We start from the raw sequence: 243793 nt of genomic DNA, 5'->3' as shown, positions 1-243793 counted from the left end.
ATACTCTTTTACTGAGTCACTGTTGATTGGTGGATCTACAACACTTAAAGGTTTTCTAAATTTCTTTTCAGTGACATTCACTTTGGGAAGCTTTAGAAACCATGAAACCACTTAAAACTCTCATCCTTTAAAAGCTGTATCATACTTTAATTATATTTTAAGTGAGTATACTCAGAGTTTCACGTATTCAGGCATATTTGTAGGTACAATGCTGCAGGCGAGTGCCTGTGAAAGAGACGTGCGGAAACTGGGTAGTTCTGAGACGTGCACTGAAAGCCGTGCAAGCCAGACATCCAACCTACTTCTGCAAAATCTTTCTATGGTCCCAACTGCATTTTTCCACCTTTGAATATCTGCTTTCATGCCATTAATTATTGTTGTTGCTATCTAAAAAGTGAATGTTATAGAATACAACTTTTTTTTATTACAGCTACATGGTGCTTTCCTGCTGACACAGACTCAGAGCAAAGGCATTTGCTACAAAAATCCACAGACTTTGAAACAGTCAAAATTGGCATTGCACTGTATTGGCACCATGCAAAGTCAACATTAAAAACCCAAAACATACAGGATCTTTAGAAAGAAGTTCATAGCTCTGGACAAGAGACCAGGTAGACTATTTTTAGTGAAATTACTCCCAATGATAGTTGAGGGATCTAAGCATTTGCAGAGACAGTCAATATTTTGCAAGAAGGTGCAACATTGAACATTTGTCTCTTTTCTACAACTGAGTAACTTGTCCACTTTAAACCAAAATTCAATTATGTATGCCCATACTTCAGTTTACAATAATTTGTCTCTGTTAGCTTGTTCCATTGTTGAATAGCAAAATCAAATTAAAAGTTGGTTTTGCAATTTATAGCTATGACACTGCCATTGTGTTGTTTGTATTAGCATATGAAGACACAAACATCCTGGTCTTATTAATAAAAAGTAACATGAAGTTGCTATATTGATCTGAAATGACTTCTCCTACACTTAGAACTCAAACCCAATGACCTTTGTATTGAAGTGATGATCTTCTAGTAAGAAACACAACAAGCAAAAGTGCATGCTTCTCAGAGATTTGATAGGTATTATTAGGCTATCCTCAATTAGATTTTCAAATTGTTTCTGTCACATATATTTCTTCATTGAGTGTAATAACTCCCTTTATCTTCAGCCTGTTCCAGGCTGTTACCGATACACTTCACAAAAGAAGTGGTTTAGTTTCCTTGCATAAACTTGGGATCTAAGCCCTTTTGGTCCTGCAATGACTTGATGGGTTTATTTTTCTGTATTTCTCCATGAGTGTCTTTTCATCCCCATCATGAAGGCAGACTTTCACATGTTCACAATGCCACCTTGCATAGCTCTGCACCTACATAAATCCTTGTTCCTAATACCTCTTGCTAGCTTCTTGTTTTCTGTTTATGCATCTCTTAGGCTTATCTTGTAAATACACCAATTGCACTTCCTTGTAATACGTTCTCATGTTATTCCTTAGGCTTGCAGTTCTGTGCCTTTTATCATTCACGTTTTAAATACATTTTTTCCACAAAACTTTTAAAAATAACACTTCATAAATATATTAGGCACTGTTAAACTGAGTTTATCTTTTACCACACTGCATATTATATGCTTGAAATGTATTTGTGTCTTATTTAAAATCTAAGTACTGGAGGCAGAGATTCTGTCTCCTTTATTACTTGTGTTACTGCAGAGTTTAGTGGCTGTAATGGGTCCCTTTATAGTAGGTGTTGTACATACAGATCCAGAACAACAGCATTCTGTACATTATATAGCTTGCACAGGGACTGGCTATGAATAATAATTAAAACAACACTGTTCCCTCTCAGTCAGCAGTTATACGGATTTGCTGAAATTCTACAGACTTTCTGATTGGGGCAATTTTTGAAGCAGAACAACCTTTTTACCCAAAGCCCTTGCAAGATGTATGTTTCTGCTAAACGTGGAAAATACAGCCTGCAGCAGAGAAACCCCAACAGCACTAGCACTGAAATGGGCACAAGTGCACTTAGGCCTCATCTTTTTTTTTGATTATTTTATTTCAAATTCTCAATTTTCTTCGGTTTCGTATTTGTGAAATGATTTACACTTCAGTAGAGAAGGAGCATGTACAAGACTGAGAAGGCTGAGGAAAGAAAGACTTGACAGGCAAGAGGAATTTCTGGAAAGACTGAAAACACGTGCTGCCTGGCCAAACAAAGTATTTCTTAACTCATACATCCTGATTAGCAACTGAAGGAAATTAAGAGCAGCTGGGAGAGACTTACGGAGATGAATAACATGTAATAAAAGGGGCACATGTATTAGGAATGATAATCAGAAGACAACACCTACAGAGTTGTTTGTCCTAAGTGTTTATATTCGTAATCAAGAGGATGTACCATCTGCAAAAAGATAGTTTCAAACATAGTACATGTATCACTGTACTGTGTACAACGTATGACTGACACTCTGAATTTCTATTGGAGGCTGTACTAGAATAAATAATGTGATATAATCAATTACATGTGTACTTGCAGGTTTAGGGTTCAATACTGTACCTTATTTCACAAAAAATTATCTCACAGAGATCTTACATTAGTGTGACCATGTTAAAAATGTCCAAGAAAGATTAACGTATAATTAGAGGTGGTTTAAACTTTTCATAGTAACGCTACATAAACCCATTTTTAAAAAATTTTTATTAAACAAATTTACTGAATTTACTAAATGCAATCAAATTACCTGATTTAATAAATAACATCATTTATTCGAATGGTATTAACTTGTGAGGGTGTAATGATTTTTTTTTTATATTACCTAAATTGCAACTGAAAAACTAATTTGATACTTTATTGGCAAAAATGCTGTGACAAAAGACAAAGAAAATCTGCTTTTTATCTTGAAAGACAAGACCTCAGCTTGCAACGTGGTTCATAAGGGATGCTGAGGTAGTTCATCACCACAGACAGGGGTCTCTGCATTTTGAACGGTGAGGGTTGAGGGTTTTGCACTTGCAGACATTTAGAACATGGAACATGTGTGTGCACTGCTCCGCCACGCACTGTTCTGCTTAGCACTTTCCAGCTACGCAGAACTTGAAGAACAAATCAAACACCCTGAAGGACTAGCTGAGGGACACATGAGCTTCATGCACACAATGTTCTGAAAATCATACCAACTAGTTTAGGGCTTTTAGATTCTTTTATTTAAACACTCGCTCGGTGTGTTGGCTCCCAGTTGGTCAGAGTAACGCTGGCCCACACCAGCTGCTCACAAATGCGTACAAGCCTAGACGCTACTTACACGCTGCCTTGCTTTGGGTCATGGTGAATTAGGAGGACGAACTTATTACACAGGAAGATTTTCTGTATTTTCAGCTTTGCTTTATTAGAGGGGTGGTGGATCGGGAAAGGCCACGCACGCGCTGCCAGCTGGTGCCCCGCCCCCCCCGTTCACTCACACCATTACACAGTGCCGCCGCAGCACTCGGGGAACAGCGATGCAAAGCAGCGCATGGCTTTGGGCAACAGCAGAGCTTTTCCCGTTGGAAAAGCTGCTTCTTTTAAAACTCTCGCCGTTTTCAAAATGGTGGGGCAGAATTCGGGGAACAGCGATGCAAAGCCCGGCACAGGTTCGGTCAAGGGCAGAGCTTTCCCATTTACAGAGGCTGCTTCCTTTAAAACTCTCGCCGTTTTCAAAATGGTGATGCTAGAATCGTGAGCTCAAGATTCGAAAAGCAGCAGAACCATTTTTAACAGCTCGTAACGTCTACGTTCTTCTGATGGAACGGTCACGTAACTCGCGGTGTCACACACGCACCACACGCGTTAACCCGCCCAGGCCCGGCCCGCTGGGGCCCTTGCAGGGTGCCTGCAATCAGCCCTGCACAGAGGCGGCGGTGCCGCCAGCTCCGCGCTCCGCCTGCCCCGGCCCGTTACCGGGGCTCCCCCCGCGGCTGCCCTGCCGGGGGACGCTGCCCGGAGCCGCTGGCAGAGGCCGCCTGACGCGCCCCGCGGCCCGTACTTAGCGCAGGCGGCGGCCGCGCGGCCCGGGGCGGGGCTGCCGCGCAGGCGCCGTGGAGCGGCGCGCGCCGTCTCCCAGGGTACGGCGCGCCCGCGTCCCGTGGTTCCTTGCGGGCCGTGCGTCCCCTCTGACCCGGGCTCGTTGCTCCACCATCCGGGCTCTCGGCGCCATACGGGGAAGATGGCGGCGCTGCTCCCTGCCGAGTGGATAAAGAACTGGGAGAAAGGGGGCAAGAACGAGTTGTGAGTGCGGGGCCTCGGCGTGGGAAGGCGATGGGGCGCCGCCGGCCGCCGGCCTGCGGCAGGACGAAGGGACTTGGGCTTCGCCGCCGAGGGAGGCTGGGGGGGGGGCGGCGGGGAGGTGGGAGCGGGCGGGGAGGGCGCCGCTCGGGGCTGCGTCCTTGCTGCTGGGGCTTGGGGACGGAACCTGGTGGGGCGGGGGGCGCAGGCCGCCTTCCCATCCGGCTCGGCCTCCTCGGGGGTGGCTGACGCCCTCCGCCGAAGCTCGTCCCCCGTCGCTGGGCCTAGCTCTCCTGGCGCCCGTTGCCCGCGCCCTGAGCGCCCCCTTTCTGCCTCCGAGTCATATTTATCGGGTGTCGGGCTCCTCTTTAGCCGCCCCCCCGGGGTAGCACGGAGCCTGAAGCGTTGTTTCGCTGGCTCCGCGATGTTGACCTTTCTGGCAGAGGTCTCGGCCCCCGTTCCCACCTTTATACCTTTTCTGAGGGCACTAGCGCTGTAATCTTTCATTCAGGCAAGGTAGGATCAGCTAGTCGATCCTATTTATCCTGCGAGGTAACCTTTGTGCACTTAGGGGGCTGTTTGCAGCTTCCCAGATCAATGCAGGTGTGCTAGGAGCTTTCCCCTTCAGGGCCTTCTGTGTATGTGTTTTAAGCAGTCTTAACTTGGCAGATTCACTATGCTGCGTTTCAGGAGTGCATCTGTTCAGGGGGTTGTTAACCAGTTTGTCCATTTCATGTTACTGTATTAGTTTGGGCAAGGGCATCCTGTGTACTAACTATATGTATTTAAATGCTGTTATTTTGATGCCTTCACGCACTTGTCTTTTTTTTGTATTAACCAAAAAACCACTACAGTTCCAAATACGGGTGTTTGGGGGATTACTTGGAGAAACGCTCTTTGATATTCATGCTTTCTGTTATTTTCTTTTGTTCATCTGTTTTAAAACGTTGTGCAGGTGTGGTAATGGTGTGCATTCAGTGCATGAAGAAAAAGGTCGTGGGGTAGAGAACAGAGAACATAGAGGCTCCCTGCATGAAGCACTGTTCTCCCCAGACCCTCCATTTTGTAGTGAAGGCCCCCCCGCTTTTATAGCCATGTCATTTTTGGCTTTGAATTGTGCTAGAACTATTGTTACTTTAGCATGTAAGATCAATGTGTTTTGATGTTAATGATAAAAGGCCAATGAAATGTCTTCTGTACCTGCATTTCCAACAGAAATAAAAGTGTTCAGGAGCCCCTGAACAATGCTGAGGTTTGCATTGCTTTTTTAATCTACTGCTTAGGATTTTATGGCAGTAGCTGAATTTGCACCCATGGCGGTATTTATGCAATAAACACAGATACCTTTTTACTGAACTTCAGAATTTAGAAATGTTTGTATGAATAGCAAAGAATAAAAAAGGTATACTGATACCTTTGAAAAATGCCCATATGATTATAATAAACCATCTACTTTTATACATAACATATACATGTGGATGCACTTGCTAGGTTTTCTGTAATAGGTGAGTCATTTTTGCCTGAAGTAGTCGCATATGATTATAATTTTTGTAATTTACCCTGTTGCCGTCATTGAGATTGTATGGAGTTCACCATGTATGGAGTGTTCAAGGATAGAAATTCCATAGTTTGATCACATAATGGCATCTGCATTGTTTGCATTGACTTCTCAGAACCTCTATCTATGTAAGAGGCAAGTTACCTTAGCTTTTGGCCCTAATTGAACCTTTTATGATTCTCACCTTCCCCCAGAGCATAGTTCTTAACTACGATCAGAAGAAAGTGTTGTGGAACCAATAGAACGAAATGATAGGCTAGTTCTTGTATTTGTGGCATTTACACTTCATTTGGAATTCTGCTGAAATGCAGTTCCAGGCATGATTTCAAGAGTAGCTTGCAAAGGAAGCCATACATTTAGGGGGAAAAAAAGAAATTATTGTGCCTGGATAACAGTTGTCAGTTTTTGCAGTGATAGATTTGTAAGTATGTGGAGTATACGAACTTACTTTCTAGAAGCAAAAGAATCTGTAGCCACTATCTAGGGAACTTCTTAGGAAACAACTTTTTTTGGGGAATCTTCAGTGTGTAACTTTGCATTTCTTTTTCCAGAGCTTCCTATCTACTCTTTTACTGGGGAAAAAAAATTATGATGCTTTCTTTCAAAAATGAAATACATGAAATTTTTTAAGCATTATTTAAAGTAAAAGGGGAATACCTGTAATGATACTTCTTATTTTTGAGCTATTTATCCAATACAAATATGCCCAGAAGTATAAATTAGGTCTCGGCCTTACGTCTAAGACACAATTACAGCCTCAGAGTTTGTGGTTCAAAGTTAAGACAATGCATGATATTGATAAACAAGTTAGAGTAGTGGGAAGGGGAAGGATACTGCAGAGGGACAAACCTGATATTTATAGTAAATACAGGATTTGCAAAAAGTTCAGAAGTTTGGATTTTCTTCTTCTGTGGAAGCTTGGTCTAATAAAGCCCGTGCATTGAAGTCAGAGAAATTCACGCTTATGTAGAGGGGGTTGTTTTGTTTTTAAATGAAGGGGTGGGCTCATTTGGAGGGAGGCAAATACCAACTTTGTTAAAAAGTGAGGTTTATAGGAAAAAAACCTGAACAAAACACCTTCATAATTAGCAGAAAGAAAAGCCCAAGATAGTGTTTTGGCACTTACTAGTTACCTAAATAAAAACAGTTTTATGTTTTGGGGGAATGTGAAAGTGTGTTGAGAGAAGTAAATGATTTGGGTTTATTTGGTATTTCAGCTTCTACGGTGATTAATATAGGATGCTTAAGGTTATCTCTGTATGTTTGCTTTCTGAGTGGTATGGTGGTGGTCTCCTATACCTGAAAACATACCAGATCTGTAATATTGCTGTAGTCTGTGGGAGATGATGTTATTGGGGTGGCAAGGAAGGAGAAAAAAAGGAAGAAGTTTGGTTTATAGAGAAAACAAAATATAGGGGTGTTTTAAAGAAATCCTACAAGGAAGTGAGTTTGCAACTGACTGATCTTTTGCTGTGGAAAATAATTAACTTTATTTTTGCTGATGTGATAGTTCATCACGATAAAACAGAAATAGCCCAAACCCAGAAAGTAAGGATTTTGTATGTCTTAGAGTTTCACGTTAGATAGTAAGGCAACATTGTAGAGCTTAGGTAGCAGTGACCAGTCTGTTCCTAGAAATTGTTCAGAGACCTTGATCAAAACTGTACATGCTTTAAATTTGATTAATTGAACTATTGTTTTGTAATAATATCTAACACCGATATGTAAAAGTACATCATGATAGCTTCAAGTGCTCTTAGCTGTCAAAACTGTAAATGGGTGAGGATGTGGTCATCTTATCTGTCACTTTGTTTTGTTCAGACCCTTGTCTAAATATAGTTTATTAAATTATGTGTGTTTGTTTTGCTACTCTGTACTGTATAGAGATTGAGTTGGGATCTGTGTATGACTGCTTATTATGCTGATCAGTCTAGACTCCTTGTACACCTATTTGTGTGTACTTACACTGTCCTTTGTAGTGGAATTGTGTATTGTTTTGTAGAGTGTCTTCCACAATAAGATGCTGGTCTGTGATTGTAGCCCATGTGGACATTTATAATATGCATTGAATGGCAAGGACTTAGTATTAGACTGGTACCTTGTTTTGTGATAAACACATTGAGGACCCTTTAATGTAGAAGTAAGGTTTTAATAATATACTTGGCTGGCAGTTTATGCAATATGTTAAGCCTCAGGATAAACTGAAGAAGCTTAACAGTTTGTGAAATTTTGAGACTTGATCTTTCAAGCACCCCTGATAGGTTTGTTAATTCCACACGGAATGTCAGTGTTGAGTTGAAGGGCTGAGAGTCAGGAAAACAGTTTAGTTGTATTTTTGCCATCCTGACTGCAAAATGCAGTTGACTGTACTTTATCTCAATTAGAGAACTACCCACCTGCATCAGTTAAACTCATATACTTAAATGTTTGCAGGCACATGCACTTTGTGACAATTACTGCCATATACTATGTGTGGGAGTGTAATTGAGGCTGTAGAACATTGCATATGAATTGGGAAACTTGGGTTCAGTTGATGACTCTGCCATGCAAGTTTGATAGGTGTTCAACACTGCTTCAGGATTTGTTGTTTAAGCAAATCTATCCCATCTTGGTCCAAAACAAATTTAATTTAAAACTTTGGTTTTCAGAGGTGATTCTGTAACTTTTTAAAACTATTTTTACTTTCTAGGTTATCCTGTTTTTTTTATTGTATCTTACACGTTTTGCGGTTTTATTTTTGCATGAAGCAATGTAGGTTTTAGTGGAGTAGGGAAGCTCTCTGTCCTACGCTTGCAGTAAGGAACTACAAGATTAGAGTAATAAATGTTTCAAATGAACTCTTAATGGACAACAGACAGTTTGGGTCTGTTGAACTGAAAAGTGGACCTGATAAATTTCCATTGTCATGGGCAGTGTTTAAATGAGAAGGTATTGTGTGGCTGTTTTCCCAAGCTGGTTAGTTGTACTGATACAGATGTTTTTATTCTTGTGAACATGAAAGTATTGCGATTTTAATTCTTGATGCTCTCAGTTAATCTCACAGCTTCTTGGTACTGGAAGGGAGGGCTTCTGCCTTCGTTCACGAGGGCTCTCTTTACTCTGGTGCTTATCTGACCTCCTGGTAAGATGCTTCAGCTTGCAAAGTTGGCAGAAGACTTATTTTTTTTACCAGTTTTCTGCCAGGTTTGTCAGTTTAACTGATTTAACTGACATGAGGGCTAGAACTCTGTGGCCAAGAAGGGAAGAAGCGTTGGTGAATGTACATTTCTGCAGCATCAAGCCATTAAATCAGCTCAGCTGTGCTGCCTGACAGCACCTTCAGAAAAGGTCATCCTCCTTTGGAGTACCTGTATGAAAGAATATAAGCAGAATTATTAATTTAGATCCAAAGAGTAATATCACAGTCATCTTTTCTGCTACCAAAATTTTCTCGTGAAGACTTTCACGAAAAGAAAATGTTTAGGTTTTTTTTTTCCAGTTTAATAGCTCAGGGTTTTTTAATTACAAACATAAAGCAAGTTTTACAGACTAATTTAAAATAAGGTTTCTTGTTACTTTGATCAAACAGATTTGTTTCTTGAAGTAATACGAAGTTGATAGTACTGTTTTGGTATTGCCTGAAAAGGGAATTGGAAGAGGTTAAAACTCTTATGTTGTATTAAGATGTACTTAAGTGAACGCTTCTGTCCAAGTAGACAGGGTTGTTGCTCGTGCAGTGTGGTTGATGATACCACCTTACGACACAGGGGTCAAAGTGTGCATCTCAGTAGATAATTTTTTGGTATTGGATGTTTCACTTTGCTGTTACTTGTATACGGAGTTTAGAAATGAGTGCTTATATGGTAACTTATTTATGGAGGAGGAGTAATTAAAATTTAAGAAAATCTGATCGATCAAATTGATACACTGTTTGGGGATAGCTGGGAAAAAATCTATTGCTGCTTTAAAAAAAGTGCACTTATCATGAATGAAAAATAAAATAAATTACCCATTCCTCTGTTTTTGCCATCTTTGCTCTGGTTAATTCCAAATATTGTGCATTCTCTTCAACAGCATTTAGAACATCTTAGCCATACCATTGCTTTTTGCGGAGCTAGCACATTTCTGCTGGTTACATTGTATGTGAAACTGCCCATTTTCCAGTTGTCTTTAAAGGGTGCATATACCTTGTATTTGCTAATTACAATCCTTTGATTGCTGGAACAGCTGTTCAGTCCTGCTAGAGAGGTAATAAACGGCATAGGATGCAAATAGAATGAATGACAGATTGCTACAGAATCCTTTTTTACTGTTTATTTTTGATGATAAGCCTCTTAATAATTCTAAACACCTGCCTTACTTGAGAACATGCTTAAGAATTGCTCCCACAGGAAATTGTGGTCTTGCCATCTTATGTAGGAATACGATGTAGCTCTGATACCAGCTTCAGTTTCTGCACATGAAAGACTTTTTGACGAAAAATATGTGAAACTTCTGGTTGAAAACTTGAAAGTGTGAAGAAAATTGTTAAGATATTAATTGGCCTGTGTTATAATATAGGTAAATCACTACTATTTTTTAAGTACGAAACTGCTTTTGAAACCTCGTGCTGAGGTGACTGTGGTGGAGAGGGAAAATCCTTGTAGCTTGGAAGCATCTCCGTTTCTAAGCCATCAGTGTAGTGGAGAGGCCTGCTCTTTGAGCATTTGTTTTATAATGCACAGAGCTGTTAATTTCATGGAGCCATATGTACAGTATTTAGTGTACTTCTTACATATAGCTAATTTGATTGAGGGAGCCTCAGGAGACAATGTAACATGACAGGTCTTTGCATCCTGTAATGGATTCCCTTAGTGACTGTCTCACCACTGATAAAACACTGCATCAGGAAGTCATGCATGTGTTTTAATGTTAAAATTTTTTACAGGCCAGAGTTTGAAAATTGTGATAGTACTTCCACGAGAAGCATTTCCTTATTGGTTAACAACAGTAGGTTAATGCTAGCGCTTCCATGTTTCCTTTCACATTAAAATTGCCTAGTGTACTCACTTTTCTGTGTGTAAGTATGTGTAATGTTAGGAATAATATTTTTTTGAAGTATATGATATATATGTGTGAGATCTATTGGGAAACTTGTATTTCTTTGCTGTGCAATTTCTGTGAATTAGTGTTTATGAAAGTTAAAATGTAGTCAGCCATTTAAACTGCCCAAATTTAAAGTATTTTAGCCAGAACAACAACAAAAAAAGCCTCCAAACATTTTTGTGTGTATGCTAATCTCTATTTTTATGTTTTTAATTTTTTTAATATTTTTTCTGTTTCAGTGTGCAACTATGTCGCACTCTCAGTGAAAACAAAAGCCATGATAGTATGGGTTTCAGAGGTAGGTTGTGCGGGTTTTTTGTGGTTCTTAAAATAAAAAAAAAGGTGGTTCTTAAAAAAAGGCCTGGAAAGAGTCGATCATGGTACATCTGCATGTATCTGGTTGGAATATTCCTGTACGGTGATCATTGATCATTAATACATGCTAAAGATGAATACTACAGATAGTAAGGCAATACAAACATCCACAACTAGTTTTGTCTTCAGATGTTCAGGTAAGAGATTTCTTAGACAGTAGTTAAGTGGTGGTGGGGTAGTCCATTATTTGGTCTGTGTTGTAGAAAATTCAATTCCTTTTTGCAGACTCAAATACAGTTTTATTCTAAAAGTTATATGTATGAACACTACCGTATGCAAGTGTACTTGTATACTGCAGAAAGTAATTTTTACAGCAATGCCTGAGTTAGAGACTTTCTCCTTTGTTAGTGAACGACGCTGCTGTCTTCAAGTTTTAAATTCTCACTTTAAAAAAATCTTTGGTCTTTGCAGAAAAATTAAATTTTTCTTTGCATTGCAGAATCTGTTGGAAGAAAAGCTTCCATATTACTAAGACCACAAATGTGCTATGCTGTTCAGATGGTGTTTTGAGCTCCTGCTAGAATAGTCATAATGGGCAATTGTAATAGAAGAAAAGAGAAACCAGAGTGTTTCAATGTAAATTATAAGTAATACTATTAAGTACAAAGAACTTATTATTGAACAGAGCTACACCATTATTCCCAAAGTTTTTGAAGAAAGGTCAGCAGATGTTCTCTGTTCTAGATGGAGATGGACAGTCGCTATATGCTGTTGTTTTTTTTTTAAATCTGTCCTTGTCAGGATCTAAAATATCCAGTGGGAATTACTAGATAGATACATGCAGTGGCTATATTGGAGGAATTACTATACAGAAATAGTTTAAGTCCTTCTGGTCATGGAAGAAAACCCTGAAAATACAGATAATTTGGAGTGAGGTACCAAGATGCTGACTGCTAAGAATTTGAGTCCACATGACCCACATCCAGTTCTGAAAACTGCACTGGCTGTTATGCCTTTACGGTTCCAGAAAGGCATTTATTGAGGTCCTGTATACCACAAGCTTATGGAGACAGGCCAGGTTTTGGTGGTGTACCTATGTAACAAATACCCCATCATGTGGGGAGCCACTTGCAGAGAGAGGCATATTTGGGGCTATGCTTATAGTTTGTTTGGGTTCATCATAAATTATTAAATTGGGTACTGCACCAAACTGCTTGAATTTGCCTTCAAAATAGTAGAGTTATATTTTACATAGCATTGGTGGCTAAACCAATCCTGCTATATTCAGATCTTCGGCAATTAATATTCTTTGCCAAAAGCATTGTGATAGGTAAAATTAACCTATCAATTTAAAAAAGAAATAAATATACTTTTAATGCAGCCACAGTGCTCTGCAGTCACCAAGTTATCAAGTACCTGCTTTAAGTCATTAAGATCTGTAACTTTTATACCCTTTGTGAATATTGAGTAAACCACATGGTACAAGTGCAAGGTGAAAGTATTGCGTTTGATTATTTTTCACATACTAAAAAGTATAGCAGCATTGTGGTGTATTCAAGAACAATTCCTTACGAGTTTACCATAGTAGTTTTTGCAACCACTATTTTTAACGTGGCAAGATTTTTTCAAATGCTGTATCTCAGTTTAGTGTTTCAGCTTAATGTAAGCTTTTGTAAAGCAACATTCTTCAGTTACTGGAGACTTCCCTTAAAAAAAAAAAACCTCATTAAGTATTTTTTTCCAATTACATTTTACTTTCTCCGAGAGAAGTGGTTCTTGAGAGCATATCTGTGTTGAGATATGATTAGGAAAAAGTACTGTAATGTTTCCTATGTATTGTAGTTTTATGTGTATGTATAATATATTTATGTGAATTATGAGTCTTGGCAGTTGGTTTAGGAAAGACAGATTTAACTTAAGCTTTTATGTGCAGAACTGTAGTTTTTCATTCCATTTTATTGTTATTACATAAACTCCCTAGGGAAAGTGTATTGTCTCTCTTCTATCTGCTTGTGTGAAGTCTTAGATATTGATGCTATATTTAATCTATCAGCAGTAATAAAGTAATCCCAGTCATTGGTAAAAGAAGCATATCCTCTTTACTTGCAGGGTGTCTGAAGTCTACAGGATTATTGTAAACATTGCTCTAAAAGTTACCAAAGATTACCTAACATGTTCCTTAATGTTTTCTTTCAATAGATATCCAACAGGCTTTGTACGAGCTTGCATACCATGTTGTCAGAGGAAACTTGAAGCATGATCAAGCTTCTAATGTTCTTGGTGATGTCATAGTAAGTAGATATTTTTAATAGTTGCATGCTTACCAAATTTCTAGTTTGTTATAAAAATCTGAATGAAAATCAAGTAGGATAGTGTTGAACAGACTTGGTTTTCCATATCTAAAAAGTTCTTGTTCTTGTCAATTTCTTTTTCTTCATTTGTGTGCACTTGAAATATATGTAGTTTGTCAGTGGTTTTTTTTCCCTACTTTTTGTGGGAAGGAATAGATATATTCATTTTAGGAGAAATTAAATGTTTTTTTAAAAGGCATGTGAAGACTGACATTTTAAATAAATGCTAAAAATAGGTTTCACTAGCTTATGCAGCTTGTCTGTGATGCCACCTACTGGTTTTTATAATTTACGTCTGTCTTAGTGTAACAATGTGTGTGTGCCATTTTACTGTTGAGAGGTCTTAAGTCCGCTGTCTGCCTTTAAAATAATGCATTAGACTTATTTTAAGAAAAATCTTTTTCAAACAAAAACTACTTTGAATAAATAGAGGAAGTAGGGAAAAGAGTATTTTCTTCTAAACTTCTAAGATTACCAAATGTTAGTGTTCAAAAATAAAGTGAAAAAAATACGCTTTAAAATATTGAAAACAATAGTTTCTTTTTCTTTGTAAGTTAGACTGCTGTTTTGTGTGTAGAACATTACAAAAAATGTTTTGCAGTGATCTATTCTAGGATAACCTTTCTAGGTTTTTAAACTTCTGCATTGGGTTTGAGAGAAGTCAAAGCTGAGGTGCACATGCTTTTGGGGTAGCATGTGTTAATGTTTGATCTTTAGTTACTGTAGGAAAATGTAATTTGTTGGCTGCTTGAGAAAGTGTAGCTTCCTCTTTGGGCTGGTGCTGATCTTTACACAGGGAGTTCCGCTGTGGTAGAGAAGTGGAGGCATTTACTGGAGGATTTTGTCCTTCTCCACTAGATACTCTTTTAAATTACATCGAAATGTTATGTTATTTCATTACATATTAATAATTAGTACAGCACTTAATGTTAGTCAATAATTGACCCTCTGAATTATTAATTAACATAACTTTGTTATTAGTATCAGCAGTAATATATTATTAATTAATGTGAACTTACTTCATAATGAAGTGTTGTTTTGTGTAATGGATTAAGAATTTCCTAAGTGTACACATGTGAATTTGTGTGTTCACTAAGCACGAACTTTTTCCTTTTTAGGAATTCCGGGAAGACATGCCTTCCATCCTAGCTGATGTATTCTGTATATTAGGTAAGTTGGGTTTCCTTCCTTTCAGCATTGCCTCAGATATGGAGAAATACATGCTTACTTCTTCAGGAAACTTCATTAAATCTGTAAAGCATGAGTTCTGTTTACAAAGTATGTGTTGATTCTTCCTCGGTGTATCTGTATCTCAGTTGTTAATGTGTTTTCATTCTGCTTTGTTCTGTTATAGTTTCCAGAAACTTAGCTATTAAAGGCAGTGGAAACTGATCTGTCAAGAATAGTTAAAGGAGCTAGCTTTTAAGAATGTTGGGTGTTAGCTAATGGAACTGGTGACTTAGTGTTGTTATCATTCTTTTAAGTGCTTTAAATCAAAGTTGACGTCCTGGTAGGGATATTCTCTGTTCTGTTCTCAGAATGTGTTCTGTAAATATTTGTATCTGTACTGTCACTCTTAGTGAAATGAAGCTTGTACTAATTGTCCAGAAATCTAAAGGCAAACAGTATCATTTTCCAAATCACTGTCTGCCAACTGAGCAGGTTTTAAAGATATGTACTTATTCTGGTATTAACTTTGGGATTTTTATGTTGTGATGTCTTCATCATGGAGCCTGGTTTGTTCTGTATACTGAAAGAGTGTGGCATCTTCTGTGCTGTGGCTGCCTGTGCAGAGAGGCACCTCGTTAAGTTTCCATATGCAGCCTCAGTTCTGTAACATGTAAAAGATTAATTTTGACTTTGTTTTATTCATAATGTTTCGTTCTGTGTACTTCTATCATCTTTTTGTAATGATTTGTTTTTATAATGTAGTATTGCATCGATACCCTTTTGGTTTTGAGCTGGGTTAGAAAACTTTGATTAGTTGTTTCTGCAACTACTTGAATAACTGAAACTAGTTATTTGTCTGCCTCTTTTTCCATATTTTTTTTCCCCCTCCTTCCCTTCAAATTACTATGTACCAAATGCCATGCCTCCACTAGCAGCAGAGCAATAAATACATGGCTAAGAAGCTATGTTTCAGACTCTGGGACAAAGGACATTTGAAAACTTCTTGCTTGTTTTTGATGAGTTTTCTCTTGACACTTTTTCCCTCTAACTGGTAATTGCTACTGTTGGGACTTTTTTCCCCCCCCTAATGTCGTCAACTTAGCTAATGTGCTTCAATGTGTGAGAATTTTTATTTACCCACTTTATCCCTTCATCCACATCCCTAGACTGATTTTTTTTCTTCAGATTCTTTGGCTGAGAGGCTTGGCTGCTAGGGTCCAGACTGATCTGACAAGTCTGCCTCCACTGTTGTCCTCCTGCAGCATTGTTTTTCAGTCTGTTTTGAGGCTGCTTTCTCAAGAGTTTTGTTGTTCATGTTTTCTCTGTGGGTCTAGTCTTTCTGTGGGTTTGTGAGATTTTTTTTTTTTGGGTGTGGATGTATTTTTTCGTGATGTCTGTCTGCCTTGCATTCTTCTATTGAATTTTGCACTCCTTCTGCAGATCCTTGCTTCCTGTAACATGCTTTTTAAAACTACTTTAGGCAGGTGTGCTTCCTTGGCCATTGTTTTATGGCTTGTCTTCTCATAGGAGTGGATTTGTGAATTGCATTCGATAGTTGACAATGCAAAAGAAAAGAATGGAAATCCAGAGTCATAGATAGTAAAAGACTGCAGACCAGGCGGTACATGGTAGTTACTCTGAAGACACAGAGGAAGAGACTAGAACATTACATTAAGGCTAGGATTATTTTCAGCAATTCATACTTCTCTTCATTCATGCTTAGTGGTTCTGAATGCTTGCTGTAAGCCTTATCGTGACAGAGAAGGGCAAGAAAAAATGTTATGGCATTCTTCTGATTTCTCTTTTACCTTTTCAATGAGTTTGGTGGATGTGGCTAAGTTGTCATGAAAATACAACGTGGACCTTAAGGTAGATGATTAGGTGGAAAGTGGCAAGAAGCTAGACAAGCTGCTTTGTTTGCATTGTGTTCTCAATAGCATTTATCTGAATACTTACAAAAAGAAGAAACTTAGAAATTCCACAAGTAAATGATTTCTTTTTTCCCTTTTTTTCATCTTCTTTTATACTAGATATTGAGACAAGTTGTTTAGAAGAGAAAAGTAAGAGGGATCATTTTACCCAGCTGGTATTAGCCTGTTTGGTAAGTTGCACCTAGAAAGTCTTTTGGTAAAAGTATATGTCAAAATCTGACAAAAATCAGCGAGTTTGAAGCTTGCTTTTTTTTTTCTTTTGCAAAAAAAGGCTATTAGAATGTTTGAATAAATTCCCAAATAATTTAAGAATGCATCTTCAAAGTGTTGTGGTAGAGTAATATAGTTGCCTCTTGAATGATTTGAAGAGTTTTGAGGGAACTGAAATTTTTCCCACTGTCAGTTTAACAGAACTTTCGCCTCCACAGTATGTTTTGAGTTGGACTTCTTCTTTATGCAGCCTTCTCTGTCTTTAGAAGTGGCATTTCTAACCACATGGAATAAGTGTGATTAGTAGGAAAATTCAGCATTATTTTCATAATAAGGCTTTTCTCCCAGAATATGGGAGATAATGGGTATAAGCTTTGTAAGTATGCAGTTCTTCGTAATATTACTAGATGCTATGCAACATATACTTTGTAACCAGCAATTGGATTCTAGGACATGTTTCTTCAAGGTGCTCTTGCATATAAAATCTACCACTGTAAAATTCCAATTACAGTTAAATAGCTTCTTGCTTTTGTCCACTTCTATGTTTGAAGCAGAATGCATTTATTATCATGGTATATCATGATATTTGAATGTTTTTTTTTCTATTCAGAATCATGTAGCCTAATTGACAAATTTGCTGTGGTTTTGGTGTTTTTCAGTATCTTGTATCTGACACTGTTCTAAAGGAGCGTTTAGATCCAGAGACCCTGGAGTCATTAGGACTTATCAAGCAGTCTCAACAATTCAATCAGAAATCTGTTAAAATAAAGACAAAACTGTTGTAAGTATTGGGGCAGGGGTTGTTTGGGGAGTGGGTGAGAAGGGGCAATCATATTTAGTCTGGTAACAATGTTTTCTAATAGTGTGTAATGTTTATTTCAATAAAATACTAGATTTTCTTTGGGAAATATGTTTTGTCACACTTGAACTTGTTGACAAAAGAACCTCATTAGCTCTCTTGGTTTTCAACCTCTTGAGAAACAATGTCTTTTTTGATGTGACCTATTGCTATGGTTCTTGCTTGCAGTGATTCCATATCTGCAGATTAAATAATTAATACTTAAATTCACATTTGTCACAAAATTATAAAGTATAAGAAAATTAATTGTTGCTGTTGCATCAGTTAAGCAGAGGCATTTGGTTTCATAAATAAGCAAATGTTATGATAGTTTAGGCAACACAGGATATATTTTTGTGATGTGTGTTTAGTTTTTGTCTCTGCATCCAGTGTTTTAGTCTCAATCTCAAAGAACACCACTAGAAACTAGAATAGGTCTGTAAGCACAGACTTTTACAGGGCGGTTCTCCAGCACAGTGTGCAACATCAAGCTTTACTGTTACATATAAGCATAATCTTGCTATTAAATGGTCTGCATTTGAAAGAAAAGAAGAGCTGGATTTGTTTGGAGAACACTTGCTACCTTGCAGGTATTCATTGTGCTGCATTCTATACTTTTTGCAGTAGCTCAGTTAAATTACAGATTGTTAAACATCTGTGCAAAATCAGAATTTTATATAAAAAATGTAATACTGATAAAGGTATAAATACGCTTCACTGTACATTTGTGTAATGCATTAGTGTTTAATTTCTGTGTGTTTGCAGTTATAAGCAACAGAAGTTTAACTTGTTACGAGAGGAGAATGAAGGTTATGCGAAACTCATCGCAGAACTGGGGCAAGACTTATCTGGAAATATCACTAGTGATTTAATCCTTGAAAATATCAAATCTTTAATAGGTAAGGAATTTGTGTAAGGAATATGGGCACTGGTTTTCCTACATGGTCTTACGAGTGCAAATGGTGACTTCAGACTATTGCTTGAGATCATCTGTGGATCCAATAATGTGCCATGAGGGTGTGTAGTGCAATTGTAACATGTTGGTATATCACCTTGCATAGAATTATGACACTTGGAAGTTCCTATTCCTGTGCATAATTAATTTGGGGAATGTTGTGTAGTTAATTTAGATACTGAATTTATGGTATTGCTCAAATATGCACACTGTGATTTTGATTCATTTCAGCAGTATTTTTTGAGGGTGTGCTTCTCATCTCTTAGCAGGCAGATTGGAGTGTAACAAAGTAATACTTTTTGCTGTTTTAAAGTACTCAGTTCAATGCATTAATATTCTTTTAGTCTTAAAGAAGTTGAATAAGTGATTCCTTATGAAAAAAAATGAGAAATAGTAAATATTCTTCCTATATCTACTTTGTAATTTGTCCATGTTTGAGTCTTGGGGGGAGTGTCACAATCAAAGTGCAAAGTATGTTAAAAATGGGAAATATCTGTAATTCCCCATGTTTTACACTCCATTTTTGAATGGAATTTTATATAACAGATTAATGTTTGCACCGGTGCCTGTTTCATATGGTGCCAGTGCAGTAATGGTCAAAAGGCTATGCTGCTATTTTATAAAAGGTAATTTTTTTTCATCTGTTGTTTCACTTGTTTTCACAGAGTTTTGCCTGAGACAGTCAAATCCCTGTAATAATACTACTTGTTTCAGAACAGAGCTAGAGAAGAGGATGTTTTTGCTAGTTATTACAGGAAAAAATACATACAGTTTGACAAACTTTATAACAAAACATTCTTCCATCTTCTGGAATTTTAGGAATTGCAAAGACTTCCTATAAATTGTCAATTCTTTTAACGCACTGACTTGCAGTAGGTCCTGGTGTAGTGGAAATAGCTTTTGGGAAGGAAAGACTGATGCATTTATATACCTGTATAGTGAATGTGCCTGGATAAAATTTCTCATGGCACAGTGAAGAAAATAGTCTAGGTCTGGATTCTTTTGATATAGGTAAAAGTTCTCTCTCGAGCATGTCTCCTGGAGTTCTCGGCGAAAAATGTATATAATAAGATAATACAGGTGAAATTACAACATTGGCTTACCTGTTCTATATTTTTGTTCTTGCTCCCCTCAAAATAAACAAACTGTTCTCCCTAATGCTAGCAATAATACTGAATTGACAGGACAGTACGACATGGATTATGATCTAGCTTAAACCAGGACAGTCTTTGGGTGTAAAATCGTTTATAGCTGGCTGATTTGTGTGACTGCATGAATACGTGTGCCACCAGAAGGGGAGAGGAAGCAGCCCATGCCTTTTGCTGGCAGCGTGGTATTAGTGAGGTTGGGCTTTTACTAATTAAATGTTTGCCTTCAGGTGGTAATTTCTAGTTTTTCTGTAATCTGAATTGAAAATTCTATTTAGTATCTTTGCCTAGTTCAGTATTTGGCACAAGTCAAGGTGATCGATGCTGTATTTACAGATGATCCGGATTACTGTGCTGTACATAAATCCAGGTTCAATTTGAACTGAAAAGAATTAACTTTAAAAACTAATGCATTGTGGTTTAGTAACAGAATGGGGATTAAAAACAGTAATGCTAAGCTTTTCTACTCTGTTGTTCTCTACCTAGGATGTTTTAACCTTGATCCTAACAGAGTTTTGGATATTATCCTAGAAGTCTATGAGTGCAGGCCTGAATATGATGACTTCTTTGTACCACTGATAGAGTCTTACATGTACATGTGTGAACCTCAAACTCTATGCCATATCCTTGGGTTCAAATTCAAATTTTATCAGGTAAAGTATTTCCATTCTTTTGTTCTTGGTATTTGGTTGTACTCAGTGTTGAACTGCAGTCAGTGATAACAGGTTTTTGCTGTAATTTTTTTTTTGTACTTAAAAGTAGTTTTAAAGTTGTGAAATTCTAGTATTGAAAGCAGTAATTTCATTATTTGAGTGGAAGTCTCTAATGTATTTTAGAGGAGAACGCTTAGCATTCTCCAAGACAGCTGCAAACAATCTTGATACCTGCCATTTGAACTTGCATAGTTATGTAAGGACTGGAATTAACAGAGATTGTACCTTATAAACAAAAGACTTGTCCCCACTAGTGAAGAGCATGTTTGCAAGGGAGTCATGATATATCAAATAGTCAAGTTTTTTTTAAATGTATGGTTAGGAATTGTATACAAGCACCGCAAGGTGTGCAGATAGTTGAATGGGTTTTTTTCTGAAAATTCTGGTTGTGTATTGTGGTAAAGTCTAGTGGCTTTGGAGTAGTAGCAGTTAAATGGCATGGTAACAAGGAGAACTGTGGGTTAGTATGTTGCATCTGAACTTTGAGTAGTTTCTTCTCTGTTTCATGACCTTCTGCAGTGGTCTGCTTTTTTCTTAAATTTACAATCTTGTCCTGTTCAGGATCCAAGTGGTGAGACGCCTTCTTCCTTATACAGAGTTGCTGCTGTCCTTCTGCAACATAATCTCATAGATTTGGAGGATCTTTATGTTCATGTAAGTGACAGTCCTACTCTGTCAGGTGCCAAAACTAAGAAAATTTTAAAAAGCCAGGGTTTTTTTTACCTTATTCCTAAAGCTGTGCATTTGGGACATGCTGTGTCATACCTGTATATATATATATGTGTTTAATTTCCGGTGCTTTCTAATGCTACGTACTCAAATAAACACACACTGAAATACGAATGCTGATACACTTTCTTCGAATTATCTGTGTAGCATCCTTCAGATTGCTTACCTTCTGTCTGAATAGGAGGTAGGAGGTAAATGCCTAAGTATGCTTTAAATGCCTGAGTAACCTTGCTTAAGACCTAGACCCTTTGAGTGTTTTGCTTTACAAGATCAAATTTTGCAAAAAGTGGTAGGGCAGTTGGCTCCTAAAGTTCTTTGTTTAGTTTAATAGTAGGATTGGGGTTTTTTTTAACTCTTACGTGTTCCTGATTAGGCCTCTCATTCCATCTACAATCTGAGCATTTGTTAGGTTGAAAGAGGAAATGAGTTAACATGTTCAGATTTAGTCAGACACTCTTATCCTCTCCAGTCTGACAGTCTTACTGACCAACATAGAAGTTTGACAGATAGTAAACAGAATGTTACAGTTATCAACATAATTTTACATTATACTTGAATTCTTAATTTCATAATACCTATTAAGACTCAGCTATTCCACTGAAATGAAGGAAATGAGCTCTAGTTACAGCTATGGAAACTTTGGAATGTAGTCCTGCCATTAATTTGTGTGGCAGTTAATAGCATTAATCACAATCTGACTTGTCAGTAACTGTCTCTGACTTCGTGTGAGTATTTTGGCTTAAAACGCGTTGGGTGGAGCATGAGTAGGAGTGCATGTCTCGGATAATTAGTGTGGAGGGAAGAACGCGTGATAGTAATGCAAGTTTGTTAGGGAATGTTTGTAAGCTTACAAAACAAATGCTCAGGCTCAGAGTTACAGTGGCCTGTGCAATTCCAGCTCAGACCTGTGTAAGTGTGGGCGTGTTTTCTGACAGCCTCACAGCTAGAATGGTCCCTGCATTCATTTATACTGTTCACTGTCGTCATGTTGATTCTCGGTCTCATTTTTAATCTACTTCATTCCAGAATCTCTCTACCAGTCTGTCTTTGCATGTTTGGGACTGATTTTTTTCCTTTTTTCAGTTCAGGCTATTTGCACTTGCTATGGGGGTTTCAAGAAAATAATTAGCATGTAGGTGTTGAGTCGTAACTGGTATATATTGTGTGGTTCCTGTACAATGGCAGCTGTCAGGATTATCATTCACATCAAGAATGTTCTCCCCACCTCTGCCCTCCCTTCCCCTTCCAAGCCTGTAAGAACTGTTTTCTATTTGTGTATGTATACAAACAAAGCCATATGTAACGTTTTGTGTCCTGAAGATATGATTTACCCTTGAAATTCCGCACTAGGTATTTCTTGGTGAATCTTAGTAGGTTACTGTGTTTTCAAAGGAGAATATTGTAGCTCTTTAAACCTTTTACCTTTCCAAGTGGGATTCTTCCCCACGCTTCTGTGAAATTGAGGAATTCTTCTGTCTTTTCTCTGAAGATGACGCAGTCTCTCCTTCTACTGTCAGTTTGGGAGGAGAAGAAACAGTAAAAATCTTCCCTTGTTAAAAACAGTGGAGGAAAGGATTACTGTATCAGAGTTCATGATTCTACAATAAGTTTTGATTACTTGTAGTTGAAGTTTGAGCATGGTTTTAGGAATCAAATGGAAGTTTGGCTTTTTAAGAAAAACAGCTGTTCTTCTGTCTCCCATCTTGACCTTTTAATTTTTGTGTATGGTTATGTTCCTTATCCTGATCATTCTTAAGCACAAGACTACGCTGAGGTTTTATCATACTAGGTATCTCTTAATCTAAGATGTTTTTTAAGTAACAGATGTTACACGTGTTTAACCCACATTGCTGATAAATAGGAAATTTGGTAAGCTTTAAACATGGTATTCCTTTAAAATAAAGATGCAGTCAAAATGTGTGTCTTAAGTAGGTGACCTGGTTTTCCTTGGTGATGGAATTTTTTCCCCCTTTAGATGATCGAGTGAAAGTTTATGCTTTTGTATATTCACATTTGGTTTAAGGCACTGAATTTTGTAAATGTTATCATCAAGTATGTGCATGTTGTCACCATATAGTTATAGCTGAATGATAAATTGGAGAGGGGAAGGGGAGCTTATACAACTAATGGTTGTGAGGAAGTAGAATACTATTGTTTCTTAGGAGTCCTTGATTTCAGAATAATCTGTTAATAGTATACTTCCTTGTTGGGATGATTGTAGCAAGGAGAAGAACCTTTCAGGGAATAAGTTTATCTGATTAGTAACAAGGAAGGACAAGCTTCTGCTTCAGACTCTAGTGATCAAAAGTAGCAGTAGGTCACTTTAATGTTCAGATGTAATGTGTGTTCTGGTGGGTTTTTGTTTTGTTTTGTTTTTTTAGCTTCTTCCTGGGGATAATGCCATCATTGAGGAACACAAGCGAGAGATCGTGGAAGCTAAGCAAATTGTCAGAAAACTTACGATGGTAGTCTTATCATCTGAAAAGACTGAGGAAAAGGAGAAGGAAAAAGAAAAAGAGGAGGAGAAAACTGAGAAGGTGTGTGTCTTGTCAATAGCTTCCTTTCCAATACAATGATTTTAAATTACTTTAAACATAGTAGCTGTTATGGAAACATCTTTATATTTCAAAGACAGGTGTGTACTTCTTGGAAGGCTTGTCTCTGTCCTCTGATGCAGTTACCTTGAATGTGCAAAAATGCATGGTTTGGGCTTTTGGATTTCTCTAGATTTGGTGTGCTTGATTCAGTGGCTAATTAATTTCTTTCCTCCCTTTGTACTGTGTCAACTCCACTAAGTATGTCCCAGCATTCATATACTCTACAATCTTTAATAACTGTGTTTTCTAGGACCTGAGATAGTATATCCTAGTTGATTTCTTAAAAATAAGGGCATTACAAAGAGTTTATTCTTTATTTCTCCCAATTAAGAATTGGGATGTAAAGAATTGCCAGACCTATGAATGCTGTTAGAATTATACTGCATTGTAGAAAAAGGTTTTAACTGAACATATTAAATTGTAACTGCTGTGCTTTCCATTAGACCTGCATCTTGTACATGTAAATGTAGACTCTTAAGGTGCTATGATGTCAGATACTGCTTATGATGCCCTAGGTCTAATTTATTTCAGTGTGTCCAAGCTTTACTTTAAAAACAGAATTACTTAATCTCTTAGCAGCCTTTCTGTTGTCATCTTTGAGTGTCTTAAGTACTGCTTAAATGTCTTGCTTAAAGGAAAATAAAATAAAAGCTTGATATTTGCATTTTACAGGTGGTGTACTGGCAAGGGGGGAGCGGTCCATCAGTCTTGGCAGTTTCTGCTGTTAATTTTCTGTATCCTCCTGGATTCATTATATCAATCTGTTTTGTCTACTTACCCCTGTTTGTTCTACCCCACCTTGATTCTGTACATCTCTGACCTTCCTTCCTTCTTTTTTTTCATTTTTCTTATCTAGCTTGAAAAATTAATTTTGTTTTCTTCCCTCAGGCAGTTGATGTAGGCACTGCTTTCTGGTTCTCAACCGCAGCCGCATCTGCTACTTAAACTCATTCCTTTCACTAGCTTTAAGTTTCTAACCTCCCTGCCACTCATTATTTCAATATTCCTTTTGATTATACCACATTGCTTTGGTCTACCTTATCTGCAGTCAGATGAGGCTGCCTGGTATTATCTGAAGCGTGCATGTTGCCACGTTCTGATGGAAAACTAAACTCTTGATGGGACATGGGGAGTGTATATATTGCAAGTAGTGTTAGAAGAATTAAGTCTGTTTTTATGGCTAAGCTTTAGAATTAAGAACTAGGGAATTTTAAGCTCTAGCAGAAACGGCAACATTCTTCTGAAGGATTACGATGACAAATAACAAAGTCTGAGCCTGTGTGATGGGAAAATGGAGAGCTGTACTTAACAAGAACAGTTTCTGTGACCGCACACTGTTGCGGTGCGTGCTGTTTCTTGAAATTGTTTCTGTGTTAGCATTTTTGTATGTGATTAGCTGTGCAATTCATAGCAGTTAGTGGAGTAGCTATATGTGAAAGCCATTCAAGTGCTTTGTATCCTGTATGCCATTTTAATGTACAATTTTTGATACGGTACCATGGAATAAATGTCTTTCTTATCCATAAGGAAGACTGTGTTAAACAATTATTGATTCTAGCTTTTCTTTGAAATCCACAAAGTGCTTGTTTTGTGTGGTCAAAAATTATCATTGTCTCATGACTAATATTAATTATTGAGTATTGGCAAGTGCATTATCTACTTCTGCCTTTTTAAGACCCATTTGGCATAACCACATAATAGGGAGATACTTGAGAAGTCACAGAACTCAGCAGTTGGACTAGATTTGTCAGCGGTTAGAGACTGGCTCTTCTCTGCCATGTAAGCTTTCTCTTGCTTACCTAAAGAGACCCAGTCAAGTGGCATGCATGTGTGAGCAGTGACTGCTTTGGACATGAAATAGCATAGTAACACATAAGGCCTAGAAAGACTTTATGAGTAGAAACACGGACTCTAATATAATTAGTAATCACCCAAAAAACCCAGATCACAAAAAAATTGGTATATGGTATCAAACTTTAACTGCTATCTTCATATTAGTAATTGGTTTATGATTTTTGGGGGTAATAATATTATTTCTAATTTAAGAAGTCTATTGTATTGAATATGCATTTCAACCTTCCTGCGTATACTGCACAAGCAAAGTTTTTAAACACTTCAGTAAAGGATCAGCATACCCTGTTGTTAAGATAGTATATACTGACCAAAAAAGACGACCGTTGGCATCAAAGGAACTTGAACTAGTTACATGGTAATATAACATTAAAAACATGCATCTGCAAACAGAAATGCACACTAATCTTTCAGAGGCTCATCTTGTTCTGATGTGCAGATACATACTTTTCTCAAAGGAAAGGCTGAAATTTCATTACTACATGAGTTCAACATGAATCTAGAATAGATCTGTGCCTTTTGTTTTCTGAAACTTCTGCATGTTGCTGTGTACTAGACTGTTTTCTGTTTTCAAAACTATTAGAAAAATAGTGTTACGAGGAAACTTTAAAAGGGAAAAAATTATAAAATCTATGCAAACTGTAGAACCACAGAACCATCTGATTTCTAATTAGTTTTTGTTCTTGGTAGTGTGTCTTGTTTGCATGGTTTAAATAAAACTGGTTTTATGCCTTAAAATGCTTAAATGTTTTGTCTTACTTACAATCTTCCTTCCCTTGGTGTGAACGTAATCTAAGGCTTGTTATATACAGCTAGTTTGCAGTCACTATTCTTTGCTGTTGGTCATATATTAATAGACTTTTATCTTGGGGGTGAGGGTTAATCAATTTGTAACAACAAAATGTATCCATGCCATGCCCATGCAAAAATGTTTCAAGGCACGATCTTAATCATAAACTCCTATTTTCTTTTATGTATATATTGCAAAACGGGATGTTTGGAAAACTTCCTTAGACTTGCACTTAAAACTAGACTCTCCTAGTGCTGATGCAAAACTTAGGATACAGTCAAACTAAGATAGGTAAAGGTTCTGGGTTTATTTTGGTGTTGTGTTTAGTGGAGTTTTTCTTGTTTGTTTTGCAGTAGGAATTTGTACTTCTAAATCCAGAGCAACACACAATGGAAAAGATTCTTAAATGCTCGCATTGTTCTTAAAATGTCATGTAAAGTAGTAAGCTGCAATGGATTGTGACTTTTGAAAAGTACATGATCAGATATGTCAGACAACTTTATAAACTTATATTTTGAACTTTATTTTTAACTTCCTTTGGTCCAGATGTTGGACTCTATGTGGACTGGTTTATTATTGCTTTTGAAGTGTGCTTATTGTCTAAATGCCTAGCTGGATTTTATTTTACGTATTTATTTTTTTCATTACATAGCTGAAATACTAGGTTTTTTCTCTAGCTGTGGATTACAACTGCAAACTGCTTAAGGAGAAATAATAAGACTACTTTATGAATACAATTTTTCATTGCTTGTTATCTTGCAGCCTCCTGATAATCAAAAGCTTGGTTTACTGGAAGCTTTATTAAAAATTGGTGATTGGCAGCATGCACAAAGTATTATGGATCAGATGCCTCCGTTTTATGCTACTTCACACAAGCCTATTGCAGTTGCCCTTTGCCAGCTTGTACATGTGACAATTGAACCTCTATACCGCAGGTAAAGTGAGAAGTAGAATTATGTCGGTACGTAGGGGGAGAACTACTGTTTGTTTATAAGCATGAATTCATTAATAAGCCTAACTGTATTGATACATTTCTAAAATTATCACTTCTGTTTCATGTGAAATGCTGCACATCTTATTTTTCAGAGTTGGTGTACCTAAAGGAGCTAAAGGGTCACCAATTTCTTCTTTGCCAAACAAGAGAGCACCAAAACAAGCAGACAGCTTTGAGGACTTGAGAAAGGAAGCGTTCAGCATGCTTTGTTACCTTGGTCCTCATCTCTCCCATGATCCTATTTTATTTGCAAAAGTGGTGCGCCTTGGAAAAGCATTTATGAAAGAGGTGTGTATGACAGAACAGCTTGTCAAAACTTGAAAAATACCAATTCTCCTGATGTCAAAAATTGCTCAAGTCTTACTAATTGTGTATATATTCAAATACTGAAACATAATACTTTGAGTAAGGACAAATTTGGAGAATCTTAATTCTTGATCATTTTTATGATCAATAAACAAATATAACAAACATTTTTATGAGCAACTTGAGGCACTTTAGGTTTATAACCAGGAATATTTAGTGGTAACTCATTTCTCATTATGGTCTTCATCTTTTAAAACATTATCTGTGTATGATATTTTTTTAGAAAAGGTATGTGTGATATTAAGTGCATGAAAGCTTTTACATTATTAAAGTGACAGTGTAGGCAATGTCTATGTTGTAGATAACCTAATACATGTCCAGTGCTTAAAATAGTACTTTTTATTCCACCTGTTAGGTTACTTGGGAAGTAAGGGGATGTTGCATCTTTTTAATTAGTGGGTTGCCCCCGTGTTCTACCAGTTAAAATGCTGCACTTGAACTTGGGGCTGTGACAAATCTCTGGATGCCCCTAAGGCTGAGTTCAGTGTGGAAATAGAAAGCACCCTATAAAGCATTAAATCATCAACTTCAGAAATAAAATGGCCTCTTGAGATTTGTGGCTGTGTTTTGACCGTATCTTTACCATGTATATATTGAAAGATTGGTAGTGTGAATTATTTTAAAAGGCTGCAAGTCACATTTATATTCTGAACTCCCTTGGAATGTACTCAGTAGCTCAGACTGAGGCTAAGGATTTCTTTTGCTACTTTTCCAGCAATTTGCTATTTGTCTAGCAGCTTTTGTTTTATTTTCAAGTCAAAAATAGAAGGAGTTTAATTTTTTTTTTCTTCAAATACCACCTTAGAGAAACGTTGGAATTAATAGGTTTGGATGTAATTTTTGAATTCTTATTATCAAAACCAAACACACACACATACCCCCCAACTTAAAAATCACTGGGTTTGTAACCTAGCTTATTATTTTAAATTAAAACTGAAAGTTGGAGAGGTTGGTTGATTGAAGTGGTAACGGAGGGAAGATTTTCACTTTCATAACCTTTTTTTCTTAAAAGTGTTTTTTTTATTCCAACTACAACAAACATTGGAATGTGCAAAATTTACATGCCACCTGAGGGGAGGAAGCTTTCATGTCCAGCTGCACTTGATGATGCAGAGCTGAGAACACAGATAATTCTTGGGATTGAAGGTCTTTTTGTCTAATTTAACAGATTTTGGAAAGCAAGTTTGCTCTCGACGGGTTCTAAGATGCAATGATAAAGTGACAGAACCTACGCTAAGTTTGGGTTCCAAGTAGTTGTTGTAGTAAAGTCACAGTAACTTCAAGCTTTTCCATCTTCCCCTACTTCCCTATCTTTGTAGGATATATAATTTCTCAGCATCTTGTCATCCATGTTGATGCGATTTCCCAATGGTTAATACTCTTGTTTTATAGCATGCTTCTGTCTTGTTGGCCTGTGAGATGATTGATACTTGAATGATATGCTATGTTGCAGTGACAATGCGGTTAGTTTGGAAATTACAATGTCAAGGGAGTAATTAACTTCACTGCTGTCAGCAGACTATTAGGACTACTTTGTAATTAAGTTCAAGTACTGAAGGTCTGTGAGAAAGCCCTTGTTTCTGTGGATATGTACTGTAGAATAGAGATTACTTGGTTATAGGAATATCTCGTGCAGTTTTACAGTAAATATATGAATATGATAGTTTATTGTGTTTCTGAGAAGAATGAGCAACATTTTAGCTATTTGCTCTAGGTTGGAACAATGAAGAAATTCGTCAGTGACAGAGTGGTTAAGGTAACACATAGGGAAAGTTATTTTTAATGCACTATTGCCATCAGCATGTTCTAGTTATGAAACTACATTTAACACACAGTAGAAATACTTATAACTGGAGGTAATTTGACTGTAAGTTAACCTGTACAGTAGTTTAAAAGTTAGATTACTAACACTGCACTGCAGCTTTTATGCTCAAGTGTACCTTCAAAATAATTGTGCACTTAACTGGTGTGATAGCTTAATATGCTTTCATGGTGAGCGGATCAAAAAGAGAGAGAAAAAGTAATTTTGTAATGAAGACTAAAAGCTTATGAGTGTATTGTTGTGAAAGATGGGGAAAATAATCTATGGCTGTTGATAATTGGGGTGAAAGTCCTGGGGTTGCTTTTTAGGTAGAAGGTGAATGCTTAGGGCATTTTTTTTTTCTTCTCTCCAGTAAGAAAGTACAGTATTTCATGCATAATAGTAAGTTTCCTCAATATTTTAGCTATTACCTCTTTTTGAGCAGCAGTGCACAAAGCCCTTATATATGCAAGTCATGCATTTCATTTATGCGTTTGAATTTCTGTTCAAAAATATTCTAATGCTGACAAATCTGGAAAATTAAACATTTACTAGGCATGTGGCCCTTCAGGTTTATGCTTTTGCTGAGGTAGCCTTGTTTTGAAACTGTTACATTAATTACTCTACAATTAATATGATTGTTTTTGTTACAGTTTCAGTCTGATGGAAGCAAACAGGAAGATAAAGAGAAAATGGTGAGTTTACTTTGGAGGAAGATGTTCTTATGGGAGATGGTAATTGAGAGCAAATGTTTCGTAACCGTAGAACTGTTCTCTCTCTGTACGGTCTCGTGTTCCTCAAACCTTTTAGTCCAGTGCATTCTGCTTCCTATTTTCTCAGAGTCAGCTAGAATACCTCCAGCTATATATTCTATAAATACACTTTCCATGGTGGCACCATGTTTCTTAAGGATTATTTACTGGGGAAAAGCACAGAGAAAAAGAGAAATCAGAATGGGGGAAGTGTTTATAGTACTATGGCAACTCTTTCTTTATTAGCTAATTTCTTTTAAAATTTTATAATTTATTGAATTATCAAGATTGATCACAGTGAAACCCAAGTATCCAGTTGAGATCTCAACTTAGAAAAAAAAGGTTTTTATTAAATCAACAAGCGAGTTTTCAACACAAAGGATAAAAAATATGTGCACAGTTTTCATTATTACTTACTACCCTTGTTTCTCATTTCGTCATGAGACTTTTCCTGACTTCCTGAATCATGGCAGGGAAAATTAGTCTCTTCTGGTTTGTTGGGGTTTTTTTTTGTTGGTTGCTTTGTTTTGTGCATGGGTTTTGTTGTGTGGTTTTTTTTGTGTGTTTTTTTTTTTTTTTGTTGCTATGGTCATTCTGACATCCCTCAGTGGGAAAGAGAAATGTTTAAGAAGAGTGAGGATAGGATGCTGAAAACCTGGAAATGGGTTCTGTGCCTTGGGAGCATGTATAATGCCTTCAGGTTTTATTCTGGAATTTTGAAAATGGAAGTAGTGGCAAGGAATACCTTAATAGATTTTGGCAACTGCTTTTAGTGTAGTTTCTCCTGTTGCACTTTGTGTAAGTACACAGTATATCCATTTCTAAATGATAAATTTGGTTTGAAAATGAGTGCAACTTACTGAAAACTTTAGCTTTGCTCAAATACATAGGCAAAATATCAACAGTATATATGGTCCATAAATTATCTAATAAAAGACTAATTAGATATTTTTAAGTGCTGCTTAGATTTTTGTTGTTGTTGTTTTTGTTTGGGGAGTCCTATTAACCTTGTGGCAAACTTGTATTTTATCAGTCTGCTAAGATGTGCGATTTGTGTGTGGCGTGCGTAGCATTGCTTCTGATGTACTTACTTGATAGTTACCTCAAGTCTTTTTGTCTTAATCTCAGGAGATACTGTTCAGCTGTTTGTTGAGTATTACTGATCAAGTCTTACTTCCATCCCTCTCTCTGATGGACTGCAATGCATGCATGTCTGAAGAATTATGGGGAATGTTCAAAACTTTTCCATACCAGTACCGGTGAGTAGAACAACTTGTTTCCATTCTTTGGAACTGATCTCTCAAATTGACAGTCCTAAAAATAGTTTTCCTTTATAATCTTTCAAGGTACCGTCTTTATGGGCAATGGAAGAACGAAACGTACAATAGTCACCCACTTCTAGTGAAAGTTAAAGCTCAAACCATAGACAGAGCCAAATATATCATGAAGTAAGTAATCTCATATTTATCACCTGTGATACAATGTCACCAACTGAAGACAAAAACTTGATGAATACATTCCCTTTCTAATGACTCAGTAATTTCACTGATAATCTTTGTTCATGAAGTATTTAATGTACTGTGATTAGAAACTGTCAAATAAGTAAGGATAAAGACAAATTTCTCACCAACAATGGTATTTCATCTGTGAAAAATGTCCCATTAAATTATTTAAAACCTTTTCCATGGCTGTGCTATTGTTTGATGTATAGCTTTGCTCATGGAAATGTCAGTGTGCAACGTATTTTCTCTAGGTATGGAGACTCTTTTAGTCCAGAGTCTCAAAAACCTTGTCACAGTTTCTGTAGGTTTGAAAGTAGGGCAGCAAGTTGAACTGAATGGGATGATTCATTCTCATCTTCTCACAACAATTTCAGATTTACCTCACATTTAATGTCTTTGTCATCTTTGTCAGGGATTTGGGTTCTCCATTTGCTGTTGCCAAAAGCAAATGCTATGGTTTTATAATATGGATAATTAGAACCTTTCTACATAGTCAAGACAGAATAATTGTTACTGGGTGGAAGACTTTGGATTTGCAGCTGTGAAAGCTAGAAACAATGACTTTGATTCTCTTCCAACTTGCTGCGTAGCTAGCATAGACCATAAAATTTTACATCCCTTCTCCTGTACAGTGGATTTCAGTTGTGCAGATGAGCCACGATGCTGTCAGTCGTTGAGGTTGCTATGTGTGCAATTTACTTCTGTGTACAGATTTCAGGTTCCGCGTTAAGCTTGTGTGTTCAAGTAGAGAATGCTGTGGAAGTGTAACACAAAGAAATTACTACTGTTCTTCAATGAACAGAATGCAACAAATGCAAGATGAATGGTCTGTGGCTAAATTAAATCTGCAGGAGAGTAACAGCATCACATACTGTTTTTATATGCGGTATAGGTCCCGCTGACAACTTCTGAAAACAGAATGTTCAAAATTGAAATCAGAATGCAGTCCAAAGTAATATAGGGGCACCTGGTTTGTTTGTACTATCTGCACGTTACAGGATTAAAAATTTCAGATTCCCATGGGAATAATATTCCTATGCTTAGATTTCTTAAAAATGCATCTGCTAGTGAGAATTTAATCTCTGCAGCTAAATGGGTTTTTCTTCAATGGAACTAACCTGTCGTTTTCGTATTCTTTTAGCCTGTCTGTTGCAATAAAATATGTTCTGTTTTACAGGCGTTTAACTAAGGAAAATGTGAAACCCTCTGGAAGACAAATTGGGAAGCTCAGCCACAGCAATCCTACAATTTTATTTGATTATGTATGTAGTTGCATGTATCTGAATACTCTTTCATCTTAACTTTGGAAATTAAAGTTTAGGAAGGGATCTGCTGTCTTAGTGAGAGGGCAGTTACTTTTGATGTAAAACGTGGTAGTGCACAGGTCTGAGATAATAAATATGATGGTAGCTCTTGATTAACCACAGCTGCACAGAAAGTTACATCCACTTATTTATAGGAGCATATTATTTAATTTGAGGTAACTGAGGTGGGCCTCAGAGGTACAAGGATGTACTGATCAGGCTATGCATAATGCAGATTCAGGTTAGGTCGCCCTGGGCGGTTGTATATGTATGTGACGAAGAAATGTCAGGGTAGAAAACAAAGCTTCAAAGTCTGAAATACACATAGGAATTTGGGAATTATTTTTAAGATTACCTGCTGTTACAGAATGCTTGAGAGGTGTACAAGTATGTTGGTGGACCTCCACCTTATTCACAAGTGTGATTTATTATTGATCTACTAGTTTTTAGATTTTGCCTGAAGAAATTAATACTGAAACACACACACATATAATGTATTAAAGTGAATGTTCTAAAATTTGATTAGTACAGTTCACTTGTGTTCTTTCATGACATAGGTTTTTTTTTTAGTTTTTATTATTATAAGTAGAAACAAATTCTCTTAGAAAAATGAGTTAAATGTTTTTATGATTTTATTTTCTGATCATTGAAAAAAAAATACAGAATTATTTTGACATGTTAGAGACATGTTTCACTATCTCTAAGGTACTTAATAAATCAATGAGATTACCTATTACTTTGAAAGTGGTTTAAGACCTTCTCCTAAATTGACTTCAAAGCATGTTTTGTGTAGGTTTTGAAGACAGGTGTTAAAATGGTTTTAATTTACTATGTGAAAGGTAAGGAATTGCATTCCTGTTCAGCTGAGTGTCTTCTGTAACTTTCAGATTTTATCACAAATACAAAAATACGATAACTTAATAACTCCAGTTGTTGATTCACTGAAATACCTCACTTCGCTGAACTACGATGTCTTGGCATGTATCCTTTTAAGTAACTCAATATGTCTATTACTGAGATAGTTGCACCTGTAGCCAGATTAAATCTGTTGCCTGTGTTTTCTGTTCTTGCTGCTTTTTGCTAGACATTTTAGTGAAGTTTGTAAATACCTTTGCGCTCTAGTAGTTTACAGAACCCTCTATTTGTTGTTTCACACTATGAAAATTATACTTGCATTTTTAAAGGTGTTTTTACTACTTTCACCCTGTTCTTGAAGGCATAGCGATCTTGTAAATAGTGAGAACTATTTTAATGAAGTAAAACTGCTTTGTAAGTTACCATTTCTTTCATGATGTTATATTTTATATACCGTAACTATGTTAGTGGATTGCCTATATCATGCTTGCTCTACTTGCATATCATGTTCTTATATCACAAATTGTGGAGCTGGAAAAACGGGTCTGTGTAACTTGTTTTTACAAATTGAGGAAATATACTTTCTTTAACTCCACTAAAGACTGTATCATTGAAGCTCTGGCAAACCCTGAGAAGGAGAGAATGAAGCATGATGACACTACAATCTCAAGCTGGCTGCAGAGTTAGTATTCCTGTTTTATTACTTTAATGTTTAAAATACTTCACCTTCCCTGTGGTCTACCATATTATTGTTCATTATGATCAATATTTCACTTGAATCTATCAGCTGATTTTTTTTTAAGGAAAACATAGAGCAGGCAAGTTTGTCAATAGGAAAATATATTTGTTCTTTGCCTTATAAAAATACATAAATTGCTAACATTTTGCATGTGCTTTGTTAAAGCTTTTTAATTATTAGTATTTCCTGAGGTGCAGTCACAGCCGTTTCTCCTTGCTTTAGGTCTGGCTAGCTTTTGTGGTGCAGTTTTCCGAAAATATCCCATTGAACTTGCTGGTCTACTTCAATATGTAGCCAACCAACTGAAAGCTGGGAAAAGGCAAGTCTTGCACAAGTGATCTTTATAAACTTCTATAATGTATTATTTGTTTGCTGATGTGCAGGCACTCAGTATAGTAGTTACTCTAGTGGTGGTAAAACTCCATTCATAATACCAGGAAGGTTAAGAAATCGAAATAGCAGAAAGACTAATACCCTCTTCAATACATTATTTTTTTCTCTAATTGTATAGCTGTTGCGTATTATTTTTGAAGTACTTGATTTTTCATCTGTGACTTATTTTAACACAGTTTTTTTAACAACTAACCGGACAGGGAAAAAACCCTGCCAGTCTGTAGCATTGTCATAGAAATCACCGTACTGTTATTTACAAAATAAGCATCCGTGATAATAAAGGGTATGACTTAGAGTTTTAGTTTTTTCTTTCTCATAATCTCTTCTCTGCAACGATGGCTCTTAACATTTTATATATTATTTTAAATACTTTGTCCTGTTTATTTAGTGGCACTTGAATAGCTTCTTGATACATCAATGTTAATCATAATTTTAAAAAAACAACTTAAAAGGTTTGCAATATGAATCTTCCTTTTTCTTTTGTCCTTCCATTGTCATGGCTCAGTAGCATTGTTTCACTTAATTTTAGTGTGTTACTTTTGTCATATAGGTGAGTACCAGCTTTTTTCCATTACAAATCCCTATATGCTTACTGAAAGACAGCTTACCAGTGGAGATAATGCAGCGTGTTATATTAGGGTATTTATGTTCAAGTCTAGTTTTTTCCCTTCCCTGCAATGTAGACACTCAGTCTCATGTGCTCCCCTGTCCCAAATTTGTTTTGTATTCTGATGATGGTACAATCACATTGAACTACCGAGGAAGGGTAAGTCATGTTTCTTGTCTTTCCCCAGAATTAGTATTAAGACTTTAAAGTGTTTTGGGAGGAAAACCAATATTTTTAATATTCAGTTCAGTATTTGGGATTGTAGAAATAAAATGGGTTTAGCACTATGACCAGTTAGTTCCAGAGGACTGGAATATTCAATTGAAGTATATGCTCGCATTGCATAGTTCCTAAGCAGAAAACATACTTACGGTTGGAACAGCAAACAAAAATATAAACAATATAAATTATTTAAATATAAAACTTATGTGTTTTATTTATGGTACAATTTACGTCTGTTGAGGAAAAAGTCTTTGCCTTTACAGAATTCAGAGCAGGAAGTAAAGCCTAGTCTCTGTACAGGTTGACTATTGGAGTGTTTTTTATATTCTGTATTTTAAGTAAAAAATGTTTTCCATGTTTCAGATAACCTTTCCAGACTAATTTTGCCAGTCAATTTCTAAGGCTGTACTACTCTCAAAATTTTTAATAAAATTTTAAATATTCCATGTTCATGAAATAACTATGTGTATATAGTATGAAGCATGTAAAACAACAAAGGGGACCAATAAAATTTATGGAATTTAACTTTTTGGTACTTAATAGCACCACACACTATTATTTTGAAAAACAAAGAAATTGTTCTGAAGGGGTTCTGAAATCCACTTGTTGAATGCCTGCATTGCTTTTGAGTACTAACTTTTTAATTGCAATAAGGAAACACTTTTTTCTTCAAAAAAGAATTTAAATGTTGTTTAACATGCATCGTACTGTTGCTTTATGCCGTATATTGAATCTCATGGCTTCCATTTCTTAAACAAATTTTCTTGGTTTTACTCCACTTCTCTGTTTTCTGTGCAGCTTTGATTTGCTCATTTTAAAAGAAGTAGTGCAGAAAATGGCAGGGATAGAAATTACAGAAGAAATGACAATGGAACAATTGGAAGCCATGACTGGTGGAGAACAACTAAAAGCTGAGGTGTGTTTGTGTTAAATTTAATTAATAATAGCTATTGCTTATTAACGGTGGTTTAAAAGACTCTTGATTCCTGAACCATGGCAGCATAACAGAGAAAGTTGTTACTGCTTTCATCAGAGAGCTTCCCCGCACCACTGAGCTTCCAAGCCTTGCAGAAAGACAGCCAAGACAGTCTATGTGTGAGCCTTAATTGTTGTGCTTTCCAGCATCTCATATTAACGAAAGAAGCCTTTGTTAGCCAGTGTAACATGACAGACCTGCAACTTGGAGCACCTAGTGAGCTTGTATGTTTTGCAGTCCTGCTGTTTTAGCTCAGCTCTGGGTGTAGCAGCTCCCTGTTTAGTGGAGCAACATCTTAAACTATTTTAACAGCTAAAACTCTTGCAGCCTTGGTGTCAGAGACCTAGTTGAGGCTGACCTAGACTCAGTTCTGTAGGGATTTGAATAGCTATAACCAGAACCAAATTCTGAAATTTCTGTATTGAACAGAGAAGAGACTTTGAGCACATCACAGCAGACCTTGATCTGAAATGCTGGGTCATGATGCCTAAGCCGAAATGTCACTTCATTTCTTCTGTAAAAAGACTAATAGATAGCATGCAAGACTAGTTTCTGATTCTTACATGTGTGTTGCAGTACAGGATTCACAGAGAGTTTTACCAATGGACAGGAAACTGCAGAAATACTGATGGAGTAACATCAGTCCAGAAGCACACATTGTTTCCAATTTGATGCGCTGTATCCACACTTGGGTAACTTTTTCTGTTCTATGCAGGGTGGCTACTTTGGCCAAATCAGGAATACAAAAAAATCTTCTCAGAGATTGAAGGATGCATTATTGGACCATGATCTTGCCCTTCCGCTGTGTCTGCTTATGGCTCAACAGAGAAATGGTGTCATCTTTCAGGAGGGAGGGGAAAAACATCTGAAGCTGGTGGGAAAACTGTATGATCAGGCAAGTAAAAACACATTTATAAGAACCTCTCAATTTCTTTGGTAACTTCTAGCGTATCAGCACAGTATATAAGATTTTGGTGCAATATATAAGAATTTTCAAAACTAGTTGCAGTGACCTTATTAAAATATACAGATGTATTATATATTATATTGACAAGTGACTTCTAAGTGAAAGATAAAAACATCTTCTGTCATAAAAAAGTTTTAAGCCAGCTATTACAATTTTCTGATCCTAATTTGTTAGAGGACCTTCTTTTTCTTTATTTTTTTAAGGCAACAGCCTGAATACTTTTGCTGAGTTAGGCACTAGGAACTAGTTTTGTTTCATTCTGGTAGAACAGAATGGTCTTAGAGTTTTGCAGGCTATTGTAGGTGGGGAATTTGGGGGATTTTTTTGTGTGTGTGGTAGTTGTTTTTTGTTAGGGCTTGGGAGGGTTCTTTTCTTTTAGGTGCAGGTAGAGTTGAGTCACTGTGGAGTGACAGAAGTATGTGGCAAGGAGAATTTAGCATCTCTTCTCCCATGAGAAAGTTCTTGCTCTACTGTGTGTTGTGAAATTGTTAAAAAAACAAACCCAAACCCACAACTCCACAAGCTTTCAAGCTCTCCTTAACTTCACTTTTGAACAAAATAATGGTGTTTGCTAACTTTTTGTATCTTTTGCATGTAGTGCCATGACACCCTGGTACAATTTGGTGGGTTTTTAGCATCCAATCTAAGCACAGAGGATTACATTAAGCGAGTGCCTTCTATCGATGTTCTCTGTAATGAGTTTCACACACCTCATGATGCTGCATTTTTCCTCTCAAGACCCATGTATGCACACCATATTTCAGTAAGTAGCTGTTCGCCTTCTTTTAGTGCTGCTGTATTACATGTTACCAATATATGTGTTTGATTCCTGCTGAAGTTTGTTTGCTAAATAAAGCTTGCAGAAGCTTTACAAGTAGAGGTAGAAAGGAGAAGCTGTGGGCTGGAATAGGTGGTTCTTTATCTTCGTAGAAACTATGGGCCCTGTGTCAACTTTCACACAACTGACGGAAGTTGTAGCTAATAAAGTCATCTCTTCCGATGATTTGAGTGATCAGTAGGAGTTCTTTCCCTCCCTGTTCCCCCAAAGGTGTAAGTTCTCCTGCAGATCTTTTAGATGGATTTTTGCTATGGAGGAAAATGTTGCAGCTGCCAAAAGGTGTGGCTGTTTCGGGAAGTGTCAGAATTAAATTTGTCCCTGCATCTAAAATACGAAGTATTGAGAGTAATTTTTACTTGGTGTAGTATAATGTGTTATAATAACAACAGGTAGCAACATCAGTGAAGAAAGATAAATCCGTCCAGTATGGATGAATACTAAAAGTTCTGTACAATGTTCTTCAGTGCTTTATGTACATAAATGACATTTTACCCGTGTAAATGTTTCTTATATAGAAAGGTTTTTGAGAGAAGTTAAACTATATTGTAAAAGCCAAATTAATTGTTAGTGTACAAAGATTACAAATTCTTCGTTTTTCTTTTTTTTTGATGTACAGTCAAAGTATGATGAACTGAAAAAAGCTGAGAAGGGAAACAAACAGCAGCACAAAGTTCACAAATACATTACATCGTGTGAGCTGGTGATGGCTCCTGTCCATGATGCTGTGATTTCTCTGCACCTTCCCAAGGTTTGGGATGACATCAGTCCTCAGTTTTATGCTACATTCTGGTCTTTGACGATGTACGACCTTGCTGTCCCACATAGTAGCTATGACAGAGAAGTCAATAAACTTAAAGTCCAGATGAAAGCCATAGATGACAATCAGGAAATGGTATGTTTATATCATTTTATGATCCAGTTTAAACTTTCTAACCTTGAAAGACTTTTTTTTTTTCCCCTGAAATCTTATATTAAGGCTGTTTACATCTGAGGGCATTGTGACCAGATTCATCCATTCTGATTTGTTGCATTCACATAATTTGGATTGACTCTTCCTTAGAATTCCCACATTAAAAGTACCACTGACTTCACTAAGCGAAAATTCCTGGAGAATCTGCATTTCAGAAAGCCATCTTTGGCACCTGTATCTGTGGTTTAGCTGTTCACTTTTGCCTTAACTTTAGTCAGCCAGTTATCATAAAATCAGTTGATTACTAGAGCAAAACATGTTTCAGTGCAATACAAAGCTTTTAAAGTATTCTTTAGCATTATCGGGAATTTAATTGCTCTATCTATAGCAAGTGTTATAATACTAAGTAAGTTGAATTGGTCTTTTATAGCCTCCAAATAAAAAGAAAAAAGAAAAAGAACGTTGCACAGCTCTTCAGGACAAGCTCCTTGAAGAAGAGAAGAAGCAGTTGGAGCATGTGCAGAGGGTTCTACAGAGACTGAAACTAGAGAAGGATAATTGGCTTCTGGCAAGTAAGTGTGTGTAGGAGAAACACCCTGGATGTTTTTGTAGTCATCACTGTCCCCAGAACTAGAAGTTCAGCTTGCACTGAATGTTGATTTTAAAATTTGATCACTTTTTATGTTGAGGTCTGTTGGTAAGGTAAACTTTTAATTAAATGTTATGTCTTTGCTGCAAATGACAAGTAGTTGGTTTTCAGGGAGTTTTGTTTGTTTCTTGCAATGTCAAGACCTTTTAAATATTGCACTGATATAGGAAATAAGAGATTGACCAGTTCACTGGAAAGGTATAACTGCAAGAAGGCTTGCACTTATTTAACTGCAGTTAGAATGTTGCTAAGTTAGGATAGTTGCCTACATTGCAAGAAATATGCATGTAAACTTTCAGTGAGTGGTTTGAGTTAACTGAGTCCTGGGATTAGGAGCAGTGTGCCAGTATTTGGGCAGTAACATAAACCCTCTTCCAACGACAAGAAAAGTATTGTGCCAGCCGACCAGCACCGTGAAATGAAACAGCATGCAGGTGTTTCGTATGGCAGATATGCAGGAGGAATAACCAACTTTTTTCTCTGACAAAGCCTCTGTAATGTTTCATGTTGATTGTGAGCTCTCCTAGTATGGTTAATCTGAATTGTTTTTCTCTGGTCAGTTTTCTTCTCTGGAAGAATTTTCAGTTTGTAACTGGAAGTAATTGTTCGTCTGTCCCAAGGAGCCTAGCATAATCCAGTGGAAAAGCCTTTTATTGTCCGACTCATGTAAGATGCAGCCAACTGATTTAATGAAGAAACATTGACAGTTAAATCAAGAAAGGTTATTCGCTATCAATATTTAATGTACTGGTACAGACAGCTAATTAGCTACATGAAATTACTGGTTGAAAAATTGCTACCTGACTGAAGCTTGATCTAGAGTTGACTGATAAATTTGTCTGCTTAAGGAACCAGCCAGAAGTGTGTAGAAAATTGTGTAGGTGTGATCTGTGTGTAAACACATACTCCTGATAATACATTTTTGTGGGGTATGGGGAACAGCTTGTTGTTGGCTCTGGGGTGCTCAGGGTTCAGCTGCAAGAACTTTCCCAGCATTTCATCCAGAGACAAACAACTTTTTCAGCAGTTTCCCCATTGCAAGAAATTATCTGTAATTATACTATGTGAGGAAATTGAACAATACATCCACTGTAGTGATATTATTAATTATTATTTTTAACAGTTAATGTTTAGATTATTTTTTTAAAAAAGACTAGCTTCTTTTGTATATTCTGACTGGATGCCTACTTGCTTTACTTTTAATCTTTTGAAGTAAACCTTACACACTTGATTTTTCTATGAGCTGTGATTTTCTTGGTTTGTTTTTTTAAGTGTCAAAGGCTTATTATAACCTTTGCGGAGCAGATACTAAAATTGAATAAAGTGAAGATAAAATTTTTAGTTAAGTAAAAGCTGACAGTCCTTTTTTGAGCAAGCTTTATTCCATGAGCATCACAGAATCAAACCAAGTAAATCCTGGGTCTTACAACTTTTGCCCTGCAGCCTGTGCAAGAATCTCGATGCAAAACCACCAGTTACCCTCATGAGGATCGTGACTGTTCTTTCTCAAAGGCATCCATTTGCAGTCTTCAGCTCTGTGCTTTCATCCATATGTTTTATTTTCTTCCTACCTTCCTTTTGTGCTGTCCATCCCTCTCAGCTTGTTTTTATGCTCCTTCTTAACTGGGCAAGAACCTACATGGGACCGGTTTGGGTATGTGTTTGGCTGTTGTGTTGGCTAACCAGTGGTTAGCCAACTGGAACGGGTAACGTCTGAGCGTACAGTGTGTTCTTTTATTCAGTGATAGAAAGAAACTTTCACAAAATGTGTATGTGTTGAGATCGTGGTTTACTGAAGACTGTTCCTCTATTTAAATTCCTGTAATTGTTTGGTTGATTGGAAAAATGATTAAGGGATTATATGTAGACAGTGTGTTCTTCCATTTCTAAGGAGATAGAGCTGACTGTCAGCTCTATCTAGAAAGGAGAAAACAGGTTTTCCAGAGAAAGAGCAGATGGTGTTCCTTTTGCTAAGGTGCAGAGACTTAGCAGTTGAAGAAGTTTCCCCAAGTGTTTTCTGAGCCTGTTTTCCCCCACATTGTGTAATAGAAGAGTTTTCCAAATAAGAAAGATTTGCTGCAACCACCTTCCTACCCTCCCCCCCATCCTTAAACAGCTGGGCTTATTTTGACTTATTTTGAGCAGTGCCAAAGGTGTGTCTGGAGTACAGGTGGCCTAAGGTACAAACTTGGGAATATGGATGTATGATACCCAACTTCATGGGAAAAGAGTAGTTGAGTGTTAACCCATTAATTTTTTTCTTTCTTCCCTTTTTCTCTCAACTTTTTCTCTGAAGAGTCTACCAAAAACGAGACTATCACAAAATTTCTGCAGTTATGTATATTTCCTCGATGCATTTTTTCGGCAATCGATGCCGTTTATTGTGCTCACTTTGTAGAACTGGTGCATCAGCAGAAAACACCCAACTTCTCCACACTTCTCTGCTATGATAGAGTAAGTAGCTAGAACTGTTGTGGGTATGTACTTGATTACTATTATGAGCATGCAAAACTAGTATCCCTCCTGCCTCCCAAAAGAGGTCAAAAAAATCATTACCTATGTTTAATTCTAGAATCAAAAGTTCCCTTTTGTACTTCAGATTCTACAAACCAAGGTTTCCTACAGCTTCAGGGGCTTATTTTCTACCCTAATGAGACTAGCATTTCAGAGCATTTCACAGGAGTTGCATTCAGGTTTTGCAACCTTCCAGTGGTCTACGTTTCTGTGGCCTCATCTAACCCTCCCATTTTGGCCGTATGCACCCTGTTGCTGTAGTATCAGCTTTCTTATACTTGCCCCACACAAACACCATCCTTAGGACCTTTCTGACCCTGGCAAATTGTACTACAGACAGTGGACTAGTTTGTGTTACTGCTGAGACATGGAAAGGGACTCTCATGGCGATGTGGGAAGTACTTTTCATAACAGTAGCAGCCTGACTTTCTGGGTCAAATGCAGCAGCTGGAGGAGGCATTTGTTTGGTTTGTTCTCACTGTTCATATAGCCATTCTTTTTCTCCTGTGGAGGAAAAAGTTGGAGCACGTAGATGGAAGAATTTTGCAGGATGCATTTGGCCCCCGTGGTACCAGCTGACAGTGCTGTTCTGGGGTATCAGAACCAATCTGGCACTTGGTGCTGTAAGAAGTCAAATCACTAAGTTACTGCATCATCTGGACGGTTATTACTGATTTGACTATGAGCTTTCATTAAAAGGATGTGTATGGGGCTGTATTGCGAAAAAAACTATGAAGGTTGTTTTCATATGAACATTCAGTTTAGATTGTCTGGGTTTTTATTGAGATGGGACATCTGAAGTAGGTATCTGCTTTGATTTCATGGATCCAAATGAGCATTCTTACTCATATATTCAGACCATGTTGTATGTCATAAAAGTAGGCAGTTGCATGAGCTCTATCTGATGAACCTGTGCAGGCCAGGAAAAAAATGCTTTTGCATCAGCTTGGCTAGGTATGTACTTCTGCCTGCTCAAAGAAATGATTAATTTGAAAACAAGACAGTTACATGCCAATGAAGACACACTTTAACTATGGAAAGCTGTGTCAGCAGCAGCTGTGTGCAGTGCTCTAGGTTCTGGGCTAAGTGTGAAGGACAAGTTGGGTAATAAAGTCTTGAAAATAAACTGAGAATATTTTATGAGAGATCTCCTTTATATTCTAGAAATGAGCTTAATGATGGTTTAGATGAGAGAAATTGAAGGTCTTGTTGGTTCTTGTTCCTTTTGTAATTCAATAAAGTCACTGTAACCCTTTATTATTGTTATTCGCAGGTATTCTCTGACATTATCTATACAGTTGCAAGTTGCACTGAAAATGAAGCTAGTAGATACGGCAGGTTTTTATGCTGTATGCTGGAGACTGTGACTCGATGGCACAGTGACAGAGTCATATATGAAAAGGTATGTGAAGTTACTAAGTTTGCTCATGAGAACATATAATGACCACTTTTGTAATTTGGCCCAATAAAAATATACTTGGTGAAATCATTAGATTTAAAAACACAGAATTTTTCTGATGGTGTAATCTTTAGAATTGAGTTTCTGTAATTCATGTAATTTGAATAGAAATAATTTTATATAGTATCAAAACATGTAGTCCCCCAAAAAATAATCTTACATTTCTGATTTTCTCATATCTTGAAAATAATTTAGGAAGCATATGGAAACTCTTATAATAATCTTTGCAAAAGCTAAAGTACAAATAATCTTTCCTGTCACCCACCACTAAGATTTTAAGAGAAATAAGCTTTTTAAAAAAGTATGTGTGTAAGTCTTGTGAAGTGTGATTGTGTCTGTCTTTAGCAGAATCAGTGAAGTGCTTCAGTTACATTTTTGCAGAATTATTGTTTTTATGCTTCCCAGTTTTTTTTTCTTTTTCTTATATGCACATATAGGAATGTGGCAACTATCCAGGTTTCCTAACTATATTACGGGCAACTGGATTTGATGGTGGGAATAAAGCTGATCAATTGGATTATGAGAATTTTAGACACGTGGTACACAAATGGCACTATAAACTAACTAAGGTAAATAAAGATGCTGAAGAACTTAGGGTTCTGGAAGATTTAATGAAAAAAAAACTTCATTAGATTTAATTTGTGTTCTAGGCTTCTGTGCACTGCCTTGAAACAGGTGAATATACGCATATCAGAAATATCCTGATTGTGCTGACCAAGATCCTTCCCTGGTACCCAAAAGTGTTGAACCTGGGCCAAGCCTTGGAAAGAAGAGTACATAAGATATGTCAGGAAGAGAAAGAGAAGAGACCTGATCTATATGCATTGGCTATGGGGTAACAACACCTTACTTTAAGAAAGTGATTAAAGTGGATCATGAAAAGCTTCTAAAGACTCGGAACTGTTACAGTCCTAACGTTTGATTTTTACCTTATCACAGAAGATTTGGTATCCTGCATCTCAGGGCTGGTGGTGTGAATGAAAACGCATTTTGTGCTGGATGTTCACTAATTTTCTTTACAAGACTCTAGTAGAACACTTAAAATAGTAAAGATTTCCACTCACAAGAATACAGCTTAATTTTAGAGAAGTAACGTAGCAGCAAGTAGATAGGAGGGAGAGTAAAACGAAGAACACCAAGGGCTATTGATGCAACACTGCGTAGATTTCTAGAAGTTTGTATGATTTTAAAACGCTTAGTTATATTCTGCATCTTTCTGTGATGAATGCAGACTCATCCACGTATGCTTATGGGGCAAGTCAGGTCAGGTTGCGTGAATCAGTAGGTTGTTTCTTCTGTGTGTTTGGGGGGCGTGTGTGTGGTAGTGGTGGTGAAGAGGGTGTGGAGGTAGGGCTGTTTCTGTGTCTAGTGGTTTTTGTTTGTTACTTTGTTTTCGTTTGAGCTCATCGATAAAGGGGAAAGAAACCGCATATCAGTTGGGAAAAACTGTGAAATAAATAACAGATGAACTGTTAGATTAGATCCTCATTTAAAATTCAACCCGTGTTTTGCTTTTTATTTGTGCATATTTAACAATCTGTGCGACTTGCAGCTATTCTGGGCAGTTGAAAAGTAGGAAGCCTTTCATGATACCTGAAAATGAATTCCACCACAAAGACCCACCTGCCAGGAATGCTGTAGCTGCAACAGTACAAAATGGGCCAGGTGGTGCTGGGATGCCTACATCTCTCACAATAAATACAGTTAGACTGGAAGAAAGCGCTACTGAGGAGACTGGTAAACAAACCTACGATCATTATTTACTTATTTAGTAGAATTCTTCTGACATTACATGTTACTTTCTCAAAATTGGGCTTATTAAACTGAAAAGAAAAACTCTAAATGCAATGCTATATAGGGTTAGTGTGTGTTTTTTATTTCTAGTTGGTTTTGGGAGAAGGTGCTCTTATTCTGTTAGCTACACATGATCTTACATGACTATACTTAGCTACTTGTTTTATTTTAACCAGTAGGATGTATATTAACTTGTTGAAATAAAGCTATTCTTTTTTTTTTTTAAACAGATAAACTAAAGGAGAAGTCTCAGGGTGTGGTGAAAGTTATTAATAAAGCTGTCAACGCTGCACCGAAGGTGACAACAAGCAATGGAAACAGTGCTTCTAATAGGTGAGAAAAAATACTCTTAAACATTCTCTGTTTTCTTCCTTCCAAACCGTAGACTTGCACTTGAAACTGACCTGCATTTTCTTTTCTACTTTCAGGTTGCATATAAATTGTTTCAATTTCTTCAAAGTTTAATAATGAGATTATTTCTTCCCAAATATACAGCTGTATTGATCTGACACTGTTGTTAAATGCATTCCATTTTAGCTAAATAAAGATAAATGAGAATATTTGCTTGTTGCTGCTCTGATAAAGAGACAGCAGTTCCAAAATCTGAGAGTGACTGCTTCAGGACATTCTGTCAAAGCATCAGAAGTAAAACTTCTGTGATAAAACTAGAGCTGGTTTTGTATGCATGCTAACTAGCCTTTTTATTTTTATTGCAGCAAAATTGTTAAAGAGAAGGATGATAAAGAAAAAAGTGGGAAGGAAAAAGAGAAAGAAAAAAAAGACAAGACTCCAGCTGCCGCTCCAGAGATGAAGGCACTTGGGAAGGATGGGAAAGATAAACCAAAGGAAGAAAGGGCAAACAAAGATGATAAAGCAAGAGAGATCAAGGAGAAAACACCAAAATCTGACAAAGAGAAGGAAAAAGTCAAGAAAGAAGAAAAAGCTTCAAAAGAAGAAAAATCCAAGACAGTTGTGACCATCATCGAGTCAAAGTCAACTGCAGAAAAGGAGAGAGAAAAGGAGCCGTCCAGAGAAAGAGATGTAGCGAAGGAAATTAAATCCAAGGAAAATGCTAAAGGAGGAGAAAAGGTGCCAGTAGCTGGGTCCTTGAAGTCACCTGTTCCCAGATCAGAAACATCAGAATCTGAAAGGGGTAAGTTTGTGTATGTGATTTCTGTTCTTGTCTAAAAAACTAGAATGTGTTGCTGGAAAATCACTGAATATCAAAAAATGCTAGAGATGGTGAGGAAGAGTTGCTGCATGATTGCTAGCCTTTTGGCATTGGCTTTTAAATAGTCAGGTACTAAAGTAGGTAGTCAAGGTATCTCCAAAAGGCAGGCTGTGAATGTGTGAACTTCGCTTCTTCAGTGAATGCTCATTTTCATAAAGCCTATTATTTTTTAGTATGAGTCTAAATGGTCTTTTATTAAAGTGTATTTGTATAACTGGCCTTGCAAGTTTTGCAAAAAATTAATGCAAAAACCCCAATGACAGTTTCATCATAACCTTTGAATTTTGAAAGAAAAGAGGGGATGTGAAAGACGTAGACCTTTTATAAAAGTTACTGTATCCTTCTTAAGGACACAATCCCTTCTTATATTAAGGGTTAACAAATCCTTAATGTTGATATTTTAAGTTCTTGTAATCTGAGGCTGTTGTTGAGTTGCTCTGCATAAGGCTTGACATTTTCAGGGTCTTCATAGCAACTCAAATTCAGATACAGACTTAATCAAAATGGGAGTTTGAAACAAGCATAATTTTGCAGCAGTTTTTTTACATTACACTTTTCCTGCAAACTTTCATAAAGAGCGTCAGTGCTGTCATGTTGGTAATTCTAGATAGCTTAAACACTAAATTTTTATAGTGGTATAATTTGAATTCTAGCTTAAATTATTTTGGTACTTCAGAAAACCACATCATTAGATTATCCCCTTTGAAATGTGTTTTAATAAGGCTATTGTTCTTTTCTTTCCTCAGAACAAAAACGCCGTAAAGTTGATACACATTCTTCTCCGTCACATTCCTCAACAGTAAAGGTTAGTATAGCCTGAGGAAGGCAGCACCCATGTTAGGCTCACAAGTTTGGGATGCCAATGTTCGACTTCCTTCAAGTTTTGTGCCAAGTATACACTGGAACCACTGGAGGTTTTATGTTGCATTAGAAAATGCATTCCTTTTCTTTATTGGCGGACTGTCTTTTTTTCTATAAAAATATTTTTAATTAACCAAAATAATGCTTCAAGGACCTAGCACAAATTTTGTAAATAGTGTTTGGAAATGGCAAGAGAATTTTTACACAGAAGTGCCTCATTGTTTTAAGCAGTCAGTTTTTTTGGAGTGCAATGGTAGCTACAAGCAAATGAGTCTTTGCAGCAGAGTGGAGCATATTTTTCTGCACTTCTATTGAAGAATCTATAGCACTGAAGATTCCTGGATGATACGGGATGTACAATACCTCTGAATTCATCAGGCTTCTTGATGAGCATCATACCGATATGTGCCTTCTAAGGAGGAGTCTTGAAAGGAGTTCCATTTTAAAGTCTCCTTGGTGATCAGTTCTCCTGTAGTTGTGTATAATCAGTGCGCATGCAGCTTCTGTTGTACCTTCCCTTCGAGGTTTGTTTATTTCCAATGGGTTCCCACCGTGTTGAGCCCTGCGTTACGATAAAACCAGATGTGGCAACCAAGCCTACTACCCAGCAAAGAGAAACCCCAAGCATTCAAGCGCAGCACAAAACCATGGGCGTAGCCTACTTGAAGACTCAGGGTAGCCATTCCTTGCTCCATATTTATTTTATTTGTAAACCATCTATGTTCATGGAATCTTTGAATTTGCAGTACGTTGAACATTTAAAAACTGTAAGTTACTAATACTTCATCAAGAGCACTGTGATGGATTATGTGGGCTTTTAAACTTCACCATCTTACCAACTTTAGAACAAGCTTTTCTTTTTTTCCTGTTTTTTTCCAAGAGTACATCTTTTTCTCTATGTAAGATATACTTGAAAGATTTAGGCTAATTTTGGAGAACTCTGATAGATGTTACTAGTTTTGAGTAAGCAGGTGACTGATAAGTAATCAAAATGATTTAAGTTTTTCTTGCCTGGTTTTTATAAATGGCAATCCAAAGTCATTCTAGAGTTACTTCTACCACGTTTAGCTGAAAGTGGAGAAGATACAGGTTTAAAATATTTTTAAACCTGATTCACCTGTGGCTTAGCTGTATGTAGAATTAAGACTGTTTTTTCTTTAGATTTTGTCTTGGTGGGAGAATTTTTTATTTTTTTTTCACTGTTTAATGAAGAATTAGATATAAACACATTTTGTAGTTTACTTAATTGGGTCTAAAGCATAGCTATGACTGTGTCTTTTTTTTTTTTTTTCCCCCTTCCTTCTTTCTTTTTAAAAAATATTTCAGTTCCTAGCTTTATTCAGTGTACAGTATTAACATAAGATTTATTCCAGAAGGAGTAGCTGTTTTTTGGTTCAAGGGTACGGCCATGCTTCCCAAAGTTCCTCTGGTTTCTGAAAACTATTCCAGCTTACGTGTCATCTCCATTCATTTTCTACAGGACAACCTCAACGAACTCAAGGACTCTTCAGCAAAGGTTTGAATCTTTTAGACACCACCAAAGTTTACTTTCATGTTTTGTTGCAGAGAGAACTTAACTTTTGGTCTTGTGGCAAACCCCATCAATTTCATTCCTGTAAATGCTAGTGTAGTAACAGGGATTTTTGCAGTCTGTGATATAGAACCTCTGTATGTAAGAGAGGGATAGCTACGTGGAAGCAACACAATGAAAATCCCCCGAGTTTACTATTTTGTAAGTGATCTTATGAGATTTTATGGGTTAGTATCTTTTCTGATCCTGTCTGAAATGTGTAAAGTTATAGAAAAGTCCTTTTCTATAAATATCCATTTATTAGGCTGAAGACATAACAGAATAGTTACAATAGTTCTTCTTTGGTACCAATTAAAAAACAGCAGTTATTTAAAAACAAAAACATTAGAGACTTATCTCTGGAATATTAGTACTCTTTTCCCTTACTACTGTTTTATTTATGGCTGTATTTCTAAGCATCACAGACAAGCACCTAGATGATCATTTTTGTATGTTTGATTCCTGTAAACATGCTTAAGATTCAGTATCTAGGAGATCGTATGCTGAAGAATGCTTTCAAGAGTTCATAGAATCATAGAATACCAGGTTGGAAGGGACCTAAAGGATAATCTGGTCCAACTTTTCTTGGCAAAAGCACGATCTGGACAAGACTGCCCAGCACCCTGTCCAGCTGAGTCTTAAAAGTGTACAATGTTGGGGAATCCACCACTTCCCTGGGGCAATTATTCTCATAGCTGATTGTTCTCACTGTGAAAAATTGTTGTCTTGTGTCCAGTAAGAATCTCTCCAGGAGTAACTTGTACCCCTTACCCCTCGTCTTTTTCATGTGACTCCTTGTAGAAAGGGAATCTCTATCTGCTTTGCACCCACCCTTTCAATACCGGAACATGGTGATAAGGTCTCCCCTAAGCCTTCTTTTCTCAAGGCTGAACAAACCCAGTTCTCTCAGCCTTTCCTCTATGGCAGGCTTCCCAGCCCTCTGACCGTCTTTGTGGCCCCTCCCAGGACCCTCTCCAGCCTGTCTGTACCTTTTTTGCATAGCAGGGACCAAAACTGGGCACAGAATTCCAGGGGTGGCCTGACAGGCGCAGAGTGGAGTGGGGTGTGAGTTGAATGACATTTTGGAATACTGTATTCTAGAAGGTTCTGCAACTATTCTGTTGCTTTTTTTAAAAACTCAACTGCTTGCATAGTAACAACAGATACTGCAAACTTGCTAATATATTAGGGTGTGTGGCTAATAGGAAATGGATCAAGTCTTCTGAAGGTGCTGCTAAGGTTTTTGATTACGCAGTCAGTATCAACATGTAATTAAATAGCACAGACATTTATCACTTGGAAAATGCTGACCATTTGGACTTTCTGGATAACTTAACAGGTTCATCTAGACATTCACTTAATTTAAAAATGCTTGATAGGTTAACACTTCCTATTCTGTATTTACACTGCTGTTTTACTTGTAGCTCTCCTTGCGTAAACAAAGTGTGCAGAACGCTTTATATGTTTTAATTCAAAATAGCTCTGATTTTATAGTGGACGCTTGCTGATCAAGTTTTTTAATTGAATCTTCCCAGTACCAACCATACCCGCTTATAGGGAACATATATATAGGAAGCATCCTTTGATTCTTAATAGTATCTGTAGATTGAATCTACGTACTTTCAAAAAAAGATTTATGAATAAGTGTCATGACACCTCGTATATTTTTTTGAAATCAGAAAACTGTGTTTGTCTTGAGTTCACATCTATCTGAAGTGTGGTGTATCTGAAGTCTATATAATCTTGCTTTTTCCTCCCTTACTGTATTAGTCAAGGTTCGACTGGTTAATTGAACTTCACTCAAGTTTTCATTAGTTATTTAAAACTATTTTAGTTTTTAACACATTGTTGTGGTAATCAAGCAGACAGTGGAGGTGTTTGTAATTAAATGATCAATGAACAACTTTATTTTTCTAGTCACTTTGAAAAGTTAAAATTTAGAATTACTGTGATGTGTTTGTATGGATTTAGCAGGAAGTGCATTGCAGTTGTGTGACTTTTCCATGGATTTATTGTTTAAGTGCTTGGGCAATGTCCAACCCTTTCCTTCTTCTAAATGCTGTTTTCTGTTCTTTCTCACTTAATGAATTAATTTTCATTCTTCAGTGCCATTCTAACAGACCTAAGGCACTTGTTGTCAATGTTCCCTATACATGGTATAAGACAAGTTAAATGCTTTTCTTTGCTGCCATGGACTTGTTTGGGGAAAGGATGAGCTATTCAGAAGCCTGTAAGATTGATGAGTTCAGCTCCCATTGTAAGATAGCAGGAGTCTAATGCTGCTGTATGCTTACAGGCTTTCTTTGTTGCTGCCTTTGCCTAACTTACGGGGCCAGACCATTGAAATGTTGGTTTACATTGCAGGTTATAAAAGAAACGGTGCCAGACTTGAGTTAGGTTTGTGTTTATTCTTGCTTTAGCCTTTCCCTGCATACAGCAGGGCCCAAAATTTGACGTTGTTTCTGTTAGCAGCATTTCTAGAAGCAAGTTGATAAAGCTTAATGAGGTAATTCCAGCCTTCACTTGTGAAGGGCAGTGGGAAGGATGCAGTTTTCCAAAACTCTGCATTGAGATGGTAGAAGAGCAGAGTAATCTGTCAGGAACAGCCGTGTGAACTCAAGAAATGGAATAGGAGAAAGCAGAGCTACATGTTGGCTTTCTCACATGGAAAGTGTCTCTGGGACACAACTGAATGGGGCTACATAGAAAAAAACCCATATTTGCAAGTCACTGTTAATGGTTGACAGCAAAAAAGGGAGCAAGGATAAATTTCTTGTGGAATGGCAATGTAGGAAATCAAACAAGGAAAAGGGAGTGAGGGAAAAGAGCAGAAAGAAAAGTAGTGAAAGGAGTATTGAAGGTTCAGTCTCTGGCCTAGGAGGATAATAAAATTCCAGTTCAAGTAATAAAAGGAAAAAGAGACCTAATCTTGTCAGTGTGACTTTTAACATAGGACTAGTTACATCAGGTTTTGGTAAGTTAAACATTGACCAGAACTGGAGGAGGACAGACTTAATTTAATGAAAAGAATGAAATTATTTGAAACAATACTTGCTTTTGTTCAAGTGATTTCTAGATTGTTCTAAACTAATTTTCTACTTAGCTCTCTCTTTTGGTGTCTTTTTAATTAAGATGTCTCTCTAAAAAGAAATGCAGAGAACAGTTTAGTTAGAAGATGCTTTTTCCCCCCCCCAAACAAAATTAATAGCTTATGTAACTGGGGAAGGATTAAAATATACTGATTTAAATCTGTGTGTTGCTGTAACTTAAAGTAATATATGAAATACTAGGGAAAGGTTTTTAAATTAAAGTATGCTTTTATTGGTATTTTATGAAAAATATTTCTTAAAGATTGAACTGTATAATTGTATTAAAGATAGGATTAGTTACTGTAATGTATTGGGGTTTATATAATACATGTGCTATCTTTATATGTATACACACAGTAGCATGTAAACTTTGTCAAGTGTTACACTTGAAATTACTGTGATTTATTTCCTCTTCTCCTGCCCTGCAGCCCCAGTTTATATTAGGAATATTCAGTTTTGTGAAACTAGTATATAGTTGCTTAGAAGAGAGTGGAATAAGTTTCTAGAACACATTACAGAGCAAAACCAATTCTGTGTTCAGCTGCTTTTATCATTTGAAGTTTAGGCTTAAGATGGAGACTTGTATTATTTTAGGTGAAAAAACCCATTATTCAGAGTCTTAAATACTTCGTGGATTAAGATTATTCTTTAAAAATTAATGAGAATCTGTTTAAGCAGTTGATTCCATTCATTCATTCCAGGCAAGATTGCAAGTGGTTAAGTCAGTCCAGGAATCTGCATATCCTGTTTCAACACTACCGCTGTCAGATTTGTTCTGATGTTTCAAAGAATACTGGTAGACAATGTTGTGTGTATTTAATATGTGTTTCAGTTAGGAGAAGATGTTCTTGAATAGCCAGCGTTGAGAAAACAGAGCTATAGGTTAAATTATAGATCACAAGTTTGAAAGTGTCTTCAATCACTTTTTTTCCTAGTTGAAGTATTAAATGTTTAATTTTGCTCTTTGAGCTAGATCTGTTATGTTAGAGTAAGACTTCTTATTTACGTATCTATCTAGGAGTACATATTAATATTTGGTGATATTGCCTTAATTTAACAGCACTACATTAACCACACTACTCCAACACTGTCCAAGAGTAAGGAGAGAGAAGTGGACAAGAAAGATTTGGACAAATCAAGGGAAAGATCCAGAGAGAGAGAGAAGAAAGATGACAAGGACAGGAAAGATCGGAAAAGGGTTGGTAGAATTTTTATGAACTAGTTCAGAAAGTTGGTATATGCTTGGAAAGCTTTCTGTTCAAAGCCCTTGCGGTAATAATTGGTTGTGCAGCCCAGCCATGCAGAAGTGATCCATAGCAGGGTTGTTTTTCTTTTATTCCATTACTTCTTCAAAGGTCGGTTTGCAGTAATGTACTCAAAACTTTTTCCCTTCAGAACCGATCTCAAGAAATTTGATGCAGGATGTAATGCCTCAGTTACATTTTAAGCATTCAAAAATCAGTTCTCCAAAACAATATTATAAGCAGGTGCTACTTCAGGAGTATGTTTTAATCTGCTAATATCTGCGTAATTGTATTTGGTGCCAGGATCATTCAAACAGTGACCGAGAGGTACCACAGGATTCTACTAAACGACGCAAAGAGGAAAATGGGACAAGTATGTATTTTATTTTGTGTGTATGTGTATTAGGCTTTTACTTGTTGCTGTGAATTGCAACTTTCTCCTTGTGTTTTTAGCTGGTTCTTCAAAACATAGTAAAAGCGAAAGTCCTTCTGATTCCCCTCGCTTAAATGAAAAGGAGAAGGAGAAGAGTAAGTCAAAATCTTCAGGAAAAGAGAAAGGTGATTCAATTAAAGCAGAAAAGATGGAGAAGAGCTCCTCTGGTAGCAAAAAGGTAAAGTAAGCTATTAAGGTTTTGTTGTTGTTGACAGAACAAGTCAATTACTTTTTCCTAAATTTGATTGCTGCTTTAATGGCCTACATTAAAAAGATATGCTGTGAATGTGTAGGAGAACTCTTGGAAATTCTGGTATCTTGTAGCTCTTGAATATTTCAGCAGTCATTCCTGTCAGGATAAGTAAATTGGAAGAATAGTTCATCTTGGCAGTAGGTAGGAAAATTCAGAACCTTATGCCTTAGGTTTTTGAATAATCTAGAATATTTGCAGATTGGTTTGCTGAGTAAATATGTGAAAGCAGGCTTAATTTACATATAAACTAGGCTACTTGTATTCAGGTTTTCAAGTGCATGTCAACATGTTTGGGGTTTTTTTTGTAAAAACAGGTATGTTGTAGTCGTATGTGTAAAATAACAGTAGTTCCCAGTTGTAACTCTTCAGTGAAGGTAACTGCCATAGAACTGTAAGACAAAGTTAGAATAATCTTAGAAATCACAGAAGCAGATTACTGTCATTCTGTTTTTATTTTTTTAAGCTGTGGCCACTTGTAATTTTAAATACATGTAATCCTTCTAATCTGACTGTACAGTGTATATTATAATAAACTATTTCCCATATGTGCATTTTTTTAAAGGAATCAAGACACGATAAAGAAAAAACTGAAAAGAAGGAAAAACGAGACAGTACTGGAGGGAAGGAGGAAAAGAAACAATATCCTTTTACACATTAGCATTTCAGAAAAAAAACAGAAAATAAGCTTCCTGTTATCATATGTAGTAAAATAATTTTTTTTTTTCTTAACACTGAATCTACTCATAAATCTTCAGACAAGCATAGATAATGAAGATTGTTCCAGCCAAGGTAAAAAATTGTGATGATTTCCTATTTTTGACTTGATATCTCCCAGGGCTTCTATTTACTGGTAAAGGATATAAAACAAAACAGCCTGAGTGTGAAAGGGCTGAACTTAACTCATCCAGGGTGATTTTTTCATTTGTTCTGGGGGTATTTTTTTTGAGTCAGGGTCACTGTGGTGGTGTGTGTTGGTTGGGTGTTTTTGTTGGGTTTTTCCTCTCCTTCCCCCATAATGATTGTACAGGTGCTCAACTTCTTTTGGGAAAGAAAAGGAAGGGGGGGGGGGGGGGGGCGAAGAAAAAAAAAAAGGTGAGGGCATCAGCAATGTTGCATGTTTGGCACTTTTTCCAAGAAAGGTTGCTGTACAAAAACAAAGGCGAATCTCTGTGATCCTGACAGCCATCAGTCTGTTGATAATCTACCTGTTAATTAAGAATATCTCAACTAATATGTTGTAAACTCTAGTTTTGTATCCTTTTCTTTGATCTTTAACAAAAGCGCTAGCTTTTAAACCAAAGTGCTACATAGTGTAGTAAGTCGGTTCATTATCTCTGCTTAATCTTTTATCTGATGAGATTTGAGAAGGAGGAAGCCAAAGAAAAAGTTTTACATGGAGACATTGACTATCTGCAGAAAGAAAAGCAACTTCACAGTATTTTGAGTAACCCGTCTTCAGCCTGGAGCTTTCAGAACAATGAATTGTTCTTTGAAGCTAACAGTGTTCTGAGGGTTTTTTTCCAGACCTATGTAAATTTGTGGGTATTTAAATTTAGTTCTAGGGATATGAGAGTGGGTTTTTTTTCTGCTCTTTGCATGTAGCCATTTTAAAAGTCTCGGAATGTTTCATTTTCAGTGATGTGGGAAGGAAAGTGCCCCAGTGAACTTAAAACTAGTTCACCTGAACTACCCAACTTGAGCCATACACCGCTACCAATCCTTCTGCATAAAGCAGCAGACAATTTTACGTTTTAGAAAGTGTGTATATGTTGGGTAAACATGAAAATAACTGATAGTGTTCAACAGATGTTGAAGAATATGGCTTCTCTCTCTTTTTGCAAATTGTCCAAGTGCTTTATAATTCTTAGGTTTGTTCTCTGTTTACAATTGATGAACTGTTCCAGTTAAAAATTTGTGGATTCTGTGAGCACTCAAAAGTGATGATAAGCTGAAGTGAAGTAGAAACAATTTTTTGATTCGGTCACATTTTTCACAGCTTGAGATTATTTGCTTGCATAGAGTAGTTCTGTTCTGACTACTGAACTACATATAAGGCAGGTGGTTTTCCTTTTTTATCAGACAAACCAATACCGTTACAGAGAGGGGGGAAGACTGTTTTTAAATACGCAAGTCCTTTGTCTCAGATTTTGAAGAGGCTGAAAACTTACCTTGTTTTCATTGACTGTCTTGCTGATCTAGAAAGTGCCACTACCTTTCAGACATGATTTGTTATGAATCCCATTTAAAGGTGGGGGGAGGGGAATTTTTGCTGTGAGGGTGGTCAAAAACTAAGTTTGCCCACAGAGGTGATGGGGCTGCCAAGCTTAGGGTACCCAAAACTGATCTTGGCAGGCCACAGCCCTGAGCAACCTGCTCTACTTAGTTCTGCCTTTTCAGCAGATTTGGACTCAACAGTCTTCCGAGATTCCTTCTGAACCTCATTGTTTTTGTGAATCAATTATATGGGTGTCGTGTTTGAAAATACTTAAGGTGATATTATATGTCAAAACTTTCAAGTGATACTTATTGGCTGCGGATTCAAATGAACATTACTTCTTTTAGTGGCTGTACTTGCTTTAGGTGTGAGAGAGACACCGTGACACAGTCCCAAGTTCTTCTGTTTGCCTCTAACTTAAACCAACAGGGACCAAATCTGAAAGGTGTAAAGACATAGCTGTTGGGAATTCTTCTCAAGAGGCCTGAGGATTATAGGATGGCTTATAGAACACTTACAGGGGAGTGTTTAGATGAGGGTCCAGCAAAAGAGAAAACAAAATTTTGAGTTCTGAAATCTTCTGGTCATCTGGAAGTGCCTTCTGAAAAAGTGTCCACACATGGATTGTGGCCTCAAAAGACCAAATGGGAGCATTGTTGGAAAAAGGGTCTCAAGTTCCATTTGCTGACACTGCTTGAAGCGGAGGGCAGATGTGTGGAGGGGTTTTGGGTAATAAAGCTCATGCCGATACTCTGCCCTCCTTGGAGGGTGTTGGTAAAAAAAAAAAAAAAGGATATGAGTTCAGGTTATTGCTTCTTAGTACTGTTTCTTTTTGGTTTATCTTCTTGAAATAATAGAAGATGCTTCTGTGAATAACTTCCAAACTGAAAATTATGAGCATTTTTTGGAAGGCATTTCAAGGAATTTTTTTACTCTGTCCTTCATAGCCATTCACTGTGGATGGATCCCAGGGGTTCCCCCCACCCCATTTCTTTAAAAGTTACTTTTTGGAAAAAAGAGGGGAAAATAAAAGGTCATCTTGGTAGGTGAAGTTCACTACTGAGGACTTACAGCTTTAATAATAAAATGTAAAGTTTTATCTTGATCAGCAGTTCAATGTAAAGTAACGATTGCCATCAATTAAAAAAGCAGAACTGCATTTTTACGAATGCATCATCATCATTTAAGCAACAAGTGCTTAAGTAAATGTCAGTTGCACAGTAAAACCTACCACTGGCTGTGCAGTGGGCTAAACTGGAGCATCTGGCCTCGAGTACTGACCGCACCCCATCATCTGTGTAGTGAAGTATGAAAAAATCCTTTTTACAGCGACATGATTGTGGAATCTAATCCTGTGCTTCTGCTTGTTAAATCTTTTAGAACATTCTTCCTAATGTAAAATGTCTTATTGACTACATTTATTTCTTGCCTAATGTAGAGATAGTAACATTTTGAGAGGGTTGTACTTCTGAAATAAGCGACTACTTTTATCTTTACATTAGCGTTCCGCTACTTACTATGCAGTGCTCACATTAAATGCAGTTCTTGCTGTAGATTAAACTAGAGTTAGGGAATGACTGACTCATTAAAATAGTTCCATTTTTCCCCTCATTCTTTGAAATAAAATGCTAAGCTGTGAGATCAGTATTCATTTGAACTACATCTAATTTCAATTATGTATACCTTTGTTGCAGGTGAGATTGAAATGGGAAGATATCCAGCTGTGACCAGAAATGTATTTTCCAGAGTATAGATTGCACAGAAATTTGTGAATGAAGAGGACCCATCTGCATCTCCTTAAATTATTCAGTTCTCTGCTTTATTTCCCCATGCTGAGGATTTAATTGTTGTACATTACTGTATTTTTAACTTGTTGCTTAGTTTCTTACACATTTATTTTCAGTACCTGGCTGAAAGTGTTACCTATTCCATATTTTAGCACAATGTGCTGCAAACAAACAGTTGCCATAGTGCAAATGAGGTTTCATGTGTACAGAGTTCCACTTTAGGTTGTCAAAAATACTGCCTGAGTTTAGTAATTCTTTCAATCTGAAATGCATTCTTTTAGATGTTTGAAAACCACAAATAAACAGTTATTGAACCTTTTTGGATTTACCTCATTTAAACTCAGTTTTTATTTATTACTTGGCCTGTTTTTAATATCAGTAACTAAAAAAAAAGTCAAGTGGGAGCACTGTTTTCATGCAATGCTTAGGGATTATTTGTATATTGTGTACAACGTTGACTTGTTTAAAGAAAAAAGAATGAACCCTATCCCTTCCATCCCCACCTAAACCTGTGCTCAGTTGTCCCTTGCCACACCTTTTGTTTGTCATGTTGTTTTTAGATTGATTGGAAATGCTCTCTTCAAAACTGAAATAAATTAAGTTTCAATTACAGCTACAGGAGCTTTGTATTGCTGAACTTTAGTCTGAAAAGTTTCACAATGACATTTTTAAAAAAAAAAAAAAAAGGAATTTTTTTATCTGCTGAATTCTACCAGTGTAACCTTTTTTCTAAATAAACAATAGTTTTCTCAATGGGTCGTAAATCATTCTCTGTGTGGTCACTTTATTGCTTTTTGTATCGCTATGAAAATGTGATGTGAGTTGGAATTGTGGAGGGTGGTTTTGCTTACGGTGCTCTGTACCTGCTGGCTGACCAGATGCAGAGGGTTCGTTGCATGGCACGGTGCCTGCTGTAAGGGGATGGGTGTGTGCCGTGGTTTGGAGAGGCTCAGGGGTTTTGCCTTCCTGCCTTCAGTCAGTTTTACATCTTCCGAGGCATTTGTCCCTCATCCAAAGCTCATTGAAGTCTCTGGCAACCAACCCCCCCATTTCCTAACTTACGCAAGTTAGACTGCCTTAGAGGGTCTCAAAAATTTCTTGGTTTAGTTTGACCAGTTTAATGCCTGACAAGAAAGGGACGCTGCCTCTCTTCTGACGTAGCATGGTAGGTCACTTTGGTGAAGCTGCCATCTCACATGTTCACATAGGTAAGAAATCCTCGGCTCTGGAAGTCTTCAGATACATTCATGACTGAATGTCCTTACCAAAGGAGTGGATTTCCTTCAGTAAAAACGACCACTAGTTTTGTGTTTTGTTTTCAACTAGAAAACGTGGGTTGTGAAAGAACCTCTGTTTTCTGTGTTCTTTGCAGAAGGTGGCCTGGGTACAGCAGTTCATATGCCCAATAAGTGTGTATTTACCAAAAAGCAGGAGTGCTGTTGCAGCTGCATTCTTGTTAAAGTTTTGAAGGTGGTGCATCTCTCATGCTCTTTCTTTACAACCAGCTCTCGCCCCAGGGACTGCAGGAGCGATTGAAAATTTGAGTGGGCTTGTGTCTCGTTTTTCCCGGAGCCCCGTGAAGCAGGCAGCTGCTGCAAGCCCCAGCTGAGCGCCCCTTTGCCTCTGCACTCAGCAGGTATGACAGGAGGAGAAGTGACCCGGAGGAGGGAAGCAAACTTCCCTTTTGGTGCCATTTAAACACCAAGTCGGCTGAATTGCAGTGTGAGGCTGCACCAAGTAGTTCCTCTTCAGCCTTTTCTGTTTACTGCACCTTCTGTCTCCTTTTTAAATTCAGATTCTGTTGCTCATCCATTCGGTAGGGATCTGCTTTCTTTTCAGAACTGATACAATAAAAGTGTGTTGGGGTGTAGAGGAGAGGATCTGATGCCAGTGGGAGGTGTTCCACGATACTGAGACTGCAGTATTAGCTAAGCTGCAAAGCCTTACAGCCTTGGTCCTCGTGCAGCTTCAGAAGACGGTGAGCAGAAGTTGTGAGAGCTGCCACAGCCACTGCCCAAAAGCTGGGGTGAAGTTTTCCTTTATTTTTAACAGGCATGGCAAATAGAAAGCTAATTGTAATCACTTTTTCATTTCAATTTTTTTTTGAAAAAAAGATGAAGTCATGAAAGTTAAGGACCGGTTTCTTAGAGGGGTGTGTGGGATCTAAGTGGCTTAAGTGTTGTGAAGTGGTGATCTTGATAACAAAGTGAGATCTCTTGTCAGTATGACTTCTCCCAGCATTGTAATGAATTCCAGGCCCTATAATACTGGAATTAGTAGAAAAAGGAGTGTGTTCTCACTTTTTTATGATCTCTAATGGGAGGGGATGATCATGTTTTTCAAGGTTACGTTTTCAGATTGGCAAGCAGAAAATCCATCCTGCCTGCTGGCCTGCGGTGGTTTGTACCGCTGCCATCACACCGGGCTCCGTTGCCGTAATTCTGCTGAGCACCGTGCTTGCAGCAGCAGTGATGCCATAAATGCTTTCTGTTGGCCATGTCCTCCCAGAAAGAAGTTCATTGATGCTCATTAGTGAAACTGATACAAATCAACTTAAGTTTATGCGAGGAGATTGGTCCTTATTGAACAGGTCTGGGAAATGGGGCTTGCTCAGGGGAAGTGTATAAAAGCATTTTTCTCAGAACAGAGTTGTATTAATAGATTTGAATGTTCAATGTTCCATTTATGTGAACTTTAAAAATAAAACGCACAAGGAGGTAAAGAGGACATAAAAAACCTAAATCCTAGTTGAAACGGTAAGTTGATAGCTGTATGCTGTGTTTAAACAACACTGGTTTGCTCTGTATGGAGCATCACACCTGTATTGCTTTTTCCTGCCCTGCTCTCCCCTATCCAAAAAAACCAAACCACATATATATAAGGAGCTTGATTTTCTGAGTCATTTCTTTGCTGAGGAGCCATCTTCAGTGACAGCCAAGAGTCTGTCTGCACATCAGCAGCAGGTCAAGCTGATGGGGCTCAATTGCTGTTTGTTCAGAATTTGCTTATAATGACTATTTTAAAACAGTGGAATGTGTGAGCTATGCTGTGTGCTGAACTGATAGTGTGTTTTAACAGTCTCGAGCCTAATGAACCTTCAGCATGAATTAGTTGTTTTAACTGGTGGTTGAAACAATGGGCGGTTCGCAACATCGGTGGCGCGGTGGGGCAAGTGTTTTGCTGACAACTTAACTTTTCAATAACTGCAAGATAGCAATTTTTTTTTTCTTCCTTGAGAATTTTGTTTTTCAGTTTAAGAACTCGTTGGGCGTGCCCCTGTCTGCCTGAGGCGATGAGCCTGGGTGTTTTCAGAGGTGACGGGGATCTGAGCTATGGCCACGCCTGAGTGCGTGACACTGTTGACACTAAAGTAGATGACAGGACTGAGAGGAGATGGAGCATGTGCACGCTTAAAAATTACTGCCTTGTGAGGCGTGCTAACGATGCATTTTTAATTGCAGGAGATGATCTTGGCCTACAGGTACTGTCCACAAAGCAAATCAATTCGGTTTATTCCCAGGAGTGTTTAGAAATAGATTTTTTGCATGGATTCAACATTAACAAAACCAAACCTTTGGCAAATAGAATATTTCATCAGTGACCCGGATGAAGGGATGGAGCATACCCTCGGCAAGTTTGTGGATGAAGCAAAACTGGGGAGGAGTGGCTGATACCCCAGAGGCTGCGCTGCCATCCAGTGAGACCTGGCCAGGCTGGAGAGCTGAGCCAAGAGGAGCCTCATGAAGTCCAACAAAGGCCAGTGTAAGGTCCTGCACCTGGGTAGGAGCAGCCCCATATACCAGTACAGGCTGGGGCTGACCTGCTGGGGACAGCTCTGTGGAGAGGGACCTGGGAGTCCCGGAGGACAGCAAGTTGCCCATGGGCCAGCAGTGTGCCTGTGTGGCCAGGAAGGCCAGTGGGATCCTGGGGAGCGTTGGGAGGTGCATGGCCAGCAGGTCCAGGGAGGTGTCCTCCCCCTCTGCTCTGCCCAGGTGAGGCCACATCTGGAGTGCTGGGCCCAGTGCTGGGCTCCCCAGTTCAAGAGGGCCAGGGAACTGCTGGAGAGGGTCCAGAGGAGGGCTGCAAAGATGGTGAGGGGGCTGGAGCATCTCCCTTGTGAGGGGAGGCTGAGGGAGCTGGGCCTGGGTAGCCTGGAGAAGGGCAGGCTGAGAGGGGTCTCATCAGTGCCTACAAACATCTTCAGGGCGAGTGTCAAGAGGATGGGGCCGGGCTCTCCCCAGTGGAGCCCAGCGACAGGACGAGGGGCAGTGGGCACAAACCGCAGCACAGGCGGTTCCAGCTGAACGGGAGGAAGGAGTTCTTCACCCTGAGGGTGGCAGAGCCCTGGGACAGGCTGCCCAGAGAGGGTCTGGGGGCTCCTGCTCTGGAGACGTTCCCAGCCCGCCTGGCCGTGACTGTGCAACCTGCTGTAGGTGACCCTGCTGTAGCAGGGGGCTGCACTGGGTGGTCTCCAGAGGTCCCTCCCAACCCTGACCGTCCTGTGATTGTGGGATTTGCTGACTATAATGATAAAAAAATAGCCTTTTTGTATCGAGTATTAGTACTATTGAACACAGAGACTTACTTGTCTTTTAAATATTGTGTGGGTTTGGGATGGTTGGTTTTGTGGTCTTTTTTTGGGGTTGTTTTGTTTTGTTTTAAATATAATCCAGAGAAAGGGAACTTGGACTAAAAGTTGAGCATCCCCGGTGCCTCTGTGATCTGGTCAGTTAGTGCCTTCAGTAATCTGGGAATCTGGCTGTATTTGAAAATACCGAATATTAAGAAATTGCGGTGCTTATAGACTTGATTGGTAAAGCTCTTCTGATGAGCTTTGTCCTTATTAATTAGAGGTGACTTCTGAATGAATCAGAGAAGATTACAAACCTTTGTCCTGCAGTGCAAGAAAGACACAGACAAATTGGGAAGGGAATCAGGTGAGAGTTACCCACCTCATTAGAGGTGAGGAAGAATTACAAAAAAGGTGAGTATCCAAGCTAAATACTCAGGCACTTTTAATTAACTCATTAGGGCAGTCTAAAATGAAATACTTCCATCAAAGTCACCCTAGTCCTTGGAATTTACTGGTATGTGAGTAAGTTGAGGCTGCGGTCGGGTGTGCACGAGGCAGCCAGCTGGGGCTGCAGCAGTCGCCCCCCTGGGAGCTGTCACACCAAGATGGGTGAAGAAAAAGGTCCCCCTGGGACCTCCTGCGGTGACCTCCGGATGGAACAGGAGGACTAGCTGTCAGCCCAGATGCCTAAAGGTGAGTTGAAACAATCATTTAAAAAATTCTGCCCCAGCAGATGGGCTGGTCCCTCACCTGGGCTGCCGGCTGGCGGGGCGCTCAGCGGTGGTGGGCAAGGAGAAGGGATGTGGGATGCGGGATGCGGGATGTGGGATGCGGGATGCTCACCCTGTTGCTGGCGTGGCAAGCGTAGAGCTACATTGGGAGCGAACTGCGGCGGGCAGAAAGGAATCGCTGACCTTTGTGCCAGCACGTTGTAGGTGAGAACTCCAGCTGTGCCCTGCCCTGCCCTGGCTGCCCCAGGGGGGCTGTGGGGACAATGTCTCACCAAGTTCATGCCTATGGGAGGGTTTTGTGTGTGTGTCCCCCAAAAAAACTTGTCAAAAACAAGCTGTGTGTTCTTGCCTGTGTGGCTCTCTGCAGGGACTCAGCTGCATGTGGGGAGACACCAGGGAGTGTTTAGGGGTGCCTGGTGGTGGGAGCTGTATACAGCTCGTGGTGGTGGTGGTGGGGGGAGTCCAAAGACCTTGAATGGAAACTGGGGGTCAGTGGGCAGGTGAGAGAGGAGCTCCAGCACTGCACCCTGCCACCGTCCTGGCCCACGGTCCAGGGGAAAACCTGCTACAAAGCACCCGTGGATTAAACCCCATTTGTGGTGTGGCCTGTCTGATGTGATGTTCTAATCACTCCGTGTAATCAGCAGCATCTGTGATAGGTCATAGCTTCAGCTATTTTATAATAAGCTATTTTGCCTGACTATGGCAAACTTCCCTTGTTTAAAGGGCAGGGGAATATTAAATAAATATCATTTATATTTATTTGCCTCAGATCAAACTGTGGCTCTTACATTAATTTTGTAGGTTTTTGGTAATTAGTCTGCTCAGTCCATATTTGGAATTCAAATCCAGTAGTTGTTAAAAAGCTTTGAATGATATTAAAATCTGCTCCCCGAGCACACAGCAAACACCACGAAAATGCCAGCCTGAAAGGGGTGACAAGCTGCTGGCGGGGGGGCGCTGGGCAAATGGAGGTGGGCTTGAACGGGTGCCCAGCCTGGGTGCTGCTGGACTGGAAGCGGATGGGCTCCTGGGACCCCCCTTTCCTATGGGGTCCTGCTGGGCTTGGGGGTCTCCCAAGCATGTGGATGGGCACAGAGACCCCTGATTTGGGGTCTGCAGGGGCCAGGGCTCCAAGGGGGTTAAGCCTGCCAGGGCTGGGGCTTCGGGGGTGCTGGGGCTCTGGGAGGGGGCGGGGGGCTGCAGGGGGGGCTCTGGGGGCTGGGGCTGGCAGCGACGGGTGCTCGGGGGGTTTGCGGGGGCCGGGGGCTCTGCGGGGGCCGGGGGTCGGCGGGGCAGCGGCGCTTCCCACCCCGAGCGGCCGCTGCATGTCAGTGTTGCTCCGGGCACCGGCAGCGGCCGCGTCCCGCTGCTGCCCCGCGGGGCTGTGAGGGGCTTCCCGGCGGCGGGGGGGGGGCACAGCACCGCGGGGGGGGGGGGGGGCAGCCCCGGGGCCACACGCCGCTCCTCGGGGCCCAGAAGGTGCTTTTTTGCACCGGGCAGCGGGGGCCAGGGGGGTGGCCGGCCCCTCCCCCGCGGCTTCCAGGCGCCCCCCCGGGCCGCCCCTGTCCCGCTGGGTCCCCGCAGGAGGGAGGCCCCCGGCCCCCAGCCCCGGCGGGCAGGCACTGCCTGCAGCGCCGCTTCTCCGTGCCTTTCATCGATTGCTGATGTTACATCATACGTTTTCCTACTCCTTGCAGCGTATCAAGCATCTGCCACGCGCTCATTAATTGGTCAATTACTTTATTTATATGCTAAACATTATCTAAAGCACCAGTCATTACCGGCGTCCTGGCTGTGGTTTGTGTTGTGCGTTTTTTGTAGGTTTTATGTGCCTTGCCCCGGCTCTGCTGTCAGGGCTGGGGGACCTGCCTGGGTCCCTGCCAACCCTTCGGGGAGCAGCCACCAGCTCAGGCCCCCACGCTGGGAGGGTGGCTCACCCCCGCCCCCCAGCCCCTCACCCTCCAGCCTGCACCCAGCTCCCCCTCTCCCAGCCCCAGCCCCCTCCCAGAGCCAGCACCTGTCGCCCATGCTTGGTGTTCACCGCTGCCTCCAGCTCCTGGCCGCTGCTTGCGCACTGGGGTAAAGACAGCAAGGCCTGAAATTGCAACAAACATGATGGGAGAATCCCCTGTAAGCGTTTGCTGGGACAGAGCAGGTGCCGCTGCTCATCCTTGTGTCAATCCTTGTCTGCTGCTGCAAATTGGCTCGGAGCTCACCTTTAGCTGTCAGCTCTGCTGGCGATGTCACCAGCCTCTTCGGCAGCCAGGAAAGCCTCTGTGCCGCTGCAAAGCCTCTGCTCATCCTGGCCTCCCCTCTCCCCGCTTCTCCTGACGCCTTCCCCGCTCTGCCTGCCCTTCCTGCTCTCCTGATTACAAGTTACCGTGGAGTAGGAGCTTGTCCTCTTGCTCTTCTGCAAGATGGCCTGTCATCCTAAAATGCCATAGCTATCATAAATAATTTAGGGCTAACGCTTCAATGTTCGAAAAGGCAATAAATAAATACTTGGTGTGCGCACGAAGGTTTCATTATCCCGCTCTTGGTGTCAGCCTGCGGCCGCACGGGCACCCAGCGCATCAGGCTGCCGCTGCCCCAGTGGCCCCCAAAGCTGTGCCGTGCCTTAGCAGCTATGCTGGGCAGGAGCAGGGATGGAGAGCCTGGTGGCAGGGATGGGGCGGGGGTTTTGCTGGCCTTAAGGTGGGGATGGCAGCTCCTTTGCTCCAACTCCCCTCCCCGGGTACCAGCACGGTGCCCGGCTGCTCCTCTCCTCGTGGGGCAGCTGCCGCTGATGCCCCTGCGGGAAGCTGGAACGTGCTGCCGGTGCTCTTGCAGCAATGCCGCCATGCTGCAAACCCTGCTCTAGCGATGACGTGAAACGCAGAGAGCCGGGGCGCAGAGCCAGAGCAGGGCTGCTGGTGGGCTTTGAGCCTCCCTGTCGGGCACCACACTGGGTGGTGGGGCTCCAGCCTGGGGCTCCTGGGCCAGGTGAGCTATGGCGGTGGCTACCCCAACGCCACCGGCGTTAGCCCATGGTGTGACACCAGCCTGGGCCTCCCCTGCAGCCCCAGTGACATGGGAGCACCGAGCACAGCGCGTGTTGGGGATGGGCGCTGCTGCTCCTCTGGGCACTGTCCTTCCTGACACCAATTTTAGATGTATTACGTTATGAGTTAATATTACTTTGAAATTTATAATATCCATGAAAATATTATCTCTGTACTTAAATCCTTGAGTTTAATTGAATAGAGCTATCATTATCTGGAGCTTGTTTATGTATTGCCGCCTGCAAAATAGAGTCAATTTTCCAGACTGAGATGATGAATCTGAGCACCGAAGACATTTTGTAATTTAATTTTAATAACCATGACGTATTATTATTTTAATAACCATAAATAATATTTTTTTAATAAAATAATGTTGTAGCGCTTTGCACAAAACCTTGGAAGGAAAACTACGCCATAATAATACAGTGGGAGTTGTGCTGCGGTTTGTTAGTGTTATTTTGTTGTCGGATGTACTCTTTGCTGCTACAAGTTTGGGTTTTTTTAGGTTTGAACTTGAATACAGTTTGGGGTCATTTTGCTTCCACGATGGCTCTGGAAGCTGCATGGCTCACTCTGAATTTTTCTTGATATTATTTCCCTCCAAAAGTCTAGAGGCGAAGCCACTTTGGGGTGTGTTAGAAACCCGCGTCCCTGGGCTGCGGCACCAGCTGTTCTGCCTTTGCTGCAGCGTGTTGTTGCAAAGTCCAGGGTTTTGGCCCAACGTGCACCATCCCTGCAGCCCAGGGAGGCTCTGGGGCCCCGTCAGCCCCAGGATGGCAGGACCTGCTCCTGCACCTCATCCCTGTGGCCATGGCCCCGCGTGGGGCTGTCCCCCACCCTCGTTCAGCCTGATGCATATTTATGGACAAAACTTCACACCCATTTTGCTGGGATTTGGTGGCGCCGTGCCAGGGTTAGTTAGCCAGCAGCCTCCATTGCCCTGTGGCTCTCACTCTCCCAGCTCGATGCTGGGGCTCTGCAGGCAAGTCAAGCCCCGCTAGCAGCGGCACGTTGCAGTGGGTACCTGGCGATGGGAGCATCGCTCAGCATCCCATCGGGAGCAGCTCAGGACTGCGCTCTAGAAAAGCGCAGCCCACTCATGTTGGCCTGGTCGTTGAATGTGAAATGAAGGATAAAGGACAGAACAGTATTTTTTTCATGCCTCCCTGCATTCGTTGTGTGGGCACTTTACATATAAATAGGCTCATTTCAGCGAGGGCTCCCCCCAAGGCCAAGGTGAGGGATGCTGTGTCCCTGCAGTAGGGCTGGCCCTGCACCGAGCCCTCTTCTCATCCCCTAAACAACCTGAAACCTTCAGCCCTTTAGGGTCAAATAATTGTTTACTGCTTTTACTTAGCCCTTGCTTATTCCTAGGCTTGTTTTGCTGAAGACCTGGCTGAAGACGCACAGAAGGACTCAGCCCCTGCATCCCACCGCTGCGCTCACATGCACCAAGAGCCAAGGTGGGACCCTAAATGTCAAGAACCCTAAACAAGACCCTAATGTCTCTGCCATTAGAGGCTGCCCACTGGGGAAAGGTACCAATGTGACCGCCATGCATGTTTTTCCCTGAGGTCCCACCAAAGGGATGTCCAGGCAGCTTGTCTGGTTGGGCTTCAGGGTGAACTTTGCCAGCAGGTACCAAGTGGTGACTCAGGTCCCATGCCCACCAGCAGCGCTATCTGCCCAAGCCCTTTGATGTTGGATTTTTCTTTTTCAGATGATCTTTACATCCCCAGCCATCCAAATGAAGCCGTGTGCTGCTCCAGCTCACAGGGGAGCACTGCCTGTGGTGCCCAGGGAGCACGGTGGGAGCTGGTTCTTGATGGGGACCACCAGGTTGGTTGGCTGGGGGTACCCCTGATGGGTGTGATTGGGAGCACATCGGTTGTTTCATACTGAGATTACTTCCTATGGTTCATCGCTTGTGGCGACTTGGAAAAACCAAACTCTGGCTGAGGTAAGCTCAATAAATTAGAGTCAGGACCAGCTGCAATGTTGGGTGTTGGGTGGTTTTTTTGTTCTTTTTTTTTTTTAAAAAAAGCATTGCTAAAAATGTGGGAATTGCAGGAAAAGACATCTATATAGTCAACATTTGAGGAATTTATTTACCCACACTGGTGCCCACTGCAGGGGCAGGGCATAGCATCCCTCGCCCTGGCTGCAGCCCCAGGGGCTCTCCCTTGCCCCTTCCCCCCTTTCCTGCAGGATGCCCTTCAGACCTGGCCACAATCAACCAGTTTTATCTCAGCAAGAAAAAAAAAATAATAGTTTGCAGGGCACGGAAACAGAAACACACATTTCCCAGCAGCATCCTCGGTTCAGTGGTGTGGGTGAAGCATCAGTGGCATCCTCTGCCCCAAACAAAATACCTGCAGGGCATCCCAAAGAGAGCGAGGTGGGCTTCCTGGCCAAAGGGACATCAGGAGGCAGGGATTCTCTCTCCTCTGGTGAAAAGATCAGTGGGCTCTTTCATTTTTTTTTTTCTTTACAGTTTTATTTACAAAATGTATTAAAACTCTTTGTACAACACCTCATTAAAATGAGGCTCAGTAATTGATGCCCACACATGCAGTTTATGCTTTTACAGCCATTAGTTTGCTTGGCAATTTTTCTGCTCACTGAAGTGCAGTTTCAACGACCAAAAATAGGAACTTAAATTACAAAAAAAAAAAAAAAAAAAAAAAAAAAAAGGAGGGAAAAAAGTAGAAAAAGGAAAGAACCCCCAAATCCCCCAAAGCAAAACAAATGAAAAAATATACGGAAACAAATCAACGTGAGACTACTGCCGAACTTCCGATAGCTTGAAGTTGGTAGCTGGAATTGGTAAGCACTCAACACGTTTTGTTTTAGCTTTACATGCAAGTTTAAAAAATATCGAACCATTTACCAAACTCCCTTCATTGGTGTGAAGCCTCCACTCTTAAAAATTGATCTGATAAACATACATCTTTTATACAGCTTTTAAGAAAAATGTTTGTTTTAAATACATCTCATAACTGCACAGCTTTAGCTCGCCCTTGTTGGGGACGTGATTGCGTTCAGAAGTTGAAAAAAAAAATCACAGTTTCATGAAAAAAAAATGAAAACAAACCAACAATTTTTGTCAATATCTTGTTAAAAACTTGAACAATAAATTATTCTCCTATGAGCTTTTAAAATTATTTTATATTACATTTTGTTGGAAATACTTATTTTTAACAAGAATTTCCCCGTATTTTCTTTTTTTTTTTTTTTTTTTAAATCCTATTAAAAGTTCAAATCTATCATCAGCAAACTAAATGTCTAAGGGTCAGACTGCTTTAAATGATTTTCCTTTTTCATTGTATGTTACTGATGAAATAAAACTCTATAGTAAACTACAGAAAATACATATTGTCGATTAGAGGTAATTAGTATGCAGATATTCCATTGAACATTTCCCAGGTGACTGACAATATGTTTAAAGGTGTGGTTGTGTGTTTTTTTTTTTTTTGTCTTTTGCTTTTTTTATTTATTTATTTATTTATTTTTATTTAAAAGATGAAGTTAAGTGGTTTCCGGGCAGAGGTTCAAGGCTGAAATGCTGCTGCTAAGACGTTGGATGTGAGTAATAGTGAGCCCCTACCTGTAGCAGTGCTGGCTGGAGCGCGGTGTTCTCTGCAAAGAGAGGGCAAGGACGGGAGCATCCTCTCACCAGTAGCCATGAAACAAGAGTTGGCAGGAGCCGATATAATATAACAGTACTAGCAGGAGTCATGTTAGATCGCTTAATATTACTCTGGAACTGCAGCTCTAATTTGAGTTACTATCCTCTTTCCTTACTTCTGTTGTAAAAGGACCGTTACCGAGAAGCATTAGCTGAGCACAGTGCTAGTTGTGGGAGAACTCGGGTGAAGCAGAAGCAGGCCTGGGCAAAACTAACCTGCACTTCTCTTGCTTCATTGCTTGATATTAAATAGTGAATTAAAATGCAAATGCGCAGCAAGAAAAGAGATATCTGGTCTGAACCTAAACAGCAAGTAGCTTTTTTTTTTTTTCTTTTTCTTAAAAGCCACCCAATGTCATTTTAATAAAGCACCTGTAGGTATGCCTGATGATAGTTTAAAAAAAAAAAAAAAAAAGGAATGCAGTATTTTCTGCCCACACTTTAGCTACCTTGTCAAGAAATTAATTTACTGATCTGGAAGCAAGACATGCAGTTCCACAAATTACTTTCTTTTGGATTTACAGATTCACAGTCATTGACCTCAACTGGCTTTAATGCACAGATTCTTTTCTTCAGGTGTTACACCTTTTACTGCTATACAAAATTGCTCAAATTAGCTGGAGAGTGGCTTGGAAAAAAAAATAAAATCACACCACTGGTAAGTAAATACTGAAACATCTTGACATCAGCTCATACAAGCAGTGACAGGCCAGTCCATGTTCGCACGCAGCAGATTTCTGAGGCTTTGTGTCAGGAGGAGTTTCATAATTTGATACGATTGGGGTGGCTGATGAAACCAGCTGCGGTTTGCTTTCAGGACACAAGTTCATTTACTGTGCAGTGGTATCAAAGAATGGCTTTTGTTGCACTGATTTTTTTACAAGAAATTTTTTTCACATACTAATATCTTGTTACCAGTCTTTTCCTTTCCTTTTTCTCCTTCTCTTTTCTCTTTTTATTCTTTTCTCTTTTCTTTCCTTTCCTTCTTTTCTCGTTCCTTTTTTTTTAAAATCTTTTTTCTTTTCCTTTTCTTTTTTCTTTTCTCTCCTCTTTTCTCTTTTCTTCTTTTTACTTTTTCTTATTTCAAGCAAAGCAAGAATATTTCGGTGATGGTTTGCATTGTTGTGAGTCTCAGAGTCTTCCGTAAGGCACTGAAGGAAAAAATATCAGTTTTTCCCTATTAAAAGTACATTGCACCATCATCAATGCGTGTCATGCCTGACACCTCAGAGAGAGTACAACTGGCTCAGGTGGTCCAAATCCATGAAGTAGCCACATTCTCTGCTGCTTCTCCTCTTGCGTGCTGTCAGGGTGAGGATCTATAATAAAACCAGAAAGATTTCATCACTGCCCGGCAGCAAGGGGTAGGGAGGCGCAGTCTGTGGGCGATGGGCTAACCAGGCTTTGCCAGAGTCGCTTTTCGGCAGTTCCGCTCTGCCTTTCACACTTTAGAAAATGGCATTTCTAGCGCAGACTTTATTGCTCTACTGTAGGTTTTTTTTGAGACTTCCTAAAAGCACTTACCTGACCCGATTATAGCTTGAAAAATAAAGGGGAAGAGGTGACTGGCCAGAGAGATGCGCCTCCTGCTTACGGTAATTTTTAAAGCAATTAACAAAACACTTTTTTATGTGCTGAAACTAGCCCAGCGCTGGAGAGAGGAGTTACAGCTATCGCTGTTTGTAATGCAGGCCCAAGGTACCCAGCTTACTTCTGTGCAGGGGAGGAATTTAAATCATGTGTACCAGCTCTGAGGCTGCCACCGGCCGATGTCTGAAAAGCCCTTTTGCAGCAGTCCGCTGGGGGAGGCACACAACAAAAGAGCACACACCCCTTGAAAAGAGAAAGAAAGAAAGAAAGAAGGAAAGAAAGAAAGAAAAGAAGGAAGGAAGAAAACCCAGAGGGTTTCGGTTCCTGGCCCGTAGCCGTACCCCTAGATTTTCACACTTTCTGTTCCGTACACGTTGTAGCCTTCTCTGTACGTAGCGTAATTCTGGGTGTTGGTGGCGGGAGCAGGTTTGAAGTTCTGCGTGTTCTTGGTGAGTTTCATTCGCTTGGACTCGGCCCGCGACTTGTAGCAGAACTCGATGAGTGCCACCATCATGGCCAGCCCGAGGCCTCCCACAAGGATATAGAAAACCCCGGCCACATTGCTCAGGCTCAGAGCGCTCGTCTTGTCCTAAGAGAAACGAGCCACGCTGTTAGTTTTGCACCCAGGAGCAGGCAGGCAGACAGACAACAGGCTATGTGCACTCAGCCCTAGCTGGAATAGCTACGCTCACAGCGTTTAGTGTCCCGCTCGTGGCTCGGTGCTGTCCCCCCGTCTCCCACCCAAAGCGGGCAAAACCCTGGCCGACTCCAAGGCGATGAGATTTTTTAATTTTTTTTTGGCCACTGACTTCCCCAGGCCTTCAGCATCCCAGAGCAAACCTGGCTACGGCCGAGCATCCCTGGTGGCAGAGGCACCTTGGGAAGGCTCCGACGGGGAAAGCAGTGGCTGTGTAGAACAGCAGGTTTTACCAAAGGCCACTATAAAACGAGACAAAGGAAAACCCAAACCACTGCACGCTTGGTTTTGGTGAATGTAGATAAAATTATTGAGATGCTGCTAAACTTATCTACCTTTTTTTCCAACAGTTATGAAAAAGAAACCACACCAAACCACCCTAGGAAGACGGTCAGTTACTTTAAGGTCAAGCAGCAGAGCCCTCAGCTAAACTAGCACCTGTGGTGACCGAGGGAGGGTGAGTTACCAAATAAAACTGGTCATTGCAACACAAAAAGATGCTGCCCAGGGTTTACCTTCCTTCAATACATGTCAGATGGGGGAGAAGGCTTGCATTTGTAAAACCGGGATTCTGTAAGCGGATTAGAGAGCTGCAACCCTTTTGCTGCTGCAGGGCTGGCTGGCTGGGTGCGGGAGGGATGCCGGCGGGCAGGGTGCCTGGCCGGAGCCCTGCGGCAAGGGGCTGCACCCTGGGAAGACTCTTGCTGATGGTGCTTGGTTTATGAGCATCTCCAGGGACAGCAAAAGTTACACGTAGTCAGAATAAAATAGGATCTACCTTGTACGTGCCTGTGCGTTTCACAGGCAGTTTGGATAGATGCGGTTGTAGCCAACAGCCTGCTGTTGAAGCTAAAGGTATGATTCATTTACACCCCTTCTCAATCACCGTTGCCTTCTGCAGCTGCTGTGCATTCGGATGTCCCATGACCCCAAATTTACCTCGTACAACAGCCACAGGGTGATGCCCTAAGCAACTTCCAGCCCAGCTGAAATCAATGAATTTTTATTTTTGGCTTTGATGGAACTTGCAATCGTCCTCTGACACTGAGAGGGTGCTTCCAAATTATAGTTTTCTGTTTGAATGATTACAGAGAGCTCTTCCACAGGCACCAGAGGCGTTAGGCACTCGGCTGCGACTGATTTCAGCTGGAGCTGGATTTCTCCTTCTCTTGGTGTCCTTGATAATGTCCTTTACTCCAACAAGCCCAGCACTTCTACAGCGCTCTTCTCAATGGCTCTATAAGCATTAAAAAAAATAAATAATCCTCTGTGTTTTCTTTTAACTGACATGTGTCAAGAAATATTTCTTGCATTTAAGTGTGCGGCTATGGGGTTGTTCCAGCGGACACCTCAGGGGTGGGATCTCCACCGGGGTCTCCAGCGCTCCTGCACGAGGAGGCTGGCCCTGCAGTGTGGTCGGCGTGGGACAGGGCAGTACAGCAGCAAAATGGTTCAAAGCAGAATCAAAAAGGATATACAACATTTATATTGTGAGTTACCAATAGTATTTCCAGATTTTTTTTTTTTCCTTTTAAATCAAACCAATTTCAAATTGAATTGGGAACCAGGGCAGGAAGGGTGGGTTTTTTTCCTTATCACAGGTCTGTCCTGAAATCGTCCACCCTTAGCAAGCGTGTGGCTGTTTCCCAAACTGACATGTAAAGAATCTAAGTCACAATTTTGAAACAAAAATGTGTTTTTTTCTATAAAACTAAAAATAAGAAAGGATGCTGGCCTGAATAATACGCATTGGCTGTGCTGAAACGTGCACATTTAAATGAAGACACCAGCTTGGGAGGCTTTGGGGGCTTCTCTTTCTGTGTTTTTCTAGCCAAATACTCAAATAGTAAAACATACTTACAACTACAGTCTGTTACTGCACAAAAGAAAAATGCTGTCACGTTCAGAGACTTAATTATTTTTTTTTCTATTGCTTTTCTTTCAACCTTCAAAATGTAAATATCAACTTTTGAGAGTCATTCTTTGTATAAACAAACAGTGGGTCAAAATGTGATTGCTAATCAGTACAAAAAGACCTTCAGCGACTGACCTTACTTCCGGAGTCCTTGGCTCCACATTCACCCTTATCGTACCACCATTTGTTTTTCAGCTTGTCTAAGATGCCTTGTTCACTGAGTTTCAATACTGCAAGGTTTACAGGAGTTCTTCACGTGGGAAATAACATAAATAACATTATATTATGTTATTTTATGTTATTCAATCTTTAAACTACTTTAAAACTATACAAAGCGATAAAGCAGGGTTCCTGGCCACAATATTTACACTGCAGGCAACTGGATCATCCCCTTAAGTTAACGCTAGAGCAACGCTATATTACCAGGTCCTGCCCATATCGCTTTGAGTAATCGGCACTCACTGTTAAATGAAGGTAGCAGAAACAAAGCAAGGCCAATTTCCCACTTTGGCACAATCACAGGTGCCTGCAGTAGCTTTAGGGATGACGGTGGCTTTGATCTAGCCGGACCCCGGTATTGCACTAACAGAGAGCAAGCCCCCCAGCCCAGCCAGCCTGCCTTCCCAGGGTCAGCCAGCGCTCCCAGCCCCCCAGCAGCCCCCCACACCCGGGGGTGCAGGGGTGTGTCCGCCTCTGAAAAGTAAAGGACCCCAGGGTGGATGCCACCAAGGGAGGTGTCACCAGCCATCACGGCCGTTTCATTCTCCAGCTCCTGCAGTTGCTGTGCAGGGGCCATGCTGGGAGTCTCCGCGAGTGCTGCATCCCGAACACCGCCGGTCCAGGGAGCTGCAGCAGAAAATAAGCAAATGCAGACCTTTATGAAACAAATTAACATGGAAACTGTGGCTGAGAGTGCCCTGGGTGGGAAATGTTGGCAGGATGAAGGTTAGCTGTCTGCTAAGAGCCTGCAAGCCCAGGGAGACCAGAGCTGGCCTGTCCCTTCCCTGCGGGAAAGCAGCACCTGAGCAGCCCTTGGTTGGGTTTTGTCAGTTCCATTTCCTCATCTGATGTCTTCGGGTTTTTCCTGCCTGTTCTCTAGGGCTCCCTACATCAGGGCCATCTTCAGTTCCTGCTCCTGCTTGAACTTTTGATCCCTGCTCCATGGCTGTGTGAGGCAGCTGGTGGGGAGGAAAGGGACGGGTCCTTACCCTCAGCCATGCTGTGCCACCTTGCACGGGATGACACCAGGCAGACACACTGTACGGCTGCCCTGCAAGATGCCCCACTGTGGAGCCATCCCCGCCTGCTGCCGGCGGAGGGGACTCGGCTCAGCCCCGCTGCCAGCCTCACCCCTCACTCTCGCTGCCCCTCACCTTTCCCCCAGCCCTGCCCCAAGCGCAGGACTCTGCAGACAGAAGAGACCGGGCGGAAAGAGCAGCACAACCTGTACAAACCACCTCAATTACAAGCTAAACTACACGGCGGCACTTCGGGAGATGCTCGCAGCACAGCCCCCAGCTGCGCCCTGCCGTGCCTGGGGCAGGTAGGTACCGGAGGAAGCAGCTGGTGAAGAAAAGCCCCGTTCCCTTCTCTGCCAAGAAGCTGCCTCCGAGGTGGCCGTGAGCCCTGTTGGTGGCTGATGCGGATGGCGCTGCCCTCGGAGGTGCTCCGTGCCCGTCGGGAGGAGAGCAGGTGAGAGGTGCCAGCAGCCCACGGAGCAGGGGACAAGCCCCGTGCTCAGCCCAGCCCGGGCAGCCCGTGGGGTACCATGAGGAAACGAGCATGTCCCAGAGCTCCTAAGCTGAACACCCCACAGGCTGCACCGCCGTGACCCAGCCCGGCATTACCCAGGCCGGCAGGGAGGGCAAAAACGGGGACCACCACCGAGGTGGGGAGAGCCACTGGTCCCCAGCGGCGGCAATACCGGCACTGCCCACGCCCGCAGAGCTCCCCGGCTGGCCAGAGGCAGCACCGCTCCTCCTGGGCTGCACAGGGCATTTGACACCAGCCAAGGTTTTATTTTTTGTCAGATGGCTGTTTTAAAGGAGCAGCTGTAATCCAATGCAGTATCACCCCGGGAAGGCTGTATGCAGCGAGCCGGCCACAGCCGACGGGCGGCAGCGACAAGCCGCGCAGGGCAGAACGCCCGGCTGGCAGCGGCGCGGAGCCCCTCCACCAGAGCCCGGGGCACCCTGAAACACCAGCTGTACCGCAGCTCCCTCTGCACCCACCTACAGGCAGGGCTGTAAAATATCAACGGGTTCAAAGCACGCTCCACAGACACCGCAAACGCCCGGGGTGCTGCAGGTAATGCACCTACCCCGTTGGTTGATGCGGATGGGGACCAGCCAGGTCCTGGCCGAGCCACCCCCGTGGCCCCTCCTGGGCAGCGGTGCTGCGCCGAGCCCCCGGTGACCCCCGGGCACATGTGCTGGAAGCAGCCATGCAGGACTGCAGTGCAAACCACGGTGCCTTTACCTACTTGTTACAAGCCCAGCAGAAAGAGCTGTGCGGATTATTGCTTAAAGAACAGTGTTCTCATTTTAAATTTCATTTAAAAACTACCCAATTTGGAGAGACTTTATGCAATGCATCTCTCCGCTTTGAAAAGCATTGTGCAGCTGAGAATACACAAACAATAGGGAGAAGGTTATAAACACCTTTTCTCCTACCCGCATATTTTATTGTGCAAATTATCCCCTCCCCCCAGTCCTATTCCAAACACTATTTTTAATTTGCATGCCTTTATAAACCCCATATGGAGTACAGAAAATTTGCATAACATCCAATACATTATAGATTAGCTTTCACAACATTATACAGTATTGGGAAATGAGGAGGCTTAATATGCTAATTAGGGTGCTTTATTTTTTTTTTTAAAGCCAAGATTGCAGTTAATTGTGCACACACAACTGCCAAAAAAAAAGTAAACTAAAATTATCTTAACTAAACAGATGGGAATTTGCCTAAACTGGGGTTTTCGCTATCATTTGTCACTGCCCTGTTTGTCAGGTGAGGCACAGCAATGGCTCGGCCCGGGCAGCGGTGATTTGCTCCATGTGCCTGCGCCAGCCTTCAGGGGTGCTCCGGGGCTGAGCCCCCTGCCTGGCCACTTGCGTCAGGGGGGACAGGGGATGACGGTCTGCCATGAAGCAGTAGCCGATGCCTTCACCTGTCCTGTCCCCCCAGTGCAGATGACCGGGAGGTTTGCCGGAGCGAGCTCCCGGCCTCCCTTGGCTCCGTTACTGCGCTGGCCAGGGCGCTGGGATGTTCCTGAGCAAAGACGCCCTCTCGGCATGCTAGAAAAGGCACCGATTTGTGGAGCGCAAAGCACAGCTTGTTTGAGCAATTCCTAAGGAACAATTTTGTCTGCTTCCAGGAAATTCATCCCCAAACCTCTTAATGCATGAGCTGCACCCCCGTGCTTGAGCAACCGGAGGGTGGGAGACAGTGCGATGCCTCCACAGCCCCTGCTCCAGCATCCCACCCGCAGGGATGCGACACCAGCTGATGCCAAGGATGCAACAGCAGCCGGTGCCAGACAGCTGCCTCAGCTCCCAGGTAAGTATACTGAAAACTGACCCTGGCTGCTGGTGTATTTTCCAGTTGCTGGTCTCCAAGGAGCTATCTAGCCCTGTTCAATCAGACAGTCCAAGTCCAACACGGGGTTGCAACATAAACTAGTATGCTGCAACAAGGTTTTACCGTTGGTCAGAGTCTACTGTCCATGCTGTTTCTCCTTCCTCCAGATGTCAGACCACACTGCTCCTCCTCCATCCAACCACCTCTCCCCCCATCCTCAGGGCTATTTAACCACTTAGCAGGAACAAGCTACACCTGCACATCATCCATGTCAAAGAACCCACTGCCTCTGAGGTGAGGCCACAGCTGCATGTTATCAGTGCTGATCAACCCACCGCCTCTGTTGCTCTACAACCCAACACTTTTGTAAAGAACCCAAAAACACGTTGGGAAAAGTGTAACAGTGTTCCTAAACAGAAGATGCCAGGAAGGAATTCTTGCTGCTGCGTGGCTTGGCCCAAGGTCCCCACGGAGGTGCAGGAGGGCAACTCCGGACCGTGGCACTTTCCTCACCGAGTGCTCAGCGCTGCACGTGGGATGGATGTGACTCCTCTGTGCACACCTAGGCTTGCAACCCAGCCCGTCCCACGCTGCAGGTCGAAGGCTACTGAGTTCCAAAGCTTTCTGTTGGCTGTTCCAGAGCGAAGCGCAGGGCTCTTCTGCGAGCGAGAGCTGCTGGATGTAGGAAAGGGATTTTTCATAGCTTGCCCAGACACTGTTTGTTTGAAGGGGGATTTTTTTTTTTTTTTAATTGCTTAGACGCAGAGGAATGGAGAGAACTAAATGTCTGGGCCCTAGGGGAAGGATGTGTCCCAGCTGCCTGCCTGTCTCCCTGGCCAGCTGCGCCGCTCCAAAAACAGCTGAGAGGATCATTTGCTCAGTTTCTGGGTCTCTACCTCAAAAGACTTCCATTTGCTCATCTTTTTCCTGGAACAGTTTTGTGCTTTCCAGATGCTTTTTTAATTAGGTTGCTGTTGTTGGGCTGTATGGGGTATCCTATGAGGTCCTCAGCCCTTTCCCGGGTGGCTTCAGCTGTTTTTCCTCTGCTTTAATTTATGACCCGCTTCTTTTTCATCTCCTCCTGTGTGGTTTCCAGACCAGCTCTCTACTAGTTTGGTTGCTTTTATCAAAGTATAATGTTCAGAGGTTTGAGAGCTCGTGCTCTCCTGTTGCACTCAGTACACCCAAGAAAACAAGTGGAAGCAATTAGCATCGGGATGTCAGCGTTCTGCATGCCACGGGATGGTATTCTTGGGGCAGAAACCTGCCATGTTTTAATTCCTCACCATAACGGAAGGGTTTTTTTTTGTTTACTTGCTTGTGCTTCTCATTCAGATGTGCTAGGTATGGCCGATACAGGCTTACCCATGCAAGGTTGGATCTGTTGAGCAGCTTTACCAAACCTGCTGAGATTTTTTTTTTGCTGGTGTCTACGAATGGCTGGAAGACTTGAGTCTGGAGAGACAGTACCAGGAGCCCCACACTCAACAGTATTGCCCCCAGTGGCAAATGAAGCCATTTGCTATGGCTGATTTATTTAAGAGAGGCACGACTTTTAAGATCGGTGCCCACCTATGGCATTACTATGAGTCTGCTACCAACATGACCTTAAGCCTGGGACAGGGGTGGGTTTTAGTGGTGTTTCAGCAGCTTTGCTTCTCTGCTCCCCTGTTAGAAGACCCCTCTCGGGTGCCAGCAGCATTACCTTCCCCTCATCAGCCATCAGTTACTGCTAGAAGCCAAGCTATGCCAGTCTTTTCTCAACAGCAAGGTGGCACCATCTCAAAGGGAACCTCTTCCCTTCACTGGGTGGCCTGGGGTCTCCTCCCTGCTGCATTTCAGCCCCGCCTGGCACAGGACACCAGCCCCAAAGGTCCTGCTGCACCCCTGGCTGTTGGTGGCCCCAGGAGACAGGATGATGCTGACAGAGCAAACTGATCTTTGAAAAACGACAGGCATTCCCTCATCAAAACGTCACCCCTGAACTAGGTCCCCAAAGGCTTGGGCTCAGTTTAAAAATCCCGGCCACCTCTCCCTCCAAATTCAGGGACTGCCACAGCGCTTCTCTGCCGGGAAGGTTGATCTCCTACAAAATGCAGCATTGCTTCCCAGCTGAAGATGCTCACCACGCCGACATGTGAGATCAACCCTCAGAAAAGCGTGCTGCCGTATGCCCTTTGTAGAGCATCCATTACATTTCTATTTCATCACTATCTTCCATCCATACCGTTAATATGGAGAAGAGGGAACACGATGATGCAGGAGCCATCTGCTCCCTCTTCTTCTTCTTGAGATACCCTCACCCTGTCTGAGGGATTTCTCGCCCCACCTCCTCACCACAGCACCAGTTTAGGGCTAGTGGCAGTAATTTTCATCCTCGTTGAGAAAACCAGTGGCATTATATTTCTTTCTGGCCAGAACAAGTGTGAAGTAGAACAAAACTAAACTTATCACCAAAGAAATAGTTCTTTACCAGTCCGAATGTGAGAAGGCATAACTTCTGCTCCTCGCAAATTATAAATCATAACAGGTTTTTAATTTGAGTAATGACCTTTTAGGTTCACTTTCATAAGTGCTGTTAACGATGTTAATTTAAGAAAAGGATACCCATTTTCCTGGAAAGAGCCATTTTCTGCAGGAACAAGCGATGGGATGTACTGATGCTAGTGGCTTTGCAGTTTTTGGGCTGATCCTCACAAGTCACAGCAGGCAATACAGGGAAGAGCTGGTGACCACTACAGGTGAGATTCAGGAGCAAAAGTCACTTTGGGACTCAAAAATCTCACCCAAAAATCTGTAGACTTTTGTCAGCTGCCTGTAACCGGTGTTTGAGTGGCATAACGTCTCAGCAACACCGTAGTTATGTTTATTACTTGCAATCAATAAAGATTTAAGTGGTGATTGGAACAGCTTTGGATAATTCACATCCCATTCTGTGCTCTAATGGATGTAATATAAATGTTATACCCCAAAACGATCATTGCCAAGGAGAGCAAATGAACACGGCAGACAGCACACTGTTCCCTCAAACCAGATGAACCATTGCTCAGAATTCATTTAGAATTTTTAGATGCAATCTTTCAGAGAAGGGAGCTGCAAAGAAAAGTTCTAACAAGTACAGGCTCTTTGAAGCACTAACTAAAGGGCCTCCTTGGAGCTGTGCAGGACGGGGTGGGCAGTGCACGGGTTGCACTGAATCTCCCAGGCGGTGGGGCTGCCCTGGCACCTTTCACCACGTGGGGTTTACAAACTGCAGGTGTTCCTCCACCCATCATCAGCCAGTTTCTGACGGTCCACAGAATATTTGGTGTACAGGATAGAGTGGGGCATTTTCTCAGCGCTTGTTGCTTGCAGAATCTCAAGTCCAAATATAGCTTTTTTTGGAGTGAAGAAATCACGCGTGTGCTTGAAGGAAAATCAGGAGAACACCAGCAGTGAGAGCAGCTCTCTGGCCTTGAAAACATTCTTTCTCTGCTCACGGTCGGGGCTGAAGCTCAGGCTAGTAGAGAACAAGCTGTGGAAGAGCTGATGAACACCTCAGCCCAGGGACGGATGCCCAGCTGCCTGGCCAGCCCAGGAGGGTGCCAACCACCGGGCAAAACCTCCTCCCACCACAGCTCCACTGCTCTTATGAGCGGTCCCTGTGCAGGAGGGCTCGGTGGCTTCTGCAGGGCTACACAGGCAGGATGGCTGCGCCCCCAGCCGCAGTGGGGAGGGATGTGTGTCACCTCACCCAGGGACAATTGGTTTACGCAGTGATAAAGCTAAGAAATGTAAGGCCAGTGGCAACAGGGATCCTCCTCACAAGGCAGATGGATGCTGGCCCCGTGGCAAACATGGCCAAAAGGAGCCTTGTCCCTTGCTAACAGGTCTGGCTAGAAGGCCAGAGACACGCTGCCCCGTGTCCTTAACACGCATCTGCCGTGACATGGAATCCCGCACGGTCACTGACATGCCCTTTGGCATTTTCCCCAGCAGTATGATGACACGACGTTAGGTGCCAAATAACTCCAGTTGGAGAAGCACTGTAGAAATGCTGGCACGCATCACTAGGGATGTGGTATTTGCAGCAAAGCTGTTTGTGTTTTCATGTACCCTGGCACTGGCCGTTTGGGAACATCAGGGGAAGCAAAATTACAACACCAAAGACACCCCTGGGCTCTGGCTGTGTCATACCGCCCGGGTGCAGCACAGCTGTAAATCTGGTCTAATATCTGGCTAGGCGAGGTTTATCGCAGATTTGTGGGATCAGAGACACAAAAAGCCACAGGAGGTTCCTGGCAAGTCCAGCCCTCTGAAGATGGCAAGATTAATGCAGCATGACGTCCTCCCCCCAAGCCAGAGCCGCGCAGTCGGACCGAGCGCCGCATCCCTGCCAAGGGCTCTTCACCCTTTCGTATGAATCCCAGCGACAGGACAGAGGCCAAAGTCCATGGTGGTACCAGGTCTCCGATAGTACATTTTAAAGTGGGTTTTGACTTATTTTATTTTTAATCCCCGTTATTTTGTACCTAATCCCTTTAATTTAGGAATCTGACATATTTAGAGTGCTTTCAGTTCTGCAGCAGGAATTCTTTTCCTCTTGTTTCTTGCAGCCAAAGCTGTCCTTGCTGGCTGGAACATCCCTGGGATTGCTGATGTCAGCACACCCCAACCAACAACGTTGTAACATCAGAGAGTTTAGACGTTAAGTGCTTGAGTTTCTAAAATCCACCTCATAGTGTCAGAGGAAAGGCAAGTGGACTAAGGCACAGGCAAACAAGCGTTTTCTTAATTCAAAGTGCTTCCTAAAATCCTCTAGGGTAGAACTACTGAAAACACTGAATTAATTGTTCCTGTCGGTGTCACTGGCAAATCTCCACTGACTTCAGGGGAAGCAGAGCAGGAAGCTTGTTGTGGACATGTGGGAAGCATCACCTTTGCCATGCTCCGAGAGGTAAATATCCAAAGGGCTCAGGGAGGATGCCACCACCGAACGGCTGTACCACCGCCTTGCACTGAGACTTCAGCCCCCGCGCACCCAGCACCACAGAGAAACCCCTCCAAGCCACGCACCACGCCGGATCACCAGCATTCCCAGTCCAGCTCCGGCAGGAGGGAGTGGATGCTCACGGGTCCTCTGGTCCTGCTCACTGCAAGTGACCCACCTCTGTGTCCCCGAGCTGGCCCATGCGGCAGCACAGGGCACCAACAAACGCAGCCATCAAGCCCAAGCACTCCGCTTAATTTGACAGGTTACCATAAAAATCTCACTCACAACCATCTTGGTATCTTTAAAATATAAAGATAGAAACAATCCAGGAAGAAATACCAAATCCAGCATTATTCTCTAGAGGGCATTGCTTAAGGTTAAAGACCCATCTAAATCAAATCAGGCACTTTATTCCCCCAAGCTCCATAAATCCCAGCCTGATCTGTAACTATTGAATGGACTTTTTGTCAGATCTTGTTACCGAAATAACTTCTGACTAGATACAAAACCTTTGGGTGAATGCATTGTCCAAATGTTCTGCTCTTTCCGAGAGCAGATCTATCTGCCTGTCATGATTTACCACTTCAGCGATCTCTCTGTGCCACAACTTCACGTTTTGCTATGCACCCACGTGTGAGGGATGGGGAAGATTTCAGATGGAAATGGGCTTATTACTAAACCCCACTGTGTTTGTTTAAGGACTACAGTTACCTGGTACTTCAAGCAGGGGTGCACAGAGTCCTGGAAATACAGGCATGAAAACAAATGGTTACTCACTGTTCCCATTTGTTACCTTCTGTCTCAAAATGCGATCTTCTGTACTTCACACTGAACATTTCATATTAATGGAAAAAGCACAGGCATTTCTTTAAGAAATGAACACTTGGTTGCTCTTTGCTACCTTTTCAGACCCACACCATTCTTCCCCTGCCCTGTGTTACCAGCAGTTGTGCATCTACAAGATTTAACATTTGAGGCACTGAAATGTTTTAAGGGTGGGCAGAGGAAAAAAGTTGAAGCCACCTAGTTTGAAAAGATGAGCTTTCAAAATCAGAAGATTAAAACCTGGCAACTCAAGCCCCATATATCCCCCAGCCACCTAATACACAGCAGGCTGATGGCAGGGATAGAGCTTGGAGGCGTCGAGCATGGCGATAAATCCCCTGGCAGGAGGATGTCGTTCCTCCTCCACAGCAGAGCCAGAGGGGTTCCCTGTGCTCCAGGGGCCGGGGCGGGGGGGGGGGCGGGGGCTGGCCAGAAGCACCCCGGGACTGCAGCCCCCCAGCTGCCTGTGTGGGTTGTGGGCTCAGCCGTGGCTGTCACCCGCAGCTGGGGTGGGACCCTCCTTCGCAGCAGGTCACGGCACCTTCTACCTCTGTTGTGCCTTTCGGTACTGAAGGGCATCCCAGGATGACAAGAAATCTTAACTATGAAATAGCACACCGAGTAATTTTCCAAATTTCCTTCTGCTGGGACACTGGCAGTGACAGAGCTGGCGGCTGTGGGAGATGGAGACGGGCGGTGGCTTCTCCTGCCGTGCCGATGCGGTGCGCCAGCCTACGAGCGTGGCTTCGTTCGGTTCAGAGCGCTGGCACACCGGCTCTCAGCTCTGCTCGGATGGCAAATGGGAGGCTTTGCAAAGGCTGCTCAAGGGGGGTTTGGCAACGGCCATTTGAAATGCAATGCAAATGATCATCAGGGGGTGGGGGTTGTTTTAGTTACTGCTGAGTATTTCATAGCTGCAACAGTTCTCAGTAACAGAACTTTGTTCTAGTCTTCGTTACTGTGTTTTTCCATAAATAGTGTTCTTTGGTCAGTTCCAGATTTCTTGCCTGTTTTTTTAGAGGCAGGCTGGCACAACCATTGCATCCTTGTGGAAGCCACGGGGTTTTTCCTTGCAGCAACTAGGTATGCCATTTGAAATTCAGGTGTTTTAACCGATGCTGTATTTGCTGCAACGTGGGAGACGGCCACAGATGCATGATGCCATCGTAACACCTACAGACAGGCTGGGTACACCTGCACAGAGCCAGATGTGCTACCAGCTGGGACCGCAAGTTCCTCCACTCTTTGCAGGGAGCTTGCAGCCTGTGTTTGGCAGCAGCAACTGTCTCTAGGAAAGTATATTTATATGTTTCATAAATGTAGCTCAAATTAAACTCTGTACTAACAGGATCATAATTTAATAGAAGTGCCAAGTGCTAATGCAATAATACATGCCTATTGGATTAGGCAATGCAAGCTGTAACAAGGCACTGTAGTTCATTCACAGCGGTGCCCAAGCCTTGACAGACGGACGTGGCGAGGGGGTGGGAGGAAGAGCTGCCCCCGCAGGGAGGCAGGTTAGGGGAGGGTAGATGCTTGCTGTCATGCTCAAACCTACCCCACCTGCAACAGCATGTGGATCTTTCCTGCCATTGCCTGGATCCTCTCTAACCTGGGTGGATATGAGCAAGAGACTCAACTTACCTTGCGTGCAGGCCATCCCCTCACCTTCTCTTTCTCTCGCCTCTAGCCACAGCCATTTCTCCCCCCGTCTTCTATGATACATTTTCCTCTTGGGGCAGCTTCTTCTGTGACTCCTGCGCTCAGGCTCCTCAGCAGGCTGCAGGCAGGCGCTGCTTAGTCCAAAGGCTACACAAGCCATTCCACAAGCAGCTACGTCGCGTGTGTAAATCTAGAGGTGTCCGACCCACGATTACAGTGCCGGTGAGCCCAGAAAAATCCACCAGGGCAGCACAAGTGCCTGCGTCCACGAGCTCAAGGCTGAAACATCAGAATTACTTTGAAGAAGAAGAAGAAAGGCATTTACTTTTCCCCCGTATGTTAAGTGACAGCAGTTACCATTAAAGAGGAAACAAGCCAAGCCCCGGCCCCCAGGGAGATGCTCAAAGGAAGGGCCCTGCTCCTGCTGCTGGCAGCCCCACTTCCAGCCTCCGGCTTTCCTTTTTCCTCTTCCAGTCCCAAGGAGCTCTGCTTCGGCTTTTCCCATATGGATGCTTACAATGCAGGATAAATGACTCATGCAAGCAATTTATGGAAATGAACCGTTAAGCACCACAGGTATTACCAGGATGAGCGCATGAGTCACCAGGCTTTCTCGAAGGTTTCTTGCAGCCATAAAGGCAGGACCCGGTGTCACCCTGCAGGGCCCGGCTCAGCCCCCAGCACGAGCACGTCTCCTTCTACCCTCAGGTCCAGCTCCCTCAAGGCAGCACAGCTACTCCTCACGATGCTAAAGGTGACACAGGCAAAACAAACCGGTTCCCAGTTCTGAGATGCCAGCCCTGACTCCACCAGCTCCTTCCCAGCCCGGGCAACCGGCTCACCCCAAATTCCTATTCTGCGTCTCCTGGTTATGTTCCCAGGAAAGTGCCCTCAAACGATCTGCACAACAGCACAGACATTTCTGCAAAGCAGGGCAGGCTCTCTGCCCTTCTTGGCAATGCTCTAAGCGAGATGCTCCGATGAACTCCTAGAGCATTAAGACTTCATTATTGGCACAAAACATATACCGTGTTATTTCCTAATATGCTATAAAGTAATAGCTGCCAATTAAACAAATATTCTGATGTCTTCCTCTTAAAGTATTATTTTGCTTTGTCAGTAATTTGCACAATACGATAATTTCATATTACTTTCCCAGATCTGAGCAGAGATCCCAGAATTAGCTCTGAGTTACTATCACTGGCTCTGACCAGCCATTTTATCTTTTTCCAGATCATAACCCAGGCCTATAGAATGGGTGGCAAGTAAATTCATACTGATGAACATAATTTCAAACAAATTGCTCAAATAAATCGTACAGCATCTTTTTAAGATAGCCATTTCCCCAAATGTTCTCTTTAAAGCACAACATGTTTGGCAATGGTGCTCTTTAGATGTCAGGTACCCTCTAAAATAATGCGTAACAGATTTCTTCTAAAAATATGCCACTTAAAAAAAATTATGCCGCAAATGCTAATGGCTGTGCTGAAAATGTATCAAAACAAAATAGCACAGAGGAATGGGGGAACAAATCCCATCTGCTAATGGCCACGCTCACAGCTTGGAAGGGCTGAGGAACGTGATGCTTTACGGAGCGTGGCTCTGAGGGCAGAACTCAGCCAGCACGCTGGAAAAGCAATCCTAGGATTAAAAAGAAACAACTGAAAAATGAAGTAGTATTACATCGTACGTCATTTCACAGATGTACTCCAAAAGAGATATCACCCTAAAAAAGAATATGTTAAAGCAAAGAAGTCAAATAATTAGCAAGGAATCTTGGCATGTGAAGTTGGCGAGATGTGGCATTCAAACATTCTCCTTCAGTGTTGGTTGTCGTTAGATGTTACCGTGAAGATATAAGAATACAAGAAATGTATCAACAGCAGAACTACAGAAATCTATCTTAGCAGAAAATTGTTCCTATGCAACTGAATAATTAGTTTCACTTAAGTCACTCAGCCTGCCACCGCTGCCTGCATCCCCTTTTGTCTACTTCTTGTTAAATTCCTATTCAGCCATCACTCAGCTCTGAGATGACAGGATTGTATAATAAACAAAATAATTAGTTTCCAAACTCGTAATACACTGTAACATATTTCCTGGAATATGTTTTTTTTATAACTGCTATTTTCCATTCTCTCACGATTGAGAACTCAGCTCACATGCATAAGAGAATTTGAAGACAGTATAATTTTGCCATGAATCCAACAGATGAAACTAAATTCACGCTCATTTAGGAGAGTGAAGTGAACAAATTTTGATGCACGTACCCGAATGTCTGCACCTGTCAGCCAAGTCAGCCTGAACATATTGACATGCATCACAGGCAAATTACATATGGATGCAGCATGTTCCCCTTCAGACTTCTTAAATAAAACCCCTACCGAAATGGGGTAACGCGCTTCGCCAGGGCGGTACCGATGGCCAAGACACTGCAGGGCAGCCTGCCACCCTCTGCTCCACACCAGCGCCGGCATATACTGGGAGCACTGGAAATGAGACATATGTCAGCTGAGGCCTTTAAAACGATCTCATTAAAACAGCACAATCTTTTTAGTCTTAAATTACGAGTGGAGCCCAAGACCACGAGATGCTCACAGGACTAACCTTACAGTCTGTGTAACTGTGATTAAGGAACTGGCAGAAAGTCCATTGAATACCTTTTCTTTTTCCTGCTGTCAGACTCAGAATCCTTGTGAATTTGAAGTCACTGTTCAACTTTCCAGTGGCGATGAGGATACAATAACACCAGGTGAGCTCACAACTCAGAATCCTTCGTCCCCAGGCAGAGGCAAACTGCATACTGCACCGCGGGGAGGAGGAGCATGGGAGGGCATTTTCTGGCGAAGGGTTCTCTGCGGTACGACGATGTGCCCTGGCACAGTTGGACAGGCTGCACACTTACCTCTGGCTTTCAGTACAAGCTAGAATATCAGACTGCACAGCAGAATTCAGCCGAAGGAGCCGGCACCCTCCGCCCGCAATGCCTCACGGCTACGCACAGCTCCCTGGCAGCAGGTGGGAAGAGGCTGATCACAAACTCGGAGCAGCAGTTTCCCAAGCCTGGGTCTCTACTGGCGAAGCTAAGAGAGGTGGTCTGTCAGCTCAGCCGGTAAAGACAGCCGCTCCGAGTCAGTAATGGTCCCCGTGCCACCCTGGGGGGGGTGCCAGGTCTGCATCTCTCCAGCGGAGGCACCTTCACCCCCCTGTACTCTCTGATCCCCCTGCAGCTACCACCTCCTTCAAGGGAAAAACAGAACAGTTTTGAAGTGACTCCCATGAAACGCTCTGTAAGTGAAGCTGTTTTCATATAAACAATCAGCTGGTGAGGTGGGATGAGATGGCGAGAGCAACTCAGGTGGGAGGATGGAGAAGAGGAGAGAGAGGCCAGCGAGAGTGTCGGGGCCGCAGTGCCCAGCAGGCAGCATGGGTGCTCGCCTTCCCCAGGGGCTCCCGAGGGGTTCCTGGGGGGCTTGGGCACAGCCTGAGCTCGGCAGCAGTGGCTGACTGGGGTGTGCACTGCCGGGAAGGCATCTGCCCATCGGCTGCAGTGCCACAGCATCGCAGCCTGAAGCACTCAGTGCCTACAAAACGCCACCTCTAAAGAAAAGCCACTTGGGAACAACAAAAGCCCTTGGATTTACAACGTCTCTAAAACAACAGCTAAGCCCTTCCCTGCCTCCCCTAGCCTGCGGTGCCACGGGAGGTCTTTCTCACCCGTGTCCTCCTCCCTGGGGAGTTCTGCCGGCTGAGCCGTGCCCCCGAGAGCCAGCGCCTGCAGCTCAGACAAGTCGCCCTTCATCACAGCACCTTGTGACAAACTGCAGCAAGGCAGCGCGTTGTGATGGACACGTTAAACTAGCAAAACAGACACCACCATGTTTGTGCCCTTTCCTCTTCACTGGACACCTACCCACGGTCCCACAGCCCACCGTAACGCCCAGGGACCAGGGCCAAGGGCTTGCTAACATAGGGTATCGCTCTTTGTAAAAGTTCCTTCAGCACAAGCAAAAATAGAAGGATGCCCTGCCCTAATTACGACCATTTAAAAAAGCTTTTCTAGTTTCCTTAGGGCTGTAAGCATTAGTTGGCTGGGTTTAATTCAATGAACTCGAAGCAATGAAGTTCATTGAAGCTGGTTTGTACAAAGAGTTTTCTTTCATGGAGGCAGCAGCAGACAACGAGTTGCTGGGTCCCAGGAGAATATTAAACATTTAATATACTGGCAAGTATAACATTATATAAATATGTTGTGTGAGGGATGAGCAGCAGAGCTGAAAAGCATAAAAAAGCTTGTGCTCATCTCCAGGCAGCTGCTGAGCACTGCAGACCTCCAGTTATTGAACAGACCTGAATTCCAGAGTTCTCCTCCCTTTACTATTACGCAGTGGCTTTTGCTAACATCAAAGAGGAGTAGATGAGCCATTTCCTATGTAGCCAACTGTAAGCAACTCATTAATAGAACGCAGCAGTAATTTGCAGTAATTGTCCGAAACTGCAGTTTACTGAAAATACTGTTGCTATTGATTTTGGACCAAAGCTGCAGCATTTTTATAAGAGAGATTAGGAGTTACTGTTCTCTAAGGAACTGGTTTTACTAGCTGTAGGAGAGTGTCACTAGGAAAATGAATCTCAGTACTTTTCAGTATAACAATGTATTTTAAATTAATTTTCTTGGTAATTCCTGTACCCAAGGTGACCAAGAGTACCCAGCCTACTCTAGCTACAGCTTCTCCTCACCAGGTTGATGACTGCAGAAATTGCCAGTTTTACAGGGTAAGGCTGGCAATATGAAAGCACACTAACCTTTGCAATACACAAGCTCATTAAAGTAACTTGGAGAGTCTTGCAGCTACAGGCTGCCTGAAAGACTGGGGGAAGCCTCAGCTCCGCAGAAGGCTTTTCCACAGCCAGGATTTCAATCCACATCAGGCTCAAAAGCCCAGCGAACGCAGACACAGTGCTCCTGCGCAGCTGCGTGCAGAAGGCTTGTCAGCGGCATGCAAAAGGTGACGTTTGAATATGCTAGGCAAAACTACCAGAATCTCTTTTCTTAAGATTCATTTCTAGTTTAGCGCATCAATATACTTCCCCGTTGCAAGCAACGTATCTCATTTCAGCTTTGCCTACTGCAAGCTCTAGCTCCTTACACGTTACCGTTATTGTTATTATTTTACCATTGATGGGCGACTGCCATCTCTGTGCAACATGTCTTCGCTGTGACTGTTGCTTAACTCTTGCCTCCACGCTTCAATCAGATGAGCAGCCACTCTACCCTTTCCTTCCCTGAGCTACAGATCCACCCATGCAGCTCTTCCCCAGAGACCAGGCTTCTTCCCAGGGCTCTGGTGGCACCAGTTTGGACCAGCAATGCAGCCCGTGCTGGTACTGGTTTGCCTGGCTCCTCCCTGTAAGAGCAAAGGAGAAGGGAGCCCTCCCACCTCCAGGTCTGCGCTGGCACAGCTGGTCCTGGCCAAGAAAACCTCACCAAAACCCCCACTCTGCATCGCAGTCAGATCGTGGCAAAGGACAAGGAAGCCTCGTCCTCAGGGCTCAGTACGGTGGCCAGCTGGGATCGCTGGGTTCTCGTGCAGTTACAAGCACCCATTTGCTCTTCATTGGTCCCACCAACGCTGGACTTTCTATCTGTTAGTTAAATCAGGTTTCCCAGCTCGACCAAGCCTGCTGATGATGTTAAATAAGACCGTTTCTTTGAAAGAGCTACTGGGCAAGCAAATGGCTTTTTTTTTTCCCCCACCACAATTATTCAAATGGTTTTAATCTGCGTTCCTTTTGGGTTTTTTTGTTTGCTTTTGGTTTTTTTCTTAAGAAGTAAAATAACAGCCTTGCCGATTACTCTTTGCTAAGGTACCCGATTGTGGTGACATTGAGGCTGACCTTGGAGTCACCTCCCCCGCTGCCGCACTCTCCTTTGTCGTACCACCATTTGTTTTTCAATTTGTCCAAGAGGCCTTGCTCATTCAGTTTTAATACTGCCAGGTTAACAGCATTTCTTGAAACGATAAAACATAACTTGTAAGAAAAAAATGCACAAATGCTTAGGAAATCGTAACGTATAAAAAAAGGAGCACAAGAGGACAAATTGGCTAAAATTTCACAGAACGTGGAGCTATCAAAATGTCTGTACAGCAAATACAGGGTTAAATATTGGAAGGTGGCATGGAGGATAACATTTGCTCAAAACTGAAGTGTGCGGGATGGGGAAATCGTCTTTGAGAAAAAAAGTAACAAGAACACCACATCATGCAGTTAACATTCGTCACATATGGCAGGTTAACTCGGCTTTTACCATTTAAATTGAAAAAGCCATTGAACTGTAAAATTAAAACAGCAACAAACAATCAGAAAGGACAACACGAAGAGAACACTAAAAAAAATGGATGCATTAAATAAATGAAACCATAATTTACCGTCTTATTTAACTCCATGGAATATTGAAGATTTTAAACTTTAAAGTTACCTCAAAATCCACAAGAAAGAAAATGACAACACAATACATCAGGGTAGGTGGAATACTATAACAACATGGATATTGTTATATTATTCCACCCACCTTAATGCTGAGCCTTTGGGGGTTGCTACACCATAGCCCTTGGAATCCAGGTTGCCGCCAACTTTCATGGTGTCGCAGGGCTTGCGCTGCTCGATGTACTCGTTCATCGTCGACTCCAGCAGGAAGGCAAACTTCCCCTTGGACTTCCGCACCCTCGCCACCCCGTCCGCCGTCGTTTTGGTGAACACCGAGGGCTCGGCCGACTTCATGTACGACCACATTTTCTCGTAGACGGCTATTTTTGACCTCTGGGAGAGACGAAAGGAGGGAAATGAAGAGTCGTGTTGGCAAGGGCACAAGACCCAGCTCCTTGGGCTTGGTCGGCTTAGAGGTATAATTAACACCCTGCAACTGATTAAAGCTAACAAATAAAAAAGTCAAAGTAGCTCTGAGAGAGACACATTGCCCCTGGACAATGACCAAACCATAAAATGGTTGGGGAGGGGGAAACATATCTCAGGCATTTATTCTGCTAATTGCCATGTAATTGGCAGCCCGGCCATCAGGATGAGAAACGGCACGAGCCCATCCCAGCGCCTCGGCTCCTGTGCTGCCACGGGCTTATCTGCGGCACGCTGCTCCGCTTCGAGCCACGGGGGGGGTGGTACATCCCCGCTCATCCGTCATGGCCAACAGATGCACAAGAAGGCTTTCCTCCTTGCACAGATCCTCAGCATCTTTTTTTGTGCTAACTCGCAGCTGGGAAACACCGACATTTGCTTATTACAAGTTCCCAGCCAGGAAGGAGACCACTCGTCACAGCGGCGATGGCAGGTCTATGGTACAGCAGATCAGGACAGCTCTAGTGGCTTCTGCTAGTGACGCTCATATAAGAGGTATAAATAGCAATTACAAAATCCTTTACGCGTCAATAGTTAAACTTCCAAAATTCACTTTTACATTTTCCTAAAAGATAGCAAACAAAAATATTAGCAATAAGCTGAAAGAATTGCTGGTGAGCTGCTTGTGTCTCATGTAGTTATAGATCTTTTCCCATTTTCCTCGCTTTGAGACTGAGCCAATCCTAACAGCCTCTAGCTCTGCGTACAGGTGCAAACCTGGAAATGTTGAGAAATGTGTTACTTCCCCTTCTACCTCTTCCTCACCAGGAACATTTAAACCACCCTCAGATCTTAAAGCCACCTCCAGACTCTTAAGCATTGGTACCCTGGACTACCGGTTAAACTTTCCTGCTTGGCTGACAGAAGGCAGTAATGCCAATGGTATTTCTCTAAAGTATGGAAATCCAAAAGATTTATATAAGGCTTTTGGTCCAAGCTGTGGGTATCTCGAATTTATGCCTCCTACTCCTTGCCAGTTCCCCGTCTGCAGCCTTCCTTGCAGAACGGGAATGAGGCAGGCAGTAGCTAAATCTAGTCCAAATTTAACAAACTTGCGGCAGAGGACCGTTAATGTCCATCAGCTCGATGATGGAGACATGTTTCCTCCTCATTCAGGACAATATAATCCGTTTTGAATAATGAAAAGCTTAACAACCAGCCGCCAAACATTTCACGGGGAGTAAGTCCTGCCTTCACTGCTCTTCAGATTACCATGCTCAGCTCGTGCGCTACGACGGCTGGAGAGGAGCATGGAGGGCAAGATTTTATTTTAATTATCCTTCCTGATGAGCTTAAAAAACAACTGAAAATGCAAGCCAGCTAACAACAGGAAATCAGAGAGACAATACAGGCTTCGTGAGGAGCTGGCTGGGTGGTGGGTGTGAAAAACAAGCCAGAGGGATTTCAGCAGGGAGCTGCTCTTGGCTAAAGATGGGCTGTACGGCTCCATCTGCCCAGCGTTGGGAGCGAAGCAGCGGTGGGAGGAAGGGGATATAAATAGCGCCTGAAATGGTCCTTACACAGGTAAGCAGAAGGAATCTGGGGGGTTTGCCTGGCTGCCCCCTGCAACAGCAAACACCGAATAACCTGGGATGGGGATGCGCAGCAGCCCAGCTCCTGGGGGGAGCGTGCACCTGCTGCCCTGCACCAGCACCGCTGCTGCCCCTGCCAGCCTCAGGTTGGGGGGGGTGTGTGCTTGGAGAGGGGCAGTACCCAGCCCCAGCCGAGAAGAGACATCTCAGCAGTTACAACACGCTGCTTTGTCACCCATTACCTGAGGCACCCTCCCAGAGCGCACCGACCTGTGTCTCCGGCTTTGCCAACAGCCCCCTTGCTGCACATGGGCGTTTCACGCATCCCTCCCTGCTGGAGCTGCCCAGGGCACCTGCCGGAGGGGCCATGGGGATCCCAGGGCTACCAGAGGTGCTAGGAGACAGTGGCTGTCAGCGGCTGCCACCATGTCCGTGCCCTGTGGGCAGCAGAGCCCGCCTGGCAGCTGTGCCCACCTGCACGAGAAGCAGAGCAGGCAGCGTGGGCAGCACATGGCACAGCCCAAGGCACGGCGCTGCCCACGGCTGACCTGCCTGCTCTTCTTGTGCGGTTTCCTCGTGCAGAACGGTGACAGGAACAGCCTGGCTGGCCAACCCAGAGGCTGCCTGCACAATGGCAATTCTGGCGTGCCCTAGATTCAAGCTGCTTGTCCTTACAACCTTCATCTTCTTTTAACATAAATAATACAAACGCACCTGCCCATTTATATTTGCAAATGGGCATCTATGGGACAAAAGGAAGGTAAAAATACAGCTTTATTCTTTCTCTTTCTACCTCTCAGCAAGCTAAAGCGGTTAGCTTTCAAAAATTGTGCATGCACTACATATGCTTTTGTTTGTTTTCCTCTGCAGAGTGTGCCTTTAATTACATAGATAAACCAGACTTTCTTTTCCTTTTCATCTTCTAACTCACATCAGAATATCTGTCTTTAATAAGTTCTTTCATACTCTTTCCAGCTGGCCTGATTACCTAAAAGCAATTGCCAATACATCTGTGCATTGTTAATAATAACAGTTATCTGATGAGTGCCAGCAGCACGCTCAGGGCTGCAAATGGTCCAAACAAAGCATGTTCCCTGCTCCAAGGGCAAAGGGTGAATGCCATCATTCATGCTTCAAAAAACCAAATTCCATGACTCAAAACCAGATCTCTCTTCAACTTGAACAAATAGCCTAAGCTTTATCGTTTGCTCCCTTCATTTAACTCTTTTGGATGACGCAGTTAATAAATATCAGTGCAGTTCTCTATGATCGCTGCCTGCCTCTTCTTCTGCCAAGCGGGATTTTTGCAATACCTTGTTACTATCGTCAAATTAGCTAAATGAGCATAGCAGTCTGATCTAGCAGAAGCAGACAAAAAAGCAAGCTAGAAATGGACACAGCAGGTATTGACAGGGAAAGGCTGGGGCAAAATGCCTCGGGCACACCTTGGCTTGGGAGCAGCCAGAGCCTGGCTGGGAGGGCTGGGGGAGGTCCCGCCGATGTCCCGGCAGCGGGGACCAGCGAGGCGATGGGCTCTGGCCGCTGTGTCCTGCTCGGTTTGTGCCACTCTTTGCAGCCGTTCCCCTAAATTTGCAATGAGGCCAAAATGATGATTTATGATGAGGCTTCTTAGAGAAAGGGACAGTGCCACCAGAGGAGCTGCAAAACCTGCAGACCCCCTCAGAAGTGCTCAAGGGCATTTTGTGCCCCAGGGGGCACATTTCACACCTGCTCAACCACATGAAACAACCCACTGACTCAAGCTGGTCAAAGCGTCAGTGTGATGAAAGATGGGATTTTGAGTAAATATTTCCCTTTTTCCTATTTTCCAATTGCCACAAAGCAAACGCCAGAAACCCCTGAAGACTTTCGGAAAAGGAACATTACTTTCCTTTCTAACTATAAAGCTGCAAATCCTGTGCTGAAAGAACATTTTCACCCATCTGTCCTCCTCTGCAGACATTCACGCCGCCCCTCCCAGCCCCCATGTGCCCCCCCAGGAGTCTGACACCTGCGAGGGGGGCCAGACAGCAGGAGCAACCGTAGGGAAAGGAGGGAAAGGATTTACACTCCAAAATAAGGTAAGGTCTGACAGATCGGCACTACCGCTGGAGTTCAAGGGCAGTAAAACATTCTCCCTCTCATTAAAGTGTTACTTTTAAAGAGATATTTAGGGAAAAAGCTTAAAAGCAAAGACTTAGACCAATTCAAAGCTCATAACTGCAGTAACTCCCCATGCTCTGCAACTCCTGTTTCACTTCTTTGATATCGCTCTCAAGAAGACCGTCACGCACATTTCCATGGGATTTCAAGGGGATATTACTATCATTTTTTTCTTAAAAGCAACATTTTCAGTGTTTCATCTAGGCCTTGGGACACATTAAAGCATCTTTTCATTACCGCAGCCTTACTGCAGATATAAATAGAGCCGGCCTTTGCTTTGCCAATAGTGTTGGCTTTTTTTTTAAATTTAGAGATGTTGATGCAGAAGCAGGAGCCACACACACCTCAGCATGGGGCTGCTGGCAACTCCCTTCCGTGTCCGCAGAGCAGCTCTCACGCTGGGGAGCCGCTTCCCTTAGCCCGTTACTCACCGGTACCTAAATACACGTTGCTTCTGGGTAGCAACACGCTCGTTTCAGAAGAAGGTGCCAATTCAATCAGTCCCCAATTTTAACACCGTCTTTCATTATAATTCTCTTCGTTTTGATGTGTTGTTGGCTCCAGTACCGAAATGAAAAATCAAACAAGCCCACAGTGTGCCACAACATCGAAAAGTGCAGCTGGATGGGCTGGGGTGCGTTAGAGGCAGTGGGAAGGAGGCAGCTCTAACCTCTCAGTTGCAGTGATTTCTTCAACTGATTGCACAACAACAAAAACCCCAGCACCCACAAACCTGGCTCCAGCTGAGTGGGACAGATGCTTTGGTTTCACTCTTGCATGCCCCAAACCGCCTAGAGATATACTGCAAAACCCAGCACATGTTGGGCGATTCTTTGACATTGGTTAAATTTAGCTGTAAAATATCTTTGTGGCTGAAGCCTTCTCCCATTGACCAAATTACCTTTCCCCCTCTGCAGACATCTGTCTCACGCTTCTGCTAAAAGTGACATCGTGTCACCTCCTCCACTACTGAGGAGCAGTGAAGCTATTGTAGTTGAAAGAAACAGAATTTTCCCTCTATAGTTAAAGTACGTTACAAGGATGCCCTTTGCCTATTTTAGACCTTTTTGCCTTCTCTGCCGCCTTCTTTGTAACCTGCAGGTCTTCTTCAAAATGCCTGCCTCAGGCACCCCATTGGGATGTTTTATTACAATGGCCAAAATGGTCCTTTGTTTCTTAGGACAGGCACCAGGAAATTATTTCCCATTTTCTTATAGGTGGTTATTGTTGGTACAGTCACGAGCCAAATTCGCTCAAATCAGTTTTAAATTTAAAATTAATTTATATATTATCCCTTTTTTACTCTGTACGTTTAACATTTAGATTATACTGATGTTATTTTTTTTACTTATGTCTTCACAACCAGAGGCCTGATAAACAAGCTTAAAAAAAAAAAAAAGGAGGAGAGAAAGAGATAATGTCCCCCCACGAATCCAGGAGCTGGGCTATACAGAAGAACAGGAAAATGTTTCATGCTGGGCAGTATCAGCGTAAGAAATGGAACAGGCATACTGGAGAGGGAGAAGACCCAGAAGGAAGCCAGTTACACTGCCTGGTCTCAGGGCTGGGTCCAGGCTATGTAAACTTTAATATGCTTTAGAGTAGGCAGCACACATTGAAATGCAGTAAACCCAACAGGGAAGGGCAGCAAATGGCAAAGAGACAAGTGCAACGTGGATGGAGCATCTTGACCATGGCATGCACCCAGAGGTGGGCAGAGACATCGATAAAGGGACCTAAAGCAGCAGAGTTAACACACTCTTCTGCTGCACCACCCCTATGACCAGTTTACAGCTCTTTAACAAGGGAAATTTATAGCCCTAAGTCAGACAGATGTTGCTGATACAAAACACAAAGGTCCATACTAAAAACATTTAATCTGAATAATACATGCTGCCTTTATATAGATGCACACCTCACTGATATGAACTTAGGTAGTTAAGTGTGAACCTTAGCTTCATTATCATCACTCATTGCTCTTTTTCCACGTGTGCAATTAGCTCTTCCACAGCAGCTAATGAATAGAGTAGCTTATGAACCATTAAAAAGCAAGCTACTAAACAGGAGTGAAAAAATGCCAACAGACCGCCTTGGTAGCGGCGCTGCTGCCTGGCTTGGGGATCACCTTAAGATCCATCACTTTTAGGCAGTTGCTTTCTTGGACTTTCAATATGGCAAACTGCAACGGAGTGGCTACCACTGCCTTGGTCTTTCGGGCAAAGCTTTGATTTGCTGCCTTCCCGCTCCTGCGCAAGCCTGACATGGAGCCACCCTGCCACAGCTGCCTCTGGGAGGAGCGAGGGACAGCGATTGGAGCCCCCAGCCCAGCACCAGCTCTGGAGCACATGGAGGCCAGCCCAATGGTGCTACCTTAGTAAGAAGAACAGGATAAATATTATTAGTAATGTCCCTCCGCCTGAGTTTTCCAAGCTCTTTACTGAAAAAGTAAAAACAGGTGGAAGGCCAGTGGGCACCATTAGTCCCCTTTCCCAAGTGCGGACATGAAAGCAGGGATGTCATTTACTGAAGGTCATAGGGCGAAGTGTAACTGATCAATGTCACAGCTTTTAGCCACAGATAACTTGCCATGCCAACAATTTACTTACCTATATGGACAGAAAAATCAATGCCATCATTACATGAACCCTTTGTTTTTATTACACTCTCAGCAGTAGAAAGTAGGTCAGATGCCATGAGCATGGACAGGGATTTCTCTTTTAGCAAGGCCAACCCCCAAATTTACCAACCTCTACCCATGGTTTATGAATCTGTGGGATGCCATAGATAACCAAGGTTCAAGCATGTGTATACGAACTAGTTTGTGTCTTTGTAGGAATATACAAATCTTTGGTAACAAAAGCATAAACGTAAAAGGAAGGGTGGGCTGGTGAATAACAGTATTTCACTGTCAAGTTTGTGATGGGAGATGTTGTTTTGTTGTTCAAATCCATGATGTAACTTCTGCCTTAGGGATGGCACCTTCCCTTCCCAGTTGGGGCAAATGAAGCCCAGAGAGCTGAAGGATCAGACCCAAAACCCCGGGGGATTTGCCCGCTTTCCTCCAGGATTCCCTCCATCAAGATTCAGACAACCCCTGAGCAGGGCTGGGAGCACAGCTCTGCTTCTGGCAGACAGCCCCTTCAGCCCCCCAGGCTGCTCCCCTGCTGGGGCTGGGGTGGGGGTCCGCCGGCGCTGGGGAGGGGGACTCAACGGCAGCTGGGGAAGCAGCCCGCAGAAACCCCTCCAGGATTCAGCAACACTAGTTTTTCCACACCTGACAGACACAGCGGCCCAATTACAACAGAAACTTCATCTTCTAAAAATACTGCGCAACTGTAGGAGTTTTTCTTCTGAGACTTTCTCCCTGCATATCACAGCCATTTGGAAAAGGTGAGCTCTGGCAGCAGGCAGGCAATGTGCTGTAGCTGCAGACATGTAGCTGTAGACAACTCTTCTGGAGTGAGCTCCACTCACAAAAACAGACAAGCAAAGAGTCGCTCTGGCGGTAACTAGACGTCGCTGACATGTCAGTAACAGTCTGAGCAGCAGAACGTAAATCAAGATTTGAAGACGTCCTTTCCTGGCACCAGACTGAACTTCAGACTATGCCTATATTAATCTCCTGACTTCACTGCTGCTACCCATTCGTCCTCGTTGCAATGCTGACTGGGAAATTAAAATGAAAGCCTTCACCAAGAGCCAAGCCGCCTTTGTAAACCCTCTGTGATTCACAGCCAGTGCCAGAGCTTGGGCAGCGCGGGGAGACCGTGGGGCTGGGCGGCACCACTAGGGCTCAGCACGGTGGTGCTGTGTCTGCCTGCCTCCCTGCCTGCCTGCCTGCCTGCCCGCCTGCCCACCTCCCTGCCTCTCGGCCTGCCCGTCTGCCTACCTGCTTCCCTGCCTGCATCCCTGCCTGCCTCCATGCCTGCATCCCTGCCTGCATCCCTGCCCGCCTGGGGCGCAGGAGGCAGCGCACACCCCAGCCGGCCGGAGGGAGGGCTTACGTCAGCCTGCAGGCTAAGGGGCACCTTTCCAGCAGTGACATGTTCAGCAGGGTAGGCTCGCCTGGGCAGCTGAGCAGTTCACCAGCCCTGCTCTGGATCGGGCCCGTAATAAATTAACAGAGAACGGCGTTTCCAGCACACGATCTGAGCACTGTCAGGTCTAATGAGCTTTCAGCTCCAGACAGAACAGGCCAATATACAGGCAATGATGGAGAAACCCCAGTGGACTGCAAGAGGGGATGTTTCATATTCACATCATTAGAGCTTCTAAACCTTCATGTATTTTCTAATTATGCAAAAGTAACGGTAGCAGCGCTGTGAGTAATCTATCAGCACCCATGTATTTTAAATGAATCCCTAATAAGCATGTATTAATGTGAGACAGCAGCATTACGTAAACTAGGGAGAGACTTGAAAAACCAGGGTCCTGGCTGTCTTGAGCGCTGTCATTATCATTATCACAGAGCTGCTCTCCCAGAAGTAGAGCATTCCAACAGCCAGTGATTTCTCCCCGTGGCGCTCACTGCTCGCCTCTGCGGTGCAGCCGCGGCTCCGGCGTTAACCCGCTGCCAGCTGCTGGACTGGGCTTTGCCACCGGCTGCACCCACCCGCGCCCGGCCCAGGGACACCGGCCACCCCCACCGCCCCGTCGGCAGCCCCCTGCTTATCCAGATCAACTTCCCAGCAGTATCCAGACATAGGTGAGATGGAAAGCCTCAACCACAAGCATGGGTACAGTGGATAGACAAATGCCACCTGTTATTGAAGATAAAGGAAAGATTTGTGCAAATATTTGTTATCAAGTGTTGACTGAAAGCTTCGTTAAATCCAGGCTGGATGCTGAAATCAGTAGAACGGTTCAGCCACCTTAACCCCAGCACCATCCAAACGCTTCCTTTCCAAGGAGCGGATGATGGATGAGCTGTTAATTCTAGTTCCCGTAAGGATGCATCTTCCTCTCCAATCTATAGGCTTAAAGACATTAGATCACCTCACGGGAAAGCATTTCTTTTGTAATTATGTCACATTTGATTTCCTGCTGGCTTTAAAACTGCCTCTCAGCCATGTGGCAGAAAGGAGGTTCAACAGATTAAGAGAAAAGAAACCCCCCAAGTAGATCATCTATCATTCACACAAGGGAGAAGCTGTGATCTCTGCACACATGCATTCACCTTTTAATATCTGGGCACACCCCCACCTATATCAAACAGGGAAGGGAGTGAGGATATATGGGTGAATGTGTTTTTCACACTTTCAGTGTTGAAAAACAGTTAAACCACAGCCCTTTTTCTGATTAATCGCTGCCACACTGCTTATCAAAGATCTATACAGCTCATACTTGGAAGCTATCACTTCTCTGTGATGTTCTGTTCTTTAAAGTCCATAAATACAATCACACTTCAATATTTTTGTCAGACATTTGTTATGATGACTATGTTGTTTTGCTCGATGCCAAGAACACAGAAAGCTTAAGACTGCTAATCATACTTTTATCCAAAGGCAAAAGCAAAGCAGTTGTATGAATGCTGAGCTAGAAGCAAGTCCTTCATCTTCACTAGCAAAATAAATTTTGAAATTAAAAATCAAAGAGTTTAACTACAGATGAAGCCCTTAGCGCTGCATGCACGGAGCTCACCATGGTGTTTTTAATAGGCTCTAATGACGATCCCGATATCGTTCCATGGCACAGAATGCATAATGATCACACGGCAGCTGTTGGTTCATAATTCAAGGCTTTTCCTTACCTAAACCGCTCGCTGATAGAATTTATTTCCCTTACCTCTTGTCTTCACACAACCTTACCATCAGAGGAAAGCAACGAGCTCTTTATCTTACACCTGGATGTAACATGCTAGTGCTTCAAAGCGCATTACGGTCAGGATTTCTCCCTCTTTCCCTAATGGGGCTGGGATGGTGCCGTGCTCCCGCCTGGCTGCCCGCCGGCAGGACCAGCTTGTCTGCCACAGCCTGCCCTTGCCCAGGGCCCCGGGGACACCGTGATGGGCAGTCCTCTCGGGGGACACCGTGACGGGCAGTCCTCTCGGGGGACACCGTGACGGGCAGTCCTGTCTGCGCGCTGCCAGCCAGGGCAGGATCCAGCCGCACTTTGCCCCTGGGAGCCTGGAGGGATGCGCTGGCATCACCAGTGCCACCAGTCCCACCTCCTACAGCCTGCTATGGAGCACAGCCTGAACAGGAGGGGAGGGCTGAGTTATGCCCAGAGCTTTTATTGGAAGATATTTCAAAATCCTTTTGATGGGTTTAAGGAATGTGGTTTTAATTTCCAAGGAATTTGGGGTCAGTCTATTAATTTGTTCTTTCACTGTTTTTTTCAGATAAATGTTTATTTTTTGCTTTGGTCGTAATCTGCCCAGTGTTTTTGTTTTTTTTTTTTTTTTTTTTTTCTTTTGAACAAATTGTTTTCTGTATTGGCTTCAGTTTTACCAGCTAAACAAATTGTACTTAAAATTCTTTTCAAGGGGTGCCCCACCAGTCCCCTTGCCATACTGACATGCTTTTTCTGATACCTGTTTCCATGTCAAAGCACCTTCCTCAGCATGGGCAACCAGTACTGCAGACAGAAACACAAAATCTCTTGCCAGGGCATCTCGTGCTGTTCTATCTGCTCTTTCTGAACTAATTCAGACTTGATAAAACCACAATTTCCTGCATCCTAAAACCTGTAGTTTTATATCATATGTTATCTATACACAAAGCCCAGAACGGCCTCACATCTGAACCTGGTTTGGGAAGAACTGCTTTTTGAGGAAACTGCTGAAGAGGAATTTCAAGTGCTGAACATGCCCACAAAGGTGTAGAAGAACAATATCACCTTCTCGCAAAAGACGCATTAAGAGCAAAATATTACTGAAGCATCTGGGCAGACTATGCAAGGGCAATGAGAGGCAAGGCCTTCACACAGGAGGCACAAGGAAAGCATATGCAGGCCCCTTGGTGTCCTCAAGTCAGCTATCACGCCCACGTGCCTAATGGAGACTTTAGCCTTAGCTGTGAATTTTTTACTGCATTGCAAAAAAATTCCTAAAAATACTATCTGAAGTATCTAAGCCGTGCTTGAAGGCTGTCAGCCTGTGTGACTTCTCCAGGCACTGAGCCTAAAGTCTTTATTGACAGCAGAAGCAACGTCAACGTCAAACTCTACCCAACACTCATGAACATCAGTACCAGGTAGGAGCAACCAACTGTAAGAGTGGGAAGCATCGTGCCCAAAGGATCTTTGGCTGTTCTACTGAAACCCCTAACAGGACTGGCAATTAATGCCGTTTCCAGGAGAAAAAAACAGTAACTGACTTCAGAGCAGTAAGTCATCTCATTGAGGCACGAGGGAGCCATCAGCAGACTGGTTTTGTCAGGGACATCCTGGAAACTACTGCTGAGAAAAATACAAAGCTCTGCAATAAAATGTCAGCCCTTTGAGGACGCCTTTTCCCTTAGTTTTAGTTAACAGTGATTAGCTACACTGTTAATGGTGTGAGACGTGCCGCCTTCAATTTCCCACAAAAGGCAGAAGGATCTAATGCGAGATGTTGCTACACGTTCCCTGCCTCAGTATCTCAGCCTGTAAAGCCTTGTCACACCAGATCAACCCCAAGAACACCTTCTGCAATATGGGTTTTCAAAAAAACCCCACAGGTTTTCAGTGAAGTGTACGAGCAGGTCAGCTCGGTTTGTCCATGATCACACACACGTACTTTGAAAGTTATTTTACAGAAGCCCCTTAACACAGATATCTGCTATCAATTAAAAGAAACCACCATAAATTCAAGAGCAATTTAAATTTCTAAATGTCTAGAAACATGTTCTGCTTCTGCTGAAGTTCAAATACAGCCAAGTTTACATAAGAATTACTAATTGGTTGTAAAGGTCATGCCTTTTGAATATATGCATATTGGAGGTGTGAAACCTATTAGACTGTGGTATTATACCTAGGCTCAGTGCTGAATTTGGATTAAATGGTGTTATATTGATTTGGTGAGCTGCTCAGATATGCTGAGGCTTTAATTCAATGTATTAGAAGATGTTAATTCTAACAGATACACCTTTGAAAGCAGCAACTTAGTGATTTGAAATTGCATTTTAGTACAGGCCTTTGCCAGTTTTCAAGAAAGAGGAAGAGGTATTTTGGAGCCCTTAATCTGAGACTGCGTATTAATAAATACCCAAGGCAAGGTTCTTTCTCTTCCTTTTCAATATGGATGAGTGCCCTTTGAAAGCCAAAAGGGAATTGATGTAATCCATTGATTGCCATTTAAATGCCTTTATAAGCTAATTAGTGCACAATGTAAAATGTTTCTGAGCAGAAACAAGCAACAACTATGAAAATACAGGAAAAGTAATTTCGTTCTTAGATATGCTGGGGGGACAAACACCCAGCAACAAGTGGGGAGCGTGAACGGTACCTGCCGTGAAATGGTTTTAAAATCATTTGTTGTAACTCTTGTTGTAACTGCGAGAGCAATGTCACGCTGACAGCAGTCACCGTGCACGCTTGGAACAGCAATGGTGTATCCAGCTTAACCTACAGAGCTGGGATGGCGTCTATCTGGGAGACGTTGTGATGTTTAGGGAAACGGCCAAGACTATAAAATAGGTCACTAGCTGGAGTCTGCCCAGGTCTGAAGTGGCTGAAAGTCATTACCATCTGTTCATCTGAAATGAGGTGCTGGTATTGGTCCAGTTCCTCACAGATAGGTCTCCACACTGTAAAAGAAACCTTCAAAAGTGATCCTGGTTGGAAATGGCGTTGGCAGAAAGGAACCATGGAATCAAGGCTTTATAGGAGCTCCTTCTTGCACATGTAGAGAAGATCGTGGATATCTGAAGCTCATTTACATGTCCTCCCTTTACGAGTCATTAGGAGGCAATTTTTCCTTGCTGTCGTCAGTCGGGCACCTCTCGCTGGCCAACAGCAGCCTTCAAGATCAGTATCTGACTAAGAGCTTTGAGAAACAGTTCAGCTTTTCAGCTCTAGGAAGAGATATGCCCATGCAAGCTCCTTCATGGGCTCTTGGAGAGATTGTCCTGTGCCCCCTCTGTGAAGCCATGGCCCAGCTACAAAGCCAAGTTACTGCTCTCGGTACCTCCACACATGTGCTGACCTCCTGCTCACAGCCGGGTGACTTCTCCCATCTCTAGGGAAGATTTAGCTGCCTCTCACACGCCACAGCCAGTGTCTGCAGGTACGCATGGGCAGCCAGTGTGCGAACGGCACCAACTGGCTCCCGCAGCCACCCCCTCCGTGAGGAGCATCGTTTCTCACCGGGTAGGTGATCCTGACCCGCTCCGCCGACTGTTGCTCAAACTGGCTAAATGCTGGTGGGGAGCGAGCGGAAGAGGATAATCCCCTCACAGAGGGACCAAGCATCGCACTGAACCCAGGAGAACTCCTGGCTTTTTCTGACACACGCTTGCTGCCACTGATGCGCTGGCAGCAGTGGGGAAAGATCTTGCAGGGAGCAAAATACCTCAAACCACAGAGCAGGGGCAGTCTGTGCAGCAGGTGCTCAGAAACCAAGTGTCCTCTAAGAGTTATTTCAGGTTTCAGCTATCATTACCGTCTTACTAAGTAGCTAATACAGACTGTACAATGAAGTATTTATGTGAACATATGCATTTAATCTAAGGCAAAGCTTTCGCCCTTCTCAAATCAGCTGAAGAAGACTCTAATTACCACAGTTTCATGGCTGCATCACTCTATTCGACTTAATTATTCTGCAAAAATTAATACAACTGAAACGATGCTGTGTGCCTTGAGACCACTGATGAGAGAGAAGCGCCACTCGGGGCCCACTCTCCTTCCCACCTGGCCCGTCGGGATCTCATGGAGCAGGTGATACATCCCACTCTGCCCTCTGTCCTCATGCCCCATGGAGCTGGCAGCTCCTGCCACATCATCCTCACTCACAGCCCTGCTCTCCAGCACCAGGAGAGAGTCACAGCTCATCTCAAGACTATTAACAGCACAACAAAGTATTCATACATTTACTAGACTTTGTATCCTTTCACATGAAACACTCATTCCTTTGATCTCTGGGTGAGAAGGGATTTCCTTGTTGTGTCAAACTATTAAGGAAATGAAGAAACACCCCGGTACAATCCCTCTTTCTGTATTAACAGTAACTACATATTCAAAAGAAGATTTTTTTGCCTCCTAAGAACAGTATAGTGACTGTAAAGAGCACCCATATTTCTAATCAAGTTCTGCTACCCCTTCCGACAGGTCCACTCAGCTCATTTTTGCTGCGCAGATAATACTGCCTCAGGCTGGTAATTAAACAGAATACAAATTTTTACACTCTCATGTCACCCTTACAAGGTCAGTGTTTATCTTTCAGGATTTCAGTACAAACAGAAGCTGTTATAACGTACCAGCCACCACAGTTAATTAAGAAATACTACCTATTTTTGTATAAAGACGTTACACAAAAGTAAGGCAAAGTATAAAAGCTTCATAAAACACCTTGGCATTCACTTCCAGCTTTATACCAGATATACACATACACGTATGTGTGTGTGTGTGGCTGCGTATTGAAATTTTAAACAAATTCAAGGAGCCCTCAGTATTTATTCAAGGAGCCCTCAGCATTTCATCAGCCTACAGTAGCAAGGGTTTTTTTTTTTTCTCCCTCCTCCCTCACACTTGCACCTGGGCAGTGTGTGTGACAGGCAATATTTAGCCCTGCAGCACTGACCACTTTACAAGAAAATGTTGGTTTGAATGGCATCTGATTGGCACTGCTGAGAGAGAACCAAGAGTTCCCTGCAAGGGCTGAGCATTTCAGTTTGCCCTTGGCTGGAAAGAAAAGCTTTTCAGGTCGCAACATTTTTAGATACATGAAAGTGGTCTGAGGTCTCCTTTAGAGTTTTTAATGACCCTCACAAGGCTCTTTGCAGTTCGGCAAAATGGAGAAAGAAAGGATCATCTCAAATAAAAGTCCATACTCCCCTCCTACCCCCAAATATTGCAAACCCAGCATTTCCCTAGCCAAGGTGAATACGCACCAGTGTTCTGGGGTACAAAAGTTTCACCCCTGACCGCTTGATACGGCCACAGCCAGACACTGGTGAGCAACAGCAACAACTGCAGCAATCCATGCACCATACAGAAACCAATGGCGACGCACGGCCCCCATCCCCCTGCTCATTCTGGCAAGTGAACACCGATGTCGGATGGCATCAACAGCTGCCAGCTGGGCAAACAGAGCAAGTAGGTCAAGAGCATCACTCCTCCAAGAGTTTTCTTTGCTAAAGATTGTGCTAATGACTGCATTATTGCTCATCAGACCGAGGTTCTGAAACTACTATAAGAAAAACCTTTCACCATGATAGCAGAGGTCAGACTTTCCATCTTGAGATGTTTCAGGTTGAGCAAACCCATCCATTTTTGATAAAATGCCTTTTGATATTAAAATCTGCACTCAGGCCTGCCGTGATTGCACAAAGCAGCGTTCCCCAGAACAGCTATTACAGCTGGGTAAAAACAAGAGGCTGAAACCTGTATATTAGGTGCTTACAGTTTAGAAAAGCTCTAATGGAGATTTGACAGACTTACTCTAAAGAATTCTTTGGTTGAGCCTGAATCCAAAGTGCCATAGGCTATTTCGGTTTGTTTAGCCAGGTCCTCTGCGCTCTCTATGGGAGAAACCATCCTTTCCACCGTAAGGAAGGCAGCAAGATTAGCAGTGTAGGAAGAGATAATGATGAGAGTGAAGAACCACCAGACTCCTCCGACAATTCGCCCTGAGAGAGATCTATGGAAAAACACACATCATCAAATTGCTTTGACGACATTCCATCATTTTTTTTAAATTTTTTTTTAGTTCATTGAAGAAAAATTCACATGCAAAACCCTTTTGTCCGGATCCTCCAGGTATCTGTGAGCAGGCGGACTGTGAGCCAGTTGCCGATAGCCTTTCCCAGGACAGCAAACTCGGTGTGCACCTGCTCTTACCCAGTTCAACTCCCTCTCCAATCTTTCAGTGAAAACAAGGGGAGTCAATTAAGAAATAACTCGTTTGAGCCAACACCACCAGAGGCCTGGAGAGGAACAAGCTCTCCTGACTTCCACAGACCCTTTACTAAAGAATTCTGTTGCCGGAAGACTTTTGCCTTCTCCGCTTGCCTGCTGCGATACGCCAGCATTGTGTCTCTTCGGGGGCTGCCCAGCTCAGAGGACACGAATGTACCTTTTACTGCATCTGCTCTCACAATTTAAGATGTAGTAAACTGCACGTAAATGTGCAATGGAATAACAGAAAAATGATCCAGTATCCTTCTCCCATCACAACCTCAGAGGAATTACAGACTCAATTTGCATAATGAGGTGAGGAGAGAGGCTGGTTTCTTTTATGTTAATTACAATTTGCATGTTGCACTGTTCCAGGTTGGGCGTATTCTTGCTTCCGAACCACCAGAGCAACAGAGAAGGAAGCAGAAAATTGCATTCTGTTTCTGTGGTGGTTTTGGGGTTTTGTTTTTTAAAAGGATACCAAAAGGACTAAGAAAAAGCCCGTTTGTAAACACAGTAGTGTTCAAACCAGTGGTCAGGAGTTCTAGATCCTGTTGGTAAGAGCTCTTGATGCTTTAAAGCAACTGAACATCAGGCTCAAAATATTTGTTCAGGGTTGACCGACACCAGTGCCATGCTGCTCAGCTGGGTGGGGAATTCCACCGCCATGTACAGTGCTTATTCCTCACACACAGTACTTCGACCAGGAATCATTTCAGGAGCTGAGACAAAGGTATTTCATATGTTTTTCCTTAACTCTGCTGATACCAGTGGAGGAAGAATCAATCCCAGATACATGAAATCCTTGGAACACGGGAGCTGTCGTCCTCAGCAGTTTGTGTGAAGGGAAGAAACAGAAAGCAAGAAAACTCTTACCTGTCGATTTGTTTCCTTCAAGCCCCTCAGTGCCATCCCCAGACAGTGGGTACAAGTTGTCCTACCAACAGATGGAGACAGGAAAAAAAGCAAAAGTCTGGTGACGTGCCCCACCCCACCCACACAGGGGGGTTCGCCGGTAAAGTGCCTGGTCTTGGCCAGAGCCTGAGGTTGCCTGAGCCATTCAAAAAATCCCATCAAATTATTCAGAAAAAAAGAAAGAAAGAAAGAAAGAAAGAAAGAAAGAAAATAATCCATCCGACATTAAAGAACACATCAAAGAAAAAAAAATAAAAATCAGCGACACAATAAAAACAGAGAGAGCAATCTGGAACAGGAATGTGGAGGAACAAGCTCAGGGGTGAACCCTGCTGCTCTCCGCTCCCACTGCCCCAGGGACAGCTGCATCAATCTGTACCCATGTGCAAGGCGCTCCAGGCAGTTACAATGCTTAGGGAAGCTTGAGGAGCCAACGTCAGCTCTTCGTCTGTCAGGCAACAGTGACCTGTGAGGTGTGAACTCAGAGGTGTGCCCTCCTGAGGGCCGGCACACGTCCGCTGGGCCACCGACAGGCAGAGGCAGCTTCCTTCCCTGCCTTCCCTGCGGGCATCCCAAGAGGATAAAAGGCTTCCAAGGTTCAACCCGGGCTGTGCTGCAGCTGTGCTTACTAACAGATGGCTACCGAGTAGCTGCAAAGCAAAGTTGCAGAAATATAAATCCAGCATAAAGTAGTAAGTCAAGGCATCTCTCTACCTCGCTCTACATCCTTCGTAAGTATCAAATGAGTATGCTGGGATTTTACAGATGGCTAAAGTCCTTTCTGGCCAGTTCCCTTACCAGTTAGGGTCTTGGCTTGAGCTAGTTTGTAAAACTTGATACCCTACATGGCAAACAGCCTCTTACATGGGCTGCCGTAACCGTAGCCAACTACAAAGCCGTGCCTGCTGGACTCACTGGGTTAGGCTCCCTTTGGAGCCAGCGCAGAAAGAGAGAGGAGATGGACACCCTGAGAGAGAGATTTTTCTCACTTGTTGTAGCCCGGGGTACGTCCGAAGGTGCCCATCTGTCACACGACTTCGGAAGGAACCGAGACGCCTAAGTAAAACACAGTCTGCTGCTTTTAGATGGCTACTCCAGGTGAAGCTCATCTCCCTTTTGTTCATTCCTTCACTACACACTGTCCATCTTCAGAGAAAACCTGGAGCTGAATTCCTCACCCTGCCGTTCGAGCAGAAGTCTGGCCAGTGGGTACAGCATGTGGAACATCCAGCCGCGTACAGCAAGACTAGCTTTGTCCCAGGTATCCAGGTTCCTGTGGCCCTCCGGCTTTAATAGGAAGATGAAAAAGAGACTTGCCAGAGTGTTTCGATAAATTCAGTGGAACTACTGGGAACAAAGTAGTATGTGTTCATTCTCCCTATAGTTTCCCACAGGAAATGTCTTACTTGCTTTGGTAGCTGCCCCTTCTGTTAGCAGGACAGATGGGCTGCTGGGATGAAGGTGTGCAGCAGACAAGCATTTTCCAAACCAGCAAACCCCCAAGCTCACACTGCTGTAACGATAAAAAGTCTGTGTTGAGCTGCATGCTCATACAGCATACTACACGCAGAGAAAGGTAAAAGTATCTTGCCACCTGCATGAACCAAGTCAGACAGATACAGGACAAAAAAATGGAGAACAGCCGAGAGGCAGGGGAAGGTGGGCATGGGTGGATCCCTCGACGAAGAAGGTGCTTCCCCGAGGGTCCTACATGCAAAAGAGGGGTCTTGCTAGATGAGGACCAGGGGTGTTCTCAGAAGAGTTCAGGCCAGTTGAAAGAGAAGTGGATGTCACTATAGAGTTGTTTCTCCCAGTCTTCCAATGAGCATGAAAAGGAAGATGAAACAGCTGCTGCTATGAAGCAGTCGGGGCTGACACAGCTGTCATCGGTGGTAGCACAGGACGGGGCAAAAGAAAAACAAAACGAACCACAAAGCTGACAGTCAAGGAAAGACAGACAGACAGAGAGAGCCAAAGAACAAGAACGTGGATGACCATGGCCTGGCAGCCTCCTTGTCCAAAGGACCCCAGTTCCCCCCAGTCAGTCCATCTGCTGATATGGAGACTCCTTATACCCACTGCAGGGGCTGGTGTAGAGGAATGCGGGAGAAAAAGGGTTAGTACGTAAAACATTGGGCTGGTAATAAGAGAATACTTGTATGGTTTGTACTGTGAATCACAGAAACATTTGCCCATTACTCAGATAATAATTATAGAAAAATCAATCGCAGCTTTTAATACCAGTGCCACTTTTTCTGATGAAGACATACCTGTCCAAGTGTGCAGTGTTGTAATTTAACAGCAAACAACTAATGCTTTATCTCAACATGTCATTTTCCAAATTACCTCAATAAACAGGTACTTTGCACGACATTATTTTAAAGCAAATTAGCATGTTGACAAATGAGAGGAGTAACAAAGACCTGGAATAACAGAATTATAACTCAATTATCAAAACAAGGTCAGACGGTGTTTTCAAAAGCAAGTAAACAGGAAGAGTGCATACCTTGAGAGGAAATTTAAAAGGAAGCATGGAGTCAAATAAGAGCAAATTAGTAACAAGAGAAAAACAAAATAAATATTCAAATTCACATTCAGTTTCCAGGAGAATAACACATTCAAACAAAACCTCATTTACTTATCAGAATAGCTTGAATTTTGTTTCTACTCATGGCCACAAAACGCATTTGATTTCCTATAGCACGCAGCTGCTCGCACTACTCAATTTTTAATCGGGCTCTTCTGCTCGATACAAGGCGGTTGCTATATTGACAAATAACCCTGCAGGTCTTTGTGGTGCCAGCTCCCCTTGTCTAGAATCCCTTGGCCCTCTGAGCACACGGTAGGTGGCCACCACAGCAAGGTCCCTCGCTCAGACGCCCGGCCAGCCCCCTACCTCTGCTGCCAGGCGGCCCTCGCCTCACCCGCTGGGACAGGACACAGGCAATAACAGCATCTAAAGCACTGCCTTGAGATGCTTCTTCCATCATAGGAACTGGCGGTGGGAGTTTCAGACATAGCCAGCTCTCGCTGCTGTTCTGAAAGTCCCACAAAGTCATTCCCATGGCCTTTAATAGGAGTCTCTTGAGTCTTCTGCTGTGAAAACAGGGATCTAGAAATACACCCTCTTAAATGACCAGCCTCATGAGATAATTTTTAATGAACCCCCTGTCTTTTTCCATCAGCAATTAATTAATCTAGCCTCTTTGTTCCACATGAATAAAGAGCAAAATGAAAACACATGCTCTCACAGAGATTTCAAAGATACTCTCGCTCAGAACAGTGTTACAGATTTGACTGTGTTTTCTCCCAATTCCATTTGCTGTACACATCTTACATTAAAGCGAGTTTAATAATCTACTTTTGATCCATCAAAAGTGAATTTTCAATGCTTTAGCTCACTATGCAGAAAACACAGCAGCCTTTGATAGCAGAACAAAACTGCTGGAACAAATGTTGATTCCATCAAGGCATGCGCTAACCCCCATCCTTTGGCTGCTATCTGATTCCGCTTAGATGACTCCTATTAAATACAGAGAGGAGAGTATAGGGATATATCCTCTGGAATATCCACACAGCATACTCACCGAGGATAGATCTAACTAGTCATTAGATGTCACAGCTGTTCCACACAAAGGCAGCTGAAAGAGCCTTTATCAGCAAGTACAAAAGTGATCTCTCCAGACTGCTTGTCGGCATCTCTCTACAAGTGCTGCACGCTCTCATATAAGAAATTTATTCAGACAAAACTCACAATGAAAGAATGAAGCCCCTTTTAATGGCAATAAAATAGTATGAAACATTAATATAGTCAATGTACTATAAATGGCATAACCTTACAAAGATACGGATTAAGAACGGAATACTTGGGAATAGTCCCTTCTACGGAAAAGAAATTTGACATTTAATCAACTTAAATACCGTTCAAAGGAATGATGTTTCTGGAATTTAAACCAAAGTATTAAATTTCTTGGTTTTTTTCAGTAATGATGCATGTAACTGCCCAGACTGTGTTATCATGAAAGATAACAAAATAACTGGGCAATGTATTCAAACGAGGGCCATAATACTGAGCTAACAGCTTCTGATGGACAGATAAAATAAATAGCTTTACTGCTCTCTCTCTCTTTTTTTTTTTTTTTTTTTTCGGTAGGTATTTCCAAGGCACTTATCATGGTAGTATTGAAAAAAAAAGTAGAATATGTTCCACTCGTTATATAAGGTGAACGGCCGAACACGTCAGAGTCACATGAGAGCTTCACACCCCCTGTGTACTGCTATTGACCTGTCGATAACCAGACCCAGCGGAAACAGTGCAATGCCTGCAGCTTTCCATGTGATGTCCCAGTGCTTATTTCCCGGTCCTTTAGATTGGGCGCACACATGGTCAACAGCAATTTAAATGTTATTGCTACTCATCACCTTCAATGGCAAGCAGAGGGGCAAAGTTTCAAGACCAAATTTAGGCACAAAGCAGAAAGCAGAAAGCAAACAGGAGGGGAAGGTTAACAGCTACAGCTACACAGCGAGGCAGCACGCCCAAACACCGACAACTGCAAAAACTAACGCACGGTCATACTAGGCAAAAATGTGTGTGTGTTTTACACAGCATATTATACACATCTGTCAATTAGTATGACATCTAATTGCAGCTATCAAGCCTTTTAAAACATATGCATGAATTGCATGAAATACCAGCAGGCATACGCCAGTACCTCTGAAAGTCCTGGATTTCGCTGTGATCATTAGATTTGAATGTGCAGTGACTGTGAACTTAAAGGATCATCATTACATGATAACAGGTAAAATCATGATCTTGCCCGTGAAAGCTCATGGAAGGTTTGTTCTGGACCTGCTTCAGTGAGGCCACTCAAGATCCCTACCACTATACGGACCGGGAAACTTTTCAATGATTCGGGTATTGAAAAGGTACTCAGAGACGGACATCAACAAGGGGTATTTCAAATATTAGAAAATATCAATATTAGGATCATCAATATATAAATAGAACCATCAGTTCATTATAAAAGATCTTTCTCTCTTGCTTTAATTAGCAACCTAGTTAAAGGGAAAAAATGCATCCTGTTTGTACTAAGCAGGTATTTTAAATAATTACTAAAATAGCTGTAAACTGGTATTAAAATATCGTCATACAAAATGTAACTAGTGCTCCATCACTAAGAAACCAGTTAATTCTACTGCTTATCAGAGGCACATTACTGAAGTATTTCACCAGTGTAAATATAGGAATATTTTATATATATAAAACTCAAAAAACATTTGTGGTATGTATTGTTCAATTAGGGAGAACTTTGCTATTGTCTGGTGGTTTTCAACACACTTATTTAAAAAAGAAATATTCTACAACAGTTAATACCAGTGCTCTCTGTTAAATTGGAACTAATATCAAACATGTTTTCCTACAGCCTTATTCAGAAAGATTGTATTCATGAATAAGAAAAATCTTTATGGAAACCGGCAATGCTTATTAACCATATTGACTACGAAGACAGGGACAGCAGGTTAGATCGGACTGAAATAACGATACACATCCAGGGCAGTACGCAGTAACTGTTAGAGAGGCACATATGGAGACCCGAACATACGAAAGACAGTGGTAAGCAAATTAATAATAGATGAAAGGATGGTTCAAGAAGAACAAACTAGAGAAATCAGGTGCAAAAGCAAGTAAAAAGACTAGCAGAAGCCATGACGGGAGTGGAAGTGTTTTAAAGTGCTGTTGCATGTGAGTGTTTAAAATAAACAATTCTTATTTTGCAAAGCAGAAAATGTTATATGCACCAAGGAGATGACCGTAAAATGAGATATGCAGCAAAAACACGGTAGCCCTCCAAGCATTGCTGAAAACAGAAAACCCCATGCATTTTACAGCCTCAACATGGTGTATATAAGTTCGGCAGAAATGCATAAATGGCATTATAAAGCAATGCTACTCACTCTGGAGGTAAATGCTAACAAGCATGGTGGCTTGATGATGATGCTCAGCATTGAATGGAATGTCAAAATAAAAAAAATTTGGAATTAAAAAGAAATTTGAAAAAGTAACATATATGCACCATGGCATCAGAAAATGACCATAAAATGCAAAAAGGTGATGGAGTGATATGGAACAAACCTTGGAGAAATATCGCATCCTTGCTGCATAAAGGCACCCAGGGAAAACCAAAGGCTGTTAAATATTCCAAACTCATTTGGAGGGTCGGGAGGATTCTGAGGGTCACGTGGTTCTTCACTGCTGTCTTCCAAGTGCCATTCGTAAGGGCTGAATCTGCTGACTAGGAAAAGAACTACGCTGACGCCAATGTAAGCAAAGACTATACACATCCAAATTTCATAAGCCAAAGGATCCAGGAAAGAGAATACGCCCGGTTTAGATTTCTGAGGCTTCTTGATCATGATGGAGATGCCCAGGCTCATAAAGGGTTTGGAAAAGTCTATGACTTCTTCTCGCACCAATGTAATGGTGAGGGGGGCAACAGCTATATCTGCTCTCTGAAAAGGGAAAACAAACCAAAGTTAGTCACTGAATGGTTACAACATAATCACAATCTAGAGTCTCAGGCTAATTAATAAGATGATTAATTACAAGAGTAAGTAGGAAACATTTTCTTTGCCACCTGTTTTGCAGTCACTGAAGTTAAAGGACTGCACGATATTGACAGAAGATTATTAACAAGAAAAATTACAATCAAATCTATGCAAGGGCCTCACAGCGAGGCAATGATGTACCAACATGTATTTATGTTTCTATTAGTTAAAATGGATGAATAAACGCTACACAAACTGAACAGGGAGAGGGATGGCAACTACAAAAATGTTCATTTCTAGTAATGGTCTCTATCCATCCACCTGTATTGAAGACTTGGGGCAAATTATGTTTGCTGTATTTTAATTTTCTCTTTTCCATTCTCTCAGCAAACTCTCTTGCCTTACAGATTAGTCCAGGATCTTTAATAGGAACTTAAGATAAGTAATCAGTTATACAATTTCAGCTGCATTTGGGTGCTACCGCTCATATACTCCTTTGAAACCCCATTGCAAGGAAGAACAGAAGATGGTAAAATAGCGGGGGGATAGGATGCAGAAAGTCCACCCTTTCTGTGGTCACTGAAGAACAGTAATACAGATTTGTGAGTCCCAGAGAAGCAAACAGCCTGGGTTATCTGAGAAGAACGCTGAGTAGTATTTTTCAGTACAACGTATACCACCCTATGTTACAGAACTTAGCTCCATAGATCTATAACGCAGATCATGCTCTGGGGCTTTGTCATCTGGAAGCAAAATCTCATCTCATTGCATCTGCCACTCACCAGGGTGGTGGTATACCCTGAACCCATACCCTTCCCTTCGATCAAAATTTGTTGGACTCCATGGGAGGGTAAGAATGTGAAGTAAAAAAATTACTTAGTTACCCGATGAAAAATAACATTCCAGAACAGATTTTCAAGATATTTAATTGCATCTGTATTTCTAATGCCAGAAAGATTCAAGTCATGCTGTTCAGCTAATCCAGCCTTGATTCAGCCAAGTACCAAAGCAGGGGTCAGTATTTGCAATGGAGTGGACTAGAATGTTAAAAAAAAGCCCTTTTCATTTAAAAATTACTGTTATGGGAGTCTACATACACTTCTTTTGTATTGTTCTATTTTAAACACTAACTCATGTTATTGACAGTTTTAAAGATGGCCTTTCATTGGTAATTAAGAATTTGAGAAAGAAAAAATTATTCTTATGGACAGTTTAACTTACTAGTACCTAAACCATTGTGCACCTTTTAAATCATATTTTTGTTTCCATACTAGTAAGTATGCCTCTCTTTGTGGTGGAAAAATAAAACCTGGCTCAGTAGAAATTTGAATAAAATAGGAAACGTTCACAAGAAGTGATTAAAATCAGTGCCATAAAATAACTGAATATGCCTTTATGTAAATCTGATGATGATGCGTGTGACTTCCATGAATATCTGACTTGTTCCTCCTCCTAGTTAGTTGGGTCTATTTTTTTGGGTTTTTTAAGTTTAATAAGCAGAAATGGGGAAGGCTTCTCGTAAGGCTCAGCTCAGTGCCACAGGCTGTGCCAGCTGGTGCCTCGGTGGCACTGTGCAGCCATGCCCGAGGCACTCTCCCAGTTTAAGGGCTGAAGCTAATGGCAGATGTGCTGGTCCCCCACGGCCCTCCCCGCTGCAAGCCGTCCCCCGCACTGGGGAGTCCCCCCCTGCACACCACCTCTACATTTGCTTCAGCCACTCCGCAGCATCAACAGTTTGTACTGGTACGTGTAGCCACAAGGTACAAGTTCCCTGCTTGGAATAATCAGATCAGACCATGCCTGTGCACATGAGGAAGCCACTGGGAAACCGTGGCCCTTGGCACACCCTCTCACAGCCCCTCTCCCCGCCTTCAGACATTCACGGCATACTGGGACATCGCCTTTCCCCCTAAGTGACCACTTTCCTTGAGGAGAAACCCTTCGTCTCATTTGTGGCCACTTACTGCAAAAATCTAGCTTCACCCGGCTTGAATACTAAACCCGAAAATGCCAGCTGCCTTTGGGTGTGGGTGCCTGCTGGCTTTGCAGATGAATGTGTTAATTGCCGAAGTAATAGACGTGGAGGGACGTGGGCATGGTGTGGTAAAGGGACTGGATTATGTTGGGACTTGCTCACCGGTAATTCCCCCAACACATGTATTTGTCCTGTAGCTGCTGCTTGCGGAGCTACTGTTAAACATCAGGTGCCTGCAGCCAGCAAGTGTGAGAACCACACAGAATATCACCTTTAAACAAAGTCAGAGTCCACGGCTAGCGCTTTGACCATGGCTACTGTATTTTCTGTTGAACTCATAAGGTACCTACAAATTAATCCTTATTAAAGGAAGCTTAAGGGATCCGGACCCCTGCAGAAAGCTAGCAGTAATTCCACACGAGGCGAAGCTTAGCGGGCAGGCGGGTGCCGTACTGCTGGGCACTGCTGCACAGGGACAGCCAGCCCTGGAACAGCTCATCAGGGCGCAAACGGCTGGATCAGCTAAAAGAGCATTTGGTTTCTGTAGGGTTTTCCTGGACTCGGAGAAATTTAATTCTCCCAAAGTAATATTTTAATTGCCAAAGTAGACATGGTGGAGCTCTTCCTAAGTGCTGATGCAGCATGCAATAAAGCCTGTATCTTCCTCCTGAGCAGATGAGTTCATGCAGGATGCTCCTGTGGGGTCTTTGAGGGGATGAAGCTGATGCTGTGCTGAAGCACAGACAAATCACTTTTAAAAGGCCTGATTGTTGCCGTGTCCTCGTTTGTATCACACAGTGTGGATTTCTTTGTAAATGATTTCAAATTTCATTTAATATTACAAGGGTTACAATTATTTATTTTTCTGATACATTTCTGTCTTCCTGCTTTCCTACCATTTTTGATAGGTGTCCAGTATATTGGAAACACCAAAAAACACCCTCGTGCCTTAAGTGAATACGGCAGCAATTGTTTTCTGCAGAGGGAACAAGCACGGGTTCAGACACAGGGGTTCAGGAAACCATCAACAACCAGGGCACTGGGAGCGGACCAGCTACAATCCAGCACCCCAGCCTGGATACAATCCAGTTCCCCCACCACCCCCTTGAATGTTAGTTGCACTAAAGACCTTAAAAAGCAGGTCGCTCTTTGCTTATTTATTTGGAGACATAGTATTTGAAATGGAGAGCTTATGGAGAGCTCTAAGCACCCTAAAGGATCATTAATAATTGCAGCACACCAGTGAATTTCCCTCCCTGTTATGGCTGCAGATAAGCAGAACCCATAAAAATTGAGCTCGATGAAAAAGAACACAAGCACAACCATGCCCTGAACTGGAGGGGGGTTTAAGAACCTCAACAACTAAGCTTTGCTAATCACTCATGACTAATGGCGTTTCAAACATCATCTTCACTGCATTTGAGCCGGGCGAGAAATGTCATGGATTCCTCTGAGGCTTGTTCTGTCTTTGCCTGCTAGTGTGGGAGGGATGGATTTAGAGAGGACACAGCACAGAGGCACTACCACTCTCTTCAAAGCTGACCCCAGGGGCTGCAAACCTCAAGACTCTTAAGGAGAGGGAGAAAAACCAGCAAATGGAAATATCCCTCTGCATGGAGAAAGAAAAACAATGGGATGTTCCACCTCTGTAATCCAAAAGGAGGGATCGAATTCTTTGCTTACAGACCTAAAGATCAGTCTTCCTAACTTCAAAGCCATACACCAGGGACAGCAAGAGCTACCGGCTGTGCTCCTGCCTCTACGTGCTTCTGGCCATTCACGCTTGCCAAACGGAATAATTTCTCTGCTAGTGGGTCACTTTTCAAGCCATGGGTCTGAGCTGTGGTCACTTTGCAAGACCTTTGTGTGACGGGAAGCCAGCCAGCACTCAGCCTGTGCGCAGAGCAGAGGGATGCTGCCCAATTTCCATGGGGAACCAGACCTCCAGGCACCCCAGAAGTGCTGCCTGCAGGTACACAGTGGTGTCAGAAGATGGAATGATGACTGACTGAGCACATTTTAGGACTTCTCAGTGCAGCCTGAGGTTCCCAGGTATCAGAAAGGGTGTCAGAGCAACACATCACCCATAGTAGCTGCTGGTAAAAGCTACTTTGTAGGGTCCAGTAATCCAAGGATATCAGTGCGTGCTGAGGGGCCACGTCATGGGCACAATGTGTTTTTAACACGTTAGCTCACACTTACTTAAAACCAACAGCTGATACCTGACCAGCAACACGCTGCATTGAAGTCTTAACGTGTAGTAGCCGAGCAGCGCAAAAAGGCATTAAGGTGTTAAGAGTGCAGCTGGCCTTGCCTGCTGTAGTTTGCCAAGGTTAAGCCCACGCATGCTTTCCCTGGCTGCCCACAGTTCCTTCTGAGACGCTACTGCTGTGTGCAGATGCAGTAATTAAGGGTACATCTGCTCTGTCAGCTGCAGACATGCACGTGTTGCTTCTGCCTGTGCTTGGACATGGGTCAGCCGGAGCCCATCACCCTGTCTGCGGCTCTGTGCCAGCGCTGGGGTCCTGTCCCCCGATGGGGCCGGTGCCACCACGGCTCAGCAGCTGCCTGGGCAGGGGTCCTGCATCTGTACGCGTGTGTGCAGGACAAGAGGCTGAGCCCCCTGCCTGGGCTTCCCCCGTGCAGAAGCCGAGGGCGAGGGGCAAAGGGCCAGCTTCTCCCGCACGTGGCACCGTCAGGCTCTGCCACAGGCTAAGAGAATTGAGGAGAATTAGGAATCAAATTAAAGTCTCCCTCTCCGCTACGTTTCAGAGGGTGCATACCCCGTCTGTAGCCTTTCTGCTGCCGTCAAGAGGCCAGCGCCATGCCAGGCAGTTGGTTTGTTCAAGGCGGGGAGACGTGTAGGTGGTCCCGCTCTGACAGACTGCGGAGGCTGCCCGTGTTCGGGGGACTGCCTGTCCTTTATATCCCTGCTTCATTCCTTTATGCTATTTTACATACTGAAAGGTTTTTGTAAAGACCTTTTCTTTTTACCTGAGGAGTGCTTTTAAAGGCCGTAAGGTCTGGCTGCTCTTTCCGCTCCCAAAGCATTTGTAGTTACAATTAAGATCTGTGTTAAACCTACTACCAATTAGCCTCGGCGCTGTGAAAAGCATCAGGCCCAGGGAGGGACTGCTTTCCCTGGCTGAACAGGGAAGGAAGAACAGCAGCCTGCTTTAAAAGGGAAAGAAGAACTAAAAGCCTACAGAGGAGAAAAGAGCACTGTCTGGTGCTGAGCAGCTGGTGGGTACAAAGCCCCGAGCATCGGCCCTGCGGGTGGGCGCAGAGGGAGGTGCTGCTGCTCAGCAGCCCCAGCCCCCGGCATGTCCCCAGCGGGGCATCACAGGGGGACACAGCACTTGCCTTGCTGGTTTGCTTCACTGGTTAGACTTCAGTAGTGATTCAGTCTCCCAGTCTGAGAATGATTTACCTACTTCCCTCTTCTAAAAGGTCCAGCAAAAAAGCTTTGCACTTTTCCTCTTTCTATGCTGTCAAAAATTTCGACTGTGTTTTAGGAATCTATCGTAGTTTAAAAAATAATAGAGCCTGAATTGGCAGGTTTCTCCTGGGAGGAAGAAGAATCTTTCGGCGCCATCAGTGTGAAATGGCAAAACTAAGGTTTTCTTCCACCTGAACTGGCATTTTTTGATTTATGAAAAATCAAACAAATCTCATTTTAATGTCAAATCTAATTATTATAATTATCAATTATTATTACTACCACCGCTGTTTGAAAATTGCTAACAAACTACAAGGTCCTGTTGTGTACTCTCTAACAAGATTCCTGGCTTCTCCTGTCGGAAGCAAAGCGGTCTGGGAATACCTGCTGGGGCAGAACTCCCTGCCTCCAGGGCTGCGTCCCCACGCTGCCACAGAGCAAGCCCTTCTCTGTAACCACGTTCATTTGTACAAATTTTCCATTGCAAAGCCAGAAGGAAAGGTCCAAGAGGGCCAGCTGAGCCTGTCCTCACCTTTGGGGGGGTCCCAGGGCATGGCAGGCTTCCACACCCTCCAACCAGCCCTGACATGACGGGAGACAGGGGAGGGAGAACTTCTAATGGGAAGTATTTCAGTGTGTGTATCCCCAGTAACGTGCAACTCTTGGGACTGTCCCAGTTAACCGAGTTAATGCAGACCCCCAGCTAGTCTGGAAGCGGGATCAGGGCTGTGACACAGCACCCCTGCACCCGGAGCCCCTTCCCACCCCTCGCCACCCGGAGCCCAGTGGTGTGGAGGCTGCAAGGACCTGGCTGCACGTTCTGTCCTGCCTCTACACCGCATCCCACAGGAGGCAAATGCGACAGTAACAGCGAACTGGCACACAGTATACATTAATTACAGTTAATTAGGGGTTTGGCATTAAAATGACAAGCCATTCACTTCCTGTGACTGTCCTAAGAGCTATTTCAGAAGAGTTGCATGCATGGGGCTATGCAAAAACAGGGCATGGTATTCAAAAAGCTTGGTAAGATCCCCCAGCAGCGCCAGGTGGTGGTGAGAAGCTCGCTGGGTCAGGAAACGCTGTGTTTGACAGATGATGGGTCACCGTTTATCACCTGAGAGAAACGCAGTCTGAAAGATTGTGTTTTCTGCCACAGTTCAGCTGCTGGGTACCTGGTACCAAACCCAATCAGGCCCCTTTTATCTCCCCACGCCTGTCTTCCATACATGCTAATAAAGGCATTTATAACCTAATCTCCCTCTTGTTTTCCCGAAATGGAATCCAGAGGAGCCAAAGATGACAGTCATTTTGCAGACAAGGCTCACAGGGGCATTAGGGGTAACGTACAGTTTTAGCTCCCTAATAGAGTTTTAAGCCCCTGAGACATAAAGGAAAATCAGCACGTAAATGAGGTGCTCGCTCCAAATAATTAGCACTTCCAGAGCACTTTTCAGCTTCAAAGGGCTGCGTGCACATCCTTGTGAGTGTGGTACACAGCCCTCTCTCGACAGATGGAGAAAGAGGCCAAGGGTATTTCATGATGTTTGCAGACAGGGCTGGGAAAGGGCCTGGAGGGCTGTTTTCCCTGCTTACAGAAAGCCAGGTGGAATTCTGCATGGCTTGCTGGCTCAGAAGTTCAGCTCGGCAGGATGGGGAGCTAGCTCAGCAGCGCTGGGCTGTGAGCATTAACCTGGGTCTACAGTCAAACCTCACGGGATGCATCTGACCTTTGAATAATTGAGCACTGCAGCGAAGAGGCTTCAGTAACCGAGCTCGCAGTGAGGAGAGGAGCTGTTGGGGGTCAGGGAGGGAAACATTCCTCACTTTTTCATTAATGAGAAAACACAGATGAAAACTGTGCTTCGGAATACAAAGGAACAGAGCTTTTTTGCAAAGGAAAATGACAATGGCAGGGTGGGCTTGGGGTTGTTTTAAGGAATGGTCCGTTGTGCCTGTGAGGCTGGTTTTTGGTGGTGTGGGAAGGTCACAAGCACGGTCAGGTCAAGGGGAAGCGGCTAGGGCTCAGTGTGATGCTAAGGAGGCAGAGCTGGGCTCGTCCCAGGGCGCTGTGGAAAAGGCAGCTGTAGCCAACCTGTTTATCATGGAATCACAGAGCGGTTTGGGCTGGAAGGGACCTTTAAAGGCCACCGAGCCCAGCCCCTGCAATGCGCAGGGACATCTTCAACTACATCAGGTTGCTCAGAGCCCCGTCCAACCTGGCCTTGGATGTTTCCAGGGATGGGGCATCCACCACCTTCTTGGCAACCTGTGCCAGTGTTTCAGCACCCTCATTGTAAAAAACTTCTTACCTATATTAAGTGTAAATTTACCCTCTTGTAGTTTAAAACCATTACCCCCTGTCCTATCACAACAGGCCCTGCTAAAAACCCTGTTCCCCACCTTTCTTATAAGCCCCCTTTAAGTACTGGCAGGCTGCTCTGAGGTCTCCCGGGAGCCTTCTCCAGGCTGAACAACCCCAGCTCTCCCAGCCCTTCCTCGCAGGAGAGGTGCTCCAGCCTCTGATCATTTCTGTGGCCCTTTATCCGGACGGATCTTGCATGGTATGGCAGCTACACTGGCCAATCCTACACGGCTCAAGTCCCAGAGGCAGCACCCCATATCACACCTTTCCTCCCCTGGTGCAGGCGGTCCCTGTGCCCTGGCTGTTGGCAGTAATTTCAGTTTCTCTTTTCTCATGCCTTTTGCATATGGTATGATTATTTTTTTTAAGGGAATAAACCGTTTCACTGCTCGGTACTTGCAAATATATCAGAAGGATCCAATTACAGCTAATACTCTTGATATTTCTTGAACCACACACAGGGAAACTGAGGGTTTAGGTTTGCACTGCGGTGTAATTATGCTTGCAACTAAACTAAACCCTTGCTTCTGAGGTTCTCGAGGTACTTGTACTCTCCAAGAGGTAACACTGGTTTCCCATATCTGAGGCATGGGGAGTTCATAAGATTTGCATAATGTCAAACCTCAGTGCAACAGGGAAATGAAGATACAACCTAGGGATCCAGGCCCCTGTTTAATGTCTCTAATCAGTAGATTCCCCTCCCTCCCCTTAACACAAGACTACAAACCCACTGTTGCTTATATAAAATATTTTGAAGTCGAATAGGCTACCAAGTATGTAATAAGCCAATCAGGACTGACTGCTCCAGAATGAATAAAATTCTGCAAATCTAGCAATTACCTTAAAAAGACTGATTCATTGGAAAAGAATTATCTCACCAAACATTTTGCAAGAATGATGTTATGTTATACCACAGAAATTCTGAGGTGACTTTTAGAAATTACACTCAGCCATGGAACAAAAGGAGGCAACTGAAATACTCGCTTCTGCTCAGATATTTTTAATAAAGGAAAGCTTGTTAAAAATAAACTGTAAAGAAGATTTGGGCGGAATCACAAATCATCTCATTAGCATTTGGGGGAAAAAAAGCAATGATGAAATATCAGCTTGTAAATTCTTTTCTGCAAAGCCAATTTTCTCCCCCTTCCATCTGGTTGATCTGTATTCCAAAATTCTCATTTTCAAAGAAGTTTCTAAAATGGCAATTCCAGACTGTTTTTGTTCTTACCAAACAAAGCAATGTACACCCAATATAGAAATATAAGGAGGAATGCAATCGATTACTTTTTTTTTTGGTTTGACAGTTGATTTTTAAAGCCAAACCCAGGGTTTAAAAAGAAAGAAAGATGTGCGTGATTTCACACCTACATTGCTTCTTACCCTGAAAAGCAACCATGGGGCTAACCGAGCCTTTAGCCTCTGCTCAAACAAAAGTGGCATTAGTGATCCGATGAGGGCCAGCATCATAGGATCAGACCTTTAACGGGAGGGGCACCCTCCCAGTGCTTACAAGACTGACAGAGAAAAAGGAGACATGGCAAATGCAGAAGCAGCATATGAAGGGCAAATTGGAAATTCTGCTGTAGACAAGAATTTGCAATTTGCCCAGTGCCACTTCTGAACTCTGATTTGGAGAACAACAGCAAGCAGTAAAAAAGTCACACTTTCCTGCAATGAAACGATTAGAAAAGCAGACTATAAAAATGGCACTACAAAGAAATATCTAGAATTTTAAAGGTGGTATTCAAACAGATGATCTTTATTTTGCAGTTTATTAACTTTGAGCATAACTTTTTTACGAAGAACATTAAAATGAAGGTTAAGAGAAACTTACCCCATAGACCAGTTCACCCACCATGCCATTCCATATCTTAGTCTCAGGGTCCCTAGCTCCATATTTCCCATCTCCAACAATTGACAGTTTGTATTTTATTCCAACATGTTTTGCTATTTCAGAAGCTAAGTCTACACAATATCCTTCATATCTCTCATTCCCTTCTAGTTGTTCATGGTTTTTCTTATACATTACATATGGTGATTCCTTTGAAACAAAAGTAAAGATCAAAAGTCTATGAATGTAAAATACAGCTTTAAAACATACAAAACGAGAGCTGTTACTATCCTTTATATTACTGGCAAGTATTTACAATATCTCCTGCTTTGGTACAGAAATTAGAAAGACAGACTTCTGCAATTTAAAAATCCTTGGCTGATCCTACAGACAACAGGACTATTCCACTTAACAAAGTTACACTTTTCTTTGCAGAATTAGGCCTGATGAGACAGTCAAATAGCATCACCGTAGTAATAATTCAGGTTTTAGCGTTCAAAGAACTGACATACCCAACACCTGTACCATCAAAACAATTTCCTAAGGCCCCAGTGGCCTAGAATGGGGCTCTGATGGAGATATTTTCAAAGCAGCCCAAGGGAAGCTAGGCTAAAATCCTCAGTAGCAATTTTTGTCACTAAATTCCCTCAGCTTTCTTAGAAAATTCTACCTGAAACGCTGATTATATCTCGCTAAATCCATAGGAGTATAAAATACAATGCTTCAGGAACATAAAATTGGCTCATGCTTAGTAGAATTGCAACAGGCATAAAAGTCACAAACAATGCTGTACAGAACACATCTGCCAGAGGCATTGGGGCTGAGCCAGGTGCTGCTGTTTATGAGAAAGAGGAAGAGCTTTACTCCTTTGGAATTGCACAGGTGTAGGTCGCTTTTCACCCAGTGCTAGAGCAGTTCCAGTTCTCTACAGGCTCCACTGTGCCACCCTTACTCAGTCCACAGGGGTTGAGTTTACAGGAGCTGTACCTGAGTGAGGGGTGCAAGATTTGACCCTACAGCAGGAAGGCCAGATCCTGCAGTCATTTACATACATGCATAATAACTTCAGTTCTGTGAGGCATTTGATTGAGTTCAAGTGTTTGAGAAGCAGCAAAGCGCCATGTCAAGCTCAGCGAGCTCCTCCTGTGAGTAAACTTACTGATACACAAAGGAGTTTGCAGGGTCAAAGATGCCGAACTTCTCAGCCACTTGAAGTCACATCGCATTCAACATCTGCCTCCTGGCGAGGTGTCTAACACACCTTAGGAGCCATGTGTCTTTTTTCCTAAACACAAACACGCTAAGAACATAAAACTTACCAAGATGGTAGTGACTACTATAGTTCTGTTCTCCACAGATGAAGTGTCATTAGAGGGAAGCTGATCTAAAGCTGGCACAAATCTTTCATATTCGTTCCAATAACCAGCCTATAAAAATAGAGATTGTTACCTCATTACATATGTTCACAAGGCTGTGGTGCACGCACTTGTCACATGAGCTGTCAAAATATAAGGCTTTGCAAACCTTATTCATGCAACATTTTTGCCATTAAAGGACTACATTACCTTTTATTTAATTTCCTTAAAGAAACAATGTTCTCAAGCCCACATGCAAATAAATACAAGCCAAATCCAAGTGAAAATACATATGAAGTTCTCTCTAAATCCACATCATCACGGTGCCTGTGGAAAAAAATCCTATGTATCCACAGCATAATAATATACTGTAAACTAGGAATAAACTGCACAGCACTCTGAGTAAAATTCTTTGATTTGGTGATTTTTGTCCGTATTCTGCTGCGGTTCGGCCAGCGAAGGCAGTCCCTGCAGAGGCACCCGAGCGAGCTTTAGAGAGGGTGCACAGACATCGCTAGCAATGCCAGCACAGCAGCACCACCCTCAGCGTGGGGTACAAAACCCACGAGGGGACTATCTGTCGGCTGCCTTGCGCTGACCTTCGTGGAGCGGTAGCTACATTGCTATGCTACTACACTCCTTTTTGCATTTCTGCACAACACAGAAGTAACGCTTTTGTCTGCTCTGTAAACCTAAGCTGAATGGCTGGGACAGGACCAGAGGTATTTTGTTATCGAATATGTGCAGAGGAGTTTATGGAGTCTCAGCAGTGACCAAGCAGGTCAGGTACCTATAGCCAGGTGACATCAGGGGGATTTACGTGCCTCGGCCACAAAGATTCTTCTCTTGATACTCCTGAGATCCCATCTACCTAATGATTTTTGAAAATCTGCCCTGAATTTCTTTTATAACAGGGACCTAAGCAACTATCCCACTAGGATCTATCCTTTATTTAGGAAACAATAGAATGCGAGTAGCAAATCCTAATTAAACCCAAACTTATTTTCTGTTAATTTCTGAAGGTTTCTGAAATACACGGGCTCCAGCTTCACCACAGCTCCAAGGCCTGTTACGGAGAGGAAGGGAAAGATGGAGGGGAGTTTAGGGGATAGGGCTGAGCACAGGACCATGACAGCAGGTATTATGCTTGGCAGTGGAAAAGCTCCAGAAGGATTTTAAGAGAAGAAGCGGGGTCTGAAGCTGACATGGAAACCAATGCAGATACTGAGCAGGGTGAGTTGTTTGGTCCAGGAACAGAATAGAATGAGGTTCCTGGGACAGGGAAGACTGCAAGAAGGTGGGGCTTCCTCAGGGTCCTGTTATTACAGTGTCTGTGTGGTATTTTTGAGTTTCATTAGTTTGTGAACTATTCGTGAAATATATTCAATAGTTGTGAAGATGTGAAATGTGGATGCATATCTTGAAACTCACCTTCCGTGATCCACTGGCTTTCATTTCATACACATCAATTGTGTAATTTGTTCTCCGCCCATAGGTGTCAAACTGGATGTTCCCCGTCATTCCTTGAACTTGCACCTTAAGGGAATAAACAGAAAAAAAAACATTTTAATAAAAGATTTTCTTTTATTTAATAAAAAGATTTTTTCCCCCTCTGTTACATTTTGCAGGAATCCACTAGTTCTAGTACAATTTTTATCTGTATGAGTCTTGTAGCGCTTTTGACATGGCCAGTTATATTCTCGGTAATGGAACCAACCCCAGTTCTCTCAGTTTCAGCTGTACGTATTCTGTTAGTTAGTACCCAACTGGTGACTCACTACCGCAGAGTGAGCTGCGTTTAAGTATAGGTGAAATTCACCCTGCACATATGTTAAATGTAAGAAAGACTGATTCTGCCATGCTTAGTCACACTGGGTTCACTGATAACAGCATGGAGTATCCGTGAAGCACACGCAACAATTCAGTGCCATTAAACCCCTCACAATATGGTACTTAGTGATTTGCAATATGGACCAGAATCCCGTATCAATGCTCCTTCTGGGAAGGGCTTTATTTTAAGATCAGTCCCAGTGTAGGAGAAAGGAATGAATGTCTTCTCTGAATGAGCAGAGACAATTGCCTCCACTGCTTATAGAGTTCTGGTCTCCATCTGGATGGATGGGTGTATAGACATTATCATTACCTACTCACATGAATCATCTTAAGGGGAAGTATAAAGTACTTTGTTTCAAAGAAAAAAAATCTTTCTTATTTCCCTGTATTAAAGGGTGAGATATTTCCATTTATCACTTATCAACGCTGACAAGCTGTCATCTCAGGCAGAAGGGGTAACAGTCTGAAACTTCCGCAGGGGTAAATCAGCTTTATTATTTAGCAAAATGCTGTAGAAGATACAGGAAGAGGTGATGGAAGATTAGTCAAAGGGAAGCTGCTCAGGGCTGATGACTGATACGCTATTTATGGTTTACAGATGGTGCAATCAAACTTGTTATGGCAGACAAGGCCACATAAACCAGCCAGAATTCCTTGGACCCCAAATTATCCAGTGAGTCAAATTCAGGCTGACATATAAGGAGTGCGATTTTTTTTATGAGTAAGTGGTTTTGAACCTTTCTTAAACGGGCTCGTATCATTTCAGGGATCTGGAAGAACATGTGAGTTACTCCTGTCTCCAGAAAGCTGGAGAGGTGAACGGGACTTTGAAAGCAAATGTGCCCCTAAGATGTTTTACCAACTGTGGACCGAGTAAACATATTTGTAGGGTAGCTGACATATAACTCGCAGCCAGATGTGAGCGGCTGTGCCTGCTTTTGGCACTTGCTGGAAGCTGTCTGGCTACCTTAGCACAGCAGTGACTGCGTGTCTCAGCAGAGCTTGTTAGGTCGGCTTCATCCTGATGCGTATTGAGACGTGAGCATTGTGCACTTGACATCTTTTGACTTCAAATTTAATTTGTTTCTATCTTTGGTGGGAAAACTCAGCAGTTTGCAAAACCTGGCTGCACTGAGGCAGGCAGACTCACCAGGACTCAGAATGCTTCTAGTAGCGTGCGGAGGCAATCGCAAATGGAGTGACAGTGCCCAGATCTGTTCAGGTAAACTGCCTGCCACTGATCTGATGTCTTAGAATCAGCTTTAGAAACACAGACATGCAGTTTTCAAGGCTGTAGGGAAGCAGCCTCAGGGAATGCCTATTTTCCTCTTGCCAGCAGGACAACTAGAGCGTAGCACTGAACCTTCTGCTGGCATAAGGTATTTCAAGGATGTCTTGAAAAAATATTCTCATCTGAGTTGCTGCTATAGAGCAGAGAGGAAACATTGTGGAATCAAAGTTTTTTTCCTGAAGCAACGATTCAAGATCACTGTTTGAGTAGAGGGAGAGAGTGTGATGGGTAGGATGGGGTCTGGAAGGCAGTGTGGGATCATCTTGGGTAGCACTTGTTGGAGGTGTATATAAACCTCACTTAGATGATTTTGAATAGCTAAAACAATAGAAGGCAACCAGCTGAAAGTCAGACTTCTGCATGTTTTGCTAATCCTAAGTTCGGCTTTGTATATTCAATGAGTTACGTTTTTAAAATAAGGGAGCGTCCTGTAGCAGCGCTGGTTCTGCTGACATGAATACCTCACCTCTCATTCATAGGACTTTTCTGGTTTGCTTGTAATAAAGTTCAAATGGACAGTACACATTCTTTAACTACTGTGAAGGCTGAATTTAATCAACTTCTCTTCTAAAATGTGTAATGGTACATTAGTGAACATGCAGTTAGGGCATTTGTTAGGAAGTGACATCATGCATAAAAAGAGCTCTGGCAATGTGAGACTGAACCATCTTGAGTGATATAATCTGATTATAACCTTCTATAATCATTATGACTTTCTGCTATAATCCTTCCAATTTAGTAATTGAGAAAAAGCAGTAATTAAGCTAAGTGTATGAAGGCTGACCTAGGATTTGTTTATACCTAACATGGGCTTAATTCTGATCTCACTCACTCCAGTTCTACGCTTGCATTAATAGAATCTGTTCTAACAGGTTTGTTTCAGAGTTATTTGAGCCAGATCAAAAGCAGACCATAGAATCATAGAATGGTTTGGGTTGGACGGGACCTTAAAGGTCATCTAGCTCCAACCCTGCCATGGACAGGGACACATATTCTTCTTGTCTTTTATAGCTACCGAAATGTTATCAAATGTTTCCTGTTGTCACTTGCTTTAACACACACAGCAGTCTTAAAAAGAGTTAAAATAAACAAAATTAGCAATATAAGTGAGGTAGGATGCCATGCACTAAGCAGTGTTAGGGATAAAGAACAGGCCACGCAGAAGGTAATTAGGCTGAGTGCAAAGTTACACCAGGAATCAGAACTAGTTTGAGGCTAAACTGTGTCAAGGTTCAGGCTGGTGCTGAAAGCCAGCAGTATTGCTACGAATGACAACATTTTTTTCACTGCTTTAAACCAACCTGAGTCACTTTTTACTGGCAAACTATCAAAATGGCATACATGTGTTTAAGTTCATAAACACACATATCCCTGCAAGATTCACAATACACATGCTGAGGACCCAGTCTAGGTCTGTTGGCCACATTTGCAGCCTTAGCCTGACTTTAGAAACCCCCAATCTATGTTTCTTTGGAAAACGGCTCACGCTCACTCTCATGGGAAGCTTGGGTGTTACGGGGGAGTCGGACTGTAGGTGCTTTGGTGTAGACAATCAGGCAGCTGCTGCACCGATGCCACTGGGATGCAATTTTGGCCAAAGTTTTGAGAGCTGATTTGCTATGCCTTGCCCTCTGTTGAATATAATTTAGCCATCCTTTGGAGTTCATCATTAAATTTGTTTTTTTTCTTTTATTTTCCTGGGGAGCTGCAGCTGTTTGTGCGGGTACAGAAACTGTGGACATGGAGTGGGAGGCAAGTTCAGTCTTGGCAGAATTGCTGCTGTTGTGGAATATATACATTCATTAGCTGGTATGTTTGCCCTTACCATTTTCAGTGCTCTTTCTATATCGATTCCTTGGCTCCATGGTACTGCAGGGTTAGCCAGGCAGTCTCCAGCACTACCTCTCCTGGAGACATCCACACGCTGTCTTCGCAGGTAACGGAAAGCTTCTGCTATGACTAGGACTGCATCATGGGTCAGTGCAGACGTATACTAAAATTGATGCAAATAAAATACGGTGACAAATTGCAATCTTAAAATTGCCTCGGGTTTATCAGGTCTAGTCCTCTTTGTTAAAATGTGCTTGGAAGAATCGTGCTGGCAAGCCCTTTTGCTTGCTCTCTGTCTTGCCTCAGGTGCTTTATGTAGTTTAACAATTCCATCTATTTCAATTAACAAATTAAAAATACTTTCATTTTGTATAGCATATAGCAGCAAAACAAAAAAACCCACACAGTTTTGCATTGCATAAAGTATTTAAATGAAAGCTTGCTTATCTAAATAAGGTCACTACAGAAGTCTGCAATTCCATGCTGACCCATACTGCTACCGATAGCAAAGAAGAGCTCATAGCTGGTTTTCGCTTGGAGTATTGTTTTTCTTTTAACAAGATTGTCAAGACAGTTTTGAATTCAAGTTAACATAAATGATTTCTGTTTGGACCACAATCCTGACTGGGTAGCATCTGTGGCAAGAAGCAGATCAGATTGCTTTTCTTAGAAGACAACTATATAAGCAAGTAATCACAAAATACACTTCAGGCATTACATCTCCTTGGTAATTCCCCATCTGTCTTCTCTTACTCCTTACTTACTTACTTACAGGTAAATCTGAGGAGGGTGATAAGCTTTGTATAGCAGCAACGCTTCAACAAAACCCCCACACTCCTTAACTACTTGCTCCTGTTGCTGTCAGCTTCGTCCACTGCTTGTACTATGTATCTGGTGAGACATCCCCCAATGCTACAGATTTAGAATCACCTACGAAATGTCATGGATGTGTCTTTTCCACATTTTTTCCACATTTATGTGTTTGTCTGAAAGTTCTTCCCTCCCAGAGTGGCCCAGGTGTAGGAGATCCTGGTTTTCAGCAGCATCACAGCACACCTACAAGTCAAGGGTGTGTGTAGAGGACACCACCTCAACACATACGTACTGGGAGCAACTGAATATGCTCAGTGTGTAAGACCAGCTGTCAAACCCTTTGTAACTGACCCTTCGTATTTCCCCAGTGACTGTACGGGAATGAAGAGAAGCAAAAAAGAACGTAAGGGGTGCCTGCCCTTCTTTTGGATGTCTGTGTGAGACTGGAGCGCTCCTGGCTCCCGACGAGCCTTATGCTGCTTAGTGCCAGAAGACACGCTGCCCATGCGTGGCTTCGAAGGGTGGAAATCCAAGCGTCAGCTGCACGTTCAGCTACTCTGTCTGGGTAAGACTTAACAAATTCAGAAGTTAATTCTATCCTATAGGGCAGGATAGGACAATAGGTGATCTTTATTTCTTAAAAAGGTGTATTATCTTACGGCAAGCTCTTCGGTTTGATATAAAGCCTTAGGAAATCTAAAGCACAGAACGAGGCGTGTCTGCATGTGCAGACCAAGAGATTCATATCTGATAAAAAAAAGTGCAAAGGTAGGATTGTGAAGAAGGTTATACAGCAGTCATTCTACTGAGTTTTAAACAACAGCAGTTGTTTAAACACCAGGTGTGTGTGGGTGGTTCCTGCTCTGCCTGCATCTTGGAATAGGCGCTGTTTTGATCCTGCCCACCTTTACCTCTTCCTGTGATGCTTTGCAATGATCACCCTCTCCTCTTTTAGTAAGTTAACAAAGATTACATGTCACATTCCACACAACAATATAGAACCAGATAGTAATTTTAAGGTATTTGTTCTTGTATTAAAAAGATCTTGTAATAGCTGTCCAATCTAGTGCTACACAAAACTTACACGCTGATAATTTTTTCAGTAGACTGCGTCAATTGTCAGTAACCTTAATGCAGTCCCTTCCAAGTCATGCCAAGAGAGCTATCTAATTTTCTACTTTATTTGAATTCTACTTATAAATGCATGAGCATGCAAAGAGAAAAAAGAGAGAGAGAAGGGAATGGCTGATAAAATACAGAATAAATTAAACATCAGGGCTTTAATCTCTAGGCAATTTTATTTCCTAATCAAAAATATTGTACATCAATTTTTAAGTATGCTTTTTGTCCGATTGACAAATACTGTGCACATTTCTATAATGAGCAGTACATTTGTGGAAAGGTAATGTAATCTTTGTGTTTGTACCATATACTTAAGATTCTTTTTTAAGGATGGAGAATCATTTTTCCCTCAAGGTAAATTGCTTTCAAGTGGAATAAAATCTTCTCAGGTTAACTTTATATATTTCAGAGCTTTTAAGATTAGTGCAATACTTACCATCATTTCTGCATCGCTGCTAGGAAGCTTTAGAAAGCCCGTCTTGGTCCTAACCAACAAGGAGCACTATGCTAACCTGAGTTTTGTGGTCCTCTGCTTGCCTTTCTCTGCTTCCTCTGAAATGCCAGCGAGGATGCGGGATGGGATTAAGATAGTTTTAAAACTATCCCATGAAATCATGTGATCCCAGAGATGGAGAACTATGTCCCTGAATGGCATTGGCCACCTCACAGCAGAACGTCAAAACTGGTTCCCGTTCTGGCTGTAGCCCCCCACAGTATGCCCCCATCCATTGGACTGGACTAGATTTTCCCTTCCTAGCTAGTGTTTTATGCTTCCCCAAATTGTGTCTTACTAAGATCAACACATTACTCCTGTTTATTAGCATAATTTTGAATTCCAATTCTGTTCATCAGTTTGTATGTGTCCCTCCCAAATCAAGGAGGAAAGACATGAACTGTCTTATCATGGCTGTGGTTCTTGGACAGGTTTGGCTTCCCTGAGACAGTCAGTGTACATGATGTGGAGGACTGAACTCTCGGGAGGGACAGAATTTAAGGTCCTCTCATCCACCACCAGTCCCAGGTTTAATCCATCTATGCATATTGATGAAAAAGAACAGGTTTCACCAAAAGAGGAAGGAACATAATAGAGGAGTATCAATAACATGCAGTGGTCCTAGAAGATTTTATGACTTCCATCATCAGACAGAGTACCTTTGATGCACTCCTCAACTGGACAGTGAATAGCATCCCCCTCTACTCTAGAGATGCTGAAGCAGAAAAAAACCTGGGGGAGATATTAACAGGTTGCGAGTCTCCCAGTAACAGTAGCCTTTAGTTCAGCCAACCTATGGCCTGACATTTTAATTCAAAAAAATTTTGAAAGTTTTATTGATTGCAGATATAATATCCAGAACATTTAAGTAAAGGACAGGGATGCAAAACACAGGGTTAGATTATGAGGGCAACTGTCAGCAACGACTAGGAGGTAGCAGTGGCTCCTCAGTGAATCCAGAGCTATTTTATTTTGCACGTGAAATTCTCTATTAGCATTAGAAAGGACTAGTAACACACAGTTCGCAACTAAAAACTAACCAAACTAGCCTCCTCAACCACCCCAAGACTAACTCAAAGAGTTGAAGTTTAAGTTTTTACATCTGCTGCGCAATGACAGCATTTGTTCTTGTATCACACTGATACAAGGAACTGAGGAACTGAGGAACTCCGAGGAGCTGCCACCACAGCGGGCACTTGCGTTCAGCTAACAGCCTCCGCCTCTTTCTCTCTTCCAGAAGGGCAGAGAACGTTGCAACATATTCTAATCAGGGATCTGTATCATCTGGGGTTAAAAAACCCCAAATAACTGTTAAAAGCAATTCATACAGTCTCCATCACTGTCAGTGTAAAATAAATACCTTTAACGGTGAGTTTTTAGCTTCTGGGAATTCCCTTTCATCAAGCCTCACCCAGCGTTGTAGGAACTGTTGAACCATTGGGTTTTCGTTATTAACAATCTGGAATCCAGTAATGTTGGCACCTCCGTGCATCACTCTCTCCAGAACAATGTCTGTGAAACCCTGGGAGGACACATGCAGAAAATAAGAATCATTGCTACCCAAAGTCCCTTTTCTTTGGCTCAGTTTTACCTGCTACAAGCGTAACACAAAAGAAATGGATTGACTTCCCTTTTGTTAGCTGAAAATATTCTACCAAGGAGACAATTACTATCACAATTGCGACAATGACAGCGGCACAGAACAGAATTTAAAACATCTTCTTGTTCAGACTTTTGAGATAGAAATCTGCCCTGTTGTGCTGTGGGAATGTGGCACATAATATTCACTGGTCAGAAAGAAAACGGGGGAAACTTGAAGTACTATTTCTTCTTTTCCCCTCATCACGGTAAAAACTGGTTGAAGACCTCAATCCCATTTGTACAGCAAAGTGCACATGAAGGTTCAGCGCTGGGAGCAGAAAATGACTCAACACCCATGCTGTTCCATGGAAGCAAAGTGCACACCTCTTGATAGGCAGCTCTCCATCACAGCATTACTTAACATTTCACTTGCAAACCTCACGGTATGATGCTCTCCCACTCTGTTATTTATACCCGAGACAGTAAATTGGTGTCTTTTTGATTAGTATGACTTGATTGCAGTTATGTTTATCTGAATGTTAATGGTTATACATGCTAAAAGGCAACCCAGAATAAGAACCCCTGTATTTCTATGCACACACTAATCAGTGAGATCATGACGGGTTCTTATAATGCAAAATGACACATCTTTAAGTCATACAGTACTTATACTAAATAGAAGTATTTTAAAATTTGTCTTTTCTGCTTTCATCACACCAAAAAATTGATACAGAGAATATTCTAGTAAGTGGCGTTGCTAATGTGAAAGTGCGAGTTTTGGAAAAAAAATTTTTGTCTGACAGTAGACACAAAACCACAAAATTAGTCTTGCTACAGGATCAATTACACTATAACATTTCTTCTGCAGAACTCTACCAGATGGTGTTTCAAAGGCGTAATAAACATCCCTGAAAGTCAATTCTAGAATCCAGAAGCTCTGATACAGATACAAATGTACTTTCTTGTCCTGGTTGGCCAATACATACACAGGCACACCCCTACACTCTGAAATACAAAAGAACAGCTAAACAGCTTGGCCGGTTTACTTGATGGAATTGTTCTAATTTGCAGCTTTTTGCTACTTATTTTATACACAAATGTGCCACAATTATTTTTCCTGCGGTGCTTAAATTTCAAATATGTTACACAGAAGATTACGGTTATCAAGTGTCTTATTTATGAGGATACAAATTAGTGGAAAACATACAATTAAATTATTATTTTAAAATTAGTAGAGGATATGAGATTCTTAGACAAAAGACAGACCGTAATTGAGTACAAATGACTGTAACATACCCGTTTTAGCATTTACTGAAGTAATTTCTCAAAATCCAAGAACTCATTCATGCATTTCCTCTTTTGCTGATTAAAGTTGCCACCACCTGAACAGAATAGATTACCCTCTAAAATGTAGCTATACTTGTAATGAAGGGAAGTCCTTACCAGGTTAGCCAACATGTAGTGATAGCCTCTAGAATGTTTGCCCAGGATTACAACCTGTGTGAAGAAAACAATTATGTATTATTCAGCTGTAACAGGATGACTCTTAACGAGCGGAAACCAGCCAGAGGACGAACATTTTGGTAACCCTCCATGCCCAGTCCATGGGCAGCAGGAGTATTACAGATCTGTGGAGAGCTGCACTCATTTGTGCTTTTAAAACACACGGGCAGGTTACAAAGAGTAACTCACAAGGCTGGGAAGACTCTGCTCACGGAGACGACCTTACCTGGCAAACTCACCCTTGTGACCGCAGTGTCTCCCCTGCTGACCAGCTTCATTTTAGTTACCGGTTCAAGTATTTCTGCTCTGAAACGATAACGCTCTATCTGCCCACTCAGTGAGCGCCCGTTTACATCGTTCCTTGTTTGTGAAGTGTATGAGGGGCGGGTGGCATGTCCCAGCCTCTTGCTGTGTTTATTAAACTGCACGGGCACAGCAGGGCTTGGTAGGCTCCAGGTTGTACGGGGGGGTTCCTGCCATGAGAACCCTGGCCAAGCCTTGTCATACAAGAAAGCTTAAACTCCTGAAGTTACAAGCAGTGGTCGTCATTGCCTTTTGACAGCTTTCAAAAGGCCCGAAAACTTGTCGCTTCCAGTGCCTCTAAAGGGACACGTCTGACCTTTCGTCAAAATTTATACTAAAACTAAAATGTTGCACGTTCCACTAAACCAACATCTCCCACCCTCCCTGAGCGCACCTGGGCATCTCTCTGTACAAATGGAATCGTTAAATGGGATCGTTAAGAGACAAAAAAAGCAGCCGGATGAACCGAGCAGCTGAATTCCGTGAGGTAACGGGGAGGAGTGGGGCAGCACTCCCGGGTAAGCCTGAACTCCTGCCTGAATTCCACCACCTGGGTGCTCATCCCACGCCGGTAATATCGTGCTTTTGCAGAAAGGAGGAAAACCCACCCCTCCCCCGTCTGTGCAGCTGGCTGCTGGCTCACCTGCAACACCCTTTCTGCAAGATTATGCCACTGCATTTAGCACCATTCCCTTGCCCTCAGATTATAATCTCAGCAACATGCACCTAGTCCCATGGCCATCGGGTGGAACGATGCCTAGCAGCATGGATTTAATTAATAATTGTGGTGATCACATGTGTCAGGACAGAATCAAACTTACCAGACTTGCTGGGTTAAACTAACAGAAGTTAAAAATAGCAAACATGCCGGCGATACACTGTAAGTGTATCACTGACTATCTCTTGTGAGCAGCTCAAGGGAACAGATGATGCTTTTTGATGGAGAATCACCTGAAAATCTATGCACACTATACTAGTGTACTTCTCTGGTCACAGCTAAACCAAACGCCATACTCTAAAAGACATCTTTTCAACATGACCACTTACGTCTTTGCTAAAAACAGATGACATTTGAGTCATTGACTTTAGATATGCTGCTGAGCCTGTTAAAGTTCTTGATAAATTATTAGGCTCCCAATTGCCTCTTTGGGTTGTCTTGTCCTTAATAGATGCCATTTCTTTCAAATTCACATTTAATTCTGTAGGAATTTGCATACTTTCAGCAGTCTGAAAATAAATTGCTGTTCAGGTCCTCTTGAGAACTGTATGTACACTCCGTTGGTAGAAAGCATCTGATTTCCTACACTCACATTTGTTTTCTACAGAAATGTGCAGGCTTCCTTCAGATCATCTGGTGTGCATGCTATTTGCATACTGAATTCTCTGTATGTTTTAATTTCACCTTAAAGGCAGCAATTTACTTTTAAAAGGTTAGAGACCAAGAACTTAACAACAATAATACTATTTGGAATTTTAACCTTAGTAAAAAATAAGAAGGCTTTTACGTTTCTATCCAGAAATGTGTTTAAGAGAAAAATGCCACGACAGATGAAGTCAGAGGCTGTAAGAAAAACAGACATGGAGCTGCTACAGGCATCAGGAGCAATACTGCAAATAGGAAATGTAGGGCTCATTAGCATAGATCAGACCCAACCTCTGTCTCATCTGTTGTCATGTCTCCAAAAATGACCAGAAATGATAGTTTGGTCCCTTAGAGAGGTCCAACATACTACAGACAAGCTTTAATTCATGAAGCATCTTTCAGAAGTGACCTGCCAGCATTTCTGCTCACACAATCAACCGCATTAGTTCATAATTATTTAACTTGATCTTAACAATGTTTTAAAATTCACTACATGCGCTGTCCTAAATCTTCATCAGCACAACTCTCCTCCCTCCCTTTCACCCTCTATCACCTGTCTAGCATCTTGAATGGAGCTGCTGGATTAGCCAGCCCAGCCGAAACAATCACAGACATCAGTGTAACTCCTAGGGGAGCAAAGGAATGGATAAAGCTTTTTTATGAAGAAGGAAAACAGGAGTATAACAAATAAATCTCATCAACAGCTGATATATTGTGAAGCTTATACAGAAAGTGGGATATTGAACAGTGGTGCTGAATAGAAAGCCAGGATTACAGGACAAGGATTTCACAGAGCTACATGTCTTTGGGAAGTTTCACTTCCGAGACTTAATATTGCTTTCACCTTGACTGAAAGAAAAGCTTATAAGATTTTACTCTGAACAAAGGAGAAGAGAAAAATATGACTGGAAACGATCATGAATAATTCAGACTTCTGATTCCACATAATTCTTGCCTTGTAGATAAAAAGATCATAATGTCAGGTTTGATACAGTATCAAATGAAGTTTGTATTTTTAATTAACTCTTTGGATATTTTCAATTAATTAAGTAAAAATCTAGAGGGAACATAATTAAAATGTATCTGGTTTTAAAATAAAAGTAAAATCTGCTGGCCGGCACCACGCTTACTGGAAGTGCAGACCTATATGCCAGACTTGAGAAATTAAGTCAGCATTGCCAATTTTAGTTTTTTCATTAGCCTGGGGAAGTTATTTTTTGAATGAAAGCACAAAGACAACTTGATTTCCACTGCATCAGTCATCACAATAACAAATAGGCAACCACAATTTTTTGCCTTAGCTTTTACATTTTTTGTACAGTTTGGGAAGATAGCATTACAGAGATTAACTGGCTAATATTAAATTGGTATGGAGCACTGTGATATTTCTAAAGTAATAATGTTAATCTGTCATGATGTAGTTCAAAGGCTACCCAACACCTAAGAGGAAGGACACTGAAGAGGAAGCAAAATAACTTTTAATACTAACCTCATAATTACTCTGTTATCTTCTGTTTTACTCCCTACCAAAATCACCAGCACAGCTCGTTCCTGGTCTAGAACATGGATCTGGGTTTTCTGGCCATGAAAATTAAATGGAGTTAAAGGTGAAAGGAACGTTACAAGGAGACTGGTGAACTCTAGATGAAAGTCAAGGCAGGGAAGCTGTTTTAGACAGTAGTGACGGAGACAGATCAAGGGATTTTGCTGGAATATTTCTCCCAGGACTTGACTAGGAACTAGGATGGTGAGAACAGAGTGTGTAGGTGAACAGCAGTAACAGACCAGAGGCAAGGAAAGAATGGGTTAATGAAAGACAGGACTCTGTGGGCTCAGAAGAAATGAAGTAGTGGAAGAATAGTGCAAGTCTGGTAGGCGGGACTGAGCAGTCCTATTTTGTCTTCTAAAAAATATCCATGGCTTGTCTCTGATTCATGAAAGGGAAACGTAATTTCTCCTTTATGGATGGAGGAAATCACAGAGCAGGTGAGGCTGGCAGGGGCCTCTAGAGACTGCCTATTCCAGCCCCAGGCTCCAAGCAGGGGCAGCTAAAGCAGGCTGCTCAGGACCACAGGCAGTCAGGTTTTGAAAATCCCCAAAGCCAGAAACTCCACAAGCTCTCTGGGCAGCCTGCTCCAGTGATTCTTCTTATATTTAAACAGAATTTCCTGCATTTCAGTCTGCACCCTCGCCTCCCGTCTTGTCACTCAGCACAGCTGAGATACTGAAACGCAGCGAGGCTCTGAGAAGAGTCTGGCTCCATCTTCTTCACTCCTTCCCACGAGGTATTACTAACATCCCCCGGTGAGCGTTCTCCTCTCCAGGCTATGCAACCCAACTTCCTCAGCCTTTCCTTTTACATCAGATGCTCCAGCCCCTTAATTTTCGTAGGGACCCTTCACTGGACTTGCTCCAGGATGTCCATGCCTTTCCTACACCAGTGAGCCCAGAACTTCAGATGCAGCCTCACCAGTGCTGAGCAGAGAGGAAGGATCACCCCTTCTGAGCCGCTGACCATACTAATCCCACGCAGCCTGGGATGCTGCTGGCCGCCTTTGCTGTCAGAGTGCAGTGCTGGCTTGTGCTCAACTTGCCTGCCAGGATCCCGAGCTCCTGCTCTGCAGAGCTGCTCTCCAGCCAGCAAGCCTCTCCCCAGTCTGTACCGGTGCGTGGATGGGGTCATTGCTCCTGAGGCGCAGGGCTGTGCATTTCCCTTTCATCACGTTTCTCTCTGTCCACTTCACCAGCCCATCAAAGTACTGCAGCACAACCACCCGGTGTATCACACACTCCTCCTAATTTGGTATCATCTGCAAACTTGCTGAGTGTGCATTCCACCCCATAACCTTCCGATCATTAATGGGGAGGCTAAACGGTATTAGCCCCAGGACCCTTAGGGTACTCGAAAGAGTAACTAGCCTCCAGCTGGTCTTTGCGTTGCTGATCACAACCCTTTAAGCCCAGCAGTTCAGTCACTTTTAAATCCACCTTACTGCCTCTGCAGGCTTTGATTTTAAAGAGTCATTGGAAAACACAAACGAAGAGGATACGCTTGCACTTTTACCTCGAGAAGTAGCTGTCATGATTTTGGCAGCAATGAAAAGGAAACTACCATATCCAATTAATACCTGTTGGGAGCTCATTTTCCCTTCATTTGAATCAACCACCATCTGGTCAGTATAGTCTGTTTAATCAAAGTTATTTATCATCCTTTATTTACAAATGAAAAAAAGAAATAAAAAAAATTAGATTACAGAAGTACAGACTACCCTCATCTACAGCTCAAAACCCTGATATATTTTATGAGTCTATTAGATCTTTCCATAACATAAAATACTGATGCTGACAGGCAGTATTGCCACAAAGAAGGTCTAAAGATTTTTACTGTGCTTTTCATACCTGACAAGTGGCAGAAATATGCGACTTAAATGGAATGACAGGCAGAGATCTGACCTGCTGTAATGTGTCTTTCCATTTTGACCATATCTGGGAACAATAAGGCAGTTTAACTCCAGAGCTCTTCTTTCCTAGGTTTTAAAAAGACATTAAGAAAAATGAGATTTTCTATAAGCTCAGAGTAAAAAAAGGATTTTGTTGTCTTTGTTGAGCTTACTGATTTGGGTTCCACTTTTTTAAAAAAAGCCCACATTTAACTTCATTCATTTCTACTCACTTTTACATATACGTGTATATTTCCAAGGACAGGAGAGCTTAGCTACCTCCAGCTACATGAGCAGTAACATGCCTTTATACTTTGCTATAAAAATACAATTATGACACCTTTGCGTTCAAAGCAGCGTGCAAATGCCAGAAGTCATGGCACAATTCTTTCTTTTCAGCAGCAAACAAGCAAAACAGATAAACGGACTCAGGTCTAAAAAAATTTCAACAGCATCATCAGGATCAGCTATCAGTGTTGATTGCACTTCATGGGAACAGCATGGATAACAAGCACAGCAACAACTGTCTGGCAAGCCGAAATTGTTGTGGAGCACACTGTCTTCTCTCCTGTTCTAGTTTCTATCCCTATTGACAGCATTTCTGTTCTGAAGATGGAGTTACTTAAAAGCTTATCTCAGATCTGAGCAGCTCCTACCTGATACTGAATTAAACGCTTGGAAAGTTGTGCCCTGTGATGCAGCACCCTATCGGACCAGCGGCACTGGCTAATTTGGTCTTCAGGACACACTTAAGAAAGGAGATGAACACAGTGTCAGAGTGACAACCCAATTAGTTAAATACAAACTGAAGTCAAGGCCCAAAAAGGAACTGTCGGTATGTTAGCAAGGATGTTTAACTTGCCTTGAGTGGCACCTGCAGCGTACTGCACTCAAGAAAAGGAGAAACCGAAACAGCCTTTCCAGCTGGAAGAGAGTCCTCTCCCTGGCCTCCCTCCCGCTCCTGCAGCCCCTTCTGCAGTGGGGGAGCAGCCCCTGGGGCTTGCAGCCACCGCACCTCAGTCCTCTGGGGCCAGCGCACTGCTAACAGCAGCGTAGTTACCTTCTACAGCCTTACAGTGTGAGCAAAGGTGCAACCGCATTCGACAGCCATACATAATCATTCCTCACTGTGTTTAGTTTGCACAGGTCACCCCTTGTCATGTACATTTTTCAGAGAGAGGTAGGATCAATAGGAGGAGAACAGAAAATAAAAGCTCCTCTGAAATATGAACAGGATTTTCTTCATTGAACCAGATGCCACAGTAAAAATCAGATCCCCTGTGATCTCAGTAGATCCATTTTACTATAAGTTTGCAGAGCCCACTCCTCTGTTTTTCAATTTTCACACATGCTCCTGCAGAAACAGTGAGTTCCCTCTGAGGGTTATAAAAACTGGACAAGGCTCAATCTTCCCTCAATAAATGCATTAAAAGTAGCTTTTTTGGCATCATGATTTGTCTCTATCACACCACCAACACCAGCACTGATACATGAGGCTCCAAAGGAACCGTAATCCTGTGGTGGCAAAAGATCTGTCACAGCTAGCGGTGGCCTGTCACAGCAAACAAGTGACACTTGTCCTGCCTCCAATTCCACAGAGATAAAGCCATCAGTGGTTGAGTCACCATCCCTGGAGGTATTCAAAAGACCCGTAGACGTAGGGACATGGCTTAGTGGTGGACCTGGCAGTGTTAGGTTGATGGCTGGACTTGACAATCTGGAAGGTCTTTTCCAACCTAAATGATTCTACGGTTCTATGACTTCCACGTTCGGCAGAAGCAGCTTCCCTCGTACAAAGGGTAAAAACCTAATGATTGTAACAGTGGTGCAAACCCACGGAGCGATTTATTTCTTTGCTTAGTATTAATGGGATGGGAATCTGGCCACCAGGGGTTGTGGTGCTGTAAAATATGCAGTAAACAATGATTTCATTTATATGAAGAATGAGTACTATATTAAATGTGAGCTAAATATTAAATGAAGAATGTGTTAAATATTAAGATGAAGATTTCATACATGTATTATTTGTTGCAGATAAAAATAACTCCATATGTAGTTGAGATTAATTCACCCACCATTTCAATGGCTTCACGTCCTTTAGGGAATGTCACAAATCCATACACAGTCCCAACTGCTAGATTTTGTATTTTTGCCCAGTATATGGACCTAAGAATTTTACTTCCATGCAACTGCCACCTTATAAATTTGTGACTACACCTCATAACCAAAATCCTGCTTTCCTCTATAGCGCAGTATCAAGATCATTTGTTTGGGCTTATAAAACATTTTTCAAACAGCTTTTGGCTCTGCTGCAATGTTATCTCTCATGGGAGATGATATCCTAGAGAATAGGAATCTCCTAGAGGGGGACGAAAATGTGCACGGTGGAAGCAGGGATCTGAGTTGCCTCTGAAGCACTTTATTGAAGTTTTTCCCCATCTGGCCCCCTTCTTCTGCCCTTCTCTCCCTTGCCTCTCTCCTTGATGACAGTCACATCAAGAGTGAAATTTTACTTCTAGGCAATCTCCAGATAGATGATGGTTGTGCATGTTAGTCCTTGGAGAGTAATTAAATGCAACATCTGAAAGCAGTATTGTACTTCATTCTCCCTCCATATGTCTAAACTTTCTTTTCCCATACTAATCTGACATTTGCTCGTTGAAAACTGTGTAGTGGAATATGCATTTAATTTGTGTATAAAAGGTTACATTAGAAATTACTTAGGAAAAAATATTGCAAACTGCAACAAAACAGGTTCTCAGGGTTTGATGCTTTCTCCTAATTTCTTCCAGTGTGCTGACAAATTTTTCTGTGAATTTTCTGTGCACTTAAACAATTTTCCTAAATTGATTCTACCTGGTACGATTTAGCAATATTGTCAGATTAACTAATCTGTTGGCACAGCTATTGTTAAAGGACATATTCTACTGCAAAACATCAGTTCCTGGAGGACACTGAGATGAAGAGGTTTATGATCCTGGTAACTGACATCCATAATCACAATTATTTACTCTTTAAACCAAATAAAATTCATTAAATAAACTTTTCTTTATATCAAAATCTCTTTGTTTAGACAGATGAGAACAGTGTTCTCTCTCTCAGGACTGCATCTCTCTTCACAAGTCATGTCCTTCAATAGAAAGACTTTCATGTCAAAATCAATCAAAACTTACGCTGTCTTTCATCACTTGAAGCTATTTCACCAAACCCAAGATCAGATACAGGGGGGTGTTACAATCATAGCAATAATTTTTTGTAGCATATGAAAGGGATAATCAAAATTGCAAGACCTTTGCCCCTTATTTTGCCAAGATATTCTCAAGAGAAGATACTTGTTCGCAGTAAGTTTCCTTGAAGAGATGTTTTGTAGAAATTTTTCATCAGTGAATTCTTTAGCTTCCTGAGTGAGATTAAAGTAAAAATCCAGTTGTGTTCTGGAGGAATTTTTGCAACTGTATTTATGTGAAGGAAATGACTTAAATATGTTCCCCTGCAGCAGCACAGCAGTGATTTCCACACATACGTCATTTTAGGAAAGAGATCATTTCATTGTCTATGCAGTTCTAGTATATTCTTTGAGAAATATTGTCCCTTGAAAAATAATCATAATGGAGTGATTTTACATCCAAGGTAATTTCACAGAGGTTCCAGTACTTTCTCAAGCCCCTGTGAAATCATATATTCAAAACTTACTTGAAATTTCACAGAGGCTTCAGATCTCACATAAAACCCAAATGTGGACAGGGAATTTCAAATCACCATAAGCTTTCTGTGCTGAGTGCCAGAAATGCTTTAATTTTGACACTGACAAACTGTGCTACAGCACTCTCCTCATTGTTTTCACCTTCTAGATCTGCCGGTTCAGTGCTCTGTGTTCCCCTCTCTTTCCTGGCTCTAACCCTTCTCAGGTCAGACTACAACCACAAGGTCAGCAACAACCTTGACATCAAGGGATTCGGGTTATGGTCTCTATTCTGACACGAAGTTTTGGTACGATGTTCAAAAACTACTTGGGTCTGAAGTTTTTCGATGCACTGCTGTCATACAAGCTTGAGTAACTTTTTAAAGACAACTGATTTGGTAGTGTATTTGGGTCTCCACAACTTCTGTTTCTCTACCCAGGTCTTCCAAAGAGTGCAGGGAAATTGAAATTCGTATTAGTTGGCAGAAAAGGTACACAAAGGTCCTCGCTGTATTCTGCCTTCCTCCTGCTTCTCATAAATTCTGAAATACTCATCTATTTTGCATCTGACCCCATCAAGGGCTGCACTTGCCCATCAGACAAGGCCCTGTGGAAACAAGTCCTCTGCTGCTTAGGCGTCAGTTCACCACCCCCGAGAAGAGACACGAGGTTTTGCTAACCTGAGAGCAAATAGGTACCGCTGCTATCTCTGCTCTGATACTCCAGAGAGCCCAAAAGAACAGGAAATTTTTGTTAACTGTTCAGATGGGTAAGCTTCTCAGTAACCATCACATGCTTTTCACTGACACACAACCACCTCTTCAAAGACACCAGTATTTCTTAGTAATTTCGTAGCTCAGAGCTGTGTGCTGCTAGAGCTGACTGCCTTTCCCTAGCAGCGTTCATGGTTAAATTTCCTTCAGCCTACAAGGCAACCAGTTCCTATCCCACATAACACGGTCCCACCACAATAACGTCCTCGCTTCCAACCTCATGTATGGTCTCTTCCTTGCTTCTTGGCAGCTGTGAATGCTCTCTACAATTCTGTATCAGGTATAGCAAAATCAGCGCTATCAGAACTGACTTCCAGACTAGCATCCTTCACTAAGTTTCGCAACACCTAAAGTCACTTTCACACAGACTTTTAATAATAGTAATCTTACATTTATTCTTAGTTTTCCAAACCTTCTGCAGGACTCACAAATGCTTCAGCACCGTCACACAGTTTGAAGGCACATCCACATCATTAACAAGCAGGTGCTCAGTGATTTTTGCATCACGTGCCTAGTCTCTGTGACACAGGAGATGATACCCAACTGTCCTTTTTGGCTTTCAATACCGTGAAACTGTATATTGAACATTCTTAAGAGTACGCTCTTGCAATCACCGACAAACATAACTGATGCTCACTACTACTTCTCAGATCCCATAGGGTAAATGAAACTCCTTCAGTCTTAGCTGCTCAAAATATAAAAGGATGTACATCTGTTGGGGCAGACAGGAAGGAATGAGGTAAACTAAGGCACACAGTCTTTAATTTTAAAAACACATAAATTTCCCATTTTCTTCACACTGCCCATTGGCATGTCAGAGTAAAAATTCAGTATTCTTCCCTGGAATTGAACAAGAGTCCTTGGAAACAGAATTCTGCTTATATAAACCATTACTGCATGTCAGGATCACTTCAAAATACTATTTGGATGTAACCCAGAAGTGTCGCAGTATTTCAGTCCCAATGCTCACATGAGAATCTTTTGGAAGGGGTTTTGTATTGCAGAGCACTGCCTTCAAGCAAATCGAAAAATACTGAATAGTAGGCATTCTTCCCCCACGTCCCCCCCGCCTCCTTGTTGAGCATTTCCTTTCTGTTTTAAATGTCCTATGAAATTACAAAAAAAAACCCCAACAACACAACAGTGCAACGTCCTCTAGGAAAAACAAGGTTACTTTTTCTTAAATTTTTTATTATAAATGGAATTTTACTGTGACTAGAATTGCATTCAATTTGCTCTTTTCAATGCTTTGAAGGCATTTGAAAGGTTTATTCTGCTTCTCTATAAACAGCACGCTGCAATATTCCCTGTATAACTTGGTGCATAAACCATGAACTGAAAGAGATTATGAAGAGTTAATTTATTTTTTAGTAGACTTAGTCTATGCAGCAGGGGAGGCCATTTTACTCATAGGAGGTAATAAAGTTACAGCAATATTTCTCTTTTCTGATTCTTTACATGCATTCTCCCATGACAGAAGATACTCAGGGTATTTCTAAGGGTCTATGCATATTGTTGATAATTTTATTCATTACATGTTTTGGAAGAACAAGCCTCCAATAGTACATATGCCATTAACATCGACACAGGCACGCCCATAGTGGGACACAAAAAAAATTATATTTAGTAATATGGATTTTTTTAAGCCTGAGAACCTTAACTTCCTCTATAACTGTTATGCTCTTTTCCATCTTACTGGTTGAATACTGTGGGATGAGTTTGTGTTTGAAGTTGAGCTGATGACTTACAGGGCCGGATTCTTCATGAATTTCGCCCAGGCTGCCCCCGGTAGCTTTAAGCTGCTCCACAGAGGCCACTGGAATCGCACCGGCACGAAGGTGGGATAAGAGACGGGCATCACATAGGAATGTATAATTACCAGCAGTAAGCGATTTCCACTGGGGCAGTGCTTTGCCATATTACGGCCTGATCCAAACCCACCCGTAGCCCAGAGCAAACGCACCATAGCTCTGCATCACACCTAGGGACCTCGTATTTAGGGACTTCCCCCTGCCAGGCTGTAGCTATCAGTTGCTAGTGTCTCATATTCTGCATCACCGGGATCTGGGCTAAAAGAGCCCAGTGGGGTGGTCCCCACTCCGAAAATCTCGCTGTTTGAACTGCAGCGTAAATGTGCTCTATGAAATGCACTTGGGAAAACCTTGGTGCGTGAGGGGCCCTGACAAGCACCAGTGGTTCTCTTCCTCCCCGAGACCGTGATTCACACTGCACCAAAGCCATTAATCCCAGCTTAGTCAGCTGTGAGAAAAAGACATACGCTCTTGTGCAGCTCTTCTTTTACTGAGTTAGGACTTGTCCCCTTGTAAATGAACTTATGAGACACCAGAACTATCACGCTGTCTCTGGTGATGTACAACGCCTGTTTGCACAGTGGTATTGTGCTATTACTATTCATTTTGATAGTGTGTTTCCTTCCTCTCCCTGCAGTTGGTTCATCTGAATTGTCGCCAAGATGGTTGCCTTGGAAACTAATTAAGGAAAGCCTTTGGTTAGAAGCAGAGTTTCAAGCATTAAACTATTTGAGAGACAGATGCAGAAATTAAGGTAATGTCTGTTAAGATGAAAGGGTTTATCCTTTATATGGAGAAGAAAGAGCTACATTAAATGCTAGGATTGTAACAAAGCAACTTCTGTACAACACTGACTTTTAAAACCTGGAAGAGATGTGTGAATGAAGGATTTTAAAATCAGCCAGGGGTTTACAAGAGGTGAGAAAAATTTCTAGAGCTATGACGATGGGGAGATGGACAAATACAGTGGGACAAAAACCTCAGGAGATCATGTGTCGAGCAAATTCCAGCCAGCTCTCCCTTTCCCTCAAATACTGTGTCTCTTTTAAAGACTCCTTGTAAACGTTGTTTTCAAAAAATACCCGTACAGCTAATGAAAGACCAAATCCTCTCCCCACGGTCCAGGTATCGCGTGAAAAGCATCAGCGTGTACGCTTGCTTCCAGAGTACATCAAATGTAGGAATGAGAGGCTATTGCAAATGGCCCTCAGACCCAACTTTTCTCCTGAGACTCCTGTCAACAAGGGTAACAATTACTGCCAGCTGCAGAAGCAGCTCTCACGATGTGGACACAGGCTAAATAATGAGTGGGACCCTCAGAAGGCTTTCTAAGGGCAAACACAGACGCACAGATTCTGTGCACTGAAAAGCTGCAAAGGCAGGCGAACTATGCGGCAAATTGTGCTTTTACAGCTACCTATTAACTGAAGTTCAAAGCAAATACAATCTCTCTATGAGCACAGTGGTATCAATTTAAATACTGTCTCCAGGATAATGTTCAGAGTAATGGTTGACTCTATACTTGCAGCAGCGTAACTGAGAAAAGATTTTGGTTCCCTGTACGTTTAATGGCAATGCAGAGGTTGCTGTATAAACGTGCCTCTAACTGCATAAACGCATACTACAAATGTTGTGGTAAATATATGCAAAATACCAAAAGCAGATGCATGTGTGTGCATTGGTGTGTGCATTTATATCCCATGAATTATCATAAAACATAAAATGAGTAATTGCTACTATCACAGAAAAATAAAAACTCTGATAGTGACTTCAGGTTCATATGCCTCTGGCATAAGAAACCAGAGTTGCTTGGCAGCGGTCTTCTATATACAGCAGCTTGCACATTTACGGTGAGACATTCTGTATTAATTATTATTATTACTGATCAGATACATTTAAAACGGTGCTTTAATGTCTTTTGAACACTTTTAAGCTTTGTGTGCCATTACCTCAGTCATTCTGCAGCATGACTAATACTCTGTTAAATTCCTGTCATTTGGAACCTGCCTTGCTTTATGAAGTCCGGATGATGGCTTTGGAGAGACGTTACTATTTACAAACTAGAAATTCTGTCCTCGGGTATATGTGAAATGAGCTATATGTGGGGCAGATTAACCCACGACGTTAATTCTTTCTGCTTTAGTAATCCACCTTCAGTCCTTTATTAGTTTCAGAGCTGACAGGAGCAGGCCCTTTAAGGTAGATACAGCTGTCGCGTTTGGCACATGCCCGTTTTCTGCTTACCTTCCACTAGCTACAGTCCTGAGGGCGACTGACCTAAGGAACTCCCCTCTCCTCCCACACGCCTACATGGACTTGTGAGCTGCTGAAACCCTCCAGATGCGAAGGGACAGAAGTGACCTTTCATCCTGCTTTAGATCCTGGTTTCAACAATACTCATGGGCGCCTAACGAAGATAATGTCCTAAATGTTTAAGTTTCTAATTGATTGGAGACCTAAGAATGAACTGTACCAGTTTCTCAGTGACGTTACACAACACCGTACGTATCAGATACCCTCGGAGCCTGGGCTGAACCCCCTCCTCTGCTCTGCATGAAGGATAAAACTGGGCTGTGACATGGCCATGGCACCGAGGCTGGAGAAGGCGGCAGGGGCACACAGCTCTGCAGGCTGCGCTCCACGCGGCGCGGTACCTTCGAGGGCACGGCAGCATGGGGTTCATAAGCACAGCAGAAGCTGAAGCTACCCATAGCTCTGCTCCTCCTCGTGTGGTTGTAGGCAGTTACTGTATTTTCAATTGTTACAGAGAACACAGGCAAACCCACACCAGACTATCTGTTTATAACGTAACACATAAACCAGCAGGCTTACGTGAAAGCAGTGTTGATTTTTCCTTATGGTTGTTGGTTTTAATGACTGTTGGTCAACTCAATACTGCAGCTTTATATTTATTCTTATGACACTCCAAATGTAAAAGCTGTTGTGCAATGAGCACGCTCCTCTGAGATCCCAGCAGCTCTGCAGAGGGATGCAGCTGCAGCTGTACTGGAAACTTGCAGACCATCTTCCTAATCTCAGACTTAAGGTCAAGTCATAGTCAGTGCTTGCACTGGACAGAGTTCAGTCAACCAGATTACCCTTCTTAATCCTACGGATGCTTTACTTCAAGTCTTCTGTAACAGTTTGACTGTCGTCATAACATTTTGGGGACTGCATTCTCTACTGTAATATTGCCTCGGCTTTGTGAGATGCCTCCACTCAATACAGACATTGCCGTGGAGCCTAACCTTTATGACAACGTTTGGAGATAGTGTCCTTTTGATAAAAGCATGCAGTCTCTGGAATAAACAGGTCTTTTGTGAAGTTTCACCATTTTAATGCTGAATGGAGTTTTTTCCTCCTTATTTTCCCCCAGGAGATTTTCTTTTAAATGGACATAAAGCCACTCTAGTCTGAAATACAGCTTGTTATCTTGGGAATAAGAAAAACATATTTCTTAACTCAAAAACATGTCTCTAAATACACGGTTGAACAGGCTAAAGCCTACTGTTAGTTCTCAGAAGAAAATGTTCTTCTGTTTATGAGAACAAAATTTTATATCTATCTGTGAAGGAACACTGGAATATTTTAGCATCAAGGGACAAGAAGTGTGGGGAGCTTATGAATTTTGCATGACATAAGTGTTGCTATCTGTATGCTTGAGAGGCCACTAGATGATTAAATTGGATATAGTTTTGTTGTGCAAGGAGCGATATGGATCCACATGCTCAGTGGTTATAGAACCATAGGGCAAGGGAACCAACAGATGGTAACTTAACAGAATGACGATTAATCTCTCTGCTTCCCCTTACTCTGCAGCTGAAAAGTCAGGGCCAGAGGTGATCTGGGCAGGGCATCCACCTCTAGGACACAATATGGGGCCCATCACAAGATTCTCTGGAAGAGGAATGAAACCATCTGTGCTGCAGAGTGAAACCTGGCACAAAGCAGGTTACCCAGGCAGAGCAGGAGCTGGGGTGCCCTCTTTCCCCTGCCTTACATTTACGTACAAGGGGGGGCACCTGGGAGAGATCCTTTCCTGGGTACCAGCCAGCCCTGAGAAGAGAAATGAGAGGTTTCAGATCTTGGAAACACAGGGACATACAGATGTGCCAGATGCTAAAGACATATGGAATACTCAAGGTCACTGACTCACATGTCTGTCTGCACATCACTGGAGGAAGGTACAGAATATTCCAGTAGTCCCTGAAGTCTGAAGAAAATCCTCAGATGCGCAATTGTCTTTAGATAAGCCCACACTTTTGGAAGAGAGGTACACACTGTTTGAACTGGTTGAAAAAAAAGCATCAAAGGAACAGAACTGCACACGCTGACCAGCCTGATACAGGTGAAGAGGTCGCTCTTATTTAATCCAAGCGCTAACACAAAGCCACAATACACAGTTTCTGGAGCAGAGAACTGACAAGCTTGCTGAATGGCCTGGCCAAGTGCCCAAAAGTCTGATAGCAAACTCAGCACGTGTGTAGACTGTTTAGTGGTTTACAGTCTGTTTATTTCTGCTATGACTTTTGTTCTTGAATAAGTCCTATTTAAGCTTCTGAAAGCCAGGGTTGCTGGCAAGCGCTGCTGTTGTCCGTGAGAAAAGGAAACGGCAGGTGTCACATCCCCACCGTGACCATAGCAAACCCCTCTCAGAGGGAGGCATCACTCCCAGACGGTGATGGGAGGGTCAGCCTTTGAGGATGCGCTCCTGAGGAGGCCAAAAAAAGGGAGAGGGATGAAAAGGCAGCCGGGCTGAGGCAGCCTGTGCCAGCCCTCTGTAGGACAGAGTTTGTCCATCAGTATCCTGCAGTAACAGGTAGAGTGTCTTGGCTTCCCTTTGCTCTCACTGGGGACAAGCTCTCCAAAGCCACCTGCAGTCAGCATGCTGTTATCATGCTCAGATGTTACTGCCTCGTTAACTGAGCAGACTTTCTAGACTCCACACAAAGCACCGATCTGACTTTTAAAACTGCAATAAAATGCTAGATTTGAATTATGCAAATCCAGAGTTATCTTTCCCCTCAGCGGCATACTATCAGCAAACACAGTTGGCTAAAAAGAAGGCAACTCACCACTCCCTTGAGGACACTGGATGGATGGATTTAAGTACCACACATATTTGTGAGTTTTTTAACTACTTTATGAGAAGATAACAAGGTAGGCAGAGGAGAGGGAAAGAAAAGCCAAAACCTAATAATTGTTCAGCTATCAACATGGGGTCCACCATTACTGGCTTTCCTTGCAGAAACTTAAGTCATTGTTTTTCAGTATCAGACTAACAGTACAGAGATGAGCTCTACACAATACAACAATGACAAAAGAAAGGCTCTTAATTACGCAAAATTACACACAATGTACTGTAGAGTCTGGGGAAACCTGGAGGCCCCAATAGCAAATCTCTAGTTACACAGGTGCTTAGTCACATTGATAGAAAGCCGAATCAAACATTTAATAAAATTACAACTTCACTAGGTTTGAATTTAGAATTCTTACAGGAGAAAAGAGTTCACTTGTTTTTCACTATATGGTTTGCTTGGTATATAGCTTTCATTTTAGGCGCTGGAATGGTTTAGGTTTTTTTTCCTCTCACTTGCACAATATAAGAAAAAGAGAGAACAAAATGTAAATGGAGTTAGAAATATCAAACAAAAGGCCTGTTCTTCAGCTGAGTGGGCCCAAAGAGCTATTTAAGCTTGACTCAGGAGTGCTCTCCTGCATCATTTTCAGAAGAGTGGGCTGTGGGTATGGCATTTTGCACCTTTTGCAAGAACGTGAGCAAGAAGCTCTGCAGGAAAGGGCGGGGGGTGTGTGTGTGGGGAGGTAGTTTCTTACACTTTGCTGTATGAATTTCCCTCAAGAGAATACCCACCAGATTGACTAAATACAGTGTAAACTGCAAAGCTATGTACCAGTATCACAACCATGCTAGCTCTCAGATGTACGGACCAGCACTGGCTCGCGCTGTTCTGTTGAGCACCTCTCTCCTTCCTGCTGCCCTCTGTAACCAGCAGCTATGGGACCTGGCTGGGACTCCAGTGATTCCATCCCTGCAGACTGGCCCTCAGTGATACACCTCAAGACTTGACAGGAACTGAGTGTTTTGCGAAGGAACTCAGTGAATATAGCTTTTGCATTTCCCAGGGTTTAATGGCAGTGAGGTCAGTTTGCCGCTAGTTTGCAACACACCATTTCTAAGAGATGTGCTAATGCTTCATGAAATTTAAATGTTACTTTTGATCTATCCCATACTATAAACCCACAGTTAAATTTATGAAGTGGCAATAATCAGAGGGTTTTCCAGTCTTAATGTAAGTGAATTCCCACATGCCTGTGAATAAACAAGCAGCATGGATTTGGTTTCATACCAACACCAGCTTTGCTGTGAGCCCAGGTAGCAGGGAACTGTCCTGCTTCTCCTCCCTGTGATGTGTGTCTGTTATCACACCTCTTCCAGTACACTGCCCAGCACAGCCAGTGGCACAGGTGTCCTGGGTAGCACCCTGGGACAGCCGGAGGGTATGGCCACTCCTCTGGGACAAAGCAAACCCTGGAAAGGGCATGCCATAGCAAAACAGTCACCCAAAAGACTCTATCACCCACAATTTAAGCCTGTCAACAGCACTGGCTGTGCAGTGGGAAGAGCGTTACGTACCAAGAAGTGCTGATGAGCCGTTTGGACTACCAGCTGAATTTTTCATTAGCAATATTTTCACTTGGGAATTCTTTAAGATGATTCAGAACTACTTCGTTGGCTTTTTATTTCTTGTTTCATGTTCCACTTAACAAACTGCACCTGTCTTGCAATCCCTACAAGTAGCCCTGATGCCAGTAATGTTACTCTGGCAGCTGAGGTTTCAGGTTCTTAAGCTACTTAAAAATAATTCATTATTAACATTTGGGAAAAAATATCAGAGAGACACTTCCTGGTAGGTTATGTGTTAGTGCTGCCACCAACCATAAGCATCACAGAGGCATTTTAATTTTACTAGGCAACCACTCAGTTGTTGGGACTCACATCTTAATGGATATTTAATTAATTTCTAGAAACAGAGAGTTCTGGAAACATTAACAATGTCTCACAGAGAGATCATAGGTTCTGAAAAGCATATACCTGTTCCAAAATGGTGTTGATTCTGTCCACTTCACAGTCAATTAAGTATCTTTTTTCTTGCCGCCTGTCCATCTCCTCTATAATTCTTCTGAACTCTTGAACATCCTTTATGCTGCCTACGGATCTGGCTGTCACTTGCCAGTTGTTCTGTACTGCCGCTTCCATAATCGCCTGTAGAATGGAAAATCCTGTAGGGGAAAGAGACAATGCAACCATTTAAAACCAGAACAAAATAAAAACTACTTTGAACGTTTGACATAGGGTTCCCAAAAACTTGCATCGTCTAAAGCAGGGGTCCTCAAACTACGGCCCCCCAGGGTCCTCAATCAGCCCCTGGTATTTACATACCCCCCCTGCCGGGGGTTGGGGGGGGAAACCAAGCAGCCGCAGATGACTGCCTGCCACTTCATCCACGTGCCGGCCCCCTGTTTAAAAAGTTTGAGGACCCCTGGTCTAAAGGGACACAGACTAGCTAACAGCCTGCAAGTGCTCCATTATCTGAGAGAGCAACAGAGTAGGGACCAGTTTCTTCCTTCAGCTATGCCACAGCCAAAGTCACTGACTTCAGCAGAATTGCTTGGTGGTATACGACTGTGAGGCGTATCAGAATCTGTCCAATATATCATATTATGATCCTCTCAGGGATGTTTATGGTCGTGCTGGGGTCCGTGCCAGCTGAGAATAGGAGCCTGCAGCCATTACTTGGGCAAAAGTCCATCAGCTTGAAGAGCTGGACAGAAGGGGTAATTTGCCTGTGCAGACTGCAGAAATGGGTCATTAACTGGCAAAGATCCAAGTGCTGCACAAGAATGCCAATTAAGCCATTGTACTGGTTATTGGGGCCACAAACCACAGGAGAATACTTTACCGATACTGTTTGATTTCAAAAAATGTTTTTAAATATGGAGTCTAGCAGCATTAACCACACTTTCAATGATTTCATTAAGGTAATACCACCTCATTTAGCAACCTCAACAGAGAAGAGAAAGCAGCACAGAATGACCAAAGAATGCACAGTGAGAGATTATACAAGCAAACAGCATTTCATTTCTTGTGAACAGCCGTGCCCCAGCAGCTGACAGAACTCAAGTCAAGTCCCTAAGTCAAAGGTGCTGGAACTGGGAACAGTAACCTCCTTCAAGTCATGCTATGCAGGAGTCATCAGACATTGATTTGCATCCCTTTGTTATAGTAGGTAGCTGGGAAGTTGGTGAATTCGCTGTTTTGATTCAGGAAATTAGGCTTTTTTCATAGCTATTGTTTCAAATCTAGGCAGATGCCAGTCAAAGACAGAGGTCATCTACTTCAAGCACACACAGCGGTCTCCAGTGGAGTTTCTCTGTACAGAAGCATCTACATGAGCTGTATTTCTGTCCGGATAATTTATTTGCAAAACTTTCAGTCCAATCACTTAGTCATACTGTGGATTTCTTATCCACAGCCAGATGGGAAAAGCTCAGCATGTCTTCACACACACAAACACATAAACATACAGGATCAACAACCAATTAATTGTGCTCTGTGATAACCAGCCAGCCCCCTATGCTTCTGGAACTGAAAGGAGTTTCAGCTACAGAAGAACAACACGTTCACTGCTTTGAATTGTACCAATAGCCATTGTGAACTGGGATATCATTGTAGGGGTATACCAATAACAAAGAACTGGTGCTGCAGTCTGAGCTTCCGTAGCCTGCTGTAAATCTGTAGTGGCTGGCTGAAGCTAGAGGAGCTGCATCCCTACCTCATTATAGACACAAACAAGGAAAGAGTGCGATTTTCTAGATTGCAGTTAGATTATTATAATTTACCATGCGACTTCCTTAAGTTTCACTCAAATGCCCTCACTTTCCCTGTGCAGCCTCCTTGATTGTTAATGCTTTGCTTTGTACGAATGCACTTCACTATCCCATGAAAGGTGGTGACAATTAATATGTATGCTGGTTGGGAATTCTTTCTGGCATCTTTTTTCCCTTGAGAGTATTGAAAGAGAGGCATTTACATATGTATAGTACAATGAACTCAGTCTTCCTTAACATCATATTTCACAAAAATGGCTGTGATGTCTGTGACAGCACTGTGATTCCATTACATGTAGGAGAAAGATCTAAGCCCATGATATTTGGCTGGCTGCAAACGAGAAATTTTCATGTGGAAAAATAAATACCACTAAGGGGGATTTACAAATGCTTTGTGTACAAAGATGTGCTTTAAAAAAATATGATTCACTAAGTAATGAATATTTACATGTTTGTTTCATCATTCATATAATGTCTAAGTACAAACCTTGAGCTTGCTGTAAACAACAGTAAACAGTCCATAAGTTTTTTTCACTCCAAATTGAACAACATGGTTCAACATATTATAAAAAAAAATGACCCTTCAAAAAAATCTGTAGCTCTGTTTTCTGCTAATAACATATACAAAAACTTACGTGTCGTCTCAAGGAAAGAATTGAAAATGAACATGCTGGAGAGCAGGTGCCACTGGTTGACTGCCACGACCCAGCTTCAGTTAAGTGTTTGAGTCAGAGCTCACTTGGTCAAATCTTGACTATTTCAGGAGAAAGGTGGGTAATTTTCCTAATTTTGTGCAACTGCATGTTGTGTGGGTGCAAGCGTTTGTGTTTTTGCTTCCCTGTGTATTAGTGGTTACAGCTTCACGAAAAAGAGCAATGTTACTCAGCAGCCTTTCTTTTATGCATGGAAATACAATTATAATAATCTCGGTTCCAGAGCTTCATAATTTCTGTCTTCTCTACCTCCTGTTTCTCGTTGTCACACCAAGTCTGTACAGTCACTGTCCCTTCTGCCCTTGCTGGTCCTTGAAACCCTCCCTGCGCTCACCGCCCGCGCTGTGCCAGTGCGCCTCTCCTGGGCCCTCTCCCTCTCCTGTCCTCGCTTTCAGAAGCACCGCTGCCCTTCCTCCAACAGCTGCCAGGGCTCTGACGGCCCTTACAAAGCCCATTTCCCTCGCTTTGCAAGAGCATGCTTCAAACCTCCTGCTTTCAGGAAGGCAGCACACTCGCATCTTCGGTCAGATACACGTGCCCGCTGTTCCCCACCTCTGATCTCTCTCCGTGCCTACTGCCTTCAGCATCATTTACATCGCTATCCATTATGTGACATTTCTGTAAACGCCACATTCCAGGCTCCAGCTGTACTTTACCATAAGGGTGCTGTTACATAAGCAGTGCTATTATTTAAATAAAAGGACTGTTTAATCTTCAGATGTGAACTTTTCCTTCGCCTTAGCATAACGATGCAAGCTGGGATGCTTTGGGGGTATTGCTGGGTAATGACTGGGGAAATTTTTTTCCCTGTTCTGTGCGTATCAGTGACCAGACCTGTATACTGAGGTTTTCTGTTCCCTGCCCTCCAGTAAACACGCATGTGAATGCTCCGCAAGAGACACCTGCCCCTGAGCACCCTGGAGGTGCTGAGCTCTCACGGGTGCCTCTCACCTCATTCACCCTCAAGGAAACCAGCAACTATCTCTATTTTGTAGTTTTTCTATGGTCTGCATCACATCGATCCCAGAAGACTGAAGGACTGGCAGGCAGTTCACCACAGGTCTGTGAAGATGCCATGCAGGAAAGGCTTTTGTTAATACTGTTGCAGGTTCATACTACTTCAATTGATAAAGCCAAAAAATATTTGGTAAGACAAAAACCTCTGACCTCCTCCTAGAAGATGACAGCAATGAGATCATCCCCAAACAGGTTCATAATAGCATTACTAAAATTCAGAGGTTGTCCATTCTATAGTGATTGACACAAATACAGACAACAGGAAAAATTCATTCCGACGCAATCTGATCTTTCAACCTCTTGTTTCTTAGTCATACCTTGGATGTTTCAAAGCAGCAGGATGGAAGGCATGCATTTTTCTGGAAACACTGCTTCTGAGGCTAGCTCATCTGATGGCACCACATCCTTTAAGTGCACTACGTTATTAACGTGATGGTGTTACCAATTTATAAATCTGTCTGGTCACACGATGGCAATTTGCATTCTTGCCAGGTCATGTAACAGACCCATATTACGTTTTGGTCCCTTTTAGCCATGTACAGGGGAGGGGTTGCTCCTGTGCTCTTTGAATGCAATCTCACATCAGTCCGATCAGCAGCTACTAAAAGCTTAGACAATCCTGAGCTTAATATTAAAATGTGTCACTGTCTGGCTTATTCTTAAAATATTGATGATTTGAAAGAGCTAAGCCTCATCTAAACAGTCTGCCTATTGATTGGGATGGAGGTAGATACAGTAATAAAACTAGAACAAAACAAGTGCCTGGCTTATTTTGAGTTTTGCTGACTGAAGCTCGCAAAGAGAGAAAATATTCAATATAAATTTCCCTCAAAGCAGGGAAAATGTTATTTGTTGCAATTCTATCTCTGTACTTTAAACAACCCTGACAGAATTACATTCTAGGCAGTCCTCCCTGCAGCTGGGCCGAGACACAAATTCAGCCAGCATCTTCATACTTCTGTCAGGGAAGCAAAGCCTGTACCTCGGTCTTTCAGATCATCCCATTGATACAAGCATCTCTCAACTGACCCTACTAACATGGGTGAAGAGGACATTTCACTCTTTTGCATCCATGAAAGCTCATGAAACTCTTCCCACGTCCATGTAAGCAAAATTAATCTGTGCAGTTTGCTCAGCCATATGAAATTCTATGTACTATATCATTGAACTTACTCATTTAAATAAGAGCAATCATTAATCTGTCATGAGTAAAAGACCACACTAGAACATCTGTAGTACCACGTGAGCACTTGCAGTTGGCACCAAAGTACTTACTGAGAAAAAATTACCACTTATGTAAATCGCTCTTTTCCTGAATGTTCCTGATAAGATCTTGGACCATAGCCTCCCGTTAGAAATGAAAGAGCATTTGCTTGTAGTCCCTCTTTCTTTTGCCTTGCTGAGTACCAAAGATCTTTGAGGGGGCTATTTTCCTGGCACGCAGCATGCCTGTGCCAGCTGAACGAGCAGCAGCTCTGATCTGAATATTTGTGTTTTGAACTATTTATCTGGGACATGATATGAAAAACTAAGCTTCTGGCCTACGAGTGAACTTCAGGGATTTAAGTATGGAGCTGTCTTTGACAAGGGCACATTGAACTCAGCAAAAAGAAGGCCACCAAGGCACGTGCTTCCCCAAGACAAATACAAATTCTGTGATGCGAGTGCACCAGAGGTCTGTATGTTGAGATATACTCGGATATGCTGTGTGTTTGGCACTGAGCCTAGCATTAATTTAAAAGCAAACAGGTCAACATCTTAGGTGTGAGTAAAAACCACCTAGCCAACCTAAAACACTCCCCATCGTTCAAAAATTAAACATGTCAGCTAGGCAAGCATGCTCTGCATAACCTATACCCGCTTAACAATTTTATAGTAGGGGAAGAAGCAGGCTACAAGCTACTAAATTAGTCACCAGTAAGAGACACAGCAAGTGATGACTACGCTGGAGTGCTCTTTCAGTCTTACACGTGTAAGTTCAAATTATTAAATGGAAGTAGAATAACTGCATTCCATTTTGACCTGATCACTTCTATCTAGTAACCAGCACATAAAGTGTTACACTCCACTGTTCTGGTAGCAGACAACCTTCTAGACCAAGCAGCAAACATACTTTAATATTGTTTTTTATTTTTGCCTTTTCTATTCAGTAAACCTCTAGTTTGCCCTGCACATATATTACATTATTGCAACCTGTCATCCATAAACAGAGAAATCTACACAAATAGATATGTCAGCTTGGTTGAGTGAACGTGAACTTGCCTGGCTCTAAAGGAGAATTTACAGGAACCATCTGGTCTGCATTTGCTCCGGATGGGCTACAGCTAAACATGCAGGAGTTGAATGCACATATACTTAAGAAAGACTTCTCCCTCCCCCCCAGATGACTGTTTCTGAATGCATTTCACCTTGGTATGTTCTTTCATAGCAACCTTGCTTCTAAGACACCCCTGATTCTATTCAAGTTTTTGGTCAGTGCAACTCCAGTGGTTTTGAATAAAGCTGTGCCAGTGTAAAATGAGAGTGATGTAGTAAAGGATCAAAGAGTACAATAACAAAGGACAGACATAAAGATGCCGCAAGCAATGCTGTCACTTCCGTAACAGGACATACTCATATGACTTTCACAATTATGTGCGCAAGTCTCCTGGTGTAGGACAGATGGGTATACCTCAATACAACAACATGATCCAAGGTTTACCACAAGAGCTGTGTTCTAGTTTTAGCTTTACTATGCAAATCTATATTTAAATAATTTCCAAAGGAATAATATTTGAGTGATTATAGCTTCTGGATGCAGATGGGTAACAAAACAGATGAGACAGAAACACATTTTTAAATCAGAGTATGTTCTGCTTGAGGAAAATATAACAGGTAAACAGTTGTGCAGAGAAGGCAGAAGAACAACCACAGAAAACCAGAGAAATGAATAATGTATTTTGAGAAGTGACAGAAGGTGAAGAGCATTGTGTTGTCCAGGGAGCATGGGCTGTAGGGTATCCTCTGTGTACTTATTACTAAGAACTCTTGATACTGATGTTATCAGAAAGCCGATAGAGGTGGTAGTGAGGGCATTCTGTCACCAAAGGAGGCTGAGATCTGGGAGACATTGGTCTACTAGGAGTAGTGAAGAGCTGTCCTGAACTTTTTTACATGCAAATGGCAAAATTGTAGAACTTTTTATTAGCATTAAAAATAATTAATTTCCAAGCTTTAGGAGATCTGAATAAATAAAAAAAAGCGCCCCAAAACGAAAACACTGCTTAAGTACTGTGAGTCTAGGGCTTTGTCTGTCCAGCAGAGCCGAAAACCTAAAACTATGTAGTAAGCACAGTACCATTACATGTACAGCGGGATGCAAATCTAGGCAGTTTGATCCCAATGATATTCCTGCCCAGCACCAATTTTCCCTGAGTGCCCTGATTTCTTCAGCAAGGACATGCTCCAAGTGACACCAGCAAACTCAAAATAAACCATTTGCTGAGTACCATCCTACATCCTGCTGGTATCAGGAAAGTAACACCATAACCTTAGCCCAGTATCATAGCCTTGCCTAGATGGAGCCTTCTGTAGTGGCTTCCTTCCCCTCTGTTCCCCTTGGAGCACCTCTATCCCACGACCACACTGTTTTGCAGCCTCACTTACTGCCTCTCAGATGGAGCAAGGTAAACAGAGCCCACCCCAAGCCCTGCTCCTCACAACAGACCAGCCTTCAGCTGAGAAGTCTCTGAATGATAGAGCAGAAGTTTCTTTGGGCAAAAAAGAAGAACCCAAGATACACAGATATTACCAACCACTTCCTTCAGACCTACAGAGCTGGGGTTTTCATTACTCTTGTGCATCGGTTCCTGAAGAAACCAGACCTAGCCACCATGGATAGAATGTATCTCAGCTATAATCCTCTTGATGTCAGATGCCATAAAGTTGACCATAGCAAGGCCTAAGTGAGATGCTTTGGTCTTACTCTGTCCTTAGCTCCAGGCACATTTGGATGATGGTCTCTTAGGTTCTCTTTCCAGTCAAGAAAGAGAGAGATGCCATGTAATTTTTCTGTGTTTGCAACATGCGTGGAAATCAACAGAAGAAAATACATGAAAGAACAAAACTGTGTAAAGCATCACCACGTAGGTATCACTCACAAACCTTACCTGCAATTAAAAAACTAAAAGAGAACAAAAATCCCAATGTGCTGGCTAGCACTCAACTGATGGGGCTAATTACTGCACGTTACAAATATGTATCTAATTCTGCTTACATATTTATCTCAACAAAAAGATTCTAATTAGGAAACACAGAGTTAGCAATTATCAGGCTGGAAAAGAAATCCTAACTTGTCTGCAAAACAAGTGTAGTCCATTCCATGTGAAGCTAGTTCTCAAAGGGAAAGCTTACAAAAACCAGAATCAGAGCAAGCAGAGATGTCGCAAGACATGGAGAATTCAACTCATCTTTTGGTGTACTGACTTTGAGGAGGTCTATTTGGCTTGCCACATGACCTGGAGAAAAACAGAAAATGAAAAGCCACCCAAGAAATAACGGGACAACGTCCTGCTGCTCAGTGATGAGCCAAGCTGTTGAACCACCTTACTCAAGGTAAGTCTGAGCCAGGTGGTACAGGAACACTGTTATTTCAGAAACAAAAGGTCTGCTCCTATACAGAATGGTAATGCTGGCCTTTCCCCTGGTGCTGGTACAGCTGCGTGCCTTTCCTTCCTCTCTTCAACGTGTCTGCAAAACTCCTGAGGTGTCTCTGCCTTAAGGACACATTTTAGCCCAGCTTCGTTGTTTGAGAAGCATGTCACACGTGGGCAGGTGGCCCCCCCAGAGTGGTCTACACTTAACACAAAGCAGTGCACTTCACACCAGACGTTTTTGCGTCATTCAGCTTTCAGAAAATTCTTACAAAAACATTAATAACGTCAACAACAATCCCAATTAACACTCAAAGCCCTGCCAATTAACAGATTTATTGTCAATGTTCCCACATGAAATAGGCAAATAATAAATTTGACATAGAATAAAAAGATGAGTTGGCCTATCCCATCCAGAGAATTAGTAATAGAACTGATTTTCAAATTCAGGTTCTCCTGGTTCATATCTACATTTATTTTTATTTCAAACTGTAACATAGTTGAACATATACTTGTAAAGATTCCTATACTGCCTATAAACACTAGCTGCTGAAATTATATAGTAAAAATATCAGTATGGTATCTCAGAAGACATTTTCCTTGTACCTTATTTGCTAGAGTAAAATGGAATAGCTACCTAGCCCCCAGTGAACTGGGATACTGATGGAAAGTGTTACTTGTTATTCCAGGTAAAGTTGCACAACTGAGGTACAATTTCAACTAGAGTTAAAAAAGAAAGTATTGTGTGGCATTATCATCTGAGAAAGGAAATAAAAATGAGTTTTGTTAAGCTTAAATAACTTTTTTAGCCAAAGAGGACATTAGTGCATTTATTCAGTTACAGGCAATAAATATTCTCAAAAAAGCGAGCTTATCCACTTATCAACAGCAGAGGATTTTGAAAATAGCTAAAACTTGGCCTCACATATCACTGCATTCATCTAAAGAGCTAAAAATGTAATTTCAGTTTATGCTTCAAACTTTAAAATTATTGATAACAAGCTAATTCTTTGCCATGATACGTATAGTGTTTTTAGCACGAGCCTGCAAGAGTATTGCTGACTGCCTTCTCTTAAAAACGTGTCTGGAACTGCTGAGTCTAAAAAATGATAAATATTATTCCTTTGAAGAAACAATCACAGAAGATTATGGTAATCAGACTATGAATTGAAATACATATTCATCACCAAAAAAAAACCCTGAATTCACCTCAGATATGTGTCTTGGAAAAAAATTATGCTAGACGAATTGTCCTCAAACATAGTAAAATTATTCTTTCTATCTGACCTTCAGTCAATCATGCTACAAAAATATTTATTCCTCTCCCTAACCTTTATCTACACTTTCTGTTTCTCAAACTACCTGAGCAAACAAATCTTTTGCCTCTGAGAATTTTCATTAACAGATGCTATCAGCCTTTCAAAGTCTCTCTTCATCAACATCTCACCCTTTGGTATCCAGCATTTTAATTGCCCTTGCAGCTGGAATGTGTCTCATGTCTCAACCCATAAGTTAATTTCCTTTTATTTATTCTGAACACTAAAAAAAAAAAATATAGCAATCAAAGGGTGAGTACGATTTTTAAAATATTTTGAAATTTAAATGAGTTTTTATGATAATATAAATGATAATTTATGGATCCATACCCACAGTCTGCATGCATGTTTCCTTCTAGTCACTCAGTTGGCTATTTCTGCCCCTTTTTTTGCCAATGGCTAGTAACAAGGAGCTTTTATAGAGCACTATTGCCTATATTTTTTCAATAACAGCATTTCTCTTCATAACAATGATGTATTTGTTAATTACAAGGCCTCATATTAATTCACAACAGGGCTGTATACCTCCTAGAGTGCTTGGCAATACAGATTTGGTCTGAATTGGGTTTGTACACAGAAGCACACTCCTACTGCATCAACCAGAGTCGTCTTTGTACCGATTCCTCCTGTAGTGGGGCCACAGGATGACAACTGACAAAGTTAGCTGAGAATTAGCGTGACATCAATAGACAACAGCTGACCCAGCATGAAGCTAGGGGGTCACCAGTTACCTTTCAAAACATTTCACACAGATGAGCTGGCAGAACGAGGACGCACTGGTTCAGTGCTCGGCTTCAGTGGCCCGAGCACCGTAGCTCTTGCAGCGTTATGTTCTGTGTATCAGCAAGACCTGGTTTATTCTGCAGGGTGGTGACACACAACCTACAGAGCACAGACAACCCCCTGCCAGTTGGGAAATCCCTGGGTCTTTACCTGCTAACGAAGAAACAGACTAAAGGGGAAGCCCTGATTTTATTATTCAACCTTATAATCCTATTTGGGCATTAGAGGTCTTTTCATTCTATCAAAAATCACTAAGAATTTTAGTGTTAGCTATCCCTTCTCTGCTAACATACACAATATATTTTTGGCTGCTGCTTTGTATTTTGCAACTTCTAAATACAGGAGTTGGAGCCGGTAACTTTAGATGGGCAAAAAACCATCCAGGTTGAAGCATCTGTGGTCAATTACTGAATATGCTATTCCCAATTCAGCTCAGGAAGGCAGCTCAGGTGAAATATTAGGCTGGATTATATAGAAAAGTGCAAACATTTCAGCATAAATATTCGCTAGAGACAGGAATGTGATTAAAAAGTTTAGCTCTGGCTTCATCTCTCAAGTTTCCATGTGTTCGTTTAGGGAAGAAATGAGAGGGAGAGCGTTCTTGGGAGTTGGCACCGCACATCAGCAAGGGTTCAGATCCAGACTTTTCCACAGCGTCCAAGATAGTTTGTGACTACAGCACTCCCCCTTCCAGGACATTTTTCCCATGGATTGGACTCCCCCACCCCCCGCAAGATGCCATCTCATTCATTTTTATGGTCCACAACTGGAATTTGCACAGGAAGGCATAAAGCGCCTATCAAAGGGGAAAAAAAAAAAAGTAACATTACCTAGGCATGGGCAGAGTTTGTCTTAATTTACTGCTCTGATAATTGATGTTTTAGAAATACCAGTATGATGGGCCTCACAGAGAAACCAGACTCAGGTAATAATAACCTATATGATTTCAAAGGCAATTTCAACATAGGCTCAACCTTACCATACCTGACCACCTCGGACAAAAATGTGTCCTGCATATAAAGGACCTGCCGACAGACAGGCATATACCCTCAAGATGTGTCCCAAAATCAGCATAATGGAAGTGTACCCTGATGGATCACCATGAACACAGAAAAATATCAATAAAGATTACATGACCTTCAAGGACCAAGAGCCACGAGGTCTTCATTAACTGCTGCTGGACTATACATACACCCATACACATTCATGACCACACAGCAAAATCACTATAAAAACTATGTTTCTTAGCTTTATATTAGCAATAAACATTAAAAAACCCCAAAACCTTGCTCTTGCATGTGCCCATGGTAAATGGTAAAGATTCTCTTAAATGATCTAGAAATGGTGATAACCAGAGTATTTGAAACGACTAATACTTTTGCCTAGGGTCCTCTCAGAAATGGGCTCACTTCACAGTGCAGCAGACGTAAAATTTTCACAGGTACCTGTCTTTCGTTTTCAAAAGTGTCTCGGGTAGGATGGTAGGAGCAGGTTTTCAGAGGCAATTAAGATGCAGATGCTGAAGCACTGCAGCAGGTGGGGTACCTGCCCTTCACTGACTTAAATGGCAGCCAGGCACAGACCTCATTCAGGTGCTTTTCACAACGTGACTATGGGTATGGGTATGCTGAAACCCTAAATACCTCTGAAAGACTGTCCTGTGTGCCTTTGGAAATTACTTATGAAAATAGGATAGGTACTTTGTGGCCTGCTTAAAAAGTGGCACAGAATTCTCTACAGAATACACTGTTAATTAGTTAATTCATTGCGACATGTTCAGAAAGTGCAGAGATAAGGACTGCCTGACTAAATGGGATGTACACATACCTGAGACAGACTATTGATTATTAGCTTGAAGAAGAAAAGGGAGATAGAAAATTCCCCTCCAAGGCTGCAGAGTGGTAGAATATCTATTACAAAAGGAAGAGGTTGCATGTAAACTGCAAACTCACTGCTTTCACAGTTTTGAACTAAACTGTCCTTAACGTTTTCTTAACGTTTTCTTGGAGTTGTTTTGTAAAATTAGGAAGCTGTAAGAAACACATTCTTGGGACCAGTCTGCCTCAGTACTCCAATTAAGTTGAGCTTTGCACCCAATTACACTGCCAAGTGTTTACTAATATTTAAAATCTTTATATGCTATTTGAATATTCAATATTCAGTGTAACAGAAGAACTCTTCTATTCCATTTGTTCTGATACTATAGCGACGCATGATTACTCTTCCATGACTCCAAAGCCTCACAAATCTGATTGCATGGTTAGCAAACTACAATGATAAAATATGCGAAAAATTTAGTATTCTCTAATCTGAAAGAGAAAATATACAGTGAATGGTGCACACAGATAGAAGCACAAGCACTGATAGTTCTGATCACTCGGTTTACCATTACTGTAGTCATTCAGGCAGAGAAAGATTTCACAGAACAGGACAGGTCCCTGGTATATAGAGTGGATAGGTTTTAAGTGTTCTGTGCAAATCAATACTTCAAAAGACAACACAAAAGTGGAGTTCTCACTCCACTACTGCCCTCTTTCAGCAGGGTGGCACCTGTTTAGTCATATATTTTTCCCCCAAGTAAACTAAGATTTCTTTATTTTAACACTTTCTGCCTCTGTAATTACCTCTGTGCAAGTATGAAAAGCAAGGGAAAATCAGGTCGCTCGTACCTGTGAGCAACTGGAGTTGACTTCAATAAAAAATTTCCATCTAACCTTACTAATTATTAATGTACAGATGTTCTAGGCTCAAAATATAATGCCTGTGCTTACTCCAGGGATCCGGTCCCCTCTGATTGTACTCAACCTAACTAACCCTCCCTCTGCAGTGGAATATCAAAGCAACGACTTTCTTTTTACAGCAAAAAGTTCTATTATTGGGGTTTCTGCAAACAAAAAAACCCCAAACATTTAAAAAGCATATTCTTTAAACACTGGAGTACTATGGCTTGCTATATACCATAGCATATCAAGAGGTGAAGAACGACATTCTAACCATACTGCCACATTCACTGAGGTCTTAGCTCTCAATGCCAGGTTTTCTTGCTCACAGTTTGGAGCGCGTCCCATGACATCACTGATTCTTTTTATTTTTTTATGCAGCAAAAGTTTGTGCACCCCCGCCCTCGTTCTTTGGGTAGCCCTTTTGTCTCTGCCTGTAACAAAAGTCTTGGTGTCTTCATTCCTGCGTTTCAGAAATAGCACTGTTACCTCCCCCGCTACACTTCATGGCTTCTGCTCATTCACTTTCCCCACTGTGATTCACCTCAATCCCTTTGGATAATGTGGAACTGAGGGAGGATTAAAAACAAAAGCATGCTGAAAGACACGGGGCTGAGACCCTGGTCCCAGTACCACACAGTTAAGCACAGGTCTCACCTATACCTCCACCGATTACACGTTGCACTGGCGGTTCAGGTACCCCAGGATAAACTACTTTGGGCCTTCAGCCTAACTTAAACACACTCGCAAATGTCCTCTGTACCCAGGACTCTGGAAAGGAGGGGATTTATGCTATTATCTATCCTGAACAGCAGAAGAGAAACAACTTGACTTTCCAGTTCCTCAGCCTTCCACCCACAACCACCTTATTTTCCATATATCATAATATTTTATCCTCCCTGGTACATCCTGGAGCTGTAACACCTTGGGAACGAAGCAGGAAGAGAGCTAAATTCACTCTGTATGTTCTAGATCAGCTCTTTTCCGTTCCCTGCAAAGTTTTAAAATGCTGGCAATCAACATCAGCCTAAATCTGCTTCAGCTAAAGCCATATGGAATTTTTGTGGGAAGCCATAGATCACTTGCAACTATTCCAGACATATTTCTGAAGAGATTAGTACATGTTTTTCCTAAAGAGTTCACAAACACACCGAGTTTAGATCTAAGCATATAAAGCAGAATGACAGAAAGGATCCCACACCATTCAGGACTTAATAGCCAACAACTTGATCTTTTTTCATACAATTCATTGGCACAGAGACCAGGCCATGGCCACAGAGCCTGTCAACAGCTATAACTATTATTATTTACAGGCTAGACCTGCAAATGCTTCTTTTAAAGCAAAGTAAGCACAAAGTAAATCACCTAATGCCAGTCACTCAAACTCCAACACCGCTGAGTTCCAGAAGTTTTGCAATCCGCTGTGCTGTACTGAACTGCTTATGGGGTTAAACACACATCAGCAAGATGGTTCGGTGATTTTGCACCACATGCACCATAGATCTGCCACTGTGCTGGTGGCTTGTTACTTCTAGTTGCATATGGCTTGTCTCTTGAAGTTAAAAAACCAACCTGTACTACCCAACTGCAGCAAATTATTAAAGATAAAGCAAAACAATATTTTGTTGTACCTAAAAAACTGGAAACCACGTCTATTCAGCTCTATTTGTCAGCTTTACATATTTCAGTTTATCTTTCTTAGCTTCCTTCTGTTGAATGTCTTCAACCACCAGCACTCTTTCTTACCAGTAGCACTTAAACAAAATGTGAACTGATGTCTGTTGGTAAGGAAAGAGTACGTAGCTCTCACAGCACTGTCATGAGTAACTTGGACATTTTAAAAGAGTTGATTTTGTAATGGCCAAAGAAGAGAGAAAGGGTAAATTTGAATCCAAATTATAATCTTTCCGGAAGTCACAGAGACCAGTTCATGGCCAATACACATGAGATTCAAGCAGTATGGAAAAGTCTAATACATCAGAAATACCCCCCACGGAATCCTCTAGGAATTTTGCACGGAGCTGAGTATCTGGTGTGGCACAGGAAAGATCCTTCTTACTATCAGACGTTTGTATTTTCTTGCTTGGTTTCTCTCTTATATAAATATTCTTTATCGACAATATGAGAAAGGTTTCACTCCCCAGTGAAGCTTCCATTCCTCTATCCTTCACACAGTTCCTCAGAGCAACAATACTGAGCATGATCTTCAAACACACTGGATCCACCTTTAACACTCCAGTGCCATTGAATTGCCTTGCAATACTCAGTGAGCTTCAGCACCAGCAGCTGTCATCCAAAGAATGACAAATTTTCTTCTTTTTTGGCAAAATCTTTCAGATTTTGGCATCTGAAGACCAAAGCTGTGGCTTGTCTCCCGAGTGTTCCAGAATATCATTACTAGCACAAAGAAAGGTGGGAGATGAAGCCCCCAATGTGGCAGCACTCAGACTGCATTAAAGCAGATGTTCACAACCAGGTGGAACGTGGTGGAAGCCAGCTCTTCCTTACTTCACTGGATATACACACTGATCCCTCTACACTACACAGTCAATAAAACTGCAAGACCCGTGTCTGACATATATCACACTGACCTCAGTGATGTATTGCTAAAAGACCATTTCAAATATCCTTTCTCCCAAGTGTCACACGGATGACACACTTCATGACTTTGGAAAGAATCCCAAGGAAAAAAAGAAGAGATCTTAAAAGACAAAATATTCCTAAGGTGCCCTTACTCCTTTTTTTATTTTCTTTGTCTTTTTTTGCCAGAAGCTGTGTCATTCTTTTCTGGCTTGCTTGTTCTGACACAAACAGAACAACCTTTATTGAACGGTCAACAAATGGGATGGTTTTAACAGAGCTACTGTTGCAGTGGAACTGATGCCCTGCAATTGCACCCTTGCCCACAGAGGGTAGAGGCTCCACTGGGTATTGTCAAAGCAATTCATAGCGCCTGAATGCAACATTCCAATTAGCGAAACAAGCACGGTTCATGCACCAAGTCTCTTCCAGGCACCCTTACAGAACAAAACCCCAATGCCTAAAGAATTGCCTTTTATACTGCATGTTTCTATTAACTGCGGAAGAAAAAAGTTGTGGTTTCCTTGCAATTTGACTTCATCTAAATAGACCATAGGTCTGGAAGAGGCCACTTCTCCTTATAACGCTGTGGCAGAGCTAGCTACTAGAATGAAATAGTATGCAGTGGTGCTTTATGATCAGGGCCACAGCTGATAGAAGAGACACCAAATTCTCCAACCTCCGAAAGGACTACAAAAAAGTGCGCTTTCCTGGCATGGTAATTCTTTGTTCCCAACTTAATGGATTTTGGAGCCTTTATCCTCTTGCTTAGGATTTTTGCTTTGAAAACCGAATAGGACAAAGGAAAAGCTCTCATCAGCTTTAATGGGATTTTTATCATGGTATTTGTAAGGACTAGAGTGAGAATGAACGACACATGCCATCAAGGCTCAGAGACAAGACTCTCAACATTAGATTCTGTCTAGGTTCATCTACTCCATCAGCAAAAATACTGTCACCACTAGAAGATGCAACTATGCACCGTGGCTTCATTTGAATCCTGTGGTGCCACAGCACTATTCGTCTTCCGTACGAGACAAGACAAAAATAACAGAGATTAGGCTGTCTGGAAAGCACCATGCAAGAAATATGACAGCAAGCAAACCTGGCTGCTCTTGTCTGATGGTTCTTGCATGCGGGTAGAACTTAATAGCCTCAGCTGTTAAATAGCTCCTTACAATAGGCATGGTTCAGGCATCTGCTTCTGATAATCATTCCTAACATAAACACAAACTAAAACCTGGGGCAAAGGGAAAGCATCTCTCATTTATATCAATAAAATAGTAAGTTGTTATTCACTTTGCTAACTTCTTGCTTAAGTGAACGATGTTTAAGAAGTCTACAGAGATAATGCATCATCACCACTATACAACAGTATGCAAAATTCAGGGGGACAAGACTACACCAAGCAGGAAAGAGGACAAACATGAAAAAGTTTGTTCTGCACCTGAACAATTTTAACCAAACCCTATTATATTTGTCTTAGCAAAATGTGTTAATGATAATTTCATGCCTTTTATTTAGAACATGTTTATGAATACATATAAATGAATCATGAATGCCAAATAATTTTATATAATGCAGAAGGGCAGAAATTCCAAAATGTATTGATTTAAAAATCATTGCTAAATATCCGTTTTGCTTTTGACCAAATTTAACACAGGGACATATTTATTACATGTTTATATATTTTTAAAATGGTTACTAATAAAATAAAACAAAGTGTGAATGATAACTGAAGGCAGATAAGCAAATAATTCTAGTCTCAGAAAAATTATATCATTGTACAGCATAATATGATGTAGCATTTGACTGAGATGTAGAGATTGCTAAAATAAAGTCCTGATACATTTACCAAGATCCAGTGTGTTTATTGCTGGCTGGTTTTCTTTTGTAAAGTTTGGCCATTGGCCACTCTGAAATAAATTAAAAAAATGTTTGATGTCCTGCATGAGTCACATATGGGCATATAACGCCACTTAACATTTAGGGAAGTGTCCCGTTAACAATTACAGCTCCATTAATTCAGTAATAGAGCTGGTGAATTTTTTTCAATTAACATTACCTTTACTGGAAGAACAGACCTTTAGGAGAGGAGGAGACCACAGCTACAAGCTAATTTAAACCAAGCTGAATTTATAGCTCTGGCTGAAAAAAATGAATGAAAATATTTTTCAAAATGAGAGTTAGTGACTTTTACTTTCAATATCTCAACAAAGATTAAATTAAAGGTTAGTCTTGAAATAACATGGAGCAGGTTTTTTCCAGATAAACTAACATTTTTCAGCTTGGTCCAAAATGAATTTTGCAATTTCTGTTTCACTCAACATTTCCCACGCCTGCTCAGGTTCCACTTGACTTAAACTTGAACAAGATTCTTCTTTCTAAGCTTTAATTCTGTCAGGCAGGAGAGAAAATATACATTTGTTACTTCTGTTGAAGAAACTAGTGCTATATTATCACTGAATAAAGTAGAAAGCCCTGGAAAGGAAATGAGAAAAGACTGACTAGTAGCTTGAGAAGAAGGTACCACACACCAAGGAATATTCTGTAAAGGATGGTCATTAAGAAAGGCAAAAATTATGGAAATACACAAGCTTTCAGCTTTGCTTTAACAGATGTGTCCCTAAAAGTCCCTGAAAGATCACAGAGAAATCATTAGAACATAATTTTTATCAGTTCATAGAAAACTAGCTTCCCTTGTGACACCGTGATTTCCGTTTTCATTGCTTCTAGACTCTGGTCTCCATATGACAACTGAGGCTGCCGTTCTTCATACTGTAACTCATAGAAATATACCTCCAATGAAACAGAAGCTAGTTCTTAATTTTCTAGCAAAATGTCCACTGAAGCCTCTGTGTTCCCCTTCATTCTAGTGTAATGATCAGCAATTATTTGTTTGAAGTAGTTCTCAAGAATTCCCATTGTGGTAGATGCTGTAGGAACAGAAACGAAAAATGTATTCCTCCCCCACCTTCCATAACGACTGCAGCTTAAATAAAACAATGAAGTGGATTTCTACCATCTGACCTCAAGAGTGGCATAAAACATGACAATCAAAATACTACAAAGTGGCCCACGATAAAACTTCTCATTATTGATACAATGAACTCACTGTTCTTAAGCAAACATTTTAAATAGCATCCATTATTCATGTGAAGTACTAAAAATTACCTATCTGGGATTCAGAAAAAAGAACACATTTGAATATCAAAATACAGGAGAATTTTTCATCATCTTTTATGTTAATGACTTTGTATGAGTTTTTATCTCTGTGTTATGATTTTGTTGTTTGAAATGTACCTGCCACGAAATTATTTTTAAACACATAAGGTCAAACCTTCACCTGTGCAAAACAGCATTGCTTCCCTTCAAAGAAATGCCATGAATGGCTTTTGCAATGCTCTGAGGCATATTCTGGTTTTTACACAACTGAACCGACTTGGTTACTTTCAGTAGCAGTCTGAATTCCCTGCAGTAAAAGTTTTAATGTTAAAAACATTTTGATAAAATCCAGCTTCATAGTCAGGGGGAGGTCACTAAAGTCACAAAAACACTATCTGCAGAAAAATGTAAATGAATATCCCATAAACCAAGACCATATCTACGCACAATGAATAGCTCTTAAAACTCAAGAACAAATAACATCATTGCTCCTATTATCTTTTTATCCATAATTTTCATAGGAGACCAAATAAAAGGTTATGAGGATGCAGCCAGCATCTAAAATTCACTGTAAGAGAGATGGTGATGTATTTTTATTGCCTACTATGGCCAGTTTTTTTAAGGTCAACCCAGATATTACTTAAATTAAATCTAAATTGTAATAGTCTACAGCTGCTTCCACTTAATATGTTTGGCTTCATATATATTATTAATGAAAACTCTGTGTAATTCTATATACTTCACACTTTCGAAGCCACTGTTCTTATTTATGCTTGCAAGTGTGTAGTTTTGGAATAATTATTAATGAAAATAACTGCTACATAAATAGGAATTCATAACCAAACAGCCAAGTGGAATACTTCCTTGTGTAAGGAAACGGTGCTTTAATGCATAAACATTTCTATAGGGTCGATGTCAAAAGGGGAACATTGTTCGGTCTTACACACTATGCATGCTGTGTGCAGCTAGACTCGGATCTGTAGCATAAGGAAGACATGCAAACCAAAATGGTCATCATTCATATGTATGCTGTTCACATCCATTTTGTTGCTTGCTTTGAGAGCTGCAGCTAAATGGTTCCAGAGAGGACAACTACAACATTAAGTAAAATAATACAATACACATACATCATCTAAAGCCACAATTTTCACTTTCATCAACAAACCTAAAACTAGACAAATAAGCAAAGAAACAACCCTACAAAATCCTTCAGGGCACCCAAATTCATGTTAAAATGTGGAAAATAACTATCCTTTTTATAATACTAGTTTTTTCCTTACTGAAACAGGACAACTGCCACACTGCAATGAATGTGTTTCAAACGTTTGTGTTCAAACTGTCTCCACGATGTGGAATATCTCTAAAACCAACACATACACTAATGTAAGAGAGGCAGTTACTTTGTAAGGCTTTTTAAAAATAGCATAGCATGAAACTCAAACTGTCAGTGCATAAATTACTGCTGCCTTGAGGCTGCAATAACTTATGCATCCTTGTATTCACCCCCTCATATACCTCCCTTTTCAAAGGGAAAATCAGATCTCCCCTTCCGCCCCCATCTCTCCACCCCTTTGTGGCAACCGTTACAATGTCATTAAAAATATGCAGGCTTGCCCATTAAGTGTGTAGGTGAGGGAGACAGAACTGCATAACAAATGGCAGCAAAAGCAAACAGGAGAGTTGGGGTTTTATTTTCAAAAAATGTCTGCAAAAATGTTATTACAATAATTACGTGTCCATGTAACTCATTACTATTTGTCTACAGCCAGGCATAATTTGATTTTATTTTTTTTAAAATAAAAACTTGATCTAATTTGAGGTTATCATTGTCGGTTCATGGACAAAAAACAACTGATCAATAATGCTAGTACTACTAAGCAATAGGCAATTCTATCTACAGAGCAATTACTGACACCGGTGTAGTCAGCTGAAAGGTTTGATCTTGCTGAGCCAAACAATGTCAGAAGATGGGCTTCTTCATTTTTAATTTCCCTCTTTTTTGTCCTTCACTTTTTTTTACCTCTTAGAGAATAAAGCCTTATCTTGCTAATAAAAGATATGCTCAACTACACAAACTGAAGACTAATATTTGCTCCTAAAATCATAATCTCCCCTTTTTTAAGCAGGGGGAAAACCACCAGTAAGAAATAACATTGCAGCAAATAGCACTCTTTAATCTAGAAACACATTTATAATATCTTAAGTCTTAGGAGTGGATCATGACACAATCCAGTCTAGACTACATGGTGTTATGCGTATATAATGCTGGCAAAATAATTAAACTGCACTGAAAGAATTTTATACTGCAGTTCTGACTTAAACTCATCGAATTAAATTCTTCATGAATTAATGCACATAGATTGAGGTCAACGTAGTATATGACTTTGACATCTCATAAAGAAGAGTGACAATTATGGATTCTTTCATATATTTTAGATGGCTCAGCAGGACATAATGGCAACTGGAAATTATATCCAATAAAGGAAATATATTGTTTATATCAGAACTTTATCCAACATTTTAGTTTATTTGATGTAGAACCCATTAGTACCACCCATACCTGGGTATTAACACCACCACTCATATTGAATTGAAGGCACCCAAGAGTTTTAATAAATGCTTTCCCATGTTAATTCTGAGACTACTTTATTAGTTTTATATCACCAAGGGGATCATAGTATAAATTTACAAGGCCGTATATAGCCTTTGCTACAAAAATGACAATATTATGCCCCTAGCGTGATCAGCATGAAAAACCTTACTAAAAGAGACACCTGAAAGCGCCTGCATTACTTGCCATATTTATCTGATGGCTTCAGAGTGTTTACAATATTCTAAAGTGTCCCCCCAAAAATCTTTAATGGCCACTGTCACGCATTTTCTTCTCTGGAAACGTCTTCTTAACCGTGACTCTGAGATCTGGACAGCTTAAGAGCAGTTCAGGGCCATTGCCTTTGAGACTGCCTTGTACACTAGGTCACAAGAACATGAAAGGAGAAAAGGTTGCTATTTCGTTAGGCTAAACTAGAATAGCCAGAAGTGGCTTTTACTTTACAAAGGGGAAAGGAGCCTCATTTAAATGCTCACAACACCTAAGTGCCAATTAAAAAACCACCACAACTGAACAAAGCAATTTGGATCCTTCTTTGGCCTTGGGTAGTATGGTTCAGTGCAGCGTACCGAGTGTCTGCGCTCCTTTATAAACCCATTCCCAAGTACAGTTGGGCAGATTATCAAAATCCAAGTTATCAAAAATGAGTTATTGCTTTCCTGAACATGAATATAGAGAGCAGAGAAATAACTCACAACTTCATAAGCAGCAGAAGAAATGGCATAAAGATATTAGCACTTTATGCACATAACAACAGTCCTCATATCAGGTACGTGCACAGCCCTGGCAATTCACTGCATATTGTTATTATCAGCATTGACAAAAATATCCCCAAAGCAAACAACACCTCGGGAGCTCCTAAGAAACCTTAACAACCACTGCTTGGTATCTGTTAACCTTTCCAGACGGATGCTGTTTTATCATGTCAGCACGGAACTGCGATGCTCACAGCTTACCGAGTGTTCGCAGCTGTAGCACAGATCACCGCACTGGGGCAGAGAACCGAACGCGAGTTGTGTTTCCAGCAGTCGCAGTTTTGGCTTATGAAATTCTTCCGTTTCAGGTACACTGCATTAGCCCACTGCTCTCTAAACTACTACTACCTTGGCCAAAGCACCTCACCTTGCTCAGGCTCCATGCCACCCACCCGGGGGGAGCACAGATGTACTTCATGTGCAAATCCAGACTCCACGGCACACCGGCTTCACAGAGCGGTGCCTGAGGAATCTGGCCCTAAAAACTGAAGGAGAAACACTTCAGCAATAAAGGGGATACTCCGCTGTTGTAAGAGATGACAACTCTGCGCTTAATCACCTTAAGGAACTGCAGAGGGGTCCCGAGTAAATACCGCCATGCTGTGCCATTCACTGACTGGCCATTTGTTTCTTTGGGCTGCTGCTAACCAAGGTAAGCCAGAAATACTGCCAAGTGCAAAGCAACAGGCTGCGAAGACGATGAGCTCAGGATCAGGAGGAATAAAACGTTAGGTCACCTTTCTCTCCTGATGAGTCTTTACATCATGAATCAACACAAAAGAGGTGGCCAGGAAAAGCTATGCACCTACAGCTGAAGAAATGAATAATTACTTGCTACCGAGTATAAAATTCATGTCAGGAACTTTCCACTTTTTTCTCTTTAGAGATTAATACTTGATCACTTTATGGAGCTGTTTTTCATTCCACTGTACTATAGCAGTACACTGTCTTATATACCTCCTGAAATGCATGCTTACAGTTCTGTCCTACTGTGAATTGCAAGGAGATTAAAAAAAAAAAAAAAAGTAAAAAATAAAAGTGATTTTAAATGTCTCACGAGAAACCAGAGAAAAATGTATCTCAGCAACAGAAAAATCCTTTAAAAACTCCTTAACCTAAATACAATATGAGGTCATTTTACCTGCCAGCTGAGTGATTTTGTCATGAATGCATTCACATTTATTTTTCTTGTACAAACCATTTGAGTCATCTTTATACTTACTGAGACAGCTGATATTTTCTGGGAAGAAAAAGACATGTGGTCAAACTAGTTTGGTAAATTCTCTGAAGCCTGAAAAAAGAAACTACATCTAAAAGGGCTAAGTGTCATGGATGACAAAAGGTATTGCACCTCTAACCTATGGATTCCTTTATATAAACTCCATGGCAAATACCATTTAAATAACTACCTTAAATGTAAAGCTTCTTAGTAATCCATTATGAGTTTCTTCAAAGGCTCAAGTTTTTTTCTAGGTGAGAAGAGAAATTAATGGTAAAATCTGAGGAAATTCTTGTGTAGGAATATGAAAACCTTTTTAATTAGTAACCATGGCCATTGACTTCCAGTATGACATTCTGCACATCTCGAAGTCAAAGCTCACTGTACTTTCAACTCAATAAAGGTATTTCCGTATATGTAAGTAGAAGATCAGGTTGTTAACCTACTGATCAGTACATCCACCTTCCATCTGAAAAACAGGACTGAAAAGCCTTGCATGCCTGATACACATATTGTCAATCTTCATTCATTGTTGTTTGAGACTATCAAATGAAAATAACTTCAAAAGCACAAAGCCTTTAACAAAGCTAAAATCTTGCACACCATTCACCCAGCATGCTATATAGTCCTGTATCAAAAGAAATTCAAAACGCACATGAGGCTTCTCTTTTGGTAGTAAGAAAGGAACATGTCACTGCTTAGCTGAGAACCTGCTTTGGAGCATCTGAGGCTATTCCATGAAAGGAGCAGCTCTGATTTACTGAATTGTTGAGATTTCACTCATATACTCCTCAAGCACTGGAGAAATCTAGTTTGTGTTTGTTGGTTTTTTACCACTTGCAACTGTTATAGTCATGCCATAAAGCTACAACAGCCTGTGCTCATTCCACAGAAGTTCTTCACCTGGTGAATGGTTCGTTTGCCTGGGCTGAAGGCTGCCTTTTCACTACCGCATCATGCCAGGCTCACAAAATTGTGTGGTCTCTCACAGGGTACGCAGGGAACCTGTTCCCGCATTGTGAATAAAATGCAACCACTGTTCCACAAAGTACCACAGGCCACCAACAATAGCTACCACTCAAGAATGAACTTTTTCTAAGTGAAGAAAGATGCACAGGAAGAGTAAACACACAGTCAAGACCCAGGTGAAGGGTGATAAAATTTGCAAACTTGTAAGAATATTAACATGTTAAATACTTCCACCTTAACTGCACTAAGGTATAGGATGTCAAAATCTTCCTTTGGAAAACACATGGATAACCAGAACAGGCTACTTCACTGAAATATGTAGTAAAGTTCACCTACTAATGCAATGTTACACATCTCCCTTTTTGATAGATACCTGAAAATGGCTTCATCTGGATTCCACTACTAAATAGTGTTGCTTTCTTCAGTCCCACTCAAAGTACCAATCCCCTTATGCAGACTTTGAAGTCAGCAAGACAGTTCACTTCCATGAATAGAATCAGCACAACTCCTCAGGTGAAGCTAGCCTGCCTTGCTCTGAGCATCTGGATGCCAAAAACACCAAAGGCTTTCAGTCTTCTAAGCTATGCTGCATACACAGATGCAAAACAATAAATTCAAACAAAGTATCTTTATGTAAACTCCTAGATCTCTTGGGTGAGGTGGGTTAAAGAAATAGGTTTGATAAAAATTTACTTGCAGTCCTTTGCATACAGGTATTATTTTATACAGCCTTCCTTTCTAGTCTAAAAAGTCCTATCTCCTCCAAGATGAACAAAATCCACCTTGTCTCATCTGGTTCAAAGCATCACCTCAAAGGCTTGGCTTTGTGTCAAGTCCTTGCCCTTGCCTTGGAGCAGAAGGGCCAACAACCCCTATCATGTAGCTTTTCAGCCCACCCCCCCCTACCTGCACTTGGAAATGGTCTTGAACTTTAGCTTTGTTTCAAGAAATCTGGAAGTGTGAGATTCTGACCATTTAAGCTTTGCTGATACACACATAAAATTAACTGAGAATCAAAGCTTCTGCCACTTAAATTACTTGTGTATACAATAAAAAAACATTAAATGTTATGGCTATACCAAAAGTTGATAAAACATGCATATTTATGAAAAGCTAAATATTTACATGCATGCATTTACACAAGTCAGTTTATAAATACAACCGTTTGCAGACTTAATCTCTAAGGCATGGGTGAATGGCAATGCTGCCAGTTCTGTTTACTACGCAAGATATTCAGGGCCTCAGCTCATGTTCCTGAGAGTTCTACTTGTTTTCATTAGGACCACAAGGGTACCTCCTGCTTTAGGCTTCCAGAAATTATTTATCCAGGACCTTCCTGTACACACTCTGTACCCTGAACGTTCTGACTAGGTCTTACAAGCTGTTTTTACATCAAGTGAGATCAGATTCTGATGCCCTCAGCCACGGCCAGATTCACACTCAGTGTAGGTGAGGCTACCATAACACCCTACCATGACACCAGTGTGTGGATGGAAGAATGGATGATAACACATTATCACTGCAGGAGCAGTACTGGAGCTCTGTCATACCATGCTCTTGCCCTGGTGTTCCTGCTTTTCTTCATGAATGAGCTGACACACTTCCTTATTCTCAGGGGCACCATGAAACAAGACACAAATTTGTTGCACATGTGCAGTTACTCCACTTGTGGCTGGAAAATACTGCTGACAGCAGCGTGTGTTCCAACAGCTTCAGGGGACGCTCAGGCATTTTGCTTGGGCATCTCAACACCAAACTGAACCACTGTGTAAACACGAAACTTCCACAGAGGCACAAAGCTGCAGTACAGAATACCACCGTGAACCCTATGCCGTTGGTCTTCAGCTTCATCTTAGTCTTGCCAGTATGATACATCTTGTGCTGGATGACTTTCAAAGTTGATTCACTCCTCTTGTTCATAAGCTAGAAAAACGGTTTAAAGTGATTACCGGGGTAAAGCTAAACAAATAGCAGCTAATGAAAAAGATCAGGAGAAAAATGCTTAAGGCTCTCAGTCCACCCCAAAACCAGCCAACATCCATTCTCCCACACAGGGTCTTGGTGTTTGTTTGGGGAAGGATCAGTAAAGGGGCTTTCCTCTGTATCTGTGTACCACAGAGACCAAGATAAAAGGAGCCCGTATGAGACTACAGATTTCAGAGGAAATAAATGGAGAGCGATAATTAAAAGCTAGATTTAACTGCTCAGGCTCAGATTTGCCTAAAAGTGTTTGGGAGTAAAGTCAAACAGTAAAGCAATCCTGGAATATTTCAGTTAAGGTTCTGGCATGTTTCCTGAATAGAGCCTTAGTTCATACATTATACTGCTGAAAGCAGTGAAGCAATGCACCTTAAAGAAGAATGTCAAGATTTGTGTCTTTGTCAGGGTAAATTACTTATATTTCATAGAAACATTGCTAAGCAGTATCTACGACTTTCCATTCTATATAAATACAAATTTGCGACATTATAAGACGGTAAAATCACTCATTCCCAAAAGGCTGATAGTGAAAGAAACAGATCATTTTCTTGTTGCACATAACTACATGAAGTATGATTGTTCTCTAAATCTAAATAATGCATTTCCTACCAATAAGGGCCTTTATACTGTGTGTGCTCTCTACCGTACCAGAGCTTGGAAACTTGAACCTGTATCACATCCTTTCAAGCAAAGCCATGCAAAAGATGCAACATTTTGATTTTGTGGCCATGCTGCAGGTTGCCTTTTGCTGAGATCATGACTTAGAAAAAATTTCTGGATGGCAGTTACTGGGGCACAGGATTCTTCAAATGCACAGACCTGTGAAGCCTGTTCCTGTGATATGAAGGCCGAGCCTCAGCTTAGGAGGTCTTACCAAAATTTGATTCCCTGCTGTGCGTTTTCCAGTATATAAAGAAGTAGGAAAAAAGAATGAGATAGCTTATCTACATAGCTACCCAAATGCTAGCAGCTGATATTGTCTACACATCATCCCCATAATCCTGGGCAGCTCTCCAAAACACTCCTGCAAAAGAGTCAAAAAACTCGGAAGAATCAAGGTTTGCAGTAACTCTTCCCTGTTATGTCACCTTTGGTGTTTTATAGGCGTCTAAACATGCTTTGTATGTTCCATTACACCTCACCACACACTGATATTTACAGAAGATAACATCAAGATTTAAATCTTTTCATACTTTTGAAAGTGTAAGCAAAATATACCACATCAATCCTAAAGGTGCAACTGAGAAGAAATACACAGGTATAAACGTACTAACAAACAGAAATTGTGATTCTAAAATGAAACAAGCCCATGTTTAATTCTGAGAAAACGGTGAGCCAGCCTTAAATCCTTTTTCCTTCATGCAATGGATTCAGACCAGTTCTTCAGCTAGTGGAATAACCCTCCTGCTCTGAAGAATAAACAGTTAATGAACAGCTCAGCTATTGATTCTTTTGGCATTTGACCGATCAGCAGATGCTGAATTCTGGGTTTACTAAGGCTGGTGTAACTACTACCACTACTTTCATTTTTGTGCTTTAATGAAAAATGATCTTTATAAACAAAGATAACAGTTCCCAACATGCAGAAAGACAACAGAGGCCAGCTGTGTGGCAGGAGGTGGTTTTTTGCACCTGTCTGCTGATGGAAGGTGCTTATAAACAGGAGTCAGTCATTCTGTGTTGGATTACATTTTCACTGCTGTCTTCAGTCCAACAGAACCCGACATTCCAAAATCCCTAGGAATCTACCAGGTACTAAAGCAGAGTCTTTAAAGATTCCACAAAAATTAATCTTACCCTAGATGTTTTTTGCAAAAAATGTTATGTTCTACATATCAGTAATTTTCAGTGCAACTCTTCACCAAAAAAACACCTAAAAAACCACCCATCAATATAATTTTGTGGAAGATATAATGAGCCTGGTTCCACATACCACTTCTTTTATCAGCTCCAACCTCTCATTCTCCAGGGAAAGCAGTACAGAAGTGTCTTGTCCTTTGGTAGCAATAGATAACTAACCTCATTTTGTAAAAGCAGAACTAAACAGAAGAGTTATTCTTTGTCTTCAGCAGAAGCAGTGAATCAGACCTCACTGCCTTGTATTGAGCCTAATTTAAGGCAATTCCGTACTTTACACATAATCATTGAGAAGCTTACAGTTTTACCTTTTTTTTTTTTTTTGGCTCTTTACCTGACATTTCTTTATGCAACAGGGTACCAGAAAGTTTTATATTTAAAAGGAGTATGACAGATCACATTTTCTGAAGCTATATTTTCAGGCCTTCTGCATCCTTACCCATCCGTGATGTTCAGGTCAAATTTTTGTGTTTCTGTTGCAGTAAGGATTAAAGATGTGATTGCTTTTAAAGCAAATATTTCAAACTTTTCTTAGCCACATAACCTGGGGCTTTAGACAAACACTTCCATGCCTCACCCTTCAACTACCCAGTGTTAACCAATTACAAAAAAACCCCAAAAACCCAACAAATTAGCCAGCAATAACCCTATTTACTGAATTTTTTATTTAAGTACCACTAGATACCTATTGACAGACTAAATAAAGAACAACTGACAGAAGAATTTCAGATTTAGAGAGGTTACAAAGCCATGAAGACTGTGGTCTATCTGTAGGTGTGCCTGGCCTGAGCTCCCGTTGTGTGGGTAGGCCCTACGCAAACAAAGTCACTTCCCTGTCCTGTGACGACTCCTCTGATCTGAAGGAAGAACAAGAAGACCTGATGCACATCACAGAAACCACTTGGTGTGCTTTTGTTTAAATGATCTACGTGACAGAAATCACTGTCTTTGTGCACAGCAGGTATGACAAATCAAAGTAACTTAGGACAAAATGCCTGTGTTGTACCGACAGATGGGAAGCGAACAATCTGTACGAAACAATGTTTCTCAGGCAAAAATAAACAGAAACATCACTGAAGAAACACTATGGAAATTTAAATAAACAAAAGCTTCGGTATTACAATGTACCATGCCATTTTTGTAATTAAATGAGAAGTACTTCACACTTTCACGCAACATTAAGATGACTATGAAAACCACAAGCTTACCTCTCCACACATTCCCACTAGTGTTACTCCAGCCCACTGACTTCAGTGGAACAACATCTGATTTACAGTAAAGTAACGCAAGAAGAGAAATGGACCTGAAGATTGGAAATAAACACGAGGTTTTTGACGAAACATAATCCTCAGCATGAGATGCAAAAGGTGACTTTCCTGACAAGTGCTACCCGGATTCTTAATAGCTTCTTGTATGTAACCCCATCTCATTTCTTCCTGGTATAATCTTAATTAGTCTTAGTTCTACTGCGAAGAAGCCTACTGAGGCAGTTAGCACCATATAATTAATCAGATATTTTGCACGCATCACAGCAACCAACAGTGTCAACTTACTGATGTGAGTTAATACAAACAGAAATGAACCCTGCCTTTCCTTTTCACATGAACTAAAAGCATGTGGCATCAAATGAACATGACTATTTCTTCTACACACTGCTTAATGCCCTTTCTTCCCTTAGCAGCCATTTCCTAATGCATCATTACTCTGTGCAAAGTATAATTTATTTTTCTGCTCATACTAGGAGAAGAACATGCAATCTGATATTTCTTTTGAATTTCAGTTTCTTCACAGAAGAGTAAGTCCAGCAACTGAAATAAGCAATGATAAGACATAATTTTTGCTGCTGGAATTCATAAATCTCACATTTTATTTTTCTTTCTGTGTCTTTCAGCAGTTTAAGAAACTGAATTTTGCACCTGTACATAAATAAAATTTGAGAGCACAATCTGCAACATTCAGTCATCTCATAGCAACAGAAAATAATGTACTTACAAGTATAAACATACGCAACATACACTCTAACTCACTGGATTAAAAGCTTCACCACCTATCTATGTAATTGTAGATCTTAACTTCTATTGTTTGAGATTTATCTTTTGTCTTCCTTGCAGGAGCCAAACATCACAGTATTGTGCCTAATGTCACCAAGGCAGAAATTATACGATTATATGATTTGATGGCAAAGAAAAAAAAAAAAGCCACTGCTTAAGGAAAACAATTCTATAAAGCTGATGCTCCATTCTCCTAAGCTTAAACTGAAACAGTTCAATAAGCAGTATAATACCACAAGAAGGTTTATTCAGTTTTGCATGGCATCTGTAATATGCTGTGGTATTTATTAATAGTAAATGCAATGTTTAATACATGGCAGTGTTTTGCTTCAGCAGAACACCGTAAAACCACTTGCAAGAACAATTTAGTCCATAACTAATAGTCAACAACAAAGAGCAGCCTAATGTTTTGCAATTTCTCAGATTCTCAGAACAAACTAGTGAGATAATAATCTTCATAGAAAGACAGTATTTAAATGATAGTTTATTTCAGGAAGTGACACTAAACTGCTTAACACCTTCTCTCTACAGCATTTGTGCCCCAAAGCAGTTAAGTATCTAAGACAGAGATTATTAAAAACTGTGACGGCTCTAGTTTTTTCATTTCCAATGGTACCTCAGCACAGGAACATGTACAGCCTATGTACTACCTGACACAAGCAGTAATTCCCCATCAGCATCGTTCAACCTCTTGAGCTGTTTTTCTGTATTTGGTTTGCTATAACAAGAAATTAGGCAGCCTACTGGAATCGCCAGATGTTTCAGGTGCTGTCACCCATGATTGCTGCTCATCAAACAAAGGAATCTAATGTCCATTTCTCAGTACTTAGTTGCCCTGTCTTTGCCTCCTACATGAATCTTATTTATTTTAATGCTGGAAGAATACAGTAATTATAACTATGATAAGACTGCTACACAGTTTGTTTTAACCTAACTAAGCCAACAGTAACTGGAGATAATTAGCTGTTCATTTTTGTTCCTGTTTTAGCAGATGGGAAATATCAAACAGCAGCAATGAGGATCTAAATATAGAAAGGACTGATAAAATATGGTAAGTTTATCCCAAACAACTCAAAGCCTATCATCAAGCTACCTATATGCACTGATACCTCTTCCAACGTAAAGACACAGATGTCTTATCTTCTAACCTTGAGCCACATTTTATAATCCTACAGTCACCTGCACTGTCATCTAATTCAGATTTCACACCCTGACACTTTGAATGACTGCCATAACATAATGGCTAGCACAACATATATGCGAGCCACAGCAGGTTCACAACATGATTTTGATTAGTAATTGTAAGATTGTGAGTAGGATATGAATGGGAAGTCAAGACAAGGGGCAGAAGGCAACAGAGGTAAAGTCAGATTCCTGGGGTTAATTTCACCAGCAAGAACTGTGTTTTAATCTGTGATTAAAATCTTAGCATTAACAAGGCAAAAGGAAGCCTAGACACAACCTGAACTGTTCCAAAGGGATTAGTCATCATCATAAGGTCATGATAAAGCCTGTGTCTACCTAAAGATTGTACACGCTGAGAACTGTAGAAAAATGCAAGCCTGAGTCTGCAAGGCTTCCCTCATGACTTCTGTTACTATCTCAGTCTGATAAGTCATATAATCTAGACAAGTTCTAGTGAAACCCAAGTGATTATTCCAGTCTGAAGTACCAAATTTCTTATTAGCATGATATCGGATGACTGATGTATCTCTTTCCAAAGCAAACTTTATTAGCCTTAATCATGATAAGTTTCATCAGTCCTGGACCGTATGACATTTTACATTATCACACGCTGTAAGCTTATCACGTTAAGTCACATCAAACCTTTCTTATTCAGACAAATGACATATTCACAGGAGCTTTTATTTAAAAGTGAATTAAACCAGAAATATGGATGTTTCGGTAGTGGTTTTAAAAGATTTAAAAACCAATTGCATTCTTATCTTCTCCATACTTTCTTACTTGATCTCATAATTAGCATTTTTCAACACCAGAAATGTTTAACATCTCCAAATCAGTCAGAAAATTCTGAACTCTTGGCGTTCACCTAAAATCAGACTAAGTATTACTTTCTTTCAACATATGGTATGTCCTTAGTTGGGTGATACTATTAATCTTCAGTGTGAAAAGCACAGCTACTGATCTTTATCAATATGCAGTAGCCCAGGGTATGAGAATTTTGTCATGGGAGCCGGGAATGGAATCTAAGCTTCTCTGGCTGTATCCAGACCCCTTTGATCCAAAGGAGGTCTTGGAGATGTTAATCATAAAGCTGGTGAGAAGGCCAGTGGCACATCTGTCTGATGAAAAAAATGTTAGCCGGATGAAATTTGTAATGACGCAAATTCTGTACACTCAGAGCAGGTGACAACTGCTGCTCCACAAAAATATGCAATATTCCTCACAGGAAATGGTTTCTGATACCTAGGTACCTTTTTGACAGGATTTGCTACCTTTAGTGCTTCTTAGTAGTTAACAATTGGCTTAAGCGTGAAAACATCGGTTTTAGTATGATTTCATTTAGTAAAACATACCTCTAGTCATTCTTGTCATGTATCTAAATTCATCTCTGGATATCCATGTGACATATCTAGAGCATCTCTTCTCCCACAGAGCCCTAAAGCATCTCATGCGTTATATTCTTAGACCATTATTGATGCCTAGACATCTCCAGACTGTATCTTAGCATGGATTGGTTTTGTCCAGTGACAGGAGAAATGCGCATTTATGTAAAGTGGTGTGGGATTTGCAGTGTCACGCACAGTGGATGGTCTTGCTTAACAGCCTCCTTCATAGTGCCGACTTAACTTATTTTGCAAGGACTCAAAAACCCTGACAAGTGTTGAGTCTGCAGTTCCATGGAAACCAGGTATTCCAAATTGAATGCTTACACTGCTAACACTATCCTCCAGACAATCTCTTTACAAATGATCAGTAATGTGAATGCCTTCTTTTCAATTATCCATTCATTTTAGTTTCTTCAGAGTAAACTTGTTTTTTAGGACGATGAGAATGCGCTGCCTGCATCCAGAAGAAAACCGGGATGGGCTGCTGCACATACAGATTCTGGTAATGCTTATAGTAAGTTACCATATAGAAAAATCACTTTAAATGATAGTGCTTACCCCGTTCTGTGTCATAAAGGTACACAAACTTTTCCCACTTATAGTGAGTCAAGAGACTCAAGATGGCTCCTTTTAATGCTGGCCGCATCTGGATGACAAACTGCACATCTGCATCTGTTGGGAAGCTGGGTGTGACGAAGGATGTGTGAAGGGCTCCACAAAATGACGTCAGTGTGTTCATTGACATCTGGTCATAGAATCCAAAGATGGCATAAACTCCTCTGGAAAACTGTGAACAAACTAACAAAGACAGACAGGGGTGTTAAAATCTGACATAGAATGAACAAAAACTTGCAAAGTATATTTGAAGTAAGCCTTCTAAGTAGTCCTGAAATTGATCAGTATGATGCAGTAGATGGAATGAATGAATGAGATAATATATACTGATTTCAGTGTACCAACTATGTCACAACTGGCCTGAGCACATTTTTGGTTGCGATGTGTCCTACTATGTTGTTATAATCCCCTAATCTCTCTGTATTCTTTAAAACCAAACATGGGATTATATTGATTGTCTGTAAAATACCTTCCCTCCCTTGAGCACCACCTTGAGAGCTCTGTAACAAATGTCAGGTCTGCCTAAAAGTCAAAACATTAAGATGCTGTTTTCCCTGGTATCTCACCTTGCTTCAAATCTGATTCAAAGAAACCTGGACGATTTATTCCTTTTAGTCCACCACTCTGAAATCTCTGTATGAAATCTGGGTGTGGCCTTTTTCAGTGAGAAATTATGGTGATTTAACTGAATGTTAAAATCTTTCAGAAGCAATTTCGAAAGCTATGGCTGATTAATGACAACACAAATGAGCAACACATTGTTGCTTCATGGGATGAACGTTGATACCCCTTAACCTGGAGGCTTTCAGTCATTAACCATTCTGGTTTTCTGAGGAACACATCTAGTACCAGAAAAAAATCAAAATGCAGTCAAAGGTGTTTTGTTTTACCTGTACTTACCTAGGGAAACACTTTATTTCCCATACAAAATGACCATTTTGGATAAAAATGAAAGTATTTCAATTTATAAACATGGTCAACTTCATGGAAGTTGCAGGGGAAATAGTTTCTTTGTTGTTCAACTCTGAGCAAACTGGCTGTAACCCTATGTTCTTTCCATGGAGGGAGACTGCACCAGAGACTGATATGTGAGATGCTGGGGCTTTAGTCCACAAAAAAGATTGTACAACTGAAATACACTGCAGCATAGCAGCACTTCTAAATGAAAACATTTCTGGACTGAGATGAGCAACTCCCATTTGTAATTAAAATAAGTTTCCCAGAAAAGTGTTCATTCAACATTAACAATTTTGCTTGTCAAGAACGGGATTTAACAACAATTTTCAACGAGCCCCATTAACCATTTCTGCCAAAACGTTGCATATTTAACTTTGCAAAAAGCACGGGGAAGTAATTACCGGTAAAGACGACATGACTTCTACACAGAAATATACAGCATCGTTACTTCTGAAAGTACCATCATGAAACATTTCCTACCATAAATGCTAACATTCAGAATCACTAAAGCCTGTTAAAGTAATTTTGAAAAGGATTCTCTACAATATCAGCTCATTGACACAGCATCATGGATAATTCCTCAAAGAGCTAGTCAGGTGTGGAAAAATTGATTTTCTTCCTGGAGATCCAGATGCAAAAATAGAAATGTTATTATGGAATTTCCTTTAAGTGCTTAAGCCACTGTAACAGGACAGGGCCAGATGCGGATACCAGCAGGAAATAACAGCTGGTGTAGACAGAAAAAGAGATGTACATGAGGCACAGAAAGAGAGTAAGTAGTGATTTCTGAAATAAAAGTTTGCAGAAGTTCTCAACCACAGTAAAGCGAAGTTATAAAAGCAGTTATAATACAGCAAGAATTTATTTCCAGAGGCTTGACTGAAGAATTAAATACACTGTTTCAAAAGGCATTTTGTTAAACTATATACCAGCAGGATATAAAGTTGAAAAGCTACCATAAAAATAATCTGCTGAAGTAACAAATAAAAGGCATTAACTTACAGGTGAAAAAAAAAAGAAAAAAATAAAGACAACATTAGAAAGCCTGGCAGTCTCCACTTCATTTCAATGGCATGTAAGCCCTCTAATTCCATGGGAATAGTAACTGAAGTGGGGCTAGCAGAGCTGGGTGTCCTCACATACACCGAGTCAGTACCTCACAGATCAGCCTTCTTTTACATATTTATTAATGGCCTAGTTTACTAGATATTTATGTAAATTCTGTACTGTGGAGAAAGCAGAGAAGAGCAAGTATTCCAGGAAACATCCCTTCCTGCAATGCAAATGAAACACATTCTCAAATGTCTCCTGACCCCCAAACCCCAGAGCATTTCAAAAGATCCTGGGTTCACATGTTATTCCTTATCAGGTGTAAGGCTCAGGAATACATTTGAACTGTGACTACACTGAAATCTCTCAGATTTACAGGGACAAAGTATCTGAAATGACAAGTCACAAAGGGCCTCAGAAAGCCTACCACACTATCTAAGTGTAGGGCTATAATGAAGAATACAGATTAGCTCTTATTAGGACTGCTAGTTCTGCATCCCACAGAGCCAGCAGCAAGAACAGTTCAGTGCTAGAGGTAACCAACAGCAACTGGCTCCAGTATGGACCAGTTCCCCTGCACTGTGCTGGGGACCAGCAGAGAATTGGTGCCGTTTGTGCTCGCTCTTACTCTTAAGAGATATGGTACCTAGGCTCTATGGTCAACAGTTTGAAAATGGTTCAGGGTATTTGTCCTTTGGACAAAATTCTATCTTGCATGGCTATTTTAAAAACACTGAATTAAGGTGTATCTGTTTTCATAGCAGATTATGCTCATTTATGCAAAGAGCCCACTCTCAATTTGTAAGTAACCTGAGAAAAAAAGACATCAGAGTGTGTGAACAACCCAACCGTAAGCAGGACATTCTCTAAACAACACCTAACAGCCAAGACATTTCTGCTGCTTCATGGAACATCCCAGCACAGATGAGAGCTTCTGATATGGCCTTTCAGATCTCTGCAGCTTTTCTTCCTAAAAAATCTGGAGGATCACCAACAATATCGTCTAACAAGTGCACCTCCATGCCCAGTCTTAATTCCCCTGATTCAGATTTGTATTCACTACAGATCTTTAACACTTTTACAGACTATCTGCCTTCTATTAGTTTTGAAAAAACTTCATCTCTTAAAAGCTCCTCTGCTTGTTTCTTATAGCTTATTCTTCCTATCTATTCTGCATGCACTGTAGGGTGCCCATTCAATTTTATTGGCCCATTTAAAAGGCAAATAAACCTTTGTTTTTATAAGGAGAAGCTAAAAGGCCAATTATCTTGGTCCTCAAAGTTCATTTGCATTTTTGAACTCGGGATTTTGTTACAATTTTGTAGCATTAGGTCTTTTGTTTAGTTTGTGATGTAATCTACATGATCAGATGAACCTCCTGAACATCCATGAACGCACAGTCACATTGTTACTTGTTTTCCAAAAAACAAATATGTAATTGCAATAATTTTAATCACATTATTATTCTAACATCACTGAGCCACAAGCAAAATTGAAAAAAGGCTAACTAAACCTTAGCTTTAAGCTCTTTTTACAAACTACTTTCTACTGACAATCAGAACACTCCTCATATTTGAGTAAGAATTTTGGTATTTTTCTGTAATTAATCACAGTTGATTTATGTTTGTTTTTCCCTATTTGAAAAATGCAGATGGTCAAACACATACTTTGGCTGTTAAAGAAGTGATTTGGACAAGTCCTGATGCAACTTTATTCCTCCAAATAATGATAAAAAAAAGTGCAATTTCTTTTTATTTGAGCTATGCCTTTGTGGAACTGCCCTGAATTATAGTTCATTAATACTGTGGATGCACATCTGTTTCCAAAGACGATACCTAACCATGTAGCTTTATAACCTGATCTGAAAAAGTTGCAACCTCCACAAACAAGGGACAGAGGTCCTGAGCAGGAGTTACCCAACGGGGGGTCATAATAAGTGTTACTTTGGCATTACGTGCAAGGTGAGTATTTACTAACCGAGACTTAACTCTGGGCTTGTTCTCAGAGTAAGTTAGCTGCCACATGCCATCATCTTCAGGAGAGGAAGGGATGGTATGACAAGAGCCTGCAAATTCTCAGGCATGTCAGAAAGAAGATCAGGAGCTTCCAAGTCATGACAGATTGGCATTTACTGCCAAGGAAGGAAAAAGCTCAGAGCCAAAGTTATCACAGAGGTAAGCTGAATTTGCTTTTTTTTTTTTTTTTTTTAAGCAACCAAAAAACCCAACCCAAATAAATAAACATCTCTTTTCTGTACTGAACAGCAGCTGAGGCATCCTAAATGTGCATGTAACTCAGTGAACCCAGCCTTCCGTTAGCAGCTCCATCCTCCCTCCAGTCAAATCAGGCCCACCACAGAAACTTGCTAAGATTAACCACATGTGCTTTTTTTATTTTCACTCAGACCCAAGGAAGGCTGCAGGCCAGAATCTCAAAAGACATCCCATTTCACACAAGTTATTAGATGTTTTGTGTCTTTTTAAAATTTATTTTTTGCTTTCTAATGGTATTTAGTTCTTTTGCCTTTTACTGACTCTGAGTATTCCTGACACAGCAAGGTTGAATAGGTTCTGACATTTCTAGTGTCTACCACCTGGAAGCTAAAGTCAAAGCTTCTCTGACACCTTTATTATTTCTTCTTTTTTTACTTCCCATTCTTAGTATAAACAACTGAAGCGTTACTAGGAACACATTACAAGCATATTTGGATTTTGCTTCTTTAAAGAAAAGATGTATAAACCCAACAAAAAAAATATGCTAATGGGTGGATTTTAATACACCGTTTCCACTAGATGATAACATTAAACACTGACCCGTAGAAGTCGGCAGGATCCTGTCTGCGTGGCACACAGCACACTTGTGCCGGGGTGTACCAGCCTGGTAGTTTTGGAGTCAGGAGTTGGAGGTTATGGTATCTCAGACACTATTCCTTCTTCATGACAAGTAATTTCCCTTTTGTTCATATCAATTTCTTGTAAAGTAGGTCTGACAAAATTAACCTCTGTCCAAGGGGCACTGCAGGGCCTGCCTCACCGATACATACAGCTCTTTGGGATGAAAGGCACTGGAGGAGCGTGATCACAACAGACATCATCGTGTGTTGCCCACACCAGTTCCTCAGTTTTGTGTTCTGTGTTTCCCTCAGCTGTGAAATAATTTTATTCCCTCTGCTTTCTTCTGCCAATTGTCTTGGATTCCAGACAATTCTCACTGCCAGCCTCTGCTAACAGGCTAATGGGACTACTTCATAATGGAATAATATGCAGCGTATCTCAGAGCACTTGCTATTTTCTACCTAAAGCCCCATCCCATGACTTCCTTGCTGTAATAATGCAAGGGTTATCATTAATGTCACTTCCTACAGTAAGCATACAGGCTCTTAGAGAGACCAACAATGTCTCTACTGCATTCCTTCCTTTTCGTTCTAATACACATTCTCTCTGCCTTCAGCCCTAAGGAGATCAGCACAGCAGTGCCCCTGAATGCAGAGTGAGCTACTTTTGGAGGCCTCCAGGCAATCAGACTTAAGAGCTTCCTTTAAAGACAAACTCATCATACTAAAAATTAAAAATTAAGTGAACTGCATTTACCTATAGCCAAGAAAACTAGCTTTTAAATTTTAAATTGTTAGAACACTGAATTCTGTCAAGAAGAAAATATTCCACTGCATTGTTTAAAATTCAGCTGAGAAAAGAAGCATTTCTGAAAACATCAACTTCTGAAATAGTTAATAATGAATACTCTTGGGGGTGGGAGGAAACCAAAGAAGTTACAACTTGGAATTGGATAAAAACCTCCTGAGATAATGACTGTAACATCACTTCCCATCCTACCTAAAAAAGAACGTGCCCTTACAAACAAAAAAATCCCTGCAAAACAAACAAAAGAAGAAAAAAAACCACCCAAAAAACCATCCAACCCAAAACACCACAGTAGAGCACAAAACAAAATTATTATTTACTCTTGTTACTTCACTTATGGCAAGTTTTCTCAGTGATGTAACTGCAGTGTCTTTTATCTAGTTCTTTTTATAAAGAGCTACTCAGCTTGCTTCATTCTATCTAGTGCCTTCTTCAAACATACACGCTTCCTTCAGCTTGCATTTCTTTTTAAAAGAGCCAATAAAATAAAAACAGTACATTCAGGCACTGGGAGGGGGGGTATGATTAAGCTGCAAATGAAAGGCATAAGGATTAATCCACTCAGATTTTACAAACCATTTATTGGAAAGCAATCCAAAACAAACGCCCAGATCCCAGCATCCCCAAACACTCTGTGGGCAAGATCTCATTCAAGGTGACTTTCGTCACCCTATCACAACTCCAACTCCATTACACATTATTAAATGAGTCTTTATTTCTTATCTGGTTTTCAGCATGACTTTGGAACCCAACTGGATCACAATCACGGCTCCTGGGTGCTGTACAATACATTACCACAACCTTGGCTTCCTTCAGTATGCCCAATTATTTATGACATACATGACTCAACTCATTAAACTTTACACGTTTTGGCCTTTCTATATACTACTACAGTCAAATAAAACCCTAACAATGTACATGAATTTGCTGCATGCAAGATCTTCTCTTCACACTGAAACATTTGTGTGATTTTTATGACCATATGAAAAATACCAGCTTGCAACAATAAAAACAGGCCACTTAGGCTGTAACAGTGCTAGCAGGAACACCAGCACCACCAAGTCTCATGCACACCATGATGCTAGTAGGTGCCTGTCGAGACCTGCAATGACTGCTCATGAGAAAGAAGTGTATATATGATGCCAGAACCTTTTAGACAGGCTGACAAAAGGCACAGTTGCAGGAAGCACTCAGAGAAAGGTAGCTGGAGTTCTTTCAGGTCTGACGTACTGTGTCCATTGGTGTAACTTTACTGAGATAAAGGTAAACCAGGACCAAAACTTCTCTTCCCCCAAACTGCCAATTTGACGTATATACAAATAAAAGCTTTGGTATTTACAAAACCTAGCCAACTTATTTAAAGCATCAGCAACAAGGACATCCTTGGTCACCTCTCCTGCTTTTGTCTGGGATAGAGTTATTTTTTAATTCTCAGTAGCTAGTACAACGCTGTGTTTTGCATTTAGTATGAGAATAGTAACGCACTGCACACTGATGGTTTAAGTCATGGCTAGGTAATGTTTATATTAAGTCAAGGAGTTTCCAGTTTCTTAGACCCTGCCAGCGACAAACCAGGAGGGGCACAAGAAGCCGGGAGGGGACACAGCCAGGACAGCTGACCCCAGCTGGCCAAAGGGATATCCCATACCATAGAATGTCACGCTCAGTATATAAACTGGGGGGAGTTGGCTGGGGCTGGCCGATCACTGCTGGGGGACTGGCTGGGCATCAGCCAGTGGGTGGTGACCAGTTGTATTGTGCACCACTTGTTTTTTCCCTTCCCTTTGAATTTTATTCCTCTCTCCTTTTTCATTTATGATATTTTATTTTATTTTATTTTATTTCAATTATTCAATTGTTCTTATCTTAACCCTCCAGTTTTACCTTTTCCCCGATTCTTCTCTCCACCCCCCAGGCCAGGAGTGAGCAAGTGGCCATATAGTACTTGGTTGCTAGCTGGGGCTAAACCAGGACAACACCAAACCAAGAAAGACAAAGGCAGGCTGAATGTGTCCTTGATTTTCCCAAGAAAGCTGTACTTATCTTTCTGAAAGGTGTTCATCTAGTCAGAGAATGTACTGCAGGTTGTCTTAGTGGCTTGGAACAGGCTATGCTACTTGTGCGGCTTACCTACTTGCTTACTACTTAGTTCCCAAGCTGCTTCCAAACCTAAGATAATGGAAAGTCTGAGCTACCCCTGTTTTCAGGTTACTGGCAGCAATGCTAAAAAAAAATAATAAATTAATATAGTTTTGTAGATCTTTGATGAAACTCAACCAATAAACAAGCACCTTGTCCTGCAAACCCACCAAATTAAAATGCATATTTCATTTTTCATTTAAAAAAATAATTGCTATTCAGAATCTCTGTATTTACAGATTTATAACACATTTCTGATGGTGGAAGAAACCCAGGAATCCCCAAGTCCACCAAGTTCCCAGGAGAAGTGTCAGCCTCTTATCATTAGGTCCAAATTACAAAGATATTTATATATGGATCACTATTACATACTGATTTTTTAAAACACCATGGATTTGGAGTTCTATGAGAACGTTCCTTGTGAAAGGCTATGAATCAGATTATCATGACTCAATTTGAAGTATAATCTATTGCAGTTTGAGGGAAGCAAAAGAGGGGTTTAAAGCTTAAATCGGATTAAAGGTGAGAGAAGATACATATGTGCCATACAAATCAACTGATTTTTTTGTAGGATGATTTAAAAAAATATGCTAGGTGTTTGAGGACTATACTGAAGTTTGTGTTGATCAGAACAGTATATTATCTTGCGTGTGTCTTTACAAGATGGAGTTCAAACTCTCATATCAAGCACGACAAATTTTCTATTTTTAAAGCCAACCAGGCAATCCACAATCTTACACTGCTAACAGCCCTCTTTCCACCCTGAGCCCACCACCCCCACAAGCTGCTGACACAGAAGAATTCCTTTTGGTTTTAAAGGGAAGACATCAATACATACCATACAGTTTAAAACAAAAAGCTCTTAGAAAAAAGACTTTGTAACAAATGTTGCAGAACTCAGATTTAAATGCTGTAGATTCGTGTTATTTGGGAGCTCTTGCACTCACTGTCTATGCTGGTCCTCACACCAAAGGAGATACTTGGGAGGAGGAGCAGCAAGAGGCTTCTCTCCGTAGACAGTTAAACTCACTGCTGGAGAGAAATGGAAAGGCATCAGTATCTGCCTTTTGTGCTTTGATGAAGAGATGTTTCTGCCCAGTTTCTCCTGGAAAAAATCAATGCCTTGCCAACAGCAGTATGTGCAAAGCCAGCACTCTGCTTCTGATGGGAAGCTCCATGATCCTGGATATTTAAGAGTTCAGGCACTGGCCTCAAGTTCAGTGAGTGTGGATGCAAAGCTATTCACTGAGCTTTTGCCCTTTGAGAAAAAGCTTAGTCCATCCTATATACATAACCACACACTCCTTTCTCCCTGAAGCATGGAAGATGAGCTAACACCTGTGTGAGAAAGCCAGAGGACGTGGCAAAGTTTTCCCCAGGAGAATCTAAATGTTCATAGCAAACAATGATCGTTTGTGTTCACATCCCAGACTTCAACTCCCATTTCATGACTAATCCCTGCAGAAACATGGACAGCATGCGTGTAACACAAATATGTAACACACTTGAGTTAAATAACTTGTTTTCATCTGCTGCGCCATTTGAAATGCTTTTCATTTTAATCTAGTATGATATGCCAGCACGCTGTGATCGCTTTGGATTGTAACTGTCTCATTTTCTGCAGCGATTTTTCCAAAAACATTGGTCAGAGGAGAAATACGAAAAGCCCTATTCTTTCAAAAGTTACTCAGATTTAAAACACAAGGAAATTTAGCAACCACTTACTTACAGGCAGCCCATATACTCTACTAATATGCATATTCTAATAAACACATAGTAACATTTAATAGTTTAACATAAAAGCATGAATGTTTCTATAATTTTATTCAAAGTAATAAGAGTTCCACAACCCATTAGGCACTCTGCCTGGAACAAAAAGACATGTTTAAAAAAGTGTTTTTAATATGAATTTGACAAGATGTGGTAGACTGGGGAGTATCCAAGTAGCTATTGTTACCGTCTTCTGAAACAATCTCTCTCACGTACTTCCTCAATACTTTAAACATCAGGCTAAGAGAAAAGCAAGCACTTTGTGGCATGAGGAAAAAAATGAATGTCACCCCCATCAGAGAACAGCAGCATTTCACAGTTGAGGACATTAGGCAGAACGTAGGGCTGAACCAAAGCACAGCAGCTAAAGGCAATGCTGTGCCTCAGAGCTGCGAATCAGCAGCAGCTATCTCCAGCGCTCCGACGGGATTTCTCATTTCATTGGAACATCCAAGTATGGAGGAAGTAAAAAGGCAGAGGCATATTATTAAAAGTATGCTTGTTCAGCAGATCCTTCCCTAAGTGATTTCAGAAGTTGACTTCATTCTGGGCCACTGTGGTGAAAGGCAATAAATCAAAACAAGGCTCTGGCAGCGTGATGAAAGATGAGCCGAGTCTGCTGGGGTGGTGCCATTTATAGGCCTGCAGGGATATATTACAGAGGATGAAATAGAAGAGGCAAAATGGCAAACACACCTGGAATCACTGAACTGGGTAAAATTCACCATGAGGCAAAGACCAGGATTAAGGTTGTCCAAGGAGAAAGGGGATGTAATCGCCAAAACGACAGCTGTGCAAGCAGCCTCCGGCTCTGGAGGGCTTCCAGTTGGCTCCATGTATGCAGAGCATGGTGGTGGCTGACAGACAGCCCAGTTTACCCAAAGCAACAGTCCCTAACACTTTCCTGGAGGTTCTGCAATCGTGTTCCAGCAAGCGCTGCCACTGCAAGTAAATCTCGGACCAGTAGAGTGGATTTCACATTTCCATACCTCCTCCCCCTGTTTACTCAAGGTTCACGGGCTCTGCAATTCTCACCCACTCCTCGTGTCCCGCTGCTGCCAGCTTATCAGTCTGAGATACTTCAGATCAGTTAGCGCAGAGATGGAAACAGAACAGCTACGAAAACTTGTCTTCAGCAGCCAGGGAAAATCATTTGAAGATGCTCCCTAGAGGTCCAATAAAGCACCCACCAACATCATTGGAGAAGCTCCCATGGACTTCAGCGGGAGCAGGACTAGAACTGAGAGGCCTATTCAACACATTGCAAGAGCAAACTACAGAATTGCAGAATCAAACCCCCAACTTCCCTTTCAAAAGCAAAAGCATGCCCCCATCTAGTTTTATTCTTGGTATCATTTCTGTCTGCCTTACAGTCCAAAGAGTTCTTCCTGCCACCAGCCACTTGGACCCTCACGATCCCATCTGACAGTAATTACAGACCAGTACCCTCAGCTAAGGCAGTGCCTCATTTACAGGGAACAACAAGAATATTATTCTGTATAAATTATGCATAATCACTATTTATCAAGCTGGGTTAATTGGCACATAACAAAAGATTTGTCTGGTGCACAGCTGAATAATGTGGAAGCCAAAATTGATGGAAATGGTACAGCAAAAGCCTGACTGTGAAAGAAAAGTCACATCGCTACATGTTCATTCTTAACTGACTGCTACCCTTTCAGGGGAAGAGGGGGCAGCCAAGTGAGACAGGCCTCGTTTGAAATTATTTGTTAATCTTGCAGGGTTTGGACAGATTGTTGTAGATTTAAATACTGGTTCAAAGTCTGCTCTTGGCCAGCTCTATAGCGGAATGTTAACCCATCGCTGCTCTGTGCTCCATGAGACCCTGCTATGTTCATAAGCATCTTGTTAATCATCAGCAACAGCATAAGACTGTGGCCTGCAGAGGTACACGTGATGGTGACAGACAAGTGGGACTCCTCCCACATCTCCTCTTGATAGAGAATAGCTAAATGCCTCATACCAAAGTCAGACTAACAGCTCTTTAGGTTCTGTTCAAGAGGTCCTAGAAGTCCTCACCAGAAACCTAGTGTGCCATGAGACAGTGACAGTGTGGGGCAGCACTTGAATTTCTTTAGAACCACGCACATCTGAAGAACCACAGCTTGGTCAACCATATTCTACGTGCACAGAATTGCTTCACGGACACCAGCAAGGTTTTACCAAATGTCCTAGATCCCAAAGCTGCATGCACAAATTTCAGCACATGCTTAGGAGTTCTGATGAACAACACAGACTGAATGAAGTTTTATGTGCAAAAGCATCTTCATTGTCCCCCTTTTTTTTTTTTTAATCTTTACTGCAAACAACATCTGAAGTCGTTGGCAGTTCTTTTGGTGGAAAAAGTGGAATCTGATAGGTGAGACTGCATGTGTTGTGTATCAAATACTCACAAAGGTTAGTATCACTGATGTAACGAAATTTTGTTGTTTCCTATGTACAATTAACCGCTCTGCTCACTGCAAGCTTCTTGGTATTTTCACACTACGAGTTTCTGGTACATGATTGGACATAATAATTTTGTGCTGTATGCCAAACACTGGCCTGTTTTTATGTAATGTTTCTTTGCATGTAAAAAAATCTACATATTTAGGTGACTGTTGCTATTTAAATAAATACTTTTTCAATCTACTCTTTAATCATCTATATCAGGCCTACTTTCCAACTCATTCCTTAGCCTCTTTGGTTCACAGACATGTTCCATCCTCAGAGATTCATTAACATCCTTAATCCAAATCTCTCTGTAATAGCAGCATTTATTAGAAGTACCTAAAAAATGATCCTCTCTGGCTTTTCACACAATCACTAAATCTGCTAACCCCTTGCTTGGAACACACCAACGAATTCCAAGCATCCTGCAAAGACACTCTGTAAACTTAGGAGGGAGAAGAAACTGGGGCAGGGGGAAGTCCAAAACAACAAAGGAACTGAAACACTATCCAAGTCTTTTAGGTCTTGGGAAGAAACCTCTAATCCTTACGGCAAGAAATAAATATGAATTCCTAAAGAGCAATGCACTGGGGATCCTTCTCTCACTAAGTCACTTCAGTGAACCTTCCCCAGCTCTCAATCAGCTCTTGCCCACACCAGAAGGAATTAGCCCACTTAGGGGGCATTCTTCAGCCAAGGAACAAGCAGATGAGTCCTACCAGTGCCTCAAACACAACTCTGCAATACCAGATCAGTAAGGTTGTGGGAAACAGCCTTAAAATGGCAATGTCTATCGCTGTGACAATAGTCCCCATAGCCAATCTACCCACGCTGAACAGCTTAACTGCAGCAGTTTGGAGGCAGTTGGCATTGAACTCTGTCTTAAGGAAAGTTCTCAGCTGGCTGTACTGTTGCTCTAGCTCTGCAGTAAGCTGCAGGATGAGCTCTTCCCAGAAGACAATCGTCACCCCGATGGCCTGTCCCCATTGCTGGTTCGTAGCACCACCTGCTCTGGGAGGTCAACCACTGAACAAAACAAAAGGGCGCTAAGGACAGGAAGGATTATACTGGGCGATGACAACCCGGAGACAAACTGCCAGCTCTGGGTGGCACGACTAGGCTCTGTAGGTAGGGAAGTCCTTATTCACAGGAGACACAGATGTAACCATGGGAGGAACTGTTTCATTAACTCAATGAACTCAATTAATTGTTCAGCTCCCTTTCAAATAAACTTTTTTTTTTAAAAAAATCAGTTTGCTGTGTGTAACAGAATAGAAACTGGTATGTGACTCCAGTTATGCTACATAACACTTTACCTTACATGTACCTGTGTCGTACCAAATATAAACATATTAAATTCATGCTTTACTCATTTCTTATAAATTAATTCACAATTTCTTCCAAGTTTTATAGATTAATGGCTCTGAATTTTAACTTGCAAATGTCAGTGCCAATTTCAGTTTAAATTTTAAGTAAATATTTTTCTTTCATTAAAACCATCAAGAGAAGTATTTATGTAATTCAGCAAAAAGTAGCTGGCATTCATGTCATTCAGCAAGAAGTACCTGATCACAAACGTAGGTTCCAAAACAGGAAATCTCTCTCACCACACCCACACATATATACGTATATATACATATATATCTTGTGCAATTCTATACTGCCTATCGAAATAGCAGACAACAGAAAGGACTGTGATAATGTGTCTTTGTTTAAACTAACACATCGTACAGAGCTAATACTAAGCTATTGTTACTGAATTTTCCTACTCTGATTCTCAAACAGACTCCCTGACAGTGTCAATCTTTTCAAAATGGCCCATCAACAGATTATTTTTGGACTTGAAAATTTTGTAGGCCTTGAAATTGATTTATTTGGTGAACTCAGGTAGTCCATTAATCTATCTGAAAAGCTTTACTACCTGAAGTGTCTCTCCAGACTATAATAGAAGGAATAAGAGACCTCATTTTCCAAGAAACGTCAGTTATAAGCACAGAAGACTTCTTTGTACTCTGATTTTCTCTGTATATTTTCCATTTACATGAGCCAGTCCGAGCCCTCCTTCCCACTGGCAATGTTATCAGTGAGACAATACCTTTCTATTAAAAAAATAGCATAGAACCTTGCATCAGAAAAATGAATTTGATAACAATAGCATGACTTTCTCAAAATAATTTAATAAATTGAAGACATGAAGATTTAAATCCTCCAGTAGAGCTGCATAAAAAGGACTGATGAATTCATCAGTTCTTCCAAGCTCCCCAAAGAAGCCCAGATAATATTTCTTACCTCCTGTTCTACAGAGATCACCTATAAAAGAAAAACAGGAATTCAAGTGCCTCTGTTAAGCCATTCTTTGCCTCTGGGGCTAAACTCACTGTTGAATCTACAGTAAATAAATGTGAAACATTTAAAATATTCTTATTTGTTTCTAATCTTTCTCATTAGACTAATACACTTGTAACACCCTTTCTGGTTAGAAGCATGGTTGTGAACCCCAAAGTTACTGTACAGACATTTAGCAAGCTACTGACCTTTATTGTTTTCCACTAAACCAAGAAAAGTGCACAAACACACCAGAAATGCAATCACAGTTGTCACTAGCTGTAATTAAGCACTGTCAGCCCAATATTTCAAGAAGTCTTGAGACCTACAGAAAGTACCTCAAACAAATCAAATGACGAACTCCATGAATGAAAATTCCCAAATTATTTTGTAACCAGCAAAATAATTTAAAACCAAACAAAAACACACCTTCCTGGCTCTCCACTTTTGCACAGCTTAGTGCAACTAGTCCTAAATTAAATCCTGTTAAAGCCATCCTATTAGGGAAAGCAACCAGGATTTGAGTTACTGTGTTGTAATAGTTTATTTTTCTTTGTTCAAGTAGTAAATTTGTGTTGTTATCTCAGTTTCTTTTTCTCATCTTCTTCAATGTATTTGTTCCACCCTCAGCTGGATACAAAGTCAGTTTTTAACGATCGTTTTCAAGTCAGTTTCAGGCCCTACACTTAGTCTAGCTCTCTCAAAAATGTTTACAGATTTAACAGCATACTTTTATTTATATAGAGTTCCTCTTCTTTTCTTGTTACTGTATAAAAAAATTAAGACAGAAAGTGATGGGACTAATTAACACAGGGATGTGATCCTGCAACATGTCAGGAATTGCTCCTACCTGCAAAAATAAATGAGGGAAAAAAAGAAGAAATGTTTTTTTCCCCCCAGTTTGTTCCAACAACAGGTCACATTGGTGCTATGAGTAAGGACAGCAGGAAAGACAATTTTACAGAGAGTATTTAAAACCTATAAATTCAGTGTCTCTTTAAGCACAGACCCTTTGGGATTTTATTCTGTTTTAATCTATGTTAGACAAAAATCTTTCATCCCATCAAAATTCTCGGGTTATACATGGATTCAGACAGTGGCCAGCTAACAGGAACCTCCTTACTCTGGAGGAATCAAAATACTCTGAATCTGCCCTCTTATTTTGTTGAGAGACTACAGGAACAGAAAGACTGACAGGAGCAGGGTAATTCAGTAGCCACGAACGTATGGATACATACCACACGTTAGTTCCAAAAGAAGCATGTATGATTTAATTTCTCTTCTTCAGAAATAAAACTTCCCTTCCATAAAATCTGCCCATGATACAGTAATTGAAAATCTTTCAAAACAGCACCAGCAAACACCAAGTTTGTGCCCTAGAAGGGAGTACTTTCAAGCAATCTTACATCCTAGAAAGGAGCGCATTTTAAATCCCTTGGCTCCAAATCCTTTTTCCTAAGCTGTGGCTTTCCTTCGCTTGGTCTTCTCCATCCTCCCTCCCAGTCCAGTCCCCCCCCCCCCAACTACCCTCAAATAAAAATTATCCTGCTATCACACAATTTGGAGTACATTACTAGGGAATAAAGAGAAACCATCAAACTGCCACAATAAAAACATTTCATTTTACCAAAAGGACGGTTCAAACAAACGTAATTAAGTACAGTATCTAGGATTTTCATGACTTCAGCTAAGCAAAATAAAAGTGCTGGGTCAAGCCAATAAGTGAAACTAATCACGTTGTACAGAGCTGTAGCCTTCTGACAAGCCGCATTCTGAAGTCTCTTTCTAACCCCCTTGTATCTACAGAGCCCATTCAAACTTCCCAAATGAGGGAGAGAATCCAAAGTGCAGTCAGTTAATTAGAGCCAATGATGTGGGAAATGCTAGATAATTAAATTCTTCTCCTGAAAGATTTATTTCTGATATCAGTTTTGGAAGACCAGGGGGAAGAAGTAAGACATCGCACCTCACAAGACTTAACTCACCTTTGTAAGATTCTTCTCACAGATCAAGTAATCATATTGTTGTGTAGCTTATTAAGAAATATTACTGATTATAGTGATACTGTACAACACTGCTGCTGTACACACATTTTTCAGGTTTTGTCCTCAATATAAGCAGATGTTGTCTGCACAATCAGGAGATGTACATTTAATCCACGATACAGTTGCAGTGGAAAAAGAATAAAACCAAGTTTGATCTGAAAGGGGGAAAAAAAATAAATCAAGACTTTTTAAAAATAAGGAAAATCAACCATGAGAAGAAACATGATTTAGAAGGTAAGGGTTCTTCCTCTGAACAGCATAATCAGCGTTTCTGTGTTTAAAAATTTGAGCTGTTCCCTAAGATTAGAAAAAGCTATGTGAATAGATGACCCTGGAAAGATTGTTCAGGTGAAGAACCTGGGCTTGTGATTAACTAGATCTGAAAAACAACCAGTTATTTAAGCTAAGCAAGCCCACACGTTCTCACTCTCTTGAAAGACATAAAACCACCCAGAAGCAGATATTTGACTGACATCTAAAGGAAGATAACGGTGGAGACTATGCATGGGCACACTGGCTTCTGCAATGGATACTGCTACTAGCGAAGAACAAAGCAGGGTTCCGAATGAGAATATCCACCCAGCATTTTATACAGCTGAGCAGGCTGTTGAAAGGCAAGTTTGGACATAAGAGCGTTCAATTTCAACATCTGAGTTCTCCAATGAGCTGTTAATGCCTTTATGGAAAAGCACACAGAATATTGAAGACTATCATACATAAAGACTTTTAGCTCCAAGCCATATACAAACATCCTTTCAGATGACAATACTGCCCTTCCCTATTTCCTCCTCCGCCACTGTTTAAGAATCCAGATAACCATCACATGTAATCCTTATTATCATAATTGATCTTGTATCTTTAAAAGACAAGCAGGACAGAATCAGTCATACTGCAGCTCCAAAGAATGAGAAAATACTGCTTAGGGAAGGCCACCTTTCCTTAGGATTCCCAGAAAATTTTCATCTTCACTCTGGACTGAACAGTTGAAAGTATCACAGTTTTCCATAAAGAAAAAAGAATATCAGAAAACAAAAAAGGAGAGATTCACCACTATACATTTTTTTCACCCTCATGCTGTCCTTTCTGCCAAGGAAGCCAGAAAAGCAAAGGTATTGAGAACACGTAGCGAGCAAAAATACCTGCTTTTCAACTCCAGAGTTAGCTATTTGAGTAACTTCATACTGCAGCTGAGTAACCAAACTTGCATCCGTGCCTTAATGAGAGGTAAGGGGAGCACCTACTGTTTGCATTTACAGTAGATGTGGTTCATGAGCAGCAGGAACAAGTTCAGCCATCACAACTGTTCAGCTTGTGCTGCTCCGATGCATCATTTCAGCAGGGGAGGCTTCGGTAACAATTAAGCAGAGCCATTCACAGCTGACGAGACCCCTAAATTTTGCCAAGTGTGGTAGCTAGTGTTTTATCCTTGCTACTGTATCTTGTCAGCCACTGCACTGCACAAATTATCACCAGAATCCATCTCTCTCTATACTGACAGCATGGGGGTGGGGATGTCTATTCACCCATAAACGTGTAGGATATTTATTCCACTAACTCACCCACTTTTACAGAGGATGAGCATGTAAATATCCTGTCTCACAACAGGAGGTTAATTTTTTAGAGAAAGAATTTAAAAATAAAGCACCATCAATTAATGTGGTTGTATTACAACAGCTTCACTGCAGAGACTGATACAAAGAAAACAAAAGTGTTGAGTGGAAAGTAGGAGGCAGATAAAAAGTGGCTTGCTAGGATCTGAAAAACCAATGACGAGAGATGATCAAATGAAACTTTTTCACTGTTACAAATGTATTACTTATTGGTAAAGATAAATCTCAGGCTATGAAAAAAAAAAAGGAAGGAAAAAACAAGAGAAAAATATTTTTCTGTTCATGGAAATTGATAGTTTATGCCGTGGAAAACTGAAATTATGATAAAAAAATTCCATTTGAAAGCTTTCATACGTAACACAAGCTGAAGAAGAATATGATCCTTTGGCACTGAACAACACACAAATTTGTAAAGATTTCTATCCACTACACTGCCAAAAAGAACAGTTAAATACCATTTTAAGAATCATGGTGACATGAATCGCTTCCATCCACTTACATCAGGCACGCTAGCTCAATCTACTCCAGCTGTGATTTGGACGTACATATTTTATAAAACCTTAAATGCAGTTATTTAATAAATTTGCTACAATTGCAAGCATATGTTAAAACACACCCAAGCATTCCACAGTTACATGTCACCACTATGTACCACTGAGGTTATGTTCAATGTACCAATTAGTTTAGGTAAATATGGGGAAAGTCTGCTCTCAGGGCAGCTACTACTGGGCAGCTGCTGGAGACAATGGTGTTATTTCAGATATAATCAAGTAAGCATTAGTAAAACTTAAAAAAGTACATATATTAAAAAATGCTCTGAGCACTTCGTTTTTGACCACTCATGACTACAGAGCAAGACAATGGAAATTTTCAATCACAGTACTTAGAAATCTATGTACCTTTATTTAACATTCATAGTTTTTCAAAATAAGAATCCTTCAAATACACAGCAATGCATCAATGAAAGATCACATCCTCTAAAACACAAGAAGGGCTTTTATCTCAGCTTTTGGGGTTTGTTTTAACCTATTTTGCATTAGAACAGCAGATTGTTCCAGTGAAGGGACAGAAGTTGAAGCCAAAGGACCATCTGCTAAGGTTCTCCCCAGTGAATTCCACTGCAAAAGGCGATGTGATGGAGCGACCCAGGCAATTGGGATACACACCATTAAGTAAGCAACAGAATGAAGGATGGAAAACTTTGAGGGTAAGTGTGGAAGAACACAATCACTGTCATCACTGCATTTTTTTTTAAATACATAAAAAAAAAATCAGACAGATGAAGGTATTTGCTATGAAGCCATAAGACTGCTACTATATGCACTGCAAACAGGGCTTGCCTCAAGGTTTTCTTTCATTTTAAAAGAAAACTTCAGTGCTAGAGTAGATATAAATGGTCTCTTTTGTATTTGCATCTTCTAAGAAATCCTTTACTCATTTAATAAAATAAAATTTTCTCCACCTTCACAGCAGAAAACTGTTTAGACCAGTTAGCACCCACTGGGGTTTCATTGTGTCAGCTCATTTCAGCATAAATTTGTTAACTGGTTGTTTCTAACAAAGGTACTATAATACTCTTCAGAGCCTGATTTCGCATTCTGTATTCCTTCAAGTAACTTTTAATACTTTTGAATTAGGATCAGGAAAAGTCTATGTATACACTGCCTATAAGGATGTACAATTCAGTGTATCATTTCATAACCCAGCTGTCAAGAGAGACAACATTTCTATAATACATGTATTGTATGCGTGCCAGTATGAGATGAATAGTCCTGTAACTATAATCAATACCGTTCATTCAAACAACTGGCAGTAGCATTTCAGACAACTGGCAATTTCATCAGTTTCACTGGGCTGCCCAAAAATAAACAGCTTGAGAGGAATGAATGATCTCTGTGGTTAACTATAAATAACACTAATCTCAGTCATTTGTTTTAGGGGGTTCATCACTAGGAGACGCAGAAGTCTCGTATCAGTGCAAAAGGCACAGCAGGCTCCAAGAAACTACAGAAATGCTGAAGAATTATGCTGTTGGTTTTTCATTCACCCAGTTACTGTATTTACATACAGGCTCCACTGACAGCACCAGGATCCCACCAGTGCTGCAGCAGCTCCAGCTCTGCAGGAAACTCCCATGATCTCAAGGATGTGTAACCATCTCAAAAGTCAAACTGGGTTCAGAGGAAGCTCCAGTGATCTGAGTAAACCTACTCTGGGAATAACTAATGTCACTTTCAAGGTAACACGAGCAAGTTTGGGATTTTTAACTACTTCAGTGTGAAATTTGCCATCTCTCAAAAGAGTTTTTGAGAGCAAACAAACCTAACAGCTCAATGTGAATGAGACTAACGCTGAGACTGATGGGTGCGAGGTGAACTCAGGCAGACGGGGAACAGAAGGTGCCATTCACAGGCCTGTTCACTGTCTCTGGGAAGTGAAATAGCTTTTTTTTTAAAAAAAAAAAAAAATAAATTATGGTCTATCTGCTCCTATCTATCAAAGCAAGGCAAGGATAAGAGAACAGAGGGAAAAGAATAAAGACAGCTGACTAAAGGGAAAAAACACATCTCTGCAGAGTACAGATCCCAAAGAAAACTTCCAAAGCCCTGAAGTGAAAAAAAGATCCAGTTGCTGTGGTTTAAGTAACCCTCTCCCCCGGCAGCCTTGCTGGGTGTGGGCTAGCACGGCAGCACCACTACTGCCCAGCCTGCGAGCCTGCAGGTCCATGGGTCACCAGCCCTGAGGCTCTGAACGTATCTCCTGCTCCTGCAGGAAAATCTCCTAACCGTTGGGAATTGTTATTAGGTTTTCTACCCTATTTCACGAGTTCGGAATCACAAGATGCCTTGTGTGTGCTCTAGGGAAAACAGAGGGATGATCAGCTCTCCCAGGGGCCTGGAGGTTGGCACTGGTCTGCTTCCAGGCTGGATTTGTGCTGCCATGAGACATCACTGCAGAGAGCTCAATACACCACCGGACTGCAGCAGTTTCTTGCTGATACCATGAATGGGAGCCAAAGCCATCACCTCAGCTCCTTCACAGTGTGCAATACTCCAAAGAAAATCAGATGAGCTCCACAGGAACGTCCAAGCCCTCTGAATAGACTACTGAGCAGGAAACAACAGCATATGTGTACACATCCAGGTAACCAAACCGCTGCTGGACCAAGTTCAAAAAGTCATGTTGCTCCATCTGTAGCCATAAACAACCACTTTTCAGTCCTAGAGCCTGTTGCTCAGAAATTTTATGTCCTGTCAATTAGAATAATCTTCAAGCTGTAGTATTATCCAATTTACAAGCTTCTTGCTACTATAATATGAAGAGCAATCATCACACCCAGCCACACCAAGAAAGCATTTCAGTGGGATGTTTCTAGCACAATGGCCAGCAGCAAAAAGATTAATGGTACCAGTGGCTTCAAAAAGAGAACACTCACTTTCCAGTGGACAAACAGGGAAAGCTCACAACCCCATTGGTGACTCTACACCTCTGGGAAATGAGGCAGGCTGTACTGTGGAAGTCACCTTTGCAAACAGAAAGTCAGTGGCTGTTTTAAAACTAAAGCCTTGATTAGATTGTTAAATTAAAATTGTCTGCAGGACTTTCATAGAGAAAAGCCAGCTTTTAAGAATGGGTGAATTTATCAAGCTGCAGATCTTTATTGCTTTGATCATCGATATTTTAAAGTTGCTACTTTTTATTCTATATTGGCAATAAATCTCAACACACTTGAACTGCAATCATCACAGCACAACATGATACATTTCTCTCAGAGATGTGAAGTAGGACTCATCAACAATAAAACACCCCAAACAAACTGGGTAGGAGGATGGCTAAACAGATAAAGTCTCTTAGTTTCAGGTAAATGATTAGGTAGCGGTGAACACTGCTATTAACCTCAAGTCCATAATGACAGCTTAAATGAACAGTTCTAAGTGGACGCAGGCCTTTGTACCAGAGCTGCACTCCTGCAGCTGGCACTCATTGACCCTTTTGCTGGCAGGCTCCGCGGAGAAGGCAGGCAGCCGCGTCTGAACTGCAGGCCCTTCTCTGTCATGCAGAACAAAGTCACAGTCCTGATTATTCAGGAGGTTTGATCTTAATGCTTTACACTTCTATAGAATCTTTCATCCAGGGATGAGGCAGGCAGGAGAGCATGGGAGAATCTTAAACTGCTATTGCCCTTCCCGCACCCATTTTGCAGAAAGAGGCCTCCTGACTTTGGAACTTTCTGATACTTCTTTCAAGTGTACTCCACATACACTGAATTACACAGAAACCAAAATGATAAGATTCGTATTTCACACACAGCTTCACCCAGGCTTCTTGAAAGCACAATTAATAATCGATTTTGATTAAGTTATTTCCAAGAAGATTTTAATCCCCTTACAGAGAATGTTGCAATAGATTGAATTCAACCTAGTGCACACAAGAAATACACAGGACTGATGTAAGCATTTTTAGAGACCACACAGTAGAAAGGGGGAATCATATTAATCCTGCTTGCAATTTTGTCCAGAAAGATGCCATTTTAAAATTCATGTGAAGATCCGTATTAAGGCAGACTATTCCAGAGCAGCAGATTCTGGAATCAATTAACAAAACAATTCTTATTAAAGACAGGGAATCTCCAGACATTACCAAGGAAGCAAGAATCTTTTCAGAAAAGCCCTCAAGGAAACTATACTTTAATATCAAATTGTATCCTCCAGTGTATGCAGAGATTGCTTCAAATCTCAAATGCATCTTATGTGAAACAGGGGCTAGCACTGCAGAGCAACACAATAAGAATTTAAGACAGGAAGTGCAGATAATTTATCTGAATAAAGCTTCCAGGAGAATAACTGATTTATGTTGATAATGATCCAAGCTGGAGCCTGACCAGGATGCAGGAGTTAGCAGCATCACTACCCACAACAGGTTCACTATTCATGAAAAATAACAGGGTGTTTTTACAGATGAAAATAGGTTAAAATGTTAGCTTTATGCTTCAGCCAAAAGACTCTGCTTTGACAGAGATCTGTTCTTGAATTACTTCTAGAGCAACCCAGAAAAAGGTGCCATGTTTTTCAATCAGGACTATCACTATTCATGCAAGCACATAAGAGACACAATGAGTTAAATTTCACAGACGAGTCTATGGTCTTTAACGTCACACAGCCTCCATTCATGCAAGAATTACAAAATCCATAAGCTGATGCAAAGAGAGAAGTAGTCAAAGGTTCACAGCTACAGAAATACATATTGGGGGAAAGGGAAAAAAAGAAAAACAAAAACCTGAAAGTAGAAAGTGACTCCTGTTAAAAAGCAAGGTCAGCACTTTCCACTGGAGACTATTTGTTTTACACTGTTTTGTTTCAATTGAAAAACAAAATCTTTCCTTGGCAGATTCTGGTCTACACAGTCTATTACTGATACTTCTGAGATACCCAGCATCATTTATAAAGGGACACTTTTTACTGCTGAACATGAATATTTTGTTAAATTTCCCAAAGTTCCAACAGGAAATATGTGCAACATTACACAAGGGCGTATTCAGTTAGTTGTCAAAGTCAAGAGCTTGGACAGCCTGGGTAGTCCTGGAGAAGAGGTGTGCTGCTGATTCAGATGCTCAGAGTTTCCCTTGAAAAATCCATTGGCTGTCCTGGACCCACATCCCCCACTTACCCAGAGGCTTAAAGCCATGAATACCACATGAGGGACCACTCTGGTTTTACCCTTTACTGGCTCCAGCCTTCAAACTCTCACAGAGTTACTCCAAATTTACCCTGGTGTAAATCAGATCAGAGGAAGACTCCATTATGCATTTTGGCCGGCCCTGCTTCTCAAATGGGATACAGTGAGGCTTTTTTTTTTTTGCCTTTTTACTTTCTGTTAGGACAGTACAATGAAGCACTAAAACATGGTGGTCCCCGTGGTCATTGTAGATATGCACAGCTCAGTATCACTGTTTGCGATTCCTTGTTGTGTTGTATAGCACCAAATAACCGGCGGTAAAAGCACATTCGATGGATACAAATGCACATCTTTGAAACAGGACATTGTGGTTGTTGAAACCATCTCTACATTTACTACACTGCATGTAATAAAGCTGTACTGATTCACACTTTAAACAAGGCAACTTCTGCACTGGGAGTGCTGAACTGGAGTACTGGAAAACTTCAGGAGGGTTAACTGATCTCATTTTGATCAATTTTGGGCTCATCTCACTGCCTATCCAGGTAATAAAGTAAGTTGCCTGTAGATGGTGTGGAAAGATACGCTATACATACTTTAACTGACAAAAATTGCCTATCCATAAAATCCATCACAAGCAGCTTGAACTATATACCCTGAAAAAAGCAGACAGCTTCTCCAAAACACACACAATTTTTTCCCCACATCCATCATCTATATGTCATTATAAAAATTGAACAGCACAGGTGTTTTTACATTGAAAAAGGCAGATTCTTATCTGCAGAAACATCTTCCTAACTTGAACAGGCTTCACCCAATTGTTTCAGTCAAGAAAAAAGATGTACAAACCCCAGAAATCATAATTTCCAAAACAAAACATTTGGCTTCAACTGAAACAGAGTCAATTTTTTGAATTCTGAAACTATCTAAGAAGGTTTTATTTTTAATTCTCTAATTTTCTGGTGACCTCAGTCTAATTCTTAAAACTTTTTTCAAACTATATGTGAAATGAAAGATGAGCACATCACACAGCTCCCATCGTTTCCAATCATATGTGTTTTTGAAGTCACACAGCATGATTTCTGGGATATACAATCCATTTCTGGGATGCACAGAACAGCAGTGGATTAATGGTTCCATGGAGGAACTTGGTCTGACTTGGCCAAGGCATTCGATATAAATATATGAATACTACCATTAGTCATGAGAGTCACTCTGCTGACATAGCTGAAATAGGGAAGAAATAGGATTAGCTGGCATAGGATGACTACACACACTTTTTTTCTCTTTAGTATTATTTTACATTAATCAAGAAGTCAGAAATAAATAGGCACAAAACCTCAACATTTTAAGAAGGAAATTCAAAGTAGGATAGCAGCTATGATGCTGACTGCTTATTCATTCAGTATTTCCTTAGATCCAACCCCTTTTGACATACTCCACAATGGCAGTGAAGCCTCTCTGGAGATGCTACCTGACCGCTGCACAAAGACTTTGGAGAAAGACGGTCAAGTACATTAAACTTGTCAGACCATTTAGAATCCCCCTAACAGTTTCAATTCAATGCAGGGTTAGACCCCGGGTCAGTCCTTTGCAAATCAATGGACACTAATTAGTTCTCATCTAACCGCCAGGAAAAAAGAATGCACATGAACTTGAGTTTACTGACCATCAGACTTTATTAGAATTCAAACTTGGTGACTTAAGTGGTAAAGCCTAAGACGATAAAACCTCTCTAACTGCTAAAACCTAGCCTCTTACCACGTTCTCCTGTAAAGAGGCTACATAAAGTCCAGCACCTGAAAAAACTTACCAATTACCATTTCTCCCCAAGCCATCTCTCCCCCTACACCTACTCCTTACAAGAAAAACACGAACGATGACAACAAGCACCAAAACGTTTTAAGGAATTTAGCACACACAGCAGGGTACAAAGACCAGCCAAGATGCAGCAATCCCTTGATTCACAAGACGTGATCCATGTTCACTAAGTGGGCTACAGCTCCTATCTCAGACTAAGATCTCTGAAATGAAAATCAAACAGAGATATCATGGAAGGCACGAACCCCTGAAATGCACTGCCACACATCTCCTGGCAAAGCTGGCAGCTGTGAGATACTGATTACGGCCCGTTCTACAGACCTCACTGGGAGAAACCAACAGGCAACACCACTTCTGGCAAAGATGGCTCTTTCTTCCATCACTCAAATAAGCTGTCTGAGCATGGGTCAGGTAGACAAGAACTGGGCACATGCTGTACCGCAGAAGTATGGACTATACTTATAATATAAGATCCAGGGTGTGTAGGAGATAAAGAACTCTCCAATATTAAGCTTGCTTCTCTTTCCAGCTTTGCTTATTTCAGGTAAAGAGCTGAAAACTTCTCCTTTGTCAAGTGATAGATTGGCTTGCTGTACAGTTGCGACACACGTTCTCCCAGGTCCGTCAGTGAGAATGTATGTCGTCTTCTGGCAAGGACAGCAAATTAGTAAGTGCTAATTTCAATTTACTTTCTGAAAGCATGAATAGTAGGCTGCTTTTTGGTGCTTTTTGTTTTTCAGTTTTGGGTGGTTTTCTGGTGGGGTTTTTTTGGTTTCTTTGTTTGGTTTTTTTTTAATTATTATTTTTCTATAGAAAGGGAAGTGGAAGGAGTGATCAATAACGTGAAAAAGACACTGTTAGCCAAAGCTCTCCACATTTTTCACTGCAAACTACCTCTGCAATACTCATCTGATACAGGCAAACTTTATTACCTTTGTATAAGACACAGTAAAACTGTGCTACCAAAAGCACAAATTGACTTACTCCAAATTATGCTAAGAGCCATTGAAAGACCATAATCTCCCAACTTCAGTCCCTTTACCACATGGGCTGGGCCCAAAGGCTTTATGTTTGCCTGTAATAAAACTACTGACAGTGAAATCAGCAAGCACCATTACACACATGAGTCCATGAGAAAGAGGTATGAAAATAATGAAGTATACGTGGAATTAAGTATGTATGCATTTACTAGATACCATCAGAGAGTGGATATACCTTTACCATATACCTGCCTATGATTTTAAAGACAATTCTTGTATTAAAAAGGACTTAAGACAGTGAAGTCATCATGCAGCCCTGCATTTTTTTTTTTACAGTTCCTGATCAGAATTTCAAACATCCCATTCGAATAAACTCTAATAAATACAAGTCCAACACATGGGCAGGACCAAGCATCCAAAGGCAACCACATAACTCACAAGAGGCCTGAAAGTGAACTTCTTGTAAACTGCATTTGAAAAAAACCCAACCAACCAACCAAAAGTCTTTCAGCATATCTGAAATGTGCAAATGGTCTAGCAAAACAATTACATACAAGTGGCCAGATAGGTCGCTTCATTCCAGCGGAAGAGTGCTCACCTGGGCTATTAACCAATTGTAGGAGAGCAATTCACCCTTTTTACATGTGCCTAGGCAAGCTATCTGCAGCACAGCATCCCTGCAGGTTGATCCTCATGCATAAGGGCTTCTGTGCCACCTGTGCAGCGTACGTGTGAGTGGCACATCACCACTTGCTATTTCAGAGGCGGTTAAGATGATAAAACAGCACCCAGAGACACCACGAGGAGGACATGCAGGAACAACTGCTAGGTGGATTAACGGATAGGTGGATTCCTACATTCGCTCTTAACTCTTCACACCAAAACCTTACTACCTGTTTCACTCTGGCTCTGTGTATATATGATAGTTTTACCGCTAATAATTACATCCTGGGGAGATCAACTAAAAAGGCACGCAGGCACACGCTACTGTTGAATGTTTTGCATACAGGTACACACTGATAAATTAACTCTGCATTTCTGGTGCTAATAGAAATATATCCAAACTCCCCGTACAGTCAGGCCAGAGTACACCCTGTGAGGCTGTGTAATAGCTGTGAGCGTCCACACTGCAGCGACTACAGACAGCGGAACACGAGCATCTACTTTGGAGTCTTCATCAGATGACTGCACATGGAAAAACTCCAAGATGATTTAAAGTTCAAGCTTTCTAGGGCCTCTGATATTCTGAAGATCAACAATAATATAGAGCAGGTGATACAATGGAGGGAAGCACACGCCTGCCTCTGATAGGGAACATAACACACACATTCAGAAGAAAAAGAATCCCCATGGATGAAATCTGGAAATTGCTTCACTGCAGTGATCATCACACAGTTTCACAGAAACTGGTTTGATCTAGATCAATAATTTTTAGATTTCTATTTTTGGATCACTACATTGTTCCAGTGGAGGTACAAGCCCCTGTATAGCAAACCTCATGACAACAGGTACAGAGTTTTTATGCTGTAACTCCCCTAGAGCTTATAGTGATCTATACTTTACAGCAGCACAGAAAGTACTGATCTTAGACTGTAACTTAAATGTCAAATACTAAATCAACATAAACATCTTGCTCACAAGAAATGAACACAAGTTTTCAATTGTATGGTTTGGCTTGGTTTGAAACTAAGCTATGAAACCAAACTGTTGCTGCTTTAAAAATAACATATTCTAAAACCCTTTAAGGATGCCTAGCGAAATCAAAATTAGCATTCCAAAATCGGTAATGACAAAACATGTACTTTAAATGGAAAAATCTTAAATCACTGGATTATGACAATAAAGAATCATTAAAGATACATCAGCTCTCTCAGTTCACACCTTCTTGCATAACAGTCCTACACTTGCAGTAGGACGGCCTCCCACCTCCCAGACACTGAACACAGCGAACCCAGAGGAAAGAAACCCACTGTTTTCTGTGGCTCTTGGACAAGCTCCCAAGCCAGCCTTCAACAAAACTGTGGTTTTTTTGTTGTTGTTAAAAGCTACTGTCACATGCTTGTTTCCCATCATGGCATCTCCATTTCCTCCCAGAGATAAACTACAGCTGTTACATATTTTACTGGAACGTGTAGCTAATCAGTAGCTCTCCAACCCATACCAATAGTCCCACGGGTCCCCCAGACCCTGTGCTATATAGGGAAAGCAAGAACAATTGCATCTCTGCATCCGCCCAAAAAATCTTTCCGAAATTGAACAACTAAACAGCATTCTTCATCATGCTTCACTCTTCATTCATTGGGTGAATTGAAAGTTTCTCAAAAGTGTCCATTCATACAAGATTTTTCCCCATCTCTGCAGTGTGAGTTAAATGGAACCCTAGCATCTATTCAGTATGTAAATGCTATGGGTGCAGCAGAAGAGAGAAAGGAGCCCGCTTATTTTAAAATTAATTTAAGAAACAATAAGACACACTTGAAAGCAGCATGGTTCCTTCTGCTAACACTGAGATCTCACTCAGCTTAACAACAAATCATCTGCTCTGCCACGAAGTGGAAACAAACTTTAGTTGGAACAAGCCCTTCACCTTTCAACCTAGTACAATACTGCAAAAGCTCTGACACCTAAGCTAAAGCCATACACACATACTCGAGCATGTTCCACAGCATAAAGGGCATTTTCAGGGATCTGTTGTGAGTAGAGTTGTGTGGAAAGCACACTTCCCCGTGTTTTACCACAGATTTCTGGGAGAAACCACAGTGCATTGCTCATCGGGAGCATAAGGCATCTACCCTGTGGTCTCCACTCATGCAAAACCACCAGTACACAGCCCAAACTTGGCAAGACTTTTAGCAAGACATGCTTATGCTCTTGGCAGAAGGGAGCCGACCACTTTCAGCATCAGTGTCCTTTGCCAGCTGGCCAAAGAGCACACAGATGCAAGGGAAGCAAATTATCTGCCCGCTGGCAAAAAGAAATGCTGAGAAGCACCTAAGGAAAAAGCGTGTATGTGCACACGTGTGCAAGTGAGTATGCAGGTGAGCATATATATATATATATCTGCACCTGTGCTTTGGGAAAGTGACTAATACAGTTAAACAGGAAAAACTGTCTGCTATAGCTCCGTGGTATCACTTTCTGCAACGCTCTCACAACAACAAACAGACACTTTTTCCATTAAAATTGTCCAAGTTGCATTTCAAAGATTAAACACAATGACTGCAAGGATGCTAAAGAAAAATTTTCTAAGAAAGTCTGAAATTAGACCCCTTCAGGGAAGTGACCATACAACCACTTAAAGGATTTTAGCAACTTAAAGTAAGCATGTCATTGTATCTTCCCTCTTTTTTTGGTCTCTTAAAGAATGAGTGCCTGTGGAAAAAACACTGCACATCAACATTTGGTAAAATACAAAAAAAGCCTTCTGGGTTCAGAAGATATATGAGAAATGACTCAGAAAAATTAACAGGAGAAGAATTTGCAGCTGATAGGTAGGTTTAGCTGAGAGAGTGAATCTGCCTGTAGATTAATTAGATTCTGCAATCACAGCCCCTTTTCACCCATTCACATCCCACCACTATCATTACATGATCAACAGATTTTAATGAAAACTAATGCTTTCTTTTGAGAAATTCCATGGGGGCTACGTATAAGGTTGAGTTTACTTTTCAAAATATTTCTTGAAAATCGTACATAACACAAGTGCACATTTGTTGGCTGTAAAGGTGTACAACAGCAATTTTTTGCAATGACAGTGCAGAGAGGGAATATGAGATCTGTGTGCTAATGAGCTGACACTGCAGAGGCTAGAGCAGTGTTAGTATAGTGCACTACAAGTGCAGAGCAGAAAGACATACGCGGGTTATTTCTAGGGAATATGATCTACAGAATTGTACACATAATTCAACATTAATACTAACATCCTTCATTAGACATTATAAGAAAAGCATGAAAGGTGCTTCCGTGATGAAATTACACATTTGAGTTGTTACGTTCATACTGTTCTGAAAAAGCCAGCTCACTCTCTACATGAGCATTTTTGAAGAAAATATAACATCCATATTTCATTTGATTCTATTCATTCACAGGTCAAGTTAACTTTCTTCCTTTCTGTTTTTTCCAATGGCAAAAAGATATATTTTAAAAGATGTAATAAATCCCCTCAGAGCCAACTGATAAACTTCAATTCACCTTTAAATACACTGGAATTTTCATCTGTCTTTGCATTTGCTCTCTGTTAAGATATCATACAGCCAAATAAATAGGTGGGCAGATAAATACAGAGTGGATGAATACCATATGCATAACTTAAATGTACAGAGAGGGGCTCGATGCTAGCAGTGAAGCAGAGAATACACGTACATAAATCAGATTATGCATCATTTAACTGAAAAAGGAATGAAAGGGAGGGGCTTAGGGCAGGAATTTTCTTTTGCTTCTAAACAAGTTTGTTCCCATGTTGGGATATTGCCAAATCAGCCCTACCAGAGGTGGGCTTTTTATCTCTGGCACATGAGGATACTTCAGCAGAGATTTTTTTTTTTTTCTCCCGCCTCTGGAATGCACCAGATTGCACCAAGTGGGATGTGCAGCTGTACAGTAAGAACGTCTTTCCTGAGCAAAGCCCCCCCCGAATTCCTGCACACATGAACTCCTACTACAGTCACTGTCATATAAATCAAACCAAAGAAGAATGAAAGGTATTATTTTTTGGATACTGACTAGTACAGGCGCTACGCTCAAGCTACACATGCTACTTTCTCCAATTTCCCTTCAGTTCCTTTACCTATCCCACCACAAAGTCAGTCATAGTCTCCCTCTCCAGTGAAGGCAGGCAGAGTCACTGCAGGTTTCTCTCCTGTGGATCCCTGCCAATTGGAAATATTGATCAAACGGCTGTGTGACAGCACTGGAGACAATTTATGCTTACGTCCAAGAGAAGTAAAAATGTTGTGGAAAGAATTCTTTCACGGATATGGCAGTACCCTGAAATCATCTGCCACTCCACCGGGAAGTGAGGATGTGATTAAGGGTACTTGGGTCAGAACGGTTTACATGTTACCAGGTAGCGTGAGGAGCTATTAGTTCATCCTCACGCATTGATACATATGAGCATTCTGACTTTCAAAGATAACCACTTCCAGACTGAAAAAGGGCAACTCTATTTTTTTTAATTTATTTTGAGCTACTGAGACCTACATGACTGGTGACTTGGACTCACCATATTCTTTTCCTACCAACAGTATTACTAGATGGTTGACATAGCTACAGACAAGGTCACCTTTTCATTTTCTTCTGTTTCTTTTTTCACATCTTCTATTTTTAAATAGGTTACTGTAGGTTGGTATTCTCTAGTCTAAGGTTCCTCCAGAGATTTCAGTTTTCCCAATTTTACTACACTGGTAATATGTGTGTTGGAACACGCAGCCCTATACTATAGAGAACCATCTCATCTTACTAAAATCACCACTTCTTTCACTCAGCAATGATGAAAATCATTATATGTCAGAAGATGAGAAGCACTCTGACTAAACAATAAACCGACTGCCTCTGAATGAGTATGTGGTTCACTCATCTTGGTGGGATCTGTAAAGAAGTGCTGGTAGAACTTAAAAAACCCAATTAATAATTAATCACCCAAGCAGTTTAATGTATTTAGTTTAAATCCATATAATTGATATTTAGGAAACTATGTTTGAGATACAGCCTCTTGAAGGGATTACACTGATTAGGGATTAATAGTCTGATGTTTGTTGTAAGAGCTGTTGAGGCTGGATAGGATTAGTAAAATAAGATGCAAAGTACAGACACGCTTTTATTTACCATTTTTTTCCACTTTACCAAATATTTTTATTGGATATTATATAATTAACCCCTCCCCACAAAAGTTTCAAAGGTCCTAATTCAAAGCCCTTTAAAAAGTGTAACGCTGCACTAGCAAGAAACAGTCACATGGGGGATACGTTAGAATATCAATCCGAAATTTGTCCAAATATTTCCTTATTGTATATTTTTTAACCATCAACTTTCTCAGAAAATGCCTGAAATCCTAGAGGAATAAAATATCTGCTTGACCAGCCTTCTGATTATACAGTGTGGGACACGAATGTATGGACTATTCTATCCCCAACAAAAATTTAAAGAAATGAAATGTTCAAAACCTGGAATTGTTTTGAAGCAAGAGATACTAGTTTTCTCTAATCCAATACTTCATTATTATAGTACTATGCTTCCTCTTTGAAGATTTTATACTGTGACTACATATGAACGGGAATCCTGGTCATAACACAAAGTTACTACATTGTATTCAGAAATCCTTTAGATCGTGTGCAGATGTATTTCTGCAAACTGCAAAGTACGTGCAACTAACTCACGAGACAGCTCCATTAATTTTCAAAGATTTACAACAAAAACTGCATAAAACTGAATGTGGACACATGAGTAAAACATGTATTCAGGAACTACTATCCGTTAAAGGCACACTTTTTAATATGCGGAACACACACCAGTCTTTCAGAAAGATATTTCACATTTTAACACCACATTAACACTACTCAAAGTTCTATTCTGCTTCTTCTGTTAATAAAGGCTCAAATTATACGTTATGTGCTGCTTGTGCAGAGCTATTTCTCGTAATGCTGAGCATTCCGATTCCATTTTCTCTCCCCTCAGCTCTAACGGCATTTATCAGTTTACAGTCTCCTCAGCTTTTAACAGGACTTTCACTGTAAGAAAACAAACCAGTATTTCAGGGCAGAAGAGGCAAGCAAGCCCCCCTAGCTTTGTTCCCTCAAGGTCACTTGTAAACAGCTGGTTCTGTTTTATTCCTACACGGTACTATTTGCAAATGATGCTGTTTCACACGGCTAGGTTGTAGCCTCAACAGAAAAGGGATGTCACTCCTGTGGTAATTCACTGATCCCAGCTACACAGCCCTACCATATAAATAACACGGTTGGGTTTTTGGAAATCAAAACTAAAGGGGTGAGAAGAAGCGGTGGGAGAACTTTCCCTAAGGTATTATTCAACCATATAATAATGCTGCAAATCTACTAAACCCTGCCTCAGTGCACACATTTGTTGCACTATATTGTATGAGCAAGAACTCCGGGCTACCAGGGAGAAATTGAACGTAAGGTCTGAGAACAAATATTTTCTTTTAAAACGCGTGTACTTACAAGCATTTGTCACTGAAAAACTGTTGGAGGAGTCCAAGTGATCTACGTGATAGTTCAGATGGAAGGGCTTTTCTGTGGTGTTTTGGTTTGTGTTGTATAACTGCACAGCAAATCGAAACGCACTGTGCTCCTGAACAGTGTTCCTCATGAAAAGTCCACCTGGGATGGGAAAAGGAAGAGAAGGAAAAAAGGGAAAAGGTATTTCAGAGCGGATTTTGAGGAGGAACAGTGGCAAAAAGTGACATATGCATACTGCACGTCTCCGGCAGGAATGAAGAGGAGCAGGCTGAGCCCGGGCACAGAATCCTGACGGAGCACGTACCCGAAATACGCATGCTGAAAGCCCAAAGTTAGGCTCGGGAAGCCACGCATCCCACCAGTGCCCCCCGGGCCACCGCACCTGACGAACCAGGCCACTCACACACGGGTGCCCACACGCAGATTTAGAAGTCCACCGCGGCCAACTGTGGCTCCCGCGCTGCTCGCCGCCCCTAGGGCGACCTGCTGGGGCCACGCGTGGCGCGCGGCGTGGCGAGCGGGCGGCGGGCAGCGCTGGCCCGGGGGGCGGGCGGACCCACGGCCCCAGCCCCCGGCTGCCGCGGCGTTCCCGTTCCCGTTCCCGCGCCGCTCCTGCCCTCGCCGCTTCAGGGCGCGATTCCGCAGGAGCGGACCGAGCCCTCCCGCCGCTCCCGAGGCGAGCGGGCAGCCCCGGCACCGCTGCTCCCTCTCGCTCCCGGCCGCGGCAGCCGGCGGCTCCGGGCTCGCCCCCCGCTCCCCCCCGCACAAGTGCCCCGCGGCTGGCGGGGGAAGGCGCGGGTCGCGCTGCCGCTTACCTATGCTGATGGTGTTGGGGAACCCCGCCAGAGCCTCCCCCAGCAGCCCCGCCAGCAGCAGCAGGAGGGTCCGGGGCGCGCTCTGCCCCATTTTCTTCAGCCCCTGCGGTTCAGCCCCTATAACGAAACTGGCGGCACAGGCATGGGCGCAACGGGAGACTCGGAGTAGTGTCAATGGTGGTGGCGATGCTGGCGGAGGTAGTGGGGAGGATGGTCCCCCTCCTTTCTCCCTTCTTCCTTTTTTTTTTTTCTCTCTTTTTTTTTTTTTTTTTCCCTTCCCCAAATCCCTCTCCTCTTGTCTTCACCCCAGCCTGGGAGGGCTCATTGGCTGCGAGGTTGCCTTTCTCCCCCCGTCTCCAGCAGCCCCCCCCAGCGCAGGGACTTCCCCCAAAGATGGTGGGTAGCGGAGCCGGCGAGGCTGCTCCGCCCGGGCCGGGAGGGGGTTATCGATCAAACTTGGCGTGAGGCGGGCTGGCAGCCGCCCGCCGCTCGGCCCGCCCAGCCCCAGCGCTGGCGTCTGCCGGCCGCGGCGGGCAGCGCTCGGGGCTGCGGTCGCGCGGGAGCGCGGCGGCCTGGCGTGGGCCGCCCCCGGGCTGCAGCTGGCCCCTTTAAAGCTGCATCGCCTCAGTGTGTGTGAGTGCGTGTGTGAGTGCGGTGCGTGCGCCGGTCTGCGGCGGGGGAGGGGCGGGTAGCCGAGCCGGAGCCGGCGGAGGAGGGCGGGGGGCGTGAGGGGGATGCGGCCGGGGTCCCGCCCGCGCCCGGCGGCGGGGAGGGCGGCCGGTGCGGGCGCTCAGGCCCGGGGGCGGCGGAGACGCCTCGGGGCCGGGGGCGAGCGGCCCTGCCAGCGCTGGGGCAGCCGGGTGCCGCCGGGCCTGCCTGCCCTGCCCCTCGGCGGGCGCCGGTGGGGGCGAGGGCCTGCGCGGCGGCCGCGGCCCCGCCTGAGGGCGGTGGGGCGGGGGGCTGGGGGAGGCCGCGGGGCAGGGGGCGTGGAGCGCGTGGCCCGGCGGCGCTGCCCCCCTGCCCCGGTGCCGCCAGCGCCGGAGGGGGGGCTCCCGGCTGCCGCCGCCCACAGTGCCGCGAAGTGGAGACAGACGAGAGGTTATCCCGCAGGAGGGAATGTGGGGTCCCTGCCGACCTCTTCCGAAGGAAGGGAACCCAGCAGCCTCCCGGGCCGGCCCTTGCGCGGGAAGAGGGCAGGCGGGCAGCATCAGTCGGGGGCGGCGTTGCCCCCGCACGGAGCCCAAAGCGTGGTAGCCCCATCGCGGGTGGGTGTGGGACACCCCGTGTGCCCCCTGCACCCCTGCCTCGGCGGAGCCCCGCCACCCCGGGCCCCGCCACCCCGGGCCCCGCCACCCCGGGCCTGCATCCACAGGGAGCCACCGCGCCTCTGCCTGAAGCCTCCCCATGGGTTGATCTTGCCCCCACCTCCCTGACCCCTGGCTATACAGATCCTGCAGGTCTTTGGGGTTTTTTGTTCTGCTTTGAGGCACACAAAACTGTACAAGATGGAGACAGAAAAGAGATACTAGGTCACCTCGTCTATTTCATAGGCCCAGGGAATGTTTTCTTTCACTCAATTGCTTAATGTTTCCTTTTCCTCTGAGATCAGCAGGTCACTTTCCCTTGGCCCTCCTCTGCTTGCTGTTTTTTTATCTTAGTCTCAGACTCTAATGTTCTTCGGGTACATTCAGCTGAGTTATGGGTAACATCAAAAGCAGTTGGCCTTGCATTTGCAAAATAATGAACCAGTGCCACTAGCTGTAGCATCGTATAAGTACTGGAGATGTAAGGTGGTGGCAGATTACTGCACATACACTAATGAATAACATCAAAGACTCAAGCCACTACTCTTGAAGGAAGCCAAAGGCACAGGTGAAGAACAAACCATCACATTTGTGACATGGGAGCGTAAAGTATACCTTTACTAGCATATATGAAACTCGTACTTACTCCTAGATTCATGCATTGGTTGCTCCGTGTGTGTTCCTTTTGAGAATCGTGCCCAGAAGATGGAGTCCATTCCAGTTCAGGCAAGGCTAGGAATCAGGCTGTGAGGTGACTGGTAATGTTCCCCGTTTAGAGATTGCAGTTGTCGCTTTATCTCTCTATTTAAAGAAATGGTTATCTGTATGCACAGGTGGGGTATAAAGTCCATCTTTACAGCACTCCTCACGTTCAAAGCACTCTACAAGTACTACCTCTGAATTCCTATAAACATCTCCTTGAAGCATGATTGTATTCTGCTCTTACAGAGTAAAAACTTAAAAATCAAGGAAGGCAACTGGCCCAGCTCACCTAGGCAGGAAATTTCAGACCAGAATTAAGATCATGAGCAGCAGCCCTGACTGTCCTTTGGTAAGCATAGCAGATCTGAAAGCTACAGACAGGTATGTGAAGTTTAAATATTCAAGATAGTTGTGAAAAGCACATTCCTGTAAGCAAATAATTTATCTTTCTGGCTGCAACTATCTTTCCCCATTCTACCCACCTCCAGCTGATTTCTAACACCTTCTCCACAAAGTCCTGCTGTCCTCTTTTTTGTGTCCTTCCCTACTGGCCCTACTTTCTTCCTGTTCACTTGCTCTCACAAAGTTCTTTTCTCCATCCCTGCAGCTGTGTATTCCAGGCTGACTGCCACCTGCCACACTGACAGCTGATGATGTATTGAAAAAATTATGAAAGAAATTATGTTTAGCATTATAGATGTTAGAACAAGAGAAGAGATAAAATAGTCATGAATGAAGGTGGCATGTGCCAGAATCTCATTTTCATACTCAGCCAGTAGGTTGGGTGCCTCATCTCAACTAAAATGGTGCTTCACAGCCTCATCTCAAAATGGAGAGTCTCGTTATAATCCAAAATATATCTGTTCTAAGAGACAAATAAATTATCATTATTGCCCGCATTTTTCCCCCTGAAGCCCCTAATATACATGTTGTTATTATTAGCATTTTCAATATGCACTTTGATTTTTTTGGTTAGGCAATTAGTCTTGGGGTACTATTTTCAGATACAAATGATACAGCAGCTGCCCCGTACAGATTTTGGAGAAACCCAAAGAGACCCCATCCCAGTTTATCTTTCTTACAATGAACCCTGTGTGCACTAGGACAAAATGGTAGGAGATCAGTTGGCTTTATGTGGATATTAATGCCATGCAAATAGTTTATATACTTTGCTAGGGATGCTCAGTGACTCGAGTTAATGAATTCCATGGTAACCGAGGTATTACCAGATGCTTTCCCAAACCTTCCTTAACTAAATACAACCAAGATTTTGCAGGATAATCAGAGCTTCATGTTTAGATGATTTGTAGTGTTCTGGGACACTAGGGGATTCTGCGTACTATCTACCTGAGCAGGAGGAGGTAATGATTTATAATTAGCTAATGTGTTCTCATTGTAATGTCTAATAGTGGATTAGAATAATACTATGGAATTTGGGACACAGAGTTCTCACTGAGCTGTCTGATGTTACTAGGCTAAACCCATAGTGTTAGCATAAAGTCATGGCAAAATCTACACCAGGATTCTGTGGCTCAAGCTTCACCACCCTGACTGCACTGAGCTGACAGTTTTGTCATTCCTGTTTCTAATTGCAAAAGAGAAGCTCAGGCAGCAAGTTTCTAGAAATCATTGTGCTTCTCCCAGGACCAACCAAATCAGGTTAATAATTGCCAATAAATGTTTTGCCAATTGTGTACCTTTTTTGGTTGATTTGTTGTTTGTTTGTTTGGTTTTTAAACTGGTTATTTCTTCATAAAAACAAAGGACACCCAGTTAACAACTTAATATCAGCATTACTGATTAATTTACAATAGTTAACAGAATGACAGTGGGGAGAGACAGAAACAAAGATGAAAAGGGATTCAGGGAGAAGGTGAAACTACAGATAGAAGGCATCAGGGCGAAAGTGCAGTGTCAAAAGAAGGAAAATGAATACAGACATTACAGCTTAATACATTTTGGAAAACAAGTCAAAAGGACATCTAGTTAAGATTTGATTCTATTAGGAGTGGGCATAGAACAAACTATTGAAGCTCTCCTGTTTACCTTTCATTACCATGCAATAATAGAGACATAAAATGAAATTAAAAGGCAGCAGACGAGAGACAGTTTAACAGAAATATTCTGTTGCATAGTTTATGGCTAACCGATAAAGCTGTCTTCTACACAGTATTCTTGGCAAAAATAATTGTTTTTAAAAGTTTCAAATTTTATGTGAATTAGCAGAGTAAATACATTAGACTAACTAGTAGATAGTTGATGCGATTAATATTCAGAATTCATGGCAAAAAGTAGCTCCTAGGTGCCTCAAGAAAGACATGGTTTTCTTATGCATGATGAAAGTTTATAGTATGTTTAACATTCTCTGAAAGTTTTTGTACTGGTCAGCATTACAGACAGGATAGGAGACTATTTGAATCTGGTTTTATTAATTTTTTTCTAAGAACAGTTAACACATGAAATCCTGGAACGACAGCAGCGTGTGGTAGGTTTATTACCCCTATTATCGGACCTAGGATTTTACCCAATACAGCCTGGCAGAAAAATACAGTCTGGCACATAGGAATGTGGAAGGATGATCAAGATTTGTATAGGAACAAGGTCAAAGAGGAAACTTGTTGACAAATAAAAGTCATTACTCCACTACTGGAGTCTGGTTCGACTGTAGGTAGCAAATTCATGCAGCAACTTTTATCAGAACTGAACATGGACTGTTACAGTAATAACCTATATATATTACAATTGCACAACTAAGACACAAATGTGGAAACAGTCAGCATGTACAAATGTCTTCATTTTTTTTTGGAGTTTGTGGTATCTTCAGGATACATACTTCTAATTCTTCTAAGAGCTACAGGGTTGGTGGAAATGTAGTGTTATTATAGTCCCATAATGTCAGAAACAATTTATATTACCTTCTGCTTTCTGATTAACTGTACACTAGGCACTACTGGCATAACACAGCCCTGCAATTCTTATTTAAACCTGTACTTTTGCTGTGCTCATCTATATTTATTACTTCAGGAAACAGTAAATCAAATAAAAAAGTAATGGTATCCCCTATATACTGTTAATAAAGTGAATCCTCTCTCTGTTTTATATCTGAGCACAGTTTTCAGGCAATCTTGGGAGTTACATCCAGTTCATACTCACTTCAACTGTGCAAGATCTGACCACTGCATATTTAATTTCTGTATATAATTACTGAAATATATTCTTCTTAAAGGCAATCTTTTTTGGCTCTGAGTAGTGAATAATCATTTCAGATGCTTGTTTGCCAATCAAAAGTCTATTTTCCTCCCAGCGTGTGTTTGTATATTACCATAACTTACCTCATCTTAGTTCAAATCTGCAGCAGTATCTTTTAATGAAAATGTCTTTGGAAAACAGCACATAGATTCTTATAAATGGAGGTTTAGACAAAAAGAATTTACATTTTTCAGTGAAGTTTTAAGGATTTCGGATTTGTTCTGTTCCACTTGATCAGACAGAGATTCCTACCCTCCCCTAAACCAGCAGTCTGGTAGTTACAAAGTTTTAAGAGCTATGCAGAAAACTGACGTTCAGTTCTCTGCAAATATCAAAGAACGTGTTCTACTTCTGGAATGAACCTTTGCAGCACTAGGGTATGGGATCAACTCACTCTCTTTTATTCAATTCATATAAATATTTTATTCAATTCATATAAATAAGGTATTAGTTAACACGGGAAGGAAATTAGGGAGAAAAGGAACTTTAAGCTGTGTCTCCCTTACACCTGGGGAGCACGTTGCCTGTGGAGTGTTGGTCCCTCCCTTGCTTTGTCACTACCCAAGAAATGTCACCTTGAATGTGAAAAGATTTCACTTTGGAACTTCCATGAAAGGAAAGCATTTCCTTAGAAAAAAAGAGGTGCATATAGCATACGTGGTAAGAATGAGCAGGTCTGGTACCTTAAGACTGTTTTACTTCCTCTCACTTAGAGACCTACCTAAACTACCATCCAATTCCAACAGCATCTCGAGGTCTAACAAGACAATAAATTGAAGAAAACCACCAAGGATACTACCAAACTGTCAATACAAGGCAGAACAGTCCAGAATCTGAGAAAGCAATAGAGAAAAATCATAGAGACACATTGCTACACCGAAGTCTAACCCACAGGCTGGAGATTTTGATCCTTGTATACTAAAAGATTGAATTCACAGTCTTTAAATCATATTCTGTTGTATTATGAAGGACTTGCATTGTCCATCTGCATAGAGATGAATTTCACCTAACGTGATTTGTTTTATTGATTTCAGTAGGATTAACTGAGAGTACAAAGATGACTATAGTTGTACACTTACACTGATGTGAACAACACAGTGTAGTTCTGATAATCTGCAATGTTTGAGAGACAAGCAAATCCTTTGGAAACCAAGCAGCTCATTTGAAAAGACCTGATATTAACAACATAGCCAATGTTAACGGAAGTGTTCTCAAGCTTTATGAAGCCTCTATTCCTAATTAAAAGTTGTTTGGCTTTGTAAATCACATCTTGTAGCAATTGTGCTGGATCTTGATAATTACAGTATAAAACTGACTATTTGATTGCTCTTTCAGCACAACAGAAGGTATAAGAAGTGAAAAAAAAATAATTGCCAAAGGGGTTTGTAATAGCAATTCTCACCTTATATCACTTTGAAGAGTCTTAAGAATTTTCCAATAGGTCTGCAGTGGTCCTTATATAGCAAGTTGAAGTTGACTGGCAATAGATTTACTCTCCTTAATTACCTTTTGAAGACTCTTCAGAAGTAGCCTATGAGTTCCAAGGAGTCGACAGACCTGATTTGCAGGAAAAGAGAGATTTTTTTAGTATCATCTGTTAAATGTTGTTTTAATATCAGCTTATCTTGGAACTATTCTTGAACATGTAAACTGCTCGAATTCCGTTTTGAGTTCTGTTGTGTCCTCATAAGCACTCAATAATAACTACACTCTCAAGCAGTAACTTGAAAGTAAGATCACTGCTATCACTGAACATCTATTTTTGGGAACTTTGCCTAAACCATGATGGAGCTCTGTGTCGAATATACAACCATTACTTTCAGTCAGTTTGAAAGCAGGCTTCACAGTGTAACTGACTCGAACAAAGCCAAGGAAGAGGCACCCATCTATCTGGTGTTCATAGTCCCAGGGTTCTTAGTGTTGCTTTTCAAAATATACAGGACGAAATCCTCACCCAGTGTAAAGCACCTTAGATCAGTGAAATAAATTCTACTGTGAAGCAGGATGAACGGACTCTATTTGACTTTTCTGCTACGTAAATGCACTTATCATATTTTGCATGGCACAAAGATTCCGATCAAGGCGTGCATGCCAGTGAATGAGCTATATATTTGACTTCACTCTTTTCACCCTTCCATGCGTATTGTTTAGGAACTAGGTAGCAGACCCCACAATCCTGGGCATCCCTTAAGACTAAAGTTTAGGCAGAATTTCCTTTCATTTAGAAATGATTCTATAATCTTAAATTTAAAATTTGTTTTTACTGTTTAGCTTAGCTACATATGTACCCCCGAAGAATCATGTTTCAAGAATGCAAAATTAACGGGAAAAATATGCACTGTGATTTTTCTTGCTTCAAATTATGTAAAGAAATCACGAAAGATTATTTTACTCTTAAATTATAATTTTATCTTTTTTATTGCTTTCTAAATATTAGGGATACCAAAACTGATTGTTTTCCTTTCTACTGGGGACCTCTCTGGTAAAACAGAGATCTGTTTGAAATATCAAACCATAACTGGATGCTCAGTCTCAGATAATAATTTGTGTATCTTAACAAATGCAAAACAATATCCTTTCTATGCGTCAGATGCTATTTTCTTGGTACTTGTGATGCAGTAGCCTAGAATTTAATCTAAAAACCATTATATTCATTAAGCATCATTCTATTGACTTCAATGGTCTTTGAGTAAAGTAATAGCCTATTTTGTTCCTACATACCCATAGCATTGAGGTGCATGGGAGGCTAGGGAAGAACAGCAAAAACCAGACTAGATGTTTTTGTGTGTATGTGTGGGGTTTTTTTTAGTGTCAGGTGTTTGTTCTTTATACATCAGAAAGTATAAAATAAAAGACCATGGTTTTTAAATTATTTTTTCTTTTTGTTAAGAAGGTGGCAGAGAGGTCACCTTATAGTTCTACCTTGAAACCTGTTTACATGACCATCACTCTTTTTCAGAAACAGTAGCTCTGCCTCCATATGCCTGTCAGTTATGACACTGACTGTGAGCAGCATCCAACTCTACAATTACTTCCACAGTGATTTACCAGTCAATTAAATCACAGAATAGCTTGGGTTGGAAGGAACCTTGAAGATCACCTAGTTCCAACCCTGCTGCCATGGGCAGGGACACCTCCCACTAGCCCAGCTTGTTCACAGCCCCATCCAGCCTGGCCTTGGACATTTCCAGGGATGGGGCATCCACAGCTGCTCTGGGCAACCTGTGCCAGCGCCTCACCGCCCTCACAGTAAAGAATTTGTTTCTAATATCTAATCTAAATCTGCCTTCTGTCAGCTTAAAGTCATTCCCCTTTGTCCTTGTAAAAAGCCCCTCCCCAGCTTACTTGTCACCCCCTTTATGTACTGGCAGGCTGCTCTAAGGTCTCCCAGGAGCCTTCTCTCCTCCAGGCTGAAAAACCCCGACTCTCTCAGCCTGTCTTCACAGCAGAGATGCTCCAGTCTCTGATCATCTTTGTGGCCCCCTCTGGACTTGCTCCAACAGGTCCATGTCCTTCTTATGCTGGAAACCTCAGAGCTGAATGCAGCACTACAGGTGGGGGTCTCATGAAGGCGGAGAATCACCCTCCTCGATCCCGCTGGTTACGCTTCTTTTCATGCATCCCAGGATTCAGCTGGCATTCTGGGCTGCAAGTACACATTGTCAAACCATGTTGAGCTTCTCCTCAGAGCCGTTCTCAACCCATTCTCTGCCTGGTCCTGTGTTTGTGTTTTTGATTGCCCTGACCCATGCGCAGGACCTTGAACTTGGCCTTGTTGAACTTCATGAAGTTTCCATGGGTCCACCTCTCAAGCCTGTCAAGGTCCCTATGGATGGCATCCCTTCCCTCCAGCATGTCAACTGCACCATACAGCTTGGTGTCATTAGCAGATTTGCTGAGGGTGCACTCAATCCAGTGTCTGTGTCACTGACAAAGATGTTCAACAGTGCCAGTCCCAGTACTGACCCCTGAGGAGTTCCACTTATCACCGGTCTCCACTTGGACGTTGAGCTGTTGACCACAACTCTTTGAGTGTGACCATCAAGACAATTCCTTGTCCACCAAGTGGTCCATCCATCAAATCCATGTCTCTACAGTTTAGAGACAAGGATGTTGTGTGGCACAGTGTTACATGCTTTGCACAATTCCAGGTAGATGACATCAGTTGCTCTTCCCTCATCCCCCAACACTGTAGCCCCGTCATAGAAGGTCACCAAATTTGTCAGGCATTATTTGCCCTTAGTTAAGCTATGTTGGCTGTCACCAATCACCTCCTTATTTTCCATGTGTCTTAGCATAGTACCCAGGAAGATCTGCTCCATGATCTTGCTGGGCACAGAGACGAGACTGATCAGCCTGTATTTCCCCAGATCTTCTTTATTTCCCTTTTTAAAAATAGGGCTTACACTTCCCCTTTTCCAGTCAGTGGGAACTTCACTGGACTGCCACAACTTCTCAAATATGATGGATAGTGGCTTAGCAGCTTCATCTGCCAGTTCCCTCAGGACCTGCAGATGCACCTCATCAGGTCCCATGGACTTCTGCGCCTTCAGGTTCCTTAGATGGTCTCAAACCTGATCTTCTCCTACGGTGGGTGGTTCTTCATTCTGCCAGTCCCTGCCTTTGCCTTCTGCTACCTGGGCAGTGTGGCTGGAGCAATTGCCAGTGAAGACTGAGGCAAAAAAGTCTTTGAGCACCTCAGACTTCAACATGTCCCGGGTAACGAGGTCTCCTGTTTCCTTCTGGAGAGGGCCCATGTTTTCCCTAGTCTTCCTTTCGTTACTGATGTACTTATAGAAGCTTTTCTTGTTGCCCTTTACATCACTGGGACGTCAAGGGCAAATCCCTAAAACTCTAAAAGCAAGTCAATTCAGAACGGTCCTTAACACCTTCTTGTTAATTAGCTGTACACAGTTATCAGAAGGGTTAGCTAAGAAGTGGCCAGCCGTACCCAAGGTTTATTTGGGGCTGTAATACTTTTAGGTGTGATGTAGTGAGTTAAGGAGGAAATGCAAACACATAATTTTAGACTTAATTTTGAAATTTCTTGCTTTTGTGTTGCAAGGCAGACCTTACACATTACTTTGACATACTGTTGTTATTTGCAATGTAATCTTGTATAATAATTAACTCCAGCTGATCCACTGCAGTGCTTTAGCAAAGTACTGGGGTCTATGAAATTGGACCATGAATACGCAGTTGCTTTCCTTATTTCTAACATAATTATGCCGTTGAAGGGGGAAAAAAAGCAGATTAATGGAAAGGCGTTGCTAAGTAGGGCTCCTTGGTGCTGTAAATTTCTGGAGTGGTGTTATAAGGTTTTGAAGTATTAAGTATATATGAAAAGCGACATGCTAGAAATCTTCTGGAAAGCACTTGTTTCTGTTATTCTTTAGGGAAACATTCTGCTGTCAAAGGTGAAATCCAAATGTCAGCAGCACCAAAGGATGTGTTTTCACTGCAGACTTATTCATAGCTTTAGGGCCACCCCATTCCACCCAGCATCACACAATCCCTTATGCCTAGATATATGTGAACTTTGAGCCTGGCTTTGCCTTTAAGAGCTAAATTTGTCTTCTAAGTAGATCAGCACTCCTAAAGTTTTCAGTGAGGAGTTTGGCTTTAAGGCACACATGAAGTCATGTGTTTGCTATATGCATCTGATTGGATTATGGATTCAGTTTGAAGGATAAATATCTCTTTTATGGACTTACTAATGTATTGAGAGCATGAAAAGCAAATAAAATATCTGCAGTAAGCAAGAAGGGGACAGAGCATTATTCTAATTCTTTATGAATCGGACCATAATGACCACAGCTTTTCAAGATTTGCCTCTCCTGGACCCTGTAGTTGATGAATCATTTGTCTCCCACTTGGCTTTTGCTAGAAGTTACCTGCCAGTTTATATACCTCTGCTCAGCATTTGACCCTTTGTTCCACGTGCTCTATCTCTTTTTGCAGAAGAAGGCTGAAAGATGTCACCTCGCTGGGCTGCACTGTTGTAAATACAACTATGGCTAGCTGTAAAATACAGCTCGGAGTGCCAGGAGCCTTCTCAGATCCTGCTCAGTCAATAGTCAATGGAAAATCTATGTACAGATAAATTATAATTATCAGCCCAGTGATGTTGCTCTAACAGGTCGGTTCACATACAATTTTTGGGTAGAGGACCCTGCCTGACTAGGGTAGGGAAGGCATGGGGATGACAACGTAGTTCAGAGGATGAAACTAATTCAGATAAGGGAGACATTGTTCTAGAACTCTCCATGAGTCAATATATAAAGCAGCTCAAGTCAGTGGCAATTAGCAGCCTGACAAACACCCCTGCAGGCCTGCTGTCAAACCCAAGTAAATGTCAGGCCACGATGGACATGTCTCCACATAGGCACAGCATGGTGTGAGTATCCAGATGTATTCTGTTGTTTTAGATCAGGCCACAGCCTCAACTGCAGCATGAGCTTTGCCCAAGCTAAACTAGCTGTTTCACATTGGAGGTGACATTGGGAACGTAGTAAGCACTGAGATTTGTATTTAAAACAAGACCAGAATCCAGCTGTTTTACTTGCTCTCACTGAATGCTTTTTCCATACTTTGCAATATAATGAACCAAAAGTCAACTAATTTCTGCAGATTTTCAGCACAGCTTACAATGTATGTACCAGATTTTTCTTAAGAGATTATTCCTGTAGGTCTCATATTGACAAAGAGTCATTTGATCCAATAGCAGAGTCCCCATAACTTGACACTCATGTGTGCCTTGATTATGATACATTTCAAATAAGCTGATAGTGATCTTCTAAAATAGATACATGAAAATAATTTTCTCAAAACTGTAGCTGTAAGCTAAAAACTCAAAGATCAGCTGACGGCACTTCTCACATCCGTCAGCAACGTTCATTTTTGATGACAAAACATAACTAAAATTTCCCAAATCGGTTCATCAGGGAAGATCTACTTTCTCAATTTAGTTGGTGTTCATCAAAAGGCTTTTGCTGAATTAGTGAGGTTTTGGAACATACAAGACCACTTAGGCTACTCAAGCCAAAGGGAAACTGAACGGCAGCTCAGTAGCAACAGCATTTTTCAGAGTTCACAAACTGCCTCAAGGTCAGCAGACCATTAAGCCTGGAAAGACGTAGCCTTGAGATACAGTTCTGATCCCATGCCCAGTGAATAAAAAGCCCTCACTGACATCAATGGACATCAGACTGGACTCCTAAGTCATTAGATCACAAATGCAAAAAGAAGGAAGAAATATTATTCTAACTTTATTTGGATTAGGCCATGATTGTCACATCTTAAAAACATGCGGTGCATAACAGAAAAGATATTTCTGATTCAGAAGGTTGAATACTTCCAACTGACCCAGAAATTAAATACTTCACAGCAGCTTTGTGAAAACAGTATTGTGGAGTCCTGTGTATCTCTTGATTACTTGCACCAAACATATTCCTTTTAAGATTAAAAATGCACTTTCAAGCTCTCAGTTCTGCAACTCATCTGGGGCCCTGAGAGTCAAGTCATATTCTCTCCCTTCCCAATCTCACAACCAAGTTCCATCTTTAAAGGCTAGAGAAGGCCCTCAATGGTTTCTGTGTGATACCACTGCCTTCCAGTTGCACCCCCAGTGATGTCCTTGCAGCCTGAAGCCTGTCAGTGTGGTTTATCAGGTGTAACACACTGAAACTTGCAAAACTTTCAATCCTGTTGAAGCTGCTCATAAGAATCCAGCTTGCATGTGCAAGCTATGTTGGCTTTTTCTGAAAAACAGAAGCAAAAGAGCAGTGAAAGACCTTTTTTTTGGGACAAAAGCCAGCATAACTGGTTCTTAAAAATGTGAGGAGGACTGCTGAGTGAGAATGTGTAATAAACAGATTCCCCACTCTGGGCAAAATGGCTCAGGTGGGGGCTACCATGTATTTCAGCTCCATGGCTTTTCCTTCTGTTCAGTAGAGTACCTGATTTGCACTGTAGCCCAAAAAGTGATTTGGAGATGAAAGGTAGTTTGATCACAAAAGCAGCTCTGCTATTCCAGGAGCAGCATGGAAAGGAATGCTGTTTCACAGAAGCATGATAATGTTCCCTACCTCCAAACTCAGATTATTAGGAAACTGTCTATATTCTCCCCAGCCCTCACCAGCCTTTGCCTAATGTTTTTCAGTGTTTCAAAGACACCGATAGGCATTCTCTAAATAGGCTGTTTTCTAAAAAAAGGGGATTGAGCCAAACAGCCTTGCAAATTTTGGGAGTGTACTTCCCTCTTCAGTGGATTTTTTTCTGCCGAAGCAAGGCTTACAGACTGCAGGATCTGGCCCTATAGTTTGTATGCAGGGTACTGAAATCACACCTTAACAATTTAGGAAGCCACAAAGAGTATAGACACAAGCAAAAGTTGGTTAATATTTAAATATTTTGGTTGTGCAGCTATCAATTCAGGCACTGAACACAGATGAACTGGATTTGGAGCTATAGAAATGACTGTAACACAGCAAGGTCAGGGCTGAATGAAATGACGAGAAATCGATCAGATGTGCGAAGTACTATGGGGGAACAGGGCAGTTAATCGTTTCACAACTTTACTCTGTAAAATGTACTGTACATGATCGATGACAGAGGAGATAATAAAACAAGCAGACAATACAATACCCCTGTTCCATACGTAAATATACTGGAATTAGGTTTGGTCTGATTAATTCAGCAAGATTTGGGTTGCGAATTAATGATGCTTTTATCCAAAGGTAGAAGAGTTAGCTCTGAGGAGGGACTGTACTTCTTTTAGGCTTCTAAAAACCTATATGGATATCAAGTGCATATGCTTTGAGTGCAAGAAATGCTAACTGCTTGGCATCCATTTATTGGCAGGGGGATGTGCATTTACAAGCCCCTTTTGCCTGCTAGCACCAAGGGATTAACAATGCACTAATTCTTTGAGCCGCAGGGCCTGATTCTGTACCACTGAAGTCAATAGAAGCTTTGTCATTGACCTCAATGGGCACAGGCTCAAACACTCAAAGAACACATTATGTGGTACATGTTTTTTAAAAAAGGGCTTAGCAGTTTTGTGTTTTCAGACACAGGGATGACTGATTGATATAAAGAAACTGAAATAGAGAGGTGAAAAACAAACTCTGATTCCCCAGTTAGGCAACTGACTCTACATCTGAACACAGCTTAAAAGCTGACAGAATAACTGCACTGAGTAGCTGCATTTTGCATTACATTTAAACCGTGAATAATACCTTCTGAAATCAAGTGTCTAATTTAGGTACCTGAAAACAATATAAATCAGTGAAAGCAGCAGAAGCTCTATAACTCTGAGAAACCTGGTTACTTTGTGGTGAAATATAGACGCAGGAGCCTGTATGTAAGCAGGTCTAGAATAGGGAATTTTGGCTACTCTATACTCAGAGTAGCTCTTCTCATTTCTCTGGCATTCCTTCGTCTGCCTCTCTTAAATGATGTGGTCACACAAATGTGAGAAACTTTGCTAAGACCAACTGTTTACCACTATATTCAGAGATCTAGGCAAATTAATGATGGCATGCAATAAAATACATACTTTGTAACCACATATAGTAAATGCCTGTGCTTTCCCCTTCTAGCTTTAGCATTAATACGAAACTCTTTCAGCTTTCCAGAACTTAATCTATAAACAGAACAGCAGGGCCTGCACATACATATTCATGTTAAAAAGCCTCCAGAGGAATTAAAGGCAACAGCACTGTTCATCTTCCTTACATATCGAATGAATGAAGTATTGGCTCTCTAGGTTTTGTGTTCCTGGTCACCTCCATCACATACCATTGTTTCTGATCCCTATCTGGGTGATTTGCAACACATCAGCTCTTTAAAAACAGCTTTGTGAATACTTCTAGTGAGAATGCTTATTTGCTCAAATCCTTGTGATATCTTACTTACCAAAAACTGTCTTGGAGGGAAAGAAGATTTATTTTGTCACCAGCATGTGTAAAAAGGGAAAGGAAGCTTTCACCAGCACTTCCATGACAAAAGCTGAGCACATAGGCAAGTATGCTGTTTGGTTGGGGTGGAGGGAGGATGACGCTGCAGAAGTCTCCTCATAGTAGTAAGGGTTAGAGCACCAACTCCCACACACAAAGACCTTTTGTAATACCAAACCCCAAAACCTTTTCTCAAAACTCAGTACAATTATCACTTCCTAGTGGTGCAGAGTTTTTAATGCTGAGCAGCTAGTACATTTTATGAATTCATCACTTTGCTTTTGAACACTGGCATGCACTGATAGCTAGGCACAAAAAGCTCCAGCGCTGTACAGAAGTGGCATTCAGCCTTTGACAAGCGAAGAGCTACTTTGTCATCAAACAGAGGCTCACAAAACCATGAAAGAATGAACCGCATTTAAAATAGAGAAATGTGTGCAGGCAGTTTATGCGAGAGTTAATACACTGCTCCAAACAAGTCAGCAAAATCTACAGTCAGAAGAGCGTTTTTCAGAGCACATCGAAGACCTAGACTCATTGGCTATCTGTCACCAGGCTCAGAAGACTGGTTCTGTATAAGTCAATACAATCCATATGTGTGTGGGCGCACTCACACCTCTATTTTTTGTTTCAAATTGCCTGGGGGCAGCTGCCATATCACCTTCAAGACACCATGTGATGTCTTAATCAAATGTTAGCAAGGAGCTTGAAGCAGCTTAGAAGCCACAAATGGGATACAAAATACTGGGCACTGGAATATGACATCACCAAGACAGCAATGATTAGCTTAATTTTTTCTTGTCCTTTGCATTCTTTTCTTAGGTAGGATGCTCTCTATTGCTTATTTCTTCTCAACAGACATGAAAAGAAAGAACAAAGAAATACCTGTTAAGCAAGATTGTGGTTTTAATAGGGAACTTTTGGTCTGTTTTATACCTCTCTATGCTGTCCAGCTGCCTGGAATAGCAACTGAACAGAAACATGGGATTGCTGCATTCCAATAATCTCTGAAGCTTAGAGCATAAGCTTTTGCCATTTTTCAAATATGAATTTTGGTTACAACCCAACCCTGTCATCTTTTCATATGCAAACTTCCCACTGTGATCAGTGGGACTTCTGAATATTTAAGGAATACATGGGAACTTGTTATTTTTCTCTTCAGTTTCTAAATTGCTAGTGGAAAATTGTGTCAAGCAGGGAGGAAGAGAGGGAAGGAGGAGACTATGAGGGAGTGTGAACAGAGCTAGATAATGCTGTGCGCCAAACGCTTCCCAATCAGCCCCTTGGCATGCTGCTAGAACATTGGAACTTCAGCCAGCAGCATTACATTTGCAAGTGCAGTATCTGCAGTCCCTTATGAGTAAGTTTTCAAAGACAAATCCCATTCACAAATACCATTACAAATAACAAATATTGTTGCAATATTTGAGCATATTCACACAAACACAGAGGAATTTTTCTTACACTTCTATCAAAAAACAGAATCAGGTATGTTCAGAATTCTCTTGACTGAAATATTTATGCCCAGTCTGAAAGGGTGAAGGGCACATTTTTAGTACCCGCTGTCTCTATAAGATAAACATGAAACTCTAGCACAGCTGGTGCTTGACAGTGGATGTATTTGTCTCTTGGAATCTTGTGTTAAGGAGATTCCTTCATTAGTAAAAGAACCTTTTTAGTATTCACTCTCAGATTGCTTTTACTACTTGGTTCAAGGCAGTGCTTATTACTAAATATGTTCTCAACATAGGAAGTTCCACCAAATTTTAATCATTAGCGGTGAAAGCGATAAATATTTGTTTTCAGAGTTAAAGTCAGAAAGTAACTATGCAGTTAGTAGTGTTTCTTTTAGACAACTGAATGTATTGACTTAATATTCACCTTTTTAAACCCACATTTCATATTCACACATTTTTTTTTGTTTCCCTCTGATGTTTAAGCTGCACCATACTTCATCTCCAAAGCAATGAGGCTTTCAAACGTCGCAATTTCACCTTTTAAGCCCAGAACAGAATTTGTTCTAGAAAAGGGAAAGTATATGCTAACAGAATTTTAGAATTTGACTAGAACAGACTGATTTGTCTGCCTTATTATTAGCATTATAGTTTCTACAAAATAATATTCTTTTCCTAGCTAGAAATGCATGGTTTTATTCTATAACAAAGCTGTATATGTTGCCTGATCCAATACATACAGTCTTATTCTTATAGCTTCATGCCAACAATTGCCATTTAATTATGTCCAAATGACACATGACAGGACAGAAGTGTCACTTGAAATACACTAAAAAGAGCTCTCTAGCTAGCTTTGAGATTTATTACTCTGTTGAGAGAAGCTGCATTTTTAGTCAAAACACTGCAAAGGACTCTGAAAGGTTTGAAAGAACACAGTTTATGGAGGTGAGGCGTGCATTGCTGTAAGTGTGGGAATAACTGAACTTGTACCATCAACTCACATTTTTAGAACCATTTCACAATGAGATGGAATTTAGGCTCTTTTGGTACCGAGAGAAATAATTCATATAGCCAATACGTTACTGATCTCTGCTACAGGGAAGTCTGTCAAGTACTTCAACTAGTCCTTTTTGTTACTCTGGCTATTAATTCATCCAGAATCTAACACCTTTCATGGCTTAAGAGATGACAGTTTCTAGTAGTACTGAGAGGATACAATTGGTACTCTTGGTTATAGTAAGAGTAAGGATTTGAATTCAAACAAGACTTCAAAACCCTCTGAGTGCAAAACTATACAGAGTTAGGGTTAGGTAAGATGCAGCAAACACCCCTTCTTTCTATGTAGCTTTTGTCAAAAACTCTGAGAGAGAGAGTTCTCTGGGAATTTCAACTAAATAAAGCAGGTATAGAGCAGCTGAAGTAAGGGACCTTTGGTCATTCAGTGATTAATACTTGGTATTAGGTGGTGCCTTCTTTCCTTTTCTCATAGCCTGTCCCTTTTCCCCAGCCCAAAGCCAAACAAAACAACACTTCCAGCCCGTCTGGTTTTGCATTGACACTGTTCACTTTGTGTGTTGGACCTTTACTTTCTTCCAATTTGCCTTGTCTACACACATATCTATCCCTGTGTTTTGAAGAGGCTAGCAAAACGGGACCTTATTTCTAGTTGATCCTGGAGGTCCTACCATACTTAACACAATTAACAGTAATCTAGTGAGACTGACTTCTGTAGTCGGTGAAGGCTTGCAGACATTTTAGGAACCACATGTAGGAATCAACTGAATCTCCCTAATGTAACCTCCAATAGGAACATAACATGGCACAAAAAGCATCTGATTGAACCTGCACTGTGCTGCAAGAACCCCAACAAGCTGCTTTTCCTTGTCAGGAGCAAAGGGAAAGATGAGCGTGCTTTCCGTCCTCTTTCAGTTAGATAAGGCGTTAGGCACCAGGAAACAGAAGTTGTCCTTTTGCATCTGTCTGGGCTCTGGCTTGCCCACCTACTCTTGTAGGTATGTCTACAAGATCCGAGCAGCTTGGGAAGGTGCTTATGCTCGGGTAACAAAATGGAATTGGTCTCCCTGTGAAAAGCTGCTAGAAAACCCCCAAGTCCAGTCTAGATGTGTTTTGTTTCATTCTATCAGGACATAATAACACTTTTACTTATGTTAGCTGGCTTATTTGCCGAGTCCTGTGAGGTAGGCTCCCTTCTGCTTTTCTGAGTAAGCTCACATGGTTCATTCTTCAGGGTTGCTTGGTGTAGTGAGGTGAAGAGTTTTCTTGGTATCATTCACACGAGGTAACGCACTGGAGTTGCATGGTTGAGACTGGTTCTTAACTGAGATGTTTCATGAGATTCAAGCATGTAGAAGCACAGGTCAGATGCTGATGGTAAGGTTGAAGGCTATGGTGCTAGTCTTGAATGAGCGATGCTGGAAGCTGGTTCCCCTTTGGTCAAACTTTTTACAGGCAAGAAGCTTTTTGAACCTGTCTATTACTGAACCCACAAGGAACATCAGCAGTCAAGAACAGTTTCTGCACCTAGCAAGATATTTATGACTTAAGCCCTGTTATAGGTTGTACACCGAGTTTGTTTTAGAGGATTTTTTTGTGCTGCCTCTGCAAAACAATTTCTTGCTCCAGCAGCTCCTGAACTTAAATTTTAGCCTACAGCACTTAGTCCACAAAACACAGGACTAGCATGCAACTCTGAAGAAGATCAAAGAAACAACGATATGGGATACATTCACTATTATTTTAGGCTCTTAAAGGCAATGGGACTTAATATTGGTTAAAAACTGTTGAAAAGGGCTCTTAGGAGGACAATTTTAATACAACCCAGGTGTAAGAGTATTGAAGTCGGCAATTATAACATTTTTGAACTGACTTCAGTATGTTTATTCTGTAGAGAACGTTTCCTCACACTGTAAATCGTTGTAAGATTAGTATTAATCTGACTGAAATGTCCTGAGCCATCCACTTCTCTGGTTAATTCTATTAGGCAGAATTTTCCACATGCTAGTTTGAAATGTTATCATATGATGACAAATGTAAGCTTTTTTATTGGATTTATGTAAATCCTTTCTTCACTGAAGCTGTTGGAAGGGTTCCGTGGGTGCTTGTAGGATCCACACAGTGAGAAGTATCACAAATACCTTGTGAGAGACTGGCTTTTCTTCAGAAAGTCCAAGAGTTAGAAT

The 243793-nt window shown here is 41.7% G+C and overlaps 2 protein-coding genes and 1 long non-coding RNA gene across 11 annotated transcripts; 2 read left to right on the top strand and 1 right to left on the bottom strand.

Annotated features, from left to right (window-relative positions):
* Positions 1–4097: 4097 nt before the first annotated feature.
* THOC2 (THO complex subunit 2) lies at positions 4098–59565 on the top strand. Of its 3 annotated transcripts, XM_080365642.1 has the most exons (40): positions 4098–4256; positions 11115–11173; positions 13390–13481; positions 14660–14711; positions 16742–16812; positions 17512–17633; positions 18456–18589; positions 20280–20446; positions 21068–21160; positions 23617–23772; positions 27236–27408; positions 27560–27755; positions 29548–29589; positions 30288–30329; positions 31515–31645; positions 31733–31834; positions 33066–33150; positions 34080–34173; positions 34649–34729; positions 35009–35105; positions 36807–36924; positions 37700–37879; positions 38550–38714; positions 39406–39681; positions 40130–40271; positions 42645–42802; positions 44136–44264; positions 44759–44890; positions 44972–45156; positions 45874–46058; positions 46346–46448; positions 46832–47268; positions 48093–48151; positions 49688–49723; positions 53927–54064; positions 54414–54483; positions 54564–54721; positions 55359–55435; positions 55538–55585; positions 58706–59565. In XM_080365642.1, the coding sequence occupies exons 1-39, from the start codon at positions 4195–4197 to the stop codon at positions 55563–55565; spliced, it is 4827 nt and encodes a 1608-aa protein (XP_080221768.1). In that variant the 5' UTR covers positions 4098–4194; the 3' UTR covers positions 55566–55585; positions 58706–59565. The 3 variants fall into 3 exon arrangements, 2 of the variants coding, with proteins under 2 accessions (XP_080221768.1, XP_080221769.1); XM_080365643.1 differs by lacking the exon at positions 29548–29589; XR_013923830.1 differs by lacking the exons at positions 54414–54483; positions 54564–54721; positions 55359–55435; positions 55538–55585; positions 58706–59565 and having other exon boundaries at positions 48093–48882; positions 53927–54029.
* A 2094-nt stretch (positions 59566–61659) lies between these two features.
* Positions 61660–73577, top strand: LOC308053907. The gene is made up of 3 exons (XR_013923850.1): positions 61660–64064; positions 68521–71492; positions 73472–73577. It is a non-coding gene; the product is annotated as an uncharacterized lncRNA (long non-coding RNA).
* GRIA3 (glutamate ionotropic receptor AMPA type subunit 3) lies at positions 70608–224579 on the bottom strand. Of its 7 annotated transcripts, none has more exons than XM_080365689.1 (16): positions 223926–224579; positions 223093–223251; positions 189393–189632; positions 156102–156289; positions 137556–137609; positions 135892–136053; positions 132099–132266; positions 128581–128685; positions 127114–127221; positions 125798–126004; positions 115772–116148; positions 108265–108463; positions 92652–92899; positions 91976–92090; positions 72766–73013; positions 70608–72153 (listed from the first exon to the last, which is right to left on the bottom strand). In XM_080365689.1, exons 1-15 carry the CDS (start codon positions 224014–224016, stop codon positions 72768–72770), a joined length of 2667 nt encoding a protein of 888 aa, XP_080221815.1. In that variant the 5' UTR covers positions 224017–224579; the 3' UTR covers positions 70608–72153; positions 72766–72767. The 7 variants fall into 7 exon arrangements, 5 of the variants coding, with proteins under 5 accessions (XP_080221815.1, XP_080221814.1, XP_080221817.1 ...); XM_080365688.1 differs by lacking the exon at positions 91976–92090 and adding an exon at positions 75172–75286; XM_080365691.1 differs by lacking the exon at positions 91976–92090 and adding an exon at positions 75172–75286 and having other exon boundaries at positions 72796–73013.
* Between the last annotated feature and the right edge of the window lie 19214 nt (positions 224580–243793).

The sequence above is a fragment of the Falco punctatus genome (assembly GCF_963210335.1).
Source record: "Falco punctatus genome assembly, chromosome: 15".
Classification (NCBI taxonomy): domain Eukaryota; kingdom Metazoa; phylum Chordata; class Aves; order Falconiformes; family Falconidae; genus Falco; species Falco punctatus.
Note: the sequence above shows the minus strand (reverse complement) of the source record. Positions and strands in the feature narration are given on the sequence as shown.

Excerpts from the sequence above, each read along its gene's own strand:
- THOC2 (XM_080365642.1), top strand. The coding sequence starts at position 4,195 with ATGGCGGCGCTGCTCCCTGCCGAGTGGATAAAGAACTGGGAGAAAGGG. Across the intron at positions 23,773-27,235 it reads AGGAGGAGAAAACTGAGAAG|CCTCCTGATAATCAAAAGCT; the intron begins GTGTGTGTCTTG and ends GTTATCTTGCAG. Across the intron at positions 35,106-36,806 it reads CAACTGAAAGCTGGGAAAAG|CTTTGATTTGCTCATTTTAA; the intron begins GCAAGTCTTGCA and ends TTTTCTGTGCAG.
- GRIA3 (XM_080365689.1), bottom strand. The coding sequence starts at position 224,016 with ATGGGGCAGAGCGCGCCCCGGACCCTCCTGCTGCTGCTGGCGGGGCTG. Across the intron at positions 189,633-223,092 it reads TTTTTCAGTGACAAATGCTT|TTTGTTCACAGTTTTCCAGA; the intron begins GTAAGTACACGC and ends TGTCTTTGTTAG. Across the intron at positions 116,149-125,797 it reads TGGGTGAACTGGTCTATGGG|AGAGCAGATATAGCTGTTGC; the intron begins GTAAGTTTCTCT and ends TTCCCTTTTCAG.